This window comes from Pseudorasbora parva, chromosome 4, assembly GCF_024679245.1.
Source record: "Pseudorasbora parva isolate DD20220531a chromosome 4, ASM2467924v1, whole genome shotgun sequence".
Taxonomy (NCBI): domain Eukaryota; kingdom Metazoa; phylum Chordata; class Actinopteri; order Cypriniformes; family Gobionidae; genus Pseudorasbora; species Pseudorasbora parva.
The window spans coordinates 45,581,202-45,823,721 of NC_090175.1; the positions used below are offsets into that span (position 1 = coordinate 45,581,202).

At 37.9% G+C, this 242,520-nt stretch overlaps 8 protein-coding genes across 18 annotated transcripts; 3 read left to right on the top strand and 5 right to left on the bottom strand.

The window, feature by feature from the left end:
- Positions 1 to 1,405: 1,405 nt before the first annotated feature.
- Positions 1,406 to 2,720, bottom strand: LOC137074103 (D(1) dopamine receptor). Its single transcript, XM_067442795.1, has one exon. It carries the CDS (start codon positions 2,591 to 2,593, stop codon positions 1,406 to 1,408), a length of 1,188 nt encoding a protein of 395 aa, XP_067298896.1. The 5' UTR covers positions 2,594 to 2,720.
- Positions 2,721 to 4,647: 1,927 nt separating this feature from the next.
- crmp1 (collapsin response mediator protein 1) lies at positions 4,648 to 30,432 on the bottom strand. Of its 2 annotated transcripts, none has more exons than XM_067441959.1 (14): positions 29,525 to 30,432; positions 27,399 to 27,487; positions 23,325 to 23,509; positions 22,135 to 22,299; positions 15,062 to 15,123; positions 14,872 to 14,952; positions 14,703 to 14,771; positions 14,465 to 14,585; positions 13,623 to 13,779; positions 10,804 to 10,945; positions 10,549 to 10,719; positions 7,643 to 7,822; positions 6,309 to 6,474; positions 4,648 to 6,177 (listed from the first exon to the last, which is right to left on the bottom strand). In XM_067441959.1, the coding sequence occupies exons 1-14, from the start codon at positions 29,876 to 29,878 to the stop codon at positions 6,086 to 6,088; spliced, it is 2,034 nt and encodes a 677-aa protein (XP_067298060.1). In that variant the 5' UTR covers positions 29,879 to 30,432; the 3' UTR covers positions 4,648 to 6,085. The 2 variants fall into 2 exon arrangements, with proteins under 2 accessions (XP_067298060.1, XP_067298061.1); XM_067441960.1 differs by lacking the exon at positions 29,525 to 30,432 and adding an exon at positions 28,332 to 28,739.
- A 2,000-nt stretch (positions 30,433 to 32,432) lies between these two features.
- On the top strand, positions 32,433 to 46,395 carry wfs1a (Wolfram syndrome 1a (wolframin)). The gene is made up of 10 exons (XM_067442796.1): positions 32,433 to 32,554; positions 33,119 to 33,658; positions 34,929 to 35,005; positions 37,290 to 37,434; positions 37,550 to 37,723; positions 38,902 to 38,979; positions 40,207 to 40,361; positions 42,204 to 42,341; positions 42,470 to 43,158; positions 44,221 to 46,395. The coding sequence occupies exons 1-10, from the start codon at positions 32,551 to 32,553 to the stop codon at positions 45,398 to 45,400; spliced, it is 3,180 nt and encodes a 1,059-aa protein (XP_067298897.1). The 5' UTR covers positions 32,433 to 32,550; the 3' UTR covers positions 45,401 to 46,395.
- Positions 46,396 to 46,936: 541 nt separating this feature from the next.
- Positions 46,937 to 64,556, bottom strand: ppp2r2ca (protein phosphatase 2, regulatory subunit B, gamma a). Its single transcript, XM_067441963.1, has 9 exons — positions 62,960 to 64,556; positions 59,991 to 60,088; positions 58,911 to 59,085; positions 58,412 to 58,524; positions 57,133 to 57,310; positions 54,446 to 54,610; positions 53,035 to 53,204; positions 52,222 to 52,313; positions 46,937 to 51,982 (listed from the first exon to the last, which is right to left on the bottom strand). Exons 1-9 carry the CDS (start codon positions 63,021 to 63,023, stop codon positions 51,691 to 51,693), a joined length of 1,347 nt encoding a protein of 448 aa, XP_067298064.1. The 5' UTR covers positions 63,024 to 64,556; the 3' UTR covers positions 46,937 to 51,690.
- Positions 63,946 to 81,462, top strand: pde5aa (phosphodiesterase 5A, cGMP-specific, a). 2 transcript variants are annotated; one of them, XM_067441961.1, is made up of 22 exons: positions 63,946 to 64,085; positions 68,043 to 68,432; positions 69,369 to 69,978; positions 71,413 to 71,499; positions 71,654 to 71,734; positions 71,923 to 72,012; positions 72,180 to 72,317; positions 72,811 to 72,872; positions 74,221 to 74,305; positions 74,561 to 74,624; positions 75,108 to 75,283; positions 75,952 to 76,002; positions 76,279 to 76,425; positions 76,561 to 76,686; positions 76,890 to 76,984; positions 77,209 to 77,296; positions 79,384 to 79,484; positions 79,575 to 79,652; positions 79,985 to 80,048; positions 80,185 to 80,259; positions 80,423 to 80,506; positions 80,646 to 81,461. In XM_067441961.1, the coding sequence occupies exons 2-22, from the start codon at positions 68,104 to 68,106 to the stop codon at positions 80,748 to 80,750; spliced, it is 2,736 nt and encodes a 911-aa protein (XP_067298062.1). In that variant the 5' UTR covers positions 63,946 to 64,085; positions 68,043 to 68,103; the 3' UTR covers positions 80,751 to 81,461. The 2 variants fall into 2 exon arrangements, with proteins under 2 accessions (XP_067298062.1, XP_067298063.1); XM_067441962.1 differs by lacking the exon at positions 63,946 to 64,085 and having other exon boundaries at positions 66,589 to 68,432; positions 80,646 to 81,462.
- A 356-nt stretch (positions 81,463 to 81,818) lies between these two features.
- On the bottom strand, positions 81,819 to 82,752 carry cxcl8a (chemokine (C-X-C motif) ligand 8a). Its single transcript, XM_067442797.1, has 4 exons — positions 82,560 to 82,752; positions 82,310 to 82,442; positions 82,108 to 82,194; positions 81,819 to 81,976 (listed from the first exon to the last, which is right to left on the bottom strand). Exons 1-4 carry the CDS (start codon positions 82,621 to 82,623, stop codon positions 81,964 to 81,966), a joined length of 297 nt encoding a protein of 98 aa, XP_067298898.1. The 5' UTR covers positions 82,624 to 82,752; the 3' UTR covers positions 81,819 to 81,963.
- Positions 82,753 to 117,294: 34,542 nt separating this feature from the next.
- camk2d2 (calcium/calmodulin-dependent protein kinase (CaM kinase) II delta 2) lies at positions 117,295 to 165,882 on the top strand. Of its 9 annotated transcripts, XM_067441965.1 has the most exons (23): positions 117,295 to 117,394; positions 117,521 to 117,653; positions 119,966 to 120,060; positions 139,296 to 139,355; positions 139,452 to 139,506; positions 143,861 to 143,926; positions 144,446 to 144,518; positions 144,944 to 145,046; positions 146,037 to 146,120; positions 146,714 to 146,808; positions 146,996 to 147,118; positions 147,217 to 147,300; positions 147,742 to 147,784; positions 150,988 to 151,028; positions 153,352 to 153,411; positions 156,116 to 156,160; positions 156,264 to 156,312; positions 156,620 to 156,718; positions 158,503 to 158,523; positions 159,355 to 159,430; positions 159,720 to 159,814; positions 159,908 to 160,136; positions 164,366 to 165,882. In XM_067441965.1, exons 2-23 carry the CDS (start codon positions 117,592 to 117,594, stop codon positions 164,373 to 164,375), a joined length of 1,668 nt encoding a protein of 555 aa, XP_067298066.1. In that variant the 5' UTR covers positions 117,295 to 117,394; positions 117,521 to 117,591; the 3' UTR covers positions 164,376 to 165,882. The 9 variants fall into 9 exon arrangements, with proteins under 9 accessions (XP_067298066.1, XP_067298070.1, XP_067298068.1 ...); XM_067441967.1 differs by having other exon boundaries at positions 117,298 to 117,653; positions 150,991 to 151,028; XM_067441968.1 differs by having other exon boundaries at positions 117,299 to 117,653; positions 164,405 to 165,882.
- A 61-nt stretch (positions 165,883 to 165,943) lies between these two features.
- Positions 165,944 to 230,998, bottom strand: ank2a (ankyrin 2a, neuronal). The gene is made up of 51 exons (XM_067441964.1): positions 230,747 to 230,998; positions 230,465 to 230,591; positions 228,466 to 228,567; positions 221,793 to 221,891; positions 219,712 to 219,810; positions 219,479 to 219,577; positions 218,057 to 218,242; positions 216,258 to 216,281; positions 215,227 to 215,325; positions 214,665 to 214,763; positions 213,757 to 213,855; positions 213,260 to 213,457; positions 211,379 to 211,477; positions 210,895 to 210,993; positions 210,394 to 210,492; positions 210,106 to 210,303; positions 208,534 to 208,632; positions 208,148 to 208,246; positions 207,844 to 208,041; positions 204,657 to 204,755; positions 204,423 to 204,521; positions 202,171 to 202,269; positions 201,992 to 202,090; positions 201,795 to 201,867; positions 201,659 to 201,712; positions 200,458 to 200,581; positions 198,998 to 199,082; positions 198,445 to 198,548; positions 198,022 to 198,057; positions 196,811 to 197,035; positions 193,748 to 193,846; positions 193,147 to 193,301; positions 192,089 to 192,300; positions 191,377 to 191,569; positions 189,963 to 190,059; positions 189,368 to 189,596; positions 189,163 to 189,288; positions 188,841 to 188,963; positions 188,661 to 188,693; positions 188,544 to 188,565; positions 179,543 to 186,088; positions 178,631 to 178,708; positions 178,409 to 178,540; positions 178,143 to 178,283; positions 177,803 to 178,004; positions 177,616 to 177,685; positions 171,914 to 171,997; positions 171,592 to 171,756; positions 169,943 to 170,116; positions 168,455 to 168,546; positions 165,944 to 167,851 (listed from the first exon to the last, which is right to left on the bottom strand). The coding sequence occupies exons 1-51, from the start codon at positions 230,770 to 230,772 to the stop codon at positions 167,686 to 167,688; spliced, it is 12,384 nt and encodes a 4,127-aa protein (XP_067298065.1). The 5' UTR covers positions 230,773 to 230,998; the 3' UTR covers positions 165,944 to 167,685.
- Between the last annotated feature and the right edge of the window lie 11,522 nt (positions 230,999 to 242,520).

A 242,520-nucleotide genomic window follows, 5' to 3' on the forward strand; every position in this document is an offset into this window, starting at 1 on the left:
CATCCTAATTCCAAAGTTCAGAAGATCAACCTAATTAATAGAATGTGATTATTATGAACAGTTATGACCCTATTCAATCTTCAACTGCCAGACTCTGCAAGCATCAATATGCTCAATGCACTTTCAAAGCATAGCATGTATAACAGAATCTATAGTCCCAAAGCTCTTGCACACTGAAATGTAACATTCCTTGAGTGGAGATTGCAGCCAACTAATTATTTATGAGAGGAAGTAATGATGTGCGCTTGTGCCTAATGGAAAACGATACTTGGGACTCGTCGAGCTCTTTGGCATCCGGTCTATTAAAACCTCAGACCTCTTTCTGTGGCCACAGATGCGATGTCCTCATCCTCAAATATATATCAGTAAACAAAAATGTAGAGACACAGGGTTATATCTAAAACTTATAAGGTTTAATGTAGAAATCCAATTGATTTTAGATACCTATAGTTCAACAGGGTCATCATTTAAGATTTGTGTATTTCATCTTCCAAGTGATAGCTGTTGGGTAAAAAGTGAACACAATAGACTCACAATAGGATTATGGGTCAATTGAAGGCAGATTTTAAATGAAAAATTAATCTGCATTTTCAAGACAAATTTATTTTTTATATAATTGTAAGTATGGGGAAATTTAGTTTCAAAAGGATATTTTTTTCATTTCCTTTTAACTATGCAAAAAAAAAAAAAAAAAACGCAAAACAAACAAACAAAAAACTTAAAGGGACAGTTCACCCCAAAAAAGAGGAAAATTCTGTCATCCTTTACCTGCACCCATATATTACTTTAATTGTTCTTCAGAATACAAAAGAAGCTATTTTTAAGAATGTTGGTAACCCAAAAGTGTTGGTTACCATTGACTTCCATTGTGTAGACATTTATCAAAATAGTTTATTTTATGTTCCACAGAAGAAAGTAAGTTGTCAAATTTGAAGTTAAAGTTGTTTTTTTAACAACACAATGGTGAATGAGTGATGGCCATTTTTATGGGTGAACTTATCCCATACAGTTCTTCATTTAATGTTGCTGAATTATGTTCAAAAGTAGTCTGGGGCAAGTTGTCCCATGTGTAAATTGTATGGCCTAATTTCATACCAACAATTTGTATGAATTCCTGTTAGCCAAAAATAATTTATGCATGATAATTATGTATGTTTACATGCATGATTAATTAATTATTTTACTGCTTAAACATTAAAAAGATAGTCATTTTAGTGGGAATATATAGGGAAAAAAATTTTTTTACTTTCCCTCAAATCATTCAATAAATAACAGGTTTGACAAGCCCTGTTAGAAAAAAATATGTGTTGATGGAACTGTGTCTTATTTCCTGGATATTTTCAAAATATTAAGGTATGTGCAGAAATGCACAAATACAACCTGATATATTCAATGTTAAAACTTGTCATTTATTCTGACATGCATCTTCTGAGTTTGCATGCTTAACCTCGCTCTCATCTCTAAGCATGTGTAGCTCCACTAAAGGACTTTGCATTTCGTTGCCTACCCTGTGCAAACTGACATAACCGACCTCCATTGTGTTAACAGAGCTTCCCTGATTATAAGTGGACACTGGATCCTTGCACTGAGGTGTTTTGGTGCACAGGTCATGGCAGCACAGAAGTCGTCCAAAAGCATCTCTGAAATCAGAGTTGAAAGCATAGATGATCGGGTTGAGCGAGGAGTTGCACCAGCCGAACCACACGAACACATTAAATGTTCCTTCACTGACGCAATTTGGCTTGTGGCAGAAAGGAACCGCACAGTTCAGGACGAAGAACGGGAACCAGCAGCACACAAACACCCCCATAATCACGGACAGAGTTTTAAAGAGTTTGGTTTCTCTTATCGCGCGGTGTTGGAGAGGACAGGTGCGCGCACCTGCCATGCAGTTCTGCGCGCGCTCCCCTGCGCGCTCCAGCGAAGAGATGCTCTTGATTTGAACCTGAGCAATGCGGTAGATGCGCGAGTATGTTACCAACATCACTGCTACGGGAATGTAAAAACTTATTAGGGAAGATGATATGGCATACGTTCTACTCAGGCTCGAATCACACATTTCCTTAGTGGTCCAGTTGCTTGTGGCGACCGTGTCCAGGTCTGCCCGGTGCCAGTTCAGCTGCACGGGCACGAATGATATGGCCAATGATACGACCCACGTAACGCTGACCATAACAAGGGCGACTCTACGGTTCATCTTCCTCTCGTACTGAAATGGGTCTGAAATAGCCCAGTATCGATCCAAGCTAATTACGCACAGGTTGAGGATGGAGGCTGTGGAGCACATAATGTCAAAAGCCACCCAGCACTCGCAGAAAGAGCCAAACGCCCAGTGTCCCGTCACCTCCGTGGCCGCTTTCCACGGCATTACGAGAACAGCCACCAGCAGGTCGGACATCGCCAGAGACACGATAAAGACGTTCGTAACTTTTCCTCTCAGGTGACGGAAGCGCAAAACCGCAGCGCAAACCGTGAAATTCCCCAAAAGCGTCCACAACACGAGGAGAGAAAGCGCGAAACCCAGGAAAATGCGACCCGCTGGCTCTCCATGAGCGCTCCATGAAGGTATCAGGGACGAGGTAAAGTTGTACATTTCTTTAAGTGTCACAAACAAAACATACCTAAATATCTTCCGTGTGGTGGACACCGCATGTTCCCCCGCCAAACAATCCCATCTACTCGAGCGTTTTGACCCGATCTTATGGTTGACCTCATTGTTTCTTAAGACCCTCGCTGAAATGTTCACATGACTAAACCACAATTTGAAGTGTCTCGTCTCAGGTTCCTTACAGGGGAGGTCACATTCATACCGGCGTAGAACGCCCTCTTTTGCCCATTCTACTTACTAGACACACACAGTAGTGGCCCCAAAACGTATTTGGACATTTAATCCGCACTTAAAGATGCACAAATGTCATTGCATACGCCTACAAAACGAATGTAGGCTACTTCATTTTTAAAACAACATTGTTTTAAATGTAAATATAGAGAGACAAAAAAAAAAAAACTTTTGTTTGTCAAAAGTTAGTGGAACATGAGTCAATATTTGTATATATTCTAGATACATTATTATCCAAATTATTTAGAATGAATGCACATTCATCCAAATAATTTAGGTAGAATGCACATTAGCGTCCGTTTTCCTTGTTTTTAGCACTAAACTGAGAGGTACCGTCAAGTCTCTGGTTACCAACCTTCTTTAAAATATCTTCTTTTGTGTTCGGCAGAACAAAGCAACTTATACAGGTTAGGGACAACATGAGGGCGAGTAAATTACAACAATATTTTCATTTTTGGGTTTTAACTATCCCTTTAAAAAAAAATGTGTGGAGGAAACAAGAAATAGCCTATGTTTAATGTCATTATAGAAGGTTTTATATTTAATTTATATTTAAATACACCTGAAAATTCTTTGAAAGTATATATATATATATATATATATATATATATATATATATATATATATATATATATATATAAACATTTAAATTAAACTGAAGTAGGAGAATTAAATCACATAGTCAATTAAGAATGAAGATAGATAAATAAATATTTTTATTTTGTAGCTCCTCACACATAGTCTTCCTATTAAAGAAGAGTTGAATATCACAAAAATATTGTTATATTTTATTTAAAATTGAGTGTCTAATTGCAATAATTAAAAGTGTCATCAATATAAAAAATGTTAGTTTGTTATTTATGTTTATATATATTTGTACTGAAGAGAGTGGAAGAACTAGTTAAATATTTTCTAATTTGCCATTTAAAAATGCACTTGTAACTTGTGTGAGTGAGTGTGAGAATATTGAATGTTTCATTATTGTTTATTGAAAAAACACATACACATGACCCAAATTGTATTTGTTTAAATACATTTGTTCCGAGAACCTGTAATGAATGGTATGCATTATGCAACCCTGTCTGTAGTATCAAATATTTCATTATTTAAGTTTTTAAATAAAATAAAAAAATAAATGTACAATATAACTCCACATTAAACAGCTACGCATGAGTACAATTCAGGAATATCAAATTATTAATATTCCACTTATAGACCACCACAATTTAATCACAATTTTTTCATGATGTTCATCCAAACAAGTTTTACCTTTGTTTTGGAAGTTTTATAGTCTTTCTTTCTTTATATTTTTGTCTTTCTACTTCTTCGTCTTTCAGGTAGATGCTCTTGCTCCACGTCAGCAGCTGGAGTGTGATGTTTATGATTGTATGGATTATTTTCATAAATTTGAGCTAGGGGGAAATGTTTTAAATGAAGCACGTGTATCTCATGTTGTAATTCCATACAATTGATTAATTACAAATGTTTGCCAACATTTTTCTGATGTATATGTTACCTTGTACAATTTGTGAGTTGCTTTGAGTTTATAATTGCTTAATGGTTCAAATGTAGCTGTATAAAAACAAACAAAATCCTGTTCCGTTGGGGCATGTTGTCACAAAAGATGTGTTAAATTACCTTTTTTTCCCTGGACAATGTTGGTAGAAAATGTTTTGTTGTTGGCAAGACTTGTGCATAGACTGTGACAAATCAGGAAAATACAACTACAATGTTCTTTGTTCATGTCTATCAGATTTGGTTTATTCGGATGAAACAAATCTCGCACAAGTGAAACACACAGCAGCCGCTTAAACAACATCTATTCACAAACTTTATTTCACCATCGCAAAGTGAATGTCATTATCAACAGTCAGTGAGTGCATTAGTGGATATCAGCCTACAGAAACTAAAATGGCATTGGTCATAAACACTATTAATAACATAGGCAATACGAAATAACAACAGGGTATGAATACAGCAGGCTTGGAATTGACCTTTTATTGGCCCAAAACAAGAGGAATCATACTTTATCTAGTGGAAGTTTAGCATTAAGACTTTTAGTGTACACAGTGACTAGGCTAGTGCCGTTTGGATGTGGAGCAATACTGTAGTAATCTCACAATAGAAGAAAAAAGCAAATATGAAATAAAAGCATTTTCGGCTCTTTCTGAATGCATGTGTGACTTGCTCTTCCTGCATATATAGTTGTTTTTGCATTTGTGATACTGAGGTAAAGTGAACACCCTCTAATCTACATCTAATCTGGCAATTAGCATAAACTACAGAGCTAAGAAGAGCAGCATGCAGCCTTTTTACTAAAGGTAAAATGAAAATAAAAAGTGATATTACAAACGTTTCTTTTCAAATGATTCAAATGCGATAAGATGCAAAATAAAAGTATCCTTCAACGTATAAAGAAAGAGTAAGAATCAAAGTTCTGATGTTAATATTACCAACATCTAAAAGTGAAATCATGCAATCCATCACCATTCTTTACCACAAAAGACTGATAACACAGAATTAAAAACATTTCAGTGCACAGAACACGGGTTAAAAGTGCTTGTAAGGGCAGATCTTCGCTCAGCTTTAGAATGTACTTATTAGCAGTACATCTGTGCCAAAACTGATCTCAGAACTGCATTCTATAGCACTTTTCCCTTAACATCACTAATAAGTTATCTTTAGTTCAGTAAGTTGTCCAGTAGGAAGAGCACCATTTTGTGGGATGACCAGTGACTGGCTTCACAGGGCTTTATAGCAGGACATTTTCAACACCGTCACAAACACGGGGGTCACATTAGCAAAAGGGCTCAACTCAAAAATATACGTAGTTTTATTTGCATTGTTTAAATGCTACTTTTTCCTAAAGTTGTTATAGATATAGAATATTTTCTAGTGATTGTCTAGCTATAGGTATTTTTGTAGTAGTGGGACTATTGTGCAAAATTTACACAATAATATTCACTGTGGACGGGACATTTACTGCACAGGTAAGGTAGAGTGACATTTTGACATGCATGCAATGCACAATCTGTTTATAGCATGGCCCTGTGAGAGGAGAATACTGATGATTTGTCATCACACACACACACGCACACACACACACACACACACACACACACACACACACACACACACACACACACACACACACACACACACACACACACACACACACACACACACACACACACACACACACACACACACACACACACACACACATAAAGTTGTGCTGCAGAAGGCTCAACCAAGGCTGGTGATGTTGGAACGGCCACCAGGGGGAGCTACAATGCGGTGTCCGGAGCGTCGAGGAATGTTGTCATCAGTTTGAGCCCCTAAAAATGTAGAAATATTACAAAAAATAAACAATACTCTAATGTGATTTATAAATGAATATATTTTTCAAAGGACTCTTCTCTTCTACATTAGAAAAGGTCATTCCATCTATAATCTGACCTCATCTTACCTGATAGGCTAAAGTTGGACTGATGTAAGTTTCTGATTGGTGGAGGCTGGTGCGTAGTGGGCGAGGTCTTGGCAGAGGGTGCTGGGGTTATGTATTTGGGTGTGGCTGGGACATCATATACTGGACCATCATACATCCCACGAGAAACTCCCTGCTTGATCATCATCTGCCAAACACCAGTTAACAGACATATTTGGTACTGTATATAAACACTGTGAGACGTGAGTCTAAAATTTGCTAATACACTATTCTTTCCACTATTTTAGTCCCTTGATTTTTTTTGTGCACTATACCACAACTAACTACTTGATTATTACGTTATCAATTAGCAAATATACTGTATACAAAGGAACTATTGATCCTTTATGCTACTTTACTACTGTTCAAAAGTTTGGGATCAGTAAGTTATAATCAGTAAGATCAGTAATGCTAACACTTTATTTTACAGAGACATATATTACATGTACTTACCACAGTAATTACAGTAAATTATGCATAATTATATCTAACTAACCATCAAACGAAACACTAATCCTACCCTAACACTATAGTAAGTATGTTTTTAATTAATATTACGCAGTACTTAATACACTGTAACAATGACACCTTAAAATAAAAATAAAAGTAAATTTATCAGTAAACCATTTATAACATTACAACATTTCTATTTCAAATAAATGCTAGTCTTTTGATCTTTCTATTCATCAATGAATCATGGTCCCGACACAAAAAAAGAAAACTGTTTTCAAAAATTATAATAATAAAAAAGGTTTCTTGAGCAGCAAATCAGCATATTAAAATGATTTCTGAAAAATTACGTGACACTTAAAACCGGATTGATCGCTGCTGAAAATTCAGCTTTGCCATCACAGGAATGAATTACATTTTAAAACATATCCGTGTCACATGTTTCTTTGTCTTAGTTTCCCGCCACTTGTCTGTTCCCTTGGTTACCCTCATGAGTTAAGTTCTGTTGATCTGTGTTTAGTTAATTATCTCCTTTCTGTCTGCTATTTAAGTTTCTCTTGTTCACTCAGTCTCTGTCTAGTCACTGTTATGTAAGGTCGTGTTTTCGTTGCCTGTCTGCATGTCCCTGTGAAGTTAAGATTGAAGATTTGTTTGATTGTGATCTTCTGAGTCTTCAGCCTGTTTCTAGAATTTTGTTTTAGAGCGTTATTATAATTCCTAACAGTATTTCAACCAATAACTACCGAACCCAAATATATACAGCAATACTTGAAAATAGTGAAAATAGTTTTTAATACAACATATCTGAGACTGAGATCAAATATTCACTATTAAAACTAGCTGAAATGCCTAAACTACAATCCTACCTTGTTGCGGTAGTGAATTCGCTGGTAGGCAAAATCAGGAAAAGGCTTGCGGGAGATGAAGCGTCCAGTCCCCTGCTGAACCTGAAGCTTCCCTTCCTCAAACACAATCCTGCCCTGACTGACCACATACTCCGGACCACCACGGCACTCCATCCCCTCAAAAATATTATACTCAAGGGCCTAGAAAGAAAAGAACAGATGTGCTTGAAGGAAATCCTTTCTATTTTCCAGATTATAAAGCACAAACTAAATGATCATTAATATTGTGCAGTTTTTTGCAATACACAAGTTTCATGCATACTGAGTTTTTTTACACTGTTAATGGATTCCCAGGCTAAACAAACAAAGTTAACAAAGTAAAACTTTTGGACAAATTTCAAAACATAAGTTGGACGTTTGATGGAGTATTTCTGTGTCAAAAACACTCATTCTGGTTTCTGAACTCGAAAGCTTCGGAACGTTTTTTTTCTCGAGTATGGGTTTGTGTGACGTCATATGGGGTGGATTTTCTTTGTAAGGGCCGTATGGGCATTTCTCCCGGAAGAGTGTATGCAACCAAAGCAAGAGAGCAAATGCACAACGCCCATAAACGCTCTTTTCTCGGAAAGGGCGGCTGCACTGCATTTTACAGTTTTTCATGAACTCAACAATGTCACCAAAGAAGTGTGTTTTTGATGGAGCGGTCCCAAAGATAAAGGTTCACGGTCGAGCATTGGAAGTAGGCAGTGAGTAAAACTGCTATGTTGGCTAACGTTTTTCAATGGAAAAATATTAAACCCAGGCTAGTGCTGTTCACACAAAGCGCACTTCATTCAAAGGAATTTTCTATGTAAACATGTAGTGGTCTGCTAACGTTCAGTCGCATACAATAGTCCATAAACCAAATTATGTCCTCATAAACCCTGAGTAAACACACAAATCTTGACCAGCTGCTAATACAGTTAAATACTGTACTAAAGGCAAATACAGTTACAGTACCACATAGAGACGTCCTGTTGTTGCTGCTGCTTCTGTTCAGTTTTAGCCTCCGGATCAGATTCTGTGTCATATGTATGGTTGAATCTGATTGATAGCCATGGTTTATTTAGGGTAACTTTTCTTTTCCATGTTTAAGATGTCACAGCTTCCACAGAGGCTCTCAAGGCAGTAGCTGCGTGCCGTGTGTTCGTGGCTCTTTAGCGCCGACTACAGGATACGTCTCTGGAAAGACTTGGAAAAGCCTATCTTTCTTTTATAAATATAATAAAACTAAAGACTTTTCGGATATATGAAGGGTGCAATACTACTCTATAGGTACTCAATATTGGCATGAGATTGACTGAAATGAAACTGAGTGTGTGTCCAAACTGAGTTCAGTTCAACTTCATAGAATTTTTCAAAATGCAGTTGTCAGTACATGCATTTTTCAGGAGTTAATTCAGATTAGAGGTTAGATCGGGCTCAAAAAATCAAGCCCGACCCTACCCGAGCCCGAGCACGTCGTGTCCGAGCCCGGCCCGGCCCAACACATTAAATTATGAGCCCGAGCCCGATTTAAACCCGACCATTGTTCAATACTTGGGGGTTTTGACGAGAACGAGCCTGTAATGAGCAAAGCGCAGCGACGCGGACTGGTGAGGCTCATGATTAAACTACATTTAGTTTTCAGTTTTCTCCACAGCGACTGTACAGCCGAATAACATTTTGTTGCAATATTTTCATGTTTAACACTTTGAAGCTGCTTTGAAACAATCATCATTGTAAAAGCGCTATAGGCTATAAATAAAGTTGACTTGACTCCGCTCAATAATCCGCAGGCGCGCTCAGGATCCGCTCACCGGTAAACTGATGTTTGCTCAAATCCAGCTCAGACATTTATCTGTAGCTTACTTTGTTGTAGCCATTAAACAATGTGTTTTTTCCTTCATATTTATGTTTAAATATTATAATATTATTTTTACATTTCATCTGATTACGATTAGTGAAAAGATGCGAGTGGGTCAGAAATGATTTTGGTGGTTATATTTAGTTTAATATTAAGTTTGGTTTTGTAGAAAGCATTTATTTCGTATTGTTTAAATTGTATCTTAATTTTAAAAAAGGTTTCTTGGGCCAATTGCCTGGATTTAATAAATAAAAAGCAAATAGCAGACTATAATCGCGAGGTGAAGTCGTGGGAGTGATTGCTTTCATTTCATCTCATGAACTGGAGCGCGCGTCTCTTAAATAAACCGAAATTCAGCAGGCTATACTTGCCTCACAGACATGACAAATATGCGAATAGAAAGCTTGAAATGTCCACTTTTAAACGAAACGATTCGAAGATATTTAATTAAGCAAAGTGCAGTGTTCATGCGAGCAGCTCTTGACACAGAGCGTTTCTGTTTATAATGCTGCGCTCCATCACTGCTCGAGCTGTGAGTTTAAGGCGCATTTTTACACTAATCCTGACTTGTGCAACTTTGTAGCCTACACATTTGTTTCTTAGTTGTTGTATTAGTTCTTACTTTGCTAAATATACATTTAATTTCTGATTATAGCATAGCTTTCTGCCCACCCAATTAGACTAGTAAAGTAGGCTAATGATTAAAAAAACAAACGCTTGATCACGGGCCCGGCCCTACCCGACCCGAGGATAGTGCAGGGAAATCTCAGCCGGGTCGGTTCGGGTCAGGTTCGGGCTCGGGCTCGGGTAGAGAATCTACTAATTCAGATGTAGAATGCAGTTGTCACTCCCGTAAATGACTGAAATGTGTGTGTATGTACAGTAATGGCCTTCATTTAGGCCTATTGCTTTTATAAAAAGAGTGATATAATTGAACAGTCCATTAGTCCAATGCAGTCCAATGCAGTATTAAATGTAAGTATAACTAAATATAAGCAATTCAGATATTCATTCAATATTCCAGTATCTAGCTTTCCAATACCGACTGCTGTGCTTTAGCTGTGATGGTCTTGATCTTGGCCGGGTCCCAGATAACAATGTCAGCATCTGAACCCACTGCTATCCGACCCTTCCGGGGGTACAGGTTGAAGATTTTGGCTGCATTAGTACTTGTAACTGCAACAAACTGGTTTTCATCCATCTTCCCCATGGCCTGTGGAACAGAATGAGTGGTGACTGATGAATTCATCCCGACCCATACCTCAATTCATATAAACATAAACACCGATGAACTTACCACAGATTTGTCCCACACAAAACCCATTCTCTCCTCCACTCCATTGGTGCCCTCAGGTATGAGGGTAAAGTTGTCCTTCCCTATGGCCTTTTGAGAGGTACTGTAAGCGCAATGTCCACTGCCCACAACCTGCAGATCCCCACTAAAGAAAGAATATTAAAAGGCACATATCAACAGGGAAAGCAGCTCAAAACCTAGAGCTAGCTGTGATGTGACCTTTTTTTATAGGTTATAGGTTGTCATTATCCTACAACTGTATACGCAGACAAAATTATAATACAAGCTTTGCTTTCTGCACCAGCATTAAGGGTCAGCAAAACATTGGTCTCTTAAGTGGGTTGAGTCTTCGTTCATCCTCCATTGAGGCACTGAAAAAAGTCATGTCATCTTGTTTGGTGTCCACCCAGGTTGATGTCATTCACCACCGTCGCTTTTCAATGCCGTACGACTCGCATTGACAGAGGAATATCTGATCTGTCCGCTTACATGGCAGACACAAACGCATGCATCAGATTCATATCAGATTTATTTACACATATGAATGAGGCCTGAAACCGAAGTGAGAATATCAGAATCCATTGGATTTTTACTTGGTTACATGTTTGTGGGTTATATCCGATCTGTGCCACATGAAAAGTTTCAGTAAAAATTGTCAGTTATCGGAATTGACAATGCAGCCTAAGATGTTTGATGTTCACTAAGGCTGTATTTGTTTGCTCAAAAATACAGTGAAGCATAATAATATGAACATGATTTTATCTTTTGGTTTGACAATAATGCAAGCTGTTGGTCACTAATCTGTATTGTATTAATAGAAAGTCAGTTAATATAAAGATTTGTAAAGGAACATGTGTGATGTGGCCATGCACACTTATTAGACCGTCTCATTGTAGTTTTTAATTGCTGAGGAGGATACTAGCCTACAAGCCTCTGAAGGACTGGGCTGGGAAGGACACAGTCTCGGTAGGATGCAGCCTTCCGTTTAAGAAACACCCCTAGAGTTTCATGACAGAACTAGGCATTTCCACCAAACTGACACTAGACTTGCTTATTGAAGAAATCAGCGTAAGGTGAATTATGTTTCTGTGAAACTAAAAAGGTTGCTCCATATGAGCTAACCCTCAAAATAGACCCAACGGCATTTGTTAAATACACTGACACTGCCAGGCCAAAAAAGTTGCTGTTTTAAATAGGCAAACAGGCACAAAAAAGATCATTGTTGCTGTGATTATTATATCTCTTGCATGTTATGATTGGCAACAGCTCTTCTAACCCTCATTGATAGAGTGTGTAGATTTTCACTTCTCAAACAACCATGTAGGAAGACACATCATGGCCATATTCCAGGATGACAATGTCAAGATTCCTCATGTTCAAACTGTGAAAGAATGGTTTGGAGGGAGCAAGAAGAATCATTTTTACACATGAATTGGCACCTGAGTCCAGACCTTTTCTTTTCTTTTCTTTTTTTTTTTTTTGCTGATCAATGTATTTGCAATCCTACTAAAAAGAAAATAAGCTAGAATATTCAATAAAAAAAAGCTAGGTTACTAACTGTAATGTAAGGATATGTGTGGCCAAAGGATACACACAATGAAATGATGAGACAAGTATCTATTCTAGACAGAGGCAATATGCTTTGAAATTCACAAAATACAACACCACGCGTCTACACAATATGACTAAAGGTTGTCTTCAAAGTGTACATAAAGTATACATATAATCTTTTTCTAGCATTTTCTCTCATCCTTTGGACTCTTGTATCAATGCTAAAAATAAATGTCCTCACTCCAGCTGTGTTGTCTGCTTCTTTGTGGCAGAGAGGGAAAACGAGAGAGAGAGAGAGAGAGAGAGAGAGAGAGAGAGAGAGAGAGAGAGAGAACGTGTGTGTGTGTGTGTGTGTGTGTGTGTGTGTGTGTGTGTGTGTGTGTGTGTGTGTGTGTGTGTGTGTGTGTGTGTGTGTGTGTGTGTGTGTGTGTGTGTGTGTGAGAATCCCTGTGCCTATAAGAGTGTGTGTGCGCCTGTCAAATTATGACATCAACATAATGACATATCTCCCACAGTCTATCAGGCTGTTTACAAGTTGTGTGTGCGCTTGTTTTTGTGAAATATCAGGACACAAATGTGCATAATGACATGGGTATGACATATGTATTACAAGGTTTGAAATGAGGGTGAAATGTGAGGACATTACCCATGTCCCCATTTTTCAAAATGCTTATAAATCATACAGGATGAGTTATTTTTTTAAAATAAAAATCCAGAATGTTTCCTGTGATGGGTAGGTTTAGGGACAGGGACAGTGTAGGGATAGAAAATACGGTTTGTGTGTGTGTGTGTGTGTGTGTGTGTGTGTGTGTGTGTGTGTGTGTGTGTGTGTGTGTGTGTGTGTGTGTGTGTGTGTGTGTGTGTGTGTGTGTGTGTGTGCGTGCGTGTGTGTGTGTGTGTGCGTGTGCGTGTGTGCGTGTGCGTGTGCGTGTGTGTGTGTGTGCGTGTGTGTGTGTGTGTGTGTGTGTGTGTATGTATGTGAGAGAAAGAGATAGAGAGAGAGTGTGTGATGGGGAGGAAGGAGGGTGCTCTGCAACCATGGCAACAGGAGATGAAAGCCTGATCTATTTTTAGAAATGGGGCCAGGGAAAGGTGTGCCTGCGGTTTGGGTGTAGCACAGAGCGAAATGTAATCGGGAGAGTAGATATAAAATTGGTAGATGTTTCCAGGTGTAGCACTTGCCCAAATGATCCAGTGTTACAGTGCATCTACACTAATGATGCAAATGTCAGAGATGTCTAAAAGTGTAGAAATAACTCAGCATTTCCTACCAGGCCAGTAGAGAGTTAAGGTGGTCAGGTGTTGTCGGGTCAGGGCTGAGGGGAGGAGAGGTCACATAGGCTGCTGCTTTTGCCCAGTTTTTGCTCCAATAGTGTGATCCATCTGTTGCCAAGCTGGCTGTGATTGGCTCACCAAAAACAACAGAGCCTAAAGCAAATGCAATGAAGAGAATACGTCTAAACATGTTAGGACTGACATAGTCAAATTAGTTTAAAATAACGTGTTGTGCTAGACATCAGAATAAATAACTTTCTAAAAATATATACACTAACATTCAAAAGTTCATTCAAATGGGGTCAGTATTTTTTTTAAACAAACTAATAATTTTATCCAGCAAGGATGCATTATATTTAAAATATATTGAATAAATTCTGTTCTTTTTTGTATGCTTTGTTTTTCTATCTGTGTATGTTTTTTTGTTGCTGTTTTGTGTGTGTAAAGCGCTTTGAGAAGCTCCTTTAAAGGCATTAAAAGATGATCACTGTTTCCACTGTTTCTAGTGATATATCTGGGCCATTTTATGATTAATTGAAATACATTTCTTACATACAGTTCATTTAATAATAATATAAAATGTAATAATATGTTCACATGTGACTGGAGTAATGATGCTGTAAAATCAGTGTTGCTACACAGGAATAAATTAAAACATTTTAATATACAGTATATACAAATAGAAAACAGTTATTTTAAAGTGTAATATTTTTTCACAATATTACTGTTTTTACTGTATTTCTTTAATCAAATAAATGCAACCTTGGGTGAGCAATAAGAGGTTACTTTCAAAAATATAAAACTCAGCATGCAACAATATTTCACAATATGCTGTCACCTTTCTTCCGTGCATTGGCCACAGTCTCAGCTGCACTCTTACTCATCACTTTGGTGATGTAGACGGGGCAGTTCACTCGGTTGCCGAGGGTGATGGCGCGGAAAACCGCCTCTGTCTCCAGCTGTGAAACAGAGAACCAATTAAATCAGGACACTTCACTCCGCTGAAACTGACTGGATAAACAGGTAGTCAGTTAGTCAACTTCTAATTAGTTCATCAATTGGTTTATTGATCCCACCTCCTCTGGCCGGCTCAGTGGGTGGCCCTCTGGACCAGTGATGCCCATTCCTAAGATTTTGCTTTGTTCCTTGTACACAAATGTTGCAAACATGAATAAACTGTAAACGGCACCAAATTGTGTTTGAATACCAATTGATGGAACTTTCATTTGTTAACTGATACTGTACCTGTGCTATCAGGTCTCCATTCTCTGCGTGCACCAACACCACTGCCCCAAGCTCTTTGAGGAATGAGAATGCTTCATACAACTAGAGGAGACAAAGAGAGATCATATTAATTATTTTATCATATTACACTACAGAGAGTTCTATGCTGGAAACACAGATGGCAAGTTTGCAGATGGCATCATAAACCAACCTGAGAGTCAGGCATCTGGAAAAACCCTTTGTAAGCCATGTACACTTGGAAAGAGTTGATTCCTGCCAAAAGAAGAGAACATTAACATACATAATTCCAAAAACATATACTACTGTTTAGAAGTTTGGGGTCTGTGATATTTTTAAAAATGTTTTATCAAAAATACAGTAATTGTGAAATATTATATTATATTAAAACAACAGTTCCCTTTCGGGGAACTCGAGCTGCGTCGAAACGCTGTGAGAACGCCTCTGCGTTAATGCGTCGTGAAGCGCCTGTAGAACCATTCCAAAAAAGATCGATCGTCGGCGTGATGACGTCATCGACCGGAAGCTATAAAGCGTCCGTGAAAACAAACAGGAACTAGCTTCTGAGCCTTCAGCAAGCGATCTGTGTGAACCTGTCTGTCTATTTGGTGTTTTTGTCTGTCTATATTCAGAGATTTTCCACCCTTTTGTTAAATATTGCAGTATATATTAACAAAAGAGAAAATAAAATAGATAGAGTAAATATGGCGAGTGAAAGCAGTTTTAAGAGGTGTGTTCATCCCTGCCCACGCTACATCACGAGCGGGGATACACACTCTCTTTGTGTAGCCTGCTTGGGAGCGCAGCATGCCCAGGCAGCCCTCGAGGGGGCTGCTTGCGAGCATTGTGAGCGATTGCCATTGAGAACGCTGCGCTCCCGCCGGGCACTCTTTGAGGAGGGTGCCTCGGCTCGTGTTCCCCGCGGCTCTGGTCCCGCTGCCGCCGAGGCGGAGTGAAGGCTGCAGTCGTGGGGATCACAATTGGATGTTGCAGAGGGGTTAGAGACGGGCGCTGCCTTATCTCTGCCCTCACCTGCTCCATCCAGCGGCTCTTCTCAGGGCATGGAAGCACGCATGGCGGTTTCTTCCCCCCCGAGAGAGTCGCCGGTGCTTCATCTGTCCAGCTCTGAGGAGGTGGACGTTGAAAGCATCGAGACTGAAGACTCGCCACTTCAGTCCCCTGCTAGTGAGGAGCTAGTTGAGGTTCTGACGCGAGCAGTGGCCAGATTAAACATCGACTGGCCCACTGAAAGATCTGAGGCAGGAAGAAAGCGTCATAGCAAGCTAGACGAACGATTCCTGCCATCTCGCGCTTCAGAGCCTCAGCGGCGGGGCCTGCCGTTCTTCCATGACTTGCACACCGAGGTGGCAAGATCATGGAGGAGACCGGCATCATATCGAGTTTTCAGCCCGCAGACTTCGGTCTACAGCAACATCAGCGGGCTGAAACAGTATGGTTATGGGGCGATGCCAAAGGTCGAAGAGACGCTTGCGAGCCATCTCTCGCCTTCATCGGCATCGTCCCTTAAGGCCCCGACTTTACCCACCAGACCTTTAAAAACAACGTCGGCGTTGGTGGGTAAAGCGTACTCGGCAGCGGGTCAGGCGGCTGCATGCCTGCACACGATGGCTATCGTGCAGGCATATCAGGCTGACCTGCTGAGGGATCTGGATGGTAGTGATGTTGTGGGGGGAGATATTGTTGCTGAACTTAGATCGTCAGCCGATTTAGCTCTCCGGGCCACCAAGGAGACGGCCAGATGTGTTGGCCGCTCCATGGCAGCATTGGTGGCCACGGAGAGACATTTATGGTTGAACCCCACAGACATCAAGGAGAGGGAGAAAGCTTTCCTGCTTGATGCGCCGCTTTCTCCTGGAGGCCTCTTCGGTGACGCAGTCCACACTGTCACCGAGAGGTTCCAGGAGTCGAAAAAGCAAGCTGCGGCGCTCAAGCAGTTCCTCCCTCTCCGGGTCCAGGTCCCTGGGGCTGCTGCTGATACCACCAAGCAGCCCAAACCGAGTACGAGCTCCTCACACAGGGCTCAACAAAAGCAGAGCGTCGCTGCCCGAGCTCCCCCTCAGCGCGGGGACGAGGGGCGGCGCTCTCAGACGAGGCCTTCGAGGGGCAGGGCTGATCTGCGGACAGTCCTGATCGCCAAGAAGGCCTCGTCGAAGCGTTCCTGACGCCAGAAGCGTCAGGATGCTGAGGGTGGTTCCCCCCGTAGGGAAACGGTGTTTACCCCTGCCAACGGTACCCGTTTCCCTACGGCACCCTCGGGGGGCCGCGCTGCCAACCCCGCCGCAATGCCGGGGCGCAGTCGGTCTCCGTGGGCCACCCGAGGGTGGTCCGCACCCCCTTCGGGGGGCCCCCGAGCAGTCAAGTCCAATCCAATCCAATCCAATCCACCTTTATTTATAAAGCACCTTAAAAACAACACTGTTGACCAAAGTGCTGAACACAATTCACAAAACAAAAACAGCAAAATAGCAATAAAATAAATACAACAATAACAAAGTCAACCCTCAAACTGATCCAAAAGCCAAAGAAAATAAATGAGTCTTGAGACAGGATTTAAAAACAGGGAGAGACTCAGCCAGTCTAATGTGCAGAGGCAGCTCATTCCATAGTCTCGGAGCTGCCACGGCAAACGCACGATCACCTCTAATTTTACGTTTCGTCTTTGGGACGACTAACAGAGCCTGATCTGCCGACCGGAGTGAGCGAGAAGGGGTGTAAGGCACAATCAGATCAGATAAATACTTGGGGGCCAGGCCATGAAGACATTTAAAAACAAATAACAGAATTTTAAAATTAATGCGGAAATGCACAGGTAGCCAGTGTAGGGACTGGAGAACTGGTGAAATATGGTCATGTTTCCGGGTTCCGGTTAAAAGACGAGCGGCTGCATTTTGGACTAGTTGTAAGCGTGCCAGTAGTGATTTGTTAAGACCAGTGTAAAGGGCATTACAATAATCTAAACGAGTAGTGATAAAAGCATGGATTAAAATTTCAAAATTCTGTGGAGATACAAATGGTTTTACTTTGGCTAATTGCCTCAGCTGGAAGTCAGTTGTTCCCTGCCGGTCCGCCGCTTCAGGGCACTGTGCTTGTTGCTCAAAATACACCAGAGGCCAGCCTCGAGAGGCTGGTTCCCTTAGTAGATTTTCTAGACGAGTGGAAACGTCTATCAAATATATCTCATTGGGTCCTGCAGATAATAGAAAAGGGGTACGCCATTCAATTCAGAAGTCGGCCACCTCCTTTCTGCGGTGTCCTACCTACAGAGGTGGGCCCGGAGCAGGCTCTGGTAATGGCACAGGAAGTAGAGACACTCCTGCAAAAAGGGGCTATAGAGAGGGTTCCCCTCCCAGTAGGGAGTCTGGCTTTTACAGCCGTTACTTCATCGTGCCGAAGAAGGATGGGGGCTTACGCCCGATATTAGATCTGCGGCTATTGAATCGCTCGGTGGCCAAGCTCAAATTCAAGATGCTTACACTCAGACAGATTGTATCGCAGATCAAGTCGGAGGATTGGTTTGTCACCATAGACCTCAAAGATGCGTATTTTCATGTCTCCATCCTTCCACATCACAGGAAGTTCCTGAGGTTTGCCTTCGGGGGAGAGGCATACCAATATCGTGTACTTCCCTTCGGTCTAGCACTGTCACCCCGCACGTTCACCAAGTGTGTGGATTGCAGGGCATCCGCATTCTGAACTATATCGACGACTGGCTGATTCTAGCGAATACAGAGCAGATGGCGGTTCAGCATCGAGATGCTGTTCTCGCCCATATGTCGAAGCTGGGGTTGAGGCTGAACGCCAAGAAGAGTGTGCTTTCTCCGGCTCAGAGAACCACTTTTCTAGGTGTGAACTGGGACTCGGTAATTATGCGGGCGCAATTATCGCCAACACGCATAGCATCGATCCTGGCAGCCGTCAAAGAGCAGAAGCGAGGCCGAGCCGTCACTGTGAAACAGTTCCAGAAACTGTTAGGTCTCATGGCAGCAGCGTCCAACGTGATACCTTTTGGCCTACTGTACATGAGGCCACTGCAGTGGTGGCTCAAAACAAAAGGGTTCTCCCCGGGGGGAAATCCGCTCCGCACGATCAAAGTCACGCGGCGATGCCTACGTGCTCTGGTCATGTGGAAAAACCCGGGGTTTTTATCTCAGGGTCCCGTGTTGGGGGCTCATGTTCGTCGCGTAACGCTAACGACAGATGCCTCTCTCACGGGCTGGGGGGCGACCATGAGTGGTCGCTCGTCCCAGGGGCTATGGCAGGAACATCAGCGGCACTGGCACATAAATCGGCTAGAGATGCTCGCAGTGTTTCTTGCATTGAAACAGTTCCTGCCCGACCTCAGGGGCCACCACGTACTAGTCAGGACAGACAACACGTCCGTGGTCGCCTATATAAATCACCAGGGGGGGTCTGAGGTCTCGTCCATTGGACAAATTGGCACATCGGATCCTCCTGTGGGCCCAAGGGAAATTGCTGTCAATCAGGGCAGTATATATCCCGGGGGCCCTGAATCAGGAAGCAGACAGCCTGTCGAGACAGGGGCCGAGGCCCGGGGAATGGAGACTCCACCCAGAGGTGGTGGAGCTCCTTTGGAAGGTTTATGGGAAAGCAGAAATAGAGGTTCTCGGCAGGGTTGACCCCCTCCACAATAAAGGTGTACGTGGCGGCCTTGGGTGCCTTCCACGTCCCTTTCGGTGGAGTGTCTTTGGGAAGACACCCTCTAATTACACGCTTCCTTCGTGGCACTTTAAGGTTGAGGCCGGCTATGCACTCGAGGGTCCCAGCATGGGACTTGGCCATTGTTCTGAGGGGCTTGTCCGGACCACCGTTCGAACCTCTGGAGGAGGTTTCGGACAAGTTCCTCACCCTAAAAACCATCTTTCTGTTGGCCATTTCGTCTCTTAAAAGAATAGGAGATATTCAGTCCCTGTCGGTAGGGCCCTCATGTTTAGAGTTTGCGCCGGGGATGGTGAAAGCATTTCTGCACCCCAGGCCGGGTTATGTCCCCAAGGTTCCTACGAGCCCACGGGGCCCCATCACTCTACAAGCCTTTTGTCCTCCTCCGTTTAAGACGTCAGACCAGGAAAGGTTAAATCTGCTGTGTCCTGTGAGGGCACTGGATACATATGTCCACAGAGCTGCCCTGTGGAGAAAATCTGAGCAATTATTTGTCTGTTTCGGACCCCCTAAGAAGGGGGCTCCAGTATCCAAGCAGAGGATGAGCAAGTGGGTGGTCGAGGCCATCTCACTTGCTTATGAAGCGGCCGGGCAGCCGTCTCCACTGGCTGTCCGGGCGCATTCAACCAGGGGTATGGCTGCTTCAAAAGCACTCTTGTCGGGGGCTTCCCTCCACGATATCTGCAACGCGGCCGGATGGTCGTCTCCGTTAACCTTCGTCAGGTTCTATGAATTAGACCTGGCATCTACAGTTGGGGCACACGTACTCTCGTAACCGTGTGCGCTTCGGCTTCACACATACGAGACACTTGGTCCTATGGCGATGTGGGTATAAGCGTTCTCACAGCGTTTCGACGCAGCTCGAGTTCCCCGAAAGGGAACGTCTCAGGTTACGTATGTAACCCTAGTTCCCTGAGGGAACGAGACGCTGCGTCGCTCTGCCATACTCCCCGGCGTGTCCGTGATCACTTACTTCAGGCTTTATCAGAAGTTAGTTCCTGTTTGTTTTCACGGACGCTTTATAGCTTCCGGTCGATGACTTCATCATGCCGACAAACGATCGAGCCCCCTCGAGGGCTGCCTGGGCATGCTGCGCTCCCAAGCAGGCTACACAAAGAGAGTGTGTATCCCCGCTCGTGATGTAGCGTGGGCAGGGATGAACACACCTCTTAAAACTGCTTTCACTCGCTATATTTACTCTATCTATTTTATTTTCTCTTTGTTTGTTAATATATACTGCAATATTTAACAAAAGGGTGGAAAATCTCTGAATATAGACAGACAAAAACACCAAATAGACAGACAGGTTCACACAGATCGCTTGCTGAAGGCTCAGAAGCTAGTTCCTGTTTGTTTTCACGGACGCTTTATAGCTTCCGGTCGATGACATCATCACGCCGACGATCGATCTTTTTTCCGATGGAATGGTTCTACAGGCGCTTCACGACGCATTAACGCAGAGGCGTTCTCACAGCGTTTCGACGCAGCGTCTCGTTCCCTCAGGGAACTAGGGTTACATACGTAACCTGAGACGTTTTCTACTTTAATATGTTTTAAAATGTAAGTTATTCCTGTGATGGCATTACTCCAGCCTTCAGTGTCACATGATCCGTCGGAAATCATTCTAATATTATTAATGTTGAAAGTTGTTCTGCTCTTTGTTTTTGTGGAAACATATTTTAATGCATTTTAATGCAGCTTCTCATAGTGCTTTACATACAAAAAACTGAACAAAAAAACATTAACAGATAGAAAAACAAAGCATATAAAAAAAAAGTGAACAGAATTTTCTAAAAATAACAGAATTGATTCAACATATTTTAAATATAATGCATCCTTGCTGGATGAAAGTATTATTATTATTATTATTTAAATACTGACATCATTTGAATGAACTTTTAAATGGTAGTGTATATATTTTTAGAAAGTTATTTATTCTGATGTCTAGCACAACACGCTATTTTAAACAAATTTGACTATGTCAGTCCTAACATGTTTAGACGTATTGTCTTCATTGCATTTGCTTTAGGCTCTGTTGTTTTTGGTGAGCCAATCACAGCCTGCTTGGCAACAGATGGATCACACTATTGGAGCAAAAACTGGGCGAAAGCAGCAGCCTATGTGACCTCTCCTCCCCTCAGCCCTGACCCGACAACACCTGACCACCTTAACTCTTAAATGCTGAGTTTAATATGTATTATATTATACTATTTTATTTCAATATTTTAGCACAAACCAATCCTTTGTAACATTATCAGGGTATATGCAGGAATCCTGAAGTTAATTTTAATACCTTTTTAAGACTTTTTAAAGACATTTTCAAAATATTTCAAGACCTCAAAATTATAATTTATAAATGTATTTATTACTGTCACTTTTTTAATTGAATGTGTCTTTTCTGAATAAAAGTATTAATTACTTTCAACAACAAAAAAATCTTACTGACTCCAAACTTTTGAACGGTAGTGAATTAACAATCATTTTGTTAGCAAATTTTGACAAATGCCTCTGAAACATCAGTATAATCAAGCTATGTCACTTTTGTCACATCTTCGAATAGGTGTTCACCTTTTTCCTGTACCAGCTGTTCCAGCTCCTCCTTCACACCTTCATGCCAGTGTGGGATATCCACATGAAGTGAATAATCACAGCAGGACTTCTTATCAGCGGCTTCCTGCCACTTCTCAAAGGCCTCCAATAGACTGTCGCCGGGCTGTGGACTCACATGGTCAACTGAAACAGAAGATGATGCTTCTGCTCACATGTTTTTCTATATTCTATTATTATATTAAGGATTAGAGAGAAATTTCTTTTGAATATTTAAAAAAAAAATCCTTTATATTGAAGATGCTGATAAATTGCAGCTTTAGTTTTAAATACTCAATTAAACTGTATGTTCCTCTAAGGCTTTTTCACGTTCACAAAGGCTCTTTTCCAGAGGCGGACAGTAGTGGAGTATTTTTACTTTCTACTCAAGTACATTTTTCAACTTCATCAGTGTTTTTCTTTGGAAAACTTTTACTTCACTACATTCCAAAGAATAATATATGATGTCATACTTTTACTTCACTACATTTCATAAATAAAAGTGTTTTTTGGGTTTTTTTACCTTTAACTTTTAATTACATTAAATATATAGTACTTTCTTACTGATAGTACTTTCTACTATTTTAATTACTTTTACTTGAGTAAAAGTATACAGCGCTACATTTTTTGTTTAAATTATATTAAACATGAAATGCAGTGCAGTAAAATTACAATATTATGTTTTGAAATGTTGCAAAGTAAGTCTTCCAAAGAAGAACACTGATAAAGTACATATACTTGAAAAATAGAATTACTTGGAAAGTAAAAATACTCCACTACTGTCCTCCTCTGCTCTTTTCACTCATTATGAACCACAACAGTTAATAATTCTAATTCACTGCTTAAAGAAAATGACCTATTGTGACGGAAACAAACTCTTGGGTCAGACTCCTAGATGAAACTAAATCCGATTGGCTGTAGCTGACAAGCAGGACATGCACTCCTAGGGCATACCCTTGTAGCAAGCAACAACAGACATATTTGGGACACCGCTTTGCTCTTGCAGGGAGATGCAAGTGAGTCCTAGTCCAGCTGATTTTTGCTCCTTGCTAAGGAAGTCGCTCCAAATCAGAACATTTGGAACTGCATCCTAAATATTCAACATACTTAATCCTTTGCAAAAATTAGACAATCTTGGAAGTAAATGTGTTTTTAAATTCATCCAGACTTACTGATCATGGTGGTGCCACCTGCCAGAGCAGCTTTGGTGCCCTGATAGAAGTCATCCACAGGTGGAGTGCCCAGGTAAGGCTTAAGCAGGCAGGTGTTCACATCAATACCTCCAGGGATCACCATACACCCATTAGCCTCAATCACCTTCACACCCCCCGGCACAATCAGGTTCTCCCCAACCTGTCTGAAGGAGAGTTTGAGGGTGTGATAAAGAGTAAAGAGGACCAGAGAGTCCTGGGACCAAATACATTGCATATTATATAGAGCTATCTTTTAAAATTATTACACAGCTCTTTGAAAAGATTGATTCTGATTGGTCAGTCACGTCATTCTGAGGTCAGTTATTCCACGTCTCTTGTATCACACCACCGATGTGCTTTCTCTCATTTCAATCAAACGCAACTGGTGCCATCTTGTGCCTCATTTATTGACTGCATATACTGTCAAATAATCCAAAGGACTTCTGTATTATTAGTATGCCTGAGGAAATATTGTTGGGAGTGTTTGTTTAGCTGCTGGAATGATTGCTTTCTACACTGTAATGGAATGTAAGATAATAAACAGGTAAGATTTTAAAATGGCTTCCCCTCAAGTCAATATTTCATGTCCCCTGTCATTATTAATGTGGTAAAAAAGACATGTAAGAAGGGATACAAACCAGACAGGGACTGTCCTTCTCTATAAAAGCTTGGCATTTAAATGAGCTAATAAAATATTTCATCTTAAATTAATATTTCATGTCTAAAATATTAAGCAGCCATGTAATAAACTCCTTTACAGTCATACAAACATAACTGATAACCCAGCAGGATTTATTTTGCGATAAAATAGATGTACATTATCCCTTACTTGAAGGTTCTAAACAGAGGGGCATACTTTATATGATGCCATAGGACAGGGCTGTCAAATTTAAAGGAACTGTATGTAAGAAATGTATTTCAATTAATCATAAAATGGCCCTGATATGTCAATAGACATTAAGAAATCATGTTAATTTCAAATACTTATATCACTGACAACAGTAGTCCGGGCCAAGATATTGTCATTTAAAAGTTGTTGTTGCAGCCGTCTACTGATGTGGATGTTGACATGTTGTGTTCTGGCCTGTAGCTCCACCCTCCACCGATCTACCAATCAAGAAGTCAGTAGTGTTTCGGCACCTGGGTTGTCAGCTCTGCTCTAGTTACCACAGCTGCAGCTACAAACGTTCCTGTTAGATCCAGCAGCCTATCTGGCAACCTCGAGTCAGGGGGGAGGGGGAGATCTGAAAGTGATTGCAGTACCAGTTTTCATTCACTTCCTTTAATGTTAACTTATTAAATATGTTAAGATCTAGTTCAGTCATGAAACTCCAGAGGGCGCAGGCTAAAAGGTACTTTACATGAAATCTGCAAGCAAATCACACCAATACCAAATTGCACAAGCTGATTGGCCTCTGCTGATCCTGCAGCCAATGAGATTGCTTGCTCAACATTTAAATAGTATGGTTCATTGCTTGCTGTAAGCTAGTCCTGAAGACATTTATGTGATTAAAGTCGAGTCGCTGTTGACTAATCGCTGATGATGTCAATATAATGAACAAATAACTAAGCCAGTATCATGAGCTGAGACTTGAGCATGGGCTGCCTTGTGGATCGCTATGGCATATAATACAGTGCTGCCCACAAGGCTATTGCTCCCACATAACAGCTTATTTTTATTATATTTATTATATATTTAGACTTTTTATTACTTTTACCTTTGAGTCGTTATATTTATCACAAATTTATGCTCATTCTAAATCATATACAGACAAAGTAGCACAGTAAAGATTACATATGAATGCATTAGTGATTGCCTCTCTAATTAAAGTGAATCTGGTGGTGGTGGTAGTAAGAAATATTTGCTAGAAATTTTCCATTTCTAAGCTATTTTATTGATAAATCATAGAACAGTGTTGACAATACATTTCTGCACTACTGAATGTTTGTGTGCATGCAATCTGCACGTGATGCGGGGGGTGTGTTACAATGAAGCAAAGCATAACAGCGATTAACTTGTGAGTACAATAAGCTGTTAAAATTCTCCCAATCAATTTTAAGCATCCAGATGGCATAATCAAACATATATTTGATATATATATATATATATATATATATATATATATATATATATATATATATATATATATATATATATATATATATATACAGTGCCTTGCGAAAGTATCCGGCCCCCTTGAACTTTGCGACCTTTTGCCACATTTCAGGCTTTAAAGATAATGATATGAAAATGTAATTTTTTGTGAAGAATCAACAACAAGTGGGACACAATCATGAAGTGGAACGAAATTTATTGGATATTTCAAACTTTTTTAACAAATCAAAAACTTGGGCGTGCAAAATTATTCGGCCCCCTTAAGTAAATACTTTGTAGTGCCACTTTTTGCTGCTTTGCTTGGGGTATGTCTCTATCAGTTTTGCACATCGAGAGACTGAAATTTTTGCCCATTCCTCCTTGCAGAACAGCTCGAGCTCAGTGAGGTTGGATGGGGAGAGTTTGTGAACAGCAGTTTTCAGTTCTTTCCACAGATTCCCGATTGGATTCAGGTCTGGACTTTGACTTGGCCATTCTAACACCTGGATATGTTTATTTTTGAACCATTCCATTGTAGATTTTGCTTTATGTTTTGGATCATTGTCTTGTTGGAAGACAAATCTCTGTCCCAGTCTCAGGTCTTTTGCAGACTCCATTAGGTTTTCTTCCAGAATGGTCCTGTATTTGGCTCCATCCATCTTCCCATCAATTTGAACCATCTTCCCTGTCCCTGCTGAAGAAAAGCAGGCCCAAACCATGATGCTGCCACCACCATGTTTGACAGTGGGGATGGTGTGTTCAGGGTGATGAGCTGTGTTGCTTTTACGCCAAACATAACGTTTTGCATTGTTGCCAAAAAGTTTAATTTTGGTTTCATCTGACCAGAGCACCTTCTTCCACATGTTTGGTTAGTCTCCCAGGTGGCTTGTGGCAAACTTTAAACAACACTTTTTATGGATATCTTTAAGAAATGGCTTTCTTCTTGCCACACTTCCATAAAGGCCAGATTTGTGCAGTATACGACTGATTGTTGTTCTATGGACAGAGTCTCCCATCTCAGCTGTAGATCTCTGCAGTTCATCCAGAGTGATCATGGGCCTCTTGGCTGCATCTCTGATTAGTCTTCTCCTTGTATGAGCTGAAAGTTTAGAGGGACGGCCAGGTCTTGGTAGATTTGCAGTGGTCTGATACTCCTTCCATTTCAATATTATCACTTGCACAGTGCTCCTTGGGATGTTTAAAGCTTGGGAAATCTTTTTGTATCCAAATCCGGCTTTAAACTTCTCCACAACAGTATCTCGGACCTGCCTGGTGTGTTCCTTGTTCTTCATGATGCTCTCTGCACTTTAAACGGACCTCTGAGCTATCACAGTGCAGGTGCATTTATACAGAGACTTGATTACACACAGGTGGATTCTATTTATCATCATTAGTCATTTAGGTCAACATTGGATCATTCAGAGATCCTCACTGAACTTCTGGAGAGAGTTTGCTGCACTGAAAGTAAAGGGGCCGAATAATTTTGCACGCTCAATTTTTCAGTTTTTGATTTGTTAAAAAAGTTTGAAATATCCCATAAATTTCATTCCACTCCATGCTTGTGTCCCACTTGTTGTTGATTCTTCACAAAAAATTACAGTTTATATATAATTATATATACATATATATATATATATATATATATATATATATATATATATATATATATATATATATATATAATTATACACAGTACAAACATTTTATGTAAACAAAATCTTTTATTTTATATGTGATTATTCATGAATAAGTAATCGATTGCCCAGCACAAATACATATGGACAGAGTTTTTTAATTATATGCAAAGATGCTGTAAAGAGTGACTTAAGAACCATTTGGCATATGACTAACTGATGAGGTTTGATTTATAATTCATAATCATATTAATAATGTGAAACTGTCAGTGAAAAAAAACACATTGTGCTTTGGAAAGAATGAGAGTGTGCATGGTGTCTTACTTAATAAGTCCATCTTCAACGTAAACGTCAGCATATAGGGACTGATCATCATTAACCACTCTTCCACCTTTAACCAGCAGCCGCTCACTCTGAGGAAGAAAGGAAGAGAGAGAAAGAGAAATAGCAAGAGAGTGAGCAATTCCAACACCAGTTTAAACCTTATGTTTACCTGCTATATTTGCAATTCAGTGAAGTGCTCTTACAACCACTGATAAAAGAGCCTTCTGCACAGTTGCAGCCTCACACTCTGTGAATGGGTGGGGTTCTATGAACAGAGAAGAGCAAATGTGGTAATGTGGAAAGATGTTAGGTTGCCATGGTAACCTCACATCATCCAGTTGTCAGGAAGGCACAGCTTTCCTTGGCTGATTTAGGCTTAAGTTCAGAGAAAAAAAATCGCATTAATCTAACCTAAATATATGCACTATTCCTAGATCGCAAAGATTGCGTTAGTCAAGGATTAGGATCGCTGTAATCCATTACTCATAACTACAGACAAATATACAGCACATAGGTCACATGTTCCTCTTGTTCTTTGTTTTAATGTGTTCACTGGCATTTAAAAAAGTGTCTCCTCTATTCCAGATTTCATGGCGACAGACACTGTTGCGTCTCGTCCGCTGCAATTGCACTCGCCATGATTTGTCAAATGACACGCTACGCGCTCAACGCTGTAGACTCATGCACCGATTCATTAATTATTCCTGCATGTATTTTAAACGCGATCTGAGCATTCGTCGCTTCATGCACGACAGGGATGTGTGCCTGGCTTTGACACATTGTAGCAGTAATGGTCACCTTCCCGTTGGCTGATTTCAGTGCTCTTAGCGGCCTCCGCTTTGCTGGCTCGCTAAGAATTTAATCCCTTCTCGTTTCCCCCATGCGCAGGATTTGCCGGGTAGCAGCAGGGTCGCCTCGCAGCCGGTGTCTTACCGTCAAATGCGGGATGTTCTTCTTTCCCTGGTAGCCCGTTCCAGACATCTCTCCTTTATTATTGGAGGAGATTAAACAACAAGCAGTCACCCGCTTCTTTATGCCACCAACCCACTTAACAGGCGCTCCGTTTAGTGCTTCACGAGCGAGCGCCTCTCCCGAGGGGTGTGTGTGTGTGTGTGTATCTGTTCGCCTGTTCGAAGACGTGTTTTGTATTGAGTGTATGTTGGAGCGCCCCCCTCTCATGAAACAAAGAGAGAGCGAATTGGTAGAGAATCGGTAAAAAAAGAATAGCAGTTAGGTCAGGTCGACAGCCTAACAATAATTTCGTGAAAAATGTATTTTTGATGTAGGCTCTATTGTAGTAGTCTACATATAGCCTACATATAGGATTAATCTTAATGCATAATGGTCAAATAGCCTAAATTTTGAATTTTTAAATAAATTAACGTTTAGAATGTTAGAGATAATACAAATTAAGTTGAAAGAACGTTCTAGAACAACGCCGTACCTTTAAATATGTTCCACTAATATTAAGAAATGTAAAGGCTATGGCTACGTTTCTAGAACATTTCAAATTCGTTTCCAAATGGGACTATTTGATATAATAAAGGCTGTTAGTTCCAATAAAATAAACCAATAATAATAAACTAATGAAAGATCACATGGCAAATTCAAATTAATGAAACTTACACCGCATACAACAAAAAGCAATAAACATGCGATTTCTCACAAGGCACTTATGCTAGCTAGGCTATACATCTAAAAATAAACATGATTTGATAAATTATTTATTTATTTATAAAGACATACATGTGAAAACATAAATGCAACTTTATATTCTCTATATACTTTATAAATGAATGCAAATGTGTTATTATTGCATAAAAACTTTAAGTATGCCTGGGCCTTTAAAAATGACAGCAGGCCTAATAGGCTGTTGGATTAAAAAAGTTATTATATAGCCTGTGTTTATTTTTAATATACAAGGTAAAACCAACTAGTTCTAGTCTATACGTTTTTACTATGCAGCATTTTATTTTAAATTACATTTGCAGTGTGTTGTTAACAGGAGCTGTTAATCTTTTACGAGCAAATGTTAATCTTATGTTTTAGCATTATGGTTCAAATCTTTTGCAAAATCATTGTAGCTAGCCTATTGTCAGTGTCACGCATAAATAATTTCAGCCCACCTTCCCGCTGTTTTGCTCATAACGACAATCCTTTCCAGCCTGATCCATGATTTTGGCACCCGGACGCACATCGTCCCTCTCGCCCGGGGAGCTGATGAAGGACCCCCCGCTGATCTCATAGGCTTCAAAATCCCCATCCACAATGCGTTCCCTGCTACTGCTCCGCGAGGTCCTGCTCCCCTTCCTGCCGACGGCGTACTGGTCAAAATCGATAGTCTTGCTATCATACGCGCCCTCGACGGAGCTGAACATTCCGTGAGACTTATGACGCTGGTTGGGTCCAGTCGAGATGGGTTTAGCCAGGTACACAGGGAGCTCATCCTCCCGGTTCCACTGTCGCCTACAGTCCGACATCACTCACGGAAGGGAGATGATACTCTGTCTGTCTGATACAATAAAGAAGCGAGACGGCAGTGCAGAAAACCAGGTCAGCCGTAGTTGCCGGGGGATGCGGAGCGGAGGTCGCAGCTTGCAGACTGATAATGCGAATGATGCTGCGATGTAGCTACTTTCCAGACAGACAGTGACACGGTTTATAATGAGCTAATCCGAACAATATTGCATCCTCAACATCAAGACATCAAAGTTTTTCTTTTTTCTTTGTCAGGTAGGCTAGGTTGGATTTGGACAGTGCAGTTATATTTAGTTATATTTTATATCGGGACAGTTTCTTCAGACGCTGAGTGAAGCTTCCATGAAATGGGCCGAACAAACGAACGATCTTGAATTAAATTGTTGTGGTATCCGATTATAATAAACATCAACCATGGCTGTTGACATTTTTTGGGAAGGGTAGAAAAGACTCCTGCACAGCCTGGAACATGACATGAGAGAAGTTTGTTTATCTGCAGTCCCAGTTACCGTCAGTTCCGCCTGACAATGCACTTGTTTGGACAGATGCAAATGTTGGGGGCGCATATAAATGATCCCCAACGCTTGCGTCTCGGTTGGGTTTACGTTGAGAAAGCATTTTTTTTTTTGCCCTAGTGTTTTTGATTTACGAGATTTACATAAGAAGTAGGAGGCAATGGTGTTTGAGACTCACAGTATGTGATGTCCATGTACTGAACTCTTATGATTTCACCATGGCAAGGTTAATTCATTTTTCAGTCTAGGGTACCTTTAATGCAATTTTTTGGGGAGATATTTTGTTTGTATCAATACATAATAAATAATAATGTAAGTACATTCTTCACATTCTTTAAACTTGAAATTCAAAAGAACTCACAATTTCATACATAATAATTCAGCTTCAAAATACTTTACATTGGGTGTCTTTGCAGACCTCTTGTGGAACAAAAAATATAGGGTGCGTCTCAATCAGCTCCCTAGTTCAGTAGTCAGGGCACTGATCAGGGAGTCAGCCCATTGACTTATGTCCTGATCAGTGCCCTGACTAGTGAACTAGGGAGCTGATTGAGACGCAGGGATGATATTTCCTAACTCTGTCACTAGATGGCCTTATAGCTCAATATGGAGCAAATGAGCTGTACTGGGTCCTAATGTCATTTTCTCTTCAGTATGCATTCGGTCGGATACACATAAACATTATCCAATAGTTTTTAGGTAAAGTTTTGCATTTTAAGCTTGAATTTTAGGTTTCTCCGTGTCCTGACGTATTCCTCACAGGTGACCCGAGAGGAATTTCCTCAAATCTAGTATTTTATTTATTCATTTGTATTTATATTTATTTATTGTGTGTGTGTGTGTGTGTGTGTGTGTGTGTGTGAGTGTGTAAGTAAAACAATAGTCCTGGGGGTCTTGGCCCACTTTGATGAACACTCTCTTGGGGTCAAAATGACCCAAGGGAAGGATGGTTTGTTTAAATGATTGGTTGGACCCATTGGGCGAATATGGGCCTTCTTTATAAAGAACATATATATATATATATATATATATATATATATATATATATATATATATATATATATATATATATATATATATATATATATATATAACATACACATCTCATTTGTGTATCGAAATTAATTAATAGTCTCGTTCAACGAAGGGAATGGACTGCACAAGATAGCGGACTATTCTAGACTGTCTTTTTCAAATTGTCTAAGATCAGCTGTCTAAATAAATAAATAATTTATTTGTTGTTGTAATTTCCTGTGCAGGGTGGTATGCACTCTTCTGGAATCTCGTAGACACTTCGCACCTACTGGTGAAAAGGCCAGTTCACTAACCTTTTAGTTTATACGCCATAACAGCGCACTTAAAATTAAATTAAAGTTATTGGAACAGATTGCCCGTTCTACAATCATTAAGAGTTATCGCAACGTGCCTAAACTACAGAAACGACCAAGCATGCACTGAACGAATCTTTTGTAAACAGAACAGATTCAAAAGATTCGAGTCACTAAGATGAACCAAAATCCCTGCTCAGTCTAGCCATATGTCCCTGTTTTGTTTCTCAAACAGAATGCAGTTTAATGAACATGTCAGGACTGCAGAAGTGTCCAGCAAACAGTATAACCTCACGGCAAGCTGCATCTTCTATGAAACAGAAGGCATAGCCTCACCACTATGCGAGCTAAAAGCTATTATTATTTTCAAATCTCTTCGTTGACATCTAGTGGCTGCCCATCAGGTTTAACCATGTTCCTTCACTCACAGACTGGACCCATTGGTTAAGAAAACAGCGAAATAATTATTTTAGGCTATATTCTAAGCTTACCCTAGTATTTCGCCACAACAAGACGGATATATTTTGTTTTGTCATGCGAATCTAAATAAGTGTTTTGAGTCTATGACAATCCTTAGGGCAATGCCATCCACTGCTCGATTAGGATCCAATCAGAGAGCAATACTCTTTGATTGGCACTTGACTTATCCAATTGAAGCTCTGCTGTCTAGAGTTATGGTGGGTTTTAACAACTGTGATTCCTTAGTGGGGCTCTGATTTCATAGGGTGGTTATGTGTGGACAGGACCGAAAACTTAAAAATATATATATATTTTTTTACTGTGCTACGCCATATAATGTTTGTCTGAAGATCGTCTGTCAAATCAGCATACATGAGTAAGTTGCTTCAATTCTGTTTCTTTTATTCTGAGTGATAAAACAACTTTTTATTTTAGCCCAGTTATCAGGTCTATCAGAACATAATGAATTATATATGTAATACATACAATAATAAATACATTTAGCACGCGCGCACACACACACGCACACACACATACACACACACACACACACACACACATACACACACACACACACACACACACACACATATATATATATATATATATATAGAGAGAGAGAGAGAGAGAGAGAGAGAGAGAGAGAGAGAGAGAGAGAGAGAGAGAGAGAGAGAGAGAGAGAGAGAGAGAGAGAGAGAGAGAGAGAGAGAGAGAGAGAGAGAGAGAGAGAGAGAGAGAGAGAGATTGAATATGGTTTAAGTTGAATACACATTTGTTTGGTATATTTAGTAGAGTTTATATGTCAAATCTACGTTATGAATGTGGTAGATTAATCAGATGTCTGAGAACATACATTTTTAAGAAATGTCAGAAAGTGAGAAAACCCGGTCCTCTCTGTAAATGTTACTTACTACATATTCATATTATGTTTGTCCTTTAGGTGAGATGGAGGATAATGCCAATCCACCATCATCTCCTGAGACTCTCAAGGAGAAAAGTGCAACCCACAAACATCTCAACCATCCTGTTCCATCCACCAAATCCATTCCAGGCACCGATACGGCTGGTCCCCCTTTCTCCATTTCTGACAGTCCAGACCGACCCTCTAAATCCCCTTCTTTAACTCAAGATAATGGTAAAACCTGTACATTTCCAGAGAAATCAGCACCTGAGAAACCAGCAACATTTAAACCAACCCCTGCATCATCACACATTTCTAAAACTACTCCAACTATGCCAGCTCCATCGTCATCATCATCATCTAAATCAACACCATTAATATTATCTTCTCCCAATGACCCATCCACACCCAACATCACCATTTCTACTCCTCCGGAGGGTTCATTGTCCTCCACCAAAACACCTGAATCAGTCTCCGGTAAACTCCCCCGTCAACGGAGCTTTTTGGCTGCAGCCAAAAAGGTGATAATGCAGGAGAAAATAAGAAAGGATGAGGAGCAGGCCAAAGCTGAAGAATTTGGTAAGTAAAGATTGCATGACTAATACATTTTGGTGTGGTTTCACAGACTAAGTTTAGATTAAACCAGGATTAAACCTCGGTTCACTTAAAGCTGCAGTCCGTAACTTTTTGCACTCTAGTGGTTAATAAACAGAACATTGCAGCCGGAGCTACTTCTCTCTGTTTATGTCTATGGCGGATCACGTAGGGACTGTGCTCCTCCGCAGCGGTACCTACCTGTCTGGCCTGAAATAGTCCCAATATAAATACTTATTATAAGTGTACCATAATGATTCAGGGTGAGACAAAAACACGGTTTGGAAAATGGATTCATGTTGTACATTCTTATTATATCATTTTTGTAAATCTTGAACACAAAAAAAGTTACGGACAGCAGCTTTAATGAGAAAATACATTACTGTTGTGCATCTTGAGACAACACAATGGCATATTTTAAAGTATTTCAGTTAAAGTTGCTTTCAGTTAAAACAAGGACTGCTTAAGCCTTGTCTGTTAAACCTGGGGTTAAAAAGCTAAAGGACAATCTAAAGACTTATTTATATTTATAATACAATTTCAGTATATGATTTCCAGATTTTACTTTAGTATTTGACTTTTTTTTTTTTACTACTAATTGTTAACATGTTGAAACACAAAAAGGCTTATTTTGTTTGATATGATTGTACCATATTCATTTTTAGTTTCTTAATATACATTCAGTGCATTACGCTAAAGGAAAGCATCTGACCGAGGGTCACCGGGGAGACATGCTTGCTGTGTGTGCTAGCTTTATTTTCACCAAGAATATAAATCCTATTTTTATCACAAACCAATGTGCTTCTGATGAGACCAAAAAGATTCACCTCTCACTTTAAAATCAGATTCACTTATTTACAGTCTAATTTTGCTTTTCTGGTTTGGCTTTGGCCTGTGATGTCATAAGATAATGAAGATGTCAATGCATATGTATATACTGGGGACATCCGTTAAATCAGTGACAAAGAATCAAGTAATACAGTTGGCAGGGAAATATTGATAAATAATATATTCAGTAAAATGTCCATCTTTTCAGAAATACTCAAGTCCTTGTTTCCACTCATTCTATTTGGATAATTCAGTAACTTAAATCAATATTAATCATGATCAAACTACAAGAACCAGCACCTTGGATCTTTAGCACAGATGATCATATTTAGAGTGAGATTGGAAGACTGTTGTGGATTCACTAAGACTTCAACCAGTTTAAAATGATCAAATTCATGTTAACCTAAGTGATTTGTATCTCTCCTAGATGATATGGATGAAGATCTGCCTTTTGAGGAGCTCCTGGAGAAAGCTAAAGCTGGAGACCCTAGAGCACAGAGTAGAGTGAGTACATGAAAACATGTAATTATTGAAACAATATTAAAATAATGAAAATAGCCATATAATGAAATATAATGAAAATGTGAGGTAAGTAATGTGAGTAATATTATTAACTATATGTACTTATGGTAACACTTTAGTATGGGGAACACATTCACTATTAACTACAACTTTTGCCTCAATAAACTCCTAATTTACTGCTTATTAATAGTTAGTAAGGTAGTTTTTGTAGCATTTAAGTTTCGGTATTGGGATTGGGTATAAGGGATGTAGAATAAGTTCATGCAGAAAAAGGCATTAATATGTGCTTTATAAGTTCTAATAAACAGCCAATATCCTAGTAATATGCATGCTAATAAGCAACTAGTTGATAGTTAATAACTGATGCTTAAAGGTCCCGTTCTTCGCGTGTTTTCGAAGCTTTGATTATGTTTACAGTGTGCAATATAACATGAATTCATGTTTCGTGTGTAAAAAAAACAGTATTTTTCATACAATTTACTTATCTGTACAGCGCTGTTTCCTCTGTCCTAAAAACGTCCTGATGATTTCCTTTTTCTATGAAGTCCCTCCTTCAGAAACACATAATGAGTTCTGATGGGGCCAGCGCTTCCCGTGTTGTGATTGGACAGCAGCTTAGCGCACTTTGCCTGGAAAGGTCCCGCCTCTTACCATAACGGGGAGATGCAAGCTCTGAATGCGCTCTTCTCCACATGGGAGAGCAACAAGACCACGCTCCCTATTTTGCGTGTTCTTGTGGGCGGAGGGTTAGTCAACAAACAGTTCTAGTGACGTCATTACAGCAGGAAGAGCAGGGGTGTAGTCCAAACCTGCCATTCGCTGTAAGCTTTGAAAGGGAACTTCTGTTAAATAAAATATCTCGCTTGCCATTGAACTTTGAGCTTTATAATTTTACAGGTATTATTTATGCTCCAACAGCAACATTTCACACTGACAAAAGTTTGAAAGATGGAATCGCGAAGAACGGGACCTTTAAAATTATGTGTTACCATACTTACTATAGGTTTGGCTTAGGGTTAGTCATTATGCATAATTTAACGTTATAATATAAGTTTTACTGTAAGTACATGTACCTTAAAATAAAGTGTTACCCAATGTGACATTAATTATAAAATTGATTTATATTGATTATTTAAAAAAAATGTGGTCTATAAACTAATAACATGCAAGGCCATGATATCTCTTTCTTCTAAAATGTAAAAGTGGACTGACTCCTGTTCGGCATTGGGATTTCTTTCTTTGACAAGCTCAAATTTTGGGTTAAGTAAACACAACTGTCATGGTTAATACTTATAAATTCATCGTGAACAGTGTGCTCATTGATTGAACAATGTGTCATGGTTTTGGAACTGATTGTGATGGTATTGCCATTGTGTGAAGCTGTTCTTCATTGACCTATATAATGTAGACGAGTGTTTACAGTGTTATAGCTATAACATTTTAAATGATCTACAGTGTATTTTGAGGTACAGATTAAATTCTGTAGTGATTCTGTCTCCGAAGTTGACAGCGTGTCCTTTTTGGCGTGGTCATTAGTGTCTATTTTCAGCTTTCTGGAAGACGAGCCCAGTCTCAATATAACTCATATGCTCCTGCATGGCTGCATGTACATTCTCACACAGTCAGAGCGAATGTGTCTGCAAACACAGACTCAGCTGACATACTGTAAACACATACATTGAAAGATGAGCTTTGCTTTTAATTTGAGTACTCCACTTCCCCGTTTCTCTAAAACGAATGAAAACACATATACATTTCTCCTTCATATTTGATTCATTAGAATCATTATATCAGTGCATAGATCATTATGTGAGATGGAGATAAGTCTAGTAGATGGGCCAAACATTCGACAGCACAGTTCACTTTCTGTTAATGATTTTACTCTAATCTCTGATGGTGTTGGTAAAGGCACACTGTAAAGCTCTTACCGTGGTTTAGCATTTAGGCTAAGATTAGATATGGTTATGTGATACCTCTGGTAGTCTGGTTTTGAGCCTCTGGGATATTAGGCCACTTATTATTGTTCGGGTACAGGGACTGATGGGTAATGTAGTCAGTTCTGCATCATGTTGTGATCTAAGCAAGCTAAACTAAAAAGATATTTGGATCATCATGATCAAAAGTTCTTTTCAAAAAAGTTCTTCCTCAAAAAATACATTTCACTCTCACAAAAAGGACTGAATTCATAAAATAATTTTTGTATTGCGTTTATTTATGTTATTGTGCATATTTATTTATCATGTATAATATTTAATGTTTGTTGTAGATTGGTAAATACTACCTTAAACTGGCAGAAGAAAAACATCCAGAGACAAATAACCATACAGGTGTTGAATGGTTGGTTAAGGCAGCAAAACAAGGTCGGAGAGATGCAGCCAACCTACTTCAGAAATGCTGGATCCAAAAAAAAGGTGAGGTCTTCATTTGCTAACTCCATTAATGTAATCTGAAGATCTGTTAGCATGTCTTTTGGTAAATGATTGATGATAATCACAAATGGATCCTTTTTGAATTGTCTACTGGCAGGCATCACACCAGAGAACGCACAAGAGGTGAGAAGACTGTCCTCAGAGAGTAAGTTTGAACAGGCAGTGAGGAGAGCAGCCATAACAATGTATTGGAAACTCAATCCTGACAGAAAGCAGAAAGTAGCCATGTCTGAGATGCTGGAGAATGTCAAGCAGGTCAATACTGTACCAGGTAAAAATAAATAAATATTATTATTATAAATTTTATGCAAACTTAAAAACTGTGGTATTTTGACCAAATGTTGATTACTAGGATGCTTCCATTGTACATAAACATGAAAGGTAACACTTCACAAAAAGGCACAGTCAAACCAAAAATTATTCAGATACCAGAAATAATATTTTGCTAGTGGGTGCAGGGCACTAGTTCATTTATGTAAGTAATTATATCAAAATAAAGTAAACGGTTACATATTATATCCAAAAATTCTTCATACAGTGGACTACCAGTAAAATCGATAAAAAAATATTCAGACACTTTGAGCTGACCATGTTTTGCTTGTGTTTTTTTCTTTAATTGCTAATGCAAATTTTTACCCCAGAGACTGATTCAATTGGTTCACCTAAATTGGTATGATCTAATTGTGTACTTAAATTGAACAGCTTATAGCTGATTGGTTGATTGTGTTACATACTTTTCTATCAAACTAAAGTTATCTGACAGTATCAAGTTGAATTTGTTCTGACAGTTTAACTCTGAGTTCCTGTCATATTTTATTACTATTTTCTAAATTATAGCAAATAGACTGATTTTTTTTTTGTTTAGAATCTTTAGAAGTATTTTTTGGTGTTAACAACGCTCTAAAAATGCTGTTGTTCAACCCATGTTTGGGTCAAATATGAACAAACCCAGCTGTTGGTTTAAATTTTTTAATTAAATTGTTTAAACTCAACATTTGGGTTTGTCCATATTTGACCTAAAACATGGGTTGAAGCAACAGCATTTTTTAGATAGTAATTATAAAAAAAGGAACGGTGACACCTTATTTTAGGGTTCAAGTCTCACTATTATCTAGTTGCTTTTTTAGCATGCATATTACTAGGATATTGGCTGTTTATTAGCACTTATAAAGCAAATATGAATGCCTTATTCTGCAAGACCATATTCTACATCGCTTAATCCTACTAATAACTAAGCTAAACACTACAAAAACTGCCTTATTAGTAGTAGTTATTACTACTAACTAGTTAGTAGTAATAAGCAGTAAATTAGGAGTTTATTGAGGCAAAAGCCATAGTTAATAGTGAATATGTGTTCCCCAAACTAAATTGTTACCAGTGGAACCTGATTTTGTTACTGAAATAAATGTAACACGTCTAATTAGTAACTCTTAATAACTTCTGTTACAGGTGAATCTTCTGTAAGAGGTGTAACACCCAGCATTCATTCTCAGAGGAAAATCCTTGAGACAATGGTGTCTAATGAATGTAAGTGCACATATATGTGTATGCAAATTCAATACATTGGATCTTGTTCTGAGATCAAAAAAGGATGGTGAAAACAAAAAAAAAGGTATATTTGTTTAAAGCTACACTGTGTGATGTTTTCCCCCATTTAGCGGTGAAAAGGTATATGACCATCCAGTGCAAAATAGTTTCTGTTCCTCTCAATTCCGATTTTGTTTTAATTCCTACGGTGGCCGATTTAGTCCAAGATTAACATGGCAACCCCCCTCTTCACATTCGACACGGTGTCATCGAGAGTTAAAACGCGAAAGGCGAAGCTTGATTTAACGGGCATGTCCCTCTTTGGCTAATGTACTTTCAAGATGGAGGGGCAACATGGCGACCGGCATTCAAACCCCTCACCCGTATGTATTTTCAATGGCATATTATAAACTCACGAGAATACTTTATTACTTGAAAGAAGTAAATATACATTATTAGCACATATATTTTTAAAAGAACAAAGTGATTTTAGCTAAGAATAAACAAAAAAAAGTTACACAGTGTAGCTTTAAAGCCACAATATGTAATTTTTCGCTGCTAGAGGTCGCTTATTCAAAACAAAAGGGGTAGCTTGATGACGCCTTGACTTCAAGGAGCCGCTTTTATTATGCTTTTATTACTTTTATTATGCCGCTTCCGCTTTTTCCAGTCATGCGTATATGGGGTAACACAGTGCTGTTTTATCATATTAAATACATTTGAGTGTGTCGAAAGTTATAATGCTGCGTTCGCTAGTCGACTACTATGAGACACTTGTTGCACACTGCATTAAGTTAGATTGATATTAGGCATGGTAAAACATGGTCCTCACCAGTAAATCAAGAAATTCAGATTTAAACAATAAGACTAACTGTGTTGAGCTATAAAACAATGATTAGTTTTCTGTCGATGAATAAAACACATAAATGTTAAAGCTTCTGGTTTCTACAAAGAAAACCGGAAATTGAGGGTAACGTGGTTATGATGTCATTGATAGGTGACGCACGGACACGGTCCTGGTTAAAATTGCTTATTTCTCTGGATTTAAACATTCTTGGAAACATTTGGGATCTTGTAATTACACAAGTAAATAACACTCATATATATATTGTTCTAGTGGTTTTTGGATACATATTGTGCCTTTAACCTGAGGTCTAATTTCTCTGCTTGAAATTATAGACAGATACTGGTTACTCATCAACTATGCATCTACATTTCTTTCTACAGCTGGCTCTACGTATGTGGATGTGGAAGATTTTGTGGAGATGACAAAAAAGTTCACAGAAGGCATTGCGTGCACTCCCACACAGAGCACCCCAAGTGTAGATGCAAAGGGAGAGCAGGAGGCTTTAAGGAAAAGTGATGCAGCCACATTTGATACGGTAAGGTGTTACACAAGTTGTAAAACACAGAATATTGGAGTTTGTTTTACAAGAGTGAGAGTGGTTTTTAATCATGGTTCTGAATAGTACCTTTAACACATGCTTATTTTTGATGTCTCTCTTAACTAACACACATATTGAAGGTCTTTTGCTTCATCAAATTCTTTTTGCTGAATGAGTGCTTTGCAAACACCAAAAAAGAACCAAAAAAGTATTTTCTGCATGGTAAGAATGTGTGTAGAATGATTGTAATCGGGACTTTGTTTGCCATTTGCTAATGTCATGTGACCTACCATTCACAAACCCTCTCCTGTGACCTCATGGGATAGTAAAGTGACCATCCCATACACACTTCAGAATCTCAGCAGAAGTAGTAGGTCACCTGGGTACTTATTTGCCTACTCTCTTATGCGTACTGTGAATTTGGACATAATTATTTTGTCACATACGATTTTTCAGCTACTATATAGTAGGGAATTATGCGATTTTGGATGCACTTTTGGAGTCTTTACTAATAGGCTGATGAGTTTAATCAGGTGTGTTTGATTAAATTATCTAAAAGGTGTAAACTATAAGAAAATACAATTTCAGTATTTCTACTTCAGCATTTTAGGTTTAATTCAGTGTTACTTTATTTTTTATTTTTTTATAAACCCAATTCCCAAAAAAAATTGGGACACTACAAATTGTGAATAAAAACAGAATGCAATGATGTGGAAGTTTCAAATGGCAATATTTTATTCACAATATATATATATATTAGATAGATAGATAGATAGATAGATAGATAGATAGATAGATAGATAGATAGATAGATAGATAGATAGATAGATAGATAGATAGATAGATAGATAGATAGATAGATAGATAGATAGATAGATAGATAGAAAGATAGATAACATATCAAATGTTGAAAGTTAGACATTTTGAAATCTTATGCCAAATATTGGCTCAATTTGGATTTCATGAGAGCTACACATTCCAAAAAAGTTGGGACAAGGCCATTTTTACCACTGTGTAGTATCCCCTCTTATTTTTATAACAGCCTACAAATGTCTGGGGACTGAGGAGACAAGTCTGAAGACCTTGCATTTTCCAACATTACAATGCCAGACCACATACTGCATGAATTACAACATTATGGCTGCGTGGAAGGAACTGAAATTGCCAGCCTGCAGTCCAGATCTTTCACCCATAGAAAACATTTGGCGCATCATAAAGGAAGATGCGACGAAGAAGACCTAAGACGGTTGAGCAACTAGAAGCCTGTATTAGACAACAATGGAACAACATTCCTACTCCTAAACTTGAGCAACTTGTCCCAACTTGTTTGTTGACTGTTATAAAAAGAAGAGGGGATACAGTGGTAAACATGGCCATGTCCCAACTTTTTTGGAATCCAAAATGAGCCAATATTTGGCATAACATTTCAAAATGTCTCACTTTCAACATTTGTTCTATTGTGAATATAAGTTTATTCATTCACAATTTTTTTTATTCACAAATTATACAGTGTCCCACATTTTCTGGAATCGGGTTTTTAAATTATGACAATTTTTTAGCTTAAATTTCCACCAATGGGAGTGTAATGTAATTGCTCAAATCAGCTGCTAAATGACAGATTACTTCCTTATACATCCAAATAAAATCTTAAAATACTTGCAATGGTTCCAAAAGAGCTGGAAGAGTAAAATGTTATGGTGTTATATTGTGTTATGTTTTTGTTGTTTTACAATATGTTTTATGTGATGCAGCGGCTGCATTTCTGAGCCCAAGACAAATTTCCCTCAGGGACAATACACTATACCTTAACCTTAAAAAATTGCTACTATTTTCATACAGAAAAAAACTGAATTGGCCCCCGTTACTCATAAGCGTCATCGAAAGTCTAGTTGGGGAATGGGGAGCAGTGGGATGATGCTGGCTTCCAGACGCAGCGGTGCAATGAAGAGAGCCCTGGACATACAAGCCCACTTCTTGGTAAAAAATAAATATACAAAAATGATATACAAATGTTTGCTTGACACAATTATGTAGCTATTTATCAAAGTTCAGTGTGACACAAATAAAAAATACTCTTGTAAAATGCAAATGCACTTTCTCTGTAGGGTCTGCAGTACCCCCTCCATGCCATTATTGAGATGAAGGAACATTTAGTTGACTGGGCATCTCGTGCTGGCGTCCAATGGCTGAGCACCATCATCCCAACACAACACGTCAATGCCCTTATCTTCTTCTTCATCATCTCCAATCTCACCATTGATCTGTTTGCCTTCGCCATCCCGCTCCTCATCTTCTACCTCTCCTTTATCTCCATGGCCATCTGCACACTGCGAGTCTTCCAGAGCAGCAAAGGCTGGGACAACTTCCGTGCCTTGACTGCCCTCCTCACACGCTTCGAGCCCAGCTTAGATGTGGAGCAAGCCGAGACCAACTTTGGCTGGAACAACCTGGAGCAGTACTTCTATTTCATGATATCCGTGTTCTTTGTGATCTTCACTTTCCCAGTTGCAGATAAAGGCTGGATCCCATGTTCAGAGCTTTCCACAGTGGCCATCTTCTTCACAGCGCTGAGCTACATGAGCCTGAGCCCGTCTGCAGCAGCGTACGCACGGAGGGCACTCATCATCGAGGTGGCTTCATCTTTGTGTGCCTTGACCAGCAGGTTGCCAAAGGAGATGGTGATGGCCAGGATGCTGGGACATAGTTTCACAACCATCCCTCTAGGAGAATCAGTGGTGGTGGAGATCAGTGTACCCTGTGTGCTTTACATCTACCTTTTATACTTGTTCTTCAGGTGAGGGGACTGGTTTCACATAAACATATTTAAAGCCATTGGATTGGACCAGGGTTATTATCATTAACTACAACAAAACCAAAACTATTCAAATAAACATAAAACTATAAAAATATTGGATAAACTTGAAAAAAGTTGTGAAGCTTGTAAGTTACTAACTGGAAATAATTAAAAACTAAAACACAACTAAAACTGATATAAAAATAAATAAAAACTGACAAAAATGTTAAATAAAATAATAAAATACTAATTGAAAGTATTTATAAACTATAATAATAGATACATAATACTAAAATAACACCAATATACATATAAAATCAATTTAAATTAATAGATTAATATTCATTGTTAAATGGGTAATTATTCAATTAGATATATTTATTTAAATAACATTTTCTTTTACATATTTTCACATACTTATTTTTCATTAAATGTTACTTTTTGAAAGAAAATTGCTAAAATAAGCTGGGAAATATATTATTTATGATTATCATTTTTTTAATCAATGTTTTCTGTACAAAGAAAGAAATTGCAATAATTATTATAGAATACTCTCTCTGCATGCATTTGGATAGCGCTACAACCAACCAGAGCAACAAGCGTGGAGCTAGTTGATTAAAGATTAAAGCTAGTTGATTAGCTTAAACTTTTGCCATATCCAGTTGACAAAACTCCGAACACATCTTCCCTTCTTCAGAATGATTTCATTTCTGTTTTTTGTTCTTTTCTCAAAGAAAAGCTTAACTCCAAGTCTTCCAGAGTCGCGGCCAACCTTTGCAACTCTGCCGTCATTATGTTAAGCCCGCCCACCGACTCTATACACAATGCGATTGGCCTGACCAGAGTTTGGTTTTTCCAGCTCAAAAGCCTATTGAGATTTGCTAGACAACACACTCACAGCAAAATAGATTTTCTACCGCTAGGGTGCGTCTAGATTTCTAGGCTAGACCCAAACATCATTTTAATATTAATTTTAATATTATAATATTTATTTTCTTTTGATATTGGTGTTTTAATATGATGACCATACCTAATTGAAACTCTTTTTTTTGGCCTTTATAGTATGGCACGCATGAGGGGATTCAGAGGGACGTACTGCTTCCTGGTGCCGTACCTAGTCTGCTTCGTGTGGTGCGAGTTCTCTGTGGTTCTGCTGCGGAATTCCACCACCATCGGTCTTATCCGCACTTGTGTCGCCTACTTCCTCTTCCTTTTCGCATTACCTGTCTTGGCTATGGGTCTGATAGCGATGCTGCTGATTCAGGTGGTGAAGTGGTTCTTGGAGTTGGAGCTGACTAAAATGCTGGTGACGCTGGCCGTGTGCGCTGTCCCTGTGATGCTGCGGCTTTGGACTCGATTCAGCCTCTCCATTCTAAATGTCTTGCGTTCCATCACCGACAGAGGCCCAGTGAAACTGATCCTCCTGTGCATCACTACAGTGATTTTTCTCTGCGGTGTCTATGTCTATAATGCTGAAGGTCTGAAGGTTTATAACTCCACACTCACCTGGCAGGAATATGGTACACTGTGTGGCCCAAATGCCTGGCAGGATCACGGGATGGCTCAAACACAGCTCCTCTGCAGCCACCTGGAAGGCCATCGTGTCACCTGGACAGGAACATTCCGGCGTGTTCGAGTAGCTGAGAAGGAAAACGGAGCTCAGTCTGTTATAAACATTCTACCGGTGTTCATGGGCGACTGGTTGCGGTGTCTCTACGGTGAGGTTTACCCAAAATGTGAACCACAGAATAATACGTCTCTGGTTGGGAATGTCACGGATGGCGTCACAGAGCCTGTCAACGCCACAATGCTGTTCCTCCGGCAGGAAGAGGAGGAGCTCTGTCGGATAAAGCCCTTTGCTAAACACCAATGCCACGTGAAACGATTCGACAGTTACCGCTTTGAGGTGACGGTCGGCATGCCGGTGGATGGGGTCACAAAACTCGACGATCCGGCAGCTGACATCCTCCTAATGGCGAGTCAGGAGTTTAGACAGGTGCTGCTGAACCTCGACCCAGGCAGCATGGTAGAGTTCAGCATAAAGCTGGAAGGAAAGTTGGGTACCAAACTACCAGCATTTGAACTGAAAGCCATACACTGTCTGGACTGCAGCTCGTCACTGGTGCCTGAGGGACGACAGGTCAAGATTGAGCGCAACTGGAGGAAAACTATGCTTAAAGCCATTAAATTTGCATTTGACTTTTTCTTTTCACCGTTTCTTAGTGCAAGAATCAATATGTAAAAAAGAAGTGAAAGAAACAATGAGATATGTAAATCTGAATGACAGTCAAAGTGTTTGGAGTGAGATGAATTTCAAGGAGCTGTCACGATTTGCGCATTTTACTGGCATTTTTCTTTTTAAATATACATTTTACATTCGTATATTAAATTAGAGATCATTGACAATATTTTAATGATCTAAATGATCTTAAAGCGCACAGCGTAAGTGCACATAGGGGATGTCCGAATCTATTTTTGCTAGTTTAAGGATGGGAAAAGTAGATGGGGCGTCCTGTGCATCGTCTGAAAGGGTTGTCCCTATTCTCTTAATGAGTAATGGGTGTGTTTTGGGCATAACATGCAATAAACCCACCTATAGGTGCTTATTACTAACGCACTCTTTAAATAACAATTGACTTTAGACCAGGCTTTTGTTGGTCAAAGGCGCAGCCTATTTCAGTTGCCTCAAAATAGCAACACGCTAACAATGCGCCTGAGCACACCTCGACCAGCACACCCATGTGGCGCAGGATGTAAAAATGATAATTGCGTTAAGTTGAAACTAGAAAAAAACACTTGCGTCGCATCTGGCGTCGCATTACGCTGGGTGTATGATAGGGCCCCATGTATTATTGTTACCGTAAAAATCTTTTTTATTTTTTATATTAGGCTGTTATAAAATTGTGCACGCTGTGATATTCGATTGGTTGTACATGTACAAAATGAATATTAGAAGAATTATGGAGTTTTCATTACAGTTCTATTTTAAAGTACATTAGTTTAGTTCACGCAAAATTATAATGCTGCCATTTACAAATGTTGCAAATTAATCATTTATTATCCAATGAATTTAAAGTTTCATTCCATATTTTATTCACCATCTTTTTTTTAGCTTTGCTCAAATTAAAATGAAAAAAATCCAGATGTTTATATAGAAAAACAATTAAAAAATAAGCGCAGTAGAAAAACATGTTTTATATAAAGCATCCTTTTTTTGTCTAGTGCCAAAGTTAAGACATTTTTTTATCTTAAACCACCAGATTTGATCTAAAACCAACCATTTCTGACATTCTCGTTTTTTTTCCCCAAAGCTTCAGAAATTCACTCTGACCTTTGCAACCCAAATGATTAATCACATATTTATGATTATGATCCATGTGCAATGGATCTTTATTCACAATTTTCAGATGTTTTTGCTTTTAAATCAACTTTTGCCATGAATACAAATGCATGTGATACTTTTGTTTGGTTTTTTGAATATTTATCAAATGAAGTGTTTCTGTAAACATGAGCCTTATGTATTATTTGTTAGTTTAAATATGTTTTAATTAGTCTACATTATTCATAAAAAAATGCTCTCTGATGATGTCACTGTTAAATGGAAAAGCTATCTCCATACAGATGTCTTCCTTAAAGGTATAGATGTAAAACCTGTTTACAGTATCTCTGGGATTATGATTTTATTTTTGTGAAAATGTAATGAATTAAAGAATATCAGTACCACTATGTGTGTGTGTGTGTGTGTGAAATACACAGAAGCAGACAAGAGAGACAGAGAAAGGGTATATATACTGAGATCATATTAATTTAATCACATTCTTCCATTTGCCTCTTTTATTTTTCCATTAAGTGTCAATAGAATATGTCATAGATATACACATTAGTAACACTGGATAATGATAAACATGCGTTTTTGTGTGTATGCTTGCGTGTATAGGCCTATTTGTGTTGTGTGTGAGAGAGAGTGTGTGTGTGCCCTGAAAAACTCAAGCCATTATTCCCTGGTTGCATTGTGAATGTGAGTGTGTGTGTTTCACTGCATGTCTGAGGAAAGCATGAGAGAATTCATAATGGCAGAAGGCCTATCGCCATAGTAACAGGATGTAAGAGAACGAAAGAGTGAGAGAGGCGGAACAGAGTGAAAAATAGCTGAGAAGCATTGTCTCAGGGTACAAAAATGATGAATTACAAATGTAAAAATAAGAGTAAAGAGACTGATTGTAAGAGGCACAGCCTCAGTATATGTAGAGCAAAGAGTACTAGAAAAATGGGAGAAGGAACACACTGGAAAAGACAGAAAAGGGGCGAAGTTAAGGAAAATGAGAAAGCAAGCAAGCAAGCTCGCTCGTCAGTTTGAGAGCACCCCTTTAACATCATAACACTTTAAAAATGGATTCATTAAAAGCACATTTGACAGTTACATTCATTCAGCCTTTTTCATATAGCAAAAACAATCACTGACCTCCGTGTCATAGTCTAAAGACAACCCAACAATTCATTATCACATCTACACCAAACAAACAGTCACCCAGAAGGTGAATGGCACCTTAAACGAAAGATAACTCGCTGTGTTCTTTCTACTGTGGATAGAGACTTACATGTACACCTGTGCGGTCATTGGAAACACAGTGTGCTGAGATTAACATTTAGATATGGTTTATCCACTTACTAGCTGGTACATACTGGAATGTTCCAGATTCAATAAAAGTTAAGCTTTATATTTGTCATGTTGTTGAATAGCACAAAACATTTTTACACATTCTCAACTGTGTTGATGCACTTACATTGGAAGTCTGGGGAGTGTGAAGTAATTGAATTTTTTTTAAAAGTATGCATTAAAATGAAACTGATCAAATTAATTATTACACATATATCTGGCAACTTGCGCAAGGACAACAAAAAGGGACAGCAATTGCATTGACAGTTTTGGGTGAGTTCCTCTAAAAAAGGTAATTAATAACTAGCTACTAATTACATCATCAGTGTAATTAGATTACTAATTACTCTCTCTAAAAGTATTGCATAATTTATTACGAATTACTTTCTAAATCCCATATTAGCCTCGACCAGTTGAACAATGCAAAGATAGACACGGAACTGCACATTTAATCTTTCAATAAACAATATACAATTGCATAAATTATTCTTGAACTGACCAAATTGTATAGGGTGGTTACATTAAAAACATACATACATCTTTTTGATGTTAAATCCACCATTGCTTTCTATAGAATTGTTCTATAGTCTATACAGTATTTAATGCAAAAATCTAGAGTAATCCCTTATTTGACTTTTTCAAAGGAAAAGTAATTAAATTACAGTCATTAGATGACTTAGTAATTCATTACACCCAACACTGTATATTAATAATGCATAATCAAAAGTTCATTCTTAAAAATAAAGGTTCCAAACAGTTTCATGGCAATGCCTTTATCCTTTCAGTGAACAGTTCTTAAAATATTTTTTTTTTCCTAAGTGTGAAGAATATTTAATAAAGAACCTTTTTCCACAAGTGTGGGTATCTGTAGCTCGGATTAATGGGCACGAAAGGTCTTTACAATTGGTTGTGAAAGCCATGTCGTAGCATTGTATGACTTTTGGCATTCCCATTATGACCTGCAGCTATCCCTGTCTCTTTTTTCCATTATAACAAACCTTTTGTTCTATGTAAAGGCTCTTCATGGAACCATCAATGCAAATAAAGAACCTTTATTTTTAAGAGTGATTACTAGTTTAGAAGAATGTCCCATAACTACAAGGAGGATATATACCTTAGGGCCTTATAGCTGAAGTAAGTACTTTTTGTACAGAATTAATGTAAGCCAATGGCTCTCAACCAGGGTTTTCTTTTTTAAATCAATCTTTTTTTTCTTTAAAGAACCAGTATTCCCACAATCTTGGAAAACCTGGATATATGAGAACACCTTATTTTAAAAGTGTGATTTCTAGGCATGAAAGAACCCTTTATAATGCATACACAAGCTCTAAAATATTTTATCGGGTATAAATTGTAAGTAAAAATATTTTTAAAATCCTTATCCAGTAAATTAACTGGAAAAAGTCAAGGGTTCTTAATATTGTGGAAAATGATTTGTATTTGTCATGCTTCACAAAGGTTGAGAACCACCCATATAAGCACTTTAACAAATATATGATGAAAATGGTGATGGTTTTAAATGCAGACTTCCATTGCAAGTACATTATTATATTTTCAAACTGAGGAATGCCAGAATTATTGTTGTAATTAGGTTGTTTTGATGTTGGAATATTCATCAAATTAACCAACTGATTTCCCATATACATTCACTACCATTCAGAAGTTCTAGATTGGTAAGATTTTTAAATGTTTCTAAAAAAAGTATCTGCTGCTCACCAAGGCTGCATTTATTTGAAATATTGTGAGATATTTTTACAATTTAAAATAACTTAATATAAAATAATAATATAAAATAACCCATTTCCCATAAATATGTTTATATTTTTTAATTTATTGTATTCTTGTGTTGGCAAAGCTGAATCTTCAGCATCATTACAGAATAGAAAATGAAAAGAACAGTCTTTATCTGAAATGAAAAGCTTTTGTAATATCGTACAATCTCTCACACAATAATATATATTTTTTTATTTTAAATGAAAAAAGCGTTTAAATTAAGCTGAACATCATTCAATGCGGATGAGCTTAAAGGGAGCACACTGAGCTTTATTGGAACAGCAACCATTTTTAATTAATAAATATTAAATGTATACATTTTTAAAGGACAATTTAGCTAAATAAATCATCTAGGTCATGTATTAAGTTCATACATATTTTAATATGACCACTATTATTGAAAATATCAATGAAATGTAACTTTTCCTTATTAATGTCACACTAGTACACCATTTAAGCTCACCTTAAAATATGATATTTTTAAAAATTATAGAAGTGTAAAACCACACAGCATCGATAAACTGTAAATTTATAATATAATGGATTTAAAAGTACAAGCCAGTGCCAATGCCTGAAGTAAGCGAAATGTGTTCTGTGGCACCTGTGCTATATGTTGTTAAAACTATCTTGTGTAAACACATGGTTACCCATAATTCAGTGTGCAATGGTCTGATAGGCTTGAAATTACAGGAAGTATATAGTAATAAACACATCATCAAGTAGGATGATAAAAAAATATATAATTTAATTCTTTTTACATTAAATCGATCAAAAGTGACAGTGAAGACATTTATAATGTAAGAAATGCTTTCTTTTTCAGATAAATAATGTTCTTTTGAACTTTCTATTCATCAAAGGATCCTGGGGGAAAAATCTGGTTTTTAACATTGATATTAATAAGAAATGTTTCTTGAGCAGCAAATAATCATATTAGAATGATTTCTGAAGGATCGTGTGACAGTGAAGACTGGAGTAATGATGCTAAAATTGTAAAAAATATTTCAAAATATTACTGGTTTTGCTGTGTTTCGGATCAAATAACTGCAGCCTTGGTGAGTAGAAGAGATTTCTTTAAAAAACATTAAAAATCTTTTAAATCTTTTGAACGGTAGTGTATGCCTGCATTGTTTTATAGCCTGTGTGACTTAACATTTTTGAGGGATTCATAAAGTAGCTACAATCATAAATAAAAAAGGCAGTGCTTTACTGTGAGAGGCCAGAGCTCTGCTTAACTATAGACTAGAGTTTGACCCTAATGCATGTCAGTTACCGTGCACAGCGCAGCAGAAGGCCTTTTTTGAAAGCGTGCTGACAGTGTGATGAGATTGACCAATACCTTTCACTTTCTTACCATACATGTGTAAATGCAACCCATCATGAGGTGTAAACTAGTTAAGACAGTGTTCTGATGAAGTAGTGGAGCAATCCTTCTGTTAGGGTACATTTGATACAAGTACTGGAATTCAAACCTCCTCCAGGTGTGCGATAGTGATTCGGTCATAGGCATCCATGTATCCACAAATGGTCAATTCAATGCGAAGTAGCGAAGTAAAATGAGGGCTCTTATAGCAGATGCATTGTGGGATAGGTTTTTTGGGAAGCACGTGATAGGAAGACTGCTCAGAGCACTCTTGTTACCATGACAACTGGTGTCCATGGCAACCTGGCACAGAGGAGTAGAGCGGTCTCATTCCTAGTCTTCAGCCCAAAGGCACCACCCCTTATCCAAATCAGCCGTCAATCACAGATCAGCGTAGTCCGGGATTGGCCGTCAACACCATCCATCACACATCAAAGGAGTTTGGGATTGGCTGACCGTGATGTCAACCGTAAGATTCCACGTACCGTGGCTCATTGGCAACATTCCTGGCCTTGCAATTAACCAAATAGTTATCTGATAAAGTCATTGGCTATACATAATTGCTCTCCTGGAACGGCTTAGCTGCAAAGTCCATCTGTGTACTTTCAGGGTCTGGCAACTATGTCTACCTCCACAGGACCAGTAATGTGTGTGTGTAAAGGATGAGTTTGATATGTGTGCATGATTTGAATGTGTGTGGCCCTGTGAGAAGCATTACTGCAACCCCTCTGCACATCTCTCGTCACTGGTTTTCTGCGTTAACCCTGTCCTGAAAGATATAGAGGTTGTTAGTGGCTGCTATGGCGATGATGTTTTCAGCTGGGTGCCAAGCCATGTGCAGAATCTTTTTAGTAAAGTCCAGACTGTCCACACCCACGTCACCCCTTCGACGGCGGCCCCCGGTGTAAACGCGCCGAGTCCGCAGCACGGCGCGTGGTTTACTGCTCTCACGCCATGCCTCAAGGGTTACACCGCGACCGGTCTCACGATCAAACATCCGGAAAAAACTGTTATACGCTCCTGTCATGATTACACTTGGAGGGGGTACGGTGAGAAACGGCAAAGCATGATGGGTTAAAAAGAGAATGGGTATGTGGAGTAATAAAAAAAGAGTTTGAAAGGGTATCAAACATTAGCAAATTAATAGGATCAAGGCCATAATGGAAATATGAGAGAGAAAGAAGGAAGGAAGAGAAAGAGAGTATGAGTACAAAACAGGAAATATAATTATTTTGCAAAAAATATGATCATTGAAAGCATCGGAAATGTTTACCTGTCTGTGCTGTTCCAGACACATTCAAACTTGTCAAAGATGCAGTCATTTTCATACAAAGAGCAGAGTTTACTTCTTAGGTACTCATGAACCTGACAAAGAAGGAAATGTTTATATATATTTACAGTCATTACAAAATGTATAATAAAATATGAACACATGCATTTATACTGAATACAACTAAAAGCTAGAATGTACCTTTTATATAACAGATTTAAAAATAAAGTGATGAACAGCAATACATGACTAGACATTTAACTATAAATAAAGTAGAAAATCATTTAATTTTTTTTAAAAATTGAAATAAAGCAGAAATAAAGTAAAAAGTAGAATATAAATATTACATGAAAAGCTTAAACAAAATAACCTAAAACTGACATAAAAATAAAGCTAAACATTTCAAAAGCACATAAAGAATGATTCAAATTAATCATTTTACATTAATAAATCCTAAAATAGGGACACATAAATGAATGTGTCCTTTTTAGTGTAATTATACATTTAAATACTGAGTAATAATTAACTATATGCATTTACTATAGGGATTAGGGTTTGGTTTAGGTTTAGTTGCATGTAGTTATAAACACCGTAAAATAAAGTGTTACCTAAAATAGTATGTAAAAGAAACTAAAATAGCACTTGACTTTCCAATGCCTCATTAACAGGACCATTTAGGATTCACTTCAATGAAAAAGGTGACTTATTTTATTTATTTTTATTTACATATAATTACTCATCAGCTAGAAATAGTTTAGCCTATCATGTGTGTTGGAAATATCATGTGTTTATGCTGTCGTTGTGTACGATACCCACTTGGTAGGTCTCCACTGGGCCCTTCTCCATGTTGAGGTCCCATACTTTGACAGTCAAGTAGTCTCTGGTGAGCAGATAACGTCCACTATGGCTGAACTTAACATCAGAAACTGAAGAGATGATCTCAGAGAAGAAAGATCGATTGCCCGGATCTTCTGGCTCCTCAAATACTGAGGTAGAGAAAAAGTTACAGATTCAAACTGAGTTCAGATTCACTTGAAATAATTTGGGTGGACCAGCTTTTATCAGCATGAGCCTCCATAATGTTTAGCTTCACTTTTTAAACTCTAGCTGTTAATCATCAGGCATTTGTCAGCTGGAGAACGGTTTCAATGGTTTCACAGTTAATGACGGCAATAAAACATTTTCAACACTGTGGTCTGCTTGTCTTTAAATGCAGCTATAAGTGTAAATCTTGCTAAATCTGGTACATCAGCAAGCACAGCTCTTTTCACAGTGTCCTGCTGTCTCTTTTAACAAAGCTACAGCAGCGTTACTTCTGGCTAAGTAAAGAATTCTCAAATTGAAGAACTTATATAGGCATAAAGAATCTCAAGACAGTAAATACAAAATGTGTGAATAGTTATATAAAACATTAATCTGTCAAAATAAGAGGCATTGTCTATGCATTCAATTATAAAATAAAGGGTACATTAAGATTTCATGTTGACTGTAAAAGTATGCAAAGCAGTCTAGAAGTGATATACACTGCCGTTCAAAAGTTTAGGGTCTGTAAGATTTTTTTAAAAATCTTATGATTTATTCACTAAAACTATTAGATCAAAAACAAAGTAAAAAGAGTAATATTCCGATATGATAAAATGCAGTCTTCTGATGGCAAAGATGAATTTTCAGCATCATTACTCGTCGTCCATGTCACATGATTCTTCAGAAATTATTTGAATAAGATGATTTGCTGCTACAGAAACTTTTTTTATCATTATCAATGTTGAAAATGGCTGTGACTGTTTGTGGAAAATATGATACATTTTATATTCAAGATTCATGCATATTCAAAAGCATTTATCATATCTTATGTAACTTTTGGTCAGCTGAATGTGTCCTTGCTGAAAAAACCAAAAAACCAAACACTTACTAACCCTAAACTTTTGAATGTTAATACAAGTAATGTGCTTATGAAGGCAGGCAAGAGCCGTGAGAGAACGGCACAAGGTCGGTGCGTGATAATGAGTGCCGGCTGCACGTCACACGATCCCGGATCTCTCGAATGTGAGCGACGACAGTGAAGACCTGGTTTTGTTTACATTTTTATTATGTGTATGTCGTGGGTGAGGAGGCTGATGTTTTTACTTTCAGTTTGTGTTTATTTATGTATTAAAGTCGCCGGTTATTTAAATGTTCACCAGTTCCCGCCACATCAACAAACCCTGTTACAGAAGTGTATACTTACTTTTGGAGTGCTTGTCACAGAGGGCCGAATCTCTCATGTCACAGAGGCGCAGTGTGCCTTTACTGCTGCTGTATACAAACAGGTGGCAGTGATGTGGGTGGAACTCTGCAGCTGTTATCACCTCGGTCAGGTCCTCCATATTGGCAGGCTTAATGTCCACAATGTCTGGGAGGGGGGAAAGGGTCAAGGAGAGTTTCTGATTTACAATTCTGAAAGCTAATCTTCTATGTTTGAGACTCCTAATTCTCTCATGAACACACATGTAAAAATGCTCAGTGAATAATGACTTAAAAGGGACATATTATGCCCTTTTAAAGTCTTGATTTTGTTTTTGGGGTTTACAAGAATACGTTTTTTTACTTTTCACATAATTTACATTGCTGCAGCATCTCTCTCTTCACAATCTGTCAGTAACGCCCTGTTTATTTCCTGTCTCTATTGTGCGTTCACACTTTGTTTTGCATGGTTTGTTTGTTCCAGACTAAAAAGTTTTACCAAAAAAAAAAAAGCATTTAGACCGGGTCCGCTTACCAATCAGATTGGTATTTTTATCATTGAACCTAAAGGCATAGTCATACGTTCACAACCTGACTGGTCAGATATATGAAGTATTGCCTACTTTGAGACTTTTATGCGTCGCCTGCATTTGATGATATTTTGATCAGATGAGAACTTTTGAGTTTAAAAAAAAATCCTTCATCACACACACCCAAACGAAGATCTGCTGCGAGGAGATACTGTTCTGATGTCTGTACTAAACTGTGATGGCAAAATCATGTCTATCACTATGACTATGAGAAAAAAAAGGTATGCGTGAACATTTTGTCCCTTTAGGGTCACATCTTCCTGTTTTTGGTTTGTTTACATGTCTTTGGTCCCTGTTGCAATCATATTTAATTCGAACTCCAAACTACATTTGGAAGTGGACCGAGACAGCTGAAAAGATGCTTGTTTTGTGCGCACCAGGATTTGGATGGCAGCGTTCACACTTATCGCACTTAAGACAATGCTGAATAAAGTCGTAGTTTTTGTTATTTTAGGACCAAAATGTATTTTCGATTCAAGAGGTTCCAAAACTGTTCCAAACTTGTTCAAGAGGTAACAATTAACCAACTGATGTCACATATGGAGTACTCTGATGATGTTTTTATTACCTTTCTGGACATGGACAGTATAGTGTGCATACACTTTCACTGAAGGAATAGAAAAGCTCTCTGACTAAATATAAAATATATTAAACTGTGTTTCGAAGATGAACGGAGGTCTTACGGGTGTGGAACGACATTAAGGGTGAGTCATTAATGACATACATTTCATTTTTGGGTGAACTAACCCTTTAAAATAACCACAAAATCAACCAGGCCTCATTTTTTCTCCATATGCCTTGGGTAGGAATTATTCAAATGACGTGCACATTGATGGAAGAAAACCACAATCCGAGGCTTTCCAGGGAGTTTATAACCATAATAATAGGCCCTCTAAAAATATTTTTCTTTGTTTCTCACACAAAGTTATTGCATGACTTTACATTTTTTTGAATATAGTGTGTGAATCAACTTCACAATATTTATGGTGCTTTAATTCCTCTTTTGCTAGAAAGCCCCATTCTCCATTCATTGTGAAGGGGGGCTTATAAAGGTTGTGAGATATTGCACACTCTATGAGTTAGTTAACTTGATAATCTCTTCAAAGCAGCTGGTACACGGCACGAGTGTACTACACGGCGAGCCAGCTGCAATCCCGTGAAACGTCAGTTTCAATGCTGCAGCTATCTTCAGATAGGAAAAAGAAAGAAAAAAAATATTTGTGTGCAAATTATTTGTTGAAAAGCAGAGACCAGCAGCCATTCCTTTCAACAGAAACAACCAGAGAGAGAGAAAAATTGCACAAGTGTGTGTGTGAAACATGCTTATGGTGCATAGTAGCAGCCAATGAGCTATAGTCTTATAATACTCGATTTAGCCTATGTGACATTGTTGTGCATAATTTGACAATAGGGAGCAGCCTATATACACTGATGAAAATCGGGCCGATTTTTTTAAACATGTTAAAAATTTATCGGGAGGTTGTGAGGTGCTCGTAACGAGCTTAACTGCACAAAAATAAAAGCGAGTTGTTTCCAAAGCTTCATGTAGAAATAGAGATCACATAATGTCTACAACTGAAAGCACACTGACAGTGGTAGCTTATAAACTATGTATTATCAGCTCCCTGAATGGCGGAAAGCTCTACGGTTGTACGATTATTATTCCGAGCACGCACACACACATGTTCATCCACACATGTACTCAGTGAGAGATCACACAGCATCGCACGCAAGCACAAACACACAACCTACAATTTTCCTGAAGGCAGCTATTATGTGTTTTAGAGGAGAGTGTTTCCTTGGTGAATTATTTAAATGTTTCCATAGACATTTTATTTCTAGGTCAGAGCCCTGCTCAAAAGAAGAGCAGCTATGCAATCTGGAACACAAAACCCTCAGCCTTCAGTCCAGTCACAAGAACAAAAAGAAACAAACGCAATCCAGTTCAGATGTTACATCAACATCTGAAACATTATGCATCTGTCCCAATTATTTTGCTTAATATATAAAGCCAGCTTAATGTGTCACAAAGACTGGCTGCATTTATCTTTTCCTCTCTTTTGTATGGGAATATAGATAGGTGGATATACATAAAGGATACTGAAGCTTCGGTCAGTGATGTCCAGGTGCCACATATTGATCCTGAGATCATCAGCAGACAGATATGTCTCGCCATCGCTATTGACTGAGATGGAGTTGACGTGGTAGGTGTGGCCGTTAGCAAAGATCCTCCTCGGCCGCACTTCAACCATCAGGTCAGTGGGCTTCAGGACCGGCACCTTGAAGAAAATTGATTTTAGCATCAGAAGGCCACACTTTGTAACTCATATAACTAATACTCATAGTCATTAACAAACATTAAAGAATCGAACTTTTCAAGTACATTTAAATATGAATGTAATTGTACTTACATTCATATTGCTACTTGGGCGCAGAGATATCACAAAACACATTGTGATCGCTCAACAGCCGGAGGACGTGAGGATGAGAGCCGTGATATCTCTGCGCCCAAGTAGCAGTGCTTCGCCTGTGCTTCCCCATAACATATTTCCAAGTCAATATCTGCATTTGAAATAGCCTAGCGTTGTGAATACTCAGGCCACAAGAAGTTTTTAGGTGGGTGGTTTTTTTTTTGGATCCCTTTTACTCTGGACATGCTAGCTGGCAACATAGGATTCCATTCATTATGCTAAGCTAAGCTAGCGGCCACCCTGCCAAACTACAATGCATGCACTGAGACATATGTGGGCAGATATGCGGGCAAATGCATTTTTGTCTCAGTGCATGCATAGTTTTAGTTTGCCAGGGTCGCCGCTATTAACCTAATTACTTGTGGCCTGCGTATTCACAACGAGTACAAATAGCGATGCAGATTAAGACTAGGCTATTTCCTATGCAGATATTGACTTGGGAATATATTATGGGGAAGCACAGGCGAAGCACTGCTACTTGGGTGCAGAGATATCACGGCTCTCATCCTCAAGTCCTTCGGCTGTTGAGTGATCACAATGTTTTTTTTGATATCTCTGTGCCCAAGTAGCAGTGCTTCGCCTGTGCTTCCCCATAATATAGTCCCAAGTCAATGCATTTGGGCAAAAGCAAAAATGCATTATCATTATCATCATGCAAAAAGAAAAAGACAACAGAGTAATATGAGACACTAGCACAGCTACTGCATGCAGGAAATTTGTTGATAATGACAACAGTCAATTATACAAGATTTTTCATCACAGAATACATTGATCGGCCAATCAGAAACAAATTTCACAGCACTGTGTGTAATTAGTTGTTATAAAGCATGACACAAATCAGTGACAAAAAAATCAAACCAGTAATATTCTCAGCAGTCTATTGATCTAATATGCCAGCTGTGAAAATACCCGTAATGAGGTTACTGTGGAGACGTCCTTTATTCGCCCTTCTTCGTCCTTCAGATTGTAGCCCTCTGGCCGCTTGTCTCTCTCGCTGACCTTCCATAGCTTTATCGTTTTGTCTGTTGGAAAATACCTGAGAAATTATCAGCCATTCATTTTTATAACTGAGACTTTCTATACCAAAACATCAATATATATTGATATGGTTTTGTCAGACATTTTAAAAGCAAAAGGCCTCAAAAGTCATTGTTGATGCTTATAATACTATTGATAATGTCTTATTTGTCTTACTTTCATAAAAATGTGTAATGCAACCAAGCTTTTCTAGCTTTCTAGCTAATATCTAGAGTTTGGAATTCTAGAGTATTGATTTCTTGCACAGTATAATCACAATGCCCTTCATTTTTAGGCCTCAAATGATTTTCCTCTTTAAATTAATGGTTCATTTTCTAATTATGAGGATCAGACAAGTTTAAGCATGCTAGACAGGAAGAGGTGTGATTACCGTTGGTAGAGAGGAGAAAATGGGCAGCGTTTTGCTGTGGAAGCCAGCGGATCTTATTGATCTTCTCCTCAATTTCCAAACTCTTCAGATAGTCAAAGTCCGGTTCGTGACTCTGGAATGTACTGTAGACATTATACTCACCCGATTCTCCCAGCTCCTCACATTCACCTTTAGACTGCATTAAGAAAGAAGACCCAAATACACTATCACAAAAAGGTACAAAAGCTGTCACTGGGGCAGTACCTTTTCAAAAGGTACACTTTTGTACCTAAAGCATGCATATTGGTACTTTAAATGTACATATTAGTACCTAAAAGAAACAAAAGTGCACCTTTTGAATAGGTACCGTCCCAGTGAGAGCTTTTGTATTTTTTTTTTTCTGAGAATGTACATATACAATGTTTATGCTTAATATATCTATATATATATCTATCTATCTATCTATATATATATATATATATATATATATATATATATATATATATATATATATATATATATATATATATATATATATATAAAATTTGAATTCTCAAATGTATAATTCACCGATATACATTACATTAATATGAAAACTCCCTATATAAAGTGTTGATGTAAGAGATGAACATTTAGGTCTAGAAATGCAGGAATTTCTTCTTTTTTGCTAAAATGCCTCGTAATAACAATGTGTTTTGTTCAGTGTCTAGTTTAAAATCACGATAATACATGGAAAATGCACTGATTCAATGTCTCTAACTGTGATCCATGAACCAGACGGCTCAATATCACAGTTGATATCTGATACTTTGTCTTGATGAAGTACTGGTATTTTAAACCAGATCTATTTTAATTGTCAAGGCTCTTTGGGCAATGGAAATTAAAATCACCTCATGCATATTGTGTCACATGCTATAGAGCTACAAAACGTGTGGAAAAGCTAACATATCATAAATGGTTTCAGCAGAACAGATTTTTTTTATAAATACGACCTTTGATCTTCTCCTCCCCCATTTAATTTACTCTGCTGCTAAAAAAATACTGCTTTAATCCCCAATTATCAATCACCCACTGCAGTGCTTAGCTCACAGTTTAACCTACCTCTGTCTCTCTCTGGAAGATGACCACTCTCCCCCCCTTATCCCCTGTGGCCAGCAGATCCCCCGTCTGGTTAAACTCCACTGTAGAAATGACATCAGCTACAAAGAAAGAGGTGGATTGTGTTAATTTATCAGTGAAAATAATAATAATAATAATAATATACACACACATATATATATATATATATATATATATATATATATATATATATATATATATATATATATATATATATATATATATATACTTTTTATTTTGTTTATAATTTTTATTAAATGCTTGTAATAAAAATGCATTATTATATATGGAAGCTTATAAAAAAGGTATAATTGTGACTTTTTTATCTCACAATTCTAACTTTTTCCCTCGCCTATTCTGATGCAAAAGTCAGAATTGCATGATATCATGTCGCATTTGCGAGTTAAAAAGTCAGAAAAATACTCTTTTCTCAGAATTGCAAGATACAAACTTGCAATTCCCCCTCCCCCTCAGAATTGGACTTTATAACTCGTAATCACAAGTTTATACACTCACCTAAAGGATTATTAGGAACACCTGTTTAATGTCTTAATAATCCAATTATCTAATCAATCACATGGCAGTTGCTTCAATGCATTTAGGGGTGTGGTCCTGGTCAAGAGAATCTCCTGAACTCCAATCAGAATGTCAGAATGGGGAAAAAAAGTGATTTAAGCAATTTTGAGCGTGGCATGGTTGTTGGTGCTAGACGGGCCGGTCTGAGTATTTCACAATCTGCTCAGTTACTGGAATTTTCACACACAACCATTTCTAGGATTTACAAAGAATGGTGTGAAAAGGGAAAAACATCCAGTATGCGGCAGTCCTGTGGGTGAAAATGCCTTTTTGATGCTAGAGGTCAGAGGAGAATGGGCCGACTGATTCAAGCTGATAGAAGAGCAACTTTGACTGAAATAACTACTCTTTACAACCAAGGTATGCAGCAAAGCCTGTGTGAAGCCACAACACACACAACTTTAAGGCGGATGGGCTATAACAGCAGAAGACCCCAGCGGGTACCACTCATCTCCACTACAAATAGGAAAGAGTCTACAATTTTCACAAGCTCACCAAAATTGGACAGTTGAAGCCTGGTCTGATGAGTCTCGATTTCTGTTGAGACACTTAGATGGTAGTCAGAATTTGGCGTAAACAGAATGAGAACATGGATCTATCTTGCCTTGTTACCACTGTGCAGGCTAGTGGTTGGTGGTGTAATGGTGTGGGGGATGTTTTCTTGGTATACTTTAGGCCCCTTAGTGCCAATTGGGCATCGTTTAAATGCCACAGCCTACCTGAGCATTGTTTCTGACCATGTCCATCCCTTTATGACCACCATGTACCCATCCTCTGATGTCTACTTCCAGCAGGATAATGCACCATGTCTCAAAGCTTGAATCATTTCAAATTGGTTTCTTGAACATGACAATGAGTTCACTGTACTAAAATTGCCCCCACAGTCACCAGATCTCAACCCAATAGAGCATCTTTGGGATGTGGTGGAACGGGAGCTTCGTGCCCTGGATGTGCATCCCACAAATCTCCATCAACTGCAAGATGCTATCCTTTCAATATGGGCCAACATTTCTAAAGAATGCTTTCAGCACCTTGTTGAATCAATGCCACATAGACAGTTCTGAAGGCGAAAAGGGGGTCAAACACAGTATTAGTATAGTGTTCCTAATAATCTTTTAGGCGAGTGTATATTGTAACATTATAACTCACAATTCTGCCTTTATATCTCAAAACTTTGACTTTATAACGCAATTCTGACTTTATATCTCACAATTTTGACGTTATAACGGAATTCTGACTTTATAACACAATTTTGACTTGAGAAAAAAATCAGAATTGTGAGATGTAAACTCACAATTGTGAGATAAAAAGCATTTATCTTCTAAAAAAAATTGTATCCTGTGGGCGGAAACAAGCTTCCATAATTATAACTATTCTTGTTATTCTCTGAAAATAAAATCAAAATACATTTTACTTTTTGTAAAATAATATTTGTAGATTTTAGGGATGTGAACAACTGAAGGTGGCAGCACAGCATTTCTGTCTTCAAAGAAAATATATACAAATGTACACAGAATTGAAATAGATGGGTTAAAAATAACTGCACACCTGGAGCTAAATGCTAATACTTTCACATAACAGTTTTGCATGCAAGTCCCAGCCAAAAAATCTATTACGGTACAAATGATCTAAAGTAATATAAGTTCATGGGTATGTGCTAGCACAGCACAACTGTGGTTTTGTCTACGCAAACACTTTTAGTCAAGAGCCTCATCTGGGCATATGGCTTCACATTGTACACCCTAATAGTGGATTAACGTCATGCTCCTGCTCCTGCCAGTACAATGATGATGACACTAAATAAAAACAGCCTGGCCTGCTCCTGATGAAGCATTCTGTTCTGTAATATGATTATGGTAAGGTAAAAGCAAATAACTCATAAGCTAATGTGCAAGTGCTTAAATAGAAAAGTTCAAATAGAAAAAGGATATTACATTTTATTTTAAAGTGTCTTTGTTACACTGTAGTTACACATTAATGTAATATTAAGTGACTACATGTACTTACTATAGCGTTAAAATTAGGGTTAGGTTTAGTTGCATGTAATTATGCATAATGTATAGTTTTTATTATAGTAACTACATGTAACATATGCAACAATGACACCGTAAAATACATACATTATTCTGGTTGGCTCACAGCACCCAATAATTGAATTAAAAATTCTCACTAATGCATGCTGTAACCCAATAACAGGTGTGTGGTGGGACCAGGTGACCAAAGTCTGATGAGTCAGCTGAATTAGAAGACCTTACCGCACAGCTACTGAGACCAAGGTTATATTCAGGACTTCAGAAAGGTGAACAGGATCAAATTACAGTTGAGTGTGTGTGTGTGTGTGAAGAGGGAGTGTTCATGCAGGTGTGTGCACATACCTTCTGTGACATAGTCTCGGAGGAAGCTGTGATTGATTTTGGGGCTCTCACTGTCCTCACCCATCGGAAGCAGCGGAGTGCGTAAGCGCGCCCGTCCGGAGCAGAGCCGTCCAATCCGTGCTGACCCACCCCCCCGGTGCTTTGCCCATGCTGCTACGGCCTAGCAGAGTAGCCTGCCGCACAGCATCCTGGGATACAGTCTGCCTTTGTGAGGAAGATGAGCGGCAAACGATGAAGGTGTGAAGGATGCCACGTACAGACAGGGAAAGGGGGGGGACGGGGTGAAAAAACGTTCAGTCAGCTGGAGAAAAGCACCTTGTCATACGCACACATGCTTGAGCGCACGTCCTGACGCTCAGCCAACACTGCCTGGCAACAAGAAACGCAGAGGGAAAAAAGAGGATGTAGGTGTGTGAGTGATCCGTAGATCCGTCGTGCTGCGGTAAGTCCTTTTCCAAGCGCTCCCTGGGTGCGGTAGTCCTTGAATGAGAGCAGAGTATAGCGGAGGAGAGAGAGACAGGTTGTCTCTCACAGGAGGTATGAGGAAGAAGATGACAGGCCTGGTCCTACCTCACAGCTTCACGGTGTGTCCTCTCCCTTCTGCTGCAGTGTGACGGAGTGCGCGTGTGTGTATGCGTGCTTGTGCGTGAAGGGAAAGAAAAGATGAAAAAGAGGGGGGAGGGAGAGAAAGAGGGAGAGAGAGATAGAGAGAGAGAGAGGATACCGCCAGCCTGTCTTTCTCGACTACCACTGATGCTGAGCATCTGCACAGCATCACGATGTCACAGAAGCCTCCTCCCTGCTTGACCAATCAGAGCTCAGCTATACTCAGTTGCCCCTCCCACTGCAGGTGACAAGAAGAATGAGCTTGGAGAGGAGAGTAGATGAGGAATCAGAGAGAAGCAAGAGAAGAGAGGCATGAGAATGTGGGATGTGGACGGTGGAGCATGACATTCAATCATTGGTGTGAGAAGTGTTCCCTGATGAGAACAGTAGGAAATGGGGCAAGATGACATCTGAGATGGAAAGGATGGAAGTAGAGGAACTGCTGATAAAAGGAAGCAAATAATGGAAGCACAAATATGCACCTTGTATGGTGTAAGAGTAAGATAAGAGTAAGAGCAAGGTAAGAGAAAAGAGATACGTGAATGTGAAAAGAGGTTTGGGTGAATGCATAGAAATACTGTAATGTGAGAAAATTGAGAAGACATGAAGATGCTCTGAAAACTTGTTGAGTTGCTCCCTCTAGTGTTTGTAGATATTAATACACAGTATATGGGAAGGTTAGGATTGAACAACTGTCAAAAGTAAGTAAGAAAGCAAACATTTGGGTAATAATTTTATGATTATATAGATGGGCATTTCTGGTAATCTGAACTAGCCTACTTTAATTTAGCCACTTCTGTAGGGAAACGATGAGAAAGAAAAAACTTAGGTAAACAAAGCAATGCCAAATAAGCATTTTAGAGTAAAGCTCTGTAGTTAAAATTACTAGATGAGACATTGTTTTTGTACTACAGCATACATACAGCAATAATTTAAATATTCATTTAGTAGCTAACACTGTTATTTTTATTATCGGCTACTTTAAAAAAAAAATTTAACGTAAGTTTTTAACAAAAATGGGTTACTAATGTAACGTTAGTTTGGTCATAGAATGCAAAACAACGCAGAAAAAAGAAAAAAACCTGCATGCAGACAATTGCGTTCAGCTTGGAGTGATTTAGAATCAGTAGGCTAAGCTATAGGCTATTTTAATTTTTCTCAAGGGAAAAATATATTTCTCATCTAATGTTGAAAACCCTGTCAGCTTATAAAGATTAACTAATATGTAAACTATTGCATATAAGGCAATTTTTATAATAATAAAAAAAATCGTCATAAGTTAACTTTCTCATGATGAAAATATTATGAATAGGCTATATAAGTAATTTTTTATCGCTAACTATATAGTTTATAATTGTTTTATAAAGTTATATATAGTTTATCCGCGGTTGAAAGACCGATTGAGCGATGTAACTTAACTTAGGCCTACATAATCAACCGTGTAACAGTTAGGCCTGGTTCTTTCAAAATACCAGAGGAAGAAGATCGGTTTACGCGCGTTAAAAAATATATTTGTTGCATATCAAAAGTAGCCTAACATTATCTGTTTTGTCTGTCAGTGAGTGGACTTCCCTTGTCCTCTTTGCTCGATTTGTCCTCCTGAGTCCTGAGAGACTGTGGCCTGAGCGCGCGAGTGTCACCCTCACGCGAAACTCCCTTTAGCCCTAAATGACGTATGTAGGCTATGTAATCTATGACGTAGAACACAACAACAACAACAACAACAACAACAAAACCTGTTTGGGAACAGTCGTCATTTTTGCAAAACCATAAGGTGCCGCTAGCTAGTGGCACAAAAATCGCTTAAAAGCAGCTTGCTATAAAACTGTGAATGCTTACAGAAATTACATGTAATAGCCTACATACATAGGCTGATGAATAGGATACATAATTCATCCGGCTAGCATTTAAGCTCCACAGGTTTCTATTATTTTTTATCTCTTGAGAGTAGCCTACCAGTAGAGGCTGCTAATATCAAATACATTTTAAAGAGATGCACAGTACCGGTGTGGCTGTTTCACTTAAAGGGGTAGGCTACTTCAGTGCTGGGAAGATGAAACTGTATTTAAACTGGGTTATGAATGTAGCACAAATGTGAAATTAGTTTTGAATTTGGTGCTTTCTATACTGAGAAAAGACAGAAAATGTATTTTTGTCTCATGGGGATGAAAAACAACAATTCCTAGAATGATTCGCTGCCCTACAGCAGGAGTCAGTCTCTCTCAGATCACTTTCATTGTGATGAGAGCTGAGGTGAGTCTGCGCTCGCGGCAGTAGTTTTCAGCACGTGTTCAGTCTGGCACATTTTCAGTTCATGCTTTGGAAGCTTAACTTTTAATAGGAATTAATTTGAGAATTTAAAACACTTACATTGCTCAGCATATAGCTCCGTTTACATGAATAACTGCAGCAGCTGCGAGCTGAGCTGTAAATGCTATCTAGTCGCTGAAGTAACCCTTTTAAATGCAATTTAATGAAACGAAATGCATTAGTAAACACATTAATATAAGGCTATATGTTAAAGTATTATACTTTACATAATTATATTTTATACTTATTATACTTTGGTGGACTTTATAACATTACATCACTTAATATCACTCTAACAACCAGTTATAATAACTCTTTTCAGCAGGCAGCAAAACTTTATAGGGGAAGAGGAAGTGCTTTCTAGAAAAGGGAATGTGGTTAATGTTCTGCTGCACATGGCCTGAACAGGGTAGCCAACTTTTAAGTTCAGGTTGGAGTGGCTGATATATCGATTTCACTCTTGATTCAGTATCAATTCATATGTATATACATACATATGTTAAAACAACAATTTTTTTCTTATTATGTACAGTAGGCTATACTATAGTACGCTACTGTACATAATAAGAAAAATGTGTTTATATATATATATATATATATATATATATATATATATATATATATATATATATATATAAGATAATATATATATAGGGTAAGATGTCAATTTCGATCTTGATTCAGTATCATTCCATTTGTAGTATAGCCTACTGTACACAATAAAGAAAAATGTGTTTGTCTTAGCACTATTTTAGCACTATTTTAAACGTTTCTTGGGTCAAATTAAATGTGCTCGCATTCATTAATATACACTTGTGTGTACTTATATAAGTATCATTATTCATTAAAAAATATTAGGATGCAAGTTATTACCGTTTTAAAATTTCACATATAAAGAAATCTAGTGTTTCATCATATCTAAATATTTATTAAAATGGAAGACTGCAATACTTTTTGGAGCAAAGAAAGAGCCATAAGGCATGGGTAATGGCATTACAAATGAAAGCTATTACTTTTTAGCCACAAAATTACTCCTAATTTGCCTCTTTGAATTGGAATTCTCTATTTTAAACTTAATTAGGCCTACTACACTAATTGTAATGTAAATAATAAAAATATTAAAAGAAAAATATTTTAAGTGGTCATTAATTGACAATAATTATTGCACAAATAGTATCTAGTACCAAAATATCTCCTCAAAATATTCAATAAATATTATTGAACTAAAATATAGAACATTTATTTAATTGAAAAAAAGTTACGGGGTATGGTCACATTTGTCATCAATGAGTATGAGTGTGACCAAGTAGTAAGGAATAACTGAGGGCTACATACAAGAATAGAATAGCATTAATGTTACAATGTTACATCTCTATCACTCTTCATAATAAAACAATCCTGTAAATATGGTTGACTTAATAATCAATGCACACTATGCTGTACTTTTTACCAAAACTTGCTGCAAACATATAGTGAAACTGTTGTGCATTGACACAGCGCTAGAAGTATGGAGCGCTCCATGAACCACTGAACTTAAAAAAAAAAAAAAAAAGCTTAGGCTGTGTCCGAAATCGCAATTTGGCGTGAGATTAAGCTGGGCAGAGTGAGAGTGTGCAAAATTTGTGAAAGTTGGCAACCCTGCCTGAATAACCACATACTGGGAAAGTCCTGATGATGACATTCTTCTGACATAAATTATTTTTGGATGTCATGATCTGTTAAAAATATAGAATATCAATCAAAAATATTAATATCATAAAAACTAATTTTGGTTTTCTAGACTATTAATTAAACCGGTACCTATTAATCTCTGCCCACATGTCCTTATGTTCTGTTCCAGTCTTTAAGCAGTTTGCTTATTTATCTGGGTTTACATTATGTGGGATTTGTCTATTTATCCACTTGACATTTTCTAATAGCTCTTTGGCAGGTGAAATGTTTTAAAGACAAGAGTGCACAGTCATTAATAGTACTCTAATCCATCCATGAATGGGCAAAACATAACCTATGGTGTTATTTCAGGGATTTGTTTTATGTAACAGATTAGCCTCCACATTCACTGTGCAGAGTTCAGTTGAAGCTGATGACAGCTGAGCTTAATCCTCTGACCTGCCTTGGACAGCGACCATGCATCTGTGCTTTTCATCTCTCTTTATCACTCCTTCAGGAAGGTTCAGCAACTTGCCTAATTGCATCTGCTCTTGTAGAGGAGAAAAAAGAGAGAAATCATGCCGTGTCTGCACACGGAGTCCCTGCCCGCTTTGCCTGCTGAAGGCAGATATGGAGTCACCTCAACCCACAGGGGGTCTCAAGGGTCCAGGTCCAAATCTGGTAAAAAAGGGAAGAATGGAGGGAAGGGTGCACCTGTGGAGATGAATGACAGCGAGAAAGAACAGAGGGTCATAACCAGTGCTGGATGGTTCTTCTCACCGCTTTGGACCCCAGGTGCCAAAACCCAGAGACTGGGATTTAGGATGGGAAAGGAAAGCGAGAGAGTGAAGGCATGGCTGGATGATCATTCAGATTCTGCCAGGTCTTACTTTAGCAGACCTTCAAGGTGAGCAGTAGCGATATCCTTTCTGAGAATGAGTGAAAAATATATTGTAATTAAATGATGTGTATATATACGTCTCACGTATTTTCATTCTTCAAGGCTTAAAGTTTAGAAATAGCTTACAAATAAGAATAGCAACAGACTAAGGGTTCTAGCCCTGGTTTCACAGACCAGGCATAAACTTAGTTACTGACTAAAATGCATGTTTCAGCTGTTTTAACTGAAAGCAACTTGCACTGACATGTCTCAAAAACTTGAATCACACCAGTAATGTTTTTTTTTTTTCTAAGACAGGTTCATAAAAACAACTTAAATGTCCTATTTAATCGCAAGCTTAATCCATATCTTAATCTAAGCCCTGTCTGTGTAACCAGGCCATTTTTTTTTTTGGACAAACTTTTAAACAGTAGTGTATATATTTTATTTACATGTTATTTATTTAATACGGCACGTTCAAACTTTCACTTTAATAGTTCCTTTCAGAACAGGAGCCTCAAAAATGGTAAAATGATTTTAAATGAATACATTAACCAGTAAGGACATTTTTTTAAGAGACATGATTAATGATCTCACAGTACACCATAGTTCAGTTAAGTATGATTTGGTCTTGTGACAAACACACTTACTTTATGTTCTAACCTGGACAACAACATTCAAAACGTCCATGTTGGTCTTTGTTAACAGGGATGGCTTTATGCTGGCTTCACATGCGATCGGAATTATCGTAAATATCAATTTCCTAGTTGAAAAGTTGGACTATCAAAGGTTGACTATCAAATTGCATTCAAATTTTGATGAGCTCGTAATCACGATTTCAGAAGTGGGAAGTACGAAATTTCTGATAGCAAGTGAAGGCAACATAACATGATATACTTTTATATATTTCATTATATATTGCTAGCGGTGCCATTTAATCTGCTATGTCCCTTCTCTTCTTAGACATTGGATGAATGGCTGTGTAGAAAGAACCAAAGAACTCATATCTGAGCCAAAGTCTAGGATGACTTTTCTTGGCAGTCGCAGGGTGTCCCACCCTGTGTCTGGGCCCTCTCGAGGGCTTGTGCACCCTGCCACAATGGAAAGACGACACTCCTGCTGTTCCGTCCATCAGACTGATAATCCTGAGAGTTTGGACCATGGCGGGGGGCGTTCTCCTCAATCACTGCAGTCTACATACTTTCCATTTTCACCTTGTGTGTCAAGGTCAAAGTGTTTGCCACATTCTCAGAGCTCCTCAAGACCAGCGGGACAGTGTAGAAGAGGCGAGTCCTGTAACTTCATGGTACGGCTCGTTGATGGTCTGAATAGACCTCTACAGAGCAAAAATATCTGTCTTCAGGTCCTACAGCATCTTTGTAAAATCACTCAGGCTGAGAGCTGCTGTCTCTCAATGACAACGGTGGACAAAACAGGTGTAAAGTGTTTGGGTCCTGTCTTCCAATCAGATGAGGAGTCTGTCTACGGCTACACACAGGCAGAGTGGGACAAGTGCATTATGGGATATGTGGTCAGCACTGGGAGGCCTCTTAACATCAGGGATGTCTGTGAGGTAATAAATGAGGGGTGTTCCATGTCAAATCTAATCTGAATTTTACCAAGTCTAATCTAACTCTAATCTCCCCCCCCCCCCCCCCCCCCCCCACACACACACACAGTCAGTTCAGGTCATTGTAACTGTAACAGTAACACTAAGATCAGTCAGGCACTTTAGGACTGACCTGAACTAAATCTTTGTCCTCAAAACAGACTGTGTGTTAATCCTAGGTGCTTTAGGTTGTCAGGCTTTTAACCTTTCAAAGACTTTTAATCTGGGGTGACTTTAAAGGTCTTACAGCAGTATTCGGTAATGACATGAACAAATAAATAACCACACCAATAAAATACCAGTTATGAAACTGAAAAGCACTGTCAGTTGAACATGTTTGAAAACATAAAGATTTTCTTGTTTAGATATTTAGAGGCTAAATATCTTATATTAAAAAAAAAAAAGTATTTTTAATGTATTTTTTTAGGTATGCACCGATATTGATAAACAACCTATAAAGATAAGTAAATGAACTGATAGCCAATCAGTTTCTATGCTATTTTGTAAATCAATTAAAATAAAACTTTAAAGTTTAAAATAAATAATTTAATAAATAAAAGTTACACAACGTAATACTGTCCAGTATAACATAAACTATGATAAAACAATAAACGGCCAACCCTTATAGGTAACAAATTAGAATAAGGTTGAATTAGTTAATGCATTAGTTAACATGAACTAACAATCACCAACACCTCTGTTCAGGATTAGTTAATCTTTATTAAAGCTGTTGTCTGTAACTTTTTTTGTGTTCAAGATTTACAAAAATTATATGAGAATGTACAAAATGAATCCTTTTTATTTCAAACCGTTTTTTTTTTTTTCCGTCTTACCCTGAATCATTATGGTGCACTTATAATAAGTGTTTATATTAAATAAAGTAATTAAATATTATTTATTTAATTAAATATGATTAAATAATGAAAAAAATTAAATAATTTATACTTTACTTATACTATATATATATACTATACTTTATGATACAAATATATCATCTTTATCTTTAGGTATATCTTTAGGAGTATGCGTGGGAATGAGAGGTGAAATTACATGTACTTCAGTGCTCTGGGGCATAGGCCTATGTGTGGGAAAGGAAATCCTTCTCTGCTCTAAGTTTAAACCCTGATTTGGCAGTGTGATGGCTGACAGAATTTGAGCAGAGAAGAGAGAGAGACAGAATGAATAGCAGAAAAAACTTCACTGGTATCTCTTTCAGAAACATGCCTCAAAACTCTTTAAGGTGTCATCCCTGTCATGCCTCTGAAATCACTCACATTTGACTGTGCAGACAGTCAAACAGCACACACTGTCATCACCTCAGAGATAACATAGTTATGCAAGGTGTCAAATGGATGTGTTGTACTGATTGAGTAATTGATTTGAACTGTCATTTTATAGGATCCAAGATTTCCGATTGAACTGTGTGAGGGAGAGGACAGACCCAAGAGTATTCTCAGTGTGCCCATCCTGAACCACAAAAAGGAGGTTAGACAGTTACATATAAATATTTGTCATTATGCTGTAAGTCCAGGATTGCATAAGTACCACCTGTAAATGTTTATATTGTAATACATGTGTAAAGTCAATCTTTATTTGTAATGAATGTTGTTTTTATCTGTCTGTGGACTGATTTTGGCAGGTTATAGGTGTCATCATGGCTGTGAACAAAAGCAGGCCAGGCACATGTGTAGGCAGCTGTTTCTCCGAGCAAGATGAGAAAGCAAGTATTGATCAATATTAAACATGGCAAACATTTTTCCTTTCAATAATCTAAATTCAGTAATACAGAGTATGTATATTTTTGTTAATTACGGATGAAATTTGAATATGAATCTAATAAATAATAAAAGCTTTTGAAATTTCACTTGAATGGATGAGTCAAAGAATGAGACAGTGTTTTGCATCTAGATGCTGTCGTCACATATGGTGTTGTTCGGACTGATCCTGGAAAACAGTCAGCTGTGTGAGAGCTCTGAACAAGAGAGCACACGCAATCAGGTAACAGACATTTACATTTATTTATTTAAACACCTTTATCTAAAGTGAGTTATAAATGTCTTATAAAAATGATCCTACATGGTACAGGTCTGCTAGGGATAAATCTTAAATGCTGTTTTTTATAATTCACTATGGTTATAATTGTGGTGGATTTCATTGATTGACAGGTTCTGCTGGAGTTGGCCCAGCTGGTGTCACATGACTACCCCTCTGTGGATGACATGCTCAGCAAACTGGCTGCCATCATCCTGCCAGTGACAAAAGCACAAATCTGTTCTGTTTTTATTTCAGATGACAACTCCATGGTAGTACAAAAATTAATAAAAGTTTATGGATAATGATTCATTGTTAAAGCAAAAATGTATTTGTATTTAGGCATCTGTAAAGTGTTGGTTTTGCTCTTGCTTAAAGGGTTAGTTCACCCAAAAATTACATTTATATCATTAATTACTCATGTCATTCCAAACCCGTAAGACCTTAATTTATCTTTGAAACACAAATTCATATATTTCCGATGAAATCAAAAAAGGTTCCTGAACTACATGTAGGCAGCAACTTGATTGCAACTTTTAAGGCCCAGAAATGTCAGAACTCCGCCTCATTATTGACCGATACCAGTTTCAAGTTCAGAAATTTCATTTTTGGGTTAACTAACCCCTTTAAGTCTTTAACTTTCATTTATTTTCTTGTAAAGGTTAAAAAAAAAACATGACTTCCATGAAATGCGTTTGATACTGAAATACTAAAAAAACTGCTTGATAAGTTGATACTGATAGATCCATTTTTGCTGTCTTGAAGGGCCCTTTCTCGAGGATGGTCCAAATAGAAGAAACCAATTGCTCTGTCCAGTGTTCCACAAGGTAAATAAATTTACATTTATAATTTGATCATGATACAAAATAACATTTAAAATTTCTCCTTAAAGGGGGGGTGAAACACTCATGTCAATCTTATGTCAATCTTGAGTACCTATAGAGTAGTATTGCATCCTTCATATCTCCGAAAAGGCTTTAGTTTTATTATATTTATAAAAGAAATATAGGCTGTACCGAGTCTTTCCGGAAAAAAAACGAGCGCCTGGAGGCGTATCGTGTGGGCGGAGCTAAAGAATGACGAGGGCGCAAAACGGTGACGTCCTTAAGCGTGGAGAAACCCATGGCTATCGATCTCAGCTAATAGATATATGATTCAGAATCATTCGGAGGCTGAAATAAATTGAACAGGAGAAACAGCAACAGCAGGACGTCCGTCTCTGTGGTATGTACTGTATTTAGTGGCCTGTCAACATTTGTCTTTACTCACAGTTTATGATATATGATTCGGTTTATGGACTATTGTATGCGACTAAACCTTAGCAGTAGCAAGCAAAACGGTTTTGCACGTCAGACTAGTGTAACATTATACATAGAACAGCAATAGAGTAACCGTTAGCGCATTTGAATGACAAAGCACGCGATCGTGTCGTTTACTGATGTTTACTCACGCGACGACAGCCAACAGCATAGACATTTGAAGCAGTTTTACTCACCAACTGCTTCCAAAGCAGGGCCGAACCTTTATCGCTGGGACCGCTCCGTCCAAAACACACTTCTTTGGTATGATTTGCTGAAGTCCTGTAACAGCAGTGACCGTGGAAATCCGCGATGTTGTGAAGCTTCCCGTCATTACTGCTTTCAAATCGCTTCAAATGTGGCGCTGCCTTCCCGGAAAGCTGTGCTGAAGCGTTGAAGTCGCTTGATATCACCCATAGGAATAAAGTGGAGCGTGGCGCGTCATAAGTGTTCACGGACGACTGGATCTCCAGCTGAGCGAGTGTTTATGGCCGTGCATTTCCTTTCTCGCTCTAGTCACGTGCGCGCGCACCCTACCAGGAGGAGAGCCCGTACGGCCCATACAAGGACCTTCCGCTCTTATTAACGTCAAGCCGAGCCATACTCGAAAAAAACTCTCCGAAACTTGTGAGAAACCGGAAGGAGTATTTTTGACACAGAAATACTCCATCAAACGTCCAACATTAGTTTTTGAAACTTTGTCTATGTTTAGGATGGGAATCCAAGTCTTTAACAGTGTAAAAAGCTCAGTATGCATGAAACAGCATTTCACCCCCCCTTTAATAATCTAGTGAACAAAACACAAATAAATCATTCTGTATTGATATGCATACTATAAGTTTAGCATGTTTATGGCCGGTGTAACTGTAATCTTCAGGGATTTTGACACCAGCGACAGCCGCTACATGCATGCTGTGCATGTGCAAAACTCTATGAAGACACTGAACTTTGTCAACAGGGCTGTAAGTTGATCTGATTGATTCACTAATTGTCACTTAACCATTTATATAATCTTACCAATAGCATGCTGGTTTAAATATTTTTGCTAGTGTAGTGACTGGTATCATATTTCTACTCGGAAACCAATGACATTTTTTTCATAGTCTTTCTTCCTTTTTTATATAGGGAAAACATCCTCTTTTGACCAAAAAGTACCGCTTATCTGGGATTTTCCCTATTTTTATCTAATGTACACATGTTTTTGTGTTTTCCCCAAGGCCACTCAGATTACAAGTTTGATCTGCACACCTCTGAGAGGTAAACAAAGAGGTAACATCATAGGTAAATATTTCCACAGTCTTCTATTTATTCTATCAAACCAAAACTCCCAGTCCCAGCTTTCCCAGAGGATATTTTTATTCAGACTTTTTTTTATAGCTCAAGAGATCATGTTATGTTATATTACATACGATAAGAGAATACAGCTGTAAAGATAACATAATTCAAATCATTTGATTTTGGAAGAATTTGAACTTCTGTTCACACAGAAATCTCAGTTTGGAAAATTTCACAGTTTGTGAAGTTGTTAAGATCTGTTTTTACACTGTTTATAGAGGAGACACATGAGATAACTGGGGTCTTTTAACTCCTCTAGGATCCTCCCATTATAATGTCATTGATACAAAGACCTTATTTGTGATTTGCCGCAGTTCCTATATATTAAATTCCATTCTGTTAATCTCCAAAGGAAGTTTTAGGTTTGACAATGATACTGGTATGAAAATAGACTGTTTTGACAGTATACATATTGCCTTCTTTGTTTAGGAGTGTGTCAGCTAGTCAATAAGAGAAGCGGGGCCCTCGCTGACCCAGATGTTTTTACCCGAGCAGATGAGCTCCTTCTCGAGGACTTTGCGGTCTACTGTGCTCTAGGATTGCAAAAGTTTAACACACAGCAGAAGGCAGATAAAACCAGAGCCAAGCTGGCTGTAACTAATGAGGTAGGAAATGCCGTCACATTCCTTTTGAGTCATTGGAAATCACTTCATATTGTAAGAATAATGAGTAAGTGGTTTAAATGCTGACTCAGCAATCACTTGATTTTAGCAGAAAAAAAACTATTACTAAAATTAAAAGATTTTTAGTTTGAAAACTAAAGATTTTAGTAATGCACATGCATTGTTTTTCTTTTTCTTTTCGTGTGTGTGTGTGTGTGTGTGTGTGTGTGTGTGTGTGTGTGTGTGTGTGTGTGTGTGTGTGTGTGTGAGCCTGTTTATGTGGTTTATGAGGACACAAATTTGTATAACTACATGGGTATTACACTGGTATTACACTATAAATGTGGTTTATGAGAACATATTAAATGTCCTCATAATTCAAATGGCCATAAAATCATACTAAATGATATTTTTTTGAGAAAGTAAAATGCAGAATGTTTCCTGTGATGGGTAAGTTTAGGGGCAGGGGTAGTGTAAGGGGATAGAAAATACGGTTTGTACAGTATAAAAACCATTACACCTATGGAGAGTCTGTGTAAACGTGTGTGTGTGTGTGTGTGTGTGTGTGTGTGTGTGTGTGTGTGTGTGTGTGTGTGTGTGTGTGTGTGTGTGTGTGTGTGTGTGTGTGTGTGTGTGTGTGTGTGTGTGTGTGTGTGTGTGTTTACCTACAGGTCTTATCTTATCAAATCTCAGTTTCACAAGAGGAGATTTATGACTTGAAGGTAACATTCATAAATTCTCCTTTGAATACTTAAATACTTTTGTTTTATTTGTCTTGAAAAGTACCTCCATTCCTTCTACAACTGCATATATGACTGAATTAACTTGTGAAACTGCATTAAAACCTGTAATTGTTGATGTTATAAAGGAGCTTGTAACTTCCTGTGGTTAGGGTAGTTTATTATTGTGTGTGTTTGTGGTTTTGTCAGTTGCACCACTCGACTCAGTGTGTCATTTGAAAAGATTTGACCAGTTATCATTTTCCCATTTCCCTCCAGGAGTCCCTTGTCCCATCAGCAGAAGCACTCTGTCTACTAGATTTTGGCTTCAGTGATTTTAATATGTCCCAGAATGCCATGACTCAGGCTGTTGTGCGCATGTTCCTGGATCTTAATTTACCCCAGGATTTCAACATTGACTACAAGGTTACTGATTTAATCCTGCTTGGCTCTAAGTAACTTATCAAAATGAAATCTAAATAACTAAATCGCAATGAGGCTTTGAGAAAAACTTTAATGTAAGCTATGGATCTAGAATTGGTATTTCCCTTTTTCCTTCAGACCCTGTGCCACTGGGTTTTGAGCATACGAAAGTGCTACAGGAACAATGTGGTCTATCATAACTGGAGTCATGCGCTACGAACTGCCCAGTGTATGTTTGCCATGCTGCAGACAAAGGAGCTACAGGTCTGAATTATAGTCTGTCGATAACCTGTCCTAATCTTTTAAATGTAGCAGTGCAAACTGGATTAATAAATGAAAAGTTTTATTCTAACAAATGTATTTATTATTAGTTAATTAATCCATGTCCTCCCAAATCTCTGATATTTCATTGTCTTCGCATTTGGTGTTATTCCAAGTTTACTTAATCTCACCTATTCTTTAATCAGAGTAATATTAGCAGTCTGGAGGTTCTTGCTCTCATGATTGCCAGTCTGAGCCATGATCTGGACCACAGAGGCGTGAATAACTCTTACATAGAGAGGTAAAGCTAAAGAGCATCTCTGACTGTGGTGGTATTATAAACATCTGTCAAATGTTCATTAATGCAATGCAGCTACATTGGCCTAATAAGTATTTTGACACACATTTAAACTGTTAATTGCCTTGATATTTTTTCCTGACAAATAATGCATTCTTACAGTCTGCAGTGCATTGTAGGATATTATCGTTTTCTCTTTCCCTTATCTTTCTCTCTCTGTGTTTTAGGAGTAACCAGCCTCTGGCACAGCTGTATGGTCACTCAACCCTAGAGCACCATCATTATGACATGTGTCTTCTCATTCTCAACAACCCTGTAAGATCACAGAACATCCAGCCATGCATCCATTCCTAACTTTATTTATCCATCCTTCCATTCATAACATCATCCATCCATCCATCCATCCATCCATCCATCCATCCATCCATCCATCCATTTATCATTTATAAATAATTTATTCATCCTCTAACAATTCATAACAGAATTATCCATTCATTCATCCATAACACCCTCCATTCATAACTTAATTTATCCATCCTTCCATTCATAACATTGTTAGGGGTTAACAGCTTATGACCCAGGACCAGTAGTGAAGAAATGAAGACAAGCAGTCAGGATTGCAATTAATTAAAAAAAAAATTTACTTAAGAATAGTTTGCAGTTTCAAAAGCAGAAGCCAGCTTCAAGTCTCACAAGGAGTTCGTAGGCTGCGCTCCCGCTCTCACCGTCTCGTTGCCCTGCCCTATCGTACATACCATTGTCCCAACAGTTATACCGTTTTCAAGGTCTTATCCACGTCATTACTACAATGTGGATGGTTCTGATTGGCTCAGAGACAATGCACAGTCATGGTAAATTTCCACTCATGTCAGTTAATCTGATGCACGTTTCCATAGACGTGTCACTTGTTGAGGCTTTCACCCTGGAATTAGACCCGTAGTGACCTTCCAGATCTGGAGCAGGTGCCAGCTTGCCCAGAACAACAAGTCCACCCATCTCTTAGGGTGCCCACTATACACCATTCTCAACACTGATCTGTAACATAGAATATTGCGCACATACACAGATACACAGTCTCTCCAAGGTTGGAGCTGATTAAGCTCCAGTTCTAACCAAAACATACTGATAACATGTGCTTTCTTTCAGTGAGAGGGACACACAATAGTACAGGCAATATTCATCTTGAGTCTTTAGTGTTTCAGTAAAAGGAAATATAAAAGGAATAAAACATAATAAATTAAATTAAAGACAAATTCATATTTCATCTCTGGAAGCCGGGCTAAGTGAGCAAACCCTGTTACTGCACTCCTGACATGTTAGGGGTGTGTGATACCTCCAAAATCCAAACACATGACCTTGTTGCCAGTGTTTAGTGACACATCACACATCTCTCGGCCAGACCCTCAGTCACTCCTCAGGGACCAAATATACACTTTAGAAAACAAGAAACTAAAAGCAAAATCATAACTGGGTAGAATCATTTCAATAATATAGGAAGGTATATATTGATTAAGGTTTTGATTATGACGTTAATTAGGATATAAATATATACAGGTATATTGAAGCGGCAGTGGATTTCAGAATCCCCCTTCAACATCCATCCACCCATGCATCCGTCCATAACTTAATTGATCCATCCTTCTATTCATAACACTATCCATCCATCCATCCATCCATCCATCCATCCATCCATCCATCCATCCATCCATCCATCCATCCCTCCATGCATCCATCCATAACTTTATTTATCCATCCTTCCATTCATAACATCATCCATCCATCTATCTATCCATCCATCCATCTATCCAACTATTTATCTATCTACCATTCATAAATAATTTAACCCTCTAAATTATTTTAAATTATTTTATCCCTCTAACCATTCATTACATAATTATCCATCTATCCATTCATTTATCCATAACACCCTCTATCCATAACTTAATTTATCCATCCTTCCATTCATAACATCATCCATCCATCCATCCATCCATCCATCCATCCATAACTTTATTTATCCATCCTTCCATTCATTACACCATCCATCCATCCATCCATCCATCCATCCATCCATCCATCCATCCATCCATCCATCCATCCATCCATCCAACCAACCAACCAACCATTCATACCTCCATCCAATGTAGCTGCATTGAATTAATGAACACTATTCATCATTCATCTATCCATCTATCCATCCATTTATTGATAACATAAATTATCCATCCAGCATCCATCCATCCATCTTGTTATTCATCCATCCATCCATTTATAATATAAATTATTCATCCATCCATCATGTTGTTCATTTGTCCATCCATGATCCATCTATCTATTCATAAATTAATGAATTAATGTCCATGCACATCTGTTTCATTCTTCCTACCCCTCTTCTCTCTCAGGGCAGTCAGATTCTCAGCTCTCTCTCATTGAAGGAATACAGGGCCTGTGTGCAGATGATTGAGAAGAACATTCTGGCGACAGACCTTGCTATGTATATAGAGTAAGCTATAACCCTTTTCCAATTCAAGCTGTAAACACAGATGTTCCCATAAAATATATTAAATCACTCTATGGGTTTGTTTATTTATAGGAAGAGAACTAAGTTCTTTAAACTTGCTCAGAATAACAGCTGTCTTTGGAAGGATGAAGGAAATAGAGAACTGCTGAGGTAAAAAGAGAAAAAAAAAGTACACTAATGCACAATATTCACATATTTATGACTAAAAATAATTCATTAAAAAATTCATTAAAAATTCATTAAAAATATAAATTTTCACCGGATTCACATTCTTACATACAGGGTAACCCACTACAAAAATCTACACGTTTCTTATACTTCAAACAACAACACACACACACATATGAATTATTCTATTTCCTTTCTTTTGCTCTCAATTTGTTTGAGTGCAGAACAGCACAAGAACCGGAAACACTCACCACATTTTGTTTGATGTGTCCACTTCCTGTCTCAGTATTAACTGATGTTCATGATCTAAATAGGTCAATGCTAATGACAGCAAGTGACATATGTGCAATAACCAAACCATGGCCAGTTCAGCAGCGGGTAAGCATCTCCCACACACACATTTGTATGCATGCATGCAGATACACCACAACCACACATGCATTCAAGCACACACACTTGTATATGCCAGCCCACACATACTCAAATTTCTCTTTCTTTCTCTTCATCTTAACAGATTGCTGAACTTGTAGCAACAGAATTTTATACACAAGGAGACAGAGAAAAGTGTGAATTGAACATTCAGCCAATTGTAAGTCTACAGTATTGCGTTAATTTCCTCTACCTCATTACTTTTGTACAAGAAGATATTGTATTTAAGATGAAGAGAGGCACATTATTTTATAGTTTACAAATTGTAACAGTTATGTTGTTCAATTACAACCTGAATAACACATTGAATCTCTTTCTCACAGGAAGTGATGGACCGTGAAAACTCCTCTCGTTTACCTCACATGCAGGTTGACTATATCGATGGGATTTGCTCTCCACTCTATGAGGTGAGTGCCTGCCTGCCTGCCTGCCTGCGCACATCCTGTTAGAAATGTGTGTCAGTATGTCTGTTTAGTGAGTAACAGGTATTTATGCAGTGCCTCTGTCTTGCAAAATAAGTATTTAGTCATGTAATCTTTTTCCCAGGCCCTGGCCAGCATTTGTGAGTCCTGTTCTCCTCTAAAAGAAGGGTGCAGAATGAACAGAAAACACTGGCAACAGCTGGTAGACAGCAGAAAGGAAGAAGAATGAAAAGGAAAGGACAAATGGAGAAAGGGAAGAAGGAAGTAAAGGATGAACTATTTCAGGGACCATTCATTGAGTGAAAAAAGACTCAAGGTCATATCTGATATTCAGACTATTTATGATGACAATAAAAACCTTAAGCATTTCTCATTTTATAAGATATAATTATTAACACTCACCATCTGGTTTACAGTCAACATGAAATAAAGAAAGGCAGAAAAACATAGCTTACTAGTGCAATAATGTGAAAGAGATTGACACTAGCATAATTTATCACATGCAACTTTGCCAAGCTATACCTGCCATTCTTGATCTTCAAATAAGCCGCATGATAGTCACAACAAGTTCCTATGTTTCACGAATTCCTGGCTGGCTTTGTCATACTAATGAATCATTAGGGAATACTTTTATGAAGTTTAAATCAAAATACATATTTATTGAGTTGTTTTAGACAAGAAAGCACAATGTGATTCTTGATTCTACTGAATAATAGTACTGTTCATTCATTAAAAAAGAAAAATGTAATAATACCGTTATTTTAAATATAAAACATGAAAAGAAATGAGTCTGTTATTTTTTTCGAACACTAATATTGTTGCATTTAATTGTTTTATTACTCCCACATTGATTATCACAGGTTGATCTGATAATCAAACATCACAGCAATGAATAAAACACCTGCAATATTTCCTGTAATAAAAATGAAATACTTGCTGTAGTCCGAAGTGCAATGAAATTAGAGGCAGATATAGGGGAGTGCCTGACGGTGCAACAGAATGGTGTTTTTTTCTTGATGTGGTCACGTGACCTGTGGTAACATGTGCAGGCTTGTATAGAAACAAGTTTGCCAAATGTAACTTTCTAACCTCCGCAAATACCTGGGAGATTGACAGTAGAGCTAGTTGCTCAAACACAGATAAAAACCTTCTTTCAGATTTTATACAACCTTTAAATCCTCTTCTTCATTACCAGGGCAGTTTGACTGTGTTCTAAACATTATTTACATTGGTAATCATTTTCATAATTATATTATATGGTATTATAAAGTGAAGGAAAACCACAAATGTCATGAAGTGTAGTACAAAAACATTTTATTACAAAATATATAATAAATAAATACATAAATATAAATATGGCACAAAATAAAACTCAACACTCAACATAACTGAGCACAATGGTGCCCATCAGTATATCTCAACGTCACGGATGATCCAGATGTTCATAGTGATTTGCTGCAAAACAAAAATACATTTATTTAGAGGCATTATTATGTCCTTTACAATTATAATAAGGCCTGATAATTTGTAGACTTTTTCGTTTGTTGTACTTTTTTGACATTGCTTGACAATCTATTGACACTTACTTGCCAAGGATCTTCTCAATGACCTTCTTAACCCAGGGAGCAGTAGGGTCCAGACAGATCTCTTTCTTGGTTCCCTTGAGGGTGGCACTGTGTTAAAAATAAGGAGAAAAAACAGTAAGAACCATATTTTTAATTGTATTCATCTGGATCATTATGTATTCATTCATGTAAGTTTTATGCCATTATTAGGGTGTAAACTCACATGATCTCTGTGTCTTTACAGTGAGGGCTGGGAGGAAAGAGCTCCACACTCTCTATGTGTTTACCAATGCGTCGACTCTCTGTTTCAATGCAGCGACAGCGTAGATCTACACCCACACCCCGAAGACTCATTCCTGAAAGCAAAATCACAAGAACAAGTTAATATTGTGTTATCACATACATGCATGACTTACTAAAGTGCATATGTTTTTACTGATTAACCTAAACAAATTGTTTTGCAATTCACTTACCTTCACCAATGGTCAGGAATGCCAGGGCAGCGATAACAAAGACTGAAAAGATTTTACAATTCATTCTGCCAAATGAAGCTTGGATTTACTAATGAATGCAGCAGAAGTTAAACTATTCTTGATGCTAGTTGCTTTAGGTGTTCTGCTGGTGAATTCTGTCCACATTGTGGAGCTTGCAGCCCTTTTAAAGCCCCGTCCTGGAAGTGAGTCAGAGGAGTTGCGCAATATCTTGGGAAAGTTTTTGGTGATGTCACGCATATGTGAACCTCATCATGTCACCCTCAGTTATTCATGTGATGTGAAAGTGACAGGATATTATAATTGCACTTCAGGAATTTTAGAAGTGATCCATATTGACATGTGCACATATGACATTTGTTTTTTTAGCAATAGAATAAACCGTTTATTTAATTTTGCTAGGCAATAATGAATTATACATAAATTAAAGTTGATTATGCAGATGTAAATTACCCTCACTCTTAAGTACTGCACCAAATAAAAATATAAAAACTCCAGCTGCAAGATTCCCTAAAAATGTATTTTACCAGTAATAAAAACTCCATATACACACAGATACATATTTATTTAAATAATATTTATTTGGCCCAAACACAGGATCTCTATTAGCCACAAGTAAAAATAAATAATAGAAATATAATATAGCATATAATAGTTATAAGCAGTAAAAAAAAAGTGTGTGTGTAAAACACCACTTTCGAAGAAAAAAAACAAAACATGCATAGTTATGTAGTGTGAAGTTTGATGTTGGAGAAAATATAATGGGTCACTGTCAATTATTTCACTGTTTTTTGAACATTGTTACTGAAATGTGTCCTATGGCATGACAGACAGAATTAAGAGTAAAGTGGTTTGTCATGGTTTGTTGTATGGAAAAGGAGCGAAGACTCAATTGCAAGAGTAATGGGCTTTATTAAATAAAATAAAACAAGATAAACAAAAACTACTCCAAGGGGGAAAAACAAGACTTCACGAGCAGGGAAATATGAGGTACATACGACAACGATCCAGCACAGGACTACCAACACAAGGAGATTAAATGGGGAGCAAACAAACAAGGGTAACAGAAGACAGGTGGGGTAAATTAACCAATAATCAGGACAGGGTGGGTGGGGTTAGACAATTGACATGAGCACATGGGACAAGAAAACACATAAACATGCGCTCACACCAAACGTGACATGAACATGCAGCCAATGAAAACTCATAAGCTGCATGTTCACACAAAACATGAAAACAGGAACGCATGCAGCTAGTGAAAAACACCAGCCGCACGCTAAACAACATAAGACAAAACATGAGGAGCATGAATGCACGAATCCCAACAAAAACCGAAGCCCAACTAGACTGAAGTGTTGAGATCCGAACACCACGCCCCACACAGAACACTCACAAGGACAGAAGAGCACGCAGCTAGAGCATGCTCAAAGCTGCACGCTCACACAAGACAAAACATATATGAGTGTCAGGGCTCTGTCACAAAACCAAGAGAAAGCTAGACCAAAGTGACAGAACCCTGGCAAGGTTTCGCAACAAATGAAGAACAGAAGAAATTAATACTTTTATAGTGGTTCCAAAAATGTTAAATATTTGAACAGTTCTGAGACAAAATCTTACCATGTGCACATGTCATGGGCTTCACAAGTAACATGTAGCCTAGAAATCTAGACGCACCCTAGCGGCAGCAAATTTAATCTGCCCGCAAGTGACGTCTGGCAACTCTCAATACCATTCTGAGCTGTATTCCCCTAACTCTTGCCGGACCAATCACATTGTGTATAGAGTCGGTGGGCGGGGCCATAATGACTACAGCCGAGTTGCGTTTGCGTGCTTCTAGTAAACACAGAAACTGGTGAACGGCGGCGGTCTTTCGAATCAGCTTTGACCGCGACTCTGGAAGACTTGGAGTTAAGCTTTTCTCTGAGAAAAGAACAAAGAACGGCACTGAAGTCATTCTTAAAAAGGGAAGATGTGTTCGGAGTTTTGCTCCGGTCGGGCACGCCTCCTTCAGCTCACGCCAACGAGCAAACGCTGGTCCAATGTTGATCCTCGTCCTGCCTTTAATCCCATCACTTTTTTGTTTCCTCTTATTGCTTTCCTCCAACAAAACCTTTTCTTTCTTATTTGTCTGTGCTGCTTTGGACATGACTATATTATCCGACGAACAAAGTTGGGCTCGCACGTCTGAATTTAAGGAAGTGTGGGTGTTGGTGGAAGTGACATATATGCCGTAAAGCAGTCGAATTTTGTAGTTCTTTTTGTTCTCGGGTTACTACCCGAAACCTGAAGTTTAAAAGTACGATTAAAAACGGTACGGACCAAATCAAGCTATGGCAGACGTGTCATGCAACCTATTGTAAGTCGATGTATCATCACAAGAGTCTTGAAAATATATTATGAAGGTTGAAAAGTTACCTAGTGCTGCTTTAACTGTCCGCCCCTCCTTTTTGAGAATAGTCATGAAAATGCACTAAAACTTAAAGGGCTTAAAGGGCTGTAATTCATGAATGCTTTGGAATATAGACTTAAGTTTGGTCTTGATTTAAAGATGACAATCTTCAGATTATTGCTGAAGCATTTCAAAATATAAAATAATAGAAAAGTTATGGAAGTTTACATTTACTGATAATGAAAAACTAAATATTTTCATTTTATATAAAATAAATATTTTACAAAAAAATACTCTAAAATTACTATGAAATCAAAGCCATATGTCTAACCAAATTGTGTTCCAAATTTGAAGTTGATATCACAAAAATTGAAGTCCCCATGAGATTTTGTTTAGGCGCTACACCAAAAATAGCCACCGGGTGTCATTCAATTTCCATTGATTGTTTATTTGATGTATTTTCCTATACATTTCTGACCAAATATCACTTCCATCATAAAAAAGTCACCAAATATGGAACATTGAGACTCAGACCTTTCAAATGGTATGTGTTTTGTCAAGAAATTATGTGTTTTGTCAAGATAAGAAAAGATTTTCATTATAAAGTAGTTAAAGTTTACAACTGCTGTTATCATGTAGATTTTTTTTGAGGGGCACTCTCGTCATAAATTACTATTTTACTGTCATCATGTAATTTTTATCATAAAACAATGGACACATATCTCTTCAGGAGTGTTAGACCTTTCCAACAATATATAGTTTGTCATGATTACAGGGTTCAATAGTAATATAGTGAAGTAAATGTAGAATGCCCATATACGGGGACATATGACAAATGTAAAAAGTTCCTACGATTGTCATTTACTAAAATAGACATATAAATATACATTAGCTTTATTAACATAATTTGTATGCTTTCCTTTTTAATTTATAAAAGTTGTAATTCATTGAACCATGTTTGGGACAGTCACACCATAGGACAATTTTGAGATTTGTTTCAGAAATGTAAAAAAATTCTGAGGACAAAGCAGTTTTTAAATCAACAGGTCCATGTAAGACATAAAAATGCTTAACCATTTACTGCATTTGAAATGACAATACTGTGTACTGTATTGTCAATGTGTGACAATCATGTCATGTCAACAACCCAACTGCATAAAAATAGCAACACACAATATAATGTAATTAAATAATATATACATATATATTTTTTAAATGATTGCAATAAACATTATAATATTATTTATTATATGGCTACAAAAAAAAAAGAAAAAAAAAGAAAAGAAAAGAAAAGCGTAAAATTCAGCACATTGATTCATAGGGACACAAATGAATCAATGATTCGTTTTATTTGACTGAGTCGTCTCGTCTGAGCGAACTGGTTCGACTTAGGACTTTCCAGAGGAAGTGGACATATAGGCCAACAAGGTGTGGTATTTTGTCACGTTATGCTGCTACTTCTGTCGGAAAATAGCATATTATTGTAAATCTACTGTTACTTCTGAAATTGAAATCTGAATTGTCGCTACTTTCAGTTACTTCACCACAAACAGTTTTCAACGCCAAACAAGACTCCAAGGTAACCTCCTGACTCATGACCCTTTACATTGACTATGATTTTTATACGAATTTCTATCATGTACCTTCCATCAATGCGCTTTCTCTTTTCTCTCACCTTCCCTTTTCATATATCCCAGCATTTAAGCATTAGCATTGTTTGCATCCAAAGCGAATAATTAACTCGTTAACCTCATTTTATACACTGTGACTGAAAACATTGAATATACATGATTGTGACTGTTAGTGCAGTTATTTAATGTTAACTGATCGATGTATTGAACCCAAAACCCAATGTAAAAACAACAATATCAGATTGTTGATAAAAAACAAAACAAAACAGTGTACAGTGCTTAATTATGCAAAACAAAAATAGTCTCTTTGCCAAAACTTTATTTGTTTTTACCATTGAGATCACATTAAAGGGCTAGTTCATCCAAAAATGAAATTTATAATGACTCACCCTAATGTTGTTCCACACCCGTAAGATATCTTTGGAAGACAGTTTAAGATATTTTATATTTAGTGCGAGAGCGTATCCAAGTGTATGCACACTATACTGTCCATGTCCAGAAATGGAATAAAAACATAATCAAAGTAGTCCATATTTGACATCAGTTAGTTGATTAGAATCTCTTGAAGCATCGAATATACATTTTGGTCCAAAAATAACAAAAACTACGACTTTATTCAGCATTGTCTTCTCTTCCGCGTTTGTTTTCAAACCTCAAATAAAGATTCAAACGGTTGTGAATCAGTGGATTGATTCATGATTTGGATCGTGTGTCAAACTGCTGAAATCACTTGACATTTGCGAAACCAATAAACAACTTAAATCCTTGATTTTTGATTAAAAAAAAGGTGTATAGGCTCATCACCAAATTTTTTACTTGATTTTACTCTCAAGATGGTTTCACATTTACTGTTGCCCAGCGAAACAACTTAAAGGCATAATATGTAAGATTTTTTGATTAAAGGTGCACTATGTAAGAGCCAGCCTGATCTGCCGGCGATTTGATTTCGCCTGGCAACTCAGTCTGGAAACCCGTATGTTCACTACTGCTTATGTTACACTTTTGCAGGAACCAATCACAGACTGGCTTATCCACCTGGCACACTATGGGTGGGTTTAACACGATGACAGATAGAGAAATGATGGGTTGTTGCCTGTTGATCACCTTTCTTGTGGTCTGATTGGTTGAAGGACTATCCAATTACTACAGATAAATTAATGTTTCAGACTTATCTGAATACAGTTATTCGAATAATGCCAGTTGATTACGTCCCCTGTGCAGTAGAAAATACAGAGCAGACTCTCCAGACCAATGTTCAATTTTTAATTAAAGGGGGGGTGAAACACTCAGTTTCAGTCAGTGTCATGTCAATCTTGAGTACCTATAGAGTAGCATTGCATCCTGCATATCTCCGAAAAGTCTTTATTTTTTTTATAATTATATAAGAAAGATGCGCTGTTCCGAGTCTTTCCGAAAAAAGCCGAGCGGGTGGGGGCGTGTCGTGTGACCGGAGCTAAATAATGATGTGTGCAGCAGCGCGCTGCAGTGAGGAAAGTGAGTCGCTCTGTGAGGAAAGTGAGTCGCTCTGTGAGGAAAGTGATTCGCTCTGTGAGGAAAGTGATTCGCTCAGTGAGGAAAGTGATTCGCCCGCCGCGTGAGGAAAGTGATTCGCTCTGTGAGGAAAGTGATTCGCTCTGTGAGGAAAGTGATTCGCTCAGTGAGGAAAGTGATTCGCCCGCCGCGTGAGGAAAGTGAGTCGCTCTGTGAGGAAAGTGATTCGCTCAGTGAGGAAAGTGATTCGCCCGCCGCGTGAGGAAAGTGAGTCGCTCTGTGAGGAAAGTGATTCGCTCAGTGAGGAAAGTGATTCGCCTGCCGCGTGAGGAAAGTGAGTCGCTCAGTGAGGAAAGTGATTCGCCCGCCGCGTGAGGAAAGTGAGTCGCTCTGTGAGGAAAGTGAGTCGCTCTGTGAGGAAAGTGATTCGCTCAGTGAGGAAAGTGATTCGCCTGCCGCGTGAGGAAAGTGAGTCGCTCTGTGAGGAAAGTGATTCGCCCGTCGCGTGAGGAAAGTGCTAATACAGATCGACCGCCGGCCTATCAGTGGGTAAGTCAGTAGCTACTGGTTATATCACCTGTTTAGCATCCTACAAGCCAGCGCTTTGATGGGCGTAGCCTGTTGCTTTCGCTCTCTCCCTCGCTCTCTCTCACGCGCTTCCGGTAGAATTGTCCGTAAGGCCCATACAAGGAAATTCCGCCCCCGTTAACGTCAAAGGGGACGCATGATCTCAAAAAACTTGCCGAAACTTATGACTAACCGGAAGTAGTATTTTTGACAAAGAAATACTCCCATCAAACGTCCACCTTAACTTTTGAAACTTTGTCTATGTTTAGTATGGGATTCCAAGTCTTTAACAGTGTAAAAAGATCAGTATGCATGAAACAGCATTTCACCCCCCCTTTAAGCTTGTCTGGTGATAGCCTATGTAGTATTTTTACAGTAAAACATCCAACAACCACTAGGCCAGTGTTATATATTTTGTTGAGTTGAGTACTTACAATATCTGCTTTACTCTTAGCAGTGTGCAACGTGTCACATTAGCCGCTGAGTGAATGCACAGAGTAATGTCATAACATCATTTTCAACACACTCAAATGTATCTAATATGATAAACAGGGCGACGTTACCTAATGGCCCGAAAAGCAGAAATAGCGTTGGTGCCTGGCGACTGTGTCCCGCCATAATAAAAGTCCCTCTGCTTGCAAAGTGTGAGTTGTTCATCTCAATAACAATTGCTCAACGATCTTGCTCGGCTCCCTTAACACTCGGTCCTGCTGCGCTTCACACTACAGTAACGTTAACAACCGCTTTCATGAACATGATTTCTGCCAGTGTCCTATCCCGATTCTTTTCCACCGGCTGTGAGGTGAAGACCACATGTCCCAAGATTATGCGCTCAAACTTGGCGTCATCAAACTACACCTTTGTTTTGAATAGGCGCGCTCTCGCGGACAGAAAAGTTGCATAGTGCACCTTTGAAATATCAAAAAAAAACACTAGAACAATGTTATATATTTTGTTGACTTGCATTATACCTGCATAATCATTATTTTGTGTACTTGCATTATACCAGATGTTTCCAACAATTTATTTATATACAACAAATGTTTCCAGAAAAATTAGCTATTTTAACCAGAAAATAGCTTAACCAGAACACAGACAATTTGCCAATTGTGTTCTTAACCAGAACACAGACAATTTGCCAAGTGGCTAACATCTTCACCATACAATATATTTTAAAATTAATTGCATGTAATTTAGCAATACAAGTCATCCTGTTTTTATATGATAATATCTAGATTATTGCAAAGTGCAACAAGTGTCTCATACCAGCCACTGAGCGAACTCGCAGAGTAACATTATTATAACATGACTTTCAACACACTCTTTTTTTTAAATAAGACTTTAATACATTAGCTTATCCATGAACATGATTTCTGCCCGACTGTCCATTGGATTGGATTGCTTTCCATGGGCTGTAAGAGGTCCCAACTTTGTAACATTTATTTAAAAATCAAATACTGGTCTTTCTATGAATTAAATGGGAATGAAATTAAATACAGTGTTTTGTGTAAACAAAAACATATATATAATGCGTGACGTTTAATTATAAACAAGCTCTAAATATTGACTCTTATTTTGAAATGCATGCGCCTTATTATTGCAGTTGCAGGATGCTCATTCAGGTTTGTGCATCCTCGTTTCCTTTCCTAGCTTCCTTTCCTCGCGCCTTAGCTCCACCCCTTCAGGACGCGAAAAGACACGAGGGCGGAGGAATTGAATCAAGTGAATTGATATATCTTCAAAGACTGTGTCCGAAACCTGGAATATTCTGCCTTCAGAGGACACATTTGAAGGCAGGAAGGCATCAAGTCATATCCGAATCTAATGTTTGCTTCACTTCCTGTCTCCTGAGAGACCTTTATCTAAACAATTTTTGAAGGCAGCATCCTTCGCTGCCTTTGATATCCCACAATCCTTTGCTTTCATTCAGTGTTATGTTGAGCTGGGGGAAAAAGATGGCGTCCATAAGTTACGTTTGCTGGTCAGTTTGTGTGTAAATATATGTTTTTGACCAATATTTCCCACTTCTGAGCGAGGAATTACTAATGTGGTAATTAAATATTTGTTTAGTTCTCACCAAAGCCCTCTCTATTTGGCTGTAGATCATTGAACTGTTACACTGCCTTTAGAAGTCTGTCCGAAATCAGTTTTGTGAGGTGCCTTATGCACAAAACGCTTCCTTACAAGCCTCATAAGGCAATTGTCTCATAAGGCAGCAAGTCAGCTGCCTAGGTTTTTGGATGCAGCCAAAATATGCATTGTTACAACCGTTTAAAACAGGGGTGTCCAATCCTGCTCCTCAAGGGCCACTGTCCAGGAGAGTTTAGCTCCAACCTCAATTACACACACCTGTACTAGCTAATCAAGGTCTTATTAGGCATACTAGAAACTTCCAAACAGGTGTGTTGAGACAAGTTGGAGCTAAACTTAGCAGGACACTCCTGTTGAACACCCCATGGTCTAAAACATATTGTAAATTAAACATTGTTATTAATTAACAATTTCCTGGCATAAATGTGCACTAAATATTGATTTATTTCATCGAAACTATTTAGTTCACCCCCCCCCCCCACCCCCACCCAGTATATTTCTGTCATAGTTTTTTGTCATCCAACACTAGTTTTTATTAAGGTAACATCTTGTTTTCGTCTGTGAAAAAAGGTTGTTGACGAAAATTAGGACAAATTATTTGTGCAAAACAACTGAACACGTGTGAGAGTGGAATTTGTGCAGAGCATATCCAAACCTGTATCTTTTTGCATCTGGTTGAGATAATGCTTGTCCTTCCAATTTCGGCTGCTCAGTGTGAACGTGGCTTTTCGGCTCACAACAGGATCAAATCTAAAGTACGCAATTCACTCCATATGTCAACCTTGGAAGATTTTATCAGGATCAGCACTGTAGGCCTATCACTTGAACAGTTTGATCCTGAACCATGTGTCCAACGCTTGCTGGCTTTCTGCAAAAAAGAAGAGGTGTCAGCCAAACTACACTCAGTGGCCAAGTGATGCTAACATAATTATGGTCAGTGACTGTCTCAGATTCAGCGAAATTAGATATTTTGAATTTATATAGTTCATAAGTTGGAAAAGACATTCAGTTCCAGAGTGAACTTCAGTTCAAACATTTACAAGATGAAAATGCTGAAACTAAGCAAATCATTTAAAAAATGTATGTTCATTGTTATGTGGCTCTTAAAAAAGTTATTTGGGTCTGGAGGACTGGTTAGTGATGCACGGTTTGCGATTTATATAATCCACCAATCGAACGGGCCAAGAAATAAAAAATAACATTCCAATTAATTGCGGGTGGATGAGAGATCATCATTCCGGTTGCCGTTTTCCCACACGCTTTCAAAACAATCCCTCACATGTACTCACGGGGAGCTGAAGCTCATTATATTATGCAAAGCTTATCCAATCATAGCAGTGAGCGTCTTCACTGCGGCACACCCATAAAAGCTTAGCGGACCATGAGAGGCTCAAAACCAGTATAAATTACTTATTCATTATGATGTTTTTTAATTGTTACAACCATGCGAACATCACGTTGACCTCAGACAACCATATAAAACAAGCCTGTAGCACTCATCTCAGAAACCGAAGCCTCCGCACCACGATCCAGGTGACCAGTCCCAGTATAGGGCATAACCGCCATCCCGTGTTTTCTAATGGACACGAGACAAACAAAACAACCAAATTACACTTTAAATAATTTTTCTCCAAAGTTGGTTTCTGTCATTGTAGGCCATTTTTATCACGATGATAAAATCGATGACGATTGTTTAAAAAAAATAGTTTTAGTTAGTTATTTGATGCTATAAAAAGGGGGGGTGTGACGTAATGACTGACAGCTGAGATTGACAGCTTCTCTGAGTGAGGCACTACCAGACTTTTTTGGGATTTTCGTGAAGCGATGCATTTGTGTAAGAAAAATATCCATGTTTAAAACTTAATAAAGTAAATTATCTAGCTTCAGGCGAATCGCCTTCCGTATTCAACTTACAGAAAAAGTGTTTTGCCCGCGCCTGTTGCAATTCAAAATGCTTACTTAATTCAAAATGCTTACTTTGGTGTGCAATGTGTACAGTTAGCCATCTTATTCCAAAATCTTTTTCTGTGAAGTGAACAAATCCCTCACACTAATTTTTTCATAATTTGCCTGTTTGTACTTAATAAACCAATAAAAACATTTGCCGCGAGGTCACAGTGTTTGGGTTTGCTCGCTCACAAGGTTTGGCTAAACACTCGAGGTTAGAGCCAGGGCAGACGACAGTATGAAGCGTGCATTCCGCATAAGATGGGCTTACATCTACATTTCAGTGGTAACACATAAGGTGTTGATCATCATCTTTATTTATTATTGTTAGCACTACCTCGAACTAAGGAAGTTAGCACTACCTCGAACCTAAGCGGGCTCTTCTCCCGGTAGGGTGCGCGCGCCCGTGACTAGATGCACTCCGCCCATAAACACTGCTCTCAGCTGCAGCAGATCCACTCGTCCGTGCAACATGTCTGTCGTGCCGCGCTCTACTTCAGCACAGCATTCCGGGAAGGCAGCGCTGCATTTGAACCGATTTGAACGCAGAAATGACGGGAAGCTTCACGACATCGCTTCAGTCGCGTCGCAAAGTGGATCTCTATGGTCACTGCTGTCACAGGACTTCACCAAATCATACCAAAGAAGTGTGTTTTTGACGGAGCGGTCCCAGTGATAAAGGTTCAGTCCTGCTTTGGAAGCAGGCGGTGAGTAAAACTGCTTCAAATGTCTATGTTGTTGGCTATCGTTGCGTAAGTAAACATCAGTAAGCAACACAATCATTTATAGTTAATTTATCAATGGAGCATGCGATTTATGGTGTGTGTTTAAATACATTTGTTTAGCTGACCAATATAGGTGTCAGTTTGTTTATTGTAAAACCACCCAAACCTAAACCTAGCGTGCTTCGTCATTCAAATGCGCTAACGGTTACTCCATTGTTGTTCTATGTATAACGTCACACTAGTCTGACGTGCAAAACCGTTTTGCTTGCTACTGCTAAGGTTTAGTCGCATACAATAGTCCATAAACCGAATCATGTCCTCATAAACGGCGAGTAAACACACACAAATGTTGACAGGCCACTAAATACAGTACATACCACAGAACGGACGTCCTGCTGTTGTTGCTTCTCCTGTTCAGTTTATTTCAGCCTCCGGATCTGATTCTGGATCATATATGTATTAGTTGAATTTGATTGATAGCCATGGTTTATTTAGGGTAGCGTTTTCTTCTCCACGCTTGAGGACGTCACCACTTTGTGTGCGCTCGTCATTCTTTAGCTCCGCCCACACGATACGCCTCCAGGTGCTCAGTTTTTTTCGGAAAGACTCGGTACAGCCTATATTTCATTTATAAATATGATAAAACTAAAGACTTTTCGGAGATATGAAGGATGCAATACTACTCTATAGGTACTCAAGATTGACATGAGATGAGTGTTTCACCCCCCCTTTAAATGATCCGCAGCAATGTTTGAAATGAGCTTCTAACGCTAGACAAATGCCTTTATTATTTTAAACGCGATCACCTTGTACCCAAGCCATTTTGAAACTAAGGAGCCATGGCTATTTCTCAGCCTCCCTTGGGATTGCCCTGACATATCGGAAGATTTGGAAGACAGCTGCCAGCAAATTCACCCAGCCGCTGTCTGTGGAAATTATAGGGTGGTTCGGGGTTGTGCGTGACTGAATGAAGGTATTAGATCGGAGAGTGACACAGACCGATGAACTGAACCGTAACATCTCAGCTCGGACTGTGGAGACACAGAAAAGAGTGGACGCCATCGGGGGTCAGACTGGTGAACTTGTGGAATGAACCGGATGTGCGCCAGGAACGCTGAGGATCAGTGACTGATTGATTGATTATGATCCGGACAAATTACTGAAGATCAACTAAATGGATTAAAAATGCTTAATTTCACCCTGCAACCCCCACCTTCTCCCTTTCTCTCGGATGGGAGGTCAGCTTGACAGCTGGGTCTGCTATCGTTCCCAGTGCACTGCCTTATATCCCTTCAAGGACAAGCCACAGAACTGAACTGTAAACATCTTAAGTTATGGCTGTCATTCTCACAACATAAACTCAGACTCTTACTCGCACCATACACTCTCACCCCGATCCCATCCCCCCTCAATCCGTCTGCCTCCTTCCCTCCCTTCCTCCCTTCCTCCCTTACCCAATCCAAACAAAAAAAACCATCATGTGACCACGTGTGCTGTGTTATGTTATGTTGTGTTTCTTGTATGTACGTATGCTATGCTTTGCAAAATCTGCTCTTTTTTTTTTCCGGAGAGCGTGTGGCAGCGCTGTAATTAGCTGCAGCCCGGAGGCTTACTCCAAACGATATTTCGTTGCTGTGTACTTGTACATTTGTAATGACAATAAACTTCTATTCTATTCTATTTTATTAATTTGTTTGTCGATTACAAACAAGCTCCTCGGTTTACAAACAATGATCTCTCTGCCGCTCTGCCTCCCGCTCTCACACACACACTGTCCCACCGCCGCCGCCTCCCTTCCACTCACATCACTTTTTTAAAGTCCTCTACAGCGCGAAACATGAGTCCCACAAACGCGGCGGCGCCGGGACAGTGTGTGTGAGAGAGCGGGAGGCAGAGCGGCAGAGAGGTCATAGAGAGATGCGACAGAGTTGCGAAATTGCTCGCGGCTGTTATTTCAAATAGCGCGGCATATTTCAAACTAACCGCTTTTTAACCGGCTAATGAGGCTTTGTGGTCGGTCAAGAAAATGTTTAATTTTTGCCATCCCTAGTGTGGAACAGTTTAATTACAGACATATGCACTTTTATGAACTTCAAAAATGACTTCAAAAAGTATAACTCAGATTTTATTTGTCTGAAAGAAGAATGTCAGATAGACATAGGATGACTTTGTGGTGAGTAAATCATGGGATGAATTCATTTTTTTGGGTGAACTAACCCTTTAAGTGAGCTGTGCAGGATAAGAAATGCAGACTGGTGCCAAACCACAAACATCTCTTCCTTGAGAGAGTTTATCCAGTATTGCAAAATCTTTGCTGAGACTGTTTTTTCAAAAATACAATGGGGAAGTTGCAATATATCAAATGATTCCAGCAGAGGCACAAAAAACAGTTTGGCATTTAGGAAGCCTTTGCTGTGCGGGCTTTTTACAGTTATCTGAAACAGACAATTTAGATAACCTGCACATTACCGTTATCTGAAACAGACAATCCTAAATAATCTACACATTTCTTGTAATATAGTGTTTATAATGATGCAATACTGGGGAATTCCAAATTGCACCTTGAACAAAGAAGTATTATCACCTACCTGTAAAAAAAATGGGGAGGGCATGAACGGTATTCCAACTAAAAAAAAGGCGTTTCCACCTTAAAATCATAGTTTATACCATATTGAATTTTACATGGAAGGAACCAAGGCTGTGAGGGATAGAAGTGTGCAATTTTCAATCAAAACATTCAAAATGCTTTCATGGAGCTTTTGTCTACTAAAAGTCTTTTGGAAAACTTAAACAACAGTACAATCCATGGAACAACTTTGGTTTTATTTCTGTCAAAAATGAAACATGGCTCTACACTGATTCTGTTGTCAATTGCTAAGAGTTGCAGTTCATTTTACATTTATCTCTTTTTACATTTATCTCTTTGAGTGCACGGAGATAAGTTGTCACATTAGAAACCTGCTGTTTTTTGACAATGAATTATGAAGCATATCTTCAGAGAATGACATTTCCATAGCAAGGCTATTTAAAGAGGGCTTGGTTATTGCAAATACTGGACACAGAAATCAGATCATTTGCAGACTAATGATTAATAATAAATGGAAAAAACCAAACAAAAACACCTTGTTGACCTGAAAACACAGTTTAGGTTAAAATCTTTGACATTTATTTAGTGTTTGACAGTGTGTTCTTTTGCCTAATTGTATTATTATTACTTTGGGCGATTCAATTCACTAAAATATGTAGACTGGGTAAACCCAAGCCGATTTGTCAGCGATTTGATTTGATTTCGCCCTGGAGCGAAGAAACCTGTACATAATTTTATTCTGCTTCTGTTACAAATTTGCGGGCCGCGGGGACCAATCACAAACTGGCTTGTCCATCTGGCGTGATATTGGCTGGTTTAACACAATGATGGAAGAGAAGCAATGATGCGTTGTTCTGATTGTTTAAAGGACTATCCAATTGCTTACCATTTGAATTAGGCCAGTGATCATGCCTCTTGTGAAGTAGAAAATACAGAGCAGACTCCCCAGAACAATGTTCAATCTTAAAAGAATGAGCTTGTTCTGGTGATAGCCAGACAATAAAATATGCCTAATTTAAGGCCATTTTTGAAAAGGACGTTATACAAAGTTATTGCTAGCTATTATAGCACTACTGTAATATTCCAATGCTGGTACATTTGACAGGATTTGTGGTTTACAGCACTGTAGAATTTCCACACATTTGAATTGCTCCCAACAAAAGAGTTTTGTTTAAAAGGTTTCCTTGTTAGATAACTTGTGATAACGGAAAACTCTAGATTGTTTCCTTCAAGGACTTCAACAAATCTTTCAGTTAGAGTTCCTGTTTGGTGACGTGAACTTTATATTTATATGGTGCAAAGGTGAGACCGGGCGGAACGTGAAGGTGAAAAGACTGCGTTTGAGACTCGTAGCAGCAGATTCAAGCAGTTGTAGTGTCATGGACAAGTCTACAAATTGTCCATATCTTCCATCCCAACAAGGAACCTGTGAGGGGAAAAATCCTTATCTCTGCAGTCCACATATACATTTGGTAGATAGTACAGATTTTTTTACAGTACATATGATCATTGGTAGAAAAAACATGTGATTATGTTAGAAAAATACTTAAGAAAAGTAATGCATTTGTGACCATCTACACGTGTGCAACTCTCATTGTATGGATTCACATATTAATTTGTGGCTATGCAAAATTTGTCCATGACTTCACATTTTTTTATACGGGTGCACCATATTCGCTGCAGCAACTGTAGCAAAAATGTAAGCATATGACTTTCTTCATTTGTGATTCATAGAATAGGATTTGTGCACCTGCAGTGAAGAATGTGTGAATGTGTAACTGTTGTGTTTGTAGGTGAGAAACAACAATCTACAAGTTTACAACTCCTAAAAGATTTTTCTCTGTGAATTCAAATTTATTGATACACGTGTGGATATGCTCTAAAGCTACAAATTCCACTCACACGTGTTCAGATGTTACGCGAAAACACCTTCATATTATTTTTCTCTCCTCTTAAAAAGGATAACCTTTTCATGACTGCAAGACAGGACATGATGGCATTAACTTCCAATAGGTGCGGTACCGTCTTCAATGAATCTGTCATCAATCATGTTATCTGAAATGTGTGAAGTACAAGATGTATGGGCGTTCCCGGCCACAATCAGCGTTTTTTTCCCCCACCCAGACACTTAAACAATAATATATCGATTACACTCTGAATCAAATTTATGGTTCAAAGAGGTCATATGATGACATTTTTGTACAAGTTAAAATGATTCTTTAGTGTCTAAATGAAAAGTTTGTAATATACTTTAATTAAAAATTATCCATAGTATTGTAAGAAAACACTCATTTTACCTGGTCAAAACAGCTTTGTTTTCAACAAGCCATTTTAGTGCATAAAGCTTTAAATGATAATGAGCTTTGCTCAACCTGAGGGGCCGTTCTGTGGGCGCTTTGACACACACGTGTGGAGAGTTGCTTAGACAACAGTTGCGGTATATTTTGGAGAAAGAATGGCAACAGGAGTCTATGAGGACATTGTATCAATATGAACCCGGAACAAGATGACGGCCGGCAAGCTGGACATTTCTGAATGGTTGTTTAACGTCAATGTTTGGCTAAGTTACTCTAAAAAAGTAATTATTTACTGTTACTAATTACATCTTCAATAGTGTAATTAGATTACTGTACAAATTACTCTCTTCAAAAAGTATTTAATTACTTATTCCTTTCTAAATCTTATATCAACATCGACTAGTTAAGTGATTCAAGGATAGACATTAAATGGCTCTTTTAATTCATTCAGATACAAAATATAAAACCACATTGATTATTCTTATTAACTGACCAAAATTTTACACGTGAGAATGATAGATAAAAAGATGCATTTTAAAGTTTTGATATTTTACTATTGTATTATGTATAATTGTTCCACAGTCTACACTGTATTTAGTTAAATTACATGTGAAGTAACTGTAATTAAATGGCACAAAAACTATGTGTTTACTGATGTATACGTTAGTTCATTGACAAATTGAGGTTACAGCTAATGGTCATGGAAAAACTTTTTTTTCTGTAAATGCAGGCTTGTCAGTGATGCGTTATGTTATCTATGCAGAGTTTGGTAGAACTGTTAGGGCTGAAGCACTGACGTTAGGTCACCAACGTTACAAAAGTAAGCTTAGTGTAGTGTTACCACGGTAAATGTATCACCAGCGTACACAGTTTGTTATAACACAATAACCATAACACATTGTTCATTATAAACGTGGGATTATGAATTATATTGACAACATCATACATAGAAAGCATGCCGCAATGTTAGTTAACTTACCCTGTAAACTTTAGCTGCATTCATCGTGAAGCGTGCAAGCGTTTCAAACTACACTCACTTCTTCTGGAGGTGCAGCAGGAACACGCATAGTTGGTACATCTTTTTTCAGGAGCAGCTTCTTAGCAAAATCTGCTTCATACTGACCACCGTTTTTAAAGCAGTCTGGTGAGAAATGGTTCGCACGGCGCCAGCATGAAAGCATTGACGTTGATCAGGAGAATATTCTCTTCGAAAAACAACTCAGCCACAACTTCAGCAGTTTGTATTTTTAGGAACATCAAAAAGACTGCTGTGTTCATCATTAAACCTAAGAACAGAACGCCACAATCACTTAGATATCATTCTGCTCCAGTATATCAACAATGGCGGACTGTGATGAGCTCACTCAGGGCGGGTCTGGTTGAAACGCTGCTGTCAATAGGCCTACAGTAGGTACTCGTTTTGTTTGAAACATTAAAAAGTATTTTTAATGGTATGAATGAATTCTGGATAAACTACATCACTCTCACGTGACCTGCCAGTGTCAGTTGCACCGCTTCACTTTTTAATTCTCAACTCCAAAGGGTCTGTCAGATGCACATTTCAGAATTTTGCCATAATAGATCAACCAGGTTCTGTTTTATAAATACTACTAATATAATAATATTATAAGGAAAGGAAGTATATCTGGACACAAATCTATCCCTCACAGCCTCATTTTTATCCTTTTATCCTTAAAAATAAAGGTTCTTTATTGGCAACTATGTTTCCAGAAAACCTTTAACATCACAAACAGTTCTTTATAGTTAAAAAAAGGTTATTTGGATTAATAAAATATTCTTCACACTTAGAAAATATTTGGTGCTTTCTTTGGGGAATGGTTCTTTTATATAGCATCACTGCGAAAACCCCCTTTTGGAACCTTGTTGTAAAGTTTAAAATTGCATCAACCCTAAAAGGTGATGGTCTATACCCATGATGCAATAGGCTACCCATGAGTTCAGCCAGACTTATAGAGATCCTCTCTTATTTCCCGTTTTCACTTCATTTTATTAAGTAAAATTTTGTCCATATTTGGAAGAACACTGTCACTGATATAGTAGTTTTTATAGCTGGTTATTCTGCAGGCAGAAGGCTGGAAGTAAACAAAACAGAGGGAATATTCCTGTAAACGCTTATCCAAATATTTATTTGATCAAGGCCAAGATTGAGTATGCACGAGAAATCTTGTGGTCTTGTTTTACTCCATTTTACAAAAAAAAAGCTCCTTCACGAAAGCAGATTTATAGTAATGTATACATTCTAATTATAGGTCGGTATTCCCTCTGTTTTTCTCAGAAGACTTTCGGGGATCTTTGGAACACAAATGAAGATCTTTTTGATGAAATCTGAGCTTACTGTCCCTGCATAGACAACTACGAAACAACTACCTTGATGCTTCTAAACTTTCACAAGGAGATTGTAAAATGAATCCATGAATCGAGCAGTTTTGTCCAGATTTTCTGAAGAGACTTGATTGCTTTTGTTTTTATATTTCTGTTTTGAAGATGAACAAGGCTTACTGGTTTGGAATGACTTCAGGGTGAGTAGATAACTAATGATAATTATCTGGTGAGTGACACCATTTGTGAGTGACAGGTTCCACCCTTGTGCCATAAACACTGCATCAGAGAAGAGAAGCAATGTTTCCACAAGTAAAAGGGGAAGTTGTTTTAATTAAAGATTATGAGGGTGGATGACTTTTTTTCTAAAAAATAATGATGTGCATATGATATAAAAAAGGAATTTAAAATAAGAACAAGTAAATTTGGATTTCATGATAACTTTGCACATGCTCTTCTCATCCTCGCCTAAGCTTCCCAGAGATTTGTAATGCAATTTCTTGTTTACACATTACTTACTTGATTTTTTTTATTGCTCAACAGATGGCATTGATGTCTATATTTCACAAGACTATATATGAAACTGACCTGTAGTGTAACTTGTAACAGCGTGTACAAAGCATAACAATGACAATGCATTCCAAATATTACTCAATTACAGGCTTGATAGAGACAACTAAAGATCTACACGTTCAGAATGGAGATGGCAAACAATTGTTAACGCAGCATAAACATAATTGTTTTCTATTGTAAATAGCCTGTTCTCAGTGACACATTCAACTTGAAGTGTATTACTTGACAGATTCCAAATTACAAAGAAAACGATGCCGTCATGTTTACTTGTTACCATCAGAATTCAAAATGTCCCCCAATTTAAAAGTATAGCTCACCCAAAAATGAAATTACACCATGATTTACTCACCCTTAAAGGGGTCATATGATGCCATTTTTATAAAAGCTAATCTGATTCTTTAGTGTCTAAATGAAAACTTTGTAATATACTTTAATTAAAAATTCTCATTAGTATTTTAAGAACACACTAATTTTACCTGATCAAAAACAGCTCTGTTTTCACCAATGGCATTTCAGTGTATACGGCTTTAAATGACAACAGTAGAGACGAAAGAATGGCTACACAAGTCTCTGAGTGAGGACAGATCTGTGCAAATCAATTTGAACCAGAGTCAGACCCGGGATAAGATCACAGCTCCAACGAAATTCGACATTTAAGGCTAAACAGGACGTTTCTGAATGGTTGGTTAACGTAATGTCACTACACAAAGATCTTGTACAGTTCTATATTCAGGAGCAGCTTCTTAGCAAAACCTGCTTCATACTAACCCTGGGTTATAAAGCAGTCTAGTGAGTAATGCTTCGTGGTTCGTGCAGACATAAAAGCCTCGACGAAAACAAAACTCAGCCACTGCATCTTCAGCGGTTTGGATTTAGGAACATCAAAATGACTGCTGTGTTTCCTAGGTGTATAGGGGAGAGCGGTAGCCTGACAAGCCAGACCCACATCAAGATGTTTGGTCTGGAAACTCACCATAGACAGGGCTCAATCCGAGGGGCTGGATAAACGGTTGTCTTTCAAACTCCCTCTGCACGTGATAGGATAGCGCTACCACCAACCAGAGCAACGAAGGTGAAACAGAGCTTGTTGAAAGATTAAACATTCACCGTATCCGGTTGGCTAAACTCAGAACACATCTCCCCTTTTTAAGAATGACTTCAGTGCCGTTCTTTGTTCTTTTCTCAGAGAAAAGCTTAACTCCAAGTCTTCCAGAGTCGTGGTCAAAGCTGATTCGAAAGACCGCCGCCGTTCGCCAGTTTCTGTGTTACTAGAAGCACGCAAAGGCAACTCGGCCGTCGTCATTATGGCGCCGCCCGCCGACTCTATACACGATGTGATTGGCCCGTCCAGAGTGAGGGGAATACAGCTCAGAAGGGTATTGAGAGTTGCTAGACGACACTTGGGGGCAGATTAAATTTGCTGCCGCTAGGGTGCGTCTAGATTTCTAGGCTAGGAGAGCGGGACACAACCTAACGCTTTTTGACTGTCTCAGTTTGTGTAAATCCACATGGGGTTTAGAGTATTTATTTTTCCCACATTAATTGTACACATGTCTAGTACAATTATGTGGTTTTGTTTCATTAATACAGTGTAAACTTTTTTTCTCGATTTACCCAGAGAATGCAAGTGAAATGTGACAACAAGCCCCATAGTCGGGATACATTGTAACATGAGCAAATAACAGCTTAAAATGTTATCTGATATAATAAGAAAAATATCCAAAACAAACTAAAATATTTTGTCAATAATAAAGCATTTTTTATCATTAACAATACACACATTTTTGATTTTGACAACAAACACATCACTAATCTATACAGCATAGGTAAAAACAGAATAATAAGCAATAATTTCTGAACATTGCCTCTTTGAGTCCTTATTTACCAATTTCTCATGGTTTCTCAAAAGAATTCATAAAAGTATAGAATATAATATCTAGTTCTAATAGGGGCTCATCGTAATGCAGTTACAACACACCCCACCTGCGCGACTGGGATTAAGGTTGTGCCCCACACTCCACTATTCTTCTTTCAGATGTATGAAGGCCTTGTTCTGAAGCTAATCGATGCGTGTTGTGTAAGAAAAATATCCATATTTAGCCTCTGCCAAACCACCTTCCGTATTCAATTTATGAAAAAAAGTATGACTGACGCAGCGCATGATGTCGGACAGCAAGTGTTTTGAACTGCAAGAGGCTTTACGCTTTCTTCGTAAGTTGAATATGTAAGGCGATTAGCCAGAAACTAGATATTTTACTTAATAAAATAAAGTGTTCAATATGAATATTTTTCTTACTCAAACCCATTGTTTCTCTTCAGAAGGCCTTTATTAACCCCTGGAGCCGTATAGATTACTTTTATAATGGATGGATGCACTTTTTGGTCTTTAAATTTTGGGCTGCCATTGACTTCCATTATAATGCTTGAATTAGCCAGGACATTTTTTTTTTTTAAATAACTCTGATTGTATTTGTCTGAAAGAAAAATGTCATATACTGTACACCTAGTATGGCTTGAGGGTAAATCATGGGGTAATTTAAATTTTTGGGTGAACTATCCCTTTAATGCTGGCAGTGGTACAAAGCTGTAAGCCTTCAGGTCTTTTTTGTTTGAAGACCAGTCCTGGGACATCATCAGCACAGCACTGCAGTGCAGAATCTCTTTCTGCTTTATCAGGGAACAGGTTTACAGTCAGTTAACCCTGAGAGTTCCCTTTCAAAAGCTTTACTCAATGCTGCACAAAATATGGGCACGAGAATACCCACGCCCCGCCATGCTTTGATGGTATCTGGACCCCCTACGGTTGTGTGTGCACAGGGATGCAAGAGGCATCAGGCATTAGCTTGTGGTGTCGACTCAAGGACATCAGAGCCCGGAGTGGCATGAGCATCCAAGCTATACAAATTTATGAATGGGTGCAGTGAGGACCAACCTGCCGCATCACAAACACTTTGTAAGGGGGCACCCCTTACTAATGCCTTTAGTAAAGAAGGTGACCCCCTTTGTGGAGTGAGCCCTTAATCCTATGGCCCAGGGGTCTCAAACTCAATTCACATGGGGGCTGCTGGAGGTAGACTCTGGGTCAGGCTGGGCCGCATCAAGTATTCCACAGAAGAAAAAGAAAAAAACAAGAGCACAAATGATCAAATCTTCTCAATCTTCATTATTAACAGTTCTTAAACATGAATGTTTCTTCTGAACATTAACTGTTCTTCTGAATTTGAAAATTTATTTCTGAACATGAATGGTTAATATAGGCTTCTCTTGCCTACTTGATTTTAAAAAATTTAAAATAAAAAAAAGCTTATAAAAATTAAATCATTATGTAATACTGAAATGTTTTAATTTTATTTAAAATAGCAGACTAATTCAAAGCAAGGCCTTAACCAGTTCAAACAGAACAGTGAACAAAATTCTAGGTCTAATTCTAGTTGGGAAATAATCTATTTGGGACTTTCAATTATTGATATCGATTATTGATTTTCAAACAATATTTGCATTAATTTGCGTCAAATATATTATTAGTCCTGAGATTCTTTGCATGAGTGAATAAATACGTACATCTGCTGCTTATTTTTGAGTTCCTCAGTGGTCTAATAGTAGAATTTTTGTAACATGCCTCTACATAGCGGCTATTTAGGGCGCATTTACACCTGAAAGTTACTGTGTGCGACCGTGAAAAAATATTTAGGCGCATATTTAGTGAACCGATTGATTCTCATGAATGGATGTGTAATACAATTGGAATAAAAATCTCCCAATCTGCATCAACACTGAGAAACTGTTAAGCTACGTTTCCTACTGCAATCAACTGCTTTTCATGCCTTCAGTCAGCAGAGTAAGTGCAAAAAACATGTGCGAACGAACTACATCTCAAACAACGATTGTTTACAAGGTAAAACGGATGTGACAACTATTATTTTTTATTACTATTATTATGCTTGTTTTAATTTTTATTATTCCTCCATATGATATTCTTTTTTCTCATGCATTTGTTACCACTGTTTTAATTAATTTCTATGTAAAGCACTTTGAATTGCCATTGGGTATGAAATGTGCTATACAAATAAACTTGCCTTGACAACGCAGCCATGTGCGTTTACCAGACACCTGTCGCTGATGATTTACAGCCAAATCAAATTGAACTGGAAATACCACATTTTGATTATCATAAACAAGCTCAGAAATTAACGGATGCTTGGGGCAAAAATGGCATCAAAAATAATTTAAGAAGCCCTTGAGTTCTTGAGTTTAATCTTTATCACACATGCTGTTTAAAAAAGTAATAAATGTATATAATATAATAAATGTATGTATAAAATGTATATAATAAATGTATGTTTTCCAAAGCTTGTTTTTGTCTTATCTTAAATCACTATAGCCTGGTCTTACCAGACTCTCATACATTCAATTTGTACATAGAGTCTTGCCACTCTCAATTGACAAGCGTTTACTTTCGCGAAGGCGGGTACTCTGTTGAAGTTTAAAACTATTGGATCTGTCATAGCCAATAACCTAACGTTTGGTCGTGACATGGCATGCTTTTTACTCATGGAAATCCATCAAAATAAATGTGCAGGCCACCTCAGTGATAAAACGCGCGGTGGAGGGGAGAGTTTTGTGATCGAGATTGCGCCGCTCACGTGGTCCGTAACATGATTTAAAGGGGTACTTCAGCCCTGGGAAGATGAATCGGTAACACTTTACAATAACAGGACATGAATAAGCATGTATTAATACATGAATTAATAGTTAATTTAACATGAACTCATGATTAGTTAAGATATGAACTAATCATGAACAAATGAGGAGCTATCATGAACTAAGACATGAGTCATAATTATTCATGCATGAATACAGCAGCATTAATTACATGTTAGTACATGTTTGGTAATTAATGCATTAATTAACAAGTATGGGTAAACTAAATCACACAGGTTCCTTAAAATAAATAAGAAGTACTCTGACTTTTAATTAAACATGTGATTTAATACTGTCATAATTTAAACTGTAAACTGTATTAAAATCTTCCATCTGCAGCTTTGTGACAAATAACATGATTATTTAGCCATCAGTTTCACAGATTTGTCTATTCAAACGTGGAAAATAGACTAATAACTACCACTAATAATTTTCATTTGATATATAAACCGTTTTCTGATTTTTTTGTTCAATTACATTTAGTCTTTTTTAGCTATAGTTTTCTTCCCGGAACTACAGTATGTAGGGTTTGTTTCTGGTGGGACATTCATTAGTGGCGCTCTCGGTGCTCCTAGCGTGTTAGTTGTGTTCCTTCGGTAATGCTGGCATTTTATCAAATAATAATGTCGACTGCTTTGGTAAACCGAAATAATAATTTAAGAGATGTTTGTATGATTGTTTTATTGGGATATTTCTGGAGGTGTGTACAGTATTAACTGTATTTTATAATTGTTTAAATGTTTATGATTCGATTAGCATTAGCCAGTGGATGTGCTCTGCTTTACATGTAAACGTGCCTTGTGTGTGTCTTTACAGGTATATGTTTGGGCTTTATTTTAAGTCCATATAAGTTTAATTATATAAATAAAATAACTAGCCTACAAATACTTTGTATATTTTATTTTATTTTATTTTTTGTACCAGGGGTGAAAAGGAATAAGGTTTCTTTGTGTATAAATGTAATTCATTTTGTAATTAATGAATAATTAGTGCATCATGGCGTCATGACTTTACTTCAGGGGGCACATCATTACTAACTCATGGTTAACTAACCATACACTAACATCAACTCATGGCTTGTTAATGTATGACTATGTCATGACTTTACTTGAGGGGGCACATCATGATTAATTCATTATTAACTAACCATACACTAACATCAACTTATAGCTTGTTAATGCGTCATTATGTCATGACTTTACTTGAGGGGGCACATCATGATTAATTCATTATTAACTAACCATACACTAACATCAACTCATAGTTTGTTAATGCGTCATTGTGTCATGACTTCATGATTAATTCACTATTAACTACTTACCAAATTCAGCTCGCTCATGATTTATCATAAACTTACTATAAAATTCACATGTAACTAGTATAACTAGTATTCAGCCCAGTTAAGAGAACGGAGGTACCGAATCATCATGGCCAATGTCTGGGTGGAGAGAGAACTGTACAGATCCCAGCAGACGTTCCCTCACTTCCGGACATAACTGGTTGTTTCCTGTCTGGTTATATTTTGGGGACTGATTCCTCAGAAACTGTTATAAGTCACAATAGGTTTAGTTTGATAAGAAAGAGATCACAAAACAGAATGAGACCTTTTGAGATGAAATATAGCAGATTTAGATGATCAGTTAAAGTAATGAAAAACTAATCTTCACTTTCAGTAATATTTATGATGAAGCTTCTGATAAAAAGGGTTTAAATTATGACAATAATTCATTTGAAAATGTATTTCAAAGTCAAAATATTTGTTATTCCTTCTTAGAGAGCCTGTTTAATTTAGTTTACCCATACTTGTTAATTAATGCATTAATTACCAAACATGTACTAACATGTAGTTAATGCTGCTGTATTCATGCATGAATCATTATGACTCATGTCTTAATTAAGGATAGCTCCTCATTTGTTCATGATTAGTTCATATCTTAACTAATCATAAATTCATGTTGAATTAACTATTAATTCATGTAATACATGCTTATTCATGTCCTGTTATTGTAAAGTGTTACCGATGAATCTGTATTTAAACTGTGTCATTAATGTAGTAGAAATGTGAAATTATTTTTGAATTTGGTGCTTTCTAGACTGAGAAAAGACAGAAAATGTATTTTTGTCTCATGGGGATGAAAGACAACAATTCCCAGAATGCTTCGCTGCCCTGTGAGGCCACTCCCAAAAACACCGCTACTGGATTACAGTGACTGAGTTCAGAAAGTACAATTAAATACTGAACGTGTGTGTTCAATATAACGATCGAGTTGCTGCGTGAGTCTCACAGCAGACTCAGATTAGACTTGGGTATCAAAATTAAATAATTTTGATACCCAAGTTCCCGAGATGGGCGTGGCATAACCGTTAAAAATGGCAGATGGGAGACAAATTTCTGCTGTTGCAGGTGTTTTATTCGTTTTTTTTCCCACAACAATTTTATTATCTTGTCTTGTCCGTAAAGTAGTACATATTTACATGAATTAATAATAATTTGAAGCATATTTTGTATTTTAAACACATGGAAAATCGCATGTAGTTGACAATCATTCCAGAATAGTGAGCAAGTTGACTATATAGATAATGTGGTAAAAGTAGCAATACAATAGGATCATGTATGGCTGAAAACTATTGCCATTTTAGTCTTTAAGCAGCCTTTATTGTCTACATTATGCCTTTATTGTGAATGTGATTATAAACAATATGCTTTCGTGTTGTTCTGCTATATGTTTGCCAGTGATTCTATGATTTTCTGGGACTGGGAAATGACTGAAATGGTTATAGTGTTAAAATAACATTTTCCAAAGATGCACAAAAGTAGGAACCCGAACCTCCATCCTTTCCGACAACAAAGCACCTGAACACAACAAGCTTGTAATAACGACTTCTAAAGTGGGAAGTAGGAAACTTCCGATAGCACCTGAAGGCAGCATTAATCGCAGTCCCAGACGCAGTACTGAAGGAAAATGAAAATTGAGCAGAAGTACATAGGAGGCAGGGCTCGACATTAACGCTTGTCCGGGAAAAGTGGATTTTCTGAAGGGACAAGTGAAAAATAATTTTACTTGCCCGACGGACAAGAGCCTGATTAAAACAAAAAATAACTAGTAAATCACCAAAATGCAAGAATGATTGTGCATATTTAGTGTAAGTGGCGATCGATAGTGCTGGATAATAATATAATGAACTAGTCGGATAACAAGGTCGCGCTGTTGACGCTCTGGCAGCCTTTTGAGGAGAAATTACAGCACTAGAGTGTTTAAGCTGTTTCCTGAATACCATCACGACTGAAAATGACACTGATTTCATATGAAAGTTTCATAAACAAATAATTAACGTTCACTTACATTAACATTCACTTAAAGTCACTTACATTTTAGATGCAATATTGAGTGCTTTTGTTCTATTTCAGCAGCGAAAATCGTTCACAAACAGCCGAACCATAACGTGTCTCACAGCATCAAGTGTGTTACTGAACGATTCAGTGTTTGAATGAATCGTTTGAATTAACGACTTAATGACTCACTCATTAAGATGGCCAGCTCCTGCCACCTACTGGAGGTTTAGTTTCATGTTTAAACATACTTTCCAACATTTCGTATGTGTCTATTCAAAACTACAAATCTCAAAACATTATTTAATGCAGTTAAAACTAGGGGTGTGCACGAATATTCGAATATTCGATATGTAATTAACATTCGAAAACTAAAAATACTATTCGAATTTTATTTTGTTAATTGGCTGGCAGTAAATGCAGTTGTAGCAGATATCAAGTGGTACCCTCAGGACAGAAGGACAGCCAAACATGGATGAGATGAAGGATGTACATTTATTTACTTTGAAAGAAAAACTAGGTTGGAGCAAAATTAGAAAACACACACACTGGAAGGCCTACTGTCTCACTCCGCACTTCCCCGTCTGCATTCACAGTCAGACTGAGCGCGAACCATAGACAGTAAAAGAAATGGACACAGCGACCCCATTGACGTCTACGGCGAAATAATGAAGTCAACCTAGGGACACTCACTTCCTGATGGCTGAGCGAACTGCGCAGGCTCAGACTGAGCTTGACGACGTAGATGTGACGTGAGCCTCCTGTCTGACAGCTGTGAGTCTTCTAGTAGATGTGGAAAGCGAAATCTGAATCACGTTGTTTAAATATTTTCTCCCGTTGCTTTTGGCTCACTATGGGCTTCTCCCATAGACTGTAAAAAAATATGGACGTAGTGTCCGTGACGTCACCCATAGGATTCTGATAAGCCGTTCTGAAGCTTAAAGTAGGGGCGAGCTGGGCGTTGCCATCTTGTGAGCGAGTCAACGCGTGTCACTCCCGGATAACAGAAAATGGGCAAAAAGGCGGGATGTGCGCGGAGCTGAGGTGACGCAATAACTATAGACGGCGGATAAATGGCTATCCACCTGTAACCACGCCCTTAATTATGCAGAACCTTAAGGCTTTATATAACGGAAACGAATGAGTTATAAAAAAATTCACCCCCCTCAGAGTTGTCATGAAGATCAAAATTAGCATTATAAGCCAAAACCACAATTTGTACCAGGCTGTAAACATGTTTTTTTCTGCTTTAAAGTTGAGAATTTTAATATGGGGCTCAATGAGATTCTGCTCCCTTCTGGAGCCTGCCTCTAGTGGCCAGTTAAGGAATTACAGTTTACATTACTTCCGTATTGGCTTCAAGAGAGATCGCGGGAGGTTGCCGCTTGGCTTCTCCCCATTCTTCCCCCTTGACTTTATCAGACTAGTCTCCAGGACATGTCTCCACGTCCCCCCGACTGCCTCATAGACAGTAAAAGATTGCCTGGGAGTGTCTCCTCAGGTCTATACGGTAATTTCTCAACTGTGCGACAGGGTCGCGTTGGTTATGACGCAATAGTTAGCCTATTTTTACAAAAACAGCTTCTGCGGGGCGATAGTGTAAGATACAAGGTAATGGAGCCTTTTATACATTGTCGTGTTTCTTTAGAAATAAACAATGGACAAATGGAGTCTTTAAACGCCTCAGATGTAAAGTTATTCACTGTCAAAGTGACTCAAAAATGAATGGGAGTCAATGGGATGCTAACAGCAGGTGATGGCTTGGTTAGCAATGGCAGCCCCTAGGGGTGGAACGCTTTCCGAGCGCTAGATTACCCCCTTGGCGCGAACGCTTAAAGAGGAAGCGGCATCCTAAGGTGCGCCACTAATTAAGGCCCCACCTACAACAATTGGTAGGAACTCCCGACTGGAACCATTGAAAATTAAACATAAATAACAATGAAAGGGTAACATTAAGTTGTGATGAAGTTAAAACATTTACAAAAATATTTATTTCAACACAAATAAGGTAAGGTAAAATAAAATAATAAAAGTAGGATGACATAAAATAAAAAGTCACAAGCAACTGGCTACACAGTGCATCCATGAGAAATCCCTCTAAATCTCGCAGTTATATCTCAATCCACTGGGTGGCGTTGTGGAGCAGGTTTATAAGTTAAGTGCATTTGATCACAATGCCGTCGTCTGCCTCGCAGACTTTAAAGGGGGGGTGAAATGCTGTTTCATGCATACTGATCTTTTTACACTGTTAAAGACTTGGAATCCCATACTAAACATAGACAAAGTTTCAAAAGTTAAGGTGGACGTTTGATGGGAGTATTTCTTTGTCAAAAATACTACTTCCGGTTAGTCATAAGTTTCGGCAAGTTTTTTGAGATCATGCGTCCCCATTGACGTTAGTGGGGGCGGAATTTCCTTGTATGGGCCTTACGGACAATTCTACCGGAAGCGCGTGAGAGAGAGCGAGGGAGAGAGCGAAAGCAACAGGCTATGCCCATCAAAACGCTGGTTTGTAGGATGCTGGACAGGTGACAATTACACATAGCACATAACAATGTCACCAAAAAAGTGGGTTTTTGGTTGCCAGACCAAGACAGTCCTGCACAGATTCGCCAAAAACCCCGCGTTAAGGCAACAGTGGATGTAATTTGCTTTTCCGGATCAGCAACTGAGTTGCGCGAATGTTTATATCTGTTCGCTGCATTTCGGTGCCGACTGTTTCATAAACAAGGCCCAGCTTGACGCCGGCTTTTCCAATCGCCTAATGCTGAAGGATGGAGCAGTCCCAACGATAAAGGTCCTAACGTTAGAACCGCAGGCTGTGAGTAAGAGTGCTTCAAATGTCTGTGTCTTTGCCTATGCTCATCAAGTAGCCCAAACACGATCACGTATAGTTAATTGATCAATGGAGCATGCGATGTGTAGTGCGTGTACATTTGTTTAGCTGGCCACTATATGTGTAACTTTATGTTTGTGTATTGTAAAAGCACTCCAAACAACAATACACAAAGGGGGGAAATATGTTGAACTAAATAAGCGCGCTTCTTCATTCAAATGCGCTACTATTCCGTGTCTATCTATGTAAACACTAGCCTGCGGTGCAAAACCAGTCCGCTTACTAACGTTACAATTGTCTACACAAACCACGCGTAAACACACAAACACACGTGCACAACTGCACTTCCCACATGTACACCTTCAAAGACAAAAATACGACGATATAATTCAAGTATAAATATGTAAATAACACAAGCCGCTAAGCATATTATATAGTTAGTGTATAACTTGTAACTTACCACATACAGACGTCCTGCTCTAGTCGTTTTTGCTGCTGCTCCTGTTCAACTGCAGCCTCTGGGTCTGATTCCGGATCATAGATGTATGGCTGTATCTGATTAAAAGCCATATTTTTTTTTTGAATAAAGTTTTTTTACCGCTGTTAGGGATGACGCTCGACTCAACACACAGCGCGCTGCTGCACACGTCATTATTTAGCTCCGCTCACACGACACGCCCCCACCCGCTCGGCTTTTTTCGGAAAGACTCGGAACAGCGCATCTTTCTTATATAATTATTAAAAAAATAAAGACTTTTCGGAGATATGCAGGATGCAATGCTACTCTATAGGTACTCAAGATTGACATGACACTGACTGAAACTGAGTGTTTCACCCCCCCTTTAAGCAACAGCCACTGATGGAACGGCAACAGCGACCGGAAATAAACTTTTAACTGCCGTAGCCAAAGAACGCAAAAATCACTAAGCAACAATAAAGAGACGGCGTAATGGTTCATTTAACATAATTTGACCAAAATATAAAGAAACATGTAATTTAAAAAGCAAGGAAATGGTTGCTTTTGGCATTAAATTATAAACAGATACAATTAAAATGCCACATAACTATATTTACTTATCTAATCTGTCACGTATTAATGACTACGGCAAATCAGCTGTTCTCCCGTAGTAGACGGTTACAGTAGAACGTCACGAAGTAGCAGTTAAAGTCGCGCATGCGCAATAGAACGCCAGAACGCCGTTGCCGTTCCATCAGTGGCTGTTGCTTAAAGTCCCTATGTTTGGAATTAACGTTACTTCGATGAAAATTGAAAATGCTGTTACAAAATGGAGTTACTTTTGATGAAATCAATTACTGAAACTGAGTTATAATAATATCACCACCACAAACGAGAATCACATGAAATCCAAACACCAGTGGAATGAGCGATCACTGCTCAGGTAAGCTCATCTGTTACATCTACCCCGAGTGAGAGTGAGATAACTTATGATAGCAAAATGATCTCGAGACAAATGCTTCCTTTAAAGTTCTTTGAGGGTTTATGAACAGAAAACACAAAGTTCTTCACTCAAACTTCACTTAACCGTTATCTTTGTCTCCGCAACGCCTGTCAGTGGCGCATTTTCTCACCCGAGAATAATATCATAATCCAATATTATAGTTTCTCTCTACATGAAAATGTGAAACAATACAAAGTAAACACATCAGCCATATCAAACACACACACACACAGGTCGGTAGGCTATAGCCTATTGACGTGTGTGTGTGTGTGTGTGTGTGTGTGTGTGTGTGTGTGTGTGTGTGTTTGTACGTCACGCTAACTGACGCGCTCTGCGCTCGTGCTTCTTGAGCTTATAATGCTTTTGTTCTTTAGGCATTTTTTTACACACTGTTTAATGTTTTAAAAACCTTAAGATATAACGTAAGCGTGTTGTGTACATTGCCTAATCATAAGCTTGTTCAGAAATGGTGACGACATGTTTAGAGAAAAAAAGAAAGAAACATTTCTCATTTTCTCAAAATACCTAATTTAAATAAACGAATATTCGAATATTCGATTTTTATGAGCCCAAATATTCGAATACAATATTTTGGGAAAATGCCCATCCCTAGTTAAAACCCCAAAGGGAAACCTGTGAATGCTAATGCCATGTGACGTAACACTCTTCACAAGATAAGTGAGCTCTTGGCCTAGCCTGACTTATGTTGGAATGGTCTCAGGTTGAGCTGGAAACAGTTGTGCCCACCTCGTAACCCTAGATAAGTTGTTCTCTGGGCAGGAGAAAGAACACTTTTCTTGGTGTTGAGTCTCAACCCTAGAGAAACTAGATGAGCTAACAAACTGTCTTTGTGTCGAAGCTCCATTTTCTCACGATTGTGCTAATATAAGCAATCGCCTATGTAATTCAAAATGTGAATGCCCCGGCATCCTAATTAAGCCAGTACTGCATCCATGCATTTTGTATATGTGCAGTTACAAGGCTAGCCGAATAGAAGACCCTGAAATTGGTAAGCTTTTGCCCCCAAGGGTGAACCGAACTTCTCGTTGTGGCAGTATTTATATGTGAACACATGCATCCTTCAGATCTATTGTGCCGAATCAACTGCACTGTTGAATTTACAACACGTCTTTAGGGTTAACATCTTGAACTTGAGTGCTTTAACTGTATGGTTTAAGCCTTGAATCTAAAATTGGACAGTCTCCCCCACCCTTCTTGGGAATCAGGAAGTAACTACTGTAATAGCCCAACTAACTCTCCAGAAGAGGAAATTGTTGAGTATAGTTTGTATCTCTTGTGACCGTACGAGTGCCAACTTCGGCTTCACGGAAGTGGAGACCACACCGTTAAAACATGGAGGACAACAAATACATTTGTTTACTAATTTTACTGTGCTTAACACCCATACAGAAATGCCTGGCAAAATGTTCCACGCTGCCAAACTGAGAGTGATGACAATTTTAACACTTCCTGTTGAGGGGATGTTAGATGTTCTATGTGGGCGAACAAATTTTTGACAGACCATCAGGACTTCTTTTTTATTGATGATAGTCCTGAGGTCCACCCTGGGAGGTTGCTGAGGGCGACGAGCCAGTCCCCAGTTTTTACGAGGGAGAGCGCGACTTTCCATACTCTGCTTTTACACCTCCCTAAATCTTGTAGGACAGGAGAGAGATGTTGTGGCTGAGAACCCCTCCCCTTGAGTGCATCGGGGAAGAAACTGAGTGAGCACTTCCTTGTGTTTCTTCCACTTCTCTAAATCTGACCACTGAGTTATGTGAGTCATCAAATAAACCAATCAAATCCTTCAGGAGTCTGCAAGACAGCCATAGGCCCTGTTCCAAATGGCACACTTCATGTGCACTTTCAGTCTTGTGCTATTGCTTGCATGTTAAGTCCCCAAGACCAGAGAGTGTCCCGTTCGTCATTTAAGCTTAAAGTAGGGTGCTTTGCGGCTGCTATATATGCTATATATTTATATATACCCACGGGAGCCGAAGTCTGTTTTCTACATGGCTTTGTGGGGAGGTATAGGTCTCTTTAATGAAGATGCAAACCCAGGTGAGAGATTGCTCGCGAGCATCTAGTCCACCTGGGGCATATCTACATATAATACCCATGTGGCGATTTCGCACCCACGAAAGTCAAAAATGTCGGAGGCACAAAAATACGTGAAGTAAATGGTTTTCTCCATGATTTTGCAACCAGACAGAAACCTAACCTCAAGTTCACTGCGTTCTGGGATCGCTTGTTCATGGTGCCAGTCAAACTGTACCCTGGCCACCGCCCTAACATCTGTCTCTTCCCTGACATCTTTGAAATAGACGAATGCAGTAATTAATGCTATACATTGGCTGGATAAAATATAATGAAATAGCCTAGGGCAACACACACACACACACACACACACACACACACACACACACACACACACACACACACACACACACACACACACACACACACACACACACACACACACACACATGTTGGTCTATGTGGTTTACAGGGACTCTCCATAGGCGTAATGGTTTTTATACTGTACAAACCGTATTTTCTATCCCCTTACACTGCCCCTGCCCCTAAACCTACCCATCACAGGAAACATTCTGCATTTTACTTTCTCAAAAAAACATAATTTAGTATGTTTTTAAGGCCATTTGAATTATGAGGACATTTGATATGTCCTCATAAACCACATTTATAGTGTAATACCAGTGTAATACCCATGTAGTTATACAAATTTGTGTCCTCATAAACCACATAAACAGGCTCACAAACACACACACACACACACACACACACACACACACACACACACACACACACACACACACACACACACACACACACACACACACACACACACACACACAGAGAGAGAAATGTTTAATTAAATACATATATATAATTTTTATTTGTACGAATGTCTTTTTTCAGATCAGACCCTCGTCCTAACCCAAACCCCCCGTTAGCCTATATATTAGCTTTTAAAAAGGGAGTCTAACTGATTAAATGTAATGCATTTTTTGAGTCCACAGTAAGCTGATTGAATATTTTGTGAAATAATGGCCTGTACAACAGCGCGCCCATGCGTTGAAAATATAGAAGTGCACAAGAGATTAAAATGCACGTGGGCTTGCAAAATGCCAGCTGTGATCGTGCGTCATAACAGTTCTGCGCTCTGGCAGCATATCTGGGCTTTGATGTTAAGGTTTCTTGTGTTTCAATATTGCATAGGCTTGTTATTTAGGTCTGTTTCACAGTAACAGTCAGTCCGTTTACTATAGCCTACTATAATATTTTGGTTACATTTTATTTTAAGGTGTCATTGTTACCATGTAATTAGTAATGTTAATTATATGCTTACTGTAGGGTTAGAGTATGTTTGAGGGTCAGTAGCATGTAATTATGCATAATTTACTGTTATTACAAATATATTATATTTGACCTATGGCTTGCATTTGCATTATGTCTCTATGATTATCAACTTTAGCAACAAAAGAAAAGAATATCTTGAGAAATATCTTGACTTGAAATGCACATAATTTGCACATAAATGCACAGGAATTGCGAAATGTCACGTTATAGGCTATATGCTTATATAGGTTATACTAGATCAATTATTCATTTGACCTTATTGCTATTATTGCCGTGACGAATTAAGTATGATGAATATGAAAACTCCAAGTGGATGATGTTTGAGAGGGCGGAGCATGGCTTTGAAAGGGAGGGGAGAAGGGGGCGAGGTGCTGTATGTAAACGCGTCCAAGAGAGAGATGGCAACGTCAACGCGTATAATGATGAGCCCATGGAACCGTCGGATGTGAACGCGCTTCTTCCTCCCCTTGGTGATCAACCCATAGGTTTACATATCTAAACATCTGACATTGATCGGTGCAGCTCACTTCAAGAGACGAGTAACCGAAGCAGAAGCTAGAAAATAATCATTCAAGTGCTCTCCTTTTGGTGTTCAGGAGGGACGAGAGGAGACTGACTGCGCTTCCCCGCATCATCCTCTTCCTCGCGCTGCCGATTCCCCATCACAATGGCTCTGACCATCTGCACCAGATTCACGGATGAATATCAGCTTTTTGAGGAGCTCGGAAAGTGAGTGCTGGATTTTCTACTGCAGAATCATTGCATTCCTGTGCGTTTAATATGCTAAATGAAATTGATGCTGTTGCGGCGCGTCTTCTATTTGACAGCTCCGTTATAATTGCAGCGAACGCTTAGGCTATAATAACCTTGCCGTGAGCGCTTGATTATAGATAGACTCTGTCTTGAAGCCTTGCAAGCTGTCAACCCAGACGGCATTCTTTGACAGTCGCGGGTGCGTTTGGAACGTGCCTGTGATGCCCAAAATTGCAGTGTATGTAGCCACCGCTTTAGGTTTTGGGACACGGCCATTGTGATTATCACGTCAGATATCCAAACAGCTGGTATAATATATGTTTTAGTGGGCTCGGGCTTTTTCCCCTCCGGAGACAGGAATACTCATGGCAATGCGACAACAGTGCAGCAGACACATTCCCGCGCCGTTAATTATCGCGTTGGGGATTCCTTGCGTTGCGTTTGACTGGGGAGGGGGAGGGTGCGCAGCAGGGCAGAGGCCACATCGGTGGTCCCGATGTGTAGGGCTTTCAGGAGATACCTTAGGACTATATTTCAGCTTGTGAAATATTATTCCGACTCGCTGATGCGTTCAGATCTAATGATCCGGATAGAGTCCGTTTTTAAGCCCATTGTGACCTTAAATTGGAATCTCTTGAATAACAGTCCGTTCAAAATATGATGTTGTCGAAACGTCTCTGCATGCGCCATCTGCGCGGTGGCATCATATAAATATTGGACACCAGAGCTGGTCTCCCCGTTGTTACATAGAGCTCCCTATTTGTACCATATTTGATGTCATAAAATACACATGATCTGAATTATGTATGTACAGTAAAAACTGAACTGCACCAAAAGAAGTAGAAACAAAGGTTTGGGGGGTGTGTATGTAGCCTATGTATGTATGTATGTATGTATGTATGTATGTATGTATGTATGTATGTATGCATGTATGCATGTGTGTGTGTGTGTGTGTGTGTGTGTGTGTGTGTGTGTGTGTGTGTGTATATATATATATATATATATATATATATATATATATATATATATATATATATATATATATGCTATATTAGATATTTGTTGCATACAAATAAGTTGGCCCACGTTTAAACAACTTTTCTAAAAAAACTTAAAAAAAACTTTTCACCAACCATAAAAGACTACAAGCAAAGTCCCTTTCTGTCGGCTATATAAAGTGTTTGATCACAGTGCGCTAAATAGACGTTCGCAAAGTCGCTGAGGAGGTTACTATAGCAACAGTACGCTGCTCGAGCACATTCCATTATACCCTCACATCGACTAAAACAAAAATAGCCTACTGTCATTATCACTTTATTATTATGCAGTTGCACATCTCAAATATATCACAGCACCTGTGTTTTGATTAAAATGTTTTTTAGGATAAAGTGTAGCCTTCTCACTGATAAGAGGTTTTACATGGTTTAATTAATTAAAATCAGCTTCTCCAACATCACACTTAAATAATCCAGTAAACATTTTTTACTGTAAATAATACAAAATGCAACCAAAAGATTCAGTGTTAAAAAAAAGATGAAATTTACATTTGAAAAATATTACAAGCAGATGGGATGGTTTTAAAAAGGGAATTTACTTTTCCCATATAACTAATGTTTTATTTGTTGTTAAATTGTTATATTATAATTAATATATTTTTACATTACAATATATATTTTTTTAAATTCTAAAATGAATTAATATTTTATTGTAATATTAATATATAAAATTCATATTTTATGTTACAATATTATTTATGTATTTTTTATTCTAAAAGGAATTTCTACAGTAAATACTGCATAGCAAAATGACATGCACTGGCTTTTAAAATATATTTTAAACTATGGTAAGGTGGCTTAATTATTCTGTTAAATCTTTTTTTTTTTTTTTTTTCTTCAAAAATTATTACAGTTTTCTAACAGTGAGATTTGGGGAAAAAAAGCATAATTCTCTCATTTTGTTTGAGAGAAGAACAAATGCACCAGAGGGGACATTTAAGGTGACGTGTAATTAACCCCCTCATTTCCAATGAGCGCATGGACAGATTTGGTGTGTGCATGTGGCCAGCAAATATGCTAAGCAATTTCAAGACACCCACACACGCTCATCAAACACACACGGACAAACAGCCATGGAAAATCATAGTTGTGTAACCTTGGAAGCGCTCAGGCTGTGCCTCCATCATGGCACAGATTCTGCTCTCCATGCCATATGCTCTATCTGTCCGGCATCAGGGCCTCGTGCCCATTTTTTTTTCTTCACTGTCTTCTCTTTTTTTCCCGCTTCTTCAGGGGCGCGTTCTCTGTCGTGAGGCGATGCGTGAAGATATCATCCGGCCAAGAGTATGCGGCCAAAATCATCAACACAAAGAAGCTGTCAGCCAGGGGTAGGTGATTTTTATTTGGTGTGCTCCTGTCAGGTGCGAGGCAGGATTTGAGTTAATGGAGCGTCTAGTGTAGCCGAACATGGCAACATTCTGATGTAAGAGCAGAGCATCCGGCTGACGGAAATATGCATCTGGGTCTCATCTGGAGCTCTGTGCGTGTGTTCTGACGTAATGGCTTGTGTCTTAGCTGTGAAGAAGTTGAAGGGATTATTAAATGTTTGAGAATCACATTCATTCGTATCGATCTGAATACTGAGTCTGGATGTAGTAAGTTGAGTGTTTTCTGTTATTGTGTGTATAAGCACAGTAACAGGTCATATGTGAGCATATACTGTATGTATGTGTATGTTTGTGCTTTCAAAGGCTTTGGCTGGTCTTATCCCCTGTTGGAAAGTGTGGGCATAGAGCGACCCAGTTCTTTCAGATCCGTCAGTGTAATTGTTGCTGTTGGCCTGTTCGCCTGCAGGCTCTTCTGCTATAGGGCAAAAGCACCAATCAGCCTCCTTCCCACCCTCAGAACAACCAATCATCTAGCTTCTCCCACAGCATCTCTCCTCCTAAGAGCCAATCATATGACTCACGTTGCTTTTTTCTATGAAACAATTCCATCTTTTTGCTTTAAAGTTTGTTTTTCTGAGATGTAGGGTTTGGAAGGGGAAATGAGAATATTTTCTGAATCATTAGGATTGAATTGCAATATAGATAGACTGGAGCATTTTTTTGAGATTCAGTGAGATTGAAATGGACACCTAGATTCCAGGATCAGTATCACAGCACTGGTGCATGCTGGGATATCGTTTCCAAAAATACAGCATTGGGTGGTGTGGCAGTTTATGTTGTATTCATATCTCTCTCTGAGCACTGCAGTGCTCCGCTGCACAGGATGCTGGTCCGTGTCAGAGATGGTCTTAGCCTCTTTCTGCGATAAGCCCAGGAATTGTGATTCTATAAGCAGCACCCACATATATATATATATATAAAAGATTATGACCTCCAGTTCTAGATTAACACAGGGTAAAGGGTGACATTTAGGGAGGTGAGGTGATTACTGGCAAGTCAAAATCTTGTTTTCATTAATAAATCTTTAATGCAATCTCAAGAAATCTCAAGAAATCTTTGTATATATCATTACATTCCACTGCACTGTAATTTTAAAGACCCCTGTAGTTAAAATCAAGTTCTTTATTTGTCTGTGGTGTTTTTATTATGCTTTAAGTGCAAACACCATGGCAACACCTTTGCTGAGTATTTTCTCCTTAAAACTGCAGTGAACCAAAGACACCGTTTGAAATCATAGTTCTCTACATCACACAAATATTTTGTAACCAATCCTGCCAATATGTAGGTGGGTTTTAGCATATACGGGAGAAGCCCCATTATCCCAGTATATTTTTCTGCTGATATAAAAAAATCAGGTAGATTTAGCAATATACACCGATCTGCGTAACATTATGACCACTTTCCTATTCTTGTGTTGGTCCCCCTTTTGCTGCCAAAACAGCCCTGACCTGTTGAGGGATGGACTCCACTAGAACCCTGAAAGTGTGCTGTGGTATCAGGCATCAAGATGTTAGCAGCAGATCCTTTAAGTCCTGTAGGTTATGAGGTGGGGCCTCCATGGATTGGATTTGTTTGTTCAGCACATCCCACATGCTCAATTAGATTTAGATCGGGGGAATCTGAGGATCTGGGGACACATCAACCCAGCCATCCAAGTGATGTAAAAGAAAACGTGATTCATCAGACCAGGCAACCTATTTCCATTGCTCCGTGGTCCAGTCATGATGCTCACGTGCCCACTGTTGGCACTTTCGGCGGTGGACAGAGATCAGCATGGGCACCCTGACTGGTCTTCAGCTATGCAGACCCATATGCAACAAACTGCAATGCACTGTGTATTCTGACACCTTTCTATCAGAACCAGAGTTTACTTCTTGAGAAATTTGAGCTAAAGTAGCTTGTCTGTTTGATCGGAACATGGGCTAGCCTTCGCTCCTCACGTGCATCAATGAGCCTTGACCGCCCATGACCCTGTCGCCGGTTCACCACTGTTCCTTCCTTGGACCACTTTTGATAGATTCTGACCACTGCAGACCGGCGGTAACACCCCACAAGAGCTGCAGTTTTGAAGATGCTCTGACTCTGTTGTCTGGCCATCAAAATTTGGCCCTTGTCAAACTCACTCAAATCCTTATGCTTGCCCATTTTTCCTGCTTCTAACACATCAACAAAATGTTCACTTGCTGCCTAATACATCCCACCCATTATCAGATTCCGTAATGAAGAGATTATCCGTGTTACTCACTTCACCTGAACGTTGTGTAGTGGGTGAATGAACCTAGTGTTTCTCAGGATACATTTTTTTGAAGGCAGACAGAAATAGCAAATGGGAACATGGTTTGTGTAACATTAGCAAGACATTATTATCTGTTTGATAATGTAGTCAAGCAAAAGGCTAATCACATTAATGTATACGAGTCTGTACACTGTAAAACGTTATTTAAAAAATAAGTTACCTGCTTGCCTTCATTTTGAGTTCATTGAAATAAAACAATTAAGTTAATACAATTAGCATTTTTGAGAATCAACAACCTTTATTCAAATATTTTTAAAAGTTTTTGTAAGCATATTGGGTAATTGTGTGTTTTATTTGTGATGACGCATTGAAACGCATTGTGCTATTTTCATGATTTATAAAAAAAATCGTGTTGTTTGGATACAATACTATTTTGAGTTTCTATATATCAAACCAATTTCCTTCATTGTATCAACTAACATTTTTAATTTCAATAAACTCAAAATTTTAAGGCAACAGTTAACTTTCTTTTTTAAGTTAAACCAACTATTTTCTTTATGTATAATTCACTCTTCCACTGCCTCTTCTGAGTCAGTTTCTGGTTCAAACATATATAGCTGAATTAAACCAGTATTTAATTATGAATTAAACCATCCATTGTGTAGCATTTACTACAGTAAAGTTGTCCGAGTCGATCAGGTATTCGAACTGCATATTCATAGATCCACATATACTACATGATGGGTATAGAGCAAGGGAGGGGAACGTTGATCCAGAAGGGCCACTCTCTTGCAGAGTTTAGCTCCAACCCTAATCAAACACACCTGAAGCTAATCAAGGTCTTCAGGATTACTGTCCCTGCGTCCCAATTCGCATACTATCCATCCTAAATAGTATTCGAAAATAGAATTAGTATGTCCCAAATCGTAGTATGTTGAAAAGAGTATTCCAAACATTCCCGGATGGTTTACTATTTCCGGTCCGAATTCGAAGTATGGATCGATGGGCACTCTAACGGCTGATATTGCCCACAACCCATTGCGAGATTGACGAGGATTCGATTAGTACTACAAACGCGGATAAAAAGCGTTTAAAAAACTACAAACATGACAGATGTGCGAGTCTGACGGTTAAGTAGAGAAGTTTAGATAAAGGGGTTTTAGTGACCAACTATCAATATTTAACCTGACAAAAATATATTTATTCAGTGTTGTCCACATTATATTTCACCTTATATTTCAGCAGCATTGTGAACTTTTGTAATGACACATTTGGCCATTAACTTTTAAATGCATCATTATATTTAAAATGCAAACACATGAGGAGAGTCTCTGCATTAAATACAGACACATGGCAGATCAACGAGCGGCTACATTTCTCTGATACGGTAGGAGATTAAACTGAATGTGGAGGATTTGAACTGAGACGAATCTGACGATGATTGACAGGGCAGATAAATGGTGACGGGATGCACGTAACTAAGCGACAGAGTCCGTTAAAGATGGCGAAGTAGTATGTCCCGAAGCTTGCATACTTTTCTGCTACACACTCAAAAGTATATACCTTTTCTTCACAAAAAGAGTACATACTTTTAGGACGCAGTATAAGTAGGCGAATTGGGACGCAGCATAAAGTTACATACATTTGAGTGTTTTATTCAGGGTTGGAGCTAAACTCTGCAAGAGAGTGGCCCTTCTGGATCACCGTTCCCCACCCTGGTAGAGCATTACATCCAGGTTATTTTAATGCGTAATTCTTTTACATTACATTTTTTACAGGATTTATAAAATTACTGACTACAGTGGGAATTTAAGACAAGACATCCCAGGTGAATGTTATCAATAAATAGATATCACCATACTTCCCCAGTTGATTGAATACATTAAAAATTGTGAGCATTTTGTATTGATGTGTTATGTTTAAATATGTATATATATCAAATGAGGTACTATCTCGTTAAAAATGCACAAATTTGCATACGTTTTCAAAACTGAAATCTGATCACTGGATAAGGCCAGGATAAAAAAATCATGTTTTAATGGGCCTGCCACACTGAAGACTTGGAAGTAAATGCCCATGGCTAGGATTGGATAAGAGTTTCATATCTCACATGCGAGAGTGAACAACGCACATCAATAGATGTTATTTCACTATTCAAGATAGCCCGTTGGCAGGACGGGCTTAAGTTTTGGTAGCTCTTCTGAAAAACGCTTTACAAGTCCTGGTCCATACATGTCTTAGTCTGATCACACAATGACAACAACACAAATAAAGGATTCTTCAGCCTGTGACAGCATGCTAAGGTGTGTTCAGTTAGACACGTACACATAATCAATGCAATCTGTAACAATGCAACACTATCACATATAAAAACATGTTTTAATTAAGTAAGTGTGTTACACCATTCCTGTCAGATCCAATATAGAAGGCACATGTTTGTGTTTTAATCTCAATATATCTGCAAATCCAGTATCGACCTGTATCTTGATTACAAATGATTCTACAGTGAAATGAAGCAAACAAACGTGCAATGTCTTATGCATTTGAGCTGGCATGTTTATTGCTCGGTCCGTTTAGCTCCACAAGTCGGTGGGCGGGGTTTCACCACACTTTGACGTCACAGGTTGGCATATTCTGAGATCGAGCGTTTGCTTGGCCTGGTGTCAATAAAATCTTTTCTTTTACTAACGAGGAAGTTTTCAGCTCTTATATCACAATGCACTTTTATATATCACAGGCTCAAGGGACAGTTGATTTCTCAATTCATCACCCCTTTAAAGATTTATTAACGTTACTGCTATCAAGCAGGGTGGGAACAAGGCCACTGGAACGATTGCACGATTGCTGATTGACACATTGCTAGAGAGCAGTGGAGCTTTTATTATACGGTAGACAATGCTTGTGCCTCGTCAAGTCATACGTATGTGAAGTAACGCAGTGATATATTATTATATAAGATACATTTAAGTGTGTTGAATGTTGTGTTATAATGTTACTCTCACTCAGCAGCTACTATCATGTTGCACAAGGTAGTAAGCTAGATTGATGTCAATCATGGTCATGCAATGGCATGGTCAAACATGGTACTAAATCAAGAAAACAAGATAAAGAATATAAAGAAATTTTTAAAATAAGACTAACGGTGTTGAGCTATAAACCTAACAATGATCAGTTTTCTGTCATTGCATGTATCCAAACCATTGCTCACCTGTCTAATAAAACACATATTAAAGCATCTTTGTTGTTTCAATGGTTTCTACCGGAAATCGAGGGTATCGCGTGTATGATGTCGTTGATAGACAAAGCCCGGAAATGGTCCAAAACGACTTATTTCTGTGGATTTAAAAATTCTTGGAAACAATTGGGATAATGTAAGAACACAAGTCAACAAAATACTGCCCTGCAGCCCTAGTGAAATGCTGTTGTACCCCTTAAGGTACAATTAAAAAAAAAAAAAAAAAGAGTGTACTGCAATTTTATTTTATTTTACTTCCATTGGCGGATTTCTATTAATTCTATTCAGCATAATCAATTCTATAATCATAAATAACATTTTGCGTATATAATTTAACCATGCACCATAAAGTGATTATACATGACTTATAGGAAGAAAAACTTACTGGCTGTTTGTTTTCCATTCCATTTCCTATTTGTGTTCTTTTCACAAATTCTATCTCCATTTAACCTGGTGTGTGTGTGAGAGAGAGAGAGAGAGAGAGAGAGAGAGAGAGAGAGAGAGAGAGAGAGAGAGGGAGAGTGTGTGTATGTGTGTGCTCACTCTATAGCCGCCTATGAGGTGCTGTCTGAGAAACCAATGAGTTTATTTTTAGCTTTGCAGCACCATAACCTCTCATGTGATTGTAGTCTCTCTCTCGCACACCATGAGTGAATGACTCAACATAGGTCAAGGAGATTCAGAGGTAGTGAACATTCTGTCTTGAACAGCAGCTTTGATAAGGGCTCAATGTGAATTCTTCATTCACACTATTTCTGAATTATTGTCTATATGCATGCAAAAATGTCTAACTTAGCATGTGAAACATTCATTATGAATTGGAACAGACTCTGCTAAATAAGCGTAGAATGAAATAAAACATGTCTACAATGTAAAACATATTTGCTCTAAAAATGTTTGCTACAAAGTAAGTTATACAGATAATATAATACATTTGATTATTTGTATAGAAATGTTATAATCAGTTCTAATTTGTCTCACCAACAATCAAAACCAAATACACAACGATACAAACCATTGAAAAAAACTATAACTTATATCCTTCACAGTCTTGTTTTTATTCATGTCACATAAAATACATTGTCTATCATCACTAAGGTTCATAATATATCAAAGTAATGATTATAAAACGAGGTACAGCTGAGCTCAGTGCTGTAATGCTCAGGAGTAATAAATGGGGACAGATGAGGTCAAAGTGTGCTGTTTTATTTAAAAAATTAAAATTCTCAGTTATCTTCACCACAAGATGCCAAGCCATCAGACTAGCAAGCAGATTCTTTCTTTTAACATTCATCTGGTGTAAGAAACACTTTCAGCAGCACCATCAACATGGACAATGACCATCTGGTTGTTTTGTCAGACACCAGCCTGCTGCATTTCTGCTTTCTCGTTCTCTCCTTCCACTTCAACTCTCTCCAACACTACCCTTCTTCTAGTTGTTCTTTTCTGCATTCCGTTGCCTCTGCATGGCATTTGTCTTACGTAATACACAATCTGTACTCAGCTTGTCTGTTGACCTCTCTTTTGCCTTTTTTCTTATTCCAGTTCTCTCGATTACAGTCTTTATCCTCCTCTGTGTTTTTCTATTTTTACACAACAAATATTTCTCAGTATTAATCAGAATCTTTGTACACACACACACACACACACACACCACACACACACACACACACACACACACACACACACACACACACACACACACACACACACACACACACACACACACACACACACACACACACACACACACACACACACACACACACGCACACGCGCATGTCTGGTTCACTATCTTTGTGGGGACTCTCCATAGACATAATGGTTTTTATACCGTACAAACAGTATTTTCTATCCCCCGACACTGCCCCTGCCCCTAAACCTACCCATCACAGGAAACATTCTGCATTTTTACTTTCTCAAAAAAAATCCTGTATGATTTATAAGCCTTTTGAAAAGTGGGGACCGCTGGCTGGTTCCCACAATGTAGGTTATCTCAGGTTTTACTATCCTTATGGGAACATTTGGTCCTCACAATGTAATATAAACAAGGGCGCACACACACACACACACACACACACACACACACACACACACACACACACACACACACACACACACACACACACACACACACACACACACACTATACAATACAATAACTAAGACAAATTTACCTGCGAAGCAAAATCCATATGATTTTAAATCAATTATATTTTCAAAGATTGTGTATTTTGAACAAAAACTCTCCTTTAGTGGAGGATTTTACCTTTAGGGGTATAGTAAGTTGTCATTGGGGCAGTACCTATAACATATGATCTTTGTACCTTATTTACCCCCAAAATGTTTATACGCTTTGCTATAAGGTATAATATTTAGAGGTAAAAAAAGTACAAATGAGCTGTTTAAACTGGGCACTTCAAAGCGAATGTTCCTTTACGCTTACATTTACGCCTCTATTGAATTGTCGGCAGACTCAAGCGCGATGCTGAACACCAGTGGGTGTGGCCTATGGTGCGTGATTTAAAACTATTTGTCGATGTCTTGTTTTGGAGGTGGGCACATGCAAATGAATTTGCCTGTGTAATGTCACAAATCCCACAATATCCAAACAAGCTGTTTTTTGGACCTCTAAATTTGGCCCCTTTTGGATTAAATAAATGCTTTGTTTATAATGAGGAGGACGTTTTAAGAATTAAAACTTGCAGGATGTTTTAATTGTACAAATACCTCTTATATGTTAAAAGATCAAGGCACTTTTTTATTTCTCAAGTCATGGCCCTTTAAAGTGTATTTCCAAATGTACTGACTAGCTTATGGTAAAATAAAATTTACTTTTCATTAAATTTTCATTTCAACTTGAATGTCATGTATTTAAATGGATTTTTAATTTCATGTTTATAATGGTGAAGTTGCAATTTAGTGCATAAAAAATAATAACACACTATAGTTACAATTATAATCAAGTCCCTAGTGAAAAATAATACTACAATGTATTTCAAATAAAACTATTACATACATACTACAAACACATATTTACAGTATTTAAATACCCTGCAATTGTACTTTTAGTATACCTAATTGTTTTACGTAAGGTCTGCTAAATTGGAACAACTAATTTTGTACTTTATGTACTTTATTTATCCAATGTGGAGGTAGATATAGCCTACTTAAGTATTTTGTGCTAAAGTGAAACTAATACATGTGTACTTTAGGTACACTTTAAATATATTGCATTCAAGACTAAAATTATACAGTGATCATACTATCCCCACTAACAGTTATGCTTTAAAAAAATGTTTTTTAATTTTTTATTTTAAGCTTTATATATATATATATATATATATATATATATATATATATATATATATATATATATATATATATATATATATATATATATATATATATATGTATATATATGTATATACATATGTATATATATATATATATATATATATATATATATATATATATATATATATATATATATATATGTATATATATATATATATATATATATGTATATATATATATATATATATATATATATATATATATATATATATATATATATGTATATATATATATATGTGCAAGAAGTACTCCAAATAAAGTGTAATTATAATATTTATATCAGTAAGTCTCGAGACATCAGTAAATATGTTAATGTTTTTTAGTATTCTATAAACATTTTCATAAATGTTTTTTTCTCTAGGGTAAAAAAATATGTGCTTAAGTATGTTAATCAGCACAACAAAATAAGTGTAGTTCTTAAAACCCATAACAAAATATTATTTCAAACTGTACTTAAAGGGCACTTAATTTTTGTTCTACCTAATGTTTAAGGCTAACATAAGAATATAGTATAATATTCATAAAACCCTGCTTCTGCCTAGATTCGATTCTGCAGTGAGAATCCAATGGACATGCCATAAGACAGGAGCTGTCATATTGGTAAATGGAGTGACCAGGCTGATGATGTAGGTCACATGACACTCCCCACATGGCACATATAGGACTTTATAAATATGCATGTGTGTAGTGCAAATACAATAGAGCATACTTTATTAATATCATGAAGTAAGTTCTTGCAGTGGCTACTAGGCAGTATACAAATTGCATCTTAAACCTAAGGAAGCAGATTTGTTGCCCGTATCATACCTGCAAAGACAGCATTTTTCAGTTTCCAAATGTAACCTCTTTCTCTGTTCAGGCTGTGTGCAAAACTAGTAGGTCAGTGCTCCGACTGTGTAGTGTAGCATAGAAAGAAACTCAATGCCTACTTTCATAAACTAGGCCACAGAATTCTGAGGAGAGATAGCTAGGGCACTTTTAATTAGAGACACATTCTCTCAGTTCCCCCTCGCTCTTTTTTGCTCTCTGACCAGTAGTTCAGATTCTCTCATGTCTGAGGACTTTACCTCATTGGAGAGTCTGTGGTCTCACTGGAGCTAAAAGGTCATTTGCCTGAGAGACATGGAAGAGCTAGACATCATCACAGTTTGCAGAATATTCTGTGTAATGTTTCATGCGGTACCACATTTACATCGAGAAATTAATGTTCTGTTTTAAGCTCTTGTCTCTGAAGTTGTACGTCCTTAGTGTGTCCTTGATTGTGCATATATGTGTGCAGAATCTTTTGTAATATTCTTCATATTCTGACAGGTCAACAATTTGGATAGAAGTCGTCTTACCAAAAGTGATAGATTGATACACTGGCCAGGCCAATAAATCAGCTATTTTGAGGTTATTGGCCTCGCTTGACCAATTAACAAAAGCATCATCTCTCCCCGATTTCTCCTTAACGTCTCTGCTAGTGTCCTCATCAATGAGTAATGGTAGATTTCATTGCGCGTGCATTTATTGACATGACAACCATGATAGCCCTAAACTAGTGATGAGCGGATCGTCTCATAACCCGCGGTCTATTTAAAGGGGTCATATAATGCAATTTTTGGACAAGTTAATATGATTATTTAGTGTCTAAATTAAAACTTTGTAATATACTGAACACTGCTCACATGCAGTTGTTCTGCTTGAAATGTCTTCATCCCAGGTACAGTGGCATATGTTTCAGCATGTCATATAAATATAATTTCATGGGTTTTATTTTTTTCAAAAGCCAAATATAAAGCCAGCGTCATTATAGTCGCCTATAGTCTATTGGATACCGTTTTACAGAATCTATGATACTTTAATTCAATGTTTGAGTGGTAGGTAATAATAACCATAGCAAGCTAACAGCCAAGTCAGCATCGGTTGGGCACGTCTCCTTCAGCTCACGCCAGTAAGCAAACGCTGGCCCGATCACTTTTTCGTTTAATCTTATTGCTTTCCTACAACAAAACATTTGCTTTCTTATTTTTCTGTATTGCTTCGGACATGACTATAACATCCGACAAACAAACAATATTTGGGCTCGCACGTCTGAATGTAAGGAAGTGTGTGTGTTGGTGGAAGTGACGTATATGCCGTAAAGCAGTCGAATTTTGTAGTTCTTTTTGTTCTCGGGTCACTACCCGAAACCCGAAGTTTAAAAGTATGATTAAAAACGATACAGACCAAGTCAGGCTATGGCAGACGTGTCATTCAACCTATTGAAAGTTGATGTATCATCACAAGAGTCTTGAAAATATATAATGAAGGTTGAAAAGTTATCTAGTGCTGATAACAATAATGTATAAACCTCTTATAAACCATGATCTCTTAAAGGGTTAGTTTACCCAAAAATGAAAATTATTTAATTAATTACTCACCCTCATGTTGTTGGACACCCGTTCATCTTTCAACACCTTTGTTCATCTTCACAAATGAAGTATAAGCACAAATGAAGATATTTTTGTTGAAAGCTGATAGCTGAGAAAGGCTTCAGAAAGGCCTCCATTGGCATTCAGTATATTTCCACTGACCCACTCACAAGACCCATAAAAGGCACTAAAGACATCGATCATGACGTACAATCATTTTACCAAACAAGGAGAATAGTTTTTGTGCGCAAAAAAAATCTAAATAATGACTTTATCCGTCAAGTTATTGTCTTCCGTGTAGGTCTCTGACGTGAACTCACCTGGAACTCAAGCGAAAGCAGCACTCCTCCTCTTCCGGGTCATGTATTTGAACGGCAGAGCAGCGTCATATTCTCGCGCATGCGTCGAGTTCACGTCAATAACTTGGTGGATAAAGTCGTTATTTAGATTTTTGTGCTCAGTTTTACAGTTTCAAGCAACTTATAGCCTACCCATTTGACTATTTTGCAACAAACTTCAAATATATTGCATGCTATGCTTTTAATAAATATCTATGGAACAAGAGTTTTATATTTTATCTGTTTTTTTATTCAATTATGACATTTTCAATGCTTTGTGGACTATATGGTTAAATGATTAATAGAAAATACTGTATTAAAAATAATGTACTGTCTTGTACTTTTCCCTTTTTTGCTTAAAAACAAAATATGTAATGTTGTAATTCATCAGAGTGGTTTTGTTCATGGCCTAGAACTCTTTATTGAGGATTTTCTCGAAATCCCTATGGAGAAAACAAATAGGGAATAATACCTGACATATTAAAATTGCTGAAAAGTATGCGCTGTTGTGCTATTGCAAACATTATTTTTAAACATTGTAGCCCGTATCAAATATTTGCTTTATATATTAATCAGTATTGGCATTGGCCATTGATAAAACCCATATCATCTACCCAGTGATCACTATTACCAATCTCACCCATGTAATGGATAATGAGTATTGGGTGCCTTAGTGTGTAAAAATTGGCAAGTGATGATGAAATATGTATGTGAATAATCATGATCAAGTTGACCTCCCATGAGCTAAGCAGTGATTTACAATTGCATTTGAATGGTCAGTTGCGTCCCCCAATACAATTTGCAAAGTCAATGCATGGTTCTGGTCTGAATGCAGGCAGCTGGATACAGATCAAATGATTTTTAAACTTGTTATTTATTTATTTATTTATTTATTTATTTATTTATTTATTTATTTATCAAGCATGATTGCTCTAGCAAAGTCAAAGGACTAGGTTTGGTCATTCATTTCAGAGGTTTATTGCTTCTCCTCTCTTTGTGATGATCTCAAATCTCTCATTAATCTCCTGGAAAGGCAGCACAAAACATGAAGGAAATCTCTCTCTCTCTCTCTCTCTCTCTCTCTCTCTCTCTCTCTCTCTCTCTCTCTCTCTCTCTCTCTCTCTCTCTCTCTCTCTCTCTCTCTCTCTCTCTCTCTCTCTCTCTCTCACACACACATACACACACACACACACTGCTGCAGTGCGGAAGGCTTCAGATAGAAAATAAAAAAGAGAACAGCAGAGAAAAGAGGGGAGGAGGCAGGACTTGTCAAATGTAGGCCTTACACTGCTACTGACCGGACTGCATTTTACACATACATTACTGTACTGTATATATAGTGCACAAACTACTGACAAGCCTGATTCATACCTGTAAAATAGTCCAGTTTAGTCCAAACAGTCCTGTATTTTATAAACAGGCCAGGTACAAATGCCAGGATCCACAATTTCCAGGATTGATAAGTTGAACCTAAGTGTTTGTCGTTATGATCAGTGCGTGCCAGTGGCTAAATGGTCCATAATTGTGGTCTGCTGCATTAATTGTGTCATTGCTGTTTTCCAATAATAAGGGTGACCACTGACCACACCCTGGACGGTGCCATATTTTAGCTCTATTTTTAGTGTCCTGACCTATTATGAAATAAATTATGTTATAATGTGCAGAACGTTGTGAAAACCTCAATGTGGTACCATAAATGCTATTAGGGTGTGTACCACAGGTGTGTTAACATGAAAACGATGTACTAAAAACTGACGACAACACTGTCAAAACAGCGGAAATTACTAAAAAGGCTGTATTATGCATTCCTGGCCAGAAGTTTTTTCAAGAAACACCCTGCGATCACACAACATGCATGAGCATATAATACGCATGTGCTTGATGTCACCTTTTTCACAGTATCATGTTTTTATTTTTTCAGTTAAAAATGTTATCTTGTAAACATACCCTCAGACAGCACCTGATCCTGAATTCAGTTCTCTGCGTCTAGGTCAAATAGTTATGGTGGTTGGCATCCAGCTTACTGGTACATTACCGCCACCTTCTGCTCCGGAGTGTGTGCAGAAGGTCAGCTTTCATTGGCCAGGGACTACCCAGGGGCCTTGACATGTAAAGCAACCAATCATAGTTTGTTTTGTTTCATGTTATGTTTAGGGGCATAAAATGTAACATTGATGTCCCTATAGTAACAGTCCAGTTTGCAAAACTCTTGGACACTTTTTTAAAGCCGCAAACTTAGCATCCACCATATTGACAAAAGTTTTGGGATGCCTGCTGTTACATGTACATGAACTTCAATGGCATTCTATTCTTAATCTGTAGGGTTTAATATGGAGTTGACCCAATTCCCCTATTTTTTACCATTCTTCTAGAAGCACATTTGTGAGGCCAGGCAGTGATTTTGGATGAGAAGGCCTGGCTAGCAGTCTCCACTCTAATTCATCCCAAAGGTGTTCCATCGGGTTGAGGTCAGGACTCTGTGCAGGCCAGTCAAGTTCCTCCACACCAAACTCGCTCACCCATGTCTTTATAGACCTGGTGCACAGTCATGTTGAAAAAGGAAGGGGCCATCCCCAAACTGTTCCCACAGAGTTGGGAGCATTAAATTATCCAAAAAGTCTTTGTATGCTGAAGCATTAAGTATCACACTATGAGGCCAAGCCCAACCCCTGAAAAACAACCCCACATCTCAATCCTCCCCCCACTAAACTTTACACTTGACGCAATGCAGTCAGGCAAGTACCGATCTCCCGGCAACGCTAAACTCCCATCGAATTGCCAGTAAAAGAAGTGTGATTGGTCACTCCAGAGAGTCCAGTGGTGGCGTGCTTTAGACCACTGCATCCGACTGTTTGCTTTGCTCTTGGTGATGTAAGGCTTGTATGCAACTGCGCCGCCCTGGAAACCCACTCCATGAAGATCTCTACGCACTGTTCTTGAGCTAATCTGAAGGCCACACAAAGTTTGGAGGTCTGTAGCTATTGACTCTACAGAAAGTTGGCGCCTTCTGCACATATGCGCTTACCCCGCTCTGTGATGTAGAGACAGTTGTAAAGACGACAACATTCTTCTTTCACAAAGGGGTTAGTTTCTTGGCGTCTTTGTTTCCAGGTGGACCATTAAAGAATGTGACACAAATATCTCCTGGAAATCCTGTAGAATTCAACCAATCAGATGACATCTTCAAAAATCCTGAAGTGTTTCCAGTTCATTTTACCACATGCATCAAACTTTCAGCCAGCGGTCCATGGGCATGACGTCTAAAGCTGAGAAATACAGACGCCGTTTAAAAAATGTCCACCATGTGGACTATCTCATGTAAACAGTAATTTATTGCTTTAGTGAACATAAATAGTTTTGTCCATTCCATCCTGTATTCCACCATGAGAAATCTCTTAATTCTACCAATAATGAAAGCCTTATTTATGATAGTGATTGTTCTTGGTCCAGATTTATAGCACTGATATTGTTCAGATGTATGAATAAGCCATCTGTTACAGTGAAGATCTGAGCACGTCTTGGGAGTGCTAATGCGCATAATTCTTGTGCTGAAACAGTTTTGTTTAAATATGTGATGTGACAGTTATGTAACCAACTGTGTCATAAGATGGTGCTATAATTATAGATTGTTAAGAACTATTTATTTACTTGTCTCAGTTGTCTGAGGTGATAGGAGATGGTGTTAAAGTTTGGTGTAAAACTTTAAGAGTTCTGCTGTAATTGCTTGGGTTCTATGGGATCCAGAGGGTTCCGATATTTGCATGCAGGGCTGGTTCCACTGCAGAGAGGAAGAGAGGCCTTTGCGTTCTGATTGGTGGAGGAGTTGCTAGACAACAGATGTCTGGCCGGTTGGTAGGTGGACTACCTGTGGAGCTGGGGGGTGGGGGAAGTTGATTAGTGATAGAAAGAGAGAGTTGCGTGGGGCTGAAGGAAAGATTCAGAGATGAGCCTTGCAAAATTAAGAATACAACCTTGTAAAATTGAGAATAAACTGCCAAACCTCAGATGACACCTGATCAACTGAAATATACTCATATTTTTAATCTGTAAAAATGGAAAGTTGAGTGATTTGAACTAATGTGCATGCAATTTTATCCCCCTCACCCCCTTCACAACTTAATTTATTCCCTCCATTTGAACGAAAAAGAGAGAAGGAATTGAATGTGGCCAAAGGCTGTGCAGACATGAGCTATTCATTTATGATCTCATTTCAAATTCAAATGAATCACATTTTCATATGATTCACCACTCTTCATTTCACTATGAATCAGCTGTGGCTATGGATACGTACAAAACTAGAATGCATTTCATGCCATTTCTTCAGTATTTATACTGTGCACAAAACACAAAAAATAACCTAATGACATTTACCAAGATGTGCAATATTTTACAGTATTTCAACCTTCCATTTGAGTGTAACAATTCTTCTTAACTTATTATTTGATCAGACTGACAAACTCAAAGACATTAGTACACAAAAATGAATAAAATCCTTTCTGAGAGAACTTGGCACCACTTGCTGAATTTAACATAAATTAGGTCAAGTGACAATGTTGAAGCGTTTATCATTTTTATAATTAGGAGGCTATATATACTGCACACTTTGCAGTAAGGAGCATTTCTGAAACAAAATGTTTCTTAATTTGTCTTTTCCGTTGTGTGTTAATGGCTTGTTAATTTATTGAGACTGATGCCAGATGCTTAAAGGGTTATTTCCCCCAAAAATGGAAATTCTATCATTAATTACTCGCCCTCATGTCATTCCAAACCTGTGAGAGTTTATGTTCATCTTCATCAACACAAATGAAGATTTTTTTTTTGATGAAATCTGAGCTTTAGGTCCCTCTGATAACAATTACACAATTATTATTTTGCTGCTTCAAAAGCTCATAAAGGGATCGTAAAACTAATCCATATGAGGGTGCTTTTACACTACCACTTTTGGTGCGCACCTGGGTTTGATATATAGACCGAAAAAAATATGGACGACTTGACATCGTCCGTTTCCGCTTGCCAGAGTTGAAGCTTTCAGACGGCCTGCATGACGCTGACGTCTTGGGGCCGATTCTGCGCAGTAGCGATTTCGGGACCGGAGTTGCGCAGTAGAGCAGGAAGTAGAGCAGGAAGTACAGCTGCGATATCAAAAGCCCGCCCACACTCTCACAGATGCAGAACAATTAATTATGTTGGTGTGAAATAAACAGTTACGCAAATGTAGAAATTAAAGCTAAAGCACCAATCTGCTCCCAAAAATCCTGAAAAAAGTCAGTTAGTGCCTCAGTGACAACTTCACTCAGAGAAGACCTCGGATCTCAGCTGTCAATCATGACGTCACCCCCCCCCCCCCCCCCGTTTATATAGCATCAAATATCTAACTAAAACTAAACTAATTTTAAAAACGAACACTTGAAATGAAATCATTGTGATAATAACTGCCTTCAATGACATAAACTAACTTTGGGGGGAAAATATTTGAAGTGTAATTTTGTTGTTAAGTTTGCCTCGGGTCCATTAGAAAACACAGAGGGGCGGCTATACTGGGACCGGTCACCGGGGGGCGATCGAGACGCGAAAGCTTCAGTTTCTGAGAGGGGCACTGCAGGCTTGGTTTGATAGACATCAGAGTTCGGTTGGTTTGGATGATGTGAACACAGTCTTCCGAACTCGGGTGCGCACCCACCAACCATACCCGACTCCGCTTAAAAAGGTGGCCTGGGTTTCGTTTCATGTGAACTCTGGTATGGTTCGCTGCTGATGTGAATGCAATCATACTAAATCGCGGAAGTGAACCGCTATTAATGATGAATGATTTGATTAAAAAATGTGTGTTTTGTGTGTGTTTCACTCATTTACCTTACGAGCGTCATTGACATACTGCAAGCAGAGAGATGTAGATCTAATTTCTGCTTGTCTTCTGTCCTGCAGAGTTTAGCTCCAAACCTAATCAAACACACCTTCCTGTGATTTTGTAGTCTGGGAAAACCCAGAGAACTTTCGGCAAATTTAGATTTGCTCTGAAAGTAGTCTGTCAAAGAGCCCATTCACGCCAATTTCTAATCTGTCGAAATCGCGGCACCAATCAGAAACGTTGGGGTGGGCTTTACACGACAGCGCAGCGACGGTGAAGCAGATTTTGTACATTACAAAGATTAATGCCGCCGTGGAACATCACTTGTTCGAATCAGCTATCGCGTCTGTTTTAAGCCATTTAAACTTTTCCTTTTCATTAAAACCCAAGAACAACACTCGGCTACCAGATGTGGATTACACCAGCTACTTTGATGTGGAGGATGGGGTGTGTGGTCATGTGCTAATACCACACAGCAGCTCTCGGTCTGGACTTTCTGTGATTATTTTCTCAGACTAGATCTGGTAATCATGTAAAAATTCTAAATAAATAAGTAGCGTAACTATGCTCAAGTATGAAAATGTTTTAACACATCTGAAATGACTGAATTTGAATAAAGTTTGTGAGACACAATTTTCCAAAGACTCATCAATATTATTTTATTTTCAAAATCGCATTCTAATCGCAATACAACTGCCTTACGGCGGGTGAAAATGCGATCAGAGCTCGGTATTTTCTGTTCGACCGGCAATCCGAGATGTTTCAGTTGGTCTGAGATGCTATTAGGTGTTCCAAATTTGGCAAAAATGTTGATGGAGTGGCGGTGGACACCAGCTATTATCATATTTCTTTTACAACAATGGCAAAAGTCGCCAGAAGCCATTGCAAAATCTTCCTTGAAATCATAGAGAATTGCTGTCAGAGTCTCAGATGTTTCTCCGCTCTGCATACGACATCTCCTTCACCGCACTGATTGGTTTTAGGTATATTCAGTTGTACCTAGAGGCATTTAAGCAACGTCTGTTGCGATGCCCCTTTGGAAATTATTGGTCTATGAAGCTTTGCCAGACCATAACTCAGTTACAACTGAGAATGGTCTGGTTTTAACCAGGGTAGTGATTTTCTAGTGATCCTGAACACCTGAACCAAGCAGGTTCGGTTGAGCTTCTGTTTATGTTTGCTTTATACTGTCATGGCCAAAATGAATGCCAATAATTTTATGCAATTTGCATTTTGCAATCTCTTTATGAACTTTTGAAGGGTCAAAGGTGTCGTTGTGTAGCTGTCAACAGAGGGACAGAAAGCTTTTCGGTTTTATCAGAAAGATTTTAATTTGCGTTCCGAAGATAAACTAATGTCTTGTTGGTTTGGAGCTACATGAGGGTGAATAATTAATGACAGAATTATCATTAATGGTTGAACTATCCCTTTAAAAGTATTTTGAATCGTGTCACTTGATTCTTTAGAGAATTGTTTTTTTTTTCTGCTTGTGAGTTAAGTTTAGTATGTTTCTTTTATATCGGATTAGTACACAAGAGAGAAGAGCGCATGTGGTTATTTATAGTTTTCTGCAGGTCAGGGTGCCATCTGCCCCGCATACTCACTCACAGGCATCAAAACACTGTCCTCTGGTGGTGACTCAAAGATCTGCAGTGCTCTCAGAAACATTAGACATTCCTCTCGTACCTTGTCAGTTAAAATATCTCTAATACATCAGCTAAATTATTCATTTAAATTTTAAATAAATTTTTTCAAAAATCTGTTTCAGATCACCAGAAGCTGGAGAGAGAGGCCAGGATTTGCCGTCTCTTGAAACACCCGAATATTGGTAATGGAGTTTTTCCAGAGTCATTCTACTAGAGCTCTGTATTACCCTAATGGTAACTAAAGATGAGGAAATGACGGAGCAAAATTCTCTTTGTAGTTCGACTCCATGACAGCATATCGGAGGAGGGCTTCCATTACCTAGTCTTTGATCTGTAAGTATATATATTTTAATTCAATCTCCTCTTCTTCTCCACATTTCTTAATAGGGTTTCTTTTCTATCTTTGCTTTCTCAGAGTCTGTGTAGTTAGTATTAGACTGCCCCATTTACAAAGTGCTACTGATATTTATGTGATAGCAGGACAGTGCCCAGAGGGCAGCCTTCGGCAAACTAGTGAGCCTACTTTCAGCATCACTTTACAAGAACTGATTTATTGAATAAAATACATTTTTTGGTACACTCACACAACAGCTGAACACAGATGTCAGTCCTGTTTTAAAGTGTTAAATAGATACGTTCACAAACAGTTTGATTATACACAAGCATGACAACCCCATTCTTACTACAAAATGATATATATTGTTGTGTGAACACTCATAACTGTTTTTGGTAAGGTTCTTTCAACGTTATGAACAAGCGTTCACACAGTAGCATCAATAGAATGTTTGTTCAAAGTTATCTAGTCTTAGCACAAAAAACATTATTACACATTTGTTCATTGAAATTCTTCTTCTTTTTTTTGTTGGTAATTTACAGTTTTTTTTTTAAACATTACTGAATATTTCAGAATGAGACCAAGCTCAGTCTTTTAAGATTGATCATTGGTTTGGGGAGTCTGCTCTATATTTTTCTGCACAAGAGGCGTGATCAGCTGGCATAGTTCAAATGACTCTCTTAAATGACGCAATTGGATAGTCCTTCAACCAATCAGACCAACGATCCATCGCTTCTCTATCCGTCATAATGTTAAACCCACCAATAGCACACCAGGTGGATTGGCCGGTATGTGATTGGTCCCTGAAAATTTGTAACAGAAGCACGATAAAACAATGTACAGGTTTTCAGACTGAGCTGCAGGACGTAATCAAATCGCCGGCAGATCAGGCGGGGTTTACCCACTCTAGGTATAACCAAGATTTTTTTTAAACATTTAAAAAACGTAATGTTTTGAACTTTTAGAGAACATTCAGAAATAACGTTTCCATAACTTAATACGTAGAAACGTTAGCTAAACTGTTTTGGAATGTGGTTGTCAGTCCTAAACACTGACTGTGTGAGTGTAGAAATAGACCAGACCAGTGGATTGTGCTGACTTCTATGGAGCTCCTAAAGGGTCAAAAAATATATGATGGAGGATGAGATGCAGAGAAACTTTGCGTTTGCCGCAAAAAAAGTTTGCGTTCTGCTGAGAAACTTTGATCGCAAAGAGCTCAAAGGGTTTTGAGTGCTAATGCAAAGTTTCTTGGGGGGAATGCAAAACATTTGCAAGAGAACGCAAAAGCATTGACTTTTGACTTTCTCCTCCCTTCTCATTTTTTCCCCACCACCTTGTCCATTTAGGGGCTCTGTAGACTTCTTCTGTATGACATTAAAAATGGCTTGATGTAGTTCTGCTAGTGGCTGATAGGAGAAAGGCAGACAAACAGAGAGGAGAAAACAAGGACAGGCAAGCAGAGCAAAAACATGCAGAGAGACACAAGCTGTCATATTCAGTGATATTCAACTGTTTGTGACCCAGATTCACAAAGTCTGACAAATGCTTGCACTGCTATTTTTGAATACTGTCAGCTTTTGTATGAATAAACATACAATGTTGATTTTTAGTGTTTTTTTTAATAGTGCCCAACAATACAGCCCACTTTATTATTGGACTAGCCTTCAGAAGGACCAAACTGCTCTGACACGAATATTACACAATGGTATACGATATTACACAATATCCACAACATTTTGAGGAATACTAGTATGCACTACTACTCATAAAGTATTGTGAAATATGTAATAGAATCAGTCTGCTTATTCCTCAGTAGCAAATGAGTTCACTCAGCGGCCACCAAAAAAAGAAAGAAACCTAATAAAAATGGTATTCAATGATACGTTTTTATTCTCTAGCTCAAATCACGTCCAGCTAATGTAAATGTATGTTGTAGAAACTAGGTAATTCCTTGTAAAAAGAAGTATGCTTAATTGTATAGATTGTGAACCTGTAGTGTACTTCAAATCTCAAAAAAGAAAAAAAGAAAGGACAGAAAGGGCAAAAATGTTTTTTTCTCTCATAATTGCAATGTTGCCCATCAGGGGTACCAAACTGTGTCTCCTTGCAGCAGATCTTTGTTTGTGTTAGTGAAGAAGGGATTCCTGCCACTGTTTTGACTCCTTTACATATTTTATAATTCAAAATACCATCTTATGTTGACTACGCACATACAACGAGCACGTTTATCCCAGCACACAGGATTGTTTTGAATGTTCGGTAAGTTCCATTGCGAAATATGTGTAATAAAAGCCGACCAGTCAGGTTGTCAACATATCCCTATACATTTAGGTTCGGTATCTTTAGGTTTGGTGTTAAAATGTTAGTGTGAACGCAAAGCGGACTAGGACTAAATGTTTTTTTTGTTTGTTTTTTTGGTCTGGACCAAACAAACCAAACTACAAGTGTGAACCTAAGTCCCACTTAAGTGTGTCCAAAAGCACTCCAAATTTCAGACAATAACATGTATTATTAATTTAAACTATAATACATTTTAATTTAATTGTAAATAACAGTTCCCAAAAATGTTAGATTTACTTCATACTTTAATATATTATTTTATATTAAAGGGTTAGTTCACCCAAAAATGAAAATTCTCTTATTAAAGGTGCTCTATGCAACTTTCCGTCCACTGGAGGGTGCCAATTCTAAACAAAGGTGTAGTTTGATGACGCCAAATGTGAGCGCAGTATCTTGGGACATGTGGTCTTCATCTCACAGCCGGTGGAAAATAGGACTCGGGCAGAAATCATGTTCATGGATGCGGTTATTAACGTTACTGTAGTGTAAAGCAGAGCCGGACCGAGTGTTGTGGAGCTGAGCACGACCGCTGGAGCGATTGTTTTACAAACACACGGCTCGCAAGCACTGGGACTTTTATTATGACGGGACGGGACACAGTCGCCAGCCAGGTATCGCGCACTTCCGCTTTTTCCGGTCATGATTATAAGGTAAAGCAGCTCTGTTTATCATATTAGATACATTTAAGTGTGTTTAAAATGATGTTATGACATTACTCTGTGCGTTCGCTAGGTGCTGCTGTGACATGTTCTACTGCTAAGAGAAAAGCGCTTCTGCAGAATAAAATCGAGGGTTACGCAGATATGACGCGATTGACAGGCGACTCGCTCAAACGCTATGCTGTCCCGGTCCTTAGTTAAAATAGCAAATTTTCTTCACAATCTACAAATAGTTGGAAACATTTGGGATATTGTAGATACTCAACTGAATAAAATATATAACACTGGCCTAGTGTTTTGTTTGGATATTTTACTGCGTAAATACTACATAGTGCACCTTTCATTACTTACCCTAATGTCGTTCGACACCCGTAAGACCTTTTCGTTCATCTTCGGAACACAAATGAAGATATTTGTTTTGAAATCCGAAGGCTAAGACAGGCCTTCATTGAAACCAATGTAATTTCCATTTTCAAGACCCATAAAAGGCTCTAAAGACGTCATTAAAAGTCCATCTCATTACAGTGGCCCTACAATAATTTTTTTTATGAAGCGACATGATTTGGAATGTCAAGTGATTTCAGCAGTTTGGCAGTTCGACACGCGATCCAAATTATGAATCGATACTCTGATTCGTAACTGTTGTTTTAAAATCAGCCCATCACTATATAAGACGTTATTTAGTTTTTTTTGCGCACAAAAACTATTCTCGTCACTTCATAAAATGGTGGTAGAGCCACTATGGTGAGATGGACTTTTAATGACGTCTTTAGAGCCTTTTATGGGTCTTGAGAGAGGAAATGACATTGGTGTCAATGAAGGGCTGTCTGGGTCATCGGATTTCAACAAAAATATCTTCATTTGTTATCCGAAGATGAGCGGAGGTCTTACAGGTGTCGAACGACATTAGGGAAAGTAATTAATGAGAGAATTTTCATTTTTGGGTGAACTAACCCCTTTAAGTATATTATTTCTGCATTTATAAATTGCCTTTGCTTCATTCAGTTTGCACTTTTGATTGAAAGACACCATATTGATTATTGCCATAATGGTTTGTCTACCCTTCCCCTTATAATGTCTATTGTTACTCCACTTAACAGTCTAACTGTCTACCACTATCTTGCAAAAACTCTGCACTGTGGAAATGATGGCAATTCCCTGTTTCTATGGCAACAGTGACTTTTTTGATTGGTGAATCTGGCTTTAAGATTGTGCATAGAATAGAACTCCTAAGCAATTAACCATTTAAAAGAGCATGTAGCATTGTTTTAAAATCTCAGAAAAAGAGCTCTAAAAAAAGTTTCTCTGAAGCAAAAACAGCTTTTGATAGGCAGTAATTTACCTTTGACCTCAGGGTTACTGGAGGTGAGCTGTTTGAAGACATTGTAGCCAGAGAGTACTACAGCGAGGCTGATGCCAGGTAAGAACATGCGGACAGACACATTACAATAGCAGCACATTAGCACATTCATTAACGTCAAGTTTGTTCTACATAAAATATGCTTACAGACCGTTCTTTTAGGTCACATGACTCTTTTGCGAGCCTGTTTCTCTGTGTGCAAGTTATTTATACTAATGATAAATTATACACTGCTTCCCTTTACAGCCTCGCCTCCTCGAGTGTAATTTTGCATGTGTAAAGGAAAATGTGCATGTGTGTCTTCGGAGCTGGACAAGAAAATGTGCAGCATGTTATTTATAGATGATTAATTACTGCATGCGTTCTCAGGAATGTATAATTCTATGTACAATCCTGCATTGGTACTTCATAAAAGGCTGATAAAGTCCCTATTATCTCTATTTTCCTCTAAGTTCCCTGTTTTTACTGATTATGTTACTTGATTTTTTTTTTTTTTTTACTTTTTTGTTCCTTTTGCCTGCCATTGTCACACTTCCCCTCTGTCTTACCTTTCTCTTTCACCATATCTCTCTCTCTCAGTCACTGCATTCAGCAGATTTTGGAGAGCGTTCATCACTGCCATGTTAATGGGATTGTCCACCGGGATCTGAAGGTCAGGACACACACACACCCACACACTTCTCCAGACAGTGGTGCTCATTGTAGCAGAGTCCAGTGCTAAATTTAGCACAGTCTGACGTAGCCGGATCTCAAATGGTCTAACAGAATATAGCCTTGCTGTGTCTGAGAATCTAATATTTTATCCTTTCATCTACTGAAGTCTTCACAAAGCCTTTTAGCTAGTGATAATCAATCCACATTTGCGTGGACACAATTCAGACTCTTGACAGATTTAGCTTTTTTGTTCTTCCTCCAAAATGTATTTCAACCTGCTGAGGAGGAATGAGTCATCATAGCATGGCTGCTGTTCAAAAAATCTTTTATTCAATAAATAGCTGCTTTTAAAAAAGCCATTACCTAAGGGAGAAGTAAGACCATATAGTGATATGCTTGTGTATCTGCATGTTTTTCTCAAAGCCTGAGAATTTGCTGTTGGCCAGTAAGATGAAGGGGGCGGCAGTTAAGCTGGCTGACTTTGGTTTGGCCATAGAGGTCCAAGGTGATCAGCAGGCATGGTTTGGTAAGTACCATAAAATAATATATTAAAGGGTACAAAACACACACAGTTTCTGCCAGTCTCATGTTAATCTTGAGTACCTATAGAGTAGTTTTGTTTGCTTCCTTAATATCTCATATCATATTTATAAAACACAGATACACTGTACCGATTCTTTCCGTAAAAAGACAAATTTGTGGAGGCGTGCAGTGGGCGGAGTCACACAGACACACACACACACACACACACACACACACACACACACACACACACACACTAAACCTACCCATCACAGGAAACATTCTGCATTTTTACTTTCTCAAAAAAAAACTCTTATATGATTTATAAGATGTTTTCCTCATGGGGACCATTTTTACATTTTCAAATAAAACATAATTTAGAATGTTTATGAATCAATTTACACAGCTCCGCACATGTCCGCTGGCTGGTCCCCACAATGTAGGTATTCTCAGGGTTATATAACATTGTGGGGACATTTGGTAAAATAATATTATTTTGATTAAAGATTACCGTGACAAACAATTTTTTTCTGTGTATTAAATTACACGGGTTAATTGTTCACCCTAAGACCTTTAATATGTGCTAACAAAGTAAATAAGGTAATTTTGATTTCATGAGGACTTTGAACCAAAGTTACGGATTCATTAAAGTTATTAGTTTGAATCTGGTTACTCCGTCAATTCGTCAGAGTGAAAAGAAGAGACTTTCAAAAAACATGAGAATCTTTACCCCAAACTTTTGAACAGTAGTGTGTTGTTGTAAAGAGAATATTTAATGAAAGCAAATATGCTATAAACATAATTCTGTTTTGTTTAATATGTAATTAGGACTAGCAAAGGCTGCAAAAACAGAAGTCTATAGGGAAAATCGCTTTATTAGTAATTATCCTGTAAACAATTCTGCATGACTAAGCTTTTACTTGCCAACTTGGCAAATATTTTCATATTCTAAATAATAATTAAATACTGTTTCTTTATTCCCCGCTTTTTTCAGGTTTTGCTGGTACTCCAGGGTACCTGTCCCCTGAGGTCTTGAGGAAAGATCCTTATGGCAAACCTGTGGACATGTGGGCCTGCGGTAAGGAATGAATGAGCCACAAAAATATCAGCCTCATAAGTTGGTGTGATGGATGTCACTGTTGAAGCTCATTAACTGATTATTAAATCATTTCAGCCTGAGTTTTTAAGCAGCCTTGAATCTAATCAGTCAAATGGAGTGTCCCTGGCAAATTGTCTTTCTGTTTTTAGGCTTAAAACTAGTTAGTCCAATTCAAGCAGTTGAATGAATGTTTCAATTTAGCCTTGATGTAAAAATGATTGCACAATTATTCAAATTCACCATCAGGATGTTCTTCCCACTTACAAAAAGATGGACAGATGAAAATACAGTGGAACTTTGAGATATGGATTCCAAATGGTACTGATTGAATACCATATTTATGCACCATAGTGTTTCTTCAAAGAATATCTTGGGACAGTCACTCAAATGAAACATGAAATTACTGTGATAGATGTCTGAAACCGTAGTTCTACCTTACTCTGTGTGCTGTTTGAATGCGATTGCTTGAATACAGACGTTAGAGCCCAGTTTATGTCAAGCGTAGTTGATGTTTGAGTATTTGTTTGAAGAATTTTCCTCTCTGAATGTATAGTATGATATGTGTTTCATAGGTGTGATTCTCTACATTCTGCTGGTTGGATATCCTCCATTTTGGGATGAAGACCAGCATCGCCTCTATCAGCAGATTAAGGCTGGTGCTTATGACGTGAGTCTGAATTTCTAATTATTTGTCTGCAAAGTGTTGACAAAGCTGGGGTGAATGCTAAGAACACACTATAAGAGCTACAAATGTATCTGATGCTAATAACTGCTGGCTTCCAAGGCTTCATACAAATTCATACAAAATGATTAAATGACGCATTATTGTGTTGTCTTATCTCTTATCTATGTAGTTTCCTTCTCCTGAGTGGGACACAGTGACCCCTGAAGCTAAAGATCTGATTAATAAGATGTTGACTATCAATCCTTCTAAACGCATCACCGCTGCTGAAGCCCTCAAACACCCCTGGATCTGCGTATGTGTTCCAACACACTAACATGCATACAAAATAATTTCCTATTCCTCAATAAGGACTTGGGGTCACTCTTTCTTTCTTTCTTTCTCTTTTTGTAGCAACGCTCCACTGTAGCCTCTATGATGCACAGACAGGAAACCGTGGAGTGCTTGAAGAAATTCAATGCCAGGAGGAAACTCAAGGTGAGTTTTGGTGTGGTTTATTTTTTAGAATTTCTTCAAACAACTTCTACATGTCATCTTTAGCTTTCTTCACACCTTGAGAGTTTTCTTCACATGGATTTCAACATGTATTTATCTACTCACTACATGCAAGATCTAGATTTATAATGTTGCTTTTAAATGGAATGCATTATTTCTTTACTCCCTATCTAATTATACTAACTAATTATATTACACTTCATGTTAATGTTATGGGGAATGGAAAGTTTGTAATAAAATGATAATTTGCAATGCCCCAAACAGACAAGATATTCTAGCAAATTAGGCATCCTTCTAATACATTATGAAAATGGGGGTATACTTTGCTCTTGCTGTTGCTTCTTTACTAGTCTTTCTTTCATTTCTCTCTTGCTTGTTTTTTTTTTTCCTTTTATTTTATTTCTAAAACTTTTTTGCAACTAGGGTGCTATTTTGACCACTCTCCTGGTCACAAGAAACTTCTCAGGTATGTCTGGCTCTGCTGACCTGTATGTGTGAATGTGTTTGAGTGTGTTTATCCTACAGCTGTATTACACTTCGGTTACACTTTATTTCAACAGTCCACATTATACACTAGCTATAAGTAACTTTGCAACTACATGCCAACCAACTCTCATTAGAGTATTAGTAGACTGTTAGGTCAGGGTTAGTAGAATAAGTTAACATGTAGGGTAGGGTACAATGGAGATAAAGGCGCACCAGGGGTAAAAGGCGCATTTGATTTCATTGGCCTCTAAACCTAGCCTAGAAATCTAGACGCACCCTAGCGGCAGCAAATTTAATCTGCCCGCAAGTGTCGTCTAGGAACTCTCAATACCCTTCTGAGCTGTATTCCCCTCACTCTGGACGGGCCAATCACATCGTGGATAGAGTCGGCGGGCGGGGCCATAATGACGACGGCCGAGTTGCGTTTGCGTGCTTTTAGTAAACACAGAAACTGGCGAACGGCGGCGGTCTTTCGAATCAGCTTTGACTGCGATTCTAGAAGACTTGGAGTTAAGCTTTTCTCTTAGAACGAACAAAGAACGCCACTGAAGTCATTCTTAAAAAGGGAAGATGTGTTCGGAGTTTAGCCGACCGGATACGGTGAATGTTTAATCTATCAACAAGCTCTGTTTCACCTTCGTTGCTCTGGTTGGTGGTAGCGCTATCCTATCGCGAGCAGAGGGAGTTTGAAAGACAACCGTTTATCCCGCCCCTCGGATTGAGCCCTGTCTATGGTGAGTTTCCAGACCAAACATCTTGATGTGGGTCTGGCTTGTCAGGCTACTCTAAACCACTAAATGGCACAAAAACTTGCCGCAGCACTTTCCTATACATCTGCTTTTCAAGATCATCGTGGACATTTTCGCTAAATCTTGACGCGATTGCAGCCAGTAGCACAAAGTTGTTTCTTTGCTAAAAATGAGAATTGCCAAAATGATTAAGTATATTTTGAGACAAAGGTCTTCTTAACGATTTTCAGTTGTAAAATTTTAAATAATTTTAAAATTAAAGCAGTTTTAAAAGGTAATTAATGCAACAGTTTTTCAATAATGGAAGAATATCTAAAAGTATGGTGGTTGGTTACATTGCCTTGAAAAGCGCTATATGTAACAAATTATTATTGTTATTATTATTTGGGGTAAAAGGTAGGGCCATGCTGGTAGGGCTAAAGACACAATAATTAACATGATAATAAATATTTACATATGTCCTTTTCCATTTGTCAACATGACATGGTAAGATTCAGACTTAGGTTGGGTGTCCACCTTAGAAATAATCACTGTTATAAAGTAACCATATATATAATCTTATTATGTAATAAAATATCACATTGTTACTACTGTACTGTTAATTATGGGATCTCAATTGACCTTTAATGACAGTATATTTATATTTAGCAAATATATTTATCAAAATTAACAGAAAATAATGCAAACTTTGCTAAAGTGATTGTTTTGAACAAGTGTTAACTTTAATTAAAAACATAATATTTTAGTTAAAGTATTTAGATCAATAATGTGTGCCTTTTGCCCCATCCCCAAACACAGGATTAAAAGGCCCACCTTGCCACCTCATATACACCTCATTTATAAGATTTTTTAACAAAATAGACGATTTTCATTTTATTTTCACTCAAAATCTTTTGCTCCATCAATGTTTGGTACAAAGTTATATATTTTTACTGCAATCATACTATATGGGAGTAATGAAAAAATCTATTTTCTTAAGATGTGCCTTTAGCCCCATTGTACCCTACTTACTTTGTACAAACTACTACTAGTCAGACCAAGTGTTAGCAGCTATTAAGCAGACAGTCTGCTAATACTCTAATGACTGGCAGTTGACATGAGTGCCTAGACTCCATTCTTTTTTATTTTAGATAATAAACTTGGAAATATTTTTTTTTCTTCTTCCATATATCGTTTTTAGTTAATTGGTGGTTAATTTGGTTAATTTGGTTATTTATTTATTTTTTTAACAAAGTCTGTTAAAGTAAGGTACCCTTTTCAGACATTTTATTTAACATTTCTTTCCTGTTCATCATTGCTTTATCTCTTTTTGGGGGGGTCCTGTGTGTCCTGTGAGGTAAGAGTCTGATTGGACATAAGAAGGGGATGTGTTTTTACTCTAACCAGTCAGCTGGTTTGCTTGTTTGACACACTTCCCTGTTACTCTGAGCTACTAATTACCCTTGTTTGCATGTAATCAAACCTATTACATTCATAACGTCAACTAACATTTAGTATATATGTAATTTTTAAAACAAAACTGCAAGTTGAAACTGCAAATACGCATGTTCAGTTATATAATAATATAACAATCAGTACATTATGAATGTAATCATGAAGATAATTTTGAGTTACTGGGAGAGTAAATGTTTCCTGTCTTGCTCGTAGAACAAGTATCTTCAGTGCTTGCACATTTTCTGGTTACATTTTCATCTGGATATGTTCATGTACATCCTGGAATGTTACATTTATAAATAATGTGCAGTTAAAAGGTTAAGCATTTTCTCATACACGATGGCTGTTAGCAAAATGTAGTTGGGAACATGTTATAATAGAATGATAGAAAAGCTTGAATTTAATGTAATAGATGTATGGTCGTCTGCACTTAATTTGTGATGAACTGTATTCTAAAGCAACTCTTTCTTCGAGGAAAAATATGTGCACTGCTTTTACATTTTGTTCAAGAAGTTTCAAGACTGTAAACTATGTTTGCGATGCTATATTGTGAAAAATTCAATAAATTGTATTATTATGCACATAAACAGTTCAATCATCAAGATATTATGATAACGTAATTATGTATGTTTAAAAGAGATAGTGTACTGTATTTTAGGTAAAAAGTGACACTTTTATTCTTGAAATTGTCCAGTTTACAGTTGTAGGCAGTGAGAAAATTGTACAGCATATCATTTTTGAACACAAACACACATCCTCTAAGAAAAGAATTGCTTACTTCGGGTTTAATCTTTTTGATCCCTTAGCCTTGCATTTGTGTATCAAGAGTTCCTATCCTAAAAATGAATGATTTGAATGACTGTGAGTTGTTTTTCCTGCCCGAGGTCTTGTGACACAATAAGAAGAACAATAATCTCAGAATGCCTGCTGCATGTGCTTTCATGGATTTGTAATGTAATACATAATTATTCATGCTTCTTTTTTATTTTTCACCCAACAGCAGCCAAGAGCTTGTTGAACAAGAAGACAGATGGTGTGAAGGTGGGTTAAATCTGTTTCCTATTCATTTTTTGGCAAAACTAAGATGTCTAAAGAACGCAAGTACTTGGCAATGACTAAGAATAATCTTGCAGCAGAACATTGTGCATCTTTCAAGTTGCATTTGTTTGTTTGGTTGTTTTTTTGGAGGTCTTTATCAAATACGGATCAGTAGTTTATAATATATTAACTCTATAGTTAATATATTATATATACAGCATATAATATATGCTGTGGCATTTTGATAAATTCCATTTCAATTCCGATTTTCAGGTTTTATAGGAAATATATTACATTTTGTCAATAAAAATCTATTTGGACCTTTTAGGCCATGTCCACACGAACACGGGTATTTTCAAAACCGCAGCTTTTTATATGCGGCTTAACTATATTTTCCAGGCTTCTGATTGGCCAACATGACTTTGGCATGCTCTTGACAGTGCTTCATACATAGTGTGTTTTTCGTTTTAATGTGGACACACTTTTTTTTAAGCAGAGAAAGGAAAAACTGTTTCTAAAAATACCTGTGAATGTGTGAAGTAGGCCTCAGTTATTTATGAAATGTCTAGTTTAGTTAATTCCCTGAATTTGTTGGACATTAAATGGAATTACCCATCATTCTCATTTTGTGTTTCAGTGTTTCAGTATTATATAAAAATGTATTTTACGTAAAGGGACAGTTCAGCTAAAAATGAGAATGTTGTCGTCATTTACTCACCCTCATATTGTTCCAAAACCTGTATGAGTTTCTTTATTCTGTTGAACATAAAAGAAGATATTTTAAAGAATGTTGGTAACCAAACAGTTGACGGCACCCATTGACTTCCATTGAATTTTTTTATACTATGGAAGTCAATTGGTGCCATCAACTGTCACCCTGTCAACCGAGGTGATATGCAATGAATGACATAATGAATGTGTCTTTTGAACTTGGATTCTTGTAAACAGATTTTAGGAGACGTCTAAAAAAAATCTTTAAAATAGCATAATAGGTGCACTTTAATTTAAATATGCATAGTGTAGCACTATGCTAGAAACCCCAAGAGAGGTTGCAGGTTTTTGTGATGGTGTTTAGTGAATTCGCCCAATCTACTTTTTTTTTCCGGCCTCATTTTATTTTCGGATCTAGATCATAAAATCTAAAACAATAGCCTTGAGATTTCTTACATCTGATTCTGACATGAGTAACAAAATGTGATGTTGAATGATCCTGTCACTCATATGTCTTTTATGTCTTTATCAGATTTTATTCTAAGAGGAAATGAAATAAATTCTCGAAGATTTTTTTTTAAATTAGTTAAGAATGGATATGTTAATAATATGAATTGCAGTTCACAACCCATTTTACTTCCATAATGTGACATACTGAGTATGCTCAGTTGAAACAGGAAATTGCACAAGAAAAAATATAGTGGTGAGACTTGTTGTTTAGCATCAGATATAATTGGATCTTGGAAAGTGCACTGATGATTTATTTACAGTAATACCAGGAACACGCATTAAGAAAGTGCTATATGGTAACTAAAAAGGAGAGAGAGAGAGAGAGAGACAGAGAGAGAGAGAGAGAGAGAAAGAGAGAGAGAGAGAGAGAGAGAGAGAGAGAGAGAGAGAGAGAGAGAGAGAGATAAAGCTATTATTATTTTCAGTCAAAATAATGTATTCTTTGTTTGAATTGGAAAAAACAGGACCGAGCTACAAGCAGTTTACCAAACGTTTACATTAGACATAACAGATAAAATATTTTATATCAAGACAGATATTTCAAACCACTATAATTTTGTGTATATCGAGATCGTGTTTTGTGAGGCGTCTTGGTGCGCACACGTCAGATCTGTCAGTTAGTGAGAGTAAGATAATTGTTCGTACAAATAAAGATACTTTTAGATGTTTAATTGCTATTTGCAGCATCGGGATCACTTGATGAGGCAAAAATCTAAATGTTTCATTTGTTTTGCCTGTAGCTTGAAATTAGCCTTTGCGCATTCCGACTCCTTTAGACTCCATGGGTCACATATAATTAATAAATTAATACGTTTAAAAAACCTCAGGACCTTTAATTTAGATCTCTTATTTGTGGCAGAGTATATGTTCAGGTTTGTGTCCACCATAGTTTGTGAGATGCTGCACTCATCATATCATTCATCGTCAGATCCCTTCCATGTGTATCTGTGCTTGTCAATATATCTGTCTATTCCTAGTTGTGGATGCCCTGTCACAGAACCCCCCTCTTCCCCCAGTCTTGTGTAATTTTGTACTCCTGTGATGCAATAGATCCCGTAAGTGTGATATTTTGTAATGTGTGATCTGCTCCTCATCCCACTTACAGGTTAACAACAAAACCAACCTAGCCAGCAGCCCCAAAGACACAGGCCCCGCCCCAGCACTGGTACCCATGACAACAACCTCACCCCCTGCACGACATCACTCCAGTAGACCCTCCCCCTTTTACCAACGAGCCAGATTTGCTTACCTTTTCACCACAATACAACAGCTCTGTTCCAAAACCTAAAGAGCTACCTTGCTGTTTACTACGTCGTTCTCATAAGTTATCATGCAGCAACACAAAATAGCATATAACGTGTAAAGCACGCGATCATTATTTGATTATAATGCTAGCATGTTGCTAAGCTAACAATAATATAGCAAGCAGAGACCATACTGGGTTATTGGGTGAAATTGTGAAATTGTATTTTACAGTCAACATTTCTTATATTGCATTGCAATCTGGGATTGGTTTATCTGAAAATGATAAATCTAATGCTGGCTTAGGATTCTACCTAATATTGCGCCTACATTTTGGAATGCTTTCACAATTCGCATTTTTTATCTTGGTTGTCAGTTGTACCATAAATGCTAATAAGCTAATGCATCACTTTTATACTTTAATCTATGTACAGTTTGTAACTGTTTACTGTATATACTATGTAGAATAGGTCAAAGACCTTGTGATCTATTTTCATTCAGACAAGAATAAAAGACAAAGATATGCAAGGAAAACCAAGGGCTGGTAAATCTGGAACTGTTGGTGTTTCTACCCGAGTTCCGTGAACCTTGCATGACTTTATTCACCTCACATGTCGTCACGTGTTCTTGTGTTCTTCCATTTGAACTCTTAATTCTAGGAAATTTAGGGTTGCATTCATTCAAATGGTGTTTGAAACATCAAAAGCGACTGCTGCTGCTTGATGTTTTGTAGTGATGTAGTTTTATGCCATCTCAAGCACAAAAATCCATATAACGCTTGTAGTTATGCTTGCACAGTCATGGTGTATTGTCATTAATCTACTACTTGCCCATTTGTATTTCCCTTTTGCTTAAATCTAAATCTTGTTGAATCAGAGTTTGAAGTACTTGGAGTGAATGCTGTGCTGTGCATGGCTGGTGTTAGCATTGCTTTGATAGGGTCATACGCTTGGAGCTTCGCTGTCTGTGTAGCTTAAAATTGTTTGCCATCCATAATGACCCTGACATGTGCGTAAACAAACGTCTCTCAGACTGACGACACAGTGACGCACTCATACTGACAGACATTTCTCTCTATCAAACTCACACACTCACTGGGTGTCTGAGACAAGTGACAGGCACACATATGTAATCTTCTCTAATCTGGTGGTGATTAGACAAGACGTGATCAATTTTGCTCAGTCCCGCTCAGAGACCACCAGGCTGATTAATTACAGTGCGTGTGTGTGTGTGTGTGTGTGTGTGTGTGCGAGAGAGAGAGAGAGAGAGAGAGAGAGAGAGAGAGAGAGAGAGACCTAGGACTCACCCCATTCTGATGATCCACTTCCTGTTTGTTTAAAAAAAAAAAAAGAGTAAGATTAACTCATATTGCAAGAGAAAGCTGACATTCTTGTGATTTATTTAGTAATTCCAATAAATAAGATATATGGCAAGCAATACATTAAAACACATGTACTGTAATGCATGAAAATAATATTTGCACTGGATGTATTTTAAGCATACACTACCAGCCAAGCATTTGAAAATATATATATAAAATGTTTTGGAAAAAATGTCTCTTATGCTCACCAAGACTGTATTTAATTGAATGAAAACAGTAATATTTTGAAATATTATTATAAGTGTTTTATATTTTAATATAATTTAAAAATGTAATTCATTCCTGAATTTTAGCAGCCATTTCTCTACCAATGTCAAATGATTAAAAAATAAATATGCGTATATTTCTAAATATATCTTGTAATTTTTAATGTTGGAAACAGCTGTGCTTTCAGGTTTTCTATAGATTCTTTGATTAATTGGCAGTTCAAAAGAACATTTATTTGTAATATAAATCTTGCATACCTTATACGTTTTATTGCATCCTTGTTGAATAAAAATGTATTTATTAAAATAAAATAAAAAACTTGGAATGGTAGTGTATATATTTTGCATATATATATTGTAATATCTGCCATATGTCAGATTTCTGCAATTTCTTGCTATAGTAGTGTGCACTTGATTGTACTTCATTTTAAGTTGCTTTGATAAAAAAAATGCTTGCTAAAAATATTTTATGGCAGTTCCAATAATACTCCAAACCAATAGGATATTTTTGTTCCAGTTTGAAAAGGAGTCATTTTAGAGAATCACAATATCAGAACTAATGAGTCCATTTCAAAAATATTAGATGACCAAAAGATTTTAAATTATGGACTGTATTGTTTGGCGGACAATTTCCACTGTACACTTTCAGGATTAATCACCAACCTAAGCAGGAATGAGAGGAAGAAGTGTGTTTTCGACTCAATTGTCATGCAGGCCATATGCACTACACATGATACATCACTAATGGGAGAAATGAGATGCTGTTCTGATAGTCTTGTTATGCTGGTCAGATTTAGTAGTTTATATATATATATATATATATATATATATATATATATATATATATATATATATATATATATATATATATATTTCATATATATATATATATATATTCCCCCCTGAATACCTGGAAACAAAATCATTTGCAATTCCATGCATGTTGTGTCTAGTACACAGCCATTATCTGCCATTGTGCTGCATCAAGCATACTTTTCATATACAAATAATGTTTTGTTCACTCCCTTTCAATCTTTCAGGAGCCACAAACTACCGTGATCCACAACCCAGTGGACAGAAACAAGGTAATTGGATGCATTTCTGTTATCAGTGGCATGATACAAGGAATGGAACTGTCCTGTGACCAGTCTTAAAGTGATTCACAAGGATCTTTTCACATTTCTCAAGGAGTCTACAGAGAGTGCCAACACGACTATTGAAGATGAGGACCTTAAAGGTAAAGCTTGACTTCTCTCCGCCCATGTGTCTGTCCCTAGACGTGCCGTGCCGTTTGTTGCTGTTTCCCCTCCTCGATATGTCTCCCATCTGTGCTTCTCCTCAGTCGTATGGACTTTCTTTATTGTTTACTTTCCCCTCCGAATTTGTACTCTGCCGTTGCTGTCATTCTCCCCTCCATCCTTCGTTCGTTTCCCCGCTTAAGCGTGTCTGTTTTAGTATTTCTTGTCGAGTGTGCTATTTGAAATGTCTTCTTTTTCGTTTGTCCTGCTCCTGTTGTTTCTTCCTCTCATTGGTTCAATGTACAGCCAGACGATTTGGAAACCTCAGCATTAATTCAATCTGGCAACCCGCGGGCCGCCCGCAAAACTCCGAGCCCAAGCAGGCGCCCAACTCCTCGGTGCAGAGTAAGTCCGTAACGGGCAGGAGACAAAATCACCCCGTCCTCCCCTGACGTCGTTCAAATGCTTCGCCCTCCCCTGTATGATCGAGAGGCCCCTCAACTACTCAGATCTGCTCTTTTAAGGATATTCTTTAATTTACAACACCAAACTTCATTCTTCATCAATGCTCCGAATGTTTTAATCCATCCAGCTGCTTCTATCAGACACACGTTTGTGCCCGCCTTTTCTTCCTGGACTGTGCGTTTTAAGACTTTAAAAGGCCAAGAAAATCATAAATCACAATAGTTTTAGAAGAAACTTCAGATTCTAATTTAGATTAGTATTAAAACCACAAGACAAAACACACCTACTCCAGTCTGTGAAGGAGAGGGAGACATAGATGCGTGTAGCATGTGTTAGAAAGGCCTGATGGATTAAAAGCAAATCTCTGAATCAATACAGAGATGCTCAAATAAATGGGAAATCAGGTTTTAATGTGTAAGTACCAGAACATGAGCTCTTCACCAACTCAAACGCCCTCAACGTGGGAGAAAGACCCTTCTTTTGCCTTTAGTGCTCTTCATTCTGGAACCACCTGAGTGCCTTTTAGCTCTCTATAGGTGCTTGAGACCTTCCGGTTGCATCACTAACAAACCTCTTCTTACTCAAAAGATTGTTCAGTTGACCTTTTGCCCCTGTGTCCTAGGACTAGATTCTGCATTGTCCTGTATTGCACCCAGTATTCCTAATATGGAGAGATCCACTGCACTTGCTCCGGTATCCCATCCTGCTCCATGCCTGAGAGCCTGATGATTGCTTCTCCTTTTTAGTATCGCTCCCTCTCCCACCAATCCAACCTGAGAAAATAAATCTAACCCTAACCCCATATTCAAACAAATAGAATCCCTTTGGATTTGTTCAAGCTCAGCAATATGGAATGGACCTAAACCAGTATTGAAAAGGACAATACGCTGTTTTTTTCAACGTCAGATTCTGTTTGCACATTTATGTTGACATGACCATATGACAAAAATGCATTTTGTCTAGAGTCTGTGTTTCACATGATGAAAAAAATGTGTTTGTATTATTTTTAGGGCTGTCAATAGATTTAAATAATATGCCATTAATATTTTCTGAGAAAGCCCCCAAATTGGGAAAATGTTAAGATATTAATGTGAAAACATTGAATAGACAGTTCAGAAAGTGGATTATTTTATTATACTGTAATTAATCACACTAAATTATTGTTTTCATTTATTCTTAGACCAAAACCATTTTGATATCTTATGAAACACAGAGGAGAATGGCGTTTCCACATATGCTAACAGTGGCATTATGCTGAATAATGAAAATGATGTTGAAAAATGGTTGAAGGCCCCATGTTACAATTTAAAAGCATGTCCATTGTTAGAGAAAACCAGCATTAGATGGAATGCTTTTCTGAAGAAAAGTAAAGTCCTCTCTTTCTCGTTTGAAAGCCGCAAACCCTTTTCCATCTCATTTGTCATTCAGTGCCTTCCGGGCGAAAGACATCAGCTAGAAGACGTATCCATTCCTTTTTTCTTTTCATCTATTAATTTGCAGGCACCATAAACTCAGTGCTGGAGAATGATATAATTAATATTTCACATTAAATGAACTGTTAAATATTGAAAGTACAAAGTACATTTAACGTCTTTTTGCCCGGTGGGCTGGAGTTATTATGTCATCATCAGTAGACGTAGAAACATTGCACTAGTTTTATTTGGTGCTTTCATAAGAAATTGCCTTTTTGACCAATTATGAGCCATCTTTTTGCTGTCCCTCAGCTTGCCAAGTTATCAATAAAGGTAATTTTAAACTTTAATACTTTGAATGAAAGTGTTGCCTGTGATTTTTTTACCAGTAAACACTGCTCATTCTGAAACTCATCGTAGAACACTAGGAGTTCTGGAATACGCTTTCCTTTGGGTGCCCTTTGTTTATCGAGTGTCAAAATTGCCTCTTTTTAATAATGCAGTAAACAGAACTACTATAGATTGTACATAGACCTCATAAAATTCACACACCCTCTCTTGTAAGCCACTTAGGGCTGGGCGATATAAAAAAAGAAAACTGCATTTTGCCCATACTCTGCTTATATCTTGATATTTATGTACAGTATTTGCTCTGAAATGGCTATAAAGGAGTTTCCCTCCTTTATAATTAATCAAATTAGGTGTTTCACTAAATAAACACTAGAAAAAGTGTTTATTTTTATTTAAATGCATCACCAATGCAATGCAGGAACTTCCATGACTGAGTGATAATCAGTTTGATGTGATTCATTGCAACAAATCAACATTTTTTTTGTTAAGTTTAAATCAGAGAAACCATTAAAACATCCATTTGCTTATGAATTGTTCGACAAAAACAAATAGTGAAATTTGTCTAATCACATAAGAAGGCCAGATAATTCACTGCAAATATTCAGTATATCGCCCAGCCCTAAAGCTAATAACTGAAAAGACTTGTATAATTGTTCACTGTGAAACATTTTCTGGTGCTTCCTAAACAAAGGTTTGCATTTTGTGGATTGCTTAAAATTCAGTCAAGTTTTATTGGGATATTGATTTAATCATTTAGATTTTTGTGCCGTGAGGGTGCCTGACTCACACGCTAGATGTCCCTGTGTGTTTCAGCTCGAAAGCAGGACATCATAAAAGTGACCGAACAGCTGATAGAATCCATCAACAACGGCGACTTTGAGGCTTACGCGTGAGTGAACACTAACGCATTGCTTTATATTCTCTTGATTACTGAGGTTATATTTAACGGTCACCTTTTCGTAACAGGTGCTCCGTCTATTATTAGAAACCAGCCTCACTTAATAACAGCTTTTGATTGGCAGATTGGAGATCAGAAGGAAAATCCGATGATATCAGCGACTACAAACGTTCACATTTATTCTTCACAGACTAAAATGGGAACGTTCCTAGTGCTTTTGTACCAATGTTTGCCCATAAAACAGGACTTTTAGCTTTACTTTCTGCTCTCTTTCTCACAGAAAGATTTGCGATCCTGGTCTTACTTCCTTTGAGCCTGAAGCTTTGGGAAACCTGGTGGAGGGACATGACTTCCACAGGTTCTACTTTGAGAACGGTATCAAGACCAAAATCCTTTCACACTTGAAAGTAATATCTTGTGTTTTACAATGTTATTTTGATCACCGTTTCTTCTTTGGCTTTCCTTTAGCTCTGTCTAAAGGTAATAAGCCTGTACACACTATCCTGCTGAACCCCCATGTGCATCTGATCGGTGAGGACGCGGCATGTATCGCGTACATCCGTCTGACCCAGTACATGGATGGCAGTGGGATGCCACGCACCATGCAATCGGAGGAGACCCGTGTCTGGCACCGTCGAGATGGCAAGTGGCTGAACATACACTTCCATCGCTCTGGAGCCCCGAGTGTGCCCATCAAGTAAGACTCATAAAGCATTTCTTATGTTTTGTTTATGTAATAATGACGTTGATACTAAAAGGGTCCTCCTAATTTAGCTGATCATACTGTAAGCGAAAGCAAAGACATTTATGTTACAAATGATTTATATTTTATATAGTGCTGCCAAATCAATTAATTGTGATTAATCGCAACTAACATAAGTTTGTGTGTGTGTGTGTGTGTGTGTATATATATATATTTTAAATATATTTTAGATTCATTGCACACCAACTGAAATATTTCAGGTCTTTTATTGTTTTAATATTGATGATTTTGGCATACAGCTCATGAAAACCCAAAATTCCTATCTCAAAAAATTAGCATATCATGAAAAGGTTCTCTAAACGAGCTATTAACCTAATAATCTGAATCAACTAATTAACTCTAAACACCTGCAAAAGATTCCTGAGGCTTTTAAAAACTCCCAGCCTGGTTCATTACTCAAAACCGCAATCCTGGGTAAGACTGCCGACCTGACTGCTGTCCAGAAGGCCATCATTGACACCCTCAAGCGAGAGGGTAAGACACAGAAAGAAATTTCTGAACGAATAGGCTGTTCCCAGAGTGCTGTATCAAGGCACCTCAGTGGGAAGTCTGTGGGAAGGAAAAAGTGTGGCAAAAAAACGCTGCACAGCGAGAAATGGTGACCGGACCCTGAGGAAGATTGTGGAGAAGGACCGATTCCAGACCTTGGGGGACCTGCGGAAGCAGTGGACTGAGTCTGGAGTAGAAACATCTGCAGGAAATGTGCTACAGGTGCCGCATTCCCCAGGTCAAGCCACTTTGGGCTACAGAGAAGCAGCACTGGACTGTTGCTAAGTAGTCCAAAGTACTTTTTTCGGATGAAAGCAAATTTTGCATGTCATTCGGAAATCAAGGTGCCAGAGTCTGGAGGAAGACTGGGGAGAAGGAAATGCCAAAATACCTGAAGTCCAGTGTCAAGTACCCACAGTCAGTGATGGTCTGGGGTGCCATGTCAGCTGCTGGTGTTGGTCCCCTGTGTTTTATCAAGGGCAGGGTCAATGCAGCTAGCTATCAGGAGATTTTGGAGCACTTCATGCTTTCATCTGCTGAAAAGCTTTATGGAGATGAAGATTTCGTTTTTCAGCACGACCTGGCACCTGCTCACAGTGCCAAAACCACTGGTAAATGGTTTACTGACCATGGTATTACTGTGCTCAATTGGCCTGCCAACTCTCCTGACCTGAACCCCATAGAGAATCTGTGGGATATTGTGGAGAGAAAGTTGAGAGACGCAAGACCCAACACTCTGGATGAGCTTAAGGCCGCCATCGAAGCATCCTGGGCCTCCATAACACCTCAGCAGTGCCACAGGCTGATGGCCTCCATGCCACGCCGCATTGAAGCAGTCATTTCTGCAAAAGGATTCCCGACCAAGTATTGAGTGCATAACTCAACATAATTATTTGAAGGTTGACTTTTTTTTTGTAATAAAAACACTTTTCTTTTATTGGTCGTATGAAATATGCTAATTTTTTGAGATTTTGAATTTTGGGTTTTCATGAGCTGTATGCCAAAATCATCAGTATTAAAACAATAAAAGACCTGAAAATGTTCAGTTGGTGTGCAATTAATCTAAAATATATGAAAGTTAAATTTTTATCATTACATTATGGAAAATAATTAACTTTTATCACATATGCTAATTTTTTGAGAAGGACCTGTATATATATACACACACATACATATACACAGACATACCTATACACACACATACATAGAGCTCTGGAAAAAATGAAGAGACAACTTTACATTGAGAAAATACTAGCTAACTAATATAAAACATTTAAATATAATTAACATAAAATAAGAACAAATAATCAAATTAAGAGCAAAATCACAAATAAATACAATAGAATAAAGATACAAATAAAATAAACTGTGCTTTTCAGGTAGAGCTAACAGTAGTTTTCAGATACAGAAATTTAATAAAGAATGCAAATGTAAAATAACACTGCATAGTCTTCACTGTAAAAATTAAACATGGTTATTGATTTATCCTTATTATCCTTATAGTTATAAACTATATATAACTTACAGTTTCAAACGTTGTCAAGAGCAGTGCGTGATTTTCTTTCTTTGTCCTTTGTTGTTTGATTCGGATTAAACATACATACAGCAGGAATATTAGGCTACTGTCACTTTAAGACAAATGCACAGATCTAATATACTGATACCACTGCACACATGCATTAACTTTCTCAACTTTCTTTATGTTGACTTAAGCTATAACCAACTTTGTTTACTAGAATACTCGCTAATTTTTTGACATTGTGTGTGAATTTGTCCGTTCAAGTGCAAGAAGACGTGAAGGAGAGCTCAGTTTAGTGTTCGCTCGCTGTCTGAGACATCACAGCAACTGGTTTATTAGGCTGCTGTCATTTTGAGATCTGCCGCCAGCGAACATGATGCAGATCTGACGCACTCTCACACACAGCTCATTTTCTCACAACTCTTCAAGTTCATTTAAGATGTTAATTAACTAATTTAAGACTGCTCTTATGAGAATACTCAACAAAATGGGCACTTTGGCCTAATTGTGTGTGTCATATAGACAGGACATTGTCTGGCTATCACCAGAACAAGCTCATTCTTTTAAGATTGAACATTGGTCTGGGGAGTCTGCTCTGTGTTTTCTACTGCACAAGAGGTGTGATCAACGGGCATAGTTCAAATGACTCTGTAAGCAACTGGATAGTCCTTCAACCAGACCACACCACAAGAGGCGTGATCAGCAGACATCGATCCATCCTTCTCTAGCCATCGTGTTAAACCCGCCAATTGAGACAGAGCGACACCGTAATAATCTGAAATCCTCGCCTCAGGGGGAAACAAACCAACCGTCTCCATTGACTTTCTAATGCGGAAAGCGGCCTCTTTGTTATTTCTGACTTATAACAAAAAATATAACAATGTCTAAAAGCTGATATGTGACAAGGTGTACAGAAAACAAGCTAAAAAAAACAGAATTTGTTTTTAAGTGTTTATAAGCTGCTGACCCAAAAAAACAGCGTTTAAAGACAAAAAAGTGCATACATGCAGAAGAGACAGAGCGCGTCATGCTATATTACACTGAGAACCACGCCCACTAGAGGGGAAAGTAATTAGCGACAGGAAATATTATATATAAAACTGACATTTGGATATTTGACAAAATGTTTACTGCACACGTAGGCGTACTGAGGCATACTGAGGGTCAAAATTGACCCATTCTTCCTGCTGAAGCTTCACATCTTATGGCCTGTATACGCTTTTGTCTCCTTAAACACTCGTTTTTTATGGGTCGAGAGCTTATAAAAACTTAGTTATGTGTTTTTTAGCTTGTTTGCTGCACATCTTGTCACATATCAGCTTTTAGACATTGTTCTGTTTTTTGTAATAAGTCCGAAATGACAAGGAGGCAGCCTCACGCAATATAAAGTCAATGGAGAGCGTTGGATTGTGCCCCCACCCCCAACTGTGTGGGCGTGGCCTAAATAAACTCTGTCTCTATAGCGCGCCAGGTGGATAAGCCAGTCTGTGAATGGTTCCCACAAAAAAGTGACAGAAGCAGGATAAATTAATTTACAGGTTTCTAGCCTTAGCTGCAGGGCGAAATCAATTCGTTGGCAGATCAGGCTGGGTTTACCCATCTAGACAGGACACACACAGACAGCATGTTCTCTTTTGTTTCGTTGCGCTTAAATGTTTTAAAAGCATTTGTATATATAAGAGTATGATCTTATAATGTAACGCTAGACAAAGGGTGACAAAAAAAAAAAACGAATGCTGCATTATTTGCATTAAATATTTTTAACACATTAAACTGAAAAAATGAATCGCATGCTAATTTTGCACTAATATATATATATATATATATATATATATATATATATATATAGACTTTTATGTTAGATGCGATGTGATTAATCGATTTGACAGCACTCATATGAAATAAATGCTGTTCTTTTGAAATTCTATTAATCCTGAAAAAGTAATATTTTGCAATATTTTTGTTTTTACTGTATTTTTTATTTTTAAAAAATGCAGCCTGGGAATCGGGACACAAATGCAAAACGAATGACCTAAGAATGACCTGTTGTTGTTAAGCTTAGTTGCGCTATACCTGAAGATAAATCGGTCAGAAATATTCATTCAGAATTTAGTGGAATTTGATAATACTAATTTAATGTTATGCTTATTTCTAGGTTTTGCTGATGTGTGTTTGTCTGTGTGTATTTTTGTAGTTAATGGAATATACTATAAGCTTCAATATTTCCCAACTGAGGAGAAACCATCAGCAAAAACCCAACCGTCTGTCAGTCAAGCTGGGGGTGTGTCTCCTAAGCCACACCTTCTTCCCAACAACCACGCCCCCCCCCCTCCCCCCCTTGAGGGTCGTTTACATGTTATCGCACATGGACCAGAGAGTTCAAACATTTTGCTAAAGGTTATCACCTACACCAAAACCCGTGGGCCATTCGCATATATGGACATTATTAAAAGGAGTGTATTTTTAACATTTTATTTTCTGTTTCTTTTTTTAAGCTGTTTTGGTATGCATTTTAAATGTATAGATATGTAAAGAGAATCACCTTTCCCCAAGTCTGTACTGTATTTTTATGTCTATTTATGTGTGTGCAATATATCAGATTTTGAAAGATAAGAATGTTAATATTGAGCTTGCTATTGTTCTGGTGATGTACATATGTCGTGATCGTTCAGATAAAAAATTATAAAATAAAAAATCTTTAAAAAAAAAAAAACATCTTTAAGAAACTTTTAAAAATACGTACATTAAATTCTGGCTTACAGCAAAATTAAAGATTTTAGTAACCGCTGTCAGAAAGCTTTGTTTATATTCGCTAGCTTACGATGTGAAGATTCTGATTTAGTTAACTTGATTTAAGAGAACTGCAGAATACTAATATGGACTGTATGTTTACCTTTATGTCATAGAATATGAGAAAAAAAATGATATCAATGAGAATGTAGCATATATGATACATCAAACTGACAAGCATTGGGTAAATGCATGGAGGACAATTTTTGAATGACCATGCTGGAGTTTTTTTTCTCTGTATCTTGTATAATTCATGGTTTCCTTATCAAATTGTGTTTTGTTTCTATCAGTATCATAAAGATTTGATACAGTAATGATGATAGTGAATATCATCATTATGACCCAACATATCTAGAAGTATCACCCTTCCTTCAGATCTATGTAGCTTAATTTTCCTATACTGAGTGGCTGTGGGACTATCCTTTGACTTTATATCATGGATGTATGAGAAAATATATATAAGTAGCTTATGAGAAACTAGATGTATCATTTTCAAACGTTTGTGATTTTAATTTATCCCGACATTATTTTCACCCATAGCAAGAGGGAAAATGAGCCGAGTCTGGTTTATAAGCATGCACACTGCCTCTAGTGGCGACTTCGTGTCTTTGCGCCACTCAATCGGAAGATGTCATTGAGGGTGATGTCGGAATGGAACGGTCTTCCTTGAGGAAAAAAAAACCTCACCAATACTGGACTATGCTAACACCGTGCTTTCCGTTTTCTCCATGTTCTTTTTCTCTTCTTAAAGACATTTCCTCTGCTGATACTTACAGAACCTCGACGCCAATATGAGGATGTGAACTACATTTGTTGCCATGGTGGCTCTAGCAAATCAACATATTTAATGAAAACTACAATAAAGGTGTGATATGTACTGTATGTTTGATGTCACGTTTTCGTTTTCTGTCCACACAATCAAAAAATAACCATGACATGAAGGTTATGACACTTACACTTTTATTCTCTTTCAGCCGTATACACACTGCAGCCATGGTATAGTGTTTAAATGTCTTTTTTAAAAGTCATATAGTAAACTAATACATGCCTTTTATGATAGATATTTATGTACCATATATATGCATATTTTTATCTCCACAGACATAGAATGCGGATTCGGTAAATCAAACGTGGGCTAGTCACAGTGAAAGTAGTAGCAGTGTTCAACTTTGATAAGAGTTTAACTTTTAATGCTGTTCTAGGGCCAGTTTCCCAAACAGGGGAACAAAGAACAGCTGGCCTCAGTTTAGCATTAAAAATCAACCTCTACTAACACAGCTGTATTAATCTGAAGTTAAAAATAAAAAGTAAATTGAATATCTCATGGTACAACTCTTCTTCCCAGCAGTCTCAACTGAAGCCAACCTGTGATTTGGTGATATTCACTCGGTTGCATGTTTCATGACGCACATAAAGCATATAAAAGTAATGCATCAAAATAAATCATTCTTTTTAAAAACATACATCCATTCTGCTCACTTCTGAAACCAATAACTTATTTTACCAATCATAAATACCTCATTGCAAGATTCCCCCGACACATACTGATATTGAGCATTATGTACAAAAAAAAAGAATATACTTTGGAAACTAAAATACCACGTACACACACACACACACACACGCACGCACACATGTCCACACATGCTCAAAGAAAATAATCCATTCAAATTGAAAGTTTAAAAATAGAATCATATGTGTAACATTGAACTGATCATTTGAAATCGATTGCTTCCTGATTCCCTCTTGAAACGCTTGCCAGAGTAAGATCAAAACCATAAAGTGTGTGTTAATGTGATCTATTATAACAAAAAGCTGTACTGAAATGTTTAAACTCCAGTGATTATGATGAAGAAGACTAGAACTGCTACAGGTCACAGACACAAAGAGAAGGGGTGAGGCAGAAAAATGACAGTCATCTAACCATAGAAAGTGTTATTAATACAGTAAGTGTCTGCTGCTAGCTAAGCATGCCTGCGCTAATATCCTTACAGATGGCTAATGTGATCTACTGTCATTTTAAAAATGCATATTATATATACTCTCCAGGGACAGAATACACAGACACACAATACCCCAACAGCTGATAAAGAAGGCAAGAAGTTTTCAGACATCTCAACCGTTGAGATCAAAAGAGCATGATGTGGCGATAATGCGATGATATTCAATAGTCGTGGTAGGCAGTGCAGTACAGGTTAGTTCGAGCTTAGATGTTCTGAGAACGAATGATCAGGAGTTTTTTTAAATCTGTTTTGATAAAAACATTTTGGTTGTCTTGATTTTTTTTTTTTTGCGTGAGTGTATTTGTATTCATTATTTTACTACTGAGGGATTTAAAAAGCAAAGGAAAGGAAAGGAAAGGAAAGGAAAGGAAAGGAAAGGAAAGAAAAGGACACTCTTTGGTCACAATGAAATACAAACAGAAACACTTGTGGTGAACTGGGTAAAATAAGGAGTGAGAAAACATTGTCCTTTGACATAAACTGGGCTAACATCCAGTTTGACTGGACAGGAAGACTGGAAGTGGCAGAAGTGAAGAAGTGCACTCTGGGATTGCATGAGCATGGTGCATAGGAGCGTTTAGGAGGGCAGACAGGCTCAAAGAGAGGAGCGATGGAGATTGGGAGAGGAAAATGAAGGGGGAAACCACTCTGACTTCTCTTCAGCTTCCTCCCTCTCTTCCTCTCAGTCATTTTGGGCACAGTAGTGGTGAATGAGGTGATGGAGGTGATGCTGTAGTTTGTCATGGGGCTCAGATCGATCGTCTATCTGCTCCACGCACACCCGCTTCTGTCCCCCAGCATCCCTCACTACTGACCTCCTGTGGGTCCTAGACTTCTGCATCCTCGTCCTGTGAATAAGTGAGAAATATCGATCAGCGCCTGACAGTGCAGACATTGATGTTTTAGGTCCTTTCAAAAGGTGCCAAGTGAAAAAAAACAACCCAGGATATCGCATAATACTTTTGTGTAAAGTCAGAATACTGGTTGGAGAGCGGGAAAACATGTTATTAGAGAACTAAAGACACGTAGAGACATGCTTTGTTAAGAAATATGCACACTGATGCCAAAGATAGAAATTATACACTCAATCTCTAGGGCATCTGCATGAGCATTACATACACTACTGTTCAAAAGTTTTGGGGTCCGTAAGGCTTTTTTTTCAAGGATTGAATTTAACAATTAAAATTAATTGAGACATTCACATCGTTACATATTAAATATATGTTTAAATATACACTAAATATACTATATATAGTATAGTTTTACTGTAGTTTTATCATATACATGCATTTATCATTGATGAGCATTAAAAAAACTGTTCAAAAATCTTCCTGACACCAAACTTTTGAACGACAGTGTTGATAAAGGTTTTTTCCTTCTTCTTGCACCCCATACACGCTTATATATTTTCACACTAATATGCACACAAACCCCATGCCCGTCTCTCAAACCTCCTGATCACAGATCCATCAGCCTGCAGTATTTCCTGCTCTACCACTCGAGGGATCTGCACCTTCCTAAAACCTCCAAAGTAGCTTAGACCCTGAGGGAATGAGGCACATTAGGCTACATGAACACTAAATGAACCCTGATGAGAAAGAGACAAACACGATGGAGAAACTATTTGGGTATGTTGGACTGTTACAGATGATGCCTTAAATGTTCACGGATGAGTTTAAAATGATATATTAACAGAATTATTACATATTATCAACTGTATGTACTGCAGAAAATATGAACTTTCTTTGTGCATGGAGTACCTTGATGACCTACAATTGCAAGGAATAATATATACCACAATCCAGTGCACTCAACAATAATTTTAACATCTCTTTCATGGCTCATTATTATTATTTTACACATAATTGTATTTATTTATTTATTACCCACAGCTAGGAGATTGTAGCAGACCACCTGGCATTTTTTTTTAGCTCTCTTTTTAGCTCGTTAAAACACTTTGGTGGACACACAGCCTAAGTCTTTCCCTTGAAGGACAACTCCGGTGAGAAATGAACCTAGGGGTAATTAACAGATGGTTACAGAGTAGATCGTTCTCTGGGATGCGTTTTCATGGAAATCGAATGTAAAAAAAGTTTTATCTCTAAAAACAGATTAGCTTATAACACTAGTCTATGGGGTAGTGAAATTAAATCGCTAGTTAATACCACTAACAAGGCTCAAAATAGCCTCACACTAACACGGTAACATAATGAGGGTCCCTACATGCAAACCGAAGCATTGAGAACGTTGTAAGTGAACAAAGAGTTTAATAAGAAAATACTTTATAAACACAGTGCAAACAGTCTCGACGAATCGAGCCACGAGTGCTGTTCTAAGTGATGAATCTCATATGGTCCGTTGTTTCCGGAAGAAAACACTGAACGCAACAGAGAAAATAAATAAATAATAATAAAAATGTTCATGTTATTACATTTCACAAACTTAATTCCTATCGACCAGCTCACTTAGCACAGCGCTCGTGGATCGATTCGTCGAGACTGTTTTCCAAGATGGCGCCTGTCCGTGAACGCATAATGCACTGTGTTTATAAAGTATCTTCTTATTATTTATAAAGTATCTTCTTAACTCTTTGTACACTTACAACATTCTCAATGCTTCGGTTTGCATGTAGGGACCCTCATTATGTTACCGTGTTAATGTGAGGCTTTTTTGAGCCTTGTTAGTGGTATTAACTAGCGATTTAATTTTACTACCCTGTGCCCCATAGACAAGCGCTATAAGCTAATCTGTTTTTAGAGATAAAACTCTTTACATTCGATTTTCATGAAAAGGCATCCCAGAGAACGATCTACTCGGTAACCATCTGTTAATTACCCCTAGGTTCATTTCTCACTGGAGTTGTCCTTTAAAATAAGGCTAAGCATAAATATCTGATGTAGTAAAGATGTCAGAAACGACTGCTGTGTTTGGCAGATCACCTGGGTGAAGTCATCCCGGGCAGAAGTCAGGTCTGTGGCGAGGAAAGGATCCCCCTCATGCTTTTCCAGCTGTTCTCCATGTACCACCGTCGTTTGGACCACCTGTCTGACCTCCTGACCAACAGCAGACTGCCCCTTTGAAGCTGACATGCCATCTTGCTCATGGAAAGTCACCTAAAATTAAACAAAAGACACCTCTTTAATTCAGCAAAACTCTTAAAGTTAGGGTAGGTAAGAATTGGTTAAAAAAACATTTTTTTCCAAATTTGTTTAAACTTTCTTTATATTTCAATACATAATTAAAATATAAGTACTCTGAAAAAGAAAGTATAAAAATTGAGTGTCTGTAAACCTCTCACGACCAGGGCTGGACTGGTAATCTGTCATACCGGGCATTTGCCCGGTGGGCCGGCGCACTTTGGGGCCGGTAGTGTTTAAAAATAATAATAATAATTGTACCACTGACAACATGCAGCGACAGCGGCCCCTTGGTTTGTCTTCTGAATTGATAAGCCGAAGCGAGAGAGAGCTCCCCTCCATATTAGGCGCTTTTTTCTATTTATTTATTTGTTTGAGCGCATGGAACTGCAAAGGCGAATATCCGCACAACGCAGCCGCTGACGAATGTACGCTGCGTTTAAATACTGCTCTATATGGCACTTTGACTCCGAATTTTGTTTTATACAATCGTGTGATATGGAAACATTACAGGTTCTGTGTTGAATCAGCTGAAACGAGCATGTGTTCATGACGAGGTAAAGTGGAAAACGGCAATACACACAAACGTTTCACTTTACCACAACCACAATTTACATTGCAGCTAACAGCGAAGAAATATTGGAAGAAATATTATTAAAAATGTTGCTATATTACTTTTATATAATACTTAAATTAATATTGCAGAATAAAAATCACTTTTACAGAGGCTGTTTTCGTATTTTCTACAGGTGTTTACATTTTTTATTTTACTTACATTTGTAAGATAATAGTTTATTATATATGTTTTATATAGTTTTAGAAACCATATAGCCATATAATGAGGAGCAAGGTTTTTACAGTCTGTTTTTTGCCCGGTGACTACCATGATCTTACATTTAAATGAAACTGGCCTACAGTTAAACTATAGTCTATAAAACAGCTTTAAAGTCTAGATGCCATGAATTAAGGACAAAGCTTTTTTTCCTCTTTAAAAGTTTTATTAACTTTTTTTAAATAGATTTAATGAAATTTAATAGCCTCATGAAAGATAGATATCAGTGTCTTACTTAAATGATGTGTTAACTCTTGAAAAATATGATTGTCAAAATATGATTTTGTTCATTGCTCAACAAACCCCCCCCACCCCCCACCCCACACCCACACACACAAACACACACACTATTGTAGTCAATGGCTGCTGAGATCTGCTTGGTTTCAAACATTCTTCCAAATATCTTCCTTTGTGTTCAGCAGAAGAAAGAAATTCATACAGGTTTAGAGCCACTTGAGGGTGAGTACATGATGGCATAATTTTAATTTGTGGGTGAACTATTCCTTTAAGTGAACTAAACCAACTAAAATGTATTCAGAATAACTAAATATTAAATGTAGGCTAAGTAAGGCTTTTATTTTTCATCTTAAATGTCATGATGAGTGGCAGCATGACACACCTCTGTTTGATGTCCTTCACTCTTCAGTACTGTCCTCTTCATTACTTTAGAATATCCTTCCCCCGGTGCTGCCTTGACAGGCTGCTGGGCAGAGCCCTCCATCCTCACCTGCTCTGTCTCCACCCCATCAGATGACACACACCGTCGAATGACCTTCCTTGTTACCTGACCAGGTAAGAGAGTGAGGTAAACGCATTTCAGTGAAATGAGGCATTTATCATAAATTGGATGAAAAAAAATGGATGGATGGATGGATGGACGAACAGACAGACAGACAGACAGACAGATGAATGGATGGATACTGCAAATCTTGGATGTTAACCTTCTTCACAACCAAGTTTCCCTGTGCATCTGTGTATTGCTCTTCTGTTACCGACTGTGGAGGAATATCTGGAACATCATCACCCTGTGGAAGAAACCAGACACACAATCACATGTCAATACATGTCACCTCCTAAAGCAGTGTTCGGCATAAAAGGAAACGGCTGCCCTGGCTTGGGTAAAGGTTAGGGTTAGCAAAAGAGGAAGAATAAAGAAATAATGTTGAAAATATTCATTCAATATAGAAAGAAGAACACATCCTGTAGAAGTTGTCCATTTTATGATGATCAGGGGTCAACTACTCCAGCATTATAGTATATGTGAATGCATACAAGGCTCTTGGTGTAAAATGGACAACTTCTACCAACATTTGAGGAGCAGGGGGGTTATCACATCTGAAAATGCAGGATTTTAAAATCGTGTCAGTTTCCAAAATAACTCTTAGAGCTGCATGAAAAACCATCACACAACAGTTTGACACCCAAAGTTAGCACACCAAGTGCGTGTTAAGAAACTCTACTTTCACCTCAAAAATAGACCAGGCAATTCTCAGTTACAGATATACCTGAATAATTACTCTTCTTCGCACCACTCTGGTGGTCAGCACATCCTCATCAGAGCTATCCGACAGCACACCTAATGCATCATCAATCTCCTACCCAAACAGCATGTATGAAAATTCATCCAATAATATAAGATTAAATGTACATGATATGTATAAAACATAAAATCATTTATATAAATACATGTAACGCTGCCCCCTCTGCTAAAATAACATAAACATTAGAATCTACCAATAAATATCAAATATCAGTGAGGTCAAATGCCAAATAATTTTTTTAATCAAAAACACAACATAAAAGAAGGAAAGGCTGAACAAAATATTGTTAACTTGGCACACCATGCACCATCACTTTTATGAAACAATTATCTGGTAAGCAAGACACTTCAAAACCAGCAAACTGTTGCTTAGTTCTAGTTCTACATATCCATGAAAAATAACTCTTAATTGTTATGTATATTATGACATAGTTATTCCTTGTTTGCAAAATCCTGCAAATTTAGTATGACCTTACAATGTCATAAATGTAGTACATGCATCAGCACTATCTCAACAAGCTGACAGTGATTATGATGGTGTTAAGGTATGAATGTGACATAGTCATGTTTTTTTCTTTTTGAGTAAAATCTAGTTTTTCAGATTTTAAAATACACCTAATTAGTGAAATTGTTCATTCAAAGAAACCAAACACCATCCCTTCAGCAAACTCATTCAGCGGGAAATGGATTAGGGTAGATCAGAGAAGGGTGGGGTGAGAGGGAGGTCATGCTGAGGATGCTTACCCTCTTCAGATCATCATCATCATCATTATACTCAGCCCCTCCTCGTGGAGGCAGCTCCTGAGGAAATTGTGCAGAAGATTCAAGACTTTTCTGGCTAGAAAAGTCTTTCTCCCCTCCATAATTGTTGTGTTCTTGGATGATGAGAGAATCCTCAAAATCTTCACTGTCAGATGACCTGACTGACCAACGAGGGGATTGGGATGGTAGTGCTGAGGCACTTCTGACATTTGGTTGTTGTTGCAGTTCATGAATAGTAGACCTCAAGACTTTATTACTAAATAGCATGGTGCCTTTCCAGAGTTCATCATCTTCTGCTTCAGAATGATCTGAGATGGTCTGTTTGCAGTCGAAAAAAGCCTCAAGATCAGAGTCATCATGTTGCTTATCAATGCTTAGAAAGTCTTTGGGTTTTGGTTTTTCAATGTTGGCATGTTTTGGCACATCAGTGCCTTCTAATTCCTTATGTTCACTAAGATCAGTTTGAGAGGTAGGTGACTTCATTAATGTGTTTTCAACCATTGACTCTAGTTCTCCAGTAAATGTGTCTTGGGATACACCAAGAGCTAACGAAACACTCACCTCAGTTAAGTTGACAGATTGATCAGATAATGGCTGTTCTGGTTGAACTTTTTTCTTAAGTTCCTCAAGTTCAGAAAAATCAGAGAGACAACGGCCAGAATGCTTTTCCTTTGATTGTTGGGATATTGCACCATACAGAACTGAGTCTGACAGTAGTCGCTTGGAATCATTGGAAGGTAAGGCCTTGTCACTGCCATCCTGGGAGAGCGGTACAGCTAGTACTGCCTCCTGGGAAACAGGTTTTTCAACTGCTGGATTCATGTTCAGAGTGAGTACCAAGGGTTCAGATGACTCAGAAAGACAGCGGGCAGTATGCTTTTCTTCTGAGAGTTGGGTTTCATCAGAGATTAATGATTCTGACTGTGACTGTTTTAAACCTGTGGACACCACTGCCTTCTGTGAAACAGGTTCCTTGGTAGTTGCTGATCCAAGTTCGGAAGACTTCTCCCTGAAGTCAAAATGTTGACAAGTTATGATTGTTTCTGACAGTAGTCGTTTTGAATCTTTGGAAGGTGAGACCTTGTCACTGCCATCCTTGGAGAGCGGTACAGCTAGTACTGCCTCCTGGGAAACAGGTTTCTCAACTGCTGGATTCATGTTCAGATTGAGTACCAAGGGTTCAGAGGACTCAGAAAGACAGCGGTCAGTATGCTTTTCTTCTGAGAGTTGGGTTGCATCAGAGATTATTGATTCAGACTGTGACTGTTTTAAACCTGTGGACACCACTGCCTTCTGTGAAACAGGTTTCTCAGTAGTTGCTGATCCATGTTCAGAAGACTTCTCCCTGAAGTCAAAATGTTGACAAGCTGTGACTGTTTCTGACAGTAGTCGTTTGGAATCTTTGGAAGGTGAGACCTTGTCACTGCCATCCTGGGAGAGCGGTACAGCTAGTACTGCCTCCTGGGAAACAGGTTTCTCAGCTGCTTGATTCATGTTAAGAGTGAGTACCAAGGGTTCAGAGGACTCAGAAAGACAGCGTTCAGTATGCTTTTCTTCTGACTGTTGGGTTGCATTAGAGATTAATGATTCAGACTGTGACTGTTTTAAACCTGTGGAAACCACTGCCTCCTGTGAAACAGGTTTATCTGTAGTTGATGATCCAAGTTGAAAAGATTTATCCCTAAAGTCAAAATGTTGACAAGTTATGATTGTTTCTGACAGTAGTCGTTTGGAATCTTTGGAAGGTGAGGCCTCATCACTGCCATCCTGGGAGAGCGATAAAGCTAGTACTGCCTCCTGGGAAACAGGTTTCTCAACTGCTGGATTAATGTTAAGAGTGAGTACCAAGGGTTCAGAGGACTCAGAAAGACAGCGGGCAGTATGCTTTTCTTCTGACTGTTGGGTTGCATTAGAGATTAATGATTCAGACTGTGGTCGTTTTAAACCTTTGGACACCACTGCCTTCTGTGAAACAGGTTTCTCAGTAGATGGTGATCCAAGTTCAGAAGACTTCTCCTTGAAGTCAAAATGTTGACAAGCTGTGACTGTTTCGGACAGTAGTCGTTTGGAATCTTTGGAAGGTGAGGCCTCATCACTGCCATCCTGGGAGAGCGGTACAGCTAGTACTGCCTCCTGGGAAACCGATTTCTCAACTGTTGGATTCATGTTAAGAGTGAGTACCAAGGGTTCAGAAGAATCAGAAAGACAGCGGTCAGTATGCTTTTTTTCTAACTTTTGGGTTGCATCAGAGATGAATGATTCAGACTGCTGCCGTTTTAAACTTTTGGACACCACTGCCTCCTGTGAAACAGGTGTCTCAGTAGTTGCTGATCCATGTTCAGAAGACTTCTCCCTATATTCAAAATGTTGACAAGCTGTGACTGTTTCTGACAGTAGTCGTTTGGAATCTTCGGAAGGTGAGACCTTGTAACTGCCATCCTTGGAGAGCGTTACAGCTAGTACTGCCTCCTGGGAAACAGGTTTCTCAACTGCTGGATTCATGTTCAGAGTGAGAACCAAGGGTTCAGAGGACTCAGAAAGACAGCGGTCAGTATGCTTTCCTTCTGACTGTTGGGTTGCATCAGAGATGAATGATTCAGACTGCTGCCTTTTTACACCCTTGGACACCACTTCCTCCTGTAAAACAGGTTTCTGAGTAGTTGCTGATCCATGTTCAGAAGACTTCTCCCTGAAGTCAAAATATTGACAAGATATGACTGTTTCTGGTGTTTGTGGACTGAGATCAGAGCTACAAAAAGGAGAAGTTTCACTCAACTGTGAAGTATCCCTTTGAATCCACATGTCTGGGTAAGTCTCAGATTGGGACAACAGTTCTCTATTAAAGCCATAGATGTCATCTATGAGAGGTTCAATGGTTAAATCCAATTGTGTATTTACTTCTCCCACCTCAGGACAATGTATATCTTCTTCATCATCAGAATGGCCTCCTAAGGTTTCTGGCTTTTGCTCTGGAGACTCCAATAGTTGCAGATACGGTTCTTGTTTACAGGAATCAGTTTGTGGTTCTGTCCTATGTTCAACTTCAGACTCCAAAGGTTGCTGTGAGCAGCTATTTGTATCAGATGGTTCATGATTTAAAATGTTGATTTCATGATGAGTATGTGACTGCAGTGATGCAGAGTCAATTGTCGGAGACAATTTAACTAAATGTTCATCTGCTACACTAAGGATGTGCAAAGAAGCAACTGGATCCAAATCATTAAACTTTTCTTGGGTAAAAAGGACCTGATCTGATTCTGGAGAGCCCTTAATGAGGTCTGGAGTCACCTTTGAAAGCCCTGGATTAACTTCAAGACTGTATGAGAGAATTTCATCAGCCTCCCTCACAGAAATATGAGGGGACAATGAAGGACTAATATTTTGGTCTAGTATTTGGTTGCTCTCAGGAACTAATCTATCAACTTCACATGGTTTGCTTTCATGGCATGAAGAAGACCGTATGGTGTTTGAAGTTTTATTAGATTCAAAGTGCCGTGCCTCTAATGATTTTTCATTGCTTTCTAAATCACTTTTTTCATATACAGGTGACACTTGATCAAGGCACACAGAACCTTCATCTTGATATTTTGGTTCTTGGAATTGATTTTCTCCCTCTTGACTCACTGGTGAAGTGTGTTGCAGTAGGTCGGGTACTATTTGTCCAGATTCAACTGTTGACAAAACAACTGAATTTTCACCTGATGAAAATCTCACAATAGATACCTGACTGAAATCAAAAACATTTTGAGATGCTATTGTTGATTGGTGGTGGAATTCTGACTGACTCTTCAAACTGACTGGTGATGAAGAGAGACAAGCATTTTCACTGTCTGAAAGGTCACTCTGAGCTTGATTTTCCTCCTCAGATGCTGTTGAAACCTAAGGGATAAATTATATGAGGTATGGAAAAGTATGACACGGGAAAATAGATGATATTGAAGGGATATTTGAAACCAGAGACAAACAACACATTCAGTGACCATCAGTTAATTGTAGCAACATATCCATGTAACCGTTGTTTAATAATTTCTAATCAGAAAGGTTAAGAGAGAGCAGTCTAGAAGCATCATTTAAGTAGAGTACGTTTCTTCCTGGAACAACATCCCTGTATGAACTTTTCTTAATTATTTTTGCAACACAATGACTAGTCTTTCTTTCTTTCTTTCTTTCTTTCTTTCTTTCTTTCTTTCTTTCTTTCTTTCTTTCTTTCTTTCTTTCTTTCTTTCTTTCTTTCTTTCTTTCTTTCTTTCGCTATGGAATGTTTCTTGTCAGTACTGGGGTTGAGACATTTGGGATATGCTCCTCAGGTTATGCATCAAATGCACACTGCAATGAACTTACTTCATCTGCAGTTTCTTTTGTAGATTCTTGTTTGACCTCTTGAAACAGCCATGGATTGGTGAAGCTGTCCCTAGGAGACATTGAGAGTGAAAAGTGACCAGGTGGTGAACTACCAGAAGACTGATTAACTGAGTGTAATCATCACTGTAAATGTCATTTAAAAAAAGAAGCTCTGTGTATGACTCACTGGTTGATCTCCAGTTCCTCCATCAGATCCCCATGAATGCTTTCTGAATGGGTGTTTCCCATTGTTTCAGCCCATGAGGGAATGTCAAGGAGAGAGGCCACAGATAAGTCTTCTTCTGACACAGCTGGAGGATGCCTTTGTGAAGTCTCCACTCTCCGCACCACCCGAAGACTGTCAACATCCTCTTGGACTGAGGAGAGAGCTACAAAAGAAGAAACATCAACTATGACATTATACGATTTTTTACTGAGGTTTTTACTTCAAGACTTCTTTTTAGGATTTACACCTTGCATTTCATATCTGTATGCAAACCAAGAATGTGCTTAATGCATTGTCCTACCTTCACTGTGGTCTAAGGTCTTTTCAATCTCTGCATATGTTCTTGAGGTTTGCTCCTGGATTGACTTGTGCATTTGAATCTCAATAAGATGGACGATGTCCATGCGATTTATTTTAGTGAGTCTTTTAACCAATGTATCTTCTGTGGAATTTGAGATAGAATCAGAATCTATTATTTAAAATGCATTTTAAGCATTTGTTTTTGTTTTTAATGACATTATATCATTTTCCTTTTGACTGATAGGAGTGAATAAAAGCAGGACTTACCAGTTGCATGCTTTCCTTCTCTCTCTACCCAGCGCTGCAAAAGGGCATGACTCTGCTCTTGTAGTGAATTTGGGTTTTCAGCACGCACTTGCTGAATCTCATCCTCATTGAACTCCAACTCCTTGGCCAGTTCTAAAAAGAAACATCCACTTATGTATTTGCATTTTGTTGTTTTTAAAAATGTTTTTCGAATTTCTGACAACTTCATACTGACATACTCACCTGTCCAGCTAAAACCTAGAAGGTCAGCAATGATGGCCAAAGTCTCTTCTTTCCTATCTGCATCATCATGCCAGTCCACTGTAAATGTTACAGTATTTTTCATTAATATTTAACAATAGAAATGCATTTAAATTGGAAAAAAACCTTCAAACATCATAATCCCATTAATTTGCTATTTGAACTACTTTGATTGCTAATGGACAATTTTTGACTATTATGGGATGTGCACTAACGATATGGTGTATTTCACATACATGTGTGACTATAATTGTTAATTTTTTATGTCTTTGTAAATTATTTCCATTTATTATTTCCAATTATTTCATAATATACGCTTCTTATAGTGGCACTCAAATAGTAAAATATTAATTAAAGCTGGGTTGTAATTTAATTATTTTTCTTAAAAGCATGAATGTATGGACTACACAATGACTTAAGATCTACATAATTACTGTATATATTATATAGATCTATAAAGTTATACAACAATATATGCCGTAAATATTCTTTTAAATCTTTTTACAGAAAAAAATTGCCATTGTCATGGTTGTTTTATTATTCCTCAGATGAAACATGCAGTAGTGCGCATGCATTGCACAGGAAACTGTATTATTATCAAACAAATGAAGAGCCCTTCAATCTTGAGATTTCAGTTTTCATGTACACACTGATATGCAAATGAATAAAACATGACATAAAAAATCACAAAACATGACACACAAACACACACACAAAAGAAAAAAAACATTGAGATTTGACAAAGCACAGTACAAAACACCACAATATATAAAACAAAAAAACACAGGACAACACAGACCCACAAATAAAATACTAAATAAAAAAGAGATTTGCATGGAATTAAGGTACATTTTGGAGCAAGTAATACGGGGAGCAAGTGCCAAGTAGAGGTACCTTTACTTTGGTCTGGGGTAGTGCTGTCTGAGATTCTCTGCATCTGTGTCTCCACACAATCCTCCCAGTAGGGCCTTGACTCAAAGACATCATCGCCTACGGACGGGGGTCGAATTGTTTTCAAACTACTTTCTATCCCTAACTCCACAGAGGCTCTGTCTCTTTTGGTTTCATCACACTCTGTGTTTTTTGAAGGGTCTAATCCCTGAGAGATTTTGGCAGGAAGTTCAGGTTGACTGAATGCAAAATACTGTAGTGGAGCCTGTGTTGGTGAATCATGCATCTGGGAGGATGAAGTCTTTGGTTTGGTGTAGTTGTTTTCTTTATTAGTGTGATCATCCACAACAGACATGGACCATTCTGAGACACATATATCTGCCTCAGATTTAGGCCTTTGATTCTGCTCAATGGAGTCACCTTGTCCTAAAATTTGGTCAAAGCTGGCTGCTTTCACAGCTAATTTTGGATTAGATGCCGTATCTTCCATTTCAGCAGCAATATCCGTGAATGGAGTGGGCATTGAAGGTGGTGTCTGGAATTGCTGTTGACTAAACTCACGAGCTGAGGCACAAGGGGAAATTGATGATACTTGGGTGGATATGGGCATTTCAACAACAGAATGCTGTTCATCTTCTACTGAGGAGTCTGAGGAATCCAGGTCTTGCTCAGAATAAACTGTTCGTGTTATTGTATAAGTAGCAGTGTCAACATTCGGTATCAGCGTGTCTTCATGCATCCCATTATCCTCTGTGGGGCTCTGTATAGGACATTTAATTGGTTCTTGAAGTTTTGGCTTATCTATCTTGATTTCAGTTTTACTTAAGCCATCAGGCTTTGCATCAGGTCCCTCCGTAAACTTTTCTTGATGCACTAAGCCATCTGCAGTCACCTCAAATGAAGCTACTGCAACAGACTCATTAGCATTGGAACTGACTCGTTCAAAATCTTCACTTGGATCTTCATTTATTGGAAAAAAAACTAACCTTTCTTCCTCTTCCTCCATTGTTCTTTTGGTCATGTCAATGGCTCCACCTCTGGTCATCTCAAATAGTTTTCCCTCTTGGAAGAGGAAAGGATTTGGCGTCCCCTCTTCAGTAGGGGTACGTCCTGGAGTTGTGTCAGGTGTGGTTCCATGGGATTTTCTGTCTGTACACAAACCAAGAATTTTCTGCTCCTCAGCCTCAATTTGTGCATCATATTCCTCGTCATCTTCCACTTCAGCACTCCAGGGAACCAAGTCTCCCGGAAAAGATGCTGGAATTTCTTCTGGCTTTCCTTCATTGTCCTCTTCATAAATACACAAATCTATTTGAGATTCTTTCTGCGGGTCCTTTGCTGCAGTAGTTGTACCTACAATATCAATAGGAGAAACTAGTTCTAGCACTTTTTCAGAAGTTGGGCTCTTACCAGGAGACTTAGAATCCACATCACTATTCATCTCAATGCATGTTTTGCTCTCAGCTGATGTAATAACGAGATCCTCCTCAGGTGTAGTCTCACGAATCACTATACTATGGTACTCTGAAGGGAACTGTACATAGTCATCCTCATTGTTTACATTTGTTTGCAAATATGGTATGTCTGTGCATGTCTGTAAATCCACAGTGTTCAAATGAGTATGGTCCCGCTCGCCTTCTTCCATGGTCTCTAAAACCTCACTGGTTACTCCTGAGACCTTGGGAGATGACTTATCCAACTCAGGGCTGTCATAATCATCATCAGACATTGAAGATTGTAAAGGTAATACTGGGCCAGATTCAGTCCGATTCTCCAAGTACTGCTCTTCTGATTCTTTGTTTAACATTGTGTTAAAGTCTAGTTGACTTTTATGTGGTGATAGCACTTCTTCTTTTAGGTGTTTAGAATCACAATCAAAATCAAATTTGACCTTTTTGACTTTTGCATCCTTTTCCATTTCATCAAATGTTTTGATCTTTGCAGCCATCTTAAACATCTCTTCTTCTGGAGTGAACTGCCTTTGTAAAGCATCAAAATCATGAAGATCCTCACTGTCAAGTACCTCTTCTTTTTGCCCCAGAGTCACCGAAAGGCTCTGCTTAACTAGGGTCTCATTTGACCCTTGGGATAACTCCCTTTCTAAATAAATGTCTTGTTCAGAAACAATTTCTTTTTCTATATTTTCCTTGGAATCAGAAATGAAAGACTGACTTGTTGAGAAGACCCTTTCAATAAAACTTAATTGTCCATATTCCTGCCCAGTTGGACTTCCCTCTAAGGAATCTTGACATGGGGACTCCTTGTTTGGGCTTGGCTCGATAGAGTCTGGCGTTTTTTGAGATGATCTATCTTCTCTAATGGGAGTAGTCTCAAGCGAGTCTGTTCTACAAAGAGTTTTAGAGTCACTTATAGTTGCAGGATGCAGAGAATCTAAACTGGAAGGTCTATCTAGTGCATCTTGAATGTGATGGTAATGTTGCGGTATCATCTCAGACTCGGCAATTACACTGAATTCTGTCAGCTTCATACCATCTCTACAGGATGAATCACTTGTCATATCATGTTCAGACATTTCACTGTCCCATTTCATAACTTGAATTGTATCTTGAATTATTGTCTTCAAATTAGCAGAGCATGGTGACTCAGTTTTGGTAGATGGAGAAAGTGAATCCATTTTAGAGTCATCATTGAATGGTGAGTCACTTTTGCTGAATAGGGAAGGTGATTCAATCTTAGAATCATAAGGTGATGGTGATTCAGTCTTGCTTTTTATGGCGGTTACTGAACATAATTGGACACTCTTGTCACTCTCTGCTCTTTCATGTGATGTCACCAAAATTGATTGATAATGTGTCTCCTTAGCTCCTTGGCATCTGACTTCTGTTTCTTCAGTAGTTGTACTGGAAGACAAGACAAGGATTTCAGGACTAGTTTGAGGGGTTTCAGCAAGTCCCTCATGTTTCTCACTGTCACCTGTGCTGGAGCGAGGAGTCCTAATCCCTATACTATTGCCAGGAGAGTCTACCAAGGCCTCATGTTTGTCACTATCAGGACTTTCTTCCAATTCTCCGTGTATTTCAGTTTTAAGTAAGGGTTCACCTTGCACCATTGCAGTAGCAAATGCAGTAATTATATTTGATTTACTTGGATCCAAAGCTACTTGGTGTATCTGCTCCTCATCTACTAAAGAAAGGCCATCACTACACATTAAATAGTGTTTTCTTGCTTCAATTGAAGTCCTCCTAAAGATAAGATATTCAGGACTATCCTCAAGTTCTGCCTTAATATCTGCACTGAAGTCCTCTGATGGTTTCCTGTCTGGGCTGATCTGAGGTTCTACGGACAATCTCCTGTTCTGGGAGATGTTATCTTCATAAACCATTCCCTCAGGTATCAGCCCTGGGTCTTTATTTCCTAATAGCTCAGAAGTTAGTTGTTGTTCCTCAGTCTCAAATCTGCTTTGTTCCTGAGATTGTTTTCCATCTTGGTCAATTGTTGTTAGCTTAGACAGCAGGTCTTCAGGAGAGCTTTCGTCTTCAAAGTTAAAAATAATGTTGGAAGTTACAACTGAATCACCTTCTTTATTCTGGATAGACAAACTGCTTAAGGTCGTCAATGGTTTCTCTTGTAGTGTTTCTCCATCATTGATCATTGGTTTGTGCTGAATTGTTTTGGGGTCAAAACATGATTCTTGAATAGCCTTGTTTTCTATGACACTTTTTTCTTGTAAATGTTGGGTTGATACTGTCATTTGGTTATCGTATGTTGGAGGAACCTGCATCATATCAGAACTTGATGCTTCAGAGGTTACAGTCGTAATTGCTCTTTCTTGTAAATGTTGGGTTGCCACTGTTAATTGTCCATCATATATTGGAGGAATCTGTGTTACATTAGGACTTGCCATTTCATAGGTCACAGTTGTAATTGCTCTCTCTTGTAAATTCTGAGTTATTCCTGTCATTTGGGTATCATATGTTGGAGAAACCTGCATCATATCAGAACTTGACGCTTCAGAATTTACAGTTGTAATTGCACTTTCATGTAAATGTTGGGTTGTTACTGTCAATTGGTTGTCATATGTCGGACAAATCTGTGTTACATTAGGACTTGCCAATTCAGAGGTCACAGCTGTAATTGCTTTCTCTTGTGAATGTTGGGTTGTTCCTGTCATTTGGTTATCATATGTTGAAGAAACCTCCATCATATCAGAACTTGACACTCCAGAGGTTACAGTCATAATTGCTCTTTCTTGTAAATGTTGGGTTGCTACTGACAATTGGCCATCATATATTGGGGGAATCTGTGTTACATTAGGACTGTCCATTTCAGATGTCACAGTCGTAATTTCTCTCTCTTGTAAATGTTGGGTTGTTATTGTCAATTGGCCATCATATATCGGAGGAATCTGTGTTACATTAGGACTGTCCATATCAGATGTCACAGTTGTAATTTCTCTCTCTTGTAAATGTTGAGTTGTTCCTGTCATTTGGTTATCATATGTTGGAGAAACCTGCATCATATCAGAACTTGGCACTTCAGAGGTTACAGTCATACTTGCTCTTTCTTGTAATTGTTGGGTTGCTACTGACAATTTGTCGTCATAAATCAGAGGAGTCTGTGTTACATTAGGACTTTCCATTTCAGAGGTCATAGTTGTCATTGCTCTCTCTTGTAAAGGTTGGGTTGTTTTTGTCAATTGGCTGTCATAAATCAGAGGAATCTGTGTTACATCAGGACTTTCCATTTCAGAGGTCACAGTTGTAATTGCTCTCTTTTGCAAATGTTGATTTGTTCCTGTCATTTGGTTATCGTATGTTGGAGGAACCTGCATCATATCAGAAGATGATGCTTCAGAGGTTACAGTCATATTTGCTCTTTCTTGTAAATGATGGGTTGTTATTGTCAATTGGCTGTCATATGTTGGCGAAATCTGTGTTACATTAGGACTTGTCATTTCAGAGGTCCCAGTTGTAATTGCTCTCCCTTGAAATTGTTGAGTTGATACTGTCATTTGGTTATCGTATGTTGGAGGAACCTGCATCATACCAGAACTTGATGCTTCAGAGTTTACAGTCGTAATTTCTCTTTCTTGTAAATGTTGGGTTGTTACTGTCAATTGGCTGTCATATGTCGGAGGAATCTGTGTTACATTAGGACTTGTCATTTCAGAGGTCCCAGTTGTAATTGCTCTTCCTTGAAATTGTTGGGTTGATACTGTCATTTGGTTGTCAAATGTTGGAGGAACCTGCATCATATCAGAACTTGATGCTTCAGCGTTTACAGTCGTAATTTCTCTTTCTTGTAAATGTTGGGTTGTTACTGTCAATTGGCTGTCATATGTCGGAGGAATCTGTGTTACATATGGACTTGCCATTTCAGAGGTCATAGTTGTAATTGCATTCTCTTGTAAATTTTGAGTTGTTACTGTCATTTGGTTATAATATGTTGGGGAAGCCTGCATTACATCAGAAGCTGGTGTCTCAGAGGTTACAACTGTAATTGCTTTATGTTCAAAAAGTCCAGACTTGCTTTTTGATGGATCTTGGCCAGTCTGAAATGCCTTCATCAGTTCTCTTACAGACATGGTTTCCTCCAGCCTTTCTGTCTGTGACTTTGGAGATCTGGGGGATTTTGGAGGAATCTTGGTTGATTTGTCTGTCTCTGTGACATATGACTTACCCTGGGAAGTATTCACTTTTTGGGATTTCCACTTTTGACTGTCCACATCCTTTTCTTCTTCAACCTTCTGCTGCAGTGCCTTAACCCTGTCTTTAATGGATCCAATTGGAGTTTCTACAACTCTAGGAGACACAGGAACAGATCCAAAGACAGGTTCAGATCCACCAATAACTGCATCTTCATCAAGAGACTCCTCAGACTGACTTCTACTCATCCTTTCCAGGTCATCTTCAGAACTGCCACTTGCAAACTCCCTGTCTTTACGCTTTTTCCTTACTGGCTTTTTTATTTTAGCTGGACTGTGTTTTCCACGGGAAACAAATACCTCTTTAAAGCTTTCTTGTACAATATCTACATCTTGGGATTGACTAAATGATACAGGTTCCTGTAGGCACTGTTCTAAGTCACTGGTGAGATACGTAACCATACCCGACATATCCCTTTTTGGAGAAGAACTTGATAAAGTTTCTCTTGCGATTCGAACTTGCTGAATAAGTGGCTCTTTGACTTCAGTGATGTTTTTGCCTTTGGATTCCTTAACATCTGTCTCACTGAGAAGTACCCACTCCTCATCATCAATTGTTACAGATATCCCAATAGCACCTTCCCACTTTGTTTCATCCGTTGTTCCCTCACGGAGGATCTCTTCTACTTTTTCCAAGTTCTCTTTAACTTTTTCAACGATTTCAAATGGTTCATCCACTTCGTCATCCCCAGCTTTGTCTGAATGCTCTCTGAAATCTGAGGGGCACGGTTTTTCAGATTTTTCAGAGGTCAGAAGGACTGACACTTTAATCAGGTCCTGCTTCATATCGGACACCTCTGAAAGCAGATCTGGACTTGCGAGTGTGGCAGGATCATGCATGATGTGCATCATGGAAAGCTCTGTTGACTCAGATCCATCAAAATCTTCCATTTTAACAACACAAATTGTTGTTTAAAAGAACAAAGGGGGGAAATGAAGAGGACAAAAGACATTGGAAAACTTGTCAGGGCAGGAGCAATATAATCTTCAGTTTAGATGATGAGAATCTACTTGTCAGAATGACGAATATTGCTAAATGTATCTAGATTTGGATCCATAGGATTTGGGAAGGCATGGGAGCAGTTAAGCAAAGCAAAAAAGAATTACAGAGTGAGAAGAGGAAATGGGCAGGAAATAACTTGCTTAAACATGTTATATTGATTTAAGTATCCACTCATACACTTACACAAGAGGAAAAGTATAAAGAAAAACAAAGGGAAAGTATAAGTAATACAAAAACCTGTACACAAAGAACAAATGGGAAAAGTAATCATAACACAGAGTGGAGCTGTACCAATGAGGCATCTCAAGATTGTTCTCGACATGAAGAATTCATGTCAACACAAACACAGATAGCATGTTCAAAGCCCTTAAAAACAGCGCTGAGATACAATCATAGGCGTTTCCAATAAACACTTTCAAATTATTAAATGCTATGGCTTTTTTAGTTATGCAGATCTTTGAGTCAATCAATGAATTGTTTAACATATGGGAATTTGTTAAAAGACGGAGGTAAATGATAAGGAAATTAAGTTTAGAAAAGCAATAATAAACACGAGTGAATCGAAACATAAACAATGTGAGTGACAGGGATAGAAATGTTACACAAATTATGCATATTTAAAAAAAAAAGTTATCCACGCATACAGGTTGAGCAGACACACTCACACACATACATATATAATAATATAATATGTGCAAGTCAAGTTATTTCCATGCAAGGGAAATGATCCATGCAAAGGTGACTTGTGGCAAGCAAATTATGTGATTTCAAGCACAGGCAAATTAATATGTGCCTGCTCTGTATTATTTTCTTTTTGGGGAGAATGGTTTGTTTTCCAGTATCTCTTTTGGCATGTAACACATTTTATTTTAAACTCATTAAACATTTTTAAAATTATCATGCCAGAAGTAAGATACCATAGTAAGATAATATAATTGAACGCAATGTTTTATGAGAACAGCAGACCATAAAAATAAAAATGGAAAAAGGGATGTTTATCAGCCATAGCACAGCAATTGGGGATCCACAAATACAATTTCTGTTAATGTTTAATATTTTAAATAATGTACATTAAGTAACCTAAAGCTACAAGAGTTATGGAGGTTACAAAATAGTGCAAGAAAATCCAGTATATACACTCTAGGTAAAAAAAAAAAAGAAAAAAAAAAAAGTGGTACAAGTCAAAAATGGCTAAATATTTTGTAGATTTTTAATGGTCTTAACAATTTTAATCAAAAATCACTCCAGGAAATGAGCAAGAACTGCACAAATACTGTAGATAAAGTAACAGCGTGGATTAGACTTCTCCTTTGTTTTCTTTAAATGTTTAAGTCAAGTGGATAAACTTGCAGACAGCTTTTTACAGGAAGAAGAGTTCTACCTTTTCCAAGTGAGATTAGGGTCCAATTTTCACTATTAACTAACTATTAATACATATTTTATAATTATTTATTAATTATTATTAATAAATAAACTCATAATTATTGTTTATTAATAGTTAGTAAGCTAGTTGTTTAAGTTTAGGTAAGGAATGTAGAATAAGGTAATGCAGAATAAGGCATTAATATGTGATTTATAAGTAGTAATAAACACCAATATCCAAGTAATATGCCGGCTAATAAGCAACTAGTTAATAGTCAGAATTGGACCAGAGTGTTACAGAGTCAGTGTTGCGACACTAAATGTTAATGGCTCCCAGTTTGTTTGACTTTAACGTGAGACCAACTATTAATTATAGGGTTTAAAACTGGACCAGGCCAAAGCATGAGCCTGATGGACTTCGGAGTTTGGGCAGGAGCATTGTCTTGTTAAAAATAACATCTGATCATTCCTCTTTAGATAACAACTTTTCCTTTGTAGGACGCAAGCTATTCTGCAATATTCTCCTGTACTCAAAAGCATAAATTGACGTTTCACAGTGAAGCTCACCAAAGCCAGCTGCTAAAAAGGCTCCCCACACACTTCTTTCATGCTATACGATGGTAGAGATGCATCTCACCAGATTTTAAGAGATACCACTCTGGAGCATCACCATGCCACATGTTTCAGTGTGACTTATCACTCCACACAATTCTGCTGAACCCCTCCAAATCAAACTTCCCATATTCTGCCAAAAATATGGGAACATCTTTGATGTTTTTTTTAAGACAGCAATGGCTTTTTATGTAGTGCATTTGCTTAAATTTTGAAAATTCCTAACCAATAAATTGTGGTTAAGATCATTAAAAGCCTAGTGTGTAACTATTTTTGACTTGGCCTCTTTTTTTTTTTTTTTTTTTTGCCCAGAAGTGTACACATTTAATATTATTTAAACTATTATCTTAAATATTGCTTACATTTCTCATGTGTCTTCTCACTCTATAAAGAAATTAGATTAAAACAGAGAAAGTTAATGGCATTGAAAACATGAGAAATTCATTTTCTTTTTGCAAAATTGTAAAATAGGTGTTTACCTCCTCATCTGCATCTTCATCAGAATCTGATTCCTTAAAAAGAAAAAGTGAAAAAATACCTGTCAGATCAAATCTGGCACTATTTAATATAATTTGAATAAAAGGTTTGGGCTTTTTGTGTCTGTGTATGCATATGTAAATGCGAGTTAGTGTGACAGTTGAGAGTGTTTTTGCACTTACCTTTGAGTAGACAGGTAGGCAGATGTTCAGGCTGCATATTGCATTGTGGTTTAGACTGCGATATGTTCTTGGCTCTTTTGTAAAAGACAGTCTGCCACATGGTTCTTGAGTGCTGTCACGAATCTGTGGAAACAACCAGTCTGTGACTTTGTTGACCACAAAGTGGTCATATTTAATCTAGTAGAGGGCAAGGTGGAATGCTGTAACATTTGTTTAAAAATGTGAAACTCTGTGAGCCTTTTTTATGCTGTCGCTCAAATTGACATTGAAACATTTAAATAATAAAAAATCCTACAAATAGTCTTTCAAATAAAGTGCTTACTTTGATAAATAGAGAAAGACGGTTTTCCTTAAAGGCATAGAAACTGAACACATGGTGCTGTCCACTTTTGGTCAATGGGACCAGATTTCCGAAGCAGTCTGCAAAGATTGGCTTTCCCTCTAGTACCTTTAATATAACACCAGTTAGAAACAGTCCTCCTCAATGGAACTTTTTGTTGTGACAAGACTAGAAAAACCACACTTACCTCGACATCTCGACTACGAGCAACCTCAGTGAAGTTCTCCTGCTGCTCCAGAGTTTTGTCCATCTTATCATCCGTCATACAGAAGCAGCGGAGCCGTGCTTCGATAGGGTCTAAAGTCTTGGCGAAGATGACAAACTTGGCCATGTAGGGTACACAGATGATCTCACGATAGAGCTGACTGGAGAAGTTCACAGACTCCTGGATCTGACGGCAATCTATGAGCCAGAACCTGGGGAAAAAAAACATGGCAACACTTTATTTTAAGGTTCAGTTATTACTATAACTATTAGCTAGTTGCTTATAAGCATGCATATTACTAGGATATTGGCTGTTTATTAGTACTTATAAAGCACATATTAATGCCTTTTTCTGCATGACCTTATTCTAAATCCCTTAATCCAATACCGAAACTTAAATGCTACAAAAACTACCTTACTAACTATTAATAAGCAGTAAATTAGGAGTTTATTGAGGAAAAAGTTGTAGTTAACAGTGAATATGTGTTTCCCATACTAAAGTGTAACCAAAAACATTTATTTAACCATTTGTCAATGGAAACCAGTCAATAAACAGATGCCACTGCAACAAAACTCACCTCGCTGATACATTGGTGGTAAATGAAACACACTGGTTGATGAACGTCAGAGGTGTGGATCCAGTTATGTCCTCCCACTGTGCTGGTGTTGTCCCTCCTGAAAAAAAAAATAGAACTATTCACATCTTCGTATAAAGGCATTTACTTACACGTAACTGATTTGTCTTAGATACATACTATGCTTACACACACAAGGAATTTGTGTATGTTTGGTGACGGGAGCTTTCAGCGCAGAAAAGGCACAGACATAATGCAGAGTCAAACTGGATATAAATATATATATATATATATATATATATATATATATATATATATATATATATATATATATATATATATATATATATATATATATATATATATATATATATAGTTTGATTCTGCATTATGTCTGTGCCTTTATACATATATGATAAAAATTAAGGCAATAAAATGAAATACAACACCAATATTAAAGAGAATAGATGATAAAATTAAAGGGATAATTCACCCCAAAATGAAAATTCTATCTTTATTACTCACCCATATCGTTCCATAACCATTAGACTTTTGTTCATCTTTTTTTAATTTTATGAAATCTGAGCTTTCTGTCTCTCCATTGATAGCTACACAACTACCACTTTGACACTTTAAAAAGTTCATAAAGAAATAGTAATCCATATTAATCCATATTGTGTAAAAAAAATTGAGACACAATCGCTTTATATGATGAACAGAATTAATTAAGGCTTTTATTCACATACCAACATTCAACTCACAGTTGTGGTAAACAGAAGTTCAAACATGTTCACTTGATGTAGGAGAACCAATGAGGTTCATATTCTCATGTTATGCAACACGTTTAAGCTTCCTCAAGAGGTTTGTTCATTAAGCATGTTAGGTTGAGCTTCTGTTTATGTTCGCTAGTTAATGCTTATGTCTGAATAAATTGACTGTTCATCATATAAAGCGATCTTGTCTCTTCAGAAAATTTGGACTAAACCGCTCAATTAATATGAATTAGTTTTATGATCTCTTAAAAAAATACTATCCATTTAATAAATATTAATTTCTAAAATATATTTTAAACTATCCCTTTAAAATATAATACAATACAATAATAAAAATATATGGGAAAATATACCTATAAATATACCAATAGACCAAATATGAATATGTACAGATATGCTACTGGACAGATATACAGATACAGATATGCTACAGATGGACAGTTTTGAAATGCTATTTAGAGATGTACAATCCTGAGATGTGTTATGTATTGTCCAGGTGGAACACAGCCTGAGGGAAAAAGCTATTCTTATGCCTGGCTGTTCTGGCACTCATTGCTCAGATTAAAAAAGAAAGTGGGCTGGATGTGAGGGGTGGACAAAACTGGATAAATCGGGATAAACTCCTACTCTTTATTCTCACATACCAGTAATGCTACATAGCAGTCGTAAAGTGGGTGTACTGTTGGTCCCGTCACTGGTTGGACTTTTAGGAACAGGAATAGTCATGGTGATGGGCTTGTGAAACTTGCGTCTTCTGGGTTCCAAAGTAACAATTGGGCTGAATGTAGCCTTACTGCCCAGGATCTTCCTCACCAGATCCTCGCTGAGGGGCTGGGCCTAAAGAAGGAAGAGATTGAGATGTGAGAGGCAGGATAGACATCTCACTTCATTTTTCAGTTCCCTTCATCAGTTTCCCTGCCTTTAAACAATGTAGGAGTAATACTGTATACTGTTAAATATATATTTCTGAGAGGAACAAGAAAAAAATGATAGAAATTAAGACTTTTTTCCTTTTTTTGATATTTTCAATAACGTGTTTCAATAACTCAATATTAATTAAATCAATATTAATGACACAGAAGCTTGTTTGTACTATTGGTCGAGAGCAGGGATGGGCAACTTCGGCCCTGGAGGGCCACTGTCCTGCTGAATTTAGCTCCAATCCTGATTAAATCTGACCTGTCTGTAGCCTTCTTGTAATCCTGAAGACATTAATTAGCTGGTTCAGGTGTGTTTACTTAGGGTTGGAGCTAAACTCAACAGGACAGGGCCCCTTCCAGGAACAAAGTTGCCATCCCTGAGCTCGAGTAATAAATCATAATACAAAACTGTACAGCACAAGGAACAATGAATTACCTGTAGTCCCACGCGTATCCGTTTAGTCAAGGCTCCCTCTGGGAATACAGCCTGGACCTGTGGAACAAGTGTGCTGCTTAGCACCCCACCCTCTGGACCAATCAGGTGACTGTCCTGTTTAATGCGAGACACCACAGCAAAGTATTGTGGGAAATCCCGAGTGATGATGCGACATATTCGCCTTTTCTCCAGCTCCTCAGGAGGGTCCAGTTCTGGTGTTAAAATTACAAATATTATCTCATATATATACAAAGTGTATTTAATTGGTGAATAATTGTTTCTGTTATATCTCACACAGAATACACTTCCAATCCAATCCAAACCAGTAAATCTTCCAAATGACATGCATCAATTTATACAACTTTATTGTTCATTTTTTATTTTTTTTATTTTTGTAAAACATTGCCTTTTCAACTAACATTAACTGTCACCTATGTTTTTTCCATCACAGGAATACATTTTAAAATATATTCAAATTGAAAACAGCTCATTTAAAGTTTATTTCACAATACTACTGTTTTTATTTTATTTTTTATCTCTCCAGTAGCAGTATTAACATTCAGTGACATGGCATCTAACGCACAGAAGCCAATAGCACATGTCACTATGCGTATTTGATACAATTATTTTAGAAATATTAAAGCCACAGATTCTTGTGCTGGCCAGTGTTACACTCACTTATACTGACACCCACTGATGTGTGTCCGTGCAGCATCACGCAAAAATAAATGTTTACAGGATGCGACTGTTAATGCGATATTCGTAGTGACCCATGATAGATTTACTGTGTCTTTCCTAGAATGGGCAGTTTGTGACATATTACAAAACATTCAGTGGCACATGCCAATCAAATACAGATCTGACACAAACACGATGCCATGTCACTGAATGTTAATACTGCTACTGGAGAGATCAAAAATACAATAAAAAAGCAATATAACCTCTCCTAATAAATGCAACCTTGATGAGCACAAGAGACTTCAAAAACATTTCTCAACCAATTCAAGGTGTGTTATGTTAATCAAACAAGTGTCTCTGGACATTCAGGACACACTCACCTTCGTCCATGCCATTGAGTATCTGATTCAGCTCCTCTTCTGTATGCTCACAGTGATGTTCTCTCCAGCTCTCTCCTGTCTCACTGCGCAGAATCACCAACTCTCTCTCTGTCCCACGCAATGCTGCAAAGTGGGGAATCTCCACTATTACAGGCCTGCAAAAAAAAAGAGGTGTTATTTCTGACTAATTAATGTAAGGCTTTAGACTGCTCAAAGTGAGGGTTGTTGTTAAAAAAACAGATATTGCATCTGTGGAGGACATACAAACAGGAAAATGCATCATGCAGCAAGGTAGAAAAAGAGAGCAAACAAAACAATGGATAATGCAATATACAGCATACACACACTACATGACAAATACATTAAAAAGGAATAACAATAAACAACACATTTAAAATCAAATGATATCCAAAATGCAATAAGGGAGGAAAAGGTAAATCTGTGGAACACCTCTAATTCAGAATGATAAAAACTAACTCACAAAACTATAAAAAGGACAAAATACAAAGAATATGACATCTTGGAGATGGAGGTATATTTAAAAGAATCAGGGAAATGTGACCGGTATCCAGTGGATATTTGGCATTAGGATCTCTCCTACCCGAGGAATTTGGTGCCGGGTGGACCCAGCTGCAGAATTCTGCTGACAAGACTTTCACCCTCATTAAGAGGAGGAGGGGCTGTTGGGAGGTGGAGTTTACTGTTCCGATCGCAGCAATTAAAAAAGATGTAAAAAAAACAACAAAAAACAAGGCACACTGTGAACCTGCGTTACTGAACTCAGATTTAGTGAGAGAGGAACATTGTTATCATTCCTCCAAACGATGATGATTAGTGTCCTAACCAGGTGAGACAAACACTAAAAGCTAAAAACTAGAGTTTTTCTCCTAACCAGCTACGGCATTTTGTTGATCGCCTGGTCTTTATTTCAGCAGTGTTGGGTCCAGAAGTGGTTATTGTTTAATTTAAACGAAAACTATTTAAAAAAAAAAATTGTAAATCATTTTTGTTAATTAAAATAAAATCTAATACAATATTAGATGAAAATTTAAACGAAAACTAGAAATGTTGCCTGAAATAAAATACGTTTAAGTTAGAGTTTATCATTACTAAAGACTGAGAATTTTTTTAAAGATATATATCTATATGTCTATAAGTGTATATCTATATGTCTATATAAGTGTATATATATATATATATATATATATATATATATATATATATATATATATATATATATATATATATATATATATATATATATATATATATATATACAGACACACTTATTTATACACTTATATAGATATATATCTAAGATATATAAGATTGTGTTTCCTATATACACAAAAGGCCTTTTTCTTTCAAATATTGTTCACAAATCTGTCTAAATCTGTGTTAGTGAGCACTTCTCCTTTGGTGAGATAATCCATCCACCTTACAGTTGTGGCATATCAAGATGTTGATTAATCAGCTTGATTACACACAGGTGTAACTCAGGCTGGCCACAATAAAAGGCCACTCTAAAATGTGCAGTTTTACTGTCTTGGGGGGTCCAGGGGGTCCAAAAACCAGTTAGTATCAGGTGTGATCACCATTTGCCTCATGCAGTGCATAACATCTCCTTTGCATAGAGTTGATCAGGATGTTGATTGTGGCCTGTGGAATGTTGGTCCAACATTCCTTTTCAATGACTGTGCAAAGTTGCTGGATATTGGAAGGAACTGGAACACGCTGTCATATACGCCGAGCCAGAGCTTCCCAAACATGCTCAGTGGGTGACATGTCCGGTGAGAATGATGGCGAGGCAAGAACTGGGATGTTTTCAGTTTCCAGGAATTATATACAGATCCTTGCAACATGGGGCCGTGAATTATCATGCTGCAACATAAAGTGATGGTTGTGGATGAATAGCACGACAATGGGGCTCAGGATCTCATCACGGTATCTCTGTACATTCAAAATGCCACCAATAAAATGCACCTGTGTTCATTGTCTAAAACATATGCCTACCCATACCATAATCCCATAATCCCACCGACACCATTGGCCACTCGATCCACAACGTTGACATCAGCAAACCGCTCACCCACACAACGCCATACATGTCGGCCATCTGCCCTGTACAGTGAAAACCAGGATTCATCCGTGAAGAGAACACCTCTCCAAAGTGCCAGACGGCATCGAATGTGAGCATTTGCCCACTCAAGTCGTTATGACGACGAACTGCAGTCAGGTCACGATCCCGATGAGGATGATGAGCATGCAGATGAGCTTCTTTGAGACGGTTTCCGACAGTTTATGCAGAAATTCTTTGGTTATGTAAACCAATTGTTGCAGCAGCAGTTCGGGTGGCTGGTCTCAGATGATTTTGGAGGTGAAGATGCTGGATGTGGAGGTCAAGGACTAGTGTGGTTACACGTGGTCTGCAGTTGTAAGGCCAGTTGGATGCACTGCTAAATTCTCTGAATCGCCTTTGGGGACATCTTATGGTTAGATAAATTAAGATTCAATTCATGGGAAACTGCTCTGGTGGACATTCCTGCAGTTAACATGCCAATTGCATGCTCCCTCAAAACTTGCGACATCCGTGGCATTGTGCTGTATGATGAAAACTGCACATTTTAGAGTGGCCTTTTATTGTGGCCAGCCTAAGGTACACCTGTGCAATAATCAAGCGGTCTAATCAGCATCTTGATATGCCAAACCAGTAAAGTGGATGGATTATCTCGGCAAAGGAGAAGTGCTCACTAACACAGATTTAGGGTGCGTCTCAATCAGCTCCCTAGTTCAGTAGTCAGTGCACTGATCAGGGAGTCAGCTCATTGACTTATGTCCTGATCAGTGCCCTGACTACTGAACTAGGGAGCTGATTGAGACAAACCCTTAGACAGATTTGTGAACAATATTTGAGGGAAATAGGCCTTTTGTGTACATATAAAAAGTCTTAGATCTTTGTTTCAGCAAAAACAAGTGTTTAGTTTATAATTTTCTGCAGTATATATATTATGATATAATATATAACCCTAACCCTAACCCTAACACACACATGCATGTACAGATTTAAGAAAAAATTGCTATATTTTTAAATATTTATATACATCCAGTATACAGTATATACAGGCAAATATTTCTTAAATATATACATGAATGAGTGTGTTTATATATTATAATGAGTGAGTATTTATATAAACATAATGATTATACACAGTACACACAAATATATTATGTAAACACATACTTTTATTTTGGACGCTTTTAATCGCGATTAATCGATTTGACAGCACTAATATTTATATATGAAACAAAATGACTAAAGCTAAGTAGAAAATGAAAATAGGAATAATTATTATAATGCTGGTGCCCCATCCACTGAATCTCAATGGCCCAAAATTCACAAAATAAACATAAAATATAATCTTATCGTCTGAAATGACATCACATTGCACAGCTGATTGAGTGTAGACAAACAAATTGATTGTCGCTGGAAACTTGTAACATCACTTCTGGTTAGGACACATCAAACATGTTGACATATTGTTCTGCTTTGTCAGTCAAGACAAGACAAAATAGAAAACGTATAACTGTGCCATACATACATAAAAGTAGACGAAAATGTTCATGGTGATACTGCATAAATGTTTTAACCTTTGCATTCACTTACCCAAGAAACTGGGCTCCAGTGGGTCCAACTTCAATGATCTTGCCTGCAAGCCCCTCTCCCTCTACCATAGGGGGCATAGAAGCCAGTCTGTGCCTCTTCACCAGACGACATGTGACCCGTGTAGGGGCCGAACACTTTCTAGGTGGCACAATAATGCGTAGCCCATTGTGCCGACAGCCACGCATGGCTCCGCCGCGAGCATCCACCATGAAACTGACCAGGAAGCTGTTTATATAGAACAACAGCAAGCAAAAGTGAAACATGCCATGCTATTACAACTTCTCCAATAAAACTACACAAAAATAAAATACAGGAATAAATACATTGTGTAAATTCCACGGATGGCACCTAGGCCATGCACTATTACTTTTCTGTCTCATTTCCCAAACGTATACTCTTTGATGCCATTAGAAATGACACACTTCACCAGAAATGTTCCCGAATCCCGGTTCCCATCGTTTTCTGCTTCAACTTCTGTTAAACCCAGAACACTCATTTTATTATCTGATTGCATTGCCAGTATGTGTTGTAAAATTACGCTACCGACCATTCCAAAGTTTGGGGTCAGTTTGATTTTTTTCATGTTTTTGCAAGAAGAATGAAGTTTCTTATGCTCACCAATTCTGCATTTAAATATATATATATATATATATATATATTGAATACTTTAAAATGTAATTAACTCTATTATCAGCCATAACTCCAGTCTTCAGTAACACATCATCCTTCAGAAATCATTCTAATATGCTGACTTAGTGCTCAAGAAACATAAAAAAATAGTTGTGCTCCTTAACAGGCAAGTCAAATTAATGAAAAAAATTGACTTATCTGCCCAAACTTTTGAGCAGTGTTGTTTAATGTTCTATATTGTTCATGATGTTTCTTGAGAAATTCGCTATAAAATATTAAAGAATGATAACGCTTGAACATGCTCAAGAGGTTGGAAGTGGGAAAATACTGTGAAACACAATGTGTCCAGTTTCATATGACCCATGTGAGAAATATTAAATAATACTGAATATTATTCATGAGGGTCTCTATGAATACTGAGACATGACTCACTGTGTTCTTAAAACATGCTTATTAAAATATGAATAGGCACAAATTTTAAAGCTAAAAAGCACAAATCGGTCAGTTGTTAAAAATACATGCAATAATGTAATATGAAGAGAGGAAGAAAAAGGGCACAAGGAAAAGAAGTGAAGGATCACCTGCTGTTGTCATTGTCAAGGCATGGGGTAGATTGGCTAAAAGCAGAACAAAAGACACAAATCACGAACAGCAGAGAGAGAGGCTGAGTGAATTAGGGAGATGATGTGAGTGTAAAACAGAAATATAAGAAAGAAAGAAAGAAAGAAAGAAAGAAAGAAAGAAAGAAAGAAAGAAAGAAAGAAAGAAAGAAAGAAAGAAAAAAAGAGAGCATGAAATAACAATATGAGAGGAATTGAGCAGCTATCATTCATGGTCCTTAGTGGCATCTAATGCAATGCCTGCTTTGACTAAGGATGCAAACCTTCATATGCACTAACGTGTAGGACAGAAGAGGCAAGTGTGTGTGTGTGTGTGTGTGTGTGTGTGTGTGTGTGTGTGTGTGTGTGTGTGTGTGTGTGTGTGTGTGTGTGTAACCTACTAACCCTGACTGCAGAAGAGTGCTGGTCAGCACCACATTATCCAGATGTTCAGCACCCCAGCTCAGTCGATACGAGTCCTTATCATGATCTCTAGAGAATGCTGACACCTGAAAAAATAATAATAATAAACAAACAAATTCACCCTATTTAGAATTATTTACTATTATTAATATTCTATTATAGTATTTATTAACATTTTAAATGAGCCTTTACGTTTATATTTTCAGTTTTCATTTTAATTGATTTTTTTTTGTGATTTAGTTTTTATTATTATTTTTAAATATCTCTATTATAGCATTTTTATTGACATTTTGAAAGAGCTTTTTTTTATATATATTTTTCAATTTATTTTAAATAATTATATATATAGTTTTAGTAAGTTTTAGTAAGTCATTTTAGTACTTCAACTTAAATGCATTAAATTATGTTGGTTGTTTAATCTAATATGTATATTTTATTTTATTTGATCTCTATTACTAAAAAAACAATTGTAATAGATTTTGTTAAAGAGAAGAATATGTTAAATGAGAAGTAAATATGAGATGCAATAGTTTACCTTATTAAACTGGTGGCTGGTGATCATGTCCTCAATCAAGATTCCTTCACCTCTGTAAGCAAGATGACTGGGGGTCTCATGGGACCTTCGGTAAGACAATGCAAGCAAGGTGGGCAAGATAGAAAGCATTATGTGTGTCGCAAACGTTTAAATTAAATCTGTATTGCCCAATAATGTACATTTGGGGGCGATGTTAACTACACTATATTGCAAAAAGTATTGGGACACTCCTTCAAATCAATGAATTCAGGTGTTCTAATCATTTAGGCATGCAGACTGCTTCTACAAACATTGATGAAATCAGGATTTCAGTGAATTCAAGCGTGGTTACGTGATAGGTTGCCACCTGAGGTAAAACCCCATTAGTGAAATTTCCTCATTACTAAATATTCCAAGGTCAACTGTAGTTGTATTATAACAAAGTGGAAGCCACTGTAAACAACAGCAACTCAGACACAAAGTGCTAGGCCACTTAAAATCACAGAATGGGGTCAGTGCAGGGTTGAAAATTTTCTGCAGAGTCAATAGCTACAGACCTCCAAACTTCATGTGGCCTTCAGATTAGCTCAAAAACAGTGTGTAGAGAGCTTTATGGAATGGGTTTCCATGGCAGAGCAGCTGCATCCAGACCTTACATCACCAAGTGCAATGGAAAGCGCTGGATGCAGTTGTGTAAAGCACATCCCCACTGGACTCTAGAGAAGTGGACAGGTGTTCTCTGGAGTGACGAATGCTTCTCTGTCTGACAATCCAATGGATGAGTCTGGGTTTGCCGGCTGCCTGACTGCATTATGCCAGGTGTTAAGTTTGGTGGAGGGGGGGTTATGATGTTGGGTTGTTTTTCAGGGGTTAGGCTTGGCCCCTTAGTTTCAGATAAAGGAACTCGTAATGCTTCAGCATATCAATACATTTGGGACAATTTCATGCTCCCAACTTTGTGGAAAGAGTTTGGGGATGGCCTCTTCCTGTACCAACATGACTGCCCACCAGTGCACAAAGCAAGGTCCATAAAGACATGGATGAGCAGAGTTTGGTGCAGAGGAACTTGACTGGCCTGCACAGAGTCCTGACGTCAACTCCACAGAAAACCTTTGGGATGAATTAGAGCAGAGACTGCGAGCCAGGCCTTCTCATCCAACATTAGTGCCTGACCTCACAAATGCGCTTCAAGAAGACTGGTCAAAAATTCCCATAAACACATTTCTAAATCTTGGGCAGCATTCCCGCCTTCCCAGAAGAATTGAAGCAGTTAAAACTGCAAAGAGTGGGCCAACTCCATGTTAAACCCTAAGGATTAAGAATGGGATGTCATTAAAGTTAATGTGCATGTAAAGGCAGTTGTCCCAAAACTTTTGACAATATAATGTATATTAAGCTGTTCTGCAAGAATGATCTTGTCTGTTAAACATTCAAATATTGTTTTGTCTGTTTGCAAATGTGCCTGTGAGATTTTTGTTTACCGGTCTAGGTTGTGGGTGTAGCTCATGCCTTCCAGGTAGTGTCCAGGTAGAGAGTCATCTCCAAGTTCTCTCAGGTCCTCTGCTCTCAGGTACTCCCCTCCATCACCTGTCATTGTGTCCTCACCTGCGCATACACACATTTACAGTATGGATTGATTGATTGATTGATTGATTGATTGATTGATTGATTGATTGGTTGATTGATTGATGCTGTCAGTTTGACAGACTAATGAACTGAGTATGGGTTGATCAGATTATAGGCTTGATTAAACGATCAACTGACTAGTCTGTAATTTAATAAACAGCCCAAAACATGTTATTCTCTCTCATTTTCTCACCCAATATAAATGCATTTAAAATTTGAGATCAAATTACATTTATTATAAAACTTCATGGTTGTGATGGTAAAGATTTTAAAAAAGAAAGGAAAAATAGAAAAAGAAAGAAAATAAATAAATAACACAAAAAAATAACATTAATTTATCTAAGATCTTAATTTGAGTTTTGAAGATGAACAAAAGTCTCAAGTTTTTTATTTTCTTTGAGTGAACTAATCCTTTAATTTATACTTAACATATTAATTTGCTTATTTTTTCTGTCATCTTTGATAGTACACAGACAAGTTACTCTAATAATCAAACAGTTGCCGGTAGCCATAGCCAATAGCAATCGACTTCAATAGTAGGAAAATAAATACTATGGCAGTCAATGGGTGCCGTCAACTGTCTGGTTTCTAACATTTAAAACATACAGGTTTGGACCAACTTGAGGGTGAGTAAGTTATGACTACATTTTCATTTTTGGGTGATCTGTCCCTTTAATAAATGGGACCTTATTTTAAAGTGTTATCAATAGTACTTCCACTCTAAATATTAGCAAAACTAATAGTGATGACTGCCATAAGCACCACTAAATCATAATATATGGATTAATAATGAAAAATGCTCAGTGCCCCACAGATATCATGCATTCTCGTTTTATTATTTAAAAAAAATATCCCCAGATTAGCAAAAAAAAAAACAAAAAAACAAGAACAAAGTAAGTTTTCTACACACAATAATCATGCTGGTTCCAGTTGGCACACAAACTGCAAACCATACGTTGGAAAAGATACAGAACGAACTGAACAGATTTTTGGCAAATAAGTGTAATGTTAGTAAAGGGGTCAGTTCGGTTCACTCTATATCTATACCCTTTATACCTTCGATCTCCATAGATACTTCAGTAAAAAGCTCCTCCTCCATCTGATGCTGGGCTATAGAGGCACAGCAACTTTTACACAGACATATGGAATCCTGACTATGCATATTAAAAGTTAATAAAACACAGTATCTTACCCTCCTCGTCAGATACATCCAGAACTTCTGTCATTGTCTCTGGAACGTTCATTTTGTGTTTCTCTGTCACCGTCTATAATAGTTGAAATAAACAAGACATTCAACATATACACTGTTAAACATGCTGTTATACTGTATACATATACTGTTTATGCACACAAGAAAATTGCTTAATATGTAAATTCAAGGATACGTACAGTTGTTGTTGTGATTATTTCCTCAGTAACAACTTTCAGAGTGTCCACCACTGAGATGTAACCCAGACGCTTAGCAATAGAGAGTGCGGTGTTTCCATTCTGAGAGGGATTGAGTGCGAGGTTAGAGGAGTAAGATACAGTATTCATATCATTTCTGCAAGTACAAGTGTATTTCTCACCATGGTGACAGCATTAGGCTTGGCTCCATGCTGCAACAGGACATTGATAATGTGTGTATTTCCCTGCTGAGCGGCTTGATGAAGTGGCGTGTAGCCGTTCTGGGAAAAAAAAAAACAGCTCCATCAATACAGTAACCTATGGAAGCTTGTTTCTGCCACAGAATACATTTCTGTGATAAACAGTATTTATCTCAAAATTGCGAGTTTATATCACACAGTTCTGTCTTCATAACTCGCAACTTCAAGTGTACATCTTGCAATTCTGAGAAAAAAAGTCTGAATTGTGAGATTATTATTCTGTGGCAAAAACAGGTTTCAAGAGTAAACAGATCAGAAATTACAATTATCATATGAAATATCAATAGGCCCCACTTTGTATTAGGTAGCCAAAACTACATTTAAAAATGTACTTATTGTGTTTATATTGCATTGCAAAATATTTTTGCTGATATTGAGGTGGGATAAAGTTTGGGACAGGTGTGGTGGTTTAGGTAAGTTTAAGGGTAAGGTTAGGTGTAAGGGAAGTGCCAACTGAGTAATTATAAATGTAACTAGAGAAATTAATTACAGATGTAACTACATACAGGTATTTTTTTAAATGTAAGTACAATGTAAAAACACGTATAAACACCATAAGTGCATTGTATCAAAGGATTACTTAAAATGTTAGTACATAGAAGTTAAGCATGTACTTCTGTGCCTTGCGAAAATATTCGGCCCCCTTGAACTTTGCAACCTTTTGCCACATTTCAGGCTTCAAACATAATGATATGGAACTGTAATTTTTTGTGAAGAATCAACAACAAGTGGGACACAATCATGAAGTGGAACGAAATTTAATGAATATTTCAAACTTTTTTAACAAATTTAAAAACTGAAAAATTGGGTGTGCAAAATTATTCGGCCCCTTTACTTTCAGTGCAGCAAACTCTCTCCAGAAGTTCAGTGAGGATCTCTGAATGATCCAATGCTCATACAAGGAGAAGACTGATCAGAGATGCAGCCAAGAGGCCCATGATCACTCTGATGAACTGCAGAGATCTACAGCTGAGGTGGGAGACTCTGTCCATAGGACAACAATCAGTTGTATACTGCACAAATCTGGCCTCTCTGGAAGAGTGGCAAGAAGAAAGCCATTTTGTTTAAAGTTTGCCACAAGCCACCTGGGAGACACACCAAACATGTGGAAGAAGGTGCTCTGGTCAGATGAAACCAAAATTGAACTTTTGGCAACAATGCAAAACGTTATGTTTGGCGTAAAAGCAACACAGCTCATCACCCTGAACACACCATCCCCACTGTCAAACATGGTGGTGGCAGCATCATGGTTTGGGTCTGCTTTTCTTCAGCAGGGACAGGGAAGATGGTTCAAATTGATGGGAAGATGGATGGAGCCAAATACAGGACCATTCTGGAAGAAAACCTGATGGAGTCTGCAAAAGACCTGAGACTGGGACGGAGATTTGTCTTCCAACAAGACAATGATCCAAAACATAAAGCAAAATCTACAATGGAATGGTTCAAAAATAAACATATCCAGGTGTTAGAATGGCCAAGTCAAAGTCCAGACCTGAATCCAATCGAGAATCTGTGGAAAGAACTGAAAACTGCTGTTCACAAACTCTCCCCATCCAAACCTCACTGAGCTCGAGCTGTTCTGCAAGGAGGAATGGGCAAAAATTTATCTCGATGTGCAAAACGGATAGAGACATACCCCAAGCAACTTACAGCTGTAATCGCAGCAAAAGGTGGCGCTACAAAGTATTAACTTAAGGGGGCCGAATAATTTTGCACGCCCAATTTTTCAGCTTTTGATTTGTTAAAAAAGTTTGAAATATCCAATAAATTTCGTTCCCTTTCATGATTGTGTCCCACTTGGTGATTCTTCACAAAAAATTACAGTTTCATATCATTATGTTTGAAGCCTGAAAGGTGGCAAAAGGTTGCAAAGTTCAAGGGGGACGGATATTTTCGCAAGGCACTGTAATATAAAGTGGGCCTGCTTTTGTATTAAATTAATGTAAATTAATCAATAAAAAAACAAATTGCAGTACTTTAAACATCAATCATAGACATCAGCAACATCCATCTGTTAATTCAATCATAGTTCAAATTGTTCATAACTGAAAAAGATGAAATTAATAGTTTATACATATTTATTAATTGGGTTATCAAGTCACAAAATAAAATAATTTATATATATTTAAATTATATTAAACATATAATATATGAAATATATATTAAACTCTTACCTTCGTTTTTGCATTGACATTAGCGCCATTTTGCAAAAGGAAATTAACCATTTTTACATTTCCATAGTGACAGGCAACAATAAGAGGAGTGTAGCCCAACTGGAAGAAACAACCAAATTTCACATTAGCTGAAATGTAACATGTCTAAATACTTTATTTCCAAATTAAAAAAAAATAAATACATAAATAAATAAATACAGTAAAGAATCTTGGTAACATAAAATGTATGCTTACTTTGGTCTGCTGGTCTATGTTTGCATCGTGCTTGACGAGTATTTCAGCGGCCCGCACTTTGTCCTCCTGAGCAGCGAGGTGAAGAGGAGTAAGAGCGCTCTGGAAAAAAAGAGAAAGAAAATATGTTTATTACATGACTCTCTGGAATACTTTTTTTCTGATTGGTCACTTGATGAATTCTACAGTCCATTATTTTTTGCTGTTGTTATGTTAACAATGTTCTTATTGTATTAGCAAAGTAATGCGCCAACATGGTTTCTATGAGTCAGTTAATGATCTAATTTGCTAATGCAGAAGTGTAATGGAGATAACGTACATGGACCCTAATTAATTTGTAATCGGACAAGTAGCACTGTGGGAATGAATTGGCCAAATCCAATTGAAATTTCGGTTGCACTTTATTTTACAGTATGTGCACATAAAACCTACTGAGCAATAAAGGTTACCCTACATGGGTTAAGTTTAAGAGGTAAGTTCAGGGTTAGTACCTAGTTATTACCCAGTTATTTCAATTACAACAATAAGTACATAGAACAGAAACAGGACTGTAAAATAAAGTGCTACTGAATTTTAATTTGGATTGTATGGGGTGGTTTAAACCTTTCAGAATCTATTCTATAGAACATAAACACCTGATTGGACTGAAAACTGAAACTGTAAAGTTCTGCTGCACATGTCCAATAATGTGGAAATTATGTAATGATTTTGACACACTTATGTTGTTAAATATATTGTACTTATAAATGACAGTTGTGTCATTCTAAAACTCTCTATTCATTTTATTGTCAGTGATGTGCTGCAGGTCAGCCGGTTTATGACAAAAAATATGTTAAATATGTTCAGGGTATCTCTGAAGGGATTTTAAAATCAAATGTAAGGCTTTTTAAAGACCTGCACAAATAAATGTATTTTTTATATTATTTTGCAAGTTCTCCCACTTGGAAATCATGGAGGGGTCTGAAATTGTCATCGTAGGTGCATGTCCACTGTGAGAGACATGATCTAAAAAAATATAATTCAGAAATCACAATATATAATTTTTTAACTATTTATTTGTACAATACAGCTGCAAATAAGCATTTGAACACCAGTCTATCAGCTAGAATTCTGACCCTCAAAGACCTGTTAGTCTGCCTTTAAAATGTCCACCTCCACTCCATTTATTATTCTAAATTAGATGCACCTGTTTGAGGTCATAGCTGCAAAAAGACACCTGTCCACCCCATACAATCTGTAAGAATCCAACAACTAAAAAGATCAAAGAGCTGTCCAAAGACACTAGAGAATTTTTTTTACACCTCCACAAGGCTGGAAAGGGCTATGGGAAAATTGCCAAGCAGCTTGGTGAAAAAGGGTCCACTGTTGGAGCAATCATTAGAAAATGGAAGAAGCTAAACATGATTGTCTATCTTCCTCGGACTGGGGCTCCATGCAAGATCTCACCTCATGGGGTCTCAATGATCCTAAGAAAGGTGATAAATCAGCCCAGAACTACATGGGAGGAGCTGGTCAATGACCCGAAAAGAGCTGGGACCCCCGCTTCCAAGGTTACAGTACGTAATACACTAAGACGTCATGGTTTGAAATCATGCATGGCACGGAAGGTACCCCTGCTTAAACCAACACATGTCCAGGCCCGTCTTAAGTTTGCCAATTACCATTTGGATGATCCAGAGGAGTAATGGGAGAAAGTCATGTGGTAAGATGAGACCAAAATAGAACTTTTTGGTCATAATTCCACTAAACGTGTTTGGAGGAAGAAGAATGATGAATACCATCCCAAGAACACCATCCCTACTGTAAAGCAGGATGGGTGGTAGCATCATGCTTTGGGGGTGTTTTTCTGCACATGGGACAGGGTGACTGCACTGTATTAAGGAGAGGATGACCGGGGCCATGTATTGCGAGATTTTGGGGAACAACCTCCTTCCTTCAGTTAGAGCATTGAAGATGGGTCGAGGCTGGGTCTTCCAACATGACAATGACCCGAAGCACACAGCCAGGATAACCAAGGAGTGGCTCTGTAAGAAGCTTATCAAGGTTCTGGTGTGGCCTAGCCAGTCTCCAGACCTAAACCCAATAGTGAATCTTTGGAGGGAGCTCAAACTCTGTGTTTCTCAGCGACAGGCCAGAAACCTGACTGATCTAGAGAAGATCTGTGTGGAGGAGTGGGCAAAATCCCTCCTGCAGTGTGTGCAAACCTGGTGAAAAACAACAGGAAATGTTTGACCTCTGTAATTGCAAACAAAGGCTACTGTACCAAATATTAACATTGATTTTCGCAGGTGTTCAAATACTTATTTGCAGCTGTATTATACAAATAAATTGTTAAAAAATCATATATTGTGATTTCTGTATTTGTTTTATTTTTATTATGTCTCTCACAGAGGAAATTCATCCCAAAATGACAATTTCAGACCCCTCCATGATTTCCAAGGGAGAACTTGCGAAATAGCAGGGTGTTCAAATTTCCTCACTATATATATATGAAGGGCTTGCCATTAACACTCGCCAACCCGCCAAATGCAGGTAGGTTTCAGCTGTGGCGAGTACGGCAGCCACTCCCACTAGCCACTTTGGCGGGCTGAATATAATTTATAGCCAAATGAAATGCCAAGACCGCCGTATCACAAAATTAGCTACAATTCAGCTACAATTTTTAATCGATTAACTTGCAGTTAGTGAAGCCAAGATAGGCGGAATCGTGCTGAATGTCACACAACAAAAGCTCTCTCAAGGTGGAGATCCACTTGTCTGTGCAACACTTCTGTCGCGCCGCACCGCGCTCCACTTTATACCTATGGGTGACGTCAAGCGACTTTAACGCGCCCGCATAGCATTCCGGGAAGGCAGTGCTGCATTTAAACCAATTTGCTCGCGCAAATGATGGGAAACGTCACAACATCACGCTTAAATCGTGTCGCAAAAGTGGATCTCCACGGTCTGTCTAGGTGCAGATCCAATTGTCCGTGCAACACTTCTGTCGCGCCGCACTCCACTTTATTCCTACAGTGGATAATGTCTGGAATTTATAGCTTGTGGTTTTTTACAGCCATAGGCTTCACAATACTGTAACACATTTGATTAAAACTCATCATGTTAACCGTTAAGATGGCAGGCACATTGACGTTTCTGGAGCGGTCGAATGTGGCATCTACGTAAACATATCTGTGGCTCTAGATCTTACCTTAGTGGCAGCATTGACATGTGCACCCTTCTCCAGCAGTAGGGAAGCCATCTCTGTGTGCCCCTCCTGAGACGCCAGGTGTAAAGGACTCACACCCTGCTTGGTCAACGCATTTGTCTCTGCTCCATACTGAAGCAGCGCAGTGGCAATCTGAGTCTGGTTCTTCTTTGATGCAATGTGGAGAGGTGTATAGCCATTCTGCACAGAAAGAGATTAACCCAAACCATCAGGTTATACATTTTTGTTGTATTGCTGGATTCAGCAACAGATATGTTTCATCTTTCAATTAATTTAAAATTAGCACCTTAGCAGTAGCATGAGGTGAGGCCCCTTTATCCAAGAGCATCATCGCCACCTCCTGGTTATCATAGTGAGCAGCTACATGCAGAGGTGTCAGACCGTACTGGTTCAGAAAGCCAAATATAGATGTTTAAACATATTTTCAAAAAATTTAATAACAAAAATACTTTATTTTTGATACTAAGTAACTTTACAGCTAACAGTCAATAGAGTATTAGTAGACTGTCTGCTTAATATCTACTAACACTTTATTATGATGGTCCAACAACAGACTTTGCAAGCATGTCTACTTATTGTACTAACCCTAAATAAACAGTCTACTAATACATTAATCTAAATAAAGTTTAACCAAAGTGATAATGAGTAAGTTATTAAAGTTTTGACTTTCACCTTTCCAGAATCATCAAGAAGTGCTCTTCGCTGTAAAAGGAGTTTTGCTACATCCAGGCTTCCATACTTAGCAGCGACATGTAGAGGAGTAAAACCTTTCTATTAAGGGAAGGATATTTATCTTTAGTTAGATACAGAAAAATACATACACTACTGTACAAAAAATGTATGGTCTGTAAGATCATATACAGGATAAGGCATGCATAACATTATGACAGGTGAAGTGAAGGTTTTGAGCGAGTTTGACAAGGGCCAAATTCTGATGGCTAGATAACAAGTATCTCCAAAACTGCAGCTCTTGTGGGGTGTTCCTGGTCTGCAGTGGTCAGTATCTATCAAAAGTGGTTCAAGGAAGGAACAGAGGTAAACCGGCGACAGAGTCATGGGTGGCCAAGGCTCATTGATACACATGTGGTCCAACCAAACAGATGAGCTACTGTAGCTCAAATTGCTCAAGAAGTTAAAGCTGTTTCTGACAGAAAGGTGTCAGAATACACAGTGCATCACAGTTTGTTGCGTATGGGGCTGCATAGCCACAGCCCAGTCAGGGTGCCCATGCTGACCCCTGTCCACCACCGAAAGCACCACCAGCAGGAACGTGAGCATCAGAACTGGACCACGGAGCAATGGAAGGAGGTGGTATAGTCTATTGGAATCACGTTTTCTTTTACATCATGTGGATGGCCGGGGTGGTGTGCCTCGCTTTTCTGGGGAACACATGGCACCAAGATGCACTATGGGAAGAAGGCAAGCCAGTGGAGGCAGTGTGATGCTTTGGACAATGTTCTGCTGGGAAAACTTGGGTCCTGCCATCCATGCGAATGTTACTTTGACACATACCTGTGGCCTCTTTCAGCAAGATAATGCACCCTGGCAATAAACAAAAACCGGGTCAGGAATGGTTTGAGGAGCACAGCAACGAAATTGCGGTGTTGACCTGACCTCCAAATTCCCCATGTCAATCCAATTGAGCACCTGTGGGATGTGCTGAACAAACAAGTCTGATCCATGAAGGCCCCACATCACAACTTACAGGACTTAAAGGATCTGCTGCAAACATCTTGGTGCCAGATACCACAGCACACCTTCAGGTGTGACCTTGGATGGGTCAGGGCTGTTTTGGCACCAAAATGGGGACCAACACTATTAGATTATAAAGAGAAATAATGCTCTTCTAAAAGTTCTTTTTACTTTTCATCAAACAATCCTGAAAAAAGTGCACAAAAATACTAAGCAGCACAACCGTTTTCAAGTGTGGTAATAATAAATGTTTCTTGAGCACCAAATTAGCATTTTATTTTATAATGATTTCTGAAGGATTATGTGACATGTGAAGACTGGAATAATGGCTGCTGCTTAAGTTATTTGAATATGTAATAATATCTCACAATATTACTGTTTTTGCAGCCCTGGTAAGCATAAGAGACTTAATTTAAAAACATCTAAAACATCGTACTGACCACAAATTTTGAATGGTAGTGTATTTACAAAATAACAAGGTTAAAATAATATTTTATAATATATTTGAATGAGGGTCTGTATTTGTTTGCCCAGATATGCCTGCAGTCCCACCTTCGTGGCGAGGGAGTGAGATGCTCCGGCCTCCAGGAGAATAGCAGCCGTGTCCACCTGCCCTTCACGAGCGGAGATGTGCAGAGGTGTGTATCCATTAGTGGTGGAGGCATCAGGGTGAGCCATGTGCTGCAGTAACAACTGCACGATCTCTGTCTGACCCAGGCGAGACGCAATGTGAAGGGGAGTCTGATCCTCCTGGAGGGAGAAATAAGATAGAAAGAGTGAGTTAATATCATTAATATCTCTATTTTCTTTTTCTTCTGTAAGTGTTTTTTATTGACTCACTCTGGCCATGGCATCCACCAGAGCACCGTTCCTTAGCAAACATCGCACCACCTCCATCTGTCCTGCCCTCGCAGCCATGTGCAATGCTGTCTCACCACGCTGAGGACAAACACAGTCAGTACTCAGTACCCCAGGAAATGCAATGCTATGTAGGCCTTTTTGACTTCATTTAGAGGAGAGTACAAAGGACAGGAAATGATGTTGAGAACTTAACAATGTTGCAAGCTGATACAAAACATGAGCTAAGAAGACACGGCTCTGACACTATGGTGTGCTGTACATTAATGCTGTACGTTAACACCTTAATGGAAAAGAAAATGTGCATCACTGCTGTGAACTAACCACCATACAGAATAAGAATATAAAAAGATTTGGCAATAAGCTCCAAGGCCAAAACTAGCCAAGGTACCAGCACAAAAACACATCTCGACAAAATTCCATATCGTTCAATAGTTCAACATCGCACACCCCTACTAGAAATATATATGTGTGTGTACTCACAATATTACAGACATCAGGTGAGGCTCCATTCTGTAGCAGCAGGAGAACGATATTGAGGTGCCCCATAAATGCTGCCACATGGATTGGGGTCAGGCCAGACTAGGGAGAAAGAGAGGAGAGGGCTGTAGTATAAGAGCTAAAATACTGAGCAATGAATGAGAAAGCAGCAGTTTAGTCAGCGGGTTGACAAGAGGAACCATTCACCAATAAATGTAAGCAGATAAAATCCACTCTTATTTGCATTCATTAAGTATTTTGCAGACTCTTGTATTGTAAGCGATTTACATTGCATTCAACGTATACATTTTTGCAGTTCTCTGGGAATCAATTCCATGATATTGTTCTACTGTTTGAGCTACAATAATAATTAGACTCTACAAAATGTATTTATTAAACTCTAAATAGTTAAACTCTACATGGAAAATTAGATATTATCCAGCCTAAACAGTATGCGAACTAGGGCACAGTAACAGAAGGCTCTCACCTCAGTGATGGCTTGGATTGAGGCGCCGTATTTAACCAGCAGTTCCATGACTTTCACTCTGTTCTTCTTGCAGGCAATATGCAGAGGAGTGAAGCCATTCTAAAAGAACCATAAACATATTTATATACATCACTAGCTGTTTCAATCCAAAGTTGATCATTTGACCTATGTGCAATAAGGAATATCGCATATTGGAATATGGGTAGTTTTGTAGTCAAGACATCCTAAACCAAGATCAGGATCAAGACTTTGTGGGGTTGGGATCCAAGACAAGACCAAGGCAGGGTGAGACAGAGTTAAGTTTAAGTCCAGACCTTAAATTAATCTAAAAGATCCACATTTACTGCCTGAGAAAATGTAATCAATAAATATACAATTAGAATAATGGGACACTATAAAGAGCTGTTCAAATGATTTCAATTATAACTAATTAATCTTTGCAATGCAGAGGTGGTGCAGAAGTTGCATCTGAATTTGCTAAATGAATATAGAAATATGATGGAAACTTTTAAATATTAAAATAAAACCACCAGTAGGTGGCGGCAAATCACTTAAAAGGATAGTTCACCTAAAATTAAAATTCTGTCATTATTCACCTTCAAGTTGCTCCAAACCTGTATACATTTCTTTGGTCTGCTAGACAAAAAGGAAGGCATTTTGAAGAAAGTTTGTAACCTTTTGAGCACCATTAATTTCCGTAGTAGGAACAACATACTATATAAGTCAATGGTGCCCCAGAACTTTTCAGTTTTTAACATTCTCTAAAATATCTTCTTTTGTGTTCAACAGAACAAAGAAATTCATACAATTTAGGAACAACTTGAGGGTGAGTAAATGATGACAGCATTTTTGGGTGAACTATCCCTTTAAAGAGTGAGTCAAAGAATCATTTATTCAACCAATTCGTTCAAAGCAAATTATTAATTTAGTAACATTTGTGCTATGAACTTGTTTGGAACTATTTACATTAAATTATTTTAAAAAATCTAAGTTACTTTTTGTTTATTGAACATTTGTATAAAATCAATCTCATGTTTGAAATCATACTTATTTCTGAAAATAGCTCTTTTGCTCTTGTTATATTGCTTAATTATATTAAATGTCAGAAAAATCATATCTTTATTTATTTTGGGTATTTGTTCTAATTCTGGTGATTTATTTGTATAATTCCCCATTATTACTGATTCAGCACATTGTATTTGAAGTTTATTGGAAAACGCATTAATGATTCTAACAAATAAATAAGATACACCAGCCATTCAGTGAGGTCTTGACTAGCCTGAAAAAACCCAGACAGCTTCCGGCTAGGTCTTGACTGGTCTTGAAATAAAATCCAGAGTACTTTTAGTCTGTGACCAAGACCAGACTGGGTGCAGTCAATATGTGTTCAATTCTCCAATTGCGTGCAGACGATTCTTGATAAACACTGTAATTTTATCTTGTGTTCTGTGTGAGATATTTGTTGTTTGGGAACGCAATTGTGTGATACAATCCTGGAAGGTAATCATACCCAACCATTTCCAGACTTGATCAAACTAATATATGAGATCCGGAGAAATGAAATTGGTCCCCTGGTTAGTCCAGTTATCTAATCGCATCCATGCTAAGTCAGCGTTACATGAGTTTTAATGCGAATCGAGGGATTTATTCTGTTTGTTTCCATTGTAGTTTATGAGCGCATACATTAAAATTATGAGCGCATACATTTTTTATGCACTTATATTTATTTATGCACATCTTGGCATTTTCCATGCATTGATTTTTTTTTTTTTTTAAATGTGTATGTGATAAAGCAAAAAATGCATTAAAAATAAGTGGATGGAAACACACTAATGCTGATTAGCAAGTTAATTGTACCATCTTTCAAAGACAAATAATTACCAATGCTCTAGCATTAGGATTTGCTTTCTTATCCAGCAGTAATTTTGTGACTCTGTAGTGACCACAGTGGGCGGCAACATGAAGGGCGGTCAGGTAGTCCAGTGTTACATCATCAACCGGTGCCTTGTGTTGCAGCAGGTGTTTCACACACTCGACGTGATCACCCTGAGCCGACATGTGCAGCGGGGACAGTCCGTTCTGTGTGTGGTGAAGTAAAGAGAGAGGGGGGAAAACAGATCAGCTGCCGATGATACCATTGCATGATATGATTACCATATTCATGTTCTGTTTAAAAGTTTTTAAAGGTAATTATTACTTTTATCAAGCAAGGATGCATTAAATTAATCAAACGTGACAGTTAATGCATGATTTTTTTTCAGATTCTGTGTTGACCTTTCTATTCTAAAAAACAAAACATGGAAACCAGGTGAGTGTGTGTGTTTATGCATAAGCATTAGCAGTTTAGGAAGCACTTAGAAATATCTGGTTCCATGTACCTTCGTCCGTGCCAGTATGGGAGCTCCTTTTTCAAGCAGTATTTCCACTGCAGTGTCATGTCCACTTCTGGCTGCACAGTGCAGTGGTGTTAGCCCGTCCTGTTCAACGTAGAGAACACAAACACAGTCGCATATAAAAACACACACATATAAATGTACATACACAACATATTATTAAAACAACTTGCAAAATCGCACTTGCTGCTAACAAATAAATTAAATAAATTAAATACCTTAAACAGTCTAAATCTAGCCTAGAAATCTAGACGCACCCTAGCGGCAGCAAATCTAATCTGCTGCGAGTGTCATCTAGCAACTCTCAATACACGTCTGAGCTGTAAAAACCAAACTCTGGTCAGGCCAATCACATTGTCGGGTGGGCAGGACTTATTGCGTGCTTCTAGTAAACACAGAAGCTGGCGAACAGCACGGTCTTTCGAATCAGCTTTGACCGCAACTCTGGAAGACTTGGAGTTAAGCTTTTTTCTGAGAAGAGAACAAAAAACGGCACTGAAGTCATTCTTAAAAAGGCAAGATATCCGAGTTTTGCCGACCGAAAACGCCGAAAGTTCAATCTTCTCGTTTACTATCTTCAACTAGCTCTGCTTAACCTTCGCTGCTCTGGTTGGTTGCAGGGATATCCAATTGCGTGCAGAGGGAGTTTGAAAGACAACCGTTTATCCCGCCCCTCGGATTGAGCCCTGTCTATGGTGAGTTTCCAGACCAAACATCTTGATGTGGGTCTGGCTTGTCAGGCTAGTCTAAATCAGCCATCATAATGCATTGCTCACAAAATGCTATTCAGTTCATATATTGAAGTACATTGAATAACTGTTTCTCTGAAGTGCTGTTAACAGTACAAGTGGGCGCTTGTTTTAAAGTATTTCGATGGTGCCATTGATACTCACCCTGGTTTTGGCATCAATCTGAGACCCCCTATCTAGCAGCAGATCGATCATGTTGGTATTTCCTCGTTTGGAGGCCACATGGAGAGGGGTTATACCATTCTAAACAAAATGGCACATCATTTAGAATAGATTATGTGTTCATACTGGGTGGGTGATAAAACTAAACCATTAAACCGAAAAACTGCTGTATTTGCTTCATATTATGTGAAATCTGAAATTCTAAACGATTATTCATTAGTTCGACTGCACCAATATTTGGTTCACTGTGACATGGATATTAACATTTCCTCCATAGAAGGAAAGTTTACCCAAAAAATCATAATTGTGTGATTTCAGTGAATAACTTAAATATCAGTCAATACCTTACAGAAAGCTATTGCATGGATTTAGAAGACTTGTGTAATAATTTGCCTAATTGTAAGCAGTGCATCCCAAATCCTAGTACATTGAGTAAGGCAAATGTGCATGGACAATATATGTTATTTAAATGAGGTGTAGAAGTATGCTATATAAGACTAAATCAATTATTTTTTTAGCAGGTTTTAGCAGTATATGATCATACCCTGGCTGTGAAGTCTACAGCAGCCCCTCTGTTGAGCAGCAGCGTGGCCACATTAACATTACCGTAGTGAGCAGCAATATGCAGAGGAGTGAAGCCACTCTGTTAGAGAATGGAAAAGTTTTGGGATAAAAGAAGGGGCAGAGCAAGGGAAAGAGGAAAACAGAATGAAGGTAAATTTGCTAGTGCTAGTCTTCCAACTATTTGAAAACATCCATCATCCAAGATCTACCATGCAGCATTCCAATGAATCATCACATTTGTGCAAAAACTTAAAAGAATGGTAAAGTAAAAGAAGTGTCTGGATTCTCATCTGCTACCAATTGATCCAACCATGCACTAGAGTGAAGGAAATGTAAAAACTTTGATGCAATAAGAAACAGAAGGATTAAATTAGTTCAAGTTATAATACACAAGCACATTCCCATTGTCATATAAGAGAGATGAGAAGTTTCTCAGTGACGATGAAAGGAACAAAAAAAGATGATGAAGAAAGTATCTGAACAAACAAATGTTATTCAGCAGCTACTCACTACATACTGCTAAGGATGAATGTATAGATAGGAAATTGGCATTGTCTGTCTTACTGAGTTTGTTAGATGGTGCCATTTTTTCTTACCTTTCCATTCTGACAGACATGGTGCAATTTAAAAAACAGCATTAACAAAAAGGTGCAGCAAAATGTGACCGAGAGACTTCTACACAGACAGTGAGAGTGACAGCATGAGTTCACATGCACAATTAAGAGTTCAACTGTTCAGTCTGTTAGTAAAATCATAATTGGTATTGAATAACATAACAAACCCCTATTTCCAGCTCAAAACAGAGCATAAAACATGTTGATGAGTCAGTAACACCCATACATTTTAAGAAAACGGTACTAAAATAAAAACAACAATGTGTCATGCACTACATTTAAAAGGACAAGACTCTACTCTTCCCATGCACTGTAAAAGAAATATTAAATTTCAAGTAGCACATTAGGCTTTACAAGAGTCAAGAAGAATGCAGGATTCTTTTGAGAGTCTTAATACCTCTGTAGTCCTGTTGACCATCATCTGAGGAAAAAACATGACATTTTGATTAATATGTCATTTTAAACCTTTTTCTTTTTAGATATTTAACTTAAAAGGAGCAAATCCAAAAGCATGACTATAACTGAGTGAAGGAACTAAAGCCAAACAAGTTTTCTAATATCAAAATCTATAGCTTAAAGGGATAGTTCACTTTAAATGAAATACTGTCATCCTTTACTCACCCTCAAATTGTTTCAAACCTGTGTGAATTTCTTTCTTCAGCTGAACAAAAGAGAAGATTTTTTAAAGAATGTCAGTAACCAAACAGTTAACAGGAGCCATTGACTTTCATAGTAGAAAAAAAAATACTATGGAAGTCAATGGCTCCAGTTTGGTTACTGACATTCATCAAAAAAATCTTCCCTTGTGTTCAGCTGAAGAAAGAAACTCATACAGGTTTGAAACAATTTGAGGTGAGTAAAGGATGACAGAATTTTCATTTTAAAGTGAACTATCCCTTTAAAGAACACAACAATGACAATTGACAACACTGACAACCAATTAAAACAGCTCAATAATGCATTTTAGTCTGAAACTAGGTTTAAGCCTTGTACACCACAGTGACACTGAGCATGTACCATTTGAAAAAACACCATTACTATGATAAACACAGGATACTATCATGACACGATGTAGACAAGGCCGTAACCATATCTTCATAACATTGGGGGGAGGGGACCAATTTTTTATTTTTATAAAGTATATAGAAAAAGAACAGTGAATGAAATTCTAGGTCTAATTCTAGTTGGGAATTCTAGTTTCTTAATTCTAGTTTCTTAGTGGTCTGGTGGTAGAATTTTTGTGAACCATGTCGAAGGTTACAGGTTCAAGTCTGCCATCATATCGTTTTTTTATTCATTAAAAACAAAGATGTTAAATGATTGCATATAAACACGTTTGTGTGCATTTTGTTTTGTGATTTCACCAGAAAGAGTAGGCATCCCTGTAATGGCATTAAGTGATAGATTGACAGGCTTGTCTGTGTGAAGACTGTGCACGAACCAAAAGAGAACGTAAACCCCGCCTACTTTGATTTGATTGGCCATCTCAATCATTTTGACATTGATGAGCACCGTTAGATAAAAATTTTACTTTTAAAACTGTTTGTCATCCTAACATACAGACTGCTGTAAAATTGTTAACGGAGTGCAGGACAGCAGTGCAATTCACATTTCTAATTATTGGGGGCTTGTGGTGGTTACGGCCCTGCATTTAGAGGTCTACAATCCCGACCCGACACAACAGATTGTGGCAAGGGACAAGTTTTGAATTGTAAATATCTAATAATAACAGCAAGCTGGAGATCATAAGGGTAGTGTGTGTGTGTGTGTGTGTGTGGAAGTTGGAAAAAGATATATATACACAGAACGAGACTGAAAATCCACATAGTCCTCTTCCTATAGCTTTTGCGGGCGGGAATGGGACAAAACGTGAAAGTTTCGGGTGGGAGCGGGATAAAATATAACATCCTTTTGGAGGGAGCAGTACAAAATTTTGCAGAGCGGGATTGAAAAATCCTTTTGGATTGAAAGACCTCTAACACCTAAAAAAGGTATTATCATGATGAACATCCACAAAACCCTGGTATGAAAAATAGGAGTGAATTCAGGTTGATTGGGACACTTTTTGCTATTGAAATGACAGGGCGTCCCAATCAACCTGAATTCACCCTATGTACATGTAAAAAAACACATCATTACTGTAGTACCATCTTAAAAAAATATGAACATGAAATCCCCATTTCTTTACTCTCTTACCTTGGACTGGACATCGGCATTATGGTCATTCTGGAGCAGCAAAGCAGCAGACTTGGTGTCATCCTTGCGGGCAGCGATGTGGAGTGCAGGCAGGCGGACTTTCCCTTTCGTATCGTGTTCCAGGAGCAGAGAGACCACCTGATTGTGTCCCTGCTGCAGAGCAATGGCCAGAGGAGTGAAACCATCCTAGAAATGTAGAGATCACATAGAAAGAGATTAACAAACAGAGCCAACTCTTTGTTCAGATACAAAAACCATAATCAGCTTGACCAATCTGCAGGTTGAAACCAAGTGCATGGCCTGGTAGGCAACCACCTGGACCAGTTGTACCAGCAAAAGAAACCATAAACCATCTGATGTTATAAGCAGTTTTTTTTTTATAGCAGGGATGAATATGTTTTTAAATCATTCAAGACTGAGATTTTACTTCCATCTTATTTTTGTCTTTACACCTTGCATGTTCGAAAAAAAAAAAAATCTTCTACTTAGTCAAAGAAGTAAGTAATCAAAATCAGTCTCTGGAAATGTGTAAACACTCTCCCCTTTTAATATGACCAATTATGCCTTTTTACAAAGTATTGATTTAGTTTTTTGGGGTCTACTAGAATTTTTAGGATTTTTAAACATTACTTTTCACATATTTGATATTGTTGCAATACCTCTCTTAAAAATCTGTCAGTAATGCTCTGTTTAGTTCCAGTTTCTATGAAGCCCCTTCTTATGAGAAGCACAATGTGCTCTGATTGGTTAGCTAAACGTTTTTATATGTTACCTTACCTTAGGAGGGAATTGTTTAAAGCTACACTGTGTGATATTTTCCCCCATCTAGCGGTGAAAAGGTATATGACCATCCAGTGAATATTAGTTTCTGTTCCTCTCAATTCTGATTTCGTTTTAATTCCTACGGTGGCCGATTTAGTCCAAGATTAACATGGCAATCCCCCTATTCACATTCGACATGGTGCCATCGAGAGTTAAAACGTGAAAGGTGAGGCTTGAATTTATGGGTATGTCCCTCTTTGGCTAATGTACTTTCAAGATGGAGGGGCAACATGGCAACCAGCATTCGAACCCCTCACCCGTGTACATATACATTAATGAGCACATATTTTTGAAAGAACTAAGTGTTTTTAGCTAAGAATAAACAAAAAAAGTTACACAGTGTAGCTTTAAATGAGGGATAACTCAAAACTATAATGAGTTCAAAAACAGTGCTTACTGATAAAGAGAATAACCCACTTTGGAGTGCTTTATGACTTTGTAGACCTTTTTAAACAGTCACATTACCACACTAATGAAAGTTGAAAATGTAAAAAAGCATTATAGGTTCTCTTTAAGAGACACAGATACTTGTATGAGCCTGTTGAAAAGAATGGAAACACACACACACACAACACACACATAACAATCGCAATCCCAAACCTCTGTGGCCGTGCTCTGGTTTCCACCATTCTCCAGAAGATATCGCACAACATCCAGGTGATTTTCTTGAGCAGCCATATAAAGTGGAGTGAAGCCATTCTGTAGTAACATATATGTACTATAAAGCTTAATATTATAACAATTTATTAAATAATACAAAATTATTCAGTTAAACAAATTATTATTTCATTGTATATTATTATTAGTATTTACATAATTTATGCTTTTCTCACCTGTGATTGGGAGTTTACATCTGCTCCTCTTTTCACCAACAACTTCGCAACTTCTTTCTGCCCAGCTAGACAAGCAATGTGTAATGCAGTGTTCCCTTTCTAAAGAGAAAAGGGGGATACATATCAATTGTGCACTTGTTTATGTATGAATATGTTTACTACTTTGAATAATAATTTGTGTGAATCACAAAGGGACGACATGGAAAAAAGCTGGAAAAAAATCTTCATCAATCTTGTGGGCTTGCTTTACAGTAAATATATTTCAACAATATATCCACAAGATATCCAAAACAACATACTTTGTTTCAGAAGCAAAACTGCATTAGATATTAGGACATTTTCAAATAAAAATATGGAGTGCCACAAGGATCTGTGTTAGGCCCACTGCTGTTTTCAATATACAGTATATGCTGCCACTTGGTAATGTTATAAAAAAAACATGGAAATAGTTCCACATCCTGATAATACTCATTTATATTTTGCATCATGACAGGATTAATTTTTTCTTGAAAAGTTCAGAAAAACCATTACTATATAATGACATATAATTACTATTCATAAAAAAGCCCTTTGTCAAGCGCCTTTTTGACAGCTGACCAATGAGTAGCAAGTAGTAAGACCTGACTAATTTCCATAACAACAAGAAAAAAAGACAATGTGCCAGTAGATCGACTAATTGTGCTAGTGTCGGAGCACAAAGAGATATATGATATGTGCACAATGATATATAATAATAATATATGAAATAATAATGATAATAATGAGTCTGGAGCTCCTGGACTAATTTATTGTAAGCACCATACTGTTTTCTTCCCTGTATATTGTCGTACACCCACAGACGTCATTGCGCACAGACATCCTCCTCCCTGTTAACTTCAAAAGCTAAACGCAAGAGCCAACTTTCCCTTTTTCAACATTTTGTATCTCTGCACCACACAGCACTCTTGTTGCAGCTGTTGTTATAGAAACAAAAGGCGTCCTCCACTGCTTTTTCTCGTCAAAAAACTTGTTAAGTGTGAACACAGCCTTAGAATACAATTTACAATTTAGAAGGATGTACTGTCCCTTCATCCTGTACAGTTAAATACCTGGGTGTTGTATTAGACAGCAACTTGTCTTTCGAAAATCATATTTCATATGTGACAAAAACAGCCTTCTTCCAAACATTGTTAAGCTACGGAACATGCTATCGGTTTCTGATGCAGAAAAGTTAGCTCATGCATTAATGACCTCTATACTAGATTACTGTAATGCATTACTAGGTGGTTGTCCTGCAGACTCAATAAAAAATCTACAATTAATCCGAAATGCAGCTGCTAGAAATAGGGTGTCAAAATTGTACCTTTAGGGGTACAACAGCTTGTCGCTGGGGCTGTACCCTTAAAAGAACAACGTTGTACCATGTTTACCACAAAAAGGTTCATAGTAGTACCTTAAGGTACGCATTTGTACTCAAAGTTACTAATATGCACCTTTTAGGAGTAAAACAGGTACAAAGATGTCCTTTTAAGGGTACTGCCCCAGCGACAAGCTAAAGGTACAATTTTGACAACCTATTTTTCTGTGTGGAGGTCAAGGAAATATGTTCATATAACATATTTTTCTTAACCCAAAAGCAAACATTTTATCTTTATTGTACAATTTTAACACAATTCAGAGAAGTTTAAGCATGAAGCTGTTTTCCAATGGGTACTGTAGGAGACATTTGACCTGATTCCCTCACTGCTTGCCTGAAATTGCAGAAATCTTATCAGGCAAAAAGGACTTTTACCAATCTAGTCCATAATAAAACAAATGGTGTGCAAACCACTAAAACAATCATATTTCTGCACAACACAAAGTGTCCAAAGCTTTTGTCCTTGAAGTACAGAGCTCTGCTGTCTGTGTGATTGCTGGTCATTTGTTTATAGTGCCTGGCTTGTGTGGGTGTGTTTAGCCCTGTGTCAGATGACAGGAGTCAACAGAGTCCAACTGTACTCATCATATCACAGTGCTGGATGACTGGCATTCCATCAGATTTACTCTCCATTTGGGAATCACATACCCCTCTCTCCATTTGTGAGTGTTTATGCGTGCTTAACCTTGGTTGAAGAGTCGACGATCGCACCCCTCTCCAGAAGTTCCTCCACCAGCCCCCCATGACCCTCTTTGGCTGCGAGATGGAGCGCATTGAGTCCGTTCTAAGTGCAGAGGGAGACACGATTAATATTTTTTGATAGATATTTGATAGATAGCAAATGATAGATATTTATACTTAGTCTACACTAATAGATCACATGATTAGTAAATATATAAAATTAAGAATATTAATATTATGGTATTAATATTTTAAAAAAATGTAAAATTATTTGTTTTTTTGTGTTTTATGTTGTGATATATATATATATATATATATATATATATATATATATATATATATATATATATATATATATATATATATATATATATATATATATATATATATATATATATATATTTGTTGTTGTTGTTGTTGTTTGTTTTGGTGTTTAATGTTGTTTTATGTTTTGTTTTGTATTTTTTGTTTTGTGTGTTATTTAATTTAATTATTTTAAGATTTCATGATTTAATTTCATGATTTAATTTTTATTTCATTTCATTATTTTATCATTTAATTTCATAATTCAAGTTAATAATTTAATTTATTTAATTTTATAATTTAATTTCATTATTTCATAATTTCTTCATTTCATGTTAGTTTCATTATTTAATAATTTCTTCATTTAATTTCATAATTTAATTTAATTTAAATTCGTAATTTCATTTAATTTCATCTGGTTTTTCCCCCAGACCCCGGTTTGATTATACTGTGGCTAAATTTGGAAACAGTTTTTTTTTTTTTTTTTTCTATTTCAGTGCAATGATCAGAAAAAGATTCTTTTGTGAATTTTAGCCACTGTGAAATATGTAATATTCATTATATCATGTCAAAGTACTTATGTTATTAATAAATCAAGCTTATGTGTTAAACGTGGAATTTCAGTGTTTAATCTCTTTTTCTCGAGCTGTAAATAAGCACTCCCCTTATTCAAACATCACCACCTGTCTTAATTTACTAATGCACCTCATTCCGTGTTTGATGGGTAAATCATGACAGCTCTTGTGTAACACAGTGTGGCTAACATTCAGACACATCAGTAAGAGCAGAGAGAATTAACTAGACTCTAATCTCATTTATTTGGATAATGAAAGCTGGAGGAGTTTTTGCATCCGGGGAGAGGGATTCCAGTGAAAGAGTGGAAAGAAGAAAAAAAAACAGATAAAACATGGGCAGATTATATTGCAATATCACTCAGCGAGGATTAGAAGAGTGGATTTTAGAGAAAACAACATGGAATGCCTGTCCATTGTTGTGCTGACATGCTCATTACTGGCGACTCCAGATGACATCATAATGGATAAATATTATACATTATAAAAAAATCAGCCCATTACATAATAAAGGGGTCACATAAACCCTATATTTGTCTCTGATGTCGTTTCAGTCCTTTTTAATTGAAAATTGGAATAAAATGAGATGTATTATATTAGATTAATTAGACCTGTCACTATCTCTTCCATTGATACTTTTTGGCTATTTTAAATTCTATAACATATTTTGAAGTAAGAGCCACAATTTATATTATACATTTTTAATGGCATTGCATTGGTTAATATGGAAGTTTGTTATGGAATAAAACATTTTAAAAGATAATTGCGACTTTTTATATAACAATTGTGAGTTTACATCTAGTAATTACATATTTATCGCTCACAATTATGACCAATTGCCTGTTTATATTTTGAAATTCTGACTTTATAACACGCATTTCTGACTTTATAACACGCAACTGTGGGTTTATATTTCGCTAAATTTTTTGATGAGAATTGCAAGATCTAAACTCGCAATTGCGTGTTATAAAGTTGCAATTACATGCAATTCTGACATTTTTTCTCAGAATTGCGGCATTTAACTCGCATTGAGTTAAAAAGTATTACAAGAGATATAAACTCATATAACTTGTGAGTTATAAAGTCCAGTTTTGAGGAAAAAAAGATTAATAAAAAGTAGCAATTATGTTTTATAAAGTCAAAATTGTGATATATAAAGTCAGAATTGCAAGATATAAACTCGCAATTGTGACTTTATATCTCAAAATTCTGACTTTTTATCTAGAAATTCCTCCAGCTTTCTGATGTAAACTCACAATTGCAAGAAAAAAAAAGTCTCGATAGGGAGATAAAAAGTAGCAATTACCTTTTTTATTTAAGCTTCCATATAAATTTCACACCTTGCATTAAATCCAAAAATAGACAAAGACAGCATAATTACACTTTTCAAGCAAACCATTTAACAAACAATTGTTTGCTTTATATCATAAATCAGCAGATATGCTTATAAATTTGGATACACTGCGACAGTCAAACTTAGTGAAACATGCAATCTACATTTATTCTACAGTCTGCTTAAACCAACGTTAGTGTAACGTTAAGGTCCTTTCTCTTTCTTTTCTGGGTTGTTCATGGTTCCTTGTTGTATGTTTGCAAGTATATTGACTTAAACACTAAGTACAACATTTGCATCATATTTATATGGCACACCCTGCTAAAACCAATTCCGTGAAGATGATTGATTGACAGTTTTGTAGTTTATGTCTGTGCCAAACCTCGTTGAAGGGTATTTTGCATGTGGTATCCTCTGTCCATTGATATATCTGACTGGATAAAGTTTGATTTTACGTTCATGTTTAGGACTGTTTGATTTCAAGTTTAACCAGTTTCGTATTGACTTCACACATTTTAAGATGAAATTATTATATTTGTTGATATCATTGCATTGTTATGCCAGGGGTAATTTGTAACGAATGGTGGAACGCAGCAGTGCTGTGACAGTGGGAGGGTTTAGTTGTGCAGAAGGTACAGAAGGTCGAGAGTGTGAACAGCTGCCAAAGACACGGATGAGTAAAAAGCCTTTGATATACTAGAAAGAACAGGCTGGCAGAGAACTAGCTGATGATGTCCTGATGGCAGTGCAGCATTTGTCAGGAATCAGTATCGCTCTCTAACATCATAATGCAACGTGTGCTAAAAAGCATGCACATTTCTAATAATCAGGATTATCCTTCCCTCACAAAGAACAATCTGATTTTCTAAAGAGTGTATAGCCAACACAGAGTTGACATGTCTCTTAAGCTGGAAAGAAGTTTATGCCAACCTGCTTCTTGGAAAACACAGGCCTTCAAATTCAGCATTAGCCAACCGATTTTATCTCCACAGATTAGATAATACTCATATAAATGCAATCTAAAAACTGTGAGAAAAGTCACAGTGTGCAAAACTTCTAAATAATGAATTTACTTGAATTAAAGGTATGGTAGGCTAGCAATAGAGTGGTGCAGGTATGACGTCCCTTTGTTGGCCAACCTGCATTAGCCGTTCCCTCGATACAAACCAATAGGATTTTCCCATACACTTTTTGATTATCACAAAAAACAAGCTCTGTGATCAACACAAGTTTATGATACTTACACATTTTGTCCATCAAGATCATTTTCACAGATGAACACAACTTTTAAGAAATTTTGAAGCCTAAATGCAGTCGCCAAAAGTAAAAAGCTACACTGTAAAAAGTCCGTAAAAATAGGGCACAATGTACAGTATAAATATATTTACCGTATTATACCGTATTTTTTTAATAGGTCTTTTACCTGTATTTTTTATTTACACATTGCATTAGTTTGTGTTTTAAGGGTCAACAGAAATTTCCATAAAATGACTGGATACTGGCAGAAAATTACCAGTACATTTTCCGTTTTTATTTTTTACAGTGTAATGGTAGGCTGTAAACGGACTACACCATGGTTGCTCGACTTCAACGTCACCATCACTAATCATCCGACATCTCTTTACATTTTTGTTTAAAATCATTTTCCCAGAACGTTTGAGTTAGAATAGTTTATAAGAGCACAATTATGAGCATGATGAGGCTGTAAAAGCGGACTGAGATTACCTTTTTGGTGTGATGATGCCGTTTAATCTCCTTGACTGCCTCTATATTACATTTAGCCACTTGTTAGCAACTGCCTTTTTCAAGACATGCAACAGCTTCAAAACATCATGAGTGGGGTAATACTGATGTATTTTAGGTCGTAGAATAAAACGTGAATGCCTAGTGGGCTTGTGTTCACCACAGACCTTATTTCAGCCATTTAACCAACAGGTCATTGACTTTGGGACGAGGGAACCACAAATGCTAAAATGCTAACTCACTTCCATATTTTGGCCTGCAGAGAAATGTCATACATGCACTACTCTATAGACCATTTCAGAATGTTTGTAAACAATCGTCACAAGGATACTTCCGGGTGGCAGAACGCGAGCGGCTTCTACTGACAAACTGAAGAGATCCAGCCGGCTACTGTAAACAGTTACAGAGTTAAGAACATTGTTGTTGATTAAAGTTGAAACTATGACGAAAACGTGTTGTGTTTGGGATTGCGCCGTCAGATAGACAGCAAAAGGTGTAGGATTGTATCGATTTCCTTCAGAAAAAAGTTAATATATCCAGCAAAACCTGTGGGTGAGGAGGCTAAAGCGAGTGGCCGTCGTCAAAAGTGGCGCTACAGAGAAGTATTCTCAAAACGGTCCATCTACAAAATCATAGCAGAGCATAATTATCTTCAGCTGGGGAAATTCGAGACTAATATTAGTAAACTTTAGATCAAAATCATTGCCAGTCACTGCCTGAAGTAAAAGTAGGAAGAGACTGAGCTTCTAGTGTCATGTAGGCCACTGATCGAATGTCAATGGAAGAAATAGGAAAAGCAAAACATAGTTGTAGGCTGATGGATGATTGATGCGTGTACCACACCGGCTTCATCATCACCGCGAGTTTAGTTTGAGTGAATGCCTAACGTTAGCGGAGTAGCGCTAGTCTGCAGCACGCTATCCTTTTGACCGTCAGAAGCTCACGTCTGTGCCATCTGATCCGACTCCGAGCAACAGAAAACCATCATAGCCTTTTTTAAGTTAGATAACAGGGAAATAGACCATCTACGATGGCCTAACATATTGTAAGTCAAACAGCAACAGTCACTAAAATAACTACTCAATGTAGGCTGAGGCTCATTTAAAAATTATGGTAGTAGACTAGCGCTACATCTACTGGAGCAAGGTTAGGCATTTCATGTATTGATATCTCCTGAATTAGTTAATCAGTCCCTCAATAATCATGTTAACTATGTCTGAATCCCAAGCAATTTACTAGCGTTGCCATAGGAACGCTTCGGCTTTTGCCACCCGGAAGAGCGTTTATTACTGTTGTGACGTCATGGTGCATTGTCGTATAGCAAGCTACACTCTAAGAAGAAAAGGTTCTATATAGAACCTTAAAAGTTTCGATCAGGTGCTACGTATTTGGAACCCCTAAAAGGTTCTGTATAGAACCCTTTTAAGGGTTCAATCAAAAAAAAAAACTTTAGGGTTTTTTGTAAGCAGGAAAAAGGTTCTATATGGAACCTTTTAGGGGTTCATTTATCATTATCATTTGTTTTGTCCTTTCCGGATTAAATATTTAATATTATTGACAAACGTTTCACTGCATTATTCAGTGTATTCAAATGCATTTATGAATGTATGTGAATGATCACAAAATTCAAGATATGGGGGTTAGAAAATGTATATATTTCTCATTTTATGTAGTTAATCAATATCCCACGAAGAATACCATTTCAGTTTTCTCCTCCAAAAATCAGCATGATTAAAATGTTATATTAAGTTAACAGTTTAATAAACAATTATTTAAATACAACCACAAAATGTTGCAGAATAATGTAATATATAAATGAATAATAGCCTAAAGAACCTTTGTGAAAAAAAGTGTTCTTTCTTGTCATTATAGAACCTTTTATGCTAAAAAGGTTTTTAAAAAAAATAGCATTTGGAGTCAACTTCAAAGAACCTTTTATGCTAAAAAGGTTCTTTAATGACAAGAAAGAACCCTTTTAGCACTTAAAAAGGGTTCTATATAGAACATTTTAGCGGTTCCAAATACATAGCGCCGATATAACCTTTTAAGGTTCTATATACAACCTTTTCATCAAAGAGTGTAGCTTTGAAAGCATAAGATCCCACCCTCCCTTGACAGTGTCTCCAAAGCCACAGCTGCAAAAGTCTGCAAAACGCCACGAGAGACGATGTTAAATTATCTCATGTCTCAAAGTGCATAACTTTATTTTAATAATAATGAATATAAATAACTTATCGAGCTCACCACTTGACTGCTGCAGTTTAGTTTTGCCGTTGATAGTGTTAGAAACAAATCTGAGTCTTAGGACATAAACAGCTCCATGTAGAACGTCACGGGTTGCCATCTCATAATTAAGACATGGCGTGAATGCAGCATAACCTTTAAAAGGTGCCTCATGTTTGTGGCACCCGTTTGCTGTCTGTCTATAACTCGCAGATGATGTGTGATGATGGTATGGAAATATATATGTTGACACAGGCAGGTAGGACATCATATCATTGCATTCGGACAGAGGTATACTGCATATGCATTTTTAAACATTTAGACCACTTCTATTATTGATTGCTATCAGGATATGAAGAGAGTTTCCACAAATTTAAACAACCGTGTATATAAGAAAAATTATACCTGCAACAAAAGTGTGTAATTTTATATTGAGACTGAGGAAAACATTGAGAAAACTTCTTCTTTTTTTTTCTGAAATCCTGGTTCATGGAAAAAGTTACCTGGTTGCATGTAGAAATGTCCTGGCCGCTCTTGAGAAACTCCAGCACCTTTTCAATATTTCCAGCTCTGGCTGCTCTCAGGAAGCTGGTGTTACTGTCCGACTGTAGAAACAACACACCAGAAAAAAATTTATAAAAATACACAAGGAAGCATCAGCCCTGCTCTAGTAAAAACACTGAGAAATTACAATGCAAAGTGATTGAGTCAATGGAACAAATTTTAATTCCATATAAGGACATATTTCCAAGGGAAACAAGGTATTAAACAAGAACAAATATAGGGTGATTTTTTCCTTCTGATAATGTACATCACCATATAAAAGTGCGGGGTCAATAAGATTCTATTGAAATAATTATTTCTATTCAGCAGTGATAACATTACATTACTTTCTCAATGAATCCAGCTAATCTGAACACCAAATCATCATATTAGAATGATTTCTGAAGGATCATGTGACACTGAAGACTGGAGTAATGATGCTGAAAATTCAGCTTTATCATCACAGAAATAAATTACATTTCAAAATATATTATAATAGAAAACTTGTTTTAAATTGTAATAATGTTACAGTTTTATTGCATTTTTATCAAATAAATGCAGCATTAGGGAATTTTATCAAAAACATTATAAATCGTACAAACCCCAAACTTTTGAACAAGTATTTGTCAGGATTCATTAAAAGTTTATGCTATATGCTTCTGTCTTAGCATGCACGTGAAGTTTGTCATTTCAGTGAGTGTATCTCCTTTTATCAGAATTGCGTGTTTGACTGTGACTGCTAAATATAGACAGCAAAACAGAATGAAGGCAGCTGGCATGACCCACACACACACACACAAACACGCACGGACACAGATCTGAATGTATATGCACCGAAAGTCTTGCCATGCGAAGAAGAAAATTTAAAGCCAAGATCAAATTTCAGATTTGGCATCAATCAGCGAACATGTGTTGGTTTGTACTACTATCCTTTTAAAGGCTTTGACATAAGAGTCACAACTGTGACAATAAAATCTGCATGTGCAATACCAACACAAACTCCTCAATGTACTGGTTCATAAAGACTAATGAGCAGGTAGACAGGGACAGTACAACATTACCTTTACACAGCAGACAGTATTTTTATGAAAACATTAAAACCTTGAAAATTCCAGAAACCTCTTTTATAAGACTAAAGTCAAGCTTTTTATCAGTTCAAGCAAGCCAGCATTCAGACATTTTATTTGGTTAAAATAGAAATGACAAGAAAATTGGTGCCGAGCTCCGGTAATAAATCAGTAGCTCTCAGTTCATGTACAACATAAAGCATTAATCTGTCAGGTCATCAAAGGCTATTGACCGAAATGTTCAAGGCATGACCTCTGCTCTTTTTGAGGTCGAGAGTTCACATGTTAACACGTGTGGGATTTGAGTAAGTAAGTTAACCATTGGAAATAGACACTATACATTTGTTCATGAAGTTACCCTGCACACATTATCCACTTTTTGGGCTGATGTTGTCAAGAACATCTGTAGATAACTCTAAATAATACATCCCTGGAATAACATTTTGAAGAATAACAAATAAAAGAATAATAGAACTAAGAAGATGCTAAAATGAATTAAACACCTAAAAAGTAAAACAACACTGACTTTCAAAAAATAGTTGAAACAAACAGCTTCAACTAGCTTGCATTTCTGGCAGGTTGTGTTGGTTGTTGTTTTGGTGCTGGTCAGCAGCCACACCAACACTTGGTAAAGCTAGTCAATTACCATGATCTTTCTGGTGATGCTAGCTGACCAAATAGTATTGCTGGTTAAGCTAGTTAAGAAGCCTTTTGGAACATTTCCAACTTAGCATAAATAGTTTACTCAAACAAGAATAAGAGACGATTCTGTGTTATTAATGTTCTGTTTTACAACCCCATCATCCCAAACAGAACATATGCTGGTCTTTTCAGCAAGAAAATAACCTCAACAAATCTCTATTGAACCTAGATATTATTAAGGTCGCCTTACCATGGTATCTGCCACAAAGCTGTAGTAACCGTCCAGATATGGATCACTTCCAATGGTCCGCAGGCCTTTATCTGAACCACACGCCCTACACATTGCCGCATTGCCCATGGTAAAGAGAGACCAAAAGCTTTGCAAAAAAAAAAAAAAAAAAAAAAAAGGCACTAAACTTTACATCAACGTCTGGACCTTTTGTAAGATTCTGCACTTGCAGTGCTTTTTCCAGTGATAACCAACCACTGAACATCAAATCGCTCCCCGGAAGATTGATTCCATCTCGCTCACATGCACTTAGCTATATGGGTTTGCATTATCCTCAGTCTTCAGGTAGTACCCAGGAGCCCATTCAATTATCAGCATCAGAGCATCTATCCAGCTAATGCAAAATCCCCCAAACTTTCATGTCTATCTTTCTCCTCAGGTCCCGAACATCATCTCTTATGTGCTCTCTTTGATCCCTGCCTCGCGTCTTCTGTGACAATCTCTGTTCCGTATTGGCGTAGACCCCTTGGCTCTGGTCTCCTCTTGTCTCTCTTCCCGCCTGGCTTTGTGACTGACAACTGTGGCCGTAAACGTGTCTCCCATTGCTATATCAGGCCGAATATCCACCCTGTCCTCGATCCAGAGCTGGTTATTTTTAACCCCTCCAGGCTCAGGCAGACAGAGCAAGGCCCAGCAAAGGGCAATCCTGCTGGGGAAAGGCCAGCTGGGAAACCTGTCCTTTTCCTCCTGAGGTCCAGGAATGTGCATCCATTGGGTCAACTAAAGTCAAAAAGTCTTGTCCCGAGCAATAGGTGCTATTTTCAAAAACCCTTGGTTGTCATACCATCTTTAGTGTTTAGAATGCAACACATTTGCAAGACTATGTAAATCATGGCTCATCATCTATAAGAGGTTATTATCCTTGAAAAATATTAACTATTCAATTCAGTGAAGGCTTTTGCAAAGCAGTTTAACACCATGAGGACCGAGGCTACACAGCTATAGTAATGCCTACAGTGAACCAGTACGAGTGGCATGATGGCATCTGTGTCTGTGGGTCATTTCTGGCCCTGAGGTGGTCCGTATTGATCCAACTATGATTCAGCACTAAGTAGACTTCTACTACAGACATATTGACTTGCCATTGACTGCTCTGATCAATGCCATGCCCCCAGTTAAAGGAGTACTTCAGCGCTGGGAAGATGAATCTGTATTTAAACTGGGTCATTAATGTAGTAGAAATGTGAAATTATATTTTAATTTTGTGCTTTCTAGACTGAGAAAAGACAGAAAATGTATTTTTGTCTCATGGGGATGAAAGACAACAATTCCCAGAATGCTTCGCTGCCCTACCAGGCCATTCACAAAGCCACTGCTACTGAATCACTGTTCACTTTCCCACCGCGACTGCGATCATCTTCATAAAATCAGTTGAGTTAGAGAACAGACACTACAATTAAAAACTGAACGTGTGTGTTCAATATGTGATTTAGCTGCTGAGGTTGTCTCACAGCCCAAAACGCAACAGGAGTCACATTGACAGTCATGGATGAGCTCGTGATGAGAGCTGAGGTAAATGCGACAGCACTCGCGGCATAGATTCACAGTGCATGTTCAGTCTGCCGCGTTTTCAGTTCATGCTTTTGAAAGCTTAACTTTTATAGGAATTAGTTTGAGAAGTTCAAAGACTTACTTTACTCTGCTGGCTGCACCATTTAAACATGAATGACTGAAGTTGCCAGCTGCTAGCTGAGTGCTGTGCGATCTTCCATCCCCCACGCGTGAGTTGAAAACATGCAGAAATGGCTCCCTCTGCTGGCTGTAGTCTTTAGCCTCTGGCCAACAATTCCTCCGATGGCGCAAATTGAGGACATTTGCGTCATGGGAGGAATTTTTCCAGAAATAAAATGCATAAATCTCTTGTCTTAGGGGGATATGAGGGGGGAAGCAAAATCATTTGAATATACTCCAGGGTTTCTACTGATACAAAGCCATATGCTAATCGCTGAAGTAACCCTAGGTAAGGTAGGCGATTTCAGAGAGGCTGGCAACAGCAAGCTAGTGTTGAAAGTATTAGATGTGTCTACCTTTAACCAGTTAATTACTTACAATACATTCTCATTTGTTTACATAAAGCATTAACTAACATGGATTAACGAACAATACATTTGTTACAGTATTTATTTGTGCATTAACTCTTTCCACACCAAACACAGAATTTTCGGTAACACTTTACAATACGGGTGCTCTAATATGCATTAATTCATGCTTAACTAATGCACACATAATCATAAGTTAATGTATTACTAATGGTGAACTAACACATTTATTAATAATAATAATAATAATAATAATAATAGATTTTATTCATAACGCACTTTTCATTCCGAAGAATATCAAAGTGCAACAATGGAAAAGGGAAAAAAAATATCACGAAAAATTATCAACAAGTAAAAATATAGAATAATACAAACAATCAACCAACACATAACAGTTAAAAGCTTTTCTGAACAGAAAAAAAAGAGCTGATGGTGGAAGTCTCTGTAAGCTCCACAGTACACTGTGGTCCACTCCATGTTTTACATTTCTCCCAGCGCTAGAGGCTCTGTTGCTACATATTCCCAATTCGGCAGTGTCCTGATGACGTCGTCAAGGCATGACACCCGCAGCACCATGCAGGAGGCCAACTGAGTTTTCCGGGGACTTCTGTGGACACACCGGTGTCGGCGCAGAAGTCCAAGCCGTTCCACGGTCACAATGTAAGACGGAAGAGCGGCTCAGCCGGGAAGCGGAACATCTCAACATCATGCAGGACGCTGATGACGCTGGGTCGGTGCAAACGCCGCCAATCAACCAGCAACCTCAGCCACCATGAAGTTCAAGCCCGAGGGAGACCACCAGTGAGCAGCCGACACCCAGAACAGAGAGCAGCCGCAGCGAGCAACACGAAATGTCCTTCAAACCAGAAGCAACTGCAACAATTCAAACAAAAACAGCAGAGAAGTGGTGGAAAACGGCAAACGTCTAACAACGTCCTCTCAGTGACTGCCAGCAATCAGAAACAGTCCCAATTGTAGCTTTGACTGTTTGACTAGTCACAGTCATTAGAAAAGAAAAGAAAATCTAAATCTAACTGTACATTTAACATGATTTGTGGGTGGAGAAGCGGCAAACAAACAACGCCAGCATCCTCTCCCCCACATTGCTTGGCAACTATTTACTAATAACTATTATTTGCTTGCATTGTGAGTATTTGCAAAGCATTTCTGTATGTGGTTACATTGTGGGTATTTCCAGTGTTTCTGTTTGCAGCATGTCTCTGTATTGCAGTGTTTCTCTATTTGGTTGTGTTGTGAGTATTTGCAGTGTTTCTGTATTTGGTTGTGTTGTGAGTATTTGCAGTGTTTCTGTATTTGGTTGCATTGTGAGTATTTGCAGCGTTTCTGTATTTGGTTGCGCTGTGCATATTTGCAGTGTTTCTGTATTTGGTTGCGTTGTGAGTATTTGCAGTGTTTCTGTATTTGGTTGTGTTGTGAGTATTTGCAGTGTTTCTGTATTTGGTTGCGTTGTGTTTATTTGCAGTGTTTCTGTATTTGGTTGCGTTGTGAGTATTTGCAGTGTTTCTGTATTTGGTTGCGTTGTGTTTATTTGCAGTGTTTCTGTATTTGGTTGCTTTGTGAGTATTTGCAGTGTTTCTGCATTTGGTTGCTTTGTGAGTATTTGCAGTGTTTCTGTATTTGGTTGCGTTGTGAGTATTTGCAGTGTTTCTGTATTTGTTTGCGTTGTGAGTATTTGCAGTGTTTCTGTATTTGGTTGCGTTGTGAGTATTTGCAGTGTTTCTGTATTTGGTTGCTTTGTGAGTATTTGCAGTGTTTCTGTATTTGGTTGCTTTGTGAGTATTTGCAGTGTTTCTGTATTTGGTTGCTTTGTGAGTATTTGCAGTGTTTCTGCATTTGGTTGCTTTGTGAGTATTTGCAGTGTTTCTGTATTTGGTTGCTTTGTGAGTATTTGCAGTGTTTCTGTATTTGGTTGCTTTGTGAGTATTTGCAGTGTTTCTGTATTTGGTTGCGTTGTGAGTATTTGCAGTGTTTCTGTATTTGTTTGCGTTGTGAGTATTTGCAGTGTTTCTGTATTTGGTTGCGTTGTGAGTATTTGCAGTGTTTCTGTATTTGGTTGCTTTGTGAGTATTTGCAGTGTTTCTGTATTTGGTTGCTTTGTGAGTATTTGCAGTGTTTCTGTATTTGGTTGCTTTGTGAGTATTTGCAGTGTTTCTGCATTTGGTTGCTTTGTGAGTATTTGCAGTGTTTCTGTATTTGGTTGTGTTGTGCGTATTTGTAGTGTTTCTGTATTTGGTTGTGTTGTGAGTATTTGCAGTGTTTCTTTATTTGGTTGTGTTGTGAGTATTTGCAGTGTTTCTGTATTTGGTTGTGTTGTGAGTGTTTGCAGTGTTTCTTTATTTGGTTGTGTTGTGAGTATTTGCAGTGTTTCTGTATTTGGTTGTGTTGTGAGTATTTGCAGTGTTTCTGTATTTGGTTGCGTTGTGTTTATTTGCAGTGTTTCTGTATTTGGTTGTGTTGTGTTGCGGGTGTTATCTGGAAATAACGTACCGCTGGAATGCGCGATTCACCAATCAGAATCAAGTATTTCACAGAGCCGTGTAATAAATTTATATAATTACATACATGGGGGATACATAATTACAATGTATCTTTTGGCTCTTTTCATTGAAAAAAATTACTTGAATAAAGAGTTGATCGTTTAGCTGAAAGAGATGGTATAATGATCTTCTGATCACTATACTTCTCAGCTATTTCCCCCAAATTAAACTTAATCAACTTACTTAAGTAAAAAAAAAAATAATAATAATGATTAGCAATACTAATCAAATCTTTGATAGTTAAGCATTCTCAAAACTAGTAAGTACTTGGCAGATTACAATTTCAAAACTAAAACATACATGAGTTATATCAAAAAGATGTCATCACATATGTACACTGTAAAAAAATATTTAGAAAAAAAGTTACCTGGTTGCCTTAAAATTTTGAGTTCATTGAAATGGAAATTTTGAGTTAATATTATGAATTTTTTTTGAGATTCGACAACCTTTATTAAAAGATTATTAAAAGATGTTTTAAGAATATTGGGTAATTGTGTGTGTTTTATTTCTGATGATGCAGTGAAACATGCCAAATAGTGCTATTTTCATGATTTATAAAAAAAATTTATGTGGTTCAGAGACAATAATATTTTGAGTTTATATTTATTAAACACATTTCCTTCATTGTATCAACTAAAATTTTTAATTTCAGTAAACTCAAAATTTTAAGGCAACCAGGTTACTTACTTTTTTAAGTTAAACCAACAAAAAACAACCACATTTTTTTTACAGTGTAGCTAATGAGATTTTGTGCTTTATAGAGACAAATGTGCATAAAGGATGATCCTATTTTCTAAGCCTCTTCCAGTAGCTGTGCTCTGAAACAGGTGCTGAACAGCTGACTACAGGAATTATCCCTGGAGCTCAACTGCAGCATAGTAATACTAAAACGAACCATAAAGGGGCGAAAAGGCGCAACCATAAAAAAGTTGTACTATTATTTTATACAGCAGGTAACATTGGTTTTAATTAGAATCTAAAAAAATAATAATACATACATTAAAAAATACATCCATATACTATATTACCAAACATTTTGGGACACCTGCCTTTACATGCACATTAACTTTAATGACATCCCATTCTTAATCCGTAGGGTTTAACATGGAGTTGGCCCACCCTTTGCAGCTATAACAGCATCAAATCTCCTGGGAAGGATTTCTACAATGTTTAGTGTGTGGAATTTTTGACCATTCTTCTAGAAGACAATTTGTGAGGTTAAGCACTGACATTGGACGAGAAGGCCTGGCTCGCAGGTTCTATCTCGTTGAGGTCAGACTCCAGACCAAACTCACTTATCCATGTCTTTAAGGACCTTGCTTTGTGAATTGGTTTGCACACTTCGCAGTCATGTTGGAAAAGGAAGAGGCCAACTCCAAACTGTTACCAAAAGTTGAGAGTATGAAACTGTCCAAAATGTCTTGGTTTGCTGAAGCATTAAGAGGTCCTTTTACTGGAACTAAGGGGCCAAGCCCAGTCCCTGAAATACAACCCCACACCATAATCCTCCTCCACCAAACTTTACATTTGGCACAATGCAGTCAGGCAAATACCGTTCTCAGGGCAACTGCCAAACCTAGACTTGTCCATCGGATTGCTAGACAGAGAAGCATGATTTGTCACTTCAGAGAACACGTCTCCACTGATCTAGAGTCCAGTGGTGGCGTGCTTTACATTCAGCGCTTTGCATCGCACTTGGTAATGTAAGGCTTGGATGCAGCTCTGTGATTTTACATGGCCTACCACTTCATGGCTGAGTAGCTGTCATTTCCAATTGCTTCCCAAAAGCTTCCAATTTGTTATAATACTACTAACATTTACCGTATATATACACTAACATAAACAATATTTACTAGGTATTAGGTAACATTGGGGTTAACTATCTATACACTAATACAAATAAGAAGTATAATATATATAGAGAGAGAGATGTATAAATGTATACAATTAGATGTTGCACAAAAAGTCATGCATATGTTGTCTGACTGGCTGGGGCTGCTGGATTATTTGCATTAGAAAGAGATAATACAAATTATTAATAATTCTTAAATTAATTATATACATGACAAGGCAGAACGGGACAAATTTTTACAAATCACTTATAATTCCACTGATATTGCTGGACTTATTCTAACATTCGACATGTGACAATCATAACCTCCTATGTGCTTGTAAAATCTATCAAAATCAACTCTCCTCAAAGTTGCATTAGTTCCTCTAACACTAACATAGCGGCATGCGCTTCTAAATGTGATCAGAAGTCAATCGGTCAGCTGTGTCTGAGCTTGCATGGATGAAGTTGAGGTTAAAGGGCTGTTGTTAATGGTTCGTAAGCGTTAATACCTTGCGTTTGCGCTCTGCTCTCTCTCGGTGTCTCTTGCGTCTCTCTCTGGCTTTGGCGAGAGCCTTTATCTCAGGAGGTTGTTCCAGTTCCCGTGCCTTTTTCAGGTGTGCTGCTGCGTGTGCCATGATGCCAAACCACAGAAAACACAGGTATTCCTCTAATAATTCAGATGTGGAATAGCCCCATAAAGTTAATAAATAAAAGCAACCTTGTTCTGCTTTTCCCAAGGCCTCTTACTATTGTGCCTCCTCTGAATATGGTGATAACAGACGCTCCGCACCACTGTCCTTCCACATTTTACTTGGAATAACTTAACAACTCTGATCTATTGTGAATTCAACAGTTTGTCTCTTTCCCCCAGTCTAGTCCATTGGTTGACTGAAGAGAGAAAAGCCTTGCTCGCTAAATCAGAATTTATATCACCATGTGTGAACCAGGGACGAGAGAGAGAGAGAGAGAGAGAGAGAGAGAGAGAGAGAGAGAGAGAGAGGGCTGACCTGCCTGTCCAGATGTAGAGGCACCCAGCTATAGTGTTGAGTAAAGCTTAAGTATTAAGTCTATGTGAGTGTGCTTCACAAATGTGTGCATAAGAGTATATAGACACAATTAAAATAATCTTTTGTGTCAGACAAAAATGTGAAACTAATAATAGGGAGAGTGTGACAAACAGCTGGTCTACAGGGACACCTGTGGCACATTGCGTGCTCCTCTGAGCTAGGGAGGAGTTTGGGGAAGACCACAGCGGAGGACGTCAGGGGAGAGCAAGAAACCCTGGGAATGAATACACTGGGGCAACAGCAGTGCAAACCACATATTCAAATCCAGCTGGAGGGAAATGGTGCGCTCCGACACTCAGCTACTGAAGTCCCAGATCCAGCCTGGTGAGGTGGTGTGGCATTGTGGTAAATGCCCAGGGCGGATGATCACAGGGTCAGTGACAGCAAGGAGCAAAGCATTTGGCATCACCATTGTGCCATTAAGAAATGTACTTAATCTGCAGGATGCTGCAGGGGGATTGTACTATAAATCCCCTCGGATCTGAAGGGGTCTGTGAAATGACTACTGCAGATGCTATGAAGAAAGAAATCTATAATGTCACTATTCTTTAGTAAGGATCTCACTTATGCCGCCTCTGACTTTCAGACAGGATAGTCTCAAAATAACTACTAGGTATTTTCTGTTTTGTTTTGTTTTTCAGCAATGATGCATTAAAGGACTCTAAAGTGACAGTAAAGACATTTCTAATGTTACAAAACATTTGTTTGAAATCTCTGTTTATCAGAGAATCCTTAAAAAAAACTACTATCAACATTTTTAATGATAAGGAATGTTTCTTGATTGGGATGCCCCTCCAAATCATTGAACTGGTCCCAATCACTTCCATGGCCACGGGTGTATAAAATTAAGCACCTGCATGCAGACGCTTCTACAAACATTTTGTAAAAGAATGGGTCACACTCAGGTCAGGAGCTCGGTGAATTCAAGCATGGTACCGTGATAGGTTGCAATCTGTGCATTCCATTCGTGAAATGTCCTCATTACAAAATATTCCACAGTCAACTGCTAGTGGTATTTTAACAAAGTGTAAGCAATTGGGAACAACAGCAACTCGGACATGAAGTGGTCGGCCATGTAAAATCACAGAGTGCAGAAGTCGTCAACTTTCAGCAGAGTAAATAACTACAGACCTCCAAACCTTTTTGTCAGCTGCATCCAAGAGATGTGACGTTAGATACGATTAATCATGATTAATCGATTTGACAGCACTATTAAAAAAGCAAAAAGTGTATTTGAAATTGTAATATTTCTCAGCATTATATTTTTTTAGGAAAATGTGCACATTTTCTACCTATTCTCTTTATTTGTAAAATAAAAGGTTCAATCAATAAAGATCTTCCTCAGGCACATTGCCGTTTCATTTTACAAATAAAGGATATACTTTAAACTGTGTACGGATTTTCCTTGTTTATTTTTATCTAATTTGTTTTTGATCCTGCATCTGCTATCATTCATAAAACGAAAAGAGCCTTCTTTCAAACATTAATAAATCTTACCGACCCCAAACTTTTAATTGGCAGTGTTAATCCTATTTACCAAGCATAATGTAACCTAATTAACATCAACAATTCACAACATGATTACAATTTACACTACAGAATTAACTAATGCAATGAATGCAAAAAATATATGTGATATAAAAGCCTGTATTATTAAATAGTGGATTATTGTATTAATCTTTTTAAATTTACAAATCAAAGCATTTGTTGATACATTTATTTATTGTTGAATTTGCATTTGCTTTTTGCTTTTTTGGTGAATTAACTTGAATTTGCAAATGTTTTGAGACTTTCTGGTAAGTTCAAAAAATATTTTGATATTATGTCTTTAGCCAATCGAATGTGACATTTTCAACCCTATGGGCTGCATCTGACTTCACCCTGTTCCACTTTCTCTCACAAAGACTACCTCAAAGACCACTTCAATTGACCCTACATGTCAAATTAGTAAGGACGTTTTCCTGCATTTAGAGCAGTAAAAAATACTTCTACTCCACCTTTTGGCCCCCGAAGGTAACTACACCTCAGTGAATTACACATCAGCACACTGACACCTGGTGGTTAAACTGCACACTATAGTGGTCATCCAGGAGATACATACATGCTCCCTTCAGGGACAGTAAGCAAACAAACTACTGTATAAGACAATACTGAACCTAAGATCTCTGAAGATGTACCACAGTTTGTGAATAGTAACCATAATTATGGTGGTATTTGTTGACCAAATATGAACAGTTACAAAGATTAATGGCACCTCACTACCGTAGTTAGATAAATGGAACAAACCATAACATGATAAAGAAGAACAGTATTTTGGAAATATATGAACTATAAGTACAAATGTCTCAATGTTTTGTTTTTTGTTTTGCCAATGTGTTGAAATATATCACAACTTACAAATATATTGTTTATCTATGTTTATATTACAATATTGTCCACCATAATGGAATTTAAAGTGGTCAAAAAATTGAAAATTGCACAATTACCTTATACACACACACACACACACACACACACACACACACACACACACACACACACACACACACACACACACACACACACACACACACACACACACGTTTGTTTTTGTGACATACGGGGACATTCCATAGATGCAATGGTTTTTATACTGTACAAACCGTATTTTCTATCCCCTTACACTGCCCCTAAACTTACCCATCACAGGAAACATTCTGCATTTTACTTTCTAAAAAAACTCATCCTGTATGATTTATAAGTGGGGACATGGCCAATGTCCTCATATTTCACCCTCTCATTGTAATACCTCATATCCATTTCATTATACACATTTTTGTCCTCATATGTCACAAAAACATGCCCCCACACACACACAGCATATTCCTTTACTACAGATGGTGTTACAATCCAGTAAGGGATTCTCATCTTTAAGCTGATGAATCATGCTCTGAATCTCATATTATTTATTCATACGTTAAAACAACAGACTGAAGAGAAGCACAACCTATTCAGATGCAGAAAAAAATCTATAAAACATTGATCCTTTATGACAACTGATAGGCTCCAGAGCAAAGCAAGAGCTGTGTAACTAGAACAAAGACATCCACAGTAAAAGCAGGGCAAAAAGGAAAGATCAATCAAGATCCTTCAACCCGCTTTCGTCTGTTGGTTTTCGTCTGTTGGTTAGACAAAGTCAGTCAGATCACAATAAGCTATTTCGGCGTTAAATGCTCACCATGCAAACTCCTAAAACAAGCGTTTCTGCCACAATGCTAGAATTGTGAATGGTTGCCAGGATGTTGCGGACCACATACGATTTGCTAAGTTGGACACTATGATGAAGCAAATAAGGATCAGGCTGTAAAACTGTTGTAAATATGTTTAACCCTTGTGTGGTGTTCATATTTTTGTTACTCAGCCAGTGTTCGTGGGTCTGGTGGACCCGCTGCATTTTGGGTTTTTTAATTCAACTCGTGTTGCTACCTTGCTAGGCATACTGGTTTTTCTAATGTACAGACTGTATAATCTATCCCCCTACTAACCATACCCATAAACCTACCCATCACAGAAAACGTTTGACATGACACCATTTAGTTTGTTTTAGTGTGAGGACACAGATATCGTCATAAACCATGTTTACGTTGCAATATCCATGTCATTATACACATTTGTTTCCTCATAAACCATATACATGAACATACACACACTAACAGCAGGTCCTGACAGGGGGAGGACAGAGTAAAGGTACACAGGACCAACAATTTCTACACTTTTATTAGCCCTGGGTCCAGTGGACCTGAACATCCTGTGTGTAATATAAATGTGTACAGTGTGTGGTCATTGAAAATGTGTTCTGATATATATTCCTCACAGAAAATGAGCCAAGGCCAATGAGTCTCAGATTGAAAAAATAATTCATTGTATCTATTTCTTTCGATAAAAAATGAAAACGGTCCAACAGACCCGAACACCATACAAGGGTTAAACACCACACAGCAAGAAAGATGTTTGACATATGGCTATTTGAGCTTGAGCAGGCCGTGTAGTGCTGATAAATGGACAAGAAGAGGACAGAATCAATACAGTGATAAACATGAGCAGTGTATGCTGAGGCGCCAGGTCTCAAATATCCATGCGGAGAGAGCAATGCTCCCAGGAGACTACAAGTTATCATCATCTCTGAACATTATTACCCTGGATGGTTATGTTTCACCCATCACAGCTGTTAAGGATGGCAAATAGTGCTGTGTCAGGAGCCTGCACTAAAAAATGCTTTTTGCATGTGTAATGGTAAAGCAAAGATGTTTAGTTACAGTAACTTAATACAGGGAATTTATATCAACTGTATTTGTAATGCTAACTAGCATTGTAATGACAACCTGAGAAGTCTGGATTTAACTGTGTGGTAAACATCTACACTAAAAGTGAATGGTGGTAACTATTCAAATATTAAATATACTAGATGTTTATGGGTGTATATAGTGTGTGTTGATGTATGCAATGAATCTGACCTCATAGCTGAGTCTGCACTTTTCAA

Excerpts from the sequence above, each read along its gene's own strand:
- LOC137074103 (XM_067442795.1), bottom strand. The coding sequence starts at position 2,593 with ATGTACAACTTTACCTCGTCCCTGATACCTTCATGGAGCGCTCATGGA.
- crmp1 (XM_067441959.1), bottom strand. The coding sequence starts at position 29,878 with ATGTCGGACTGTAGGCGACAGTGGAACCGGGAGGATGAGCTCCCTGTG. Across the intron at positions 23,510-27,398 it reads GTTGAAGATGGACTTATTAA|ACAGGTTGGGGAGAACCTGA; the intron begins GTAAGACACCAT and ends ACTCTCCTTCAG. Across the intron at positions 13,780-14,464 it reads GGCCAATGCACGGAAGAAAG|GCTCTGTTGTTTTTGGTGAG; the intron begins GTGACAGCATAT and ends CATTTGCTTTAG.
- wfs1a (XM_067442796.1), top strand. Across the intron at positions 38,980-40,206 it reads GACAATGGTGTCTAATGAAT|CTGGCTCTACGTATGTGGAT; the intron begins GTAAGTGCACAT and ends TTCTTTCTACAG. Across the intron at positions 43,159-44,220 it reads CTTTTATACTTGTTCTTCAG|TATGGCACGCATGAGGGGAT; the intron begins GTGAGGGGACTG and ends TGGCCTTTATAG.
- ppp2r2ca (XM_067441963.1), bottom strand. The coding sequence starts at position 63,023 with ATGGGTGAGGACAGTGAGAGCCCCAAAATCAATCACAGCTTCCTCCGA. Across the intron at positions 57,311-58,411 it reads CCACAGTAACCTCATTACGG|GTGCCGGTCCTGAAGCCCAC; the intron begins GTATTTTCACAG and ends ATTTTCTTCAAG. Across the intron at positions 54,611-57,132 it reads CATCACTGACCGAAGCTTCA|ACATTGTGGACATTAAGCCT; the intron begins GTATCCTTTATG and ends CCCCCCTCCCAG.
- pde5aa (XM_067441961.1), top strand. The coding sequence starts at position 68,104 with ATGCCGTGTCTGCACACGGAGTCCCTGCCCGCTTTGCCTGCTGAAGGC. Across the intron at positions 72,013-72,179 it reads AAGAGAGCACACGCAATCAG|GTTCTGCTGGAGTTGGCCCA; the intron begins GTAACAGACATT and ends ATTGATTGACAG. Across the intron at positions 80,049-80,184 it reads CATGGCCAGTTCAGCAGCGG|ATTGCTGAACTTGTAGCAAC; the intron begins GTAAGCATCTCC and ends TCATCTTAACAG.
- cxcl8a (XM_067442797.1), bottom strand. The coding sequence starts at position 82,623 with ATGAATTGTAAAATCTTTTCAGTCTTTGTTATCGCTGCCCTGGCATTC. Across the intron at positions 82,443-82,559 it reads ATTCCTGACCATTGGTGAAG|GAATGAGTCTTCGGGGTGTG; the intron begins GTAAGTGAATTG and ends TTTTGCTTTCAG. Across the intron at positions 82,195-82,309 it reads TGTAAAGACACAGAGATCAT|TGCCACCCTCAAGGGAACCA; the intron begins GTGAGTTTACAC and ends TTTTTAACACAG.
- camk2d2 (XM_067441965.1), top strand. The coding sequence starts at position 117,592 with ATGGCTCTGACCATCTGCACCAGATTCACGGATGAATATCAGCTTTTT. Across the intron at positions 156,161-156,263 it reads ACCCAGTGGACAGAAACAAG|GAGTCTACAGAGAGTGCCAA; the intron begins GTAATTGGATGC and ends ACATTTCTCAAG. Across the intron at positions 156,719-158,502 it reads GCCCAACTCCTCGGTGCAGA|CTTGCCAAGTTATCAATAAA; the intron begins GTAAGTCCGTAA and ends GCTGTCCCTCAG.
- ank2a (XM_067441964.1), bottom strand. The coding sequence starts at position 230,772 with ATGCAAACCCATATAGCTAAGTGCAT. Across the intron at positions 214,764-215,226 it reads CTGTAGACTTCACAGCCAGG|AATGGTATAACCCCTCTCCA; the intron begins GTATGATCATAT and ends CATTTTGTTTAG. Across the intron at positions 189,597-189,962 it reads ACCACCAATGTATCAGCGAG|GTTCTGGCTCATAGATTGCC; the intron begins GTGAGTTTTGTT and ends TTTTTTCCCCAG.